This window comes from Poromitra crassiceps (genome assembly GCF_964638095.1).
Source record: "Poromitra crassiceps genome assembly, chromosome: 10".
Classification (NCBI taxonomy): domain Eukaryota; kingdom Metazoa; phylum Chordata; class Actinopteri; order Beryciformes; family Melamphaidae; genus Poromitra; species Poromitra crassiceps.
In genome coordinates, this window is record NC_139631.1 from 50,030,041 (window position 1) to 50,289,460 (window position 259,420).

The 259,420-nt window shown below is 44.4% G+C and overlaps 1 protein-coding gene across 4 annotated transcripts; it reads right to left on the bottom strand.

Annotated features, from left to right (window-relative positions):
* Positions 1-28,933: 28,933 nt before the first annotated feature.
* Positions 28,934-237,340, bottom strand: LOC310783885 (far upstream element-binding protein 3-like). Of its 4 annotated transcripts, none has more exons than XM_083644796.1 (18): positions 237,256-237,340; positions 175,909-176,014; positions 166,654-166,684; positions 161,018-161,064; positions 155,576-155,647; positions 139,324-139,381; positions 138,927-139,089; positions 125,930-126,028; positions 119,269-119,370; positions 111,661-111,763; positions 110,843-110,943; positions 105,286-105,427; positions 91,122-91,282; positions 86,450-86,520; positions 82,933-83,018; positions 63,091-63,162; positions 39,529-39,626; positions 28,934-32,402 (listed from the first exon to the last, which is right to left on the bottom strand). In XM_083644796.1, exons 1-18 carry the CDS (start codon positions 237,328-237,330, stop codon positions 32,394-32,396), a joined length of 1,596 nt encoding a protein of 531 aa, XP_083500922.1. In that variant the 5' UTR covers positions 237,331-237,340; the 3' UTR covers positions 28,934-32,393. The 4 variants fall into 4 exon arrangements, with proteins under 4 accessions (XP_083500922.1, XP_083500920.1, XP_083500921.1 ...); XM_083644794.1 differs by having other exon boundaries at positions 166,654-166,687; XM_083644795.1 differs by lacking the exon at positions 63,091-63,162 and adding an exon at positions 81,066-81,134 and having other exon boundaries at positions 166,654-166,687.
* Between the last annotated feature and the right edge of the window lie 22,080 nt (positions 237,341-259,420).

The window sequence follows — 259,420 nt, forward strand, 5'->3', positions numbered from 1 at the left end:
GTTAGTTTTCCAAGCTGGTTCAATTTTCACTTCCCATCTTTTCTTTTTTCTTCAGTGGAATGTTTGATTTTTATTACAATTTAAATAGTTATGTTGAAATAAAATAGAATCAATTCAATTCCATATTAAATTCTTATGAACGCACACAAATCAACTGACAAATAATTAGACAATAATAGAGTTGTGTGTGTGTGTGTGTGTGTGTGTGTGTGTGTGTGTGTGTGTGTGTGTGTGTGTGTGTGTGTGTGTGTGTGTGTGTGTGTGTGTGAGAGAGAGAGAAAGCATGCGTGCGTGTGAGACACAGGAGCGCGCTCTGAGGCGACACTAAATGTCTAAAAGCTGATAAACACAGATCAGAGATCGTCTATGTGACAGAGAGAATAATAAGCCTGTTAGCAGACGACAGGAGGGGAGGGGGAGGGAGGGATGAAGAAAGAGAGCAGCTGTCATCAGGGTAATCTGTTTTCCTGCTCTGTCACTCACTTTCTCTCCTCTTCTCTCCTCTGGAACCTGTCCTTTCAGCCCATGGTGTTTCTGAAAACCACGCATATGTTGAATCTAAATTGAAAAGAAAGAAAGACAGAAAGAAAGACAGAAAGTTATTGGGAAAATTATTCCCAATATTTATTTTATCTGCGACAGAAGAAGCTACCTGTTCACCTGAAATATATCTGCAGAAATCTTACGTGACAGCTAGAGGAGAGAGAGTGATGTTGGCCGAAGTCGACTCAAATAAACACTTTATTTTATTTCATGTAGTTTAGTTTAGTTTTAGACCACTCTGTCTTTGATCTGCTGCTCAGGGGCAGGGTTTGCGGTTCCCTGGAAGAAATCGATCTGAAATATCCCTGAAAGTAATAATAATAATAATAATACTAAATAATAATAATAATGATGATGATGATGATGATGATGATGATGATGATGATGATGATGATACAAATAATAAAAAATACATAAATAAATGTTTTCTGTTTGCTGTATTTATGCTTTATTTATCCAGGAAGGTCCCAAATTTTGAGATACCAGATCTCTTGGTCCAGGCAGTCCTGGGCATTAAAATGCAAAATCCTGCTGTTGGGTTTGTACCTGATGCTCTCCGTGCAGCGGCTCATGGCCGCGCCGTCCTCCGTGCCGTGCGTAATGGATCTGACGTTCATGACAGAGAGAGAGAAAAGCTGTTCAGTTCATCTGAATGAAGTGAGCAAAGAGTTGCTTTCTTTTCTTTTCTGTCCTTTTCTTTTCTTCTCAGCAGAGGGCAGGATCCTGTAGGGGGCGAGCCAGGCAGCGGGCAGGCCAGGCGTGTCTGTATTGTCGGGACATGCTTTAATTAGCTTTAATTAGCTTCACACAAAACACACACACATGCACGCACACACAATAGGAACTCCTTTAGACTCTGAGAAGTCAGAAGGGGGGGCGGCAGGTGACTGGCACGCGCAAAGGCAAGGGCGGGAGGGAGGGAGGGTGGAGAGGGACGGGAGCGCGCAGCAGTGTCTCTCTCAAATAATCCTCTTTATAAATCTCTTTCAGCTGCTCGCAGATCAAATCAAAGTCTCGTGCGCTCACTGCTCGGCTTTTCTCACATTAACGACTCATTAGTGCGAGCTCTAAATGTTTCTATCATATTTAAATAGCTCGTTATCATTCAAATATGCAAATACACCTGTAGCTCACGCCACAGGATTCATTGATTGATTAATTGATTGAAGTGTCATGCACTCCACGTGCCCACTGCCCAGCCCTCATGGGTTTACAAGACACACATAAAATAGGTGAGGGGAGGGGCGGGTGCGGTGGGGCAGAAATCCTCCACTTCCCACAATGCACTGGGCTCTTCCGCATGTGTGGTACACCACTCTGACGCGGTCGTGACGTAAAACGCGTCAGAGTGTACTAAAAATGTGAATGATAAGGGAGTACAGCCAAGAGGGTTTAGTGAGGGGAGGTAAAGGCTGCCCATCTAATCATACTACTGACATTGTAATGATACAAATCTGGTTGAAAATCAGTAAAGCCGTTCTTTAACTACGAATAAGCTAATGATTATTTCCACCCACCACTTATTTAATTTGGTTACTTTGTCAAAAGTTAGGAAGGAATCAGCATCAAGCCCAGATATTTATAGTGATCCATATATGATAATACTCTAACCTAAATTAAATATAAAATAACTCCTCTCCCTTGATGTGGGTCTAAAGTGTACTATTTGTGTTTTGTCTTGATTCACCATAAGTATCCATTTCCAGCACCATTCAGCAACAATGTTCAACATGATCTGCAGGTCATTTTCGTTCTCAGAAAGTAAGATAATGTCATTCACGTACAATAATATGCCCACAGTCTGGTCATCAACTTTGATTCCCTTGTTGGATGCCTTAATTTGAAGACCGAAATCATTGACAAAAATGGAAAATAAAGTTGGGGACATGACATCTCCTTGTTTCACAGCAAATTGTTGGGGGAACGATCCAGTAGAATATCCGTTAACCTGGACACAAGCTACAGGTGCTTGATAAAGAGACTTAATGGCATAATAGAATTTAACATTGACCCCCGAGTTTAACAACCTATATTGAAGAAGATCCCTATTTATCCAATCAAACCGCTTCTGGAAATCAATAAAACAAACAAAAGTAGAAATATAGACCAAGTAGCGCTGTAGCGTCTGACAAACGCTACGGTGCTACAAAGTTACTTTACTTCCCCAGAGAAGAAAACGCCAGGAGCAAAGCTCCCAGCGGATATTTCTGCTGTGGTCTGGAATATAACAGGAGACAACGTGAATATGATGAGGCACGTTGCACCCTTCAATCATCCTAATGCTGTGCACTGACTGCGCATTGCCAGCAGGCAGGCAGGGATCAATAATCACACAAACAATATCATATTTGCACAATAAATTCAGGAAGGCTAGCATTGTTTTGGGAGGCTGATGACATCACAGTCGAGCAATTGCATGACATTTGCCCAGGTCAACTGCTGACCTACAGATGACTACACCATTTTAGAAGAGATCGATCCACCCAGGTCAACTGCTGACCTGGGTGACAGATACAGATACAGTTATTCAAGATACAGATATTAAAGCCCCTTCAGGGGCAATAGGCTAGAACCCCTGGTATTGCCGCTTGCGGCTATATTGGTTAGTGTTATTAATCAGAGTAATTATTGTAATTATTGTTTAATAAGTATAAGAATGGAAATATTAGAAGATGAGTAGAATTACATAACATTAATAACTGCCCAGGTGGGGTATCTCGTCGTAAGGGCCTTTCTCTCTGTGTGGAGTTTGCATGTTCTCCCCGTGCTCCCCCAGGGGGTTCCTCCGTATATAACCCCCCCACTAAAAACATGCAGAAGATTAGATCGTCATCGTCATCCGACCAGTGACGACAACATCCGAAGTTTGTCCCCGGGCGCTGTACGAGAAAGCGACCACTGCTCCTGGCCTGCCCCCCGGAGGAAAGGACATGCCTGGATGGGTTAAATGCAGAGGACACTTTTCACCGGCCACCGTCAGCATGAGTGTGTTGTGGCCGCATGCATGTGTTGTGGTGTTCGTGTGATAATAAAAGACACTGTTGCTTTTGACCGTGCTCAAAGACACTTTACAAATACAGGATAAAGCAACTATAATAAAGAGAGAAAATATTAAAATAGATGAGAGAGAGAGAGAGAGAGAGAGAGAGAGAGAGAGAGAGAAATTATAGGTCAAAGGCAACAGTGAAAAGGTTTTGAAGGCTTTTTTTTGGAAAGATGACATAATGAGTATGAAAGACAATGGGCCGCGCAAAGCCCTAATTGTGGGCATGTCGGGCCACTGCGCTTTTCATCATCTCGGCGCAAAACTCCGTATAGGCGTGTTTATGCCCAAAAGCATTGTGGAGGTGTGGTCATGCCCATAAAAGCCACAGCGTCACGTCAGCAGCTTCCTCCTCACTGAGAGGGACTAGCGTGAGAGAGAGAAAGAGGGTGAGAGAGAAAAGATGGCCTAGACGGGGAGAGGGAGAGAGAGAGATGTGAGGCTGTCATGCATAGAAATCAAATAACGTGCTCATGCCCACCTGTGAATCACCTGTGTATTATTGCCATTTCACACGCTGAAAAAGGGCTGCTGCCCAAACGTCTGTGTGTAAAAGTATTCAACTTGGAGTGCTGTCCTCCTTTCTTGATGGCTGCCACGTATAGTTCTCTTCTCAACGGTCCTAAAAAATCTAATCTAATCCGACCCAACCCAACCCCCTTGAGATGCGGACCGAGCTCAACTTGCTCGATGTCACACCGACCAAAACAAACAATTAGACATAGGACATTAGAATAAAGTGTGCAATTAATGCTGCCGCGGCTCAAATAATGGGATAATGGGAACGATATGTATGTGTGTTACTAATATAAATGTTTTTCAGCTTTCATGCTGTTATGGACGTATGCTTATCCCTTTTCGGGCTCTCTTTTCCTGCATCTCCGCTGCGGGGCTGCTGCATCCGTAATTACGCAGCGTACTGAGAGCCGCGATGAGTGATGCTGCTCTATTTGAAGTTGAATTTTGTTCCACCAGCACACATTTTATTAATCAGTTATTTTTTATTCATTTCTATTAATATATATACATTGAATCCCACCAATTTAGTCACACATAAAGACACATGCTTCCGTCACTGTCTGCTTGATGGCGAGAGGGACTTCAGCTGTAGGCTACTCGTGACAAAACCAGACATCGAATTTTCAACAGTTAACTTTTGCAGTAGCTAGGCCGGGGTCATCCCTATGTTCCCCGGGTCCTATGATCCCCGTTTTTCCCAAATGGTGTCCACCCGCTATGCCGACCACCCGCAATGCCGACTTAGGTTTAGGCGTGGGGGTGGGAGAGGTTAGGTTTTGGGTTAGGGTCTGGGGGAGGTTAGGTTTAGGCATGGGGGGAGGTTAGGTTTGGCGTGGGGGCTGGGAGAGGTTAGTGAAAAACGGGAAATATAGAACCCGGGGAACATAGAACCCGGGGAACATAGACATGATCCCGCTAGGCTAGGCTGGGTAGTAACATTATAGGCCGACAGTAGGCTATGCCCCGTGTCTCTCTCGCTCTCCCCGACGAGGGAAGTGGAGAGGGCTATTGCGGTGCTATTAAACGTAGCCTAATGGTTGGAAAAGATCAACATTTACTTTTTATTTTCTTCTACCCTTTCTCAAGTAATCTACTGTTACACCACAGACCTGTATGGTCGGGAATTATGTAGCCTAATAAAACCAGACAAACAAATTCTCATTTTTAAATCAAAGTGTGTTTTTTCTGCAATGTAGGCTATAGTTGAAAATCAACGTGGCATTCTGAGGATGGAAGAGTGAGGTGAGGTGTTGGAGAGAGAGAGACATCCATGCCGTGCGTAATGTAAGGGAGGATTTCCTGCACTGCGTGGAGAATACTGTCTGCGCTCAGGCGTATGCCTGGCGTAGTGGGGTTAAAAAAAAGACCTGCTATTTGGTGGTGTTTTGGCCACCAAATAGCAGGTCGCTGGAACGCCTATTTTGGCACGGGCAACGCCCAAACCTCTGTTTACGCTTGGAACGGTGTCCACCCGCTATGCTGACCACCCGCAGTGCCGACAGCCCGCAATGCCAACGTTCGGTTTAGTCGTGGGGGGTGGGAGAGATTAGGTTTAGGGTTAGGGTCTGCGGGAGGTTAGGTTTAGGCATGGGGGGTGGGGGAGGTTAGGTTTAGGCATGGGGGGTGGGAGAGGTTAGGTTTAGGCGTGGGGGCTGGGAGAGGTTAGCCCCAGCCGATCCCCCGACACGCTGCACACCGCCTCGCTCAGCTGGTTCTGCTTGTGGGCTATCGGCATTGCGGACTGTCGGCACTGCGATCTGTCGGCACATAGACGCGGCACCCTTGGAACATAGCGACGGTATCTTCGCCAGAGCGCAAAATGACACTTGCGGGAGGCAGATGATAGGCTAGAGGCCCACGGACACGCCTGGGCCACGCCTACACCTGTGTCTGCGCTTAGATCCCAGCGCAAAACTGGATGGTGAAGATAGCAATAAGAGGCGCGCAAACGGCAGCACAAATGATAGCGCTGTACGAAGATAGGGCCCAATGAGTTTTGGCCTGTCAGAGGCCTCCCCTGTCACAGTTTTAGCAAAGAGATGCTTGTCAAAGTGGATATAAATGTTATGATTATATTCAGCCAGAGAGTGACATGGAGGTTTACTATGGTGAGCAAAAAAATTATATTTTTTTCTTTCTCTTTTTACTGGGGGGGGGGGGGGGGGGGGGGTTGGTCTTGCGCAAATAATCTACACAAACCCTGATGTACAATAAGCACAAATATTAAAAATAAAATACGATACAAATAGATAAATTAAATGAAATCATATAGGCCCAATAAAAGGCAAGATAAACGAACATACACATACCACATGGTTGGGTATACATACACACACATAGCCAGGCTATATTGCTTTCATTGTACCTTGTGTTCTCAGACTTAGCCTATAGGGAGATGCTGCTTTATCCTCAAAACTGCATGATAATGTCAATGGAATAAAAAGAAGAAAGAAATCTAGCCTACAATGGCTATCACATATCATGTTGGTGTTATGGGATGTGAGTGCCAAAATGCGACATTTACACTTCAAGTTGTACTCTTTGATTGAATGGTGATAAGAACATAATTGACATACATAATTTACGAGCAGATGGCAGAGATTACAGATAATTTTTTAATGGCAGAAATCGGTTAGAATTAAGTAGGAGAGAATCCATGGTGACAGGCTGCCTGTGTGTGAGCATTTGGCACAGCGGCGAGATGAGGGGATGAAAGGCACACACCGGTGCTGCTGACTGAAGTGAATACAGTGAGTAATACACGTTTTAGGTGCAATGTTATAATACACATGGCATTCTGATTATCACACCAAATCCCCCTTTTTTTCCCTCCATCTCTAAATCAGACCCGTTTTATTTCCTTTTCTTCCTCTGTTGCGCTCACTGCATTCACCGCAGCCAGCAACATGTTGCCACTCTCATTTTCTTTTGAATTGATAATCAGGCTTGTTTATGTTTAAAATGCATACTACAGCATGCGCTGGGACACGTCATCAGTGATGTTAACTGGGGTCGTAAGGTGTTTCGGGTCTGTCGAACATCATACACCCTCGCCCAGTAGACCCAGCCGAGGCCGATTAAGACCCCGACTCGCGTCCCAGAAGCAGCCGCTCACGGATCAGCCTTCCTACTCTGTCTGCAACGTTGCCCGCGGAAGGGTTGATCACGCCCAATCCGCTGCAATAGAGTTAGTGCTACACCGCAGTATTGAAAGACCCTTCGGTGCATGGAGGGTCTTAACTCATTCATGGCCAAAGACGTCTTTGACGTGTTATCAGGAATAGCCCAGAGGGCCAATGACGTGTTTGACGTGTTTTTGTTTTTATTAGTGCAGCGCGTAGTTCAAACACTTCCCCAGCCTGTGACATGTTATCAGGTCCCTAGCCTCAAAGACATAGCCGACAACACGCGATCAAACACATACCGCAGCTGTTGTTTGAAATGAGCAGGAGGAAAAACAGAGAAACGCGCTTCCTTGTGCAGATGAGAAACGCCATTGAAACGCCCCTCGGCGCGCTGCACTGGTCGCCTTGCTGCAGGGCGAACCTGGATTGATTTGTTCGCGGTAGTCAAACCCGTGACGAAAATGATCGATCCGGTTCCAGCGCCTGGTCCCAAAGCCAAGCCGGACCCGTTCCTGTGTCGCAGCATTCGTCCCAGCCCGAACGAGAGGAGGAAAACGATGCAGAGGCAGAGGAGGCTAGACGCTGATCTCAGACCAGATGGGTGTTCCCCTCCTATGCTAATTTGCGGGGGAAGGAGGTGCGATCTAGCAGCAGCTGTGGACAGAACTCTCTCTCTGTGTGTGTGTGTGTGTGTGTGTGTGTGTGTGTCTGTCTGTCTGTCTGTACACTCACTCACACTGAGTAAACTGTATTGTTGAATGTAAAAAAAGCACTTCATGTATATATATATATATATATATATATATTTATTTTTTTGGTCATTTTTGTCATAACGAATAATATTTACATGTCTGATGTCAATACAGTTCAAAATAAAAGAATTGAGAGCGAGTTCTGCCTGAGATTGTGTGCTTTACAAAAATGGCCTTTTCTCCTGTTTGTCTTCTCAGAGAGACCTTTTTGGTGAAAACAGGGTGTATATAAATGGCTATAAGTAGAGTACAGAACATGCTAAAAGCTCACTTTTTTTCCCCTGGTCAACCCAGAGACGTACATCTTCATTTTGAGGTATTGCAAATCACTTTGGTGCTAATAGATAATTTACTGTGGGTCTTGAAAGATGACCAACAATTATGAAAATCTTTGGCCTGTGCTAAATATTGGCAGTCCTAAACTGGCCATGAATGAGTTAAGGGCTCATTATGCTTTCCGCATCAGCGAGGAACGCGGGGACACCTCGGCATTCCGAAATGTCGGCACTCCGAAATACCGGCATTCCGACAAAATTCTAACCCTAACCTCGCCATTGCGAAAGAACCCTCCCCCAGACCCTAACCCTAAACCTAACCTCTCCCACCCCCCACGCCTAAGCCTAACCTAACCTCTCGGCGAAACATTTTTTGGAGATAAAAAAGGGCCGCCTCTCCGAAAGCATAGAAGTCAATGATCGGAATGCCGACACTTCGGAATGGCGAGGTGTCCCCGAGGAACGCGAGTGTCCGCACGGAAAAGTGACGTCAAATCAGCAGACACGCCCCACCGCAAGGCTCCGTGCGGACGGTTTTCGCCTGGCCGTGCGCACGCCGAATTTTGTAACTACGCGGACGCGGCTGAGCGGACAAAGTGGAGTTTTCAAGACTCGCGCTCACTTCCGCGAGCAGAAACCTGCACAGAGTATAAAAGCTCCACACGTTTCCTGGTCAGGATTCCGTGTCTCTCATTTCTGTGCGGCCGGCCAAAGCGTCAAGCATAATCCAGGCTTTAGGCCCTGTGGATGACTCCAGGCCGGGCTCCTACGTCTCACCAGACCCTCCCGGGGAAAAGGCAATCCTACCATGGGCAGCCTACCATGGGCAGAGAGGACGCCTCAAGAGAGAGGATGCCTCAAGAAGGCCTGTGCGCTGCACGTCATTTGCCTGCACCGAGCACCTCGCTCTAGCCTGAAGGACCCTAGGCCGCGCCGATCTTTGCACAGATTTTCAGGAGGCTAATCTGTAGCGTTTGTGGATTTCTCCCTCACGAGAGAGCCAGGCTGGGGTGCTAAAACCCATCCCGTACCGGATGCCGTCTCTCCGACCGTCAACTGTCTCTCCAGCTTGTCACCAAATTATATTTGGTTGTCACCTAGTCTATTCCTAAGTGTCACTGGTCAGGGGAGCCAGGATTCTATGTTTAAAATAAACTACTACATACTACAGCATGCGCTGGGACGCGTCATCAGTGATGTTAACTGGGGTTAACAACATTAAATGCATTGTAACTTCCTTTGGAGATTTGCATTGACCATTGGTTAGGTTTGAGCATGCAGGGGGCGGGATATGAGGCAGATCCCCGTGCCACGTGCGTAATCACTGTGGCAGCTGCTGGTAATGAGTTCAGGTGTGCGCCATCACTGATAGGTTAGTCATTCTTTTCAACACAGTCCTAGGAATCCAGTAGGGATTCTACGCAAGGTTTGATAGATAAGACCCCAGGTCTTGTTTGGCCAGGAATGTCTCCTGGATACATAAAATATCAAAGTTCTGAAAGAGGTTATCCACAACAACACGGCGTGATTTATCTGCATCGCTGAGGCCAACTCGCAGCCCTCGCGCGTTATAAGACAACACGGATGTTCATTTGCTGCCGTCAATTTGCTCCCGTGTGGGGGACTGCCCACTAGTCCGACACCTCACGAGCATTTGAGAAATACCTAGGTCATTTTAGTGCGGCATGGGGGGTCCAGGGGGGCTGTGTTCCCCCGGTTAGAAAATGTTGTCCATTTTAAAGTAAAATGCTTCAATCTGGTGCACTTTGAGAGCAAAATTAAGAGGCGAGATCTATAAAGAACTACATACATCATGTTAGATTAATATCCTCTTTACTGTGGGGATCATGTCTATGTTCCCCGGGTTCTATATTCCCCGTTTTTCACTAACCTCTCCCAGCCCCCACGCCAAACCTAACCTCCCCCCATGCCTAAACCTAACCTCCCCCAGACCCTAACCCAAAACCTAACCTCTCCCACCCCCACCCCCACGCCTAAACCTAAGGTCGGCATTGCGGGTGGTCGGCATAGCGGGTGGACACCATTTGGGAAAAACGGGGAACATAGGACCCGGGGAACATAGGGATGACCATCCCCGGGTTCTATGTTCCCCGGGTTCTATATTCCCCGTTTTTCACTAAGAGGGTTCTGGAATATAGAACCCGGGGAACATAGGGATGACCCCGAGCTAACCTCTCCCAGCCCCCACGCCAAACCTAACCTCCCCCAGACCCTAACCCAAAACCTAACCTCTCCCAACCCTCACGCCTAAACCTAAGGTCGGCATTACGGGTGGTCGGCATAGCGGGGAACATAGGGATGACCCCATGTCCAATGCGTCATTTTTCGGACTCGTGAGGTGTCGGACTAGTGCCATGGCACCCCCGTGTGGAGGTGCAGATGTGACCTGATTCATTGAGTGCTGTAGATCAGTCACCCCCTCAGAACCACAGTTCTCGCTGTCAGTAGCTCTGATACTGCAAGCCTCATAGAAGCAGCGGACATAAGTCCCAGCCGGCCAGAGTTGTGGGTCGTAGGCTACATAACAGCAACTTTGTTACATTCAGCAGAGATATGAAATGAGCTGAACCTGTTGCGCGTCGAGTCAATCACCAGTTTATCAGACAGATGATTACGTAGAGAGTGTCAGCATCAAGATTAGGGGAGAACCTAGTGGCAAACACATATTAGACATTAGTCATCCAACTATAAACAAATTAAAGGGGAAGTCTTGGCGCGGACGTCCGCTCTACACCGGAAACACAGAAATATTGCCAGTTTGTCCGAGAGTTTTATTAGTTCTCAGACTGATAGACTATCGGTGCCCAGATTGGTTCTCCCTTGACAACATCCACAAAATGAGACCATTCATTAAAGGGGAAGTGCCACAACTCCTGGTCCAGGCACTTGTCTTCTCCCGCCTGGACTACTGCAATCAGCGTTGCCAGACGTACGATAATTATCGTATTTGTACGATAATTTCGACCTCTGTACGATGTACGATCAATAATCCCAAAATCCCCCAAATGTACGATAATTTCATCATTTTGTGACACGTAGACGAATCCTACGTCTATCACTCTATCTGTTTATACAATCATCTCTTCAAACAACATATTTGCAGCCAATACGTGCAGGGTGTTTTGTTGTTGTTGCAACGCAGGCTGAGATCACAGTGTTGAAAGATCATGCCAAGTCCAAAAAGTAGCCTGTGATCAGCCGCAGTCCCCCCGACTTTGGCCGCGCTGGGGAGGGGGCGTACGATAATTTCACTCCAAAAACGATAATTTTGACCCTCTGGTATGATAATTCAACATTTGCCATCTGGCAACACTGACTGCAATGTGCTTCTTGTTGGGCTACCTGCCTCTGCCATCAGACCACCCTACAGGACAGTACACCAGACTGCCCTCCCCCCATCTGCAATCTATCTTTATAACTGGGAACTGGTAATCTTACGGTTCAAAGGTCATGAGCAGGGACGGTGACGTCACCAGAGCTGGTATTTCCCATTCCAAACTCGTAGGAGCCTCAGCAGCCCCAACCTCAAAAATCCAATCCAATTACAAAAGTAGTTATAATCATAGTAAATGTTGTTTATTAGCACTTCCGTCTTGTTTGTGTCTCATTAAATCAGCGGTACACACAGCACTGTCTAACTTCTATCTGTGTGGACATGAGGCTGCAGTGTTTGTATGCGCAAAATGCCTTGTTATCAACTGTTATTGTTAACAATGGCTAGCCTGGCTAGCGACTGGATCTGACCAGTGAACTTCCCAGCTCACGTTTTCTGCAAATGGAACAGATGTGACGTCATTTAGCCTCCACATCCCAGTTATTTTGTGATAAAGGAACGCACGATATGGTCAGGTTCCAAAACTTGCTTGTTCCCCCCCTCTCTACCCTTGCAGGACTGTCTCGAGACACACACACACACACACACACACACACACACACAGACACACACACACACAGACAGACACACACACACACACACACACACACACACACACACACACACACACACACACACGTTGCTTCAGGGGAACCATTTGGACCTGATCCAAATAACCATTACTTTAATCTTTAATCAGGGTCACACACACAGCTCATCTGTACTTACAGAGCTCTTTCCTGTACTTTATGACCGCTGACACCACACTCTCCCTCATACACACACACACACACACACACACACACACACACACACACACACACACACACACACACACACACACACACACACACACACACACACACACACACACACACACACACACACACACACACACACACACACACACACACACCCTGCCAGTAACAGTGGAGTCTACAGTCTGATTTCTGGATCAGCCATTACCTCTCCCTCCATCTGCCTCTCCCTCTTCCTAACCCTCTCTCTCCCCTCCCCCCTCTCTCAGGATGTATGCAGGTTCTTCTTTTCAGCTACATCACCCTCTCCTCATAAAAAGCAACGGGAAGTGTCCGCGAGCAGCACACTGTCCCCCCCCCCCCCGTCACCTTTCAGAGCGCTGGGTGACGTGAACCACTTTTTCCCAGCCGGGAGTAATAGGACGTTGTAGGCTAATCATTTAATTTACATCACTATCACTGTAACAGCGATCATAAAGGCAATAGCCTTTGGATGATTATTGTAAATGGGTGGTTGACGTATGCCCCTGAAAAAAATATATTTTTTAAACTTTAAATATTGCCCATGAAAATGATAGTTGTGTAGTACTGACTCTTAGATTTCCAAAAATATAAGTGGTATTTTGGATTGGAATATGAATTTATTCATCAATTTGTTGTATTAGTCCCTATAATTGTCATATGAAAGGTGTGACATGAAAGTTGTTGTATATAAAATGGGGTATACTTTTTTTAAGTAACTCACTCTTTTTATCATTACTATCTTGAGATCCAGCATTTCCTTATGTAAATTCATGACATTTTGTATTAATTTTCCTAATGTAGTTACGCAAAGTACGACAATTTTTCAATATATTTTAGATTAATTCTGACAAACCGTGTTATACATGTAACAAAATGCGTGTGCATCTTGCTGACACTATTTTCCATGTGTTCCATTGAGGTTTCCATTTTCCATGTTCCATTTATGATTCATCACTTTTTTATTTATTATTATTTTTACTGTTATTGTCAATTTAGACTGTCACACCATATGATAAATGACACCAAAGCACAATTTAACAATGCAAAAACATGTATTATGCATTTAACATTCAAATGGTACATCAGGGGCATCATGCAAGCCAAAATTCTGAGGGGGCAACCATGGTCGCTGCTGATTTTGTTTGTTTGTTTTGCTGTTTTTCTAAAATGTTGGCCGTTTGATGTCAGATTGAAAGGAATATCTCATTTTAAATTAACATTAGGATCAGACCGTTTTAACCATTAATATTTCCTCCTTTTCTCATAGGGTACATACTGTAGGCCTATATTTATTTAGAGATTTTTGGCAATTATTTGTGCTGTTATGGCTATTAGCTTAGGCCCAGTTTACATGGCAACACTCCCTGCATAAAATGGTAAACTTTTTTTTGCGTTAAAGCAGCTCCGAGCAAGTTTGACTGTTTTCAGTTGGGTTGATTTTGGCGCCCCTCTGGACAAAAGTGGTAATGTTCACTGTCGTAAAGCTCTTGGCTGCCTAGCTGCCAGAAACTGAATTGGGGCGAGTGAACCGGAGTAAAAGAAGCAAGACGCGTCTATCACGTTTCTATTTTTCATCTTTGATCCTTCATACCAGCTGTTTGTACCAGCTTATGGCAGGCAGCGGCTTCCATAGAGGCTGTCGTAAACCATTTCTTTTCACTTCCGGATCTGCCTGGACCGCACACAGACTCTATAATCATCAAGATAGCACTCGCCGATTCACTCGGCTTTGGTCTCATCTACTATAGGTAAGATGTGAGCCATCAATATTACATTTAGACTGTTTAATAACAATCAAAAATCTTGCTCGGAGCTGCTTAAAGGGAATTAATAATTATTCTGTGTGTAAGAAAATAGAGTTCATATCATCTGGCGTGACTAATAAATCATATGGAGCGACAAAAAACGTGTCACACTAATAGTGTGACAGGTCTTTACTGTGCTGTTGCTTTACAATGAAACAAAAAAGTAACATTCTAGTACAAACGCAAGTACAAACATCACATCCACATTTTGCAATCTGTGCAAGCAATTAAGCATTTGTTTAAGGTGAAACAACACAGATACTGTATGATGGTTTATAGTGGGATTTCCATGCCTGCCCCATTCACCTCAATAGAATTGTCCCTCAAGTCTAGCCCCTACAGCGACTATGTCACAGGGCAGAGAACTCCCTATTGTTTTGATTTATTTATTCTTTATTTCTATTAGATGTGTCCTTTATTATTACTTTAGATGTGGCATTTATATTACATACTTTTGCTTTAATTATTTTGCATGTTTCAATTTGGTTTGGTTTGGATTTGGAGTGTATGTGTTTTTGGGAGTTTCTGCCTGGACTTGATTGCCGAAACTACAGACACCTGGGGCAGGGGAATGGACACGGGGGAGCCAATGGGTGAGCAGAGCGGGGGAGCATTTCCCCTTTTAGGAAGATACAAAGGACTGGAGGGAAGAGCGAGCCACAGCAGACAGAGCCAGCCAGCAGCCGACCGAGACAGCCACGTCCCCGCCAACAGCCGACCGAGACAGCCACGTCCCGCCACTGTGACCCAGGACCCCGGCCGAGGAGGAGCAAGCAGCCGACACACTATAACCCAGGCCTGATTGCCATTTCTGGACGAGGCTGGAGCCTGGTCCAGGGCAGTGTGAGTAGCTCACGATTGTTATAGTGATTGTCGGTCTAGCCGGGAGTTCCTGAAATAGAACAACAGTTATGTTAATTTGTAAGCACAGTATTATAGTGCTACTGCTGTAGGACCGCGACAACACGTACTCGCCAGCCTTTTGTCTTATAGACGCCACCTCCGAGGGAGTGGACGGCGGAGCCGAGACAGGACGGAGCGGAGCCAGAGCGCAGTGGGAAGGACTGCCTGAACGTTGGTGCGGCGCTGTTGGGCGGCTGACTGGGACCATCGAACACACGGGACTCTATCTGGACTTTTTAGTTGTACATTTTTATTCCATTTTTATTCCCTGTATTTTAGTTGGCTTTTAAAGCCCCTAACCCCATTTTTACCCCTTGTTTGAAATGCCCATGTTTTAACACCTATTTATATTGTAGAAAATAAAAGGCATTTGTTTTGGGTACAGCTGTTTCCGTCTCTGTCCTTGGGTCTAGTTGCACTGCTCTCCCTTGTATACAAAGAACCTACCTGGTACATTTGGGTCCACCTTTAATAGAGTTCCTAGGCTCTATCCAAACAAACCTAGGTGGCGTTGTCAGGCAAGCACCACCACAAAAGTCAAGCCATTACAACTACACGGACTCAGGCGCCTGAAGAAATTTGGGCTAAGGCCAGAAATCCTTAGGGACTTCTACAGAGGCACCATTGAAAGCCTGCTGACTGGCTGCTTCACCACCTGGTACGGGAACTGTACCACCATGGACCGCAGGGCGCTACGGAGAGTGAGACGCGCGGCCCAGCACGTAACAGGATGTGAGTTGCCAGAACTGCATGAACTGTCTAACCAGCGGTGCCTCAGGAGGTCCCTGAAGATCATCAAAGACACAACCCATCCCCACAACAGCCTGTTCTCCCTGTTACCCTCAGGGAGGAGATACAGGGTTCCAAAAGCACGCACAAATCGCTTGAGGAACAGTTTCTTCCCGCAGGCCACGAGACTCCTTAACATACACAAATAGTGTAGTAGCCGTACTGTACCGTACTGTAGCTGCTACCATTACGTATGTCTAATGTTTAATTGTATGTTTAATAAGGTATATGCTATTTGCACCTATATGTCAAATACGTCGAATTTAAAATGTTTAAGCACGTCTAAAGCAGTAGCGTAGCCAGACTTGGCTCATTGGGTGTGCCACAGAAAGCCAGGGTATGCCAGGGGGCGGACCATTAAAAATTTGGGTCTTTTCAAACCAGATTTAGAGGAATATTTGTGTGTTTGCTCCTTTTCGCACTCATTATTAGCAGATAGAAGCAGTCAATTAAATTGTATTTTTTTGCAACATGTAAAACCACTTTGTTTAGTATCTCAAAAAAGTCTCACCTACTTTTTCCAATGAGTGTTCTAGTCGGGAAAGAACGCAAATTTGGTTGGCATGCAGGTTCGTCTACCGCAGAGAGATCTGTAACGTCAGTGTCCTCTGGCTCTGCACAAACCTCCGGTGTGTTGTTGGCTGCGTTCCCCGCTGTTAACGTCATTGTTTTTCGGCTGCATCATCTTCTTCATCATTGTCTGTCTCTTCCACCCGATCTACTATGAATCACCTCATTCAATGGAAAGGAATTGCATTCAAATGCCCCCATCGAATGGAGAGGAGTTGTACAATCTCTACAACCCAGTTTCCCTGGGGTTGTAGAGATTACTTGCAAAACCCCATTTAATGGGTAGGATTCAGGGGTTGTACAGATTACTTGAAAAACCTCATTTAATGGATAGGATTCTCCATTGGCTCTTCTCTCAACCACCCTGCCCACCTCTGCAGGCATGGGGAGGGTCTGCTTGGACCCCTGTGTCCTTAGGTTTAGGCATGGGGGATGGGAGAGGTTAGGGTTAGGGGTGGGAGAGGTTAGGTTTAGGCATGGGGGTGGGAGAGGTTAGGTTTAGGCATGGGGGGTGGGAGAGGTTAGGTTTAGGGTTAGGGGTGGGAGAGGTTAGGTTTAGGCATGGGGGGTGGGTTAGGGTTATGGGTGGGAGAGGTTAGGTTTAGGCATGGGGGTGGGAGAGGTTAGGTTTAGGCATGGGGGTGGGAGAGGTTAGGTTTAGGGTTAGGGGTGGGAGAGGTTAGGTTTAGGCATGGGGGGTGGGAGAGGTTAGGTTCAGGGTTAGGGGTGGGAGAGGTTAGGTTTAGGCATGGGGGTGGGAGAGGTTAGGTTTAGGCATGGGGGTGGGAGAGGTTAGGGTCTGGATTAGGATTAGGCATGGGGCATGGGAGAGGCTTGGAGGGGTCTCCAGAGACGACCCCCGAGGGTCTCGAACCCTCCGTTCGGCCCCCAGACCTTCCGTTCGGCCCGCAGACCCCCCGAAGCGACCCCAGGACCTCCACAGGGTCCTGCGGCCCACCCAGGCCTCGGAGACCCCAGGTTTATCCATTGAATGGGGTTTTGCAAGTAATCTCTACAACCCAGAGAAACTGGGTTGTAGAGCTGTCCATTGAATGGGGTTTTGCAAGTAATCTCTACAACCCAGAGAAACTGGGTTGTAGAGCTGTCCATTGAATGGGGTTTTGCAAGTAATCTCTACAACCCAGAGAAACTGGGTTGTAGAGATTGTACAACTCCACCCCATCGAATGGGGACATTTTGAAGCAATTCCTTTCCATTGAATGAGGTGATTCATAGTACCACCAATACAGGTGCGGGAACGGGTGCACTACAATCCGCACTTGTTGAGGGGGAGGGTGACGACGAGTCATCTTCTTCCTCGTCGTCAATGTGACGTTTCTTGCCTTTGCCGAAAAAGCTTAAAAGCGAGCTTTGTTTCATGTCTTCTTGATTTGGCGCTGCTGCTGCTGCGCTGTGCGTGCGTGCATTTGTTTACTTTACGTGGACGACAGCTCAACTAGTTTCCCATGATGCTCCGGGGCACATAGGGCAGCGGACAGTTGGACACAGTGCATGACAGCGTTGACATGTGTTTTGCAGACAAAACAAAAAACTTTTTTTACCCCATTTTTTTGGGTGTGCCAGCGGCCTGTCTGGGTGGCATTTGCACACCCTGGCACACCCGTGGCTACGCGCCTGGTCTAAAGTATGCACATGACATGTGCACCTATGTGCAGTGAATATGCCACTGTCTCTGACTTGTCTTATCACTATACTGCCTTATTGCGTGTTGTGTCTCTTGTTGTTTTTGCACTCATATGCCCTGTTATATTTGTACTATGTTGTAAACGGAGTCCACAGCACAAGAATTTCACACGTGATACTTGTACCATGGAGTGACAATAAAAATCTTGAATCTTGAATCTTGAACCTATGCAAAATTTGAACGCTGTGATAAGATCTTATCACGATCTTATCACAGCGTTCAAATTTTGCATAGGTTCAAGATTCAAGATAGCACACAGAGAGGAAGCAAATTGTTGCATTTCTGATCAACTGTCATATATCATGTTATTTATGAGGGCTTTAAAACATGAATGACAGATGAATAGATCTGGGGGCCGGGGCTATTTTTCTAAAAAGAGAAAAGAAAAAAACAAGGTCATGACCTCGTTGTTCTCAATGGTAGTTATGGCCATGACGTTCCGTCAACCACCCACATATCTGCTGTCCTTCAACACTGTATTGTTAGTAACGTTGCTGCTAGAAGTGCTAATGTTACGTTAACCAGGTGGTTAGTGCAGCTGGTAAGCTAGCCGGAGACGTTATCATCCACCTCTCCTCACAAAAAGCGCTACAGGCAGCGCCTTTTCCACTCCGAAAAGACATTGTCATATGTGGACATGCAGCCTTATTCAAATAATGTTAAAGCGTAACTAAACCTTAAAACTTTTTTTCAAACCAATGTATATGGGTGTTGAGTCATGTTGTTTCTGCGCAAAATCCCCCCCCCCCCACACACACATTCCTCCGTCCTGCTCCTCGCTGTTCAATTGATCCCAGGAGGTCAGGAGATGTGTGTGATTACAGTGATTGTGTGTGTGTGTGTGTGTGTGTGTACAGTGCTGTGTGTCTGTGTGTGTGATTACAGACATTATTGTGTGTGTGTGTGTGTGTGTGTGTGCACACACATGCGTGCGTGCGGACAGTATTGTGTGTGTGTGCTGTGTGTGTGATTATTACAGTGTTATGTGTGTGCAGTGCTCTGTGTGTGTGTGTGTGTGTGTGTGTGTGCAGTGCTCTGTGTGTGTGTGTGTGTGTGTGTGTGTGTGTGTACAGTGCAGTCTTAATGACAGATGACATCAGTCAGTCAACCCATCTGTCTGAGCTGCCCTCGCTCTGGGAACATGAATAAATGATAACTCATACACTTCACAGCATCAATAATGAGTCTGTTCTGACCACAGATCTGAGGTCAGCCTGAGGGTCAGACTGCTGCTAGCAGACAGACCCTCAGTCAGCTTAAACTGACCCTCAGACAGCTTAAACCAGGGGTACCCAACCTTGGGGGTCGATTTAAAACAATTTAAAACTACAAAATAGGATTAGGGCCACATGTAAAAAAATTCAAATCAGTTCTGAGTTTAAGTCACAATCCTGAGATTAAAGTCAGAAATGATGTCATCGCTGATGACGGCCCCACCAGAGCCCTGCATTCTGGGGGCCCCGTGCCGGGCTCGGGCCGACTTTCACGTCACTACCTAGCTAGGGCCCGGTTGGATTGAACCTCTCTGGGTAAGTATTGAGTTTAGCTTATTCTCTAAAGAGGGGGGGGGAGTGAGCCAACCATCGTCCGCGCCCAGTGCCCGACGCCGATATGGAGCTCTCAAGAGGCCTTTGCCTCCAGAGTGCCCACCGCAGTCTGTGCTCAGTGCCCGACTCAGACTTCGGAGCTTTCAGGAAGCTTGTGCCCTGCTCGGCCCGGTGTCTGTAACAGCCCGGGTCGTACAGCGTGCGAGCATCGCTCCACTTACTTTTCTCCCCCCACCCCAACATCAGGTCACGCCCCAACAATCTTCCCGCTCATTGCCTATGGCCCTGGTATGGGTACCGTGCCATCATGCTACGCGAGAATGTCGTTATCCAGCAGGATCCCTGCTTGGAAGCGGCTCTGCGCACCCACCCTGTGGTTGCTTCGCACCATTCGGAGGGGCTATGCACTGCAGTTCGCTGGGGCCCCCACCCGCCTTCAACGGGATCCCCGCATCCAATGCGGGCGAGGGTTCTGCGGCCACGCTTCGAGAGGACGTCTCCACCCTCCTGCCCAAGGGGGCGATACGCCTGTACCCGGAGGCGGAGAAGCGCGTGGGCCCGTTGTGCCCATGAAGGACGGTTTCATGCGGCCCATACTGGACCTTCGGCTTCTGAACAAGATAGACCAGAACTGCAACGCGTCATCGCACTGCACCACGCCCCTTTTTGGGGGAATGCGGAAATCCTCTCTGACTCAGGCTGAACGGACATGATGACAGTCCAGTCAACCTTAATTTATTCATATATCTCGACCGTTCAGGTTCGGGCAAGGTCGCTGTTGAGGCAGGCTCACAGCCCTATACTGTAAGCCACCGAGGTGCTTGATTACCGGGTTGAGTTGTGGCTGACTCGCTAGCTGTGCTGATGTTAATACGATACCGTGATGTTTGTGTGCTGATAAAGGGTCCAGAGAGTTGATTATAGTGCGGAAACCAGTCCATTTATTCCAATGTGAACAACAATCCATTCAGTACGAAAGCAAATGTAGCACAAACAATAAACAAACATTACCGGCAAGAAAGCACGCAGTGCGGTAAAAACCGTTCGCCCTTCCGGGTTCAAACACCTAACGACACCCAGTGGAAAGAGCATTAAATAGCTTACCTGAGCCCAGGTAGTCGTCACAGCGACGCCCCCTGGACACATACAATATTACACTCAAATAATCATACAAGAAATACAAACCATGTCCCATTTGGCGCCTACATACCCGCTCCTAATTGGGAATGACAGGAGGTCATGAACAATTACACAAAATAAACAAAAGGAGCCAAATGAATGAATGAAAGGACAACTACGGAGGTTTGAGGTCAGAGCACATACCGTCCAGCTCCACTGTGCATCTCTCCTCCAACTCTAAATACTGTTCTTTCCATTCTGGGGGGCGAGCATGCTGCTCTTTCTCCTGTAGCAATGCAAAACCCCAGGGGGGTTCCTCCGTATATAACCCCCCCCCCCCATTAAAAACATGCAGAAGATCAGATCGTCATCGTCATCCGACCAGTGACGACAACATCCGAAGTCGGTCCCCGGGCGCTGTACGAGAAAGCGACCACTGCTCCTGGCCTGCCCTCCGGAGGAAAGGACAAAGCCAGGATGGGTTAAATGCAGAGGACAAATTTCACCGGCCACCGTCAGCATGTGTGTGTTGTGGCCCTCCGTGCATGTGTTGATTGTAATCGTGTGACAATAAAGACGGGCTTGTCCGTCTGAAATCGTTTAAATCGTTTAAAAAACGATGAGAGGCCGGTTGCTCCATCGCCTCTCTGTCGCAGCAGGTCCGGCTTAGCTCCTCCTTCATGGAGGCCTGGGCCTTTACGACAGCCGCCTCCTCCCGCTCCTGCTGCGCGTTCACCTCCTTCATAGAGGCCTGGGCCTCAATGACGGCCACCTCCCCCCACTCCTGCTGTGGGTTTGCCTCACCAAGCGCCGCCTCTCGCTCCTGCTGTAGGTCGGCCTGGTGGGCAGCCTTCTCCCACCTCTGCTGCGCATCAGCCTGGTGGGCGTCCTCCTCCAGAACCTCACCGACAACCTGGTGGGCGTCGCCACCTCCTGTGACAGCCGCCACCTCCCGCTCCTGTTGCGGTTCCTCCTCCTGCATGGAAGACTGGACCTGTGGTGGTGGCGGTTGTTGCGGTGGGTGTGTTGGTGGTTGTGGTTGCTGTGGTGGTGTGTTCCTCTTTGAGGACGCTCGAGAGGAACGTTTGTGCTCAGCTGCACAAAACACTGCCAGTGTCACTGTCACACTGCCAGCTAGCTCAGTGTCAATATCGAGCTGCTCCAACTTCCTCTTCAGCTGTAGTTGCCGCTCCTCCAAGGCTTGCCATCTCAGCACCCTTGCTTCATCCTCCTGAGCATGCTTCTCCTTTAAAGGTCCCAATTCGTGCAGCTGTAACCTCTTAAAAACGTGTGTCTCTGGTCCATAAAACATGATTCTGGATTAATCTGTCGAAAATATAGCAAACCCGTTTGTTGTGATGGAGTTCTCACTCCCTCTTCTGGTGGCTTCCCAAGAACGGCCTGTTTCTATAATATATTCAGAACTAACAGTTCCCATTGGCCGCTGAGGGAGAGCCCGCCCCAGGCTCCCAGCGGCCAATCAGATTAGCGTCTGTGGACCAGCACGCTAGGTTGCGAGTTATCGTTAACTAAACGGTACTACGCTAAAGAGGACATCTCAAAATGCCTAGACTTACCGAATGCACCTCTGCAGTTGCTGGATCACGTACAGTTGGCGTCGCTCCAGCTAGAAGTGTTAATTTTGTGGCTATAGACTAAATGGTGCAGGTAGCTTGTGTGAGAGAGACCCGCGCAGTATGCAGGAGGAAGCTAGTGACGTCCCGATTCCCCCAGATTCCCCTCTGGGCAAACGAAGCGTTTGGGGGTGTGGCTTGGAGGAGACTGCAGAGGGACGCTGGATAGGGACAAATCCAACTGTGGCAGTTCTGAGCGTGTGACCACTCATTACAGGGAGGGCTGACAGCAGTATATATGCATTTACAAGTAAAAACAGCTTTTGCACGGAATGGGACCTTTAAAGCTGCTGCACAGAAGTACTGCCCTTTCAGCCTCTGTCTGAATGATCATTTTGGATATGGTGCTGGACCTAGCACCATTACCACTGGAGCGTTTACAGTCAGTAGGAGTAACGTCCTGCACAACAACATGACCATTTTCAAATACATTGCCTTCATTATCATTACATTTTTCAAGTGCATTATGTGAAACCCACCTGTTTGCATTAAAAATATAATCATAATTACAAAGCATTTTTCCTTTAAACAAAGCTTCATTTTTCCCCTTTTGTGTCTCAAAATCGCTAATCACACTAGCAGGTTTACTAGCGGCTTGCACACAAGTCCCTGCAGTCTCTTCCGGAGGCACGCTCACGTCTCCCATAACGAAACGACAAGTCGGTCAGTCCGTAAAGAACAACAGTCAATGCAAAACGAAAAGTAACATGTCAATACCTCAAAATCCAATGTGTTGAGATAATCCACAGATGAGATGCTAACAGCATTAGCACTGTAGCCCCTGCGTGTCTGTATCCACCCCCTATGGATGTATGCAGACGTCCTCCTCCGTAGCCAAGAGGCCGAGCACCAAGCAGCTACCCCGGCCTGTCCGCGGCGGTAACTGTCTGCCTTTCCGAAGCCCTGCCACTCCGAACGTTAACTTCCATTATTCGGACTGGCGGTCGTTCACCTTAGAAGCCGCAATGCCGACCTTAGGTTTAGGCGTGGGGGTGGGAGAGGTTAGGTTTTGGGTTAGGGTCTGGGGGAGGTTAGGTTTAGGCATGGGGGGAGGTTAGGTTTGGCGTGGGGGCTGGGAGAGGTTAGTGAAAAACGGGGAATATAGAACCCTTTCTGAGTGCCGATATTTCGGAGTGGCAGAACGTCGGAGTGGCAGCATGTAACCGTCCGCGGCAGCTCACGTGGCCCTCCTCCGGTTCGGTTGACTGACGCAGCACCCGCAACGCCAGCCGAGATCCTGGAAGCTACCCGGCCTGTCCGAGCAGCTGTCCCGGTCCTCCTCCGGTTGCCTGACGTAGCATTCACGCTAATCCAAATAGCGTTAGCAGCGCTGCCAAGATCCAGGCAGCCACCCGGCCTATCCACGGCAGCTGTCCTCCCGTGTACAACGCTACCAACGTGTCCACGTAACAAGTAACAAAGTCCGGTTGTGAATTTGGCAGGGTTTTTACTAATGTTGAGGCAGGAGCCCTATACTGTAAGCCACCTCGGTGGCTTACAGTATAGGGCTGTGAGCAGAGGTGTAGTGCTATCTAGAGAAGTGGGGGAACGCACATATGGGGAACACCTGCACACGCACAGGTCCCAACAACCCCCCCCCCCCCCCCCCCCCGCGCACGCACACACGCTAACGTTCACGTAGCCTATTCATTAATTAATCGTTCGGGCAATCGCTTATATCAACGAATTAAACGAGCAAACTCCCGGATTCCTCAAGTGCTGCAAACCACTGTCACTGACACACAACTTAACTAATTGTGTCCTGTAGCCCATGACATTTGCAGCTCTGAAACTAAGACGTATATGGGCACAGCTGAGCAGACTCAGCAGTCAGTTATCAACACAAACAGCTAAACAATCTCTCAACCAGCGATCACACAAGCTGCACAAGGCATTGATCATCATTTGGCATGGCGGCCGGCATTTTTAGAATTTTGTGGCGAATTCTGGCGATGCAAATTGCAATGGGCTGATTAACGCTAACTTTTGATTAAACCGTGTTGAAAAGAAACACGCTTTTAACAGTTTCTTCATGCTTGTAAACGTACCTTTTTAACAGCTTGTCCGAAAAATGAAAGGATGTTTGGCTGCCTTTTTCATCTTTACTTGTTAAAGTGAGGTAGGCTACTGGGGGGAAAAAATATATTTTGATGCTGAAAAAGCCAGTAGCCTAGCTGTTTCAGTATAGCTTTTATTAAACTGAGGTTTCCCCCGCGCTGTAGCTAGTTAAGGTGGAATGTTTCCTTTTCCTTCAAGCCACGAGTTGATGCTGTGTGAATCATTCAGCCCACCTTAAATATAGTTAAGGTGGAATGTTTCCTTCTTTCTTCAAGCCGCGAGTTGATGCTGTGTGAATAATTCAGCCCACCTTAAATATAGGACGAATGACAACGTTGCCAAGTTTCACTCGTTTTATTGGCTCGACATGCACACACACACTGACACAAACAAAACACCCGTTGGAGAAGTATGGGAACGCCGTTCCCCCCCGTTCTACCGGCACTACACCTATGGCTGTGAGCCTGCCTCAACAGTCGCAAAATAATTAGTAGACATAAAACACGAACCCGAAATTAGTGAATTGATATTTTGTCTATGCTAGCTAAAAACACGGCAAAAATACCATCACAACGCTATTCATTTTTTCTATCCTCCAAAAAGGGGCGCGGCCTTGACGCTTTGGATGTGCAGGTCTGGTCTATGCTGAGGAAGTCCTCAGTCACGCCTGTGGAAGCCCTTCGGCATGCTTACCCTGCCCCGCCTCTTCAATGCTTTGCGGCTGGGGGACCACTTCACCTCAGTAAACCTGAAGGATGCCTTCTTTCATGTGTCCGTGGTGGAGAGACACAGGAAATACCTCAGGTTTCCCTTCCAGGGGGTGGCCTACGAGTTCTGCGTCCTCCCCTTCGGCCTGTCCCTGAGCCCACGGACATTCACGTTAACGTTTGAACTCCGCCAGGGAGAAGAAATTTAATGGGATAGCTACGTCCATATTGTTTATGTCTATGTTACTGTATGCCTGTTGTGTCATGTATATTGTTCTGTTGGACCCCAGGATGACTAGTGATGGGGATGCATTTAAATAAACAAATTAATTAATATTCAAATAATATTCCTACCATACTATACTATACAGTTTTGCTTGTCATCAATTTAGACAGAAGAAATGTATCACAACATTAAAATATCTTCATATCGTGATATCATTCCACTGAAAGACGATAAACGATAATATTGAATTATCACCCCGCCCTAGGTTTAGGCAAGTAAAACAATGGTTAGGTTTAGGCAACAAAAGCAACTTGGTTGGGGTTAGGGTTATGGTTTGGATCAGGGACTCGAACCGGGTGTTTTTTCCCTCTCAATTTTTTTTTTTTTTAATTACATTTTTGAGAGAACAATGTACAGACAAGACAATCGACGCTCAGACACAGGAAAACAAAAAAATACATAATTTATCAGTATTCAATATTACAACATGATTACTAGCTGCATAAGGTGCTTATGTGCTTGTGGGATCCCACGCAAGGGGTTCATGAGAAACCCGCCAGGCGAGTCACCCATCGCCCCTAACCTCATCAAGGTAGGCCAGGAACGGGTCCCAGATGGCGGAGAATCTTTTAAGTGACTTGGTCCTCAGGAGCTGTGTAACTAACGCAAGTCACTTGGTTGGTCCAAGTGTCTCCATCCGTATAACAGATGTCATGTCTGTCAACCACAATTGAAAAGAAAGTGAAGAGAAAGTTCAGAGAGGACTCCGAACAGCCGACGATGGCAAGTTCTGCCTCCAGCTGAAGGGTTCGTTTGTAGGCCTTAAAATACCAGTCAAATATTTTGGCCCAGAATCCCGTTAGTGAAGGGCAGAACCAAAAGGCATGAGATACTGTGCCCTCTGGTCTTGAATGGGTCTGCCACTCCAACCCCTTCTCCCTAATATATTACGACTTTCACCTACTTCAACCTCAGACTGTTATTACATTCAAGACCAGAGGGTCACCACGAGGCAACCTCAAGATGGTCCTACGGTCTTTCTTTGGCATACAGACCCTTTCGCGTCTGCAATGATGAAGGGGCGTGACAAATCAGCGTATTTTGTGTGACCAGGTTAGGTTGAGAATACAGCTAGATATTTATTATGTAACTAAATTGTTTTAAAATCCAACTGTTAAAATGCATGTTACATTCTGATGCCATGATAAAATACTCTCTTGTATTATGAAATAGTTTTTTCGAAATTAAAGAAATATTAATACCGGTCAGATAGTCACAATAGACAATAGTCTAGAAACACATTTTCAATCAAATTGCATACTTTTCACCAGACGGAGTCTACAGCACAATAATTTCACACGTGATACTTGTACTACGGAGTGACAATAAAAATGTTGAATCTTGAATCTACTGAGAGGACTAGAGAAACGTGGCAGGGGGAACTTGGGATTGATTTATCTGACATTATATGGGAAAGGAGTCTGTCTGACAGACACCAATTTAAAGTTGCTCACCGTCTTCACTATTCCAAGCATAAATTGCACAGGATTTTCCCCTGTCTCACGATTGTGTGTCAGGTGTCGGAGGGCACACTGTCACATGCCTTTTGATTCTTCCCTTCACTGACGTGATTCTGGCCCCAAATATTTCATTGGTAGCCTACTCTAATAATGGCCCATTTCCACCGCAGGTAGTAGCGCGGTCCCGCTCCGCTCGACTCGATAAATGGTCTCATTCCACCGGTAAAAACCGTCCCAGCCCGGGTTGAGTCGTGCTACTTTTCGTCCCTGCCTCGTCGGGGTTCTAGGGCTGTGAAGCCGGTACCATACGGTGACGTGAAAACATTGACTGATTGGTCAGGCAGAATCGTGTTTACTCTGTCTATCTACTGACTGTCAATGCAATGCTGCATACCAGTTTAGTGGGCTTACCTTCTCTTCTGTTATGTTATTTCCATCAGTCTTTTGTGTTGCTGCCTTCGCCTCTGGTGAAATAAAATCGTGGCGGTGGTTTCAATTGTTTTGAGAGAGAGAAAAGTCCGCTGGTCAGGAAGCCCTTGTAGTTGAGTGCAGCGCTCCGCTAGGCCGCAGGCGGGTCTTTGGTGAAGCCGCGGTCTTGCCTGGTGAGAGGCTGCCGGGGTAGAGGCTACTCTGTTGCGCCTCTCCCGTCCCCGCGCAGCGCATGCATGTGAGTTTGACTAACAACAAAGTGATATCCATTCTCCTGGCCGATTGTCACATTCGCCCATGTACACTGTAGGTCATTTAGAGGCACCAGTATTTCATAAACAGTTTAAAAGTTCTGTCGATGGATTTAATTGTAACGTTATGTTATAGCCTACTTCGGCTATATGCAGAGGACAGATATGCGGTCGCTATGACGACCAGCTGTGGGCGGGGGCAGATGATCGGCGGTCGAAGCAGAACATCCATCGGGCCGAAACGAGTAGAGCCGACTGGTGACGAGCTGTGCAGGGCAGTAAAATGTGGTGGAAATGAGCCATAAAGGCCTACAAAACAACCCTTCAGCCGGAGGCAGAACTTGCCATCTTTGGCTGCTTGGAGTCCTTTCTTAAATGTGCAACAGTCTCTGCTGCAGTGGACAACTGTTGCCGTCATTCTGAAGGAATGGAAGTCCCCCTCTTCACCTTCTTTTCAATTGTGGTTGACGGACATGACCTCTGTTATACGGATGGAGACTTGGGTTCCTGAGGTTAGGGGCGACGGGTGACTCGCCTGGCTGGTTTATCATGGACCCCTTGCGTGGGATCCGTTGCATAATATCTATATACTGTAGCCTATCTATATAAAAGGGGCTTAGGGCAATCTGTTTCTTTCCATTTTTGTCCCACTGACATCATAGGAGGCATTGTGACATCACTGATGTCATCAGTCATAAGAGCAAAATCATCTTATGACATCACTGATGCCACTCATGTTATTTTTTATTACTATTATTTTCTTTTCCTGTGTCCGAGCCCGTTTGTGTCTTGTTCAGAAGAACAAATATTGAGGAAAAAATGCACTTTTCCATACTTGCATAGGAACCCTCTTTATAAGACTATTATCTGGCAATCAGAAAATCCATTGGCATGAGCTTGTTTGAATTGTTTAACTGGGACTTGGTTTTACAGTATTAATAGGCTGATACTTATAGCAAATAGGCTATATACCACAATCTATTCGTAGATAAGACATTAAGCACCCCATATAGCCAGATCTTTGTTTCATAACCACATTTTGCAACTATCTGCGATTGGCAGTGGAATCAGGCTCCTGCCAACAAATGGTCTACTATTTGGGCTCACCCCTACTGATAAGTAATCAAACTCTGCCTTTCAGAGGGCGCTTGTGGCTGGTGTTGGATGCAGAGACACGCAGCAGTGTGTTGGATGCAGAGACACGCAGCAGTGTGTTGGATGCAGAGACACACAACAGTCAGAAAGAATGAGCCTGTTTATTAGCCCTCATGTTAAATCATCATCATTCATCTTCCTCTTCCAGACAGTCTCCTGGCTCGGGTTCAGACACAGCTCGATCTGTCAATAGAATCTAATAGAAAAATCTGCAGGTTACAGTCAGGACATCTGTCCGCTAGAAAAACAACAGAAACCATCAAAACAAACCCCATCTCCCCTGCGGGACGAGTTGGGGGGGGGGGGGTGTGTGTGGGGGGAGGGGGGCTAGGAAGATCTAAGCAGGAGCGGACGCTGACCCGCCCGGGCTCCTGAGGTGAGATGGGGAGCAGCGACCAAATGACTTGGTAGCCTGGTAAAAACCATCTGATCACGTGACCTCACATCCAAAGTCACGCCCCTTTCTGGGTTAGGTGTACGAACAAAGGGATTTCATAATTTCACACATAAAACATTCCACTCAGACCAAAACTGCGGATTTGCTTGGCGTTTTCTTGTTAAGTTTTGGTCAGAGTGAAATGTTCTATGGTCTCTCCTGATTCTAAATATAGTCGAATCGCTTGGTTTGTCCGAGTAAAGCTATTTTTTAGAAGGATTTCATGAAATGGAAAAATGAATAGGGAATGAAATCCCGACGTTGTCACTATTGAACTAAACAGGAAGTGAGGTCACGTGATCAGGACTTCGCAGACTAGAAATCCAAGAATGGTTTCCGTCGAGTCATCGGGATGACTTGTCAGCGTCTGCTCCCGAGTGTTTCGGGGAGTGAAACCCCGTCACTATGTCCCCGCCCTGGAAGCAAGATGGCTTCCAGACAGACACGGGCAGAGAGAGACAGACAGGAGAAAAGAGAGTTAGCCTAGCAGTCTTGAGAATATAAACACAGCTTTGCAATCGGTGACAACATGGTGAATTAAACAACAATATCATTTTAACAAGATAACAAAGTACATTTTAACTGGAGAGCACCCGCCAGAGGACATTTACATAAACCATATTTCTCTTATTGACAAACTGAATATTCATCATGATCAACAGATTTAAATACAGGAGAACTGATTATTAACGTCGTCATTATTATCGTCACTCACACATACAGAGCAGACTGGATTAAAGAAACACACCGGCATTTTGGGAGATTGGCCTATTTGCCATATTCCCGTTGTGAGATGAGAAGATGCACTTCTCTTCTCTGAGAGTGCAATAGAGAAGAAGCAGGGCGCAGATCACAGCCAATCAAGTCTATATCTAACTTTAATATTTGTAATACAAGTTCTGATAACGTTTTATTATTTTGAGAATTTATTTTAGATTTAGAATGAAAATTGCCTATAAATTATAATCCATTTTAATCTAATGTAATTTCACATAACATTTATTTTTGGACCACGGCCCTCCATCCAGATAAATTGGGGAAAAAGATATTTGCTGTTGCTGTGTGACTCCAGATGGTTAAATCCCGGGACCGACGATTAGCCGATCAGCATCAATAAACATTAATAAACAGGCGGGACTAACGCTGTTCTCAAGCCTATTGTCAAGTGATCCAATAACAACAACGGCAACACCCCTGCTTCTAGTTAGCTTAGCACAATGACTGGTAGTCTGTGGGAGTGGCTAGCCTACCCAAGTCACCAAATACACATTCCAACAGCACCAAAACATTCTTATGTATGTGTTGTGACTCGTGTATTCACCAGGTTATGAAATAATAACATAAAATTACGAGACATTGTTATTTACAAAGCAAATACATAGCCGGAACTACTTTCCTGACATAACCGGAAGCTCCGGCTATGAATTTGGTTAAAAAAATGACAATGTCTCATAATTTTACATTATTATTTCATAACGTGGTGAATACATGAGTCACAACACGTACATAAGAATGTTTTGGTGCTGTTGGAATGTGTATTTGGTGACTTAATGGGGGTAGGCTAGTCATTCCTTTGAGTACCAGTCATTGTGCTAAGCTAACTAGCAGGAGAGGCACGTCGCCATTTTCTATTGCACGCAGAGAAGTCTTCTTGTCTTACTGTCAGGAATATGGCAAATATGCATGATCCTTTAAATTCAACAGGTTCCCTCACAAGACGAAGCTCTCTGTGGTCCAACACACACTGCCCAGGCAACACACTCGCACGCACGCACGCACACACACACACACAATTCAACAACACACACCTCTAGAATAATCCATAACTTCATTGATTAGCTCAAACACTTCAACAAACAGAATCAACAAGGTAGCAATAAGCTTTAACAATAATCATGTTGCACTGTATAGGAAATATTAATTTTCCCTGTTTGTAATTAATCTAGAGCTGCAACGATGAGCCGATTAATAATGGATTAGTCAATCGACAGAAAAATGAATCTGCAACTATTTTTTATAATCGATTGTTTGGACTAATGTTTAAGAAAAAGGGAAAAAAGTAAAAATCTCTGGTTCCAGCTTGTTAAATGTGAATATTCTCTGTTGTCTTGAGTCTTCTATGACAGTCAACTGATTACCTTTGGGTTGTGGACTGTTAGTCAGGACAAAAGAAGACATTTGAGGACATCATCTTGGGCTTTGGGGGAAAAGTGATCGAGATTTTTCACCATTTTGTGACATTTTATAGACCAAAGGACTAAAGGATTAGTGGATAAAATAATCTACACATTAATTCATAATGAAAATAATGGTTAGTTGCAGCCCTAAATTAATCTGGAGGAGCGGGGGCATTGGACCACAGAGACCCGTCCTACAAACTAAATATAAATGGTCATTTATTCATCGTTACATCATAAAAACTAAAGAATCAGCGATACAGGAATAAGAACTATCATCAAACCAAAACAGGCTGTGCGCCGCGTGGCGTCTGTGATGCCCGACAGTAAAACTAGACGATGACCGAACACCAGCCAAGATTTAGTACAAAACTACTTTGTCTCCGACGGTAAAACACATTTTCCATCTGACGCCATTAAAACGTTTCTACACAAAAACAAACAAATGAAAACAAAAGAAAAACCCAAAACAACTGAGAGTCAACACACACAATCTGACGCATGCTTTAAAACATTATCATAAACAAAATAATAATAATAATAATATCTGATTTTCTTACTCAAGACTGCTAAGCCTTACACCATTTTTATTGGAAAATAAAACTAGACAAAATATAGATTATACTGGATTTTTGTTCAAAGCCACACTGATACATCTTTAAGTTCAAGTTTGATAAAAAATAAAACAAAAACAAAAAGAAAAACCAGGTCTGCGCTGGAGACCGGAGGCTAGTCCAAAAAATCTGCCGACAAAATATCAACTGACAAAATATCAACTGACAGGTTAAAAAACAGAAAGAAAGAGTTCGTGATTTCAGTTAATCCTTAGTTCTCTACAAAAGGAAGGAGGAAGCGGCAGAGCATTGCTAGGAATCCCCGAGTCGGTTGCCATGACGACCGTCCGAGGCCTTCGCCGGTGGTAGGAGCCTCTAGTGATCCTACGGACACAGGAAATGATGTCATTAGACAGGAAGTGTAGCCAGAGTTCAGACAGCGTTCACACCAAGGCGCTAAAAAGCTCCACTCACGCAAGTTTGCCCACCAATTATTCGCCAAAATTGAATGAAAATTTCAACTCGAGCGAATGAGGCAGATTTGATGTCATTTGCACCGCAGATTTTCGTTTTGTTAGCCTCATTTGCGCCTCCCAGGGTGAAACGGTGTCTACTCGACTTTGTATGTAATCTCGTTGCAGGAATTTTGTTGTGAACGCCCAGTAAAGCTGTGTTCAGAATGGTTGAGTCGTTCACATACTCATTATTCCCAATGCAATGTTATCATGGAACTATTGGGAACGACTTTTGAAACGCTTTCTGAAAACAGTGTTAAAAAAACGCTTCAAAAGTCATAAAAGTGGTGCTCATTTGTGAAGATTATCTCGCTGAACACAAAGTTTGCTGTTTCATAAAATTAACCACAGACATTATTTCATGCATCCGTATATAAAAGGAAGTAAGTTGGTTCTGCGATTTTGGTCACGTTTTTGGTTACACTCGGGCAATTGTGATGTCACGGATGATGTCACAATGTCTATGACATCATCAGTGATGTCACTCACTGATGATGTCACAATGTGCATGACATCATCAGTGATGTCACTCGAGGAATTGTGATGTCATGGGCGATAACTGCCTAATGTTCACGGCATATAATCGTTTGCGCATAACGTTAGTAATTAATTAAACAACCCTACAACTCACGCCCAGATGCATCGATATCCTCGAGTCTCAAGCACTACAAAGAATACAGGTCTTTGCTATGTTCAGTCCTAAAATGCATCAAACCTACTAGAATTATACAGAATACAGGAAGCTAGACCTTTTTACCTTCAAAATAAAATAAATGTATCAAAATCAGAATGGTCGACTCACTACGGGTTAAAATTGACTTTTCGAAGGGAGCAGATATTCTTCCAGTTTATCTCTGTTCTGTATCTTTCGAAACACACACAAAAAAACATTACACGTGCATTTACTTTATTTAATTGCCATTATTGCGAAGGTTATACCCGGAAGTTTTCGTTTTATACTGCCTGACTTGACGCTACTTGGAATTTGCAGTTCTCCCCTTGAATCTTCACAAACGCTGTGTAAACGTTAAATCAAAGGCATGAACGCAACCAGATCCAGATACCCTACCTAGCGATGTCCAATACTGGGAAGCGGGACGACCCTCGCGTCCAAAAATGCTCATTAAATGTGTGTGCTGTGCGAAGCTATGCAGAAAGGAAATCGGACATGGCACAGTCGCGCACGGAGCAGGTTTGAGGCGCTTCATTCGAAAAACTGAGACAGCATGATGTTTTTTTGCTCGCTCATTCACATCGACTATTTATATAATAATAATCTGTCACGCTGGCTTTCTGTCTGTCCTCATGCACTCACTGAGCTGACTACTTCACGGAGCTCTGGAGGGGGGGGGAGAAATCCGCCCCTGTGTGTAGGGCAGAGGCTACACTTCCCTGTGGCTAGGAGGAGGATCGCGGGAGCGCGCATACCCCCCCAAAACGTGTTCGCACATATACTGCCATCCGGATGCCCTCTAGATAACTGCTGAATTCCAGGCATGTGTGAAAGTGGCTTGTGTGGGCTCTGTCTGCAATTTTGTTCCGTGATCTCGAGCAATTGTGATGTCACAATGTCTGGTCACTCGAGCAATTGTGATGTCATCCGTAAGTGATGTCATTAGTGATGCGAAGTTGAGAAATTGTGCGCTGCGCATGCCAATAGAGCAGGTGAGGCCACGCAGCAGCCGAGCTGTGGGTGAGGCCGCGCAGCGGCAGAGCTGCGTATGCGAGCTGCAGGGACAGCTCCGTGAGCTGCAGTGCGGGCGAGCCTAGGAATCGAGCACACGTAGCGCACAAGATGCCTCGTTATCCCCATGCAAAAACCCTATTTTCTAAACACGTAGGAACTGGAAGTGCTAACATCCAGGTGTTCTGGACTCATTCTTGCGGTATTCTATTGTAAACACCAAAGAAACTGAAGAAATTATTTTGGATCCAGGGGGATCATTCGCCACTACTGGTCCACAATGCCCATATTGAATGCCCCACTTTGTAACAGTGACCGGTTTTGGCCTATATAACTAATTTCACCTTTCATAACAACTGTACAGGGGAGCGAAATGATATACCTCGCCCGTGTAGAGTAAAATAGATAGAAAAGACCATGTTTTGGGGGTGATTCAACAGGTCTTATCCCCGGATTTTTCAATCCCACTACTGACCTCTATCCTCTCCCTCCCCACCCATTCTCTTCTCAGACGATGCCACCAATGCGGACTCTCAGATCACATACAGACTCCTTTTTCTTTTTTCACCTAGCTAACTATCCAGTTTCCCTGAACTCATGAACATTTAAAGACTGTTTTTTGTGTGTAAGTAATCAATCAAGTTTTTGTAAGTACCGTAATGTAAGTAATCAACTGGGGAAGTTTCATGGTGAGATCTATTAGTTTTTTTTTACACTATACCCCCCAGGGCTCCAGAGTGCGCCTATTTACACACATTTTCGTACCTTAAAATCTGCCAGTGCGCCTACATATTTTTATAAGATGCACCGCCTTCCATCTACACTGTAGCACTGTCCCGTTTATATTTTTATCTTCACCCCAAAACTCAGTGCTTTGTGCCATCTCCCCCTTCCCCCGCTAGCAGTGTTGGGCAAGTTACTTGTAATATACTACATATTACTAGTTACTTTCATTTAAAAGTAATAAGTTACTTTACAATATTACTTTCTGTGTAAAGTAACTCGTTACTTATTACACTACTTTTGCATTACTTTTACCAAAACAACAGCAGCAGCAGAATGACATCGCTGCCCCAGAACAACCAGAAAAATAATTTCAACCGCCTTGAAGTCAGTGTAAACAATCCAAAATTCTAAATGTTATTCTTTTCCTTTGTTATTGTCATCTGTAGTGGTTATTTGCATAAAAACACACAATTTGATTAGGAAATGATTGTATCTTTTTTTAAATATGTGCTTTGATTTAATCAAATGTAACTCAATTTGTAACTTGAGTTACTTGACAAAGTAACTGGTATAATATTACTGAAATCCTATAAGTAATAAGTTATATTACTGAGTTACTGCTATAAGTAATATATTACATGTAATATGTTACTTTTGTAATGAGTTACCCCCAACACTGCCCGCTAGTGAAACTTGATCTCTGTTCTAGGGATGTCAACTGATAACCGTTTAACCGATAATCGACCGTTTCAACATTAACTGATTAAGACTATCAGTTAAACGGTAAAAAAAAATGTTGTACATGCCCTTTAACACGTCCCATGCCATGTGGGTGGGCAGTGCAAATGCAAGTAAAAATTTCACGGGGTCGCATCAGTGGGAGAGTGCCTGATAATAATGTTGTTTCACGCTCGCGTTTTGAAGCCCACCCGTTGTTTTAAACGGCCGAAAGCACAACAAGAGCGTTCTGATGCGCGTCAAACTACCTTGCTGCTGCTAGAGTTCTAACGAAGACTAAGAAAGCTGATCATATCACTCCAGTTCTTAAGTCCTTACACTGGTTGCCAGTGTGTCATAGAATAGATTTTAAAATACTGTTATTAGTCTATAAATCACGTAATGGCCTAGGCCCAAAATACATAGCTGAATTGCTCCCACGCTACGAACCGTCTAGAACTCTTAGGTCAACAGGGTCCAGCTTATTAACTGTCCCTAGGATCAAATCAAATCATGGGAAGGCTGCATTTACCCACTATGCTTCTGCTAGCTGGAACAAATTGCCTGAAGACCTCAGATCTGCCCCAACCTTACTTACTTTTAAAAATAGACTAAAGACTTTTATGTTTACCGTCGCTTTTAACTGCTGACAGCTACTATGCAAACCCAATGAGTCCTCTATAAGTTTTTAGCTCTTTCTGCAACTGCTGCGCCTGTTGCTTAATGCACTTTTTATACTTTTTTTTTTAAGTTTTGTTGTGATGCTTTTAAATGTCCATTTTATTGTCTTCTTTTATTTTATTTTCCTGTCAACCATTTTATGTGAAGCACTTTGAATTGCCTCTGTGTATGAAATGTGCTATACAAATAAACTTGACTTGAAGCCGGTACCGAACCGGTTTTGATTTTGGAGCATCAAATGAGGATCCAGCAGGGACCAAGGTGCTCTGAGCCACCCCCCCTCCCCTCTCTCTACACGCAGCGACTTTCATCCCCACCGTCATATGCACCGCAAACAAATCTTTCTGCAGTTTAAATATAGCAATTTTTGCAGATCTCAAAAGCAGGTAAACCACTGTTGGATTAGTGAGAATGATGCTAAAATGAGGAGAGAGCGATGAGCGTCAGCGCACCCTGCAACCTGAAGGCTGTCATCCGCTGAAACACTTCATGGGGCAGCTGCGTGTCGTGCTCTTCAAAGTGGAAATTCATTCACCAGCAACATATTTTCGTTCTGTTTCTGCTGGTTTTATTAGTCTAAATCCGAAATCTGCATTTCACTAATTAATTTGAGAATTGTGAGTATGGATTTTTTCCTTCTGCCCGCGTTCCCCCCTTCTGCAATGCGTGCAGCTCCTAAGTAGCTTATCGGAGGAATGTTTTTGTTTAGTGTGCAGGAGGATTCAACTTGTCTTTTCATTTTGTTAATGTTTTTTTTCTGCTTGTAGATGTAAAAATGTAAAACGCTTTCTAATGAAAAAAATAAAGCATTTGTTGTGGTAATTGTTTAATGGGGCACAGACAGTCAAATAGACAGTCATTTTAATCTTCTCGGTTAAGCGATCAATAGTCGGCTAATGAGGGTCGTTGTCGGTCAACAAAAATTTCATTTTCAACATCCCTACTCTGTTCATGTTGCTGCGATCGCCTCAGCAGTACACGGCTCTCAGTGACTCCCGTTACTGACTAGTTTATAAACAAACTATAACTAATAAACATTAGATTAATCCCATTGTCACATTGCTCATTACTATGCAATACAAGTTGGATTTAGCCCTGTATAGGCTGCTGAGGCTGCCTTTTAATTTGCCAGTTCCTGGCATAATGAAACATGTCAGTTCAGCTGGTTGGCATGAAATCAAACCGGTTTAAGCTCGTACACCGGACCGGCAAAACCGGAAATCGACCCATGCCTACTTCATATATACGTCAGAATCAGCTTTATTGGCCAAGTATGTAGACATACAAGGAATGATGATGGAGTGATGAAGTGATTCAAGTGTACAGTATTGGAATTCTTAAGGTCAAGCCTTTCCTGCGGGGCCAATCACGGCCCCACACCAGGAGTTGAAGAACAGGAGGATGCCTTTGTTTTGGTATAAAATAGTGGGTTATTTCCCACAACAGCAAGTGTTCGAATGAAGTGATCAAGTGACTGGATTAAGTGTTAATCAGAGTGATGGCCTGTGGGAAGAACCGTTCTTATGTCTGGTTGTTTTGGTGTATGGTAGTAGCCTGTACCGTCTATCAGAGGGGAGGGGTTCGAACAGGTCGTGACCAGGGTGAGATGGATCCGTGATTATTTTTCCTGCCCGTTTTTTGACTCTGGAGGAGTAAAAGTCCTGGATGGAGGGCAGGTTTGTGCCAATGATTCTTTCTGCAGTCCTGACCGTCCGTTGCAGTCTGTGCTTGTTCTGTTTGGTGGCAGACCCGAACCAGACAGTGATGGAGATGCAGAGGACGGACTGGATGATGGCGGTGTAGAACTGGATCAGCAGCTCCTGAGGCAGATTGTACTTCCTGAGCTGGCTTAGAAAGTACATCCTCTGCTGTGCCTTTTTGATGATTGTGACTACATTGGTCTCCCACTTTGGGTCCTGGGAGATTGTGGATCCCAGGAACGTGTAGGTTTCCACTGTAGACACTGTGCTGCCAAGAATGGTGAGGGGGGTAGTGCTGGGGGGCTCCTCCTGAGGTCGACGATCATCTCTACAGTTTTGAGCTGGTTCAGCTCCAGGTTCTTCTGACCGCACCAGAGGGCCAACCGTTCAACCTCCCGTCTGTATGCAGATTCGTCGCCGTCGCGGATGAGGCCAATGACCGTTGTGTCGTCTGCAAACTTCAGGAGTTTGACAGATGGGTCCCCGGAGATGCAGTCGTTCGTACATTTGTATTTAAAACATACACTTTAGACCAGACTTATTGTATAGAGTACATAGTTACTGTACATTTACAATCCTTCATATATACATATTTAAAATAGACACTTTACACCATATAGTAGCTACTGTAAATTTGTCTAAATGTACCCTTCTTTCCTTGCCTGTTTTTGACTTGGGCATACCTTTCTTTTTTCCTGGATGTGTACTTTGAGAGCAAAGCAAACCGGTGTCCAATTCCTTGTACATACTTCTGGCCAATAAAGCTGATGTGATTCTAAAGAAGAGGAGACGAGGTTTCTATCCAGAGTTTAGCTGCAGTCTGTGCAGGAGGAGTTGCCGCGATGAAAGGAAAGGGAGTCTATTTATGTGAACAACAAATGGAGATGGTGCAACCCAGAACAACGTGTGTGCAGCCCGGAGATTAAAACAGTCATTCTCTGTTCATATTACTTCATATTACTGTTCATATTACTTCATATTACTGTATTATTAGAAATTGTAATTGTGTTCACGTTCTTCACGCGGCTAATGCGTTGTGAGCTGCTGACGTCATCAAATCACTAACGGCCCATGCAGACTGCAGCGGCGTTTGACGCCTGCTGTCGCCTGGCTGTATGGCCGCTTGCCGCTTGGTGGGCGTGGAAACCCGGAAGCAGCAGCTAGTTCCAAAGCAGACCAGGAGAAGAGCTCAATTGGATAGCTTTGAATTTTACCCTGGCCCCTCTGTCGCCCACTGTCACTGCACAAGCCTGCTCCGCATCGCCTGGTATCCCAGCATGCTTTGCGAGTCGATGAGCAGCGTGTCCAATACAAAGTGAATGGGCAGCAGAGACACCAGGCGTCTACACGCGACAAAACCCGCTGCAGTCTGCATGCGTGACGACTACCGGTAATTGACATCGACTCGACTATTGATAGAACAGTCAACTTGAAAAATCTGGAGTCGTGCAAGCCCTAGTGTGTGTGTGTGTGTGTGTGTGTGAGACCTGTATCTGGGCAGCGTTCCACAGGTAGGGCTGCTGTCTGTAGTATTCTGCTAACGCTGCGCTGTAGTCTGGCACCGAACTCTGCTGAGACGACTGACCTACACACACACACACACACACACACACACACACACACACACACACACACACACACACACAAGGACAAAGTAGAGATTATAGCTAGACAGACAAATATTGGACAGACAGACTTAAAGTCCCTGGAAACCAGAAATATTTTATTATTATTTAGCATTTTGAGTTCATCACATCACAGCACCCTATGTTAATAAGCCACCAGCCAAATTTGAAAGATGATGAACGTCGCAAAGTATATAAATTTAGGTTTGACAGTCGTGGCAAAAGTCATGAGAATCAATTATTTTTTAGAGTGTATTTTCTCCCGCGGACTGTGTGGGCGTGTCCCGTCTGCAGCAGGGAAATTTCTCTCTGTCTCTCTCTCGGAGAGAGTGAGTGTGGGTACCCCCACACTCACAATCCATTTTGTTTGAACCATCCAGATTCACAGCACCATCTAGAATCCACAGCACACATAACGAATGGATGTCATGCATACAAACAACTGTACATACGGTCATGCCATGACCGTATTGTAAATATTGTGTCTGATGCAGTCCATAACATCATGCCTGCTAGTGCAGTACTGTATAAGCACAGTAGAGTGGTACCAGAGTGGTTTGGGTCTGCCTGTGATGTCTTTGCTAATATCCCCAATACACCCAACGCTGTTTTTGTTGACACCAGCCATAAGCAGGTGCTGATGCTAGAGGTAGGATGTGTCTTTGACCTGTACATGGACCAGGCATTCCAAGACAAATATATAAAATACCAACCACTACTCGAGACCATCACGAGCCTAGGTTATACCTGTAGATACAGTGTACTTATATTTGGAAGCCTGGGACATGTACATAAATGCACCATGAGAGGCCTGCAGATTGCTGGCCTGACAAGGGCAGGAGCCAAACAAACTGTCAAATATTGCTCTGTCTCAGCAATTATTGGCAGTCTAGCAGTGTGGAGAAGGAGGTGCTATGTGTATCCATAAGTGCTCAGTATTAATTGACCATGATATATTTGTTTCCCTGCTTATGAAATGTAATTTGTGAAACCAAATAAAGTATTTAAAATGTGTGTGTGTGTTCGCGCGTTGCTAGAAGAGATCTCTGTCCGTTCTTTGCCCCCACAGCGCTCGAGTGTCTGTCTCCCTCCCACTTTGTGTGCGCTATGCCTCTCTCTCTCTCTCTCTCTCTCTCGGGACTAGTGAGAGAGAGAGAGAGAGAGAGAGAGAGAGAGAGAGAGAGAGAGAGCAGCATAGCGCTCGACACAGCCTGGTGACGCGAGGTTACTCACACACACACACACACACACACACAGTAGGGCGGGTTGCGCGCGTGTACAAAGGTTATATAGAGCTTATGACGTCATTAGCTCCTGCATTTTAGCACCTCGCGCACTGCTCTCTTCAATGAGGAAGTACCTTGTAGAATCTTGTAGAAAAGTGTCGATTTTAAGGCTTTGGGTTGAAAGTAATGTATAATAATTTCGGAGGCACACAATTACTAACATAAGACCCTAAATAACATAGTTAGGACGTTTTTGTGGATTTTGGTTTCCAGGGACTTTAACGTTAATGTAATGGTAATGGTTACTGCGGAGTGTCCGGTGTTGGCAGTAGGAGCGGTTTGTGTGGCGAGTGTGGAGCTCCACAGGGGGTCTGTGGAGGATCCACACCGAGCTCTCTCTGCACTCAAAACATTTAACTCTGCGGAGGTCTCTGCAAATGCCGCGGACAGTTCAGAGGCTGATTGGCTAATGACTGCTATGTTATTTGGTTACTTTTTTTCTGAGTTGTCCCCCATTTTCTCCCCAATTGTAGTTGTACCAATTTCCCCCTGCTGCCCCGGTCATTGCTCCCCCCTCTGCTGATCTGGGGAGAGCCGTAGACTAGCACCATAGTTCCTCCGACACCTGCACAGTTGCCAGCCGCTTCTTTTCACCTGACAGCGGGGAGCTTCACCGGCAGGACATAGCACATGGGAGGATCACGCTATTCCCACAGTTACCTTCCCCCTGAACAGGCGCCCCGACCGACCGGAGGCGCTAGTGCAGCGACCAGGACACATATCCTAATCCGGCTTCCCACCCGCAGACACAGCCAATTGCGCCTGTATGACGCCCGACCAAGCTGGAGGTAACACGGGGGTGCGAACCTGCGACCCTCGTATTGGTAGGCAGGGAATCTACCGCTACCCTACCCGGAAGCCCGTTATTTCGTTGCTAGGTTAGGTATTCTCTTCATGCAAACTGATTGACAGCTGATTCTGTGCTCTCTGTGGACCAGACGCACTGTTACCGCATTTACCATAAATGCTGTGCCGCTGCGGAGGGAACGGTCCTGCTGTGAACACTGCAAAGTTTGGACACTCCGCACTAACCATAACATTATGACATAACCATATGACAATTGTGAGATCTTTACTGCATTCTATAAACTCTGTATAACATACCATGCATACATTGAGATGAATCCAGTCCTTCAGCAATGCAGTTTGCCGAAGTATACGTTGTGGCTTAATACAACTTTTTGATTCAACTTTCCTGACTCCATGGCTTCATTCAAATAATTGGTCATCGTTTTCATATTGGCTGAAAATGCTATTGTTTATAAAGCGGGTGAGGAGTGGTGAAATTCCATTCCACAACACTAACAGTCTGACCACTAGGCTGGTCAGTGACCAGCCTGTCTCTGTTGGCTAGATTTGGTTTCATCAAGGACTCTTAACACAGTAGGCTACGTAAAAACAGCACAGCAGAAACGTCTGATAGGTCAGACCACCGTGTTTACCTACAGGAGGCTATACAGTACCGTAAATTCCGGACTATAAGCCGCGGCTTTTTTCCCGTTTTTTGGCCCCTGCGGCTTATATAACGGTGCGTCTTATCTATGGATTTTTTCAGAAAAAAAAAAAAAAAATACAAATAAAATCTCTCTTTTTTAGCACTCTTTCTAACTATAAATCCACTTCTGTTTTAATTTCCTCTCTTGCCCTCTTTTCACCACACCGCGGACACTGTGTGCACTGTAAAAATAAACAACGGTGGTGTTGTGTTATGTTGTTTTGTTGAAATGTTACGGTAATACGGTAAATGGGAGCTTCCTCAAACAGCCATTCTCTTTCCCGACAATCCCCTCTGTGCCTGACCACTTACATATGGTAATTACGGTAAGCAAACGGCCACTCGGCCATCAACTCCCTCCCCCGACTACCAGGAGAAAATCACAAACTTCGGCGAATTCACACAAAGGAAGATCAAGGAATATTCCATCGAACCGGAGCAGATCATAAATATGGATGAAGTGCCTTTGACGTTCGACCTGCCACTCACTCGGACTGTTAACAAGAAGCGCCCTGGAGGATTCTTTCACCAAAAAAAAGCTTTGCTCGTTCTCGACAGCATGAGAACGAGCAGTAGAAGCAACACTCTCACTTACCATGGGGAAGGTACGCAGACGCAGCTTTCAAGTTGAAAGCAGTCAATCTCGCATTAAAAGAGGGAAACAGCAGCCGCGCGTAACCTGGGCATCGATGAGTCAATGGTGAGGCGTTGGACGGTGCAGCAGGAGGAACTGTCTCAGCACGGAATATTATAGGAGTGTGAAAACATCCACAATCACCAACGGGTTCCAAAACGCTGGACTGCTGCGGGATGAAGAGGATGACGACGCCACAGCTGGCGCTGAGGGCCGTCAGAGGCTTCAGAGGCTGTTCGATGCCGACAGTGACGAAGAGGAGTTCGTTGGTTTTGAGTGACAATGAAGGAGAGAGGAGAGTGGTTGACGAAGCCACCCTGAACCTGTTCGTTTCCGACACTGAAGATGAGGACTTTGGTGGTTTCAGTACGCAGGAAGAAGAGGAAGACGAGGATTAGTGACTTGACTTCTCTGGTTACAGGTTTGCTGCACATATAGCCTATTGTTGTGTGATTTTGTCTGGGGATTAGTGACCTGACTTTTGTTTTGTTTTGTTGAAATGTTAATAAATGGGAGCTTCCCCAAACAGCGATCTCTTTCCCGACATTCCTCTCTGTGCACGAACCCTTTCATATGGTAATTAAACATCAAAACACCCGCGGCTTATAGACCGGTGCGGCTTATAGAAGAAAAAAATAGTCAATTTTGGTCCCGCGGCTTATAGACCGGTGCGTCTTATAGTCCGGAATTTACGGTATATATTTAAACCTTACAGTTACGGCTGAAGATTACAACAGAAATAAACAAACAATAAACAAGTTTGGCGATATCTCACCAGTCTATCTATCTATCTATCCATCCATCCATCCATCCACCTATCATCATCATCAGTATATAAATGGGAGCTAGGGCTCTGTCTGTCTGTTTGTTTCTCTGTCCCACTGTGATGTCATAAATCCCACTGTGACATCATCAGTGATGTCATAAATCCCAGTGATGTCATAAATCCCACTGTGGCATCATCAGTGATGTCATAAATCCACTGATGAAATCCCACTGTGACATCGTCAGTGATGTCATAAATTTGACATCATCAGTGATGCTGGTCTCATTGGCCACACAGCAGCGGGCGAGCCTAGGAATCGAGGGCGGGTAGCGCTCGATTTAGGGGTTATAATGGATTTTTCTTTAAAGCGGTGCAACCACTTCTATGAGTGACTGTGTGTACGAGAGTTCACCTGAGATGTAGTCAGCTGGAAGGGGTTAGGGTTAGGGATGTCGACCGATAACCGTTTAACCGATAATCAACCATTTCAACATTAACCGATTAATACTATCAGTTAAACGGTTGAAAAAATGTTGCACGTGCCCTTTAACACATGCTATGCCATGTGGGTGGGTGGCGCAAATGGAAGTAAAAATGTCGCCGGTTGCATCAGTGATAATCACCTGATAATCATGTTGTTGTTTCCCTGCATAGTGCATTAGTGATTGATCATTGTGGTTAATAGTAAAACATTACTTTTTCTTCACTGGCTCACTCTCCTTCCCTCTCTGCACGTTCATCATGCACACGCACGCATACGCACGCCCTGAATGATGAAACACGCAAAAAAAATTTAACAGTAGTTTTTACCGTGTTCCAAAGATGCAGACATGAAGCGGTCTATTTGATGATTGAAAATAACGTTACTCTTTACTGTCCAGAACATGCCAGTTCGGAGAAATTGTTTCACAACGAGAGATGGATTGTTTTGAAACGTTTGAAGCCCAGCCGTTATTTTAAACGGCCGAAAGTGCAACAAGAGCGTTCTGATGCACGTCAAACTGCCTTAACGCCCGTACTCCGAACCTGTTTCCATTTTGGAGTGTCAACATGAGGGCAGCAGGGACCAAAGTGCTCTGAGCCCCCCGCTCTCTCTCCACGCAGCCTCCACTCTCCTTTCATCCCCGCCGCCATGTGCTCTGCAAACAAATCTCATGGCACTTTAAAAATAGCAAGCATGTAAAATATGACGCTAGACTACAGTTTGGACAGACTGCTTCATTTTTTCATCCTCCCGAGTCCCGCAGCACTGCATGATGGACAGGTAGGATGATTAATTACAGCCTCTTGCTGACAGCGATGCAAAACTACGTTATAACAAACTTTTTATTCATCGGTCATTGTGCCTGCCTACATATAAATTAGTGGCCTTTTCCCCAAAATACTGATGGTTCTGTGCTGTCGGTATGTAGCCCATCTGATGCCTGCGTTTGGAGCATAACCTGACAGCTGCGTGCGGACTTGCTGCACTCGTCATGTCGTGCAGCCGGACACACAGAGAGCATATAGCCACCTACAGCCCTCGTCGCAGATGAAGAGAGAGAATGGTGGAGAGAAGCAAACTATTTTTTGCAGATATCAAAAGCAGGTAAACCACTGTTGAATAGTGAGAATGTCAGAATGATGTCAGAAGGAGGAGAGCAATGAGCGCTTCGTCAGTGCGCCCTGCAGCCTGGAGGCTTGGGGCGGCTGCGTGTCGTGATGTGCTCTTCAAAGTGGAAATTCGTTCAATTAGCAACACATTTCGTTCTGAGCTTTTAAAATTAGTTTCTGCTGGTTTTATTAGACTATTTCCGACACCTGCAGTAAGATAATTCATTTGAGAATTGTGAGCGTGAGTATGGGTTTTTTCCTCCACGTTTCCCCCTTCTGCAATGCGCGCAGCTCCTACCATAGCCTATCGGAGGAATGTTTTTGTGTCCGATGTTTTGCATGCCTTGCAGACAATAGCCCCCAAGAAGGCTGCCGGGCCTGACGGTCTTGAGCATTTCCTTTTAAAGACGGCAGCTGTGATTGTAACCCAGCCAATCACAAATATTTTTAATCTTTCTGTATCTTCCCAAAAACTGCCTGTCTTATGGAAACAAGCCTTTGTCACTCTTTTAAAGTCTGGGGACTCCACAGAATTAAATAATTACAGACCGATTTCTAATCTCTCTGCTTTAGCAAAGATCATGGAGTCATTAGTGTCAGACCAGCTGTTCCTTGATGCCCACAATATTCTAAATCCTATGCAATCTGGATTTAGATCTAAGCACAGTAGTCTGAAAGTCCTGGATGACATCAAGGCTGCCATTGATAAAAGATCATGCTGTGTTGCTTTGTTTATTGACCTAACTAAAGCATTCGACACAGTTGATCACCACATTTTAATTGACATTCTTTCAAAGGCGGGTATTTGTCATAATGCGGCCCTCTGGTTTCAGAGTTACCTGCCTGAGTGCATGCAATTTGTTAGGTTTGGTAATGTGATTTCCGATCCTGTTGTATTGGATAAGGGAGTCCCGCAAGGTTCTGTCTTGGGACCTCTACTTTTTCTGTTTTATATAAATGCAATTTGTGATCATATGAAATACTCCATGTACCATATGTATGCGGACGACATGGTCCTGTACTCCTCTGCTCCCTCCTTTGAGGCTGTGATTACCAATCTTCAAACTGATTTGACCTCTTTACAACAGGCTCTTATTGACTCTAAGCTACTTTTAAATGCCAGCAAAACAAAAGCTATGTTGTTTGTACATAAGAGCATTGTGGCCCCCTTGCTTTCTATCAACACACTTGAAGGTGTTGCCATTGAGTTTGTTGAAACTTATAAATATCTAGGCTTTTGGCTGGACAGAAATCTAAACTTTAACTCATTGAGTGCCAGCCACTTTTGGAAGACGGATGCTCCCAGTGCCAGCCCTTTCAGAGCGTTTTCAGTGATTTCTCGAGGCCCACAGAATATTGTGTGATATTACTATGTAAACACCTAACACGCCCAAAGAACCATCAGCAAAAAAAAGTTTATTGATATCATTTTCCGTTCTTTAGTTATCAGCCGGAGAAGATAGGTTGTTTTCAGCAAAAACAGACGTTTCAAACTAGAAGCTGAGATAATCAGCCTTTTGTGAAATGAAGCATTTCAAGCACATCACTGACTCTGAAGCTAATATTTTCTGATGTAGTGACACCTCAAAAATAATTTCCTTCAATAAAACAGCGAAAACAAAGGAATTTTGTTTGGCAAAATAATATTTTTTAGCTGCAACCAGCAGCGCTGGCCCCTGCGTGTGCAGACCCTACACTTTCTTGCTGGTCTTGATTTACTGCTGGTGGGCATCAGATATTCTAGCTTGCCAATCTGTCCATCGAGCCTGCTGTCTGGGTCTGTCTGGGTCGGTGTTGTATGCTGCCCTGCGTGCCCCACCCCTCTCAACTGCAAACCCCTCCTCCGTGGGTGTGTCTCTGGTGGCTCTCTGCTGCGTTTGCTCTGCACTGAAAACCCAGCTTTTTCACAGCGTTCCGCGTGTATTTGTCACCGGCTCTCAGCGCTTCCAGTTGAGAATAATAACAACTCCACAACTAATCATGTGGAGGGGCTATCGCAGCGGACACGGAGGGGCTCAATTGTGGGAGCAGATTGGCTGCTGCAGGCACAGCTAACATTATGCTTCATGCATATCGATGCATACCGATGCGGTTTCCGTTTCATCACGGGGCTTCTTCTGCTGTTTTTCCTCACCTTTCTCTAATCTGGAGAGCACTGTCGCCACCTAATGGGTCCGTAAAATAGGTTATACACATTCAACATGCCCCAAATTTTTACAGGAGATGTATCAGGCTTTGATCCACGTCCCACCGTCAAAAAAAAACGCAATTGACGACTTTAGTCGTCATTGGCACTCTACGTTACTATTTGAATTGACGACTATAGTCGTCATTGGCACTCAATGAGTTAAACACTATATTACAACTATGTCTAAGAAACCTAAGTTTACTCTGGGTTTCTTATATAGACTAAAGTCTTGCTTTTCTATGCCCTCACGTAAACGTCTGGTAGCAAGCTTGTTCATGTCTCAGTTAAGACTATGGCGACACTATTTACAGATTTGCATGTCCTACCTCCTTGGCCAAGCTTGACCCTCTCTTTCATGCTGCTTTGAGATATATCTCTAACTCAGGCTTCAGGACGCATCACTGCACACTGTACAATCTAGTCGGATGGTCCTCACTTGCTATGCGCAGGATGCAGCATTGATACATTTTAATTTATAAAGCCATTTTGGGTAGGTTACCACTTCATATATGCTCTAAGTTTGTATCTGTAAATAGCTCCTATAACCTCAGATCCAACAACTGGTTACAATTTAAAGTGCCACGTGTGCGGACTGAGACTGGTAAAAGGAGCCTCTCTTATATTGGTCCTTGGTCTTGGAATGACCTGCAGACTAGTTTCAAACTGGTCTCCCTGATTTCGCTGTCCAGTTTTAAACAGAAGTTGTCAGAGGTTCTTACCTCAAGCTGCTCCTGCAGCAATGTATAATTTGTCTTTATGAATGTTATGCCTTCTGCAACCCATACTTTTACATTGGGCCATGTTCTTGTGATTTTAGTCTTATGTCACATACTACCTATTTTGTATGTTTCACTCGTGATCTACATTGTTGATGCTATAGTCTTTGTTCTATTTGTATTGTGTTTTTGTATTGTTTTATTTCTATGTTACCAACAAGCATAATTTTATTTGTAATTTTGCTGCCTTCTTGGCCAGGTCACAATTGTAAAAGAGATTTCGTATCTCAATTGTTTTATTTGGTTAAATAAAGGTTAAATAAAATAAAATAAAAATTTGTGTGCTGGAGAATTCAACTTGTCTTTTTGTTTTGTTTATGTGTTTTTTCTGCTTGTAGATGTAAAAAATAAACGCTTTCTAATGAAAAAAATAAAGCATTTGTTGTGGTAATTGTTTAATGGGGCACAGACAGTCAAATAGCGCATTTTAATCTTCTCGGTTAACCGATCAATAGTCGGCTAATGAGGGTCGGTTGTCGGTCAAGAAAAATGTTTATTTTCGACATCCCTAGTTAGGGGTTAGGCAGTTGTGTGTGTGTGTGTGTTGAATGCATTTGCAATTGCCCAACTGTGATGTCACTCGAGCAACTGATCTCAGGGGCCCTTTACACGAGGACAGTTTCTGAAAGAAACGACACAATAGCGTTTCCTTCACACCTTTTCCTTCACACCTTCTCCCTGTTTACATGAGCGCTGTTGAATTTTTAAAACGCCGTAATGTACATGCCAGGTCGCTAGGTGGCAGTGTGATCACCTTATTCTTTGCCCATACAAGGACGCTTACTGCATGACGTAATTTCGCTTTAAACGCGGAAGTAGAGTACACTTTCCGCAGTCATTTAGCTAGACTTGCCAAAAAGCTTTTTTCAAGCTAAAAAAACCCCAAACTGTTAAAGTTTGAATATTTGTCGGGTGAGAATGTAACATATATGTGACCAGTTTATCAGAATAACGCCTATTGGAAATCTTTAATGAGCAGCGAGGACCGGGAGCGCTGACTGTGATCTGTCACCCTACTGCTACTGGCAGTGAGAAAACACTGTCGACTGCTTTTGTAACTAACGTTAAATGCCGACCGGGTACAGCCATCGGCTCCTCGCAGCAGTAACGCTATGTAACTGAAGTTGGCCGCAGTGTAGCTTAATTCTGAGTGTTGCCAAACTTCGTTGCCAACTCGCGCACGGCATCGCGTGTGTCGCCTGTGCAGGCACGTCAGAGTTTCTGAAATGTGCCGTTCCAAAGTGATTACATGGAGCGCTCAGCGGGGAGCGTCACCAAGAATTTCACTCTGGAGGGTGGTTTTAAAATGTGTCGTTTCCTAAGAGCGAATTCGCCGTCGCCGTCTTAACGGGAGGCACTAACGATACAATAATTCCCCGTTTCCATAGGAAACCGTCCTCGTGTAAAGTGCCCCTCAGTCACAGTTTGTGACGGAAGTGATCAGTCAGGCAGTTGTGTGTATTGAATGCATTTGCACAACTGTGATGTCATCCGAGATTTCTGGATTTCGTCGAGGCAACAAGGAAGAGGGTGTGTGTGTGAAGTGATGTGTCGCCGAATAGTGTCTCCTACCAAGTGACATTTGTAATGTTGCTGACTACGTCATATAGTGTCGCACAAGTGTGATTGGGTAGATAGAAGTCACGCGGGGTTGACTTCCTTGTTTTGGTTTTCGCTGTATTGAAATGAATATGAAAATGTGTCCCCGTTATTTTTATCAGCCTGTCCTTGATGTATGACTTCGTGAAAATAACAAAGAACACCGTGACCAATTTCCCAGAGAGAGAGGAGGTGATTTGTGTGTTTGTCTGTCATTAGGAGGTCCCTGAAGATCATCAAAGACACAAACCATCCCCACAACAGCCTGTTCTCCCTGTTACCCTCAGGGAGGAGATACAGGGTTCCAAAAGCACGCACAAATCGCTTGAGGAACAGTTTCTTCCCGCAGGCCACGAGACTCCTTAACATACACAAATAGTGTAGTAGTCGTACCGTACCGTACTGCAGCTGCTACCATTATGTATGCCTAATGTTTAATTGTATGTCTAACAAGGTACATGCTATTTGCACCTGCATGTCAATTACGTCGAATTTAAAATGTCTGAACACGTCTAACGTATGCACAATGCCTAATGTTTAATTGTATGTTTAATAAGGTACATGCTATTTGCACTGTATGTCAAATACGTCAAATTAAAATGTCCGAACACGTCTAACGTATGCACATGACATGTGCACCTATGTGCAATGAATATGCCACTGACTTGTCTTATCGCTATTCTGCCTCATTGCCTATTGCTGCTTAGTATTGCTTATTGATGCCTATTTCTTATTGCCTATTGCTCATTGCCTATTTGTACTATGTCGTAAACGGAGTCCACAGCACAAGAATTTCACATGTGATACTTGTACCATGGAGTGACAATAAAAATCTTGAATCTTGAATCTTGAATATGCGGCTGCAGCCAAGTACATTACATCTTGCCTGTTTATGTCCGACGTGGTTTCACTGTAGCGGTTTTATTACTGCCTGGGAACCTGACGAATGTATGAGCTCATGTTTAATTTGCTTTGACAGTTGGGAATTGGTCTGGCGATGTCAGGCTAGACATAAACAAACCAGCATACTCTCTTGGCTGTCTGCGCTAGTTCTCTATACATATAGCGTCCTCTATGTCGAGTGTCACGTGACCGTTGTGCCGAGGAGAATGTTCACTGAACCATAAATGCAGCAACATGGCACTTTGTCGGCGACCATGTGTTGTGCGTCACTTTCCAATTTCAAATCCAAGTATAAATTAGGCTTAACAAGTCACCTGGAAGTGATGTCACTCAGGCAGTTGTGTGTGTGTGTTGAATGCATTTGCAATTCCTCAACTGTGATGTCAGTCGAGCAACTGTCATCATATCTTAGTCACAATTTGTGACGGAAGTGATGTTAGTCGGACAGTTGTGTGTGTGTGAGGAATGCATTTGCAACTGCTTCACTGTGATGTCACCCGAGATTTGGGTCTGGATCGAGGCAAAAAGGAAGAGGGTGTGTGTGTGACGTTATGTCACTCACCAGTGCACGTGCATTTGTAGCATCTTTTATTTATTTTTTCCCTCTCCAGCCATGGGCTTTTGCAAAGACCCGCCCCGCTCTTGTGCCACACCACGCTGTGTCAATCTCCCCCCCCTCATCAGGCACACACAGAAAGAGATTTGTGTAGAATAGGCATTGATAGTATAATAGATGGATTAAGTGAGCGTGACGTGACCCATTGGGTTTTGATAGAAGAAAATGAGGCTTGAATCTCCTGCTTCCTGCTCATCGTTGATTGGTTGAATGGATTAATTCTACACGGAAGTACGGGGAAGGGGGCGGCTGCCCCTAGCGGCTGCCGGGGGAGTTTCCGAATTTGTCTCACAGGCTTGAAGTGACTGCCATCTTGTTGTTCGCTTCTGGTTGCTAGCTTGCTCGCTGGCTGGCTGGTTGCAGTGGTGAAATGGTCCAGGAAAACAAATATAATAACTTTTAGCCCGAAGGTATGGGCGAATAGCAGTCCAGCCAGCCGACCACCGTCTTGTCCGCGGCCTGGCCAAGAGACCATGGTGTGGTGTGAGCCTGGTGTGAGCCTCCAGCCTGCTAGCTGCTGCTAGCCTTCACAAGGTAAACTGCTATTATACTTATTATATCTATGGGCAAACTCTAAACTTTATAACTGAGGTGGATTTGATCACGCACTTGGTGCTCTGCTATGTTGGACTGTTTGAGTGATGTTCATGTTTGTAAGCTAATGCTAGCTCGATTAGCACTGTGTGCGAATGTAAATATGCGAGCAAGGTGGCGAGCACCGTTGCTATACTGTAACTGAAATTTGGTGGCGTTAATGTTAGTGATTAATATAACACGGTGTCATTTGTTTCTTCAAGGGATGGCCGCCGGAGTACCATGGTGGAGCAGGAACAGCAAAACACAACAGAGGCACATTGTCCCCTGGTCAAATGATTTGTGAAAATTAATGCTACGTTTTAATACCCATGTGCATGGCTCATTATATAATTTTCTGCTCTCCTGGGCTTATAATGGTAACGTTAACATATTACTGCGAGAATATTGCTGATCATCAGTTGTTCAACCTAGGATACTGCAAAAACACGAGCCAAATGCTGACCATAGACTGTATAATGCTGACAGATTTGAGACTTTGAGAGATTTACTTTGAACCATTACATTTGGTATGTATCTGCCAGTGTGCTTTTGTCAATAAACATTGCCAACAAATAACCTTGTTGTGTAGGCTATGTACTAAGGTAAATCATGTACCCGAATGTACCGCAAATATCACAGAACGAGCCCATTATAGTTGTCTGGTCAGAACAGGCAGGTTGTTAATAAGATGTGATAAAGATCGTTGGATGTCGAGTGAACCAGCTTGGACCAAATGACGAGAGGAAGAAGAATGTGAAGATGGAGAACCAACCGACTGCTTCAAATCAATGAATGCTTTATATTTATTGACATATGGTTATCTGTAACAATTCGGCATACACATAGGCTACACATAGGCTAAGAATGGTTACTTATCCACCATGGTGGGCTGGACTGCTGTGAAATGATTACCTATATTTGTGTCAAGTGTTGCTTGGTAGATTATCTATATATGCCTAATTTACCAGAAGACATATTCGTGCAAGACCTTAGGCTATGTTGAGTTCTATCGAGCCGATAAAGTATGTTTTCAAATATGGATGACATATTAAATTTCTGAGCTTGGCGGATGCCTCAAGACAAGTGTGTATCATTTTTAAATGTCCAATACCATACAGAAGAGCAAATTGAACAAACGACCAACAGCATTCAATTTTTCAAAAACTTGTGATGTTATGTCACGTTAACATAACCTTATGACGCTTACTGTATAACATGGGCAGACCATTTAACGTTACTTTATATACCGTTAGATAACGTTAAATGGTCCGCCATGTTATGAGCGCCACGTTACATGTATGCTATCTATACAGTTACGTGTGTCTACTAACATTATTAAAATATCATAAAGTAACGCTATTTTCTGATAATTTGCTAAACTATGACTTGCTATCTGCTAGCATTGTTTGCTAGGTTTCTTAACGAATTTCTTATTCATGTACTTTCCGCAGACTAGATGCCTTGCGGCACGTTGCTGCCTCTAACGGGCGGAAGTATTACTGTTCTCATTATCCCAAGTATATCACCTATTTTCCTCGAAATGGGGCTATCATTTAGAAAACGGAGGATGTGAGAGCATGAAAAAGACTTGAAATTGTTTTTTCAGACCATAAACTCATTTGGAAAGTGTTTATTTAAGACATAGACCGAGAGAGAAGTTGGCTCGTTTCCCATAGAGTTGAATGGATGTTCCTGGGGAGTGCTACACAAACTGCGACCCCCCCCACTGGCCATTTGAAAGAATGCAATTTCCGCATAGGCTTCACAAAGAGGGAGGCTGAATTGGGCACTGAGAATAGGTTTATTTTGAAAATCCGACTGGAAGTCATATTGTTCTCATCGCTAGTGGAACACAGGACTGTCTGCAGCCAGCCATCCAGATCCATGGCGTGACCGGAGTCACAAAACAGATGGAATTAAAATGTGTCAGACGATGGTTTTGTACGCGGGAGACAAAGCTACAGCTTCAGCAGACATGATGAGTTCTGGCTAACATTAGCTGGCTGACATGACAATGACATTGCTAACATTAGTTAGCCTCTAATGTTAGCATCGCTAAAGTTAGCTAGCATCCCGCTAACTAAAACTACCAAGCAAATTCTGGGAATAACGTTACCAAAGATCGCTAAAATGTGTTGTTGACAATATGGCTATGCTGTCCTTTAGCTAATGTTACACCATCTAAGAGCAGCTACCTGCTACAGTTTGGCTATGGAAAGCAACGTTAGGTTAGGGTGACCATACGTCCTCTTTTGCCCGGACATGTCCTCTTTTTACGTCCTGTCCGGGGGGGGTTTATTAATTATTGAAAATGTCCGGGTTTTCACAGGACCATTAGGCATAACGGTGCCTGGCGCTTTAAATAGTACTCTGTTGCGTGAGAGGCTGCCTCCCTTGTGGGCGGCTCTTGTGTACACTCACTCACAAACACAGAGAGCTGACATCGGAGCAGCACTGGGGCTCTGAGCCTCCTACTACAAAATGCCGAAGCGTAAGTGTGAATTTAGAGACGATTTAAAGACCAGATTCCCCACTTACCGTCCCGGTCGGGACAAATGGGAGGCGGAGTGCACTGTGTGCAAAGCTGGCACATAATGTGTCCCTTTCAAATAAAGGTGCGGGGGATCTGAAAGTTCTTTGACCCGGGAAAATGGAGGATGCTGTGAATGCAGTGGAGGGCGCATTCGCATTTCATACTGTGAAACGCCACAACAGCTACAGGTCCACCATTGCACTAGTGCCTTGCTAAAAAAGGCATTTCCAGACTCGGACACCGCCAAAAAGTTCAGCAGCGCTCGCACTAAGACAGAAGCCATTGTCAATGGTGTTATAGCGCCCCACACTGTTGAAGTCGCGCATGAAGAAGAAAAAATATTGAAGTAGCCTAATTTTTTGTTTGTTACGGTTTTATTATTTACATTATTACATTGACAATATTGTAAGATATATTTTGTGAAAAGATTTTCTAATACAGAAGAGGTATTATTTATAACATTATTTCATAATTTTGTATTTATTTTTCCAGTAAGACTTGAAAATAGTTTTTTTTTTGTATTATAGGCTATATGTAAAAAAGTATCTCGAGGCAGAGCCGAGTGTCCTCTGTTTGGAAATCAAAATATGGTCACCCTACGTTAGGTGATAGCCTACTCCATTGGATCCCAAACTGTGGTGGGCTCCGCCTGGTGGTCCGCCAGAGAATTGCAGAACAAATAAATAAATTCGAGAACAGTTTTTAGATAATACTTTTTACATACCGTATTTCCCCAAATAATAGCCCGGCAGCAAATACGCGCCGGGTCCCTAATAGCCGCCGGGGGTCTGACCCCATTTTGCGTATTAAACGCCGGTCCGAGTAAACGCCGGGGCCATTATTTGCATTTTCTTAAGGTAACCTCGAAATTACGGTACTACGTTGCTGACAGCACTTGAAGGCAACGTGGCGTTCGAACGAAGACGGAAACAGACGAACGTAAGAACGTAAGAACGAACGTACACTCGTAGAATGAACGTAGGACAGAACATGGCGGACGCGAGAGAAGTGAATTTAGAAGATAACATGGAGGAGAATGAGGAGAATAGACAGGAGAGGGACGAAAACGATAATGTAAGAGGGAAGAAAAAGAGAAAGTTTGACTTGAAGTTCAAGCTAGCAGTTGTGAAATACGCCGAGCAGAACTCTGGAGAAGCAGCTGCCAGAGAGTTTCAACGTGGACCCGAAGCGCGTCCGTGAATGGAAAAAAAAGAAAGGTGAACTTACCCTGCAGGCGGCTACAGGTGGCAAGCGGGCTCGCTTGTCAGGTGGAGGGAGAAAGAAAGTGAGCAAAGAGCTGGAGAATAACTTGTCCCAGTGGATACACCACACTCGTGGACAGAACCTCAGAGTCTCCCGCAAGATGATTAGCGTGAAGGCCAAGGAGTTGTACGCCACGGCGAGTGACAAGAGAGATAGGGAGGTGTTTGGAGCAACTCGCGGATGGCTTAACCGATTCCTCCGACGTAACAATTTTTCCCTCAGGAGGAGAACAACTGTAGCTCAGAAGGACGCTCCGATTGAGAAGCTAGTCAACTTCATCGTCTTCTCCACTCGCCAGATAGAGAGCAAGAAGATCCGGACGAAGAATATCATTGCCATGGACGAAACAGCTGTCTGGTTTGACATGGTGGGTGCAAGTACAATCAACGCGAGAGGGGCCCGCACCGTCTCGCTCAAGACCACCGGTCACGAGAAGGCTCACATCACGGTGGCTCTGGCAGCCAAAGCGGATGGGACAAAGCTAAAGCCTTTCATCGTGTTTAAGGGGGCCGTCCGCGATGTAAAGGCTATGCAGAGCATCCCCGGGGTCGTCATAGCTTCCTCCAAGAACGGGTGGTTCAAGACGACCTGACAAAGGAATGGCTCCAGAAGGTGGTGGGGAAATTCCACTTCGGACCAAGGCTACTCGCATGGGACTCATACCGCTGCCATATCAGCGTCGCCACGAAGGCCGAGCTGAGGAGGGGGTACAACGTCACACAGGCTGTAATACCTGGAGGTTGCACCAAGTACATTCAGCCCCCTGACGTGGTGTGGAATGGCCCCTTCAAAGCGCACCTCCGTGACGCCTACGACAACTGGATGGCAGGTGATAGAGACAAGTCCTACACCAAGTCAGGGAACCTGAGAGCCCCTTCTCGCCGCCTCCTGGTCGACTGGGTCCTGAGAGCCTGGGACGCCCTGGATCGGGACAGTGTGATAAGCTCATTTAAGGTAGGTGTGTGTGTGTGTGTGTGTGTGTGTGTGTGTGAGAGAGAGAGAGAGGTTTGTCGGTGTGTGTGTGAGAGAGTGAGGTGTGTGTGTGTGTGTGTACACGGTAGCCACGGCTGATTGCTGATTTTTGGTATCCTCCAAGGTGTGTGGGCTGACGGTGGCAGTTGATGGGAGTGAGGACCAGCTCATTCATTGCTTCAAGGAGGGACAGCCATGCCAGGCAGGGAGAGAGCAGCTCGTGAGGGCCAGAGAGCAGGCTGCGATGGCTGAGGAAGAGGATGAGAGCGACGAGGAACAGCAGTTCCTCAACGAACTTGTGATTGAGGACGATGATGATGAGGGGGAGGGGGAGGAGGTGGAGGAGGATGATGATGATGATGATGATGACTGATGAGTGGCGTTGAGAGTACTATATTATTGTTGCTGTGTTGTTTTGATGGTGGTGTGGTTTGTTGTTTTAGACAGTACTTGGTCCCATAATTTAATTTTATGCCCTGTTTTATTTAAAAGGTAGAGTACTGTAGCTTTGATTTATTTTTAGTATACCGGTATGGTATTTTATTTTTTATTACTGTATTAGACAATTGTTGCACTACATGTTGATGCCTTTGCCTACCTCTTGTTTACACACAGTATCTTGTGCACTACTGGCATGTTGATGCCTTCCTTGCCTACCTCTACGGTATCTTGTTGCTTTGCACTATGTTTGTAAGTAAGGATATGTTGACCTTATGCCTTATACCTTTGCACTAAAAACATGCTGGACAGGAACTGTCACCGAATAATGGCCTGGTGCAGGTCAGTGCAAAAATAAATAAACGCCTGCAGCAAATACGCGCCTGGTTCTTTTAAACGCCTGGGGTCCAAATCGATTTTGCGTATTAAACGCCCGGGCTACTATTTGGGGAAATACGGTATAAACATTAAGTCGGATGGGGTCGATTTTCAGAAATATCGCGATATTTGGGAAATATCAAAATTTTGAACATTTAATTTGAGAGGCTGCAGCAGGCTCAGTTTTAAAGCCAGAGTGAGGTTTCTGGTACCATATGAAACTAGAAGACCAAAGGAATCGATTCGTACCAACCCTATCATGCTAGCTTGTCAGGAAGGTAGCTAAATAACACTCCAAATTTAGAATACATTTTGGTGAGGGGGAAAAAAACATTTTCAAAGGGGTCCTCTTTTTCACAGACTAATGTTGGCAGGTGTGTGTGTCCGTTTTGAACCAGCTAGTAGCCTTATATTGTCATTTAGCCTTTCTGCTGCTATTGCATGGTTAAATCAGCAAATTTTATTTTAGGGGGGGAGGTTGGTAAATTTGGTTTGGTACCTAGTGGTACTTTGACGGAAAAGTTTGGGAACCCCTGGCCTACTCTGTTCAGTGATTTTCACTGTTTGCACGCTGATGTTATCATTTCACAGCACACTGTGGGATATGTCACTACACTAATCACAATAACGTGAACGTTCAAAATCACGACCACCAATCATTACATAATGTTAGGCAAACAACAGATGACCAAATAAATGGTTAATGATAATTTAATGACAACAATAGCCAATAAGCTGCATTGAGTCATTCTGGTAAAAAATTCATGGTGCATCATGAGAATACGGTACGTTAATTTAATTAAAATAAATTGTAATGCATCAGAGATTAATCATTGTGCCCTTAAAATTCTTTATGTGCTCCTAACATTTTAAACTTAGGAGCACAATGTAATGTGATAATCACACCACATGCTGCAATACTTAAAATGCAAAGGCTTCCATCAATGGGCCATAGGCTCAATGCCCATTGTGCTAACTCAGTTGGTGATAGATAGTGACTTAACTCATTGAGTGCCAGCCACTTTTGGAAAACGGATGCCGAACACGCACAAAGAACGATGATACTCTATTGTATCATCAGCAAAAAAAAGTTTATTGATATCATTTTCCATTCTTTAGTTAGCAGCCGGAGAAGATAGGTTGATTTCACCAAAAACAGACGTTTCAGACTAGAAGCTGAGATAATGAGCCTTTTGTGAAATGAAGCATTTCAAGCAAATCACTGACTCTGAAGCTAATATTTTCTGACCTGAAACATCTGAACAGTAATTTCGTTCAATAAAACAGCACCCCCACCCCCCTCAACTGCAAACTCCTCCTCCTGGGAGTGTCTCTGGTGGCTCTGCTCGCGTGTGTCAGGCGACGAATCTCTGCATGGAGCTGGGATAAACTCATCCCCACTAACACACAGCTTGCATGCCAGAGCTGGGAGAAACTCAACCCCACACCAACACACAGCCTGCATGCCGGCGGAGCTTGGAGAAACTCATCCCCACACTAACACACAGCCTAACACGCACCCAGCATCTATTTTCAGAGCGCTCCGTTTTTGTGCGCCGGCTCCCAGCGCGACACCGAAAAGCCAAACCGGACTGCTGAGAATGGTTTGGCCCTTCGGCGTCGGGTGCTGCTTTTCTGGCGGCTAATCGTGTGGAGAAACTATGCAGCAGAGACAGAGGGGCTCAGTTGTGGGAGCGGATTGACTGCTGTTCGCAGCTAACGTTAGCTCCAGCCAGAGCAATCTATACGGCTCTGGCTCCAGCATCGGTTTCCGTTTCATCACGGGGCTTCTTCTGCTGTTTTTCCTCACCTTTCTCTAATCTGGAGAGCACTGTCGCCACCTAATGGGTCTGTAAAATAGCTTCTACACATTCGACATCCCCCATACTTTCACAGGAGATGCATCAGGCTTTGATCCACGTCCCACCGTCAAAAAACGCAATTGACGACAATCGTCGTCATTGGCACTCTACGTTACTATTTGAATTGACGACGATTGTCGTCATTGGCACTCAATGAGTTAACAGACATTTATTTACATGAAAATCTTTGAGCGTATCACTAAGAAATTACCAATATGTAAACAAAATGACAAAGATGATAATGCTTAAAATATATTATTGCCCCAGACCCAAAAGGATAATCAAGGACACTCAACATCCTCATCATGGCCTATTTCAATGGCTTCCATCTGGCAGCCTCAAAACAAAGACTGAGCGGCTGAAGAAGAGCTTCCCACAAGCCATACAGTGCATGAACTCTAAATTGTCTGCCTGTTATTGCACTTTATCAGACCTTTCTGCACTACTGTACATATGAAGACTTTGCACTTTATGGACATTTTAGACAGGCAGTTCTTACCAGAATGCTCCTTTAGGTGGCGTTCACACCCAACGCGCTTAGTTGAGCTGCCAGTGCCTTTCTGCAATTCATTCTCTATGTAAGGACGCGCTACGCGCGCTCCCCTTTCAAGGAATGCACCTGGCGTTTAAGCGCTGGTGTCATCTAGTTTTTTTGGCGTAGCGGCCAGAATTGGCAATAATCTGGCTTTCATGTTCACAGTAAACAACATTAAACAGACAAAACCAGCTGGCTACCGTCCGTGTGATCGTTGCATCCTGAACTGTACTGCACGCGACTGCAGGGGAAACAAAACAAAGCACCAAAAAAACGCTCCGTGCGCTGTTTTGTGCACAATGGAAGTGCTCTCGACATGATTTCCAAAGCGTTCATACACGTCCTGTGTGAACGCCGCCTTATTGTATTTTAATTTGTTTAACCATGTTTTTTTTTACTAAATGTACGGTGTCTATCAGCAAAGTTATCGGGCCGGGGCTTTTAACTTTCATTGTAGCTTGCTACATATGACAATAAAGTTTCCTTGATTCCTTGAAAGTGTGGGAGTATTTTAGACCCGAGACCCAACAATGTGCTGCTCCGCAAATTGGAAATGACGTAAACCTAACGTTATGTACACATACACCCAGAGCGTGCGTCCTGTTGATGGGCAACAGACAGCACCAAGTCAGTCCGCTTTTAATGCACTTTTTGATCACGCATATTAGGATTATGTGGAACGTGTTTGTTAGTACAATACTAATGAAAAAACATTTATTTGCCAGTGATTATCTTAACTGCAGATTACTCCAGTTGAAACACTCTGTCAGCAATCCTTTTGAATTTGAGGTTCAGTTAAAATGGAAAATAGTTACTAATCAACTAATCTAAAAAATAGTCGTTAGATTAATCGAGAAGAAAATAAACGTTTGGGGGGTATGGTGGTGCAGTGGTAAGCGCTGTCGCCTCACAGCTCGAAGGTCCTGGGTTCGATTCCCACCTGGGACGCTAATCGTTTGGGACAGCCCTAGTCATCAGTGATGTAACTCAAGCAACTGAGATCTTATAATAATTAGGGCTGGGACTTTAACGCGTTAGCTTTGATAATTAATTACAGAAAAAATAACGCGTTAAAAAAAATTACGCATTTTAACAAGTTCACTGCCATTGACGAGTTATCTCGGCTTACAGAATCCGACGGTTCACTGCCAAGGACGAGTTATCTCGGCTTAAATTTTTTTTTTTTTTTTTTGACGGTGGGACGTGGATCAACGCTCCCCACGTCTCCTATAAAAATATTGGAGTCAGCGAACGTGTACAACCCATTCCACGGACCCACTAAGTGGCGACAGTGCTCTCCACACTAGGAAACGCAGAGCCAAAACTGTAGGGTAACGCGCGAGGAAACCATTCTCTACTGTAAAATGGATTGGCGAAAACGCTTTCATCGCGCATTATCGCACTGGGAGCTGGCGGTGGGGGATTCCAAAAATAGACTGGGTGGAAAACACTTTGAAACACGCAGCATAAAGCCTAGAATCGCACAAAGCTTCATCAAAGCTCTCAAACCCAAGAAACAAGTGAGCCCTATCCACACTCGCTGCCAGGGAGGGAGGCTGCTCAAACTCGCAGCAGCAGCAGCAGCAGAACACTCGCTTGTCACAAACGCTGCGGAGGAGAACGCCCACGGAGGGAGGAGTTGGAAGCAGAGGGGGGTTTCCTGCTGTTATGGAGGAAATTACTGTTCAAAACTATTGTTTAGATGTCTGACGTCTTACTGATGCCAAAAATGAATGGTTAAAGTGACTGTTCTATCGAATTTCACAAAAAGCCGTTTATCTCTGAATAAATTTCCAGACGCTGAAACCATGCTGTATTCAACTGCTAATGCTTACATAACTACTAACTCTACAAACCAACTCTTTTAGACAGAGAAAGCACACATTCTATTAGTTCTTTTGAGATATTGTGTGTTCACAAAATCTTAGCAGAAAAGAATCCTCGGGTCTTGAAAGATGAGCCAGAATCCTCAAAAAAACCCTCTGGCAGAACCTACCTACAGTAAAAAAAAAAGGCTGGCAGTGAATGTGTTAATCGCACTTTATTTTGGACTCCAGAGACCACGGAATGTTTCTCAGGGGACGAATTCCATGCATACCGAACATACCGATGCACAACATGCATTGAGTGACGTCAGACAACAAAGCTCCACATGTGGGAATTGTGCTGTAGGCTGATGACAAAAACAGAAGAAGCAGATAAGAACGCGTTGCTTGGCCCGGTGGATGGGAAGTTTAGATTTAAGCCTCCGGTACCACCTCAATGCTAAACATGTTGCAGCTAGCTTGGAAGCCAGAGCTAAGGTTAACTTATCATGCTAACGTTAGTCCTTGAGTTGAAAAATGTTGCTTCTTGTGTCAAATATTGATATGCGATTAAAATGTGATTAATTAGTTACAAAGCCTCTAATTAATAAAAAATAAATAAATAATCGAGTCCCACCACTAATAATAATATAATCACAGTTGCTCGAGGAAGATTATCTTATTATACTAGATGATTGCGTGACATCACTTCCAGTTGACAAGCAAGCTTCAAGGAGCAGAAAAGCTGCTGAGACCACGCTCCTGAGAAAAGGGCTATGACTAGCATATGAACTGCACCGCTTACTTAACCACCTGGGTGTGATGTTTTTAATGACTTGGTTCTGTCAGACAGCCTCTTCGACACGTTTCTCAAAGTGAAAACCCAAGTTGTGAGGTGACATAAGGGTCCCACGCAAGACCGACCACCCCAATCCAAAACTTAATTATTTATCTAAGCCTATTTTACAATAATTTTATGTTACTACAAAGATTAGCTGTACTTTTGATCATTAGGCCTACCTACTACTACTCTACAATTTCAGCCAAATTATGGAACATTTTGCAATATTCCATATTTTACAGTTGATTCCATTTTTAATACCAAATTCCCTCATTCCATACATTTTTTCTGCATTGCGGAACTCATATGGCCCTCTGTACAGTAGGGGTCAAAATAAGACCTTACAGGCAGACAGACAGACTTACTCTGTTTCTTGTAGTAGTCTTCCCAGGCCTTACTGTAGTCTGTCATCATGTTCTGAGGCTGGTTCTGCTGACCTACACACACACACGCACCCACACACCAACGTTACTGCAACCACTATTTGGCAGAGCACTTTTTGGCACATCGCAAGCCCACGTTTTCTAACCCTATCATCGGAATAATGCGTTGAAGGTTTTTTCATGGAGTAGATAATTTCTTTCTGAAAACTATGTCTGATGTAGTCTACATTGACAAACGTAATTAAATGTCTGTCTCGTATCAACACTGATTCCCGCAGCACAATTTCTACTAAATCCACACACACCTCCCACATGGAGCACGGGTTTAGAGCTTTGAATCCGCTCACTCCACAGAGTTGAGTTTGGATGACTTGGTCGGACATCATCATATGCAAATGCCTTTTCTCTGGGTTTCACCAGCCATTCACCAATCAGTGACGAGGGGGACTAAGATTGGCCAATCAGCGTCAATAAACAGCCCAAACGGCATGACTAAGCCATTGTCAAGTGCGCAGAGGAGGAACGTTAACACATTGAGTGCCAAGGACGTCTCTGGACGTCCTAAAAAAATGTAACGAGGAGTGCCAAGGACGTCTGTGGACGTCCTAAAATCATAATTCATATTATTCCATAATTCTGCTGTTTAAGGTCGTACCTAGCCAGTGAGCATGAATCCCTTCAAGGGATCACACGGCGCCACCTTAAACATCGACAGGGAAGCTGCGCCACCCACCTCAGATCCTTTACTTTGTGCATGAGACAGCAGGGAAAGACGTGATCAAAGAGGAAACCGATGCATGCTTCAGCCAGAGCCGTAAAGATTGCTCTGTCTGCAGCGGAGAGTGGGCTCGGCTGCATCCCCGCTCACAACTGAGCTCTTATGCTTCTATCTATCTCCACACGCTTCCCTGCCAGAAAGCCAGCATCCGAAGCCGAACGGCCAAGCCTTTTCGTTCAGTCGCGTTTTGCATTTCCTTGATGCGCGCTGGGATCCGTCCGGGGCAAAAACAGAGTCGAGAAAACAAACTCTGTGCGTGTGGGGAGGAGCCCACAGCTCAGAGGTGGAGCAGGGGGGGGGGGGGGGGGGGGGGGGCACGCAGGCTGCACAGAAACCACACCACGACATCAGAAAACACCAGCCAGAGTCAGTGAATGTGCTCGAAATTAGAGTGCAAAAGGTATTCATAAAAGTGACTATATCTTGGAAAGTAAAAAAAAACGACAGAAAACCCTTGAAAGTGCACTTTTTTCAGAGGCTGTCATTTCATAATGGAACTGTCTAGAAACAAAATTTATTCTTTGGAAGAAGCAGGAGTGTTCAATGTTTCATTAAAGTCCAGTCCCGTCAATATAGCCCTAATAGAAAAAATTCTATAGCTGTTTTCAACTGAATGGAAGTGAATCTGGCACAGGCTGCAGACAATTTTACTGAAGCGCTGTGGCACTCAATGTGTTAATATCAACAACGGCTGCGGTCGCCATGTGCCATCGAGGCCGCATTTATTCAAATGGGAGATGTTTTTTTTATGTTCTCCTGACTGAAGTAACCAACGTTAGATTCAGGCCGATACATTGGTCTCTCATGATTGGTTGGAATTCCCCTCATAGAAATAACTTAAACAGAGGGCAATCTCAGACTAGAAGATGGAAATGAGTGTAACCAATTGACAATTCAGTCTGATATCAGGCTAGGGTTTTATATCATGTAACTCCAGGGAATGTCTGGACCTGATTCAACAGACATAGTGTGGCTTCTGTCTGTGTGTGTCTATAGTACTCCTCCCATGCTTGTGCGTGTGTGTGCGTGTGTGTGTACAGTGCTGTGGCTAGGCACACGCGCATCACGCGCTGTGTGTAGGGCACCAAGTGCCACGAGGGGCATCATCCAGGGCAGGAATTACACCACAGTCAAACGAACAGTGTCGTGGATGCCCCGCAGTGTGGTCGTAATGCCCCTTCTAAAATGAACGATCCACACGGCCAGTTTGGCATGCCCTGTTCTGAACTGGCCACGGTGCCCTTAAAAGAAAGATGTGGATGTCCTCGTTTAAAACAACATCAGACGCAGTGAATAAACAAACTCATGTTTCCCTCAGTCATCAGCGTAGCAGTAGCCTGCACAGGGCGTTTAGCGAGCATGGTAAATAGACGCTGTGAGACGTTTAAGGGACATCTGTAATTTGTAGCTACAGAAAAGAACCTGCCTGGGTTACACTTATGTTATTGACATGTAATAGTCAATCTTACATTATGTGCTACAGCACTGCAGCACTTCATTTCTCTATTAGAATATTTCCTTGGTTGAGCAAAAGGGAATGAAAATGATTTTAAAGCCGCCCTCTAGTCAGTTTGTCCTGTACAAGGTTGATGTTCTATGAAAACGTACATGTGCGCGAACCTGCCCATTATTCCACTGCAGCACAATGCCAGCAGCGCTGTTCTGTGTGTCTGTTCAACTCTGTCTGCGCCCAGACCGGATATACTGGAAACAGTCGGCGCCATGACAGTCTGTCCATATCTCCATAAAAACATTACTTTGGAGCCACAATATTTTTGTAATATCAACAACTAGTCAACAGATATCAAAGCTGGTGGGCTATATGGAAAGAGCATGACTAGAATTGCTTAAAGGTTAGTATCGGTGGCGTGTTGAGCCTGGCGAACACTTAGCAAACGTAGCTCACAGCTAACAGCTAGCTAATGCCAGCAATTTATTGTAACTGCATACTGTAATGTATTATCCGAATATCATATGTCACTCATTAACACGTTCACTGCCAATGGCGAGTTGACTCGTCAAAAAAATTCCAACGGTTCACTGCCAATGACGAGTTGAGACGTCAAAAAAAAAAAAAAAAAAAATTTGACGGTGCTACGTGGATCAATGCCCCCCACGTCTCCTATAAAAATATTGGAGCGACCGAACGTGTACAACCCAGTGTACGACCCCAAGTGGCGACAGTGCTCTCCATTCTAGAGGAAGGCAAGCAAAAAGCAGTGTGAGGAAGCCATTCTCATGAAAATGGATTGGCGAAAACGCTTTCGCGCTTGGGAGCTGGCGGTGGGGTTTTGCAAATTTGCATAATAGATTACGGGTGGAACACACTTTGAAACACGCAGCATAAATAAGACAAGAATCGCAAAAGCTTCATCAAAGCTCTCAGAACCCCAAGAAACGAGCGAGCCCATCCATCCAGACTTGCCCAGCGGCCGCCAGGCACAGCAGCAGCAAAGCAGTGAGCCTGGTGATGCGAGGTTACAGCAGCAGCAGCAACGAGCTTGTGACACGCCCGCTGCAGCCAAGAAGAACACACACGGAGGGAGGAGTTTGAAGGAGAGGGGTGTTTCCTGCTGTTATGGAGGAAATTACTGTTCAAAACTATTGTTTAGATGTCTGACGTCTTACTGATGCCAAAAATGAATGGTTAAAGTGACTGTTCTATCGAATTTCACAAAAAGCCGTTTATCTCAGAATAAATTTACAGACGCTGAAACCATGCTGTATTCAACTGCTAATGCTTACATAACTACTAACTCTACAAACTAACTCTTTTAGACAGAGAAAGCACACATTCTATTAGTTCTTTTGAGATATTGTGTGTTCACAAAATCCTAACAGAAACGAATCCTCGGCTCTTGAAAGATGAGCCAGAATCCTCAAAAAACCCCTCTGGCAGAAGCTAACTACAGTTTTGAAAAACGGCTGGCAGTGAATGTGTTAAGACAACCATAATGTCTGACGTCATGACCTGTTCTTATCAACAGCTTATTTTTAGGACTTTGAGACCAAAATAAGGTCATTTGTCAACATAATACAGTTGCGAACACTGTGGCTAATCAGCTGAGCAGGGTAAAACCCAGCAACACATGAAATATCTTAAAAATAACAAAATACACTGGCTTTAAGAAGGGTTTGGCCGTTTTACTGTTCTATAGTGTGATACACTGTTATTTCATAGTTCTGACTTTCTTATTTGTAACCTTGTGTTTTAAAAGGTGCTATATAAATAAAGCCTTACTTACTTACTTGCCCAGCATTTTGATATTGCCGTGCCTGGAACTGGGAAAAAGAAATCAGAGGTGCTTAAGGCATTGGTAGAGGTGTTGGTGGATAAAAAAATAATCAAGGCTCCCGGATCCGAGATGGAGCAGAAACCGGAGGGTCAGGAGTTGGATGATTCAGTGGATGGCACCGCTAGAAATATTGCAACACACCCATCCTCTGCTTACCCTCTATCTGGGCCAGGGGTTAGCAAAGAGCAATTAGATCTGGCTCTGGAAATTGAGCGAATTAAGCTGGAGAACAGGAGGCAGGAGGTTGAGCTTGCTCACCTCCGGATCCGTGAAATAGAGGCCAGAGATAAAGCCGCTCAAGCTACACCCGTGCGGGTAGAGAGCCTGACGGGAGATCCGCTCAGCCAGCGTAGTGCTCTGGTGGTCAATATACCTGCTACCACACACCCAGAGGAGTTCCATGTTGGCCGACAAATCAATCTGCTTCCACCATTTCGGGAGGAAGAGGTGGATTCATTTTCAGTGCATTGCTGGTACTTTAAAGTTGCCAAGGGATAAGTGGGGCTTGCTCTTGCAGTGTAAATTAGTGGAAAAAGCTCAGGAGGTCTGCACAGGTTTATCTGTAGAGGATAGTGAGATGCGCGGATGAGCTTTTATGCCACCCTAATCCGCGTGTATGCATGAACCGTCCGCCCGCCATAAATCTGCGCAAATTATTTCATACTATTTATTGATCTGCGCCCACCATGCACCCGACATTTCACAACGCTATAAATGAGCGATTTGGGTAGATGAACTTACTGTTTCTGTTGCCCTCGGTGCGATCGCTGCAGTCGACTCCAAATAAACGTCCATGCTGTATTATAATCCAGTCCAGCACTTGCCCATGTAGCATACTAGGCTAACTAACGCTATAGCTTTAAGTTTAGATCAAGACTGGATTGACCTGTATGGGAAAATAATACGAGCGCATCTTCTCTCCCAGCTATTCAGTTTACATCAACCTGCCATGGGACTACAGGTGGAAACTAGCCCTTGGGCTATAACCTGGCATATTTACTGTACGGCTGTACTGTTCATTAATGTGTAAAGTCCCATTCTTTAAATAAATGAATGAATCTAAATCAGTGGAGACTCCTGTTTGAAGTTCCTCGTTCTGGTGACATCATTGACCATATAAGAGTAAGAGTAACAGCAGGCATATCCCCATCGAACGTTGACACATGGCTATTTGTTTACACTGCTTTGGGTCCTTCCGGGGTACTTGCTTTCTAACTATATAGGCGGCTAACATGTGCCTGACGAAAAATAAAGCTTAAAATACGTTCATAGTAGTGATGTGCGGGTCACCCAGAACCCGCTGGGTCCCGCGGGCTGGCCCGCCCCGCAGGCGGTCTGGGTTGGCAAATTATGAAAATATGGCGGGTGCGGGCGGGGCAGGCTCAGAACGTGACAAAGCAATATTATTAAATAATTTAGTTAGAGCAGTGAAACTTTCAGAGTAACCCTTTATTAAGACGTGAACTCTCTGACACGTACACACAATCAGCGAGTCTGAAGCCGTCTGCAGTGCACCTGTTGCAGTAGTAAAGAAACGCTTCAAATGAGGGTTATTAGCTGTATATTATTTGAAGTGTCCATAAAACGAATGCCACTGCAGATTTTCTGTGTGGACTCGACTGTGATCTATTTGTCAATTTTACTGCAACGTGAGTAGGCTACGTGACCAATTGAAAGATCGATAATAGCCGAGTTTGTAGCACCGACAAGCACAAAGAACTCAACGACATGATTGAAAGCAGCCGCGCAACGCATCCAGAGCGTGTTGTCCAGTCGCGCACCGGCACGCATGTATGTGTCTGTCTGTGAGAGAGAGAAGGAGAGAGACGAGTTTGGACACATTGGAGAGCTCTGCTGCGCTCATCTTGAGTCCAGACACATATTACATTAAATTGGCCGTTTGCGGGCTGCTGGGTTGGGTTGGCTTCTGGGTTTTCAGATATTTTAACGGGGCAGACTGGCTCCGATGACGGGTTGGGTTGGTGCGGGCTTTAAAAAACCCTGACCCGCGCATCACTAGTTCATAGACTAGATAAGGTAATTAATATTTCTCATTAATGATACATCATTTCACCCGCCCGCAACCCATCCGCTATTAATCAGAATGTTAATTTTTATGTTCCGCCCCGCCCGCAGGGCGATATCCGTGGCCAGCGCGGTTATAACTGCAGCCCGCGCATCTCTACTGAGTATGATAAAATGAAGGCGGCTGTTTTACGTGCCTATGAACTAGTTCCAGAGGTATACAGGCAAAAATTTCGCTCCGTGCTGAAATCTGCCAACCAATCTTACGGTGAGTTTGTGCGTGAGAAAACTATGTTGTTTGATAAATGGTGTGCAGCGTGTTATGTCGTGGACTTTGCCCAACTTTGTTAAAGGAGTTTAAAAACTGTGTGCCTGAAAGGGTTGTTGGTTATTTGAATGAGCGAGAGGTTAGTACTGTGTCCAGAACAGGTGTGTTGGCTGATGAGTATGAGTTAACACACAGAGCGAGCTTTGGGAGCGTGCGGACTCCAGGCGTCAGGATTGCGCACACTCCACACACGTGCGTAATGGTAATAGTAGTGCATCTTCGGAGTGTAATGGGTCTTTCTCATCCTCAGGGGGGAGTGGGAAGGATCATGTGTCACAAAATCAGTCGTTTTCGAGTCCGCCACACTCAAAATGTAATGGATGGGAGCGCCGTTGCCATTATTGTAATGAGGTGGGGCATTTGATTGCGGGGTGTCCGAAAAAGCAGAAGCTGATGCTGATGCGAACTGTGGGGTTTGTGCAGGTGGTGCCTTCTCTGTCTTCATTCAGAAAGATCGACGGTGATGAGGTGGCGTTTAGCTGCTGCCCCTTTATTTCCAAGGGCTCAGACTCGCTGTCAGGGGAGGAGACAGACCAGGTACCTGTAAAGATATTTCGTGACACGGGAGCTTTTCAGTCGTTGTTACTGGAGAGTGTTTTGCCGTTCTCTGAAGAAACGTCTTGTGGTTATGACGCTGTGTTGCGGACTGGAGATGAGGGTGCTCAGTGCGCCATTGCACACAGTGCCACTGCTAGTTACCGGGTCTGTAAAAGTGGCTTTATGCAGTTGCCAATGAGTGGGATTGCGTTGATTCTGGGTCATGATCTGGCTAGTCTCTTAAAACAGACTGTCTCATCTACATCCGGCGAATGCAGCTATACAGTCTGTGCGTTACACCCCCAGAACATGCACAAGGAAGTTGGGAAAAAAACCTTCAGACTGGAAGGAAGTTCGACAAAATCTGACCAATCACGACACGTGTGTCCACGAAAAAAAAATCTTATTGGACTAATGAGCGGAAGACCCGCCTTTCTGCTTCCCATTCCGGTTGGTGCATGATTCTCCCTCACGAAGTACAGACGGTATGGCAGAAGCATTTGAAAATTGCGGAAGCCAACTTGTCTGTTCTAAGAGACTACGATCTGGCTGGTGATAAAGTGTTTCCTGTTAGTGGGACTATAGAGGAACCTGTACATTTCTCTATGTATTGTCTTCTACTGTGAGTGGAGAGGATAATGTGAAAGATATAGTGATCAAGTGTTGCCTACTATTGAGAGTATAAACGAACCTGTGATTGTGTCTTGTGAAGTGAATGAAGATAGGCTGTTCACTGACTATGCTTTGTCATGCGCACAGGCGCATGACTTTCATGATGTTTTGGACTTGTCCGATGTATTTATTTTTTCTGAAGAGACAGTAAAGGCATACCAAGCTAAGGCTAAATTAGAGACAAAATAAGTTTCATTTTGATGATGTATTAGATCTATCTGACTCATTTATGGTTCCCGAGGGAACGCATGTAAAGTCAAATGTAGATCGTTGTCCAGAGTCAGTACCGTTGCGCAATCTGAAGGTTGAAAATCTTGACAAGGCTCTGTTTTTTTTTTTCTATGTGTGGTTTGTCAAAGTCTGTGCAGACTGATCAGCATACAAATCTCATGTCCACCAAAGTGTTCACTCAGGTCCTGCAAAAACTAACTACAGAACATCCAAATTATAGTGCTGCTCATCCTTTGTCATGGGTCGTTCACCAGACGTTAAAGTCTGTGATAAGGATGTGTTGTATTATAAGTGGCCAGGATGGGGATGTGGGCTTGTCATCTTTTTTCTTTGTTGACAGAGAAACTGTGCAGGACTATGGATTGAGTATGCCTGAGCATAGAACAAAATTTGAGAAATGATGTCTTTGATGTTGAGCCTGAGGTGGTGCTGGCCTATGCTGTCACATCTGCGTTGATGATCCCTTTTGACCGTGTTTGGGTCGGTTGAAGTGTACAGCAGTGGTCAGATGGGTTAACTTTGATGGCTGAAATAGCCTATGTTATTTCTGCATTGCCCGCCCCCTGCCCCGCCCCCCCAGATTAAGTTTGAAAAAATGTATGTAAAAGGTAAAATATAGATTACTTGTTATTTCTCAATTTGGATACAGTATTCTACTTTTTAAAGTATATATTGGCTCTACCTTTTTTGTTGCCAACAGTGACTTTTTAGTCATCTTTGCTCAAAATGTATAACCTTTAATTTGGAAATGATGTTAAGCTCTCTGCCTGCTGGTGGGTCTGCCGGCACAGACCAGCTTGATAGCAAGTTGCTGAGCATTTCTGCTGTACATGTCTCCAAACCTATCTGTCACATTTCTAATATATGTCTGATCAGTGGTGTGTCCAGAATTGTGGAAGGAAGGAAAAATAATTCCACTACCTAAAGACACAAAATCTACCTTCTGTGGTCCCAACAGTAGGCCCATTACCATTCTGCCAGTACTTAGTAAATTGTTAGAAAAAAATGTGCATGAGCAAATACAAGTTTATTTCTCTACCAATGACTTAAGTACTGTGTTCCAACATGCGTAAAAGCCTGGTCATTCCACCTGTACAGCAATGAGTCAAATGACTGATAGCTGGTTCTCTTCTATTGACAACTCTAAACTCGTTGGTACTGTACTACTTGATTTTAGTGCGGCTTTTGACGTGATTGATCATGAAATTTTAATTTCCAAATTTGTCAGTTATTATGTGGTTTAGGAATTACTTAACTGCCAGGTCACAGAGGGTGTTGTTCAGGGTCAGAAATTCGATTTTTGCCACTAAAAAATGTTAAATTGCCTTTGGAATTGGGATGACGGGGGATTTTTTTGCCCCGTAAAATAAAACAAAACCGTGACTTGAAATGGCCAAACTATCACGCAAGTTGAACGCAAGTTGAACAGCATGTGAACAGTAGCCTACTTGAGTGAGACCTATAGCAGCGCTGCGCTCTCATGCGGTGTGGACTTATTTTAAGATCAAGGAAGAAAAAGGCCAAACAGTGGAGTGCAATTTAACGTTGTTACAATGTGGGCGTTTCGAGCATTGGCAACATCAACACCACGGATTGATACGAGGTTAAATGTATCACACAAATAACCCGACCATTCAGAGAGAGACAGACCCAGGTCCGAGAGCAGGGTTCGAGTTATGGGGGGACCTATGGTGTCTTGGACCCCATAGATAGTCCAGAACACCTGTGGGACCCCCACAAATATAACTTTTTTATTTTTTTCCAAATAACACATTTTTCGGTATAAGAATTAGTATTATTTATGTTAACTAGATAAATAGGCTAAATAAGAAACATGTTTTCAGTTTTCCCAAAACAACCGTTTGAATTGTTGTGTGAAATAGGCTGCATTTCACCTCCAAGCCACCATGCGCCGCCCATGAGCGCGTGTTCTACAACCGAGTTGCAGGGAGAAGAAGCCACAAGATGCAACCATCACGTGATGTAAACAGCCGCCTGAGCCAACAAGATATTATTAATCTTTAGTATAGTGTTACCATGCCACCGAAGAAAAGGCTGAAGCTGCCAACGGGATGTACAAGCCTGGATAGCTTCGGTTTCAGAAAGAAACAAAGAACGGCTTCAGACAACGGACAATGACCTGTTAGCGCAACAGCTAGGTTGCTACTAGCTAGTAGGTAAGCTAACGTTATGGTCTGATGATGTCGTGGACACAGCTGAGAGGAGAGGAGACTGAGACGTTTCATTTTGTAAGTATTAAGCCTACAGTTGTTTTTGTCCTAACAAGATGCTGCTACTGTATCTGCTGAACTATGCTGCTGTTTGTTAGGTGCAATTTATTTTTCATTCACAAGTTCTTGATTACCTGTGCACATTATTTTGTTCATAAGGTTAGCCTCCTCTGGTTACTTCCGGTCTGTTGTTGCTATGCAACGGTAGCGTCAACAGTAGCGTAGGGGATGGCTGTCCCATTCATCTGTTTTCTTCTTGTTTTTAGATAGCGTTTCTTGCGGAGTCCAGAGAACTGCTCGGAAATCAAATTGTATTTGCATTATGTATATGTATGTATAAGCATTATGTATTTATTTTTGTAGTTTTTGATTTATAAGTGCAGAGACAGAGTTAAATAAATGTTCATTTAAGTTGAGCAATTTTGTCTCATTTGTCAAATTAAATTGTTGTATTTTATCAGATGCAAATAAGTAAATATCACGGCATTATATAGCTATCGGAGCGGAAGTGAGTGAGAAAAGGAACAAATTGATGGTTAAGAGTAAGACTGAATAATAACATCACACAACAGTCTAAACCGAATGTTAATTTAAAATTAGATATTCCTCTAAATCTGGCTTCAAACGGACACAATTTGAGAAAAAACCTGCCCAATTTTTTCCCAGCGGGCCCCTCTGGGGGGCACCAATTTAGGGGGACCCCATAGCTTTCTGACTATAACTCGAACCCTCTCCGAGAGAGAGGGGGCAGACACAACGCAAGTAACGTTAACGTGAGTCAATAAACATCAAAACACACTGCTTGCCACAACATGCCACAATATCACGATCAATACATTACATTCCCATCTAGAAGTTAAGTCAAATCTACACACGTTCTGCATAATGAAGCAGCAGCTTAACGCTAAGCAAAAATACAGACACCACAACAACACTCACCATGCACACCAACTTGCCTCAGAAGCGATAAAGTTAGTTGTTCTCTCCTGCTGATGTTTTAGTCCTTATAATTAATCCCAAAAGTCCAAATCTTCCTTGAAAACGCCAAATAAAACTAGATTAGCCCATGTGTGATGATGTGTCCCTAGTTTACAAACACAGCATGCCTAAACTGTTACCCCGTTTCACACAACAGATAATTAGGGGAGAGCAGGGACAGTTGTAACAAGGAACAGTTGTAACACCTTGGCTTGAATTCCTCCAGGCTCCATCACAACAATTTGCAATTTGCATTTCATTTGGAGTGTTTGAATGGTGTTGTTGACCTATCAAAAAATGCTTCTAAAAGGTTCTGTGTGTGAAAAAGCTTAAAAAAATAAATCCCTTGTTTGTTTGATGTTATGTTATTTTGTCTTTTACCATAAGGCACGTTATTTTAAAAGAACTAATATAGCCTATTTCCCAACATTTGATAAAATTACCCTGGAAATTATACAAAATGCTCCCGAAACATATTTCACAGGGGCAAAAAAAGCCCCCGTTAAAAAAAGTTAATTTCCTACCCTGGTGTTGTTCAACAGAGCTCTATCGAGCAGTAGAGTCCTTGAGGGCGGGGTCCCGCAGGGGAGCTGCCTTGGGCCTCTTTTGTTTTCTATGTTATAATAATAATAATAATAATAATAATAATGATTGGATTTATATAGCGCTTTTCTAGACACCCAAAGCGCTTCACAGGAATCATTATTCATTCACACCATTCGTACCAGTGGTGGTAAGCTACGGGTGATGTAGCCACAGCTGCCCTGGGGAAGACTGACGGAAGCGTGGCAGCCATTTCGCGCCTACGGCCCCTCCGACCACCACCAACATTCATAGACATTCATACCCATTCATACGAGGCAATGAGGGTTAAGTGTCTTGCCCAAGGACACAACGACAACAGCTGGGAGGGAGCGGGATTCGAACCGCCAACCCTTGAGTCATTGGCCGACCTGCTCTACCTCCCGAGCTAATGCCGTCCCATAAATAATTTAATTATTTTTCTCCCATGTGTGTGTGTGTGGCTTGTCTATCTTACGTTAGGAGAGACTAGTGACGCGAGGCTCGTTACCGCAGCACACAGCACAGTGAGGACAAAAGCCCAGCTCTCAGCTTATGTAATCACAATGCGAGATTTCTCCACGTCATTCCCTCGTCCAACTTGCGATAAACCGCGCCATCAAATCCGTTTTTAATTTTCGTTTGGGGGCTTTTCGTGATTCTTGTTAAAAGTTGTGCAAAAGTTTTCCTCTCAGCGCAGAGCTGCAGGCTGCGTTCTCCCCCTCCCTCCTCCCAGACCCCGGCTGGCGAAACAGCATCCTGCATGGAGCGCTCTGTAATCCTCAGGGAGCAACAACAAACAAACACAGACAGAAATAGCTGGTGTGCGATTTTTCTGCTCAATCAGTGATTGGGTACAGGATTGCAGGAATCCCGCATCTGTTTGCGAAGGTGCGACTGGACAGGACGCTTTTCACAGACAGGGGCACAGCGTCAGTGAGGCTGCAGTAGCTGAGTAGCCTGCTATAGTCGGAGCGAGGTGAGTGTCTCTCAGGGCGCAGCGCAGGGCAGAGCTGCAGAGCTCTCCTCCTCCTCCTCGGCCCATTCAGTCTGTCCAAACTCAATACCGATCTAATCTCAGTATGAGATGCAGGGAAATATATTATAGTAGCCGATGTGTTTAGAGCAGCTTTGTCACGTTGTCACGTCGTAGTATAGCGTTATATTTTACATGTGCGCTAAACTGCGATGAGATTTGTTTGCGGAAATGTCAGACTGTTCTCATCCCATGTGAAAGCCCCCGCCTCGGCCATGAGAGGCTCCTCAGAGCACTGCTGCTGCTGCTGCGCGCGCCCCCGCGGCTCGGAGCTTGGGGCTCGTGCATGAGCATACGACTCTCTCCCGCCTGACTGGCCGGGAGAGAGTGCTTCCAACTCGGACTGATAATATAAACAACATAATTTGAGCTTATCCAGGTAAGATATTAATAAAGTAATGACACATTCAGCGGGAAACTAACTATAATTAAGACATGTGCCAACTTTGACGACGTTTGGTTCAGTATTTTAAGAGCAAACAGGTTTTTTTAACTTCCTGAAAAGTTGCTGTTTTGGAGATTCGAGGTCCTGGAACGACAGCGACGATATATGGGATTCTGGACAAAATCATATCTAGGCTACATAAAAAAACAAGGCCAGGTCGAAACCTGGCATAGCCCCGGTGCATGGTATCGTCACCCATTTTTTCCAAAGGTGGGTTGTATCATTTTAGATGGTTATTGTCATGCTAATGCCTGTGCAAGTGGTCATTTTTCTGATCAGTTTGTTTTTAAGTAGTTATTTGACATATAAAAAGGGATGATTGACAGCTGTGGCAGCCAGTCTCAAGCCGTCATTGGCTGGACAGGCTCTTCACCTTATAGATCTATTTTACATAGAGAAGACACTGCTTGGTAAAACCATGGGTAAAACAAAAGGAAGACACTGCTTGATCTGTCTACCAGACTGTATATCGATGGACCGCAATAAAAAGGACATTGTTTTGAGAAAGGTGCGCGAAGTTGGTTGGGGACTGAAGTTCAGAAAATAATGTGTTTTATTAGTTACTCCAGCTACGTTATCGTTTATTTTAATACACAATGGTTTTAATGGAAGCAGACTAGCATTAGACGCTTGTCTGTTTTGCCGGTTTTTGTCGGCTTCATATTTCTATAACCTAACAACCGATAACGATAGCTGGAATAACACAATAATAGACAAATATTTTCAGAACTTCCCAGGTTTTCCAACTACCTGCATATGCCAGGAAATGTGTTTTATAATGTTAACTCCCGGGTCTAACCATAACGTGGGGCCTACACAAGTGTACACAACAACCAGCCATTAGCTAATCGCTAACGCGTTAGCTTACAGACACTGGAGGTTTCATTTTTGGTATTAAAGCAATAAACGTTTTTATATAGATATCTCATGGAAGTGCTTTGACTGTGGTGATGTTCGTTCAATCTTCACAAGCTCCTCTCTTAGCTGTTGTAAGGATATACAGAGAAGAGACCAGGCAGGCTGGCTAACATTGTGTAAAACAGAAGGTTTATCAGACACATATTTTCAGAACTTACCAGGTTGTCCAACTGCCTGCGTATGCCAGGAAATGTGTTTTCTAACGTTACAACTCCCGGGTCTAAAATGAGCCTACACAATACCAGAATAGAACGTTAATAACTAACGGGTTAGCCAGCCTGTCGCAAACAGACACTAGAGGTTTTATTGGGGTGAACCACAAGGAGAGTATTTAGCCTATATATCTCTGGGAAGTGCTTTTACGGGATGTTAGCAAGCTCCTCTCCTCGTAGCTGTTAGGATACAGAAGAGACAGGCAGCTGGATAACGTTAATGTTAGTTAGACAAACGACCCGACTGAGAGACAGCAGCACTGGGCTGCCCAGTCAGTAAACGTTACAACGTAGCCAAAGGTTCAGTTCGATTTCACCTGTTAAACCAACATTTGTTACAAAATGAATTAAATCATAACGTTAACCAAATGCTACGGAAACATTAGCTAACCAACAGAGCTGCAAAGATCAGTTCATAGGATAATAATGTCCCCCTGTATGACGGTTTGTTACAGAGAGCACCTCGGAGTCTGGCTGCTAGGAGCAATCTCCGACAACGAAATTCATTATTCGGATGAGTCTCGCAAAGTTACACACAAAGTTTGTGCATAAATTTCCACTGCCAGATTGGAGGAGTCTTTCGTCATTTTCTAATGTTACTTCTCTTCAGTGCAATATGTTTTGATAACGACCTGCTGTACAGCGATGTTCGCTCAGTCAACTAACGTGTCGTTAACGTTAGTTAGAGGAGAAAGATAGCTGGTGTTAGCTAGCTAATTAGCCATGTTAGCTGCCTCAGTAGGTAACGTTAGCCTATAGAGAGTATTTATCTGATGTTTATGTTAGCTACTCCTCAAACCTGCGGGTGGAAATGGTTTATGCGATGCGATGCGATGTATGTTGAAGCAAGACAACGTTTTAATGTACCTTGAATTTGACAAATTACGACGGGTCGTGCTCACGCAGATCTAAGCCCTGGCCATCCTAGGCTCAACGCGAGACTCATCAGTCATTCGGATGAGTCTCGCGTTGAGGCTATGGCCATCTGTATTTTTACAATAGCCGAAATATTCCCATACAGCCGACGTTTTTAGATGGGGGAAAGTTCAGGAGGGTCCTTGCGTTCTCCTGCTTTATCACACACACGGTTGTAAACACACAGGGACAGCTCCTCACAGCTCCTCTCTACTGTGCGTCGAGGTAGGCAAGGGGGAGGGCTGCACTCTGCAAAGCGACCTGGGCACGTTGTTTTGGGGAAACAGCTGATACCGTGAGGAAGGTATGACGGCAAATCTTAGTGGGGCGGGGGCGCCCTCTAGTGGCCGGCCCATTGTCTCTCCTAAAGCCGTGCATAATATGTCTTGGCGACATGCGGGAAGGTAAGGCCCCTGGTGCATTCCCGCACCGGGGCCAATTAAAAAAAAAAATCAGATTTGCATCTGAGAGACCAAATCTCATCATAGGGCTCCTTAGTATGAAAAAGGTTGGGAATGATTTACAGCAACACAATGCCATGTCCTTCCTTTTATGATTATAGTGGCGTTTATTGATAGTATTGTGTTACATAGGAGTTGGTAGGAAAATAACAGGCGATTGTAATCAATTAACAGGTGATTAACAGGTCAAGTGACATCATGGGAATAGGCTTAGAGTTGTGAGGAGCCGAAAGGGTACAGGGGGAGTAGGGGAGTAACTATCTTGAAATCCCATAGTCTTTGGGGACAACGTGATGTCAGGTTGTACCAAATCTCCCATTCATTTGAGGGCAAAAAAAATTCTTCACACATCACCCCCAAAGTCATATATATTGGTTAAAAGCTGAAAAAAAGTGTTTTGGGGGTAAGTTCTCCTTTAACCACAGCACCCATCTACACTCATACACGCTATCACACATACATTGATGTTAGTTACATCACTTTGAATTTGCCATCAAACTGTGCTTTCTAAAGTACAGAGTTGTAACCACATTAGGGCTATAGGTCAACTAGAGGACTAGCCGACCATGCTGTTGTGTGTCCTGATTTGTATAACTTTTTATTCTGTATTCTGTGATTTTCTTTTGTACTACTGGATTTTAGTATTGCTTGTCATTTTACTATTGTCATTTTACTATTGCATTTTACTCTTGCTTGCATTTTACTATAATTTCTATGTATTGTGTAATTGTTTGGACGCCAAGAAGACTAGCAGTCGTCTTGGCGGAAGCTAATGGGGGGGATCCTTTTAACACTTTCAGTGCCACGGCCCTTGGGCAAAAGGTTGCTTGCTGTGCCACATAGGCCGCAATGCATTTTAAAACAGTCATATAATTTTTTTAATAATTACTATGTAAACACTGAACACGCACAAATAACGATGAGACTCTCTTCTATCACCTGCAAAAAAAAGTTTATTGATCCCATTTTCCGTTCTTTAGTTATGAGCCGGAGAAGATAGCTTGATTGAAGCAAAAACATCCCTTTTTTTCTACGAGCTGAGATAATGAGCCTTTTGTGAAATTAAACATTTCAAGCACATCACTGACTCTGAAGCTAATTTTCTGATGTCTGGGTCTGTCTGGGTGAAGTGTATGCTGCTCTGCTGCTCTCCGTGCTCCCCCCCCCCCCCCCCCCCACTGCACACGCCTCCTGGGTGTGTCTTATGTGTCTGGTGGCTCTCAGTCTCTGCTGAGTTTGCTGCGCACACACAGTGAATGGTGCGCGACATTCAGCTTTTTGGTTCCGCGTGTGTTTGTCACGGGCTTGCATGCTTCCAGTTCGGAATAATAAGGCTGATTATGTGAATGTGCTGTTGCAGCGTACATGGAGGTGCTCAGTTGTGACAGCGGATGCTGCTGCTGGGGGCACAGCTGGCGTTGTGCTCGTTTATGGAGGCACGTCGATGCATACGGACGGATGCGATGCGATTTCCTCATTTTCCCCAGTGACTATTTCTGTGTGTTTGGCTCCTTTTTCTCTGATCAGGAGAGTGCTGTCGCCACCTAATGGGTTTGTAAAATAGGTTATCGACCTCCAATAGCTACAATATTGTTAGAGGCGACGTAAGAAGCTTAGATCGACACCCCCCCGTCAAAAAAACAATTTGGATTTACTGACGCCATTTGGCGTCGCTGGCACTCTACGGTAAATTTCTAATGACGCCATATGGCGTCGCTGGCACTGAATGTGTTAAATAAAGAAATTAGATTTTATGCTACATTAATGGGTACAGATAAAGATGAAGGTTAACATTGTGATGAATGCCCTTTCATGTGTATAGAGTTTTTATCTTCCAAAATTCCTTTCTTTTTTGGAGAGGGGAACTTTTCTCTGGGTTGGGGGGTGTAACGACTGTGTCGTTTATTTTTCTTCTTATTACTATTATTATTATTGTTAGTTGAATTAGTAAGGTAATAATGAAGAATTATGCAGCTATGCAGTGTGTACTGACCCGGCTTGCTCAGTACCCCTCACCCGTGTTCTACCACCATTTGCTGGTTCTCTCATGCACAGCATTTGTTATCTTGATTCCATAAGTTTGTTCTTGTCTGCGTTGTGGGCAAGGTGGTACTCGATGTGTAGGTTGGCTTCTCCAGTCAGTCAAGAGCACCCGTCCGCCATTTCCACCTTTTTCTTTCGGATTACCAATAAAACTATGTTTTGGAAATTTAAACTTGGTTTCTGTGTGAACTTAATGTTCCACGTTGAGTCCTAGACCTTGGGGTGTAACAGAGATTGTGTGTGTGTGTGTGTGTGTGTGTGTATGTGTGTAGGTAGGTAAGAGGACTTGCCTAGCTTCTTATAGTACTGCTCCCATGCTTTAGAGTAGTCCATTTGGCCTGTCTGAGGCATACTGTGACCTACACACACACACACACACACACACACACACGTGCACACGGACACACACACACACACACACACACACACACAGAGCCTTAACATGCTGGACTCACAACACAAGTGTGTGTGTGTGTGTGTGTGCGCGTGTGTGATTATGTGTTCATCCGCATATGTGTGTGTTCATCCGTATATGTTGTGTGTGTGTCCATAGCAAGTGTGTGTATGGAACTCGACAGTGACTGGCCACTTTTAGAGCGGCTCTGGTTCCAGGAAGTGAATTCCCGTTTGTTTCAGAAAGTCCTTATTTACAGTCTTAACCTGGAACCAAGCCAACCTTGCCTGGGTTCAGACCTTTGACTTTGAAAGAGAAAGGCAAGGGCAAAGGCCAAAAAACAAAACAAATAAAAATAGAATGACCGCACTGTGGATATATGCCTCCCCAACAAGTGAGCAGTCGACATCCATGTCTGTCCAGACTTTGACGTTTGAGCGAAATGTGAAAAAATTCGGGCAAGACGTTACTGAGATGTCGAATTAACGAGCTTGAAAATGGTGATTTAAAGTAATCTGTAGTTTCATGAAATCTGCGAGGCCCTCTCTTGGCTTTGCCTATTGGATAACATCCTCACTATGAGTGCATTAGCTGAAGACTTTTCTTATTCGTACTGTACTGCAGCCTGCTCCTCCAAATCGTCCAAATAGAATAGGATTCTGATCCCCATCCTCTTCAGGGGCCGTAGGCCTACCTCTATACACTTGTATAGAGGTAGTGTGGGGTGCCGGTGAAAACCCGAAAGGGAGGCAGTTGTACTGTTAGGCAGGCTCCTCGAAGGAGAAACGCAGGTACTCAAGGGGGGGGACCCGCACGCCATTGAATCGGTGGGATAGGCGGGAACTCAGGGGTCGAAGAGGGGACTGCCCTCCTCGGCTTGACTGGACGATATTTCTCGGTCTCCGCCGCAGTCGGTCTAGACACTGTGTGACTTCGACGCTATAATCCGGGGAGCTGACAGTGAGTTGGCTGAGCCGACACATGCTGCCAGTCACTTTCCGGCAGGGAAACCCAGGGAGAGGGTGTAAGCAACGCTGGGGCCCTGACCGCCCACTCTGCTTGGCTGTAGCCGGGGGAGGCGGAGGACCTTTTAGTGAAAGCACTACACCGAGCCTTATGTCCGGTCGTATAACCGGGGCTCTGGGGGCCGGGGGGACGTGCGCGAGAGGGACCTTAACATAAGCAGAACTGAAGATTGACTCATGCTGAAGGTTGACAGATACAACACAATATCTGTCTATATGACAGCTTCTTCTAGTACTGACCTCTGGTGGTGCTTTTCTATGTTGGGAGGGCCTACAGCTAATTTCCTCAGCCCTTTCTCCTCAACAGGTGTGCGCTATCCACTTAATTGTCTACCTGCGTGGTTATTATGTCATGTGTCAACTGCTTAATTCCTTACTGCCCTGATGAAGGCCGGTGGTGGCCGAAACATGTTGGCTTTTTAGGCTTTATAATTGGTCCAGAAATGAACTAAGCCTTCTATTAAAGCTTTTTTAATCTGAGAAGAGTGCCTTTGTTCAGACCTTGTTTTTATTATTTATTTATTTACCTTCCTACACTTTGACCTCACCTGCATTGAATGTCGCTGCCCTCTTTCCATTATCTTTCAATATGAAGGGGCTTCACTTCCGGAACCATACTGTCCAGCTCTATTGTATAGTTATGTATAATTAGGGGTGTGTGTGTGTGTGTGTGTGTGTGTGTGTGTGTGTGGGGGGTGTTATGTCAGGCGTGTTATGTGAGGTGTGTGTGTGTGTTACCAGGGTCCTGCTGTCCAGGGCTCTGCCAGCTGGCCTGGTAGGTGTTCCCCCAACCGCCTGTCAGGAAGGTCTGCCCACTGCCACAGCTACACACACACGCAAAAATATTTGACAGATTAATCACAAAGAAAATAATGGTTAGTTGCGGCCCTAATGGCGGACATCTTAAAGGAAAATTGTTGACCCTATTCTCATCACTTTTTACGTCAAAGTAACTAATCTATACACAATTAACTGGACAAAGATTGACTTTATGCCTCTCTCTGATCTCTTCACTCCTGGGTTTCTGGAGAGTCTCCCATTCAAATTGGCAAATAAGGGCCGCCTCACATAACTTGGCTTGACCATACCCAGAGATCCTAAGCTAATATTTAAGTTGAATTTTAGGGATTTTGTTTCAAAACTTAAACAATGTATAGAAAGCTGGAAAATCCTCCCTTTGTCCATGATTGGTCATATAAACTCAATTAAGATGGTTTCACTTCCATTCGCTGCACCACCTGAAAGACAGTGGGAGGAAGACTTGGACACAGAGCTCTCTGATGAAATCTGGAAAAATGCTATCAGTAAAATACATAAATCTTCTGTCTGTATCAGACATGGTGTGTTACAGTTTAAGATACTCCACCGCTTACACCTTTGTAAAGCCAAACTGGCCCGGATATATCCTGGCTCAGACCCAAATTGCATCAGATGCCATCAGTTTCCGGGTACTCTAGGCCACACATTTTGGACTTGCCCAAAATTGTACACATTCTGGTCAGACATGTTTAATACATTCTCATATATATGTCAAAAACAGATTGACCCAGATCCAATTACTGCAATATTTGGGGTTGCCCCTAGCAACAGTGGGATATCCAGACATCAATCAGATCTAATGGCCTTTTCAACATTACTAGCTCGCTGGCTTATTCTTTCTAGCTGGAAATCGCCCACACCTCCATCACACTCACGCTGGATTCATGAGGTAATATCATTTCTTAAACTAGAAAAAGTCAGATGCACAGTCCAGGGCTCTCTGGAAAAGTTTGAAATGACTTGGCACCCCTTCTTAGATTATTATCATCATAAGGAATTTGACGCAAGAACTTTAGATTAGTAGCCCCCAACATCTCTACCCTACCCTCTTCCCAACCCCCTCTTGTTCTTTCCTTGTCTCTATTATTTTGGTTTTATTTTTACACTTGGTTGTCATTGCATCACAATTATTCAGGAGATTGTATACATGTATGACATCATGCAACCATGCACCTATTTTGTATTGTCTGTCTTCTACGGGTTTTGTCTTTTCTTGTTTGTATTGGTTAAAAACGAATAAAAACAATTTGAAATAAAAAAGATGGTTTCACTTCCCAGGTTCCTCTATTTGTGTCAAAACCTCACAATTTTTCTTACATCGGCTTTCTTCAAAGAGCTGGACTCCATATTTCTGTCCTATATTTGGAATTATGTTGCCATGTTATTTTCTAAGCTAGAGGAGCCTGGGACTCTGAGAGGTTTGAGTTTTTTTGTGAAAAACTGTCAGAATTCTGAATCAGGTTAAGAACGTTTTGAATATACCAAATGTTTCTGTTCACACACACCAATCTGTTTTAATCACTTTTTTTGCCCTCATGGTCGGATAGAATTTGCCATGCCTGGAGTGAAAAGGGGCTGGTCTCCATCAGAGACCTGTATATTGATGGCAAATTTGCATCCTTTGATCTTCTGAAGAGAGAATTTGAGTTGCCCCAAACGCATCTTTATAGATGTATACAAGCTAGACATTATGCCTGATCCAAGACTCACAATTTTGAAATTCTCCCAAATGAACATGTTTTGTGAAGCCCTCTCCAGGCAACTCCAGGCATCTTATTTCTAGGTTTGTTCGACGATTGCATTAAGGCCCCCACTGAGAGGATCAGAGAGGCGTGGCAGGAGGAACTTGATCTATCTGAAATCATATGGGACAGGAGTCTGTCTGTGGCCCAGCTCTGCTCAGTTAGACACCAGCTGATCCAATTTAAAGTTGCTCACCGTCTTCATTACTCCAAGCATAGGTTACACAATATATATCCTTCTGTCTCACCACTATGTGATAGGTGTCGCGTGTCAGAGGGCACACTGTCCCATGCGTTTTGGTTTTGCCCTTCACTATCCGGATTCTGGGCCAAAATATTTGACTGGTACTCTAAGGCCTACAAAATAACCCTTCAACCGGAGGCGGAACTCGCCATCTATGGCTGCTCGGAATCCTCTTTGCTCCTCCCAACGGCCGTGCAGCAATCTCTAACACACGGGATGACTGTTGCCAAGAAACTAATTCTGAAGGAATGGAAGTCCTCCTCTCCACCTTCTTTTCAGTTGTGGCTGACAGACATGGTCTCAATTATACGTATGGAGAGACTCAGGTTCCAGAGGACCAATTCATTGAGGAAATCTTTTGTTATCTGGGACCCGTTCTTGACCTATTTTGATGAGGTTAATTTGATGCGAGCCAAGATGGGAAGCCAGTGAAGGTCACAGAAGAAGAGGGGAGTGACATGAGAGAATTTAGGTTGGTTGAACACCAGACGGGCTGCAGCGTTCTGACTGAGCTGAAGCGGTCAGATGGCCGAGGCAGGTAGCCCAGCCAGAAGTCCAGGCGGGAGATAACAAGTGCCTGAGAAACGGACAGATTTTGCGGATGTTGTACAGGGAGAACCTACAGGAGTGAGCAGTTGCTGCGATGCAGGGCGAGTTGGACAGCTGGTTGTGAAGGATCACCCCGATGTTCTTAGCTGTTTGAGTCAGTGAGAGGACAGTCTTTCCCAGGGAGGAAGAGTAGCTCTACCTTACCAAGATTCAAGCTTGAGGTGGTGGGCAGATCACTGATCAGTGATGTCATAGGGGGGCACACAAACACACACACACTGATGATGTCATCAGTGATATCATAATGGGGCACACACACATACAAGTAGGCATTGTGACATCACTGATGCAATAACATTTAGTGAGCAACACTATAGGGCAGGTGAAGCCACGCAGCAGCCGAGCTAAGGGTGATCCTAAACACTGAACATGCTGCTGCAAGTAACACTTTTCTCTCTCTCTTTTACAATAACAATGTGAGCCTGTCTGCTGTCTGTTGTTTAGTGGAGCAGCCGAGGCAGGCGGAGGCGTGCACACAGCGCGGCTGCAAGCTGAAGCAATCAAAACAAAGAAAATGCTCAGATTAGTTACTTTGACATAAAAAGTTAAAAAAAATAGGATCCAGGTAAAATAATACCAAAATTCTCCTTTAACTGTTTTAAGCTGCACTTAAATGTCTACTCTGTTTGTTGTTTGTCCGGATATGCGTTGTTTAAATGCACTGATGCTTTTACACAAATTAATTAATTAATTGAAAATCACATTTATTTCTTCTAACTCAACAGGTGATGAGAGCTCTGTGTGTGTGTGTGTGTGTGTGTGTGTGTGTGTGTGTGTGTGTGTGTGTGTGTGTATGTATGTGTGTGTGAGCTGTGTTTGTGTGTGTGTGCGTGTGTCTTACTTCTGGTGTGCAGCAGGACCCTGGGTAAAGGGGCTGAAGCCAAAGCCTCCGTTGCTCATGATGCCTGACCCCTGCAGAGAGAGAGGGGAGTGTCAGAGAGTTCAAACCCGGGAACTTCTGCTTTATGGGAGTTTATACATCACTGGATTATCAGGCCGCGTAGTAGTTTGGTGGGACTCTGGCCCGGTGTTGTGTGTGTAAGGCAGTGGTTCCCAACCTTTTCCAACTCAGGGCCCACTTTTATGTCTCAAAAATGTTCGCGGCCCACCTCCGACCCCATAAATACAAAGGCCATATAATGCGTTCTCAGAGCACTTTTTTATTGAAAATTGAACATAAAGGACTGAACTGAATACAGGAGAAACATGTTGGAAGCTCCACAGTCACTAACACAGCACCTGTAACATGTTGCAACACCTTCAGTATTACAGTTTTCAAGGAGCTGTCCACACACACACACACACGCACACACACACACACACACACACACCAATCATTCAAGGAGCTGTCCATCAGCACCACACAGATGTCAGAAATGACAAGCAAGGGGCTGTCTGTAACAGGCTAATTAACAAATGATTAATAAATAACGGTATCCTTCAACAATGGAAAAATGCATTCTCATAACAATTTGACATCCAATATCAGATCCAAACAAAATCCAAATATCAGAAGAAAGCCCATTAAATCGATAGGGTTACAAATAAACACAAACCCAATATAAAGATGATGTAAAGATGAAACTTCAATTCAAGCAAAAGCAATAACATCAAAGAAACAAAAATCTGAAAAACATTCAGAAATTTTTTGAAAAAAAAATGTTTTTTTTGATTTTTTTTCTTTTCAAAAATCATACTTTTTTGGAAATGATTTGGCGGCCCACTTGCAATACCTTCGCGGCCCACCAGGGGGCCGCGGCCCACAGGTTGGGAATCACTGGTGTAAGGTCTGTGTGTTTTGGGCCTAACAGCAAGACCTAAAACCACATAAGAGCCACACCTAAAACCATGTAACAGCCTGGTCTAAAACCACGTAAGAGCCAGACCTATTGACTTCCCTTACAAGCAAAACATACTGTAATCTTCGAAATGCAGTCGGGCAAAAAGCGTGAGCGATTGTCATAATTGATGATAATGTCATCATTGATGCAGGGCGGACTAGACCGCGCAACGGGCGAGCCTAGGAATCGAGCGCGCGTATCGTGCGAGATGCCTAGGATGTTTTAGGCTGATCACAACTGCTTGGGTGACATCACAGTTGGGCAATTACAAATGCATTCAACACACACACACAGACACACACACAACTGCCCGAGTGACATCACTTCCATCACAAATCGTGACTGACACCGCACCGGGCACAGACACCACTTAGCAATTCTTTTTTAATTATTATTATTTCGATTTCCCCGCCATTTCCTCCCCAATTGCACTTAGCCAATTTCCCGCTGCTGCCCCGGTTGCCGCTCCACTGTCTGTCGATCTGGGGAGAGCCGTAGACTAGCACCATGCTTCCTCCAACACATGCACAATTGCCAGCCGCTTCATCGGCAAGACATGGCACGTGGGAGGATCATGCCATTTCCACCAGTTCCCTTCCGCCCCTAACAGGCGCACCACTTAGCCAAATTTTACACACACACACACACACACACACACATACCCGGTATATGAAGTGTTAATTTGCAAAAACAGGTATCTCCGTTTGGATTTTTATATATTGATGTGTTTATACTGTAATTTATTTATTTTTGGGACATTTTTATTGTCATAAATAATCATAACTAAAACATATTCATCTGATAATTTTCACATAAATCACCTCAATAATGTTTTCTATGTGCACTCCAGGGAGTATCAAACAGATGTTTGTTCATTTTAAGAATGGCGTTTACCTGTTTTGCAAATTAACTCTTTATATATATATATATATATATATATATATATATATATATACACACATACACACAAACATACACACATATGTGACCTGCTCTGACCAAATCAGTCGCTTGTCGTGCTGCTTGTCTAGAAACGCGATTTTATCAGAAAATATTGATTTCTGCTCTTTTGGGGTTTCATCAGATTATAGTAAAATAAAGCCTTGGCTTTCATTCTGTGTAAAGATTATTATGAAATTCGACCGCTAAATATACTTTTGAAGCTCTTCAAGGTAGAGTGACAAAACTGAAACTATACACAGGCTGCTGCTTTCTGCGTTCTCACTCAGACTGCTGCAGCCTGAATGTGCAGCCCTGACTCACGTTGCCAGTTAAACGGGTTTGTAAGTACTTGTAAATGGTAGGTTATATTATAGACTACTCTAGGATTTAAAACGCTGTTTATAAGTTTATCAGGGTTGTATTGTGGAGTTTTGTTATTGTTTTGTTATTTTAGACTAGTTTGGGCTGTTAATGTAACGTTTTAACCTCTTAAAAATCTGCCACTTCGGGGGTTATCGATAACGAACATGGCAACCCCCGTCTCCCCCGTGTCTCTCTCTCTCTCTCTCTCCCCTTGAACGCTGCATGCCGCTTAAAAAAGTTATGAATGAAAATGTTCTGCATACTATAGCTTGATCAGCTGGTACGTTTGTGTGCGGGAAAAGTGTTTACTTTTATCTGTCAGGAAAGTTTTATTGGCAGGCTGTGAGGTCCAGTGACAGTCTGTCTGTCTGTCTGCCCGTCCGATTGATATAGTCAGTAATCTGTGCGAAAATTTTGCTTGAATTTTAAATTCAATTCACAGACGGCATTTAGACTGAGCTAATTTTGGATTAATTGCCTCATAGCCTATAGGTTACTTTCAAATGTCTGTCTCTCTGTCTGTCCGTCTACTCCAGAGCAGAAACAGGTCCGCTATAGATTCTTTGTTGCTGTTATTTGTAATAATTATTACAACAATTACAATTAATACTACATTAATGTACAATTATTAGCGTACTACATTAACTCATTGAGCGCCAGCCACTTTTGGAGAACGGACGCTCCCAGAGTTTTCAGAGCGTTTTCAGTGATTTCTCGAGGCCCACAGAATATTGTGTGATATTACTATGTAAACACCGAACACGCACAAAGAACGAGCTGGCTCTATTGTATCATCAGCAAAAAAAAGTTTATTGATACCATTTTCCGTTCTTTAGTTATGAGCCGGAGAAGATAGGTCGTTTTGAGCAAATACAGGCGTTTCAAATTATTAGCTGAGATATTCCGCCTTTTGTGAAATGAAGCATTTCAAGCACATTCACTGAGTCTGAAGATAATATTTTCTGATGTAGTGACGTGGTGTAGTTGTGTGATGCCCTGCGTGCCCCACCCCCCTCTCCCCCCCTCCCCCCCTCAGCTGCAAACTCCTCCCCACACTAACACACAGCCAACACACACCCACTCTATTTTCGGAGCGCTCCGTTTTTGTTCCCAGCGCGACGCGGAAATGCCAAACCGGACTGCAGGGAAAGGTTTGGCCCTTCGGCGTCGGGTGCTGCCTTTCTGGCGGCTAATTGTGTGGATAAACTATGCAGACAGACAGACAGAGGCAGAGGGGGGGCTCAGTTGTGGGAGCGGATTGACTTCTGTTCGCAGCCAACGTCAGCTGCAGACAGAGCAATCTATATGGCTCTGGCTGCAGCATGCATCGGTTTCTCTTTGATCACGGCTTTTTCCAGCTGTTTTCCGGACCTTTCTCTAATCTAGAGAGCACTGTCGCCACCTAATGAGTCCGTAAAATAGGTTATACACCTTCAATAGCTCCCATATTTGTACAGGAGATGCCTGAGGCTTTGATCCACGTCCCACCGTCAAAAAACGCATTTGACGTCGATCGACGTCCTTGGCACTCTACGTCACTATTTACTTTGACGTCGATCGACGTCCTTAGCACTCAATGAGTTAATGTAGCCCTAATAAAAAAAAGAGAATGTGGGTGGGGCGTCAGAGGGTGTCGGTTCTGTCAGTTGGGTGTTACAGAACAGTTGGTATTAATAATAATAATACTAACACTAATAAGAATAATAATTGATCGGACTTAGCGCTTTTCTACGTAGCCTACTCAAAGATGCTTATACATGAATATTTCCCTGGGTTTAAAGGCTACAAAATGTCAGCCCAATCCCACCTGGTGTGTGGGCATGCACACACAGACAACTTCAAGAAAAGATGTTTATGTCTCAGAATTGACGTCAAACTTTGAGGCCGTTTTTTTTCAAAAACATAGTTTGGAAACAGCCGCGACACAGTGTATCTCCCTCAATTTTTGGAATACAAAGATAATATTGATATTCTCAGAAAGCTTACATTCTCCTATTTCCAAGTGTATAAAACTCAAAATGTGTTTTGGGGTCAATGTGACAGATTTTTATAGAGCAGGTCACATATATGCTGGGCGAGCAGGTGGGCGATTTCCATAACTGCACCCATGGCATATCATCTCCAGAGTCTCCACCCTAGAAATCGAACGTGCATAGCGCGAGATTGCTAGTACGGTATATACTGTATACGTATATAATAATACAATATATTTGTTTTGACCCCAGCTTCATATCAGACAGGCATTGAGTGTGTTTGCTGAGTTTGTTGTTGTTGAGTTAGTTTGTTTTGACACAAGCTTCATATCAGGTAGGCATTGTATGCGTCAGATGAGGTGTGTTTGTTTTGGAGGTGTGTTTGTTTTCGTACCCCAATCTTGTCGTCGATGAGCTGGCGGGCGAGGTCCATCTGCTGGGCGGAGCCTCTGAGGGTGAAGACACGGGTGTTTGGGTCGGTAGAGGGGGGCGGGTTCCTCTGCAGCTCCACGTGAGCTCCAGACTGCTGGTTAATACTCTTTATGGTCTCCCCACCTACACACAGACAGGTATTGCCATTTTTCCACATCACCTTAAATGATCTTGAACAGGCAAACCAACAAGATATCATTTTGATAACTCACAACTTTGTTTTATGCACGTGTTATTGAAAACTTAGGTTAAATACGACCAAATAAATGCAATTTCGGCGGAGTTAACAGGTTTTTATTTCCTGTCAGTAGCAAATATTTGAAAGAAAAGACTGTGGAAGAAATATTGCTAATCTATTTAGCAACCGAAATAAAATCTCCTGTGACCCACCTGTGGATCCCGACCCAGTGCTTAGGAAACACTGCAGTCTATAGGACAATCGTGAGGTCATTAGTGAACCTTAACATACCTATTATGAGCTTTAGAGAGAGACCTGACAAGACCACCAGTCTCAGTCTCAGACAGACACACACACACACACACACACACACGCACACACACGCACGCACCATATGGCGTCTAAACACACAGATACTTGACATTTCTATTGCTCCGGCTTTTATTTTGGTGGCTGCCCGACCCATGCACGCACGCACAGGCTGCCGAGTGGTTGATGAGAGGTTTTGAAGAGCAGTGAAATCATTGAGAAACACAAACAGGCAGGCATCAGAAATCAGCGCTCACCCTGTAACGTTCCTTTGAGGAGTACAACAGCACCGAGGTAGGATGAAAGCAGACATCTTTACATGCAGCGATGCATCCTCAGATGTAAAATAACTGAACCAAAAGTCTGTTCACAGATGCAGCTAGTCCTTTTAACAAGCGATACATCCGCGGTCCTCCAAACTGAAAATGTCCGACTGCATACGTCCACGGTGCTCTGATTCCAAACTGCATTTTTCTTTTTATTATTATTGATGATTTCGACATTGCATCACAGTACACCATCTTTAGATACATTGGAGTTTATACAACGTGAGATGATCGATTTAGAATATTGAATTATCAAACGAGACATGGAACATGAATAAACAAAAAAAAAGCAAAAAACAAAAATATATCATACAATATCTAACTATATGAGGGAGATGATATAATATACCAGTATATATATATATATATTAGGGATGTTCATTTAGAAAATTTTCCAAAATCGATAATCGGTGAAAATTAACGATCAATTATCGATCATCGATTTTATTAATACTTAGAAATTTTTCAATATTTTCAATTTTTTTTTTTTTTTTACAAAATTAATGCCTATGGCAGAAAATACGAAAGACAACGTGTTCTCCTCAATGAACTCTTTATTTCAATGTGTCTCCTCTCCAACACTGCTGTCCCCGGCGCATGCCGGTGTGAATTTCCCATGTTTAAAACAGTTTTGTTGGCACAAAGGCCTGTGCCCAGCCAGAAAACTAGAGACTATATGAAGCTCCACCTCACGTTAGTCGGCTGTGCAATGGAGTGGGGCGAGGAGGAACGAATTCCACCCAAACCTAGTCCAAATTTTTTTTTTTTTTTTTTTTTAATAATTAAAAAATCGATTCAAATGCCACAGGATCGATTCCAATCCTTAACGATCGATTATCGATTTTCGATAATTGATGAACATCCCTAATATATATATAGCACTGGTGCGACCAACATTTTCAGTGAACTGCACATGATTTGGTCGCACTTTTTTTGTGAGGGGGGGTATTCTTGTATTGTCTTATATTGTCAATAGGCTAATAAAGGATCCTATTACCTGAATGGCCGGGGAATTATCTAATGTACTCTATTTTAAATGCCGCATTTGTCGAACAAATAACTAACCTGTATCCATACTAAATCAAGTACTTTGTGTCAAAGATAACAGCACTTGATTTAAAAATAAATATAATTCCCAACCGAAATTAGGCTACTTTATTTAAAATGGGTAGTGCATTCATCAATATTACTCACAAAATATAACAAATAATATGATGGATTATTATTCATTAAACAAGGCTAGGTCTTGTTTAGCTCAGTGGCCTTGTATGTGGTTTGAGACTATAAAAATGGGACCCATTGCCTCCCTGCTTGGCACTCAGCATCAAAGGATTGGAATTGGGGGGTTAGATCACCAAACGATTCCCAGCACTGCTGCCGCTCACCATTCCCCCAGGGGATGGGTCAAATGCGGAGAACAAATTTCACACACTCAGGTGTGTGACAATCGTTGGGACTTTACCTTTACCTAGGTCGAATCCTAGCATAGGGCCAGCGCGGAAAAGCGTTGACAAGCCTGTTGGCTGTAGCTGTTAGTGGCAAAAGTATGAAGGATACTTGTCTAACATATTTCATTGCAGGATGATGTTGTGTGTTGGTGTAGGCTACACCTTCAAATCAAATAGCCTACGTGTTTGATTTTAAGATATTTTTTTACCCCAAAAATAAATAGGCTATTTACCCCCGTTTAGCCCAATGTTTTTGTGTCTTTTCATCAATCACCTAAATATCATATATTATATTATCATATATTCTCTTAATTGTATTATATGATCTAATTTGATATCTTATAATGTATAATCTATATATAGATAGATTTATAGATAGCCTATACAATTGGATATGATCAGTGTTGTAGCTACATTACTAAATGTTATTTTAGGGGTAAAAAAAATGAATGAATACTAGACAATCTGTCCCTCACAAACACAACAAAGAAAACATCATCATGCAATCAAATCTGTTTGAAAAGTCTGTAGGTGATTGATGTAATTATGTATTAGAAAACATTAACTTTAGTAAACGCAACCCCCCCCCCCCCCCCCCCCGCCAGATTGCTCGTCTTTCTTGGCGCAAGGCACTCTGGGTATTAGTGCAGTTATGAAAGCAGCGCTACCGCCATTTTTGCCAGAAAAACATTAGCCGGAGGCATTGACAGTGTAAGTCTAGTCTAAGTCAGTGTAAGTCAGTGTAAGTCTAGTCTGTCCAAAATGGCGGATTAGCTGTGTGTTGGAGTCTCAGTTCTTTGCAAGTTCTTTGGCAACAGCTGAGGAGGCACGATGCGCTGGATGCGAGGCGGTGTTGGATAGGTACTTTACAACCTGGATTATTTTGGACGAGAAAACGTCAAACTGGTGAGTAAAGTAAAGCTGGAAAGTGGAAACAAGTTTGCAAAATGCCCTGGAAGGAGTCACGTTTCCTGCATTTCCTTGGCTATACCGCAGCGTGCCACCGAAAGGCTCAGGCTTCCTCGGATTGTTGTGCAGCTGACCAGATCGGCTCGCAGATCGTGTGGACATGTAGGCTCTACGGGGCGGCGCTAGCGCTGGCCCAACTAGCATTATATAGGAATTAAAAGCACCTACCACTGCCAATATCCAACATTCATTAAGAGAAACTGAAAATAATGGAAGAAAGACCCCACATCACTATCCACCCCCTGGTCTGAAACTGCATTTCTGAACGACAGCTCAGATGTGCTTTGCTCTGACCATTTCAGAATGAATTTATGAACACACCCATAGTCAAACATTAACCCATGCTCATATAATCCGGGTGTGGGCTGTAGGCTGAGCATGCATAAGGTTACCTAATAAACGAGGCAGTCGGAAAATGGATTTCTCCGCATTAACTTTTTATTTTCACTTAGTGGGTTCTTTTCTTTGCGCGTTCGCGTTCAGTGGTAACAGATCGCTCCTCGTGTTTCAAGCAACGTGCATCCTCCACATAGATTCTACTGACATGTGAGGTCTCTAGACCATATTTCAAGCAGAAGGCCATTCGTGCATAATCTAATCCGACGTCAGTCAAATTCTAGTATGACGTGGTCAGTCAAAGTCTTAGTATGACGTCCGTAATGACGTCAGATATGACGTCAGTTAATTCTCATATATATAGCAAGGGTTCTACGTCACCTCTCTCTCTCTGGCCGATCATAACAGCAGCTAGCTTCACGGCAGTCCATCTCCCCTGGAGCAGTCTTCCGAAGCGTTGTTTTGCACCATATCTGGAGACCGAATCAGCACCCTCAAGCCTTCTCTACCCGTGGAAATCCCCCGCAGATATTCCCCGCAGATTCCTCAACGCTTCCCACTCCATTTCTGGCATGTCGAGCTCCGAGCCAGAGCAGTCCATGGACAGCGACGACAGCTTAGCCAACGAGACCCTGTTCCAGATCGGCCACGGCGCGTACTTGCTTTCCGAGACGTCTGATGAAGACGTTGGCGAAGCGGCCGGACTACAGGCCGCCAACGCAGCCACGATGAAAAGGCCCGGCGCGCGTTCCCGTGGCACAGGGCGCGCCACTGCGACGGCCCGTGGAAGGAGAGCAGATGACGAAGTGCCGCGTGCGCCCGGACGCCCAAGAACGCGTGCGAGCGTGCCGGAGGGGGAGGCCGCTCGGCGTGGACGTGCGAGAGGCCGCGGACGAAGATCAGCAGAGGCAGCCGCTCCGAGAGCGGGGAGACGCCGGGGAAATACAGGCCGCGGGGCCACCGCGAGACGCCATGTCCTTCCTGGTCACACTGACCTCCAGGCCGCCGCCCCGGAAGCGGAAACGGCCCCATTCGTAGCTCCGCCGAGCCGACAGGGGTCGTCAAGAGCCATTCTGCGGTCCCTGCTAGATGCAAGCATTAAGTCGATGGATGCGAGCAGATCAGTAGAGGCTCGTCTGAGGGCCCTGGAAACCCCCCCCCCCCCCCTTTCCCCCCACGTTCGCCGCAGCCCAGCCGGCGCAGCAGCCGATCCTGCCCCCGCCCACGCAGCAAGCCGACGTGCTCCTCACCACCGCCCAACCCGCCCAGATGAACACCCTGGCGCCCGCCATCCCATTTGGTATGCCTTTTGTTTCTCCCTGTGCCAATGTGTCTCCCAGGTTGAGGTCCCAGATTTTGAAGGGCAGAGACATTAATCTAGTTAGCATACTCCTGCCATCCCCCGAGTGCAAAAGGAAGGTCGCGGGTGACCCAGATGGCCCTGTCTATTTAAAGTCGTCCGACCCCCGCCTGCCCAAAGACCTTTCCCTATGTGACTTCCTGAACACGTTCGGCGTCTACCGCGACGTGATCTGTGAGGTGTACCCAGAGCGCCGCTACGAGCTAGATATATATATAGCGCTAATAGTGGACCTCTACTCCAACCATGGTAAATTATTCTACCAGTATCATAAAGCATTCTCCGCTAAAGCCGCCCTGATGATCACCCGGGCTAATACGCGGCTTAACTGGTCCATTATGGACATGCAGATCTTCACGTCGCTGGTTAGCGGGCGGCCGGCGAACACCTGCTACTCGTGCGGCGAACCGGGGCACTCCGCACAATTCTGCCCAAAGGCGGCCTTTCAGTCCGGCGCCGCCCCCACCCCCACCCCCTCCTGGGCGCCCGACACCAGCGGGTCCTCCCAGGTGCATGCCCATTCCCCCGACTCCCTTTGCAGATATTTCAATGAAAACGTGTGCACATATCCCAAATGTAATTTCCTGCACGCATGTAGCACCTGCGGGGACGCCCATCCCCGCTCCCGCTGGCCGCAAAGGACCCGCCCCCCACCAAACAAGAAATATTGATTTACATTGCGCTGAAAACACCACATGTACTGTAGGTGTCCCTTGTGTTTGATTAAATAAAGCGAGTTGATTGACAATTTACCTGGTCTGTGATCCGATCATCCTATCATTAAACGCCCACTAATAACAATAGTAATGACACAACTAAGAGGAAAAAAAACTAAAAACAAAACATACATGTTAAAAGCCGACAACCTCTGGGGGGAAGATCCGGATCCGGATTCGGATTCCGGACCCCTCATCGTACAATTCGGTTCAGCACTAAGTCACCGAGGCCAAGCCGGGAACCCCTAAGCCACTAAGTCACCAACCCCTAAGTCATCCCCTAAGCCACCAAGTCACCAACCCCTAAGTCATCCCCTAAGCCACTAAGTCACCAACCCCTAAGTCATCCCCTAAGCCACTAAGTCACCAACCCTAAGTCATCCAAGTCCAGCGCCAAGTCGGGAAGTCACTAAGTCACCGAGGCCAAGTTGGGAACCCCTAAGCCACTAAGTCACCAACCCCTAAGCCATCCCCTAAGCCACCAAGTCACCAACCCCTAAGTCATCCCCTAAGCCACTAAGTCACCAACCCCTAAGTCACCCCCTAAGCCACTAAGTCTCCAACCCCTAAGTCATCCCCTAAGCCACTAAGTCACCAACCCCTAAGTCATCCCCTAAGCCACTAAGTCACCAACCCCTAAGGGAACCCCTAAGCCACTAAGTCACCAACCCCTAAGCCATCCCCTAAGCCACCAAGTCACCAACCCCTAAGTCATCCCCTAAGCCACTAAGTCACTAAGTCACCAACCCCTAAGTCATCCCCTAAGCCACTAAGTCACCAACCCCTAAGTCATCCCCTAAGCCACTAAGTCACCAACCCCTAAGTCATCCCCTAAGCCATCCCCTAAGCCACCAAGTCACCAACCCCTAAGTCATCCCCTAAGCCACTAAGTCACCAACCCCTAAGTCACCCCTAAGCCACTAAGTCACCAACCCCTAAGTCATCCCCTAAGCCACTAAGTCAACAACCCCTAAGTCATCCCCTAAGCCACTAAGTCACCAACCCCTAAGTCATCCCCTAAGTCACTAAGTCACCAACCCCTAAGTCATCCCCTAAGTCACTAAGTCACCTACCCCTAAGTCACTAAGTCACCAACCCCTAAGTCATCCTAACCCCTGGAAACAATCTACTCCCCATGGCTTGCTACATCAGGCTCAGGCCTCAGACTTGCCCCAGCGCCAAGTTGGGAAGCCACTAAGTCACCCAGGCCAAGTTGGGAACCCCGTCACCAACCCCTAAGTCTTCCAAGTCCAGCGCCAAGTCGGGATATCACTAAGTCACCCAGGCCAAGTCGGGAACCCCTAAGTCACTAACCCCTAAGTCATCCAAGTCCAGCACCCAGTCGGGAAATCACTAAGTCACCCAGGCCAAGTTGGGAACCCCTAAGTCACTAAGTCACCAACCCCTAAGTCATCCAGCACCTCAAGCGGACGCTCCAGCTGGTCTTCATCAGCTCTCCAGCTACACCCGCCCGGAGCAGGCGGCCATACCGTGGCCCAAAGAACCCTCCTTCCTCAATCGGCGAGCATGGCAACAAACAGTGTCCCGGGCTCCGTGCCAAAATGTCTCGTTGGTGGTGGCTCCCCGAAAAACACAGCGCCCAGTAGGCGCGGTAAATCTCCCGGATCATTTTTGGGGGAGAGAGAGAGTCGAGAGAGAGAGTCAGGGTCAGTCAGAAGGCCAAGTCGTGCGGCGCGCAAGGCCCGACCGAGCTGGGAAGCGCCAGCCGCAACGCAAGTAGGGGGGTCAAGATCGAAGGCCCGACTGAGCTGGGAAGCGCCAGCCGCAAGTAGCCATAAGTCGTTAAAAAGGTCGAAGGCCAGAAAAGTACAACCAATTACTAATGTACCAAGATCGAAGGCCCGACCGAGTTGGGAGCGCCAGCCGCAAATAGCTGTAAGTCGCTAAAAGGTCGAAGGCCAGAAAAGTACAATCAACTACCGGTGCCCGCAGATCTCAATTAACCTCCGGTAATCAGATCTTCCTTTTGGGGATCTCCTAGCCTACGCAGATGCCCTCCTCTTGCCTCAAGAGCAGCGCCACTGGCTAATGGAGTCATGCACCAAAGTATTTGCCATGCATGCCGATTGCTAAATAAAGTTTGTTAAATCCTACCAACTGGCCTCTCATGATTGAAGTGAGGTCTCTAGACCATATTTCAAGCAGAAGGCCATTCGTGCATAATCTAATCCGACGTCAGTCAAATTCTAGTATGACGTGGTCAGTCAAAGTCTTAGTATGACGTCCGTAATGACGTCAGATATGACGTCAGTTAATTCTCATATATATAGCAAGGGTTCTACGTCACCTCTCTCTCTGGCCGATCATAACAGCAGCTAGCTTCACGGCAGTCCATCTCCCCTGGAGCCGTCCTCCGAAGCGTTGTTTTGCCCCACCCACCTCCCCAGTCCGCCACCAACGAGTCGTGACTCCTGATCCCCCACGGGGGGGGGATCTCCTAGCCTACGCAGTAGGGGTCGACCGATTATCGGTTTGGCCGATTATTATGGCCGATATTCAACATTTTGCCGATTATCTGTATCGGCATTTTCATTGGCTGTTTGCCGATATAATAATTTAATAAAAAAATGCGCTAATTTGCAGCTGCTGCGGCTGGAAGGAGCCTCTCCTACAGTACTGTAGTTCCCTCTGTGTGATCTGGAGCAATGTCCCTCCCACAGCGCTATCTGATTGGTTACACATCGAGCAATAGCCTATCAGAGAGCTGCTCAGATGAAATCTGACACCTCAGTGCTCCAGCCTGCACAGAGGCAGGCCGTGGCCGTCTGAGCTGTGCTGCCTCTGTGGAGCGGACAGCGGACTTGACTAGTTGGCTGTTGCGACTGTGTGACAGTCACAGTGTTAAGGTAAAGCTGCAGATATTGCCATGCCGAAGTTGTACTAAAGTTAATATACATAATAATTACCTACGCTGACATTTCAAAAACACCACGATCTTATGAGCGATTCGTATGAAGCGCAGCCTCGCACAGTGCAAAGTGTGTGGAGATAGGTCTGTCTATAAGTGAGAGAGATGAAGCAGTATCATTGAAAATGCGCGCATGCACTTTGTTGCAGTGATAACGATAAGATAACAGATAGGGATGCACCGATATGAAAATTTTGGCCGATGCCGATAACCGATATTAACATTGCTGTTATGGCCGATAACCGATATTTACCGATGTCGATATGATCTGTATAAAACCACATTTTTATGATCATCACATTTTGTACATACTGAAAAACACATGTTAACACTGAATTTGAAAAAGTTATGCATTTCTTTATTTGCAAAGCCTTTGGAAAAGCCCATAAATCATAGATTTACTGCATTATTTCATATCAATGTGAAGAATTTGGCTGATAATGATAACCGATATTAACATTGCAACATCTGACCGATACCGATATGACCGATATGTTAAAAAATCGGCCGATACTGGCCGATACCGATATGATTGCCGATATATCGTGCATCCCTAATAACAGAGATTATTTGTGTACTGATAGCATATATCTTTGAGTAACGTTGGTGCCTGCTGTGCAAGTGCAACTCAAACTTATCACCGTCCACCGCTGTTGAAGAGGGCAAAATAGCCTAGTAACCTCACAAAGCAGTGTATGGGGCACTAGTTTTTAATTCCATAGTAGCGTGCGTGTCCACGGTGTAGCGTCGCTCTTTTTGAATCAAATGGCCATGGTTGTCAGTAGCGAGGCTGTTTTATTGATCCAGTCCGCTGCATGTCCGAAAAATACATTGGCAGGCAGGCATGGCTGGGCAAGCAGAGCGGCTCTCTCTGACTCTCTCTCTGCTTGGAACAAGGAACCGAATAAACTAGGACGAGACATTTCATCAGCGGACTCTAGAATGAAACAAGGAACCGAATAAACGAGGATGAGACATTACATCAGCGGATGCACGGATGAACGTGTTTGTTTCAGTATTCTCCTTTGAGAGCCTGGGGGTGAGGTTAGTGTCAGGTGTAAGCGGAGGGAAACCCTCTATTATTTTGTTACTGTAGTGAGTCGGTGTTAGTTTGTTAAAAGTATAAGTCCACAGCTTTATCTTGATAATGTGCCCAAGTCTCCACTAGATTGAACACACACACACACACACACACACACACACACACACACACACACACACACATACACTTTGATTCATATCAATATTAATAGAGTGAATATTTTCAAATAATATTGTAGTTGGATAAACTGAAGAAAATGAATTTCAACAACGGGTCGTGTTATTCTAAATTTTGACACCAAGATTTAAATTTTTACTGCAAACATATATCGGTTCCAAAATATCGGTTATCGGTGTCTTTCATTGCCGATAATCGATATCGATATCGGCCCTGAAAAACCCATATCGGTCGATCCCTACTACGCAGATGCCCTCCTCTTGCCTCAAGAGCAGCGCCACTGGCTAATGGAGTCATGCGCCAACCACACTTTAAAATGTTTAAAGTTACTTCTCTCCGGCCCCGTCAGAGAGAGACAGACTGTTTATCTTGTGTGACAGAGTGTGAGCGGAGCCCCCGTGTGCCCCGCCTCCTCCATACAGGCAGGCTGCCTCACATGCACATCAGCGAATCATCCTGCATTGGCACCTATGTGACTGTGAAATTTTTTACCATAAAACCCTGTATGTGATTCAGTATTGCAGTTCAGAAACAAGACCACACAGGGACACACACAGAGCCTCACATTCTACATAGGTTCATAGACTGTTCATAGGTTATAAGCTACACAGGGCCCTTCTGCTGACGAGTGGGTCACATGCTTTTTTTCAACGGACACCATTGCTTCCGTGCAGTGCTGCCTTCAATACAAGAAACGACCACGTTATTGAAAATAAGCAAAGCCGTGCTATGCTGTGGTCATGTTTCCGAGTCGTTTTGGACACAACGCTGAAAAACGTCAACAGCCTTGAAACTGCGCATAACATTAAAGTCGAACTGAACCCGTTCGGCGTGTGGGTCGGAGTCCGTTTCAGACTGAAAACATAACTTGTCTGAGATGACAGGTTGAGAGGCGGGTCATAGTATCATGTCGATGATTTTATTTGACAATTCTGAGGACTGGATTGGGCTTTGGTCAATCCTGGCGTGTTCAGCCTCCAAATCGAGTGGGATTCAGCGTGTTGTGGTGCTCTCGTTATTTAGTTTGTTTACTGTTTTATGTACTGTTTCTATGTATTGTAAAGCATCTTTGAGTTCCCCAGAAAAGCGCTATATAAAACGTATGTAGTATTATTATTATTATTATTATTACTGTCGATCCCTGGTTATAGCACCTGAGACGGAGGAGTTAGGCCCAGAAACACCCCACAGTGCCCAGAACCTTCAAACACCATGAGCTACACCACAAGGCAGACCATCAGCACATCGCTAGGTTTTGTGGCCTGCTGCCAACAAAGGAAGTGGCAGCATGAGGGAGCAAGACGTTGGCCACATCCTGATGGGCAGCTATGGTAAAGCCTGATGAAAGGAGAGGTGAAAACTAATCCAGGAAGAGGTTTGTGCAGAGGAGGAGGAAGCTCGATACAGCCAGACCAAAGATCAGCTGGGCAGAAGCACACCAATGAAAGTCCTTAATAAGTCAGTGTATGATGTCCACCCGAGCCGTTCAATCTTGTTCAGCTGGGGCCAGGCGGACTCACCTGCTTGCCAACTCTGCCAGAAAAGGGGATCCTTGGAGCACATCCTCAGCTGCAGTCCAAAAGGTCTTGGGAGAGGGGCGGTATCATTTGCACCATGACCAAGTTCTGCTGGCAGTAGCAGACACCATCTGCACTGGCATCAGCTACGGCAAGCAACCCCCAGCAAAGTGCACCATTGCCTCTGTTCAAGCAGGGGAAAGGTCTCTGCCCTAGCCAAAGGCCCAGGGTGGTCTGCTCACAACAGCAAGAGACTGACAGTTCCTGGTCGACCTAGGGAGACAGTCGAGGTTCCCAGACACCATCGTAGCTACCACACTCAGGCCATACATGATTTTGCTGTCCGTGGCAACCAAGTTGAGTCGTTTTGCTAGAGCTAACTGTCCCTTGGGAAGATCGAATTGAGGAGGTGCAAGAATGGAAGAGAGCGAAGTAGTTCAGGACGGTTTAACGAGAGCCAGGTTCCGTTTAGTTCTCGTCTGGCAGCTGAGTGATGGAAGCATAGGTGGAAGGCCGCTGTGAGCCAGTTGAAGCGGGCTGCAGGGGTCCTGGGACTCCTGCGAGTCTGTGGGCTGCAAAGAAGAAGAGCCATCAGGAACATCTTGGAAGCTGCTGAAAAGGCTTCCCGTTGGCTCTGGTTCAAGAGGGGTGACACGTGACGCAATGTGCTACCTGGACAACGGGATTCTGGACCAAAATATTTGATTGGTACTCTAAGGCTTACAAAATAACCCTCCAGCCAAAGGCAGAACTCGCCATCTTCGGCTGCTCGGAGTCATCTCTGAACTTCCCTACAGCTGTGCAACAGACTAACACAGGGGACAACTGTTGCCAAAAAACTCATTCTGAAGGAATGGAAGTCCTCCTCTTCAGTGTCTTTCCACTATACTATCTCACTGGTTTAAATAAGCAATTTGATACTTTCTGTTTTTGCTGACCAGAAATTCTGTGCAAAAAATAATAATCGCCTGGGTCGATTTCGTGCAATAAAGAAATAACCGCCTGACTCCAATTGCTGCCTGGTCTCCTTTAACTGCCTGGGGTCAGACTCGATTTAGCATAATAAACGCCCGGGCCCTTATTTGAAGTTTTACGGTATGTAAAAACTGTTGTCTGTTTAAAAAAAAAAAAAAAAAAAAAAAAAAAAAAGCAATTCTCTGGCGGACCACCAGGCGGAGCAGTTTGGGAACCAATGCTTTATGGTAAGGAGGCTGTGCTCGGAGTGCTCCTCTTTCAAGGACCGCACCTGACGTTTAAGTGCTCTTGGCGGCTAGTGTTTTTTGGCGGAGCGCTCTGAAAAAGCTGAAAAAAGTTCAACATTTGGAGGAAGAGCACGCTGCTCGTAAATGTCACTCGAGGTAGGAGACCTCTTCTCCTGCCATGGGGATCTTCAACCTCCGCTGCTGCCAGAATTACCCAAAAATCTGGCTTTCATGTTTACAGTGCGAATAAGCAACAACATCAAACAGACAAAACCAGCTGGCTACCGTCTGTGTGATCGTTGCGTCCTGAACACAGTACAGCATGCGACTGCAGGGAAAAACAAAACAAAGGTCACAAAAACGCTACATGCGCAATGGAAGCGCTCTCGACATGATTTCCAAAGCGTTCTTATGTGAAATACACACGTCCTATGTGCACGGCCGCTTAATCATCAGACCGATAGACTCTGGCTTTCCAGATTGGCTACTAACTGTCTGTGCACTGTGTCTGAGCGCCTTGAAAGCCATCTGGGCATTCATATTTCTGATATCTAAAGTAGAGGTCTTCACGGGTCTACTCGGACCCTAGGACCCGGGACCCGTTCCGAGACCCGGGTCCGGGTCCATATTTCTTATGGTCAATTACGGTCCCCACGGGTCCGGGTCTATTTATCGCTATGTGTAATAAGAGTGGATCCGAGAAGACCCGTGATCAGCGCTGATCACGAGAGAAACGCATCAAAACAGCGCACGTGAGGCTTGTTGTCACAAACTGCAAGTAAATCCATAGAGAAAATAAGTAGCAAAGAGCGTTCCCATCTGCAACGAAAATTACGTTACTTCCTCGTTTACATGTATTGTGAGCGCATGGGTACACATGCGTCTCAGGCAAACAAGGAAGTGATTTTCGTTGCAGAGAGGTAACCCTCTTGGAACCACTCTTGCTGGTTCCTCTCGCTATGGATTTACTTTGAAAATGACAGTTTCGCGTACTTTGGATTATTATTTGATGATCACATGGTGAGTACACAAGTCACAACATGTATGTGATTGTTTCTAGCGCTGTTGTGTGTGCTTTTGGGGGAATGAACGGCGGTAGCATATTAGAGACTGCCACACTACTGTACTATCTAACTAGCGTTAACAATACTAGCAGCCCCCATGTATCACTGTGAAACGCACTTTCTAATGCACGCCACGCACAGTGAAGATGTTGGCGGCGTGTCCCTTCGCATTTAACGTTAGCCAGGGGACTTTTCAGTCATGCATCTGCATGCGTCTCAGATTTCTAATAATATACGGGTCCACACGGGTCCGACATTTATCGGTTCTGAACGGGGCCGGGTCTCAGATTTCTAATAATAGACGGCTCCACTCCGGGTCCGGGCACAAATGTCCCGGGTCCATTAGGGTCCGGGTCCGTGATTTTGGACCCGTGAAGACCTCTAATCTAAAGCGCTCCGCCAGGAACCTTCCCTGTGGACACAGCCCCTTAGTGTGCAAGAAAAAGAAAAGATAAGAAAAGAAAAAAATACTATCAAGCATGAAGGGGGGCGGGGGGGCTTGTATTTGTGGGGAGGAGGCTCACTGTTTGGGGGTGGGGCTTGTTGGTCGTACCTTTTCCGATGACCAGGCCACACTTGTCAGCAGGGATGGTGTAGGTGAGCTCCTGCAGGGGACCAGGCGAGCCCATGGTCCAGTCCCCACGACCTCTGACCCCCCGACTCCCGCGCAGAGAAGAGCCAAACCCGTCACGCTCCTAACACACACACACACACACACACACACACACAATTTATATAATTTGTTTATAAAAATTGTTTATGACAGATTCATCTTTTAGACTTATTTCTACAAAGATTACTACAATTCTTTGATTCCAGCTTCTTAAATGTGAATATTTTCTGGTGTCTTTAGTGTTCTATGAGAGTAAACTGATTATCTTTGAGTTGTGGACTGTATGGCAGGACAAAAGAAGACATTTGGGGATGCCATTTTGGGCTTTAGGGGAAAGTGATCGACATTTTTCACCCTTTTGTGACATTTTATAGCAGGCAGTACAGTATCTAGCGACCATTTTGCCTTTTTATTTATTATTCCAATGATGACATTTTAGCCGATAAATAGCCCCCGAAAATACGGCGCCAACTTGGCTTTGTTTTGCATTGGAAGCGGAGCATTGTTGTTGCGTGCTCGTGACGTCACAAGCAGCTGCCTGCGCATGTCGTATAGAGCGAAACAGGGCTGCACCAGTGTGGCTGTTCACAGTTCCAGATGATAACCAAAACAACGCTATTGCAATTTGCAATACATGCCCTGCAAGGTTTCAGAGATGAGGGGAAAGTCTGAGCTGGCAAACCAAACGTGGGGAAGAGGCAGCGGATTTATTTAGCGTTAACATACAGTCAATGGCGTTAACGTTAGCTGTTGTGGTGGCTAACGTTTGCTAGCTGGTTGTGGCCTACCTAACGCTAGTTTAGCAGGCAGCGGTCCTCAAGCTTGTTGTGACCAAACACACCCGCATTTAAAGCACTTCATACTCCCAGAGCTGGCATAAACTATAGAGAACCCCATGCTTTACCCGAAATGAAATGTCCAGGGTTTGTGTCTTAACTCCAAAAGAAACCCGCTAATGTAACGTTAGATGGAAGCTAACGTAAGCTAATGTAACTAGCTGCCCATCACTTCAAAAGAACTAGCCCCAATGCAAAATTCAGACAGACCATTTAGTTGCCAGTAACATGCCAATAAGGGGCTAAATTGCTATGCCTTTTGTGTTTTATCTGCAGACTAAGCAGCTATAGGCTTTCAATTCTATAAAAGCCTTTATTTTTTGTATTGACTATTGAGTGATACACTTTACTAAAACAATCATATTATATCAGAAATGTTGTCTGTTTTGTGTTCACAATAGTGATGTCAGTTAGATTTGGTTAGGAGGTATGGAATATTAAATCATCCATCTTTGCTCACTACATCTGCCCTTGCTTTCATTCTTTCTTTTTTTGCCCCAGGTGTGCATAAAATACAGGTCAAGAACTTTTTTTTAAATACAAAAATGTGAAATAATTATCGGTTTATCGTATCGGTTATCGGCCAGGAGAAGCATATATTTATCGGTTATCGGATCGGCTGTAAAAGTCCATATTGTGCATCCCTATTAGATAGCAAACTAACATTATGATAGGCAGCCTCAGCAGCTAAATGTTAGCTGACAAAACCTCCATGAACCGATAACACAGCCCCGAATCTAGGTTCCCCCCCCGACGTCATTGACTGTATCAGCTAGCGAACCAAACATCAGCATGTGTTGTTAGTCTTCTTCGTTGGTGTTTAATGGCTGAAGGAGCGCCTGGGAAGCGAGAGGCAGGCTCGTGAACGCGCATCCACCAATTTTTCCCGGAAAACTCTACTCGTGATGAGCAGAATCACACAGGCATCGCTTTCGAATGGCTGAATGCAGAGAGAAGTGGCTGGGCTGATGTTTTTAAGTTACGACGAGTCGACGTCGACTCGTCAAAAAAAAAAAAAAAAAAAATTGACGGTGGGACGTGGATCAAACCCTTTTACATTTCCTATAAAAATATGGGAGCTATTGAATGTGTATAACCTATTTTACCGACCCATTAAGTGGCGACAGTGCTCTCCAGATTAGAGAAAGTCGAGTAAAAACAGCAGGAAAAAGCGTGAGGAAACCATTCTCATGAGAATGGTTTGGCGAAAACGCTTTCGCGCTGGGAGCTGGCGCACAACGGTGGGGGATTCCAAAAATAGACTCTGGGTGCAACACACTTTGAAACACGCAGCAGAAAGCCCAGAATTGCACGCAGCTTCATCCCAGCTCACAACCGAAACCCCAGAAACGAGCGAGCCCGATCCAGACTCGCCCGACGAGCGGCCGCCAGGCAGCACAGACAGGCAGCAGAGACTCGCCTGTGACACACGCTGCAGAGCCACCAGAGACACACCCACGGAGGGAGGAGTTTGCGGGGTGCTGTGGGGGTGCTGTTATATTGGAGGAAATTACTGTTCAGAACTATTGTTTAGATGTCTGATGTCTCACTGATGCCAAAAATAAATGGTTAAAGTGACTGTTCTGCCTGTTCTATCGAATTTCACAAAAATGCATTTATCTCAGCTTTCCTTCTCAGATGCTGAAACCATGCTGTATTCAACTGCTAATGCCTACATAACAGAACATGATATTTTGTGTTCACAAAGTCCTAGCAGAAAATAATCCTCGGCTCTTGAAAGATGAGCCAGAATCCTCAAAAAACCCCATTGGCAGAAGCTACCTACTGTATTGGATAAACTGTTGGCAGTGAATGTGTTAACAGCAGACATAGTGGGGCTAAAAAAATGCACTTTCAATGTAAAATTGGTCGCTTCCGGAAAGAACCGCCAAAATTTGCACAAATACTATACTTGTTATTTTGATAAAAGTCATTAGCCACGCAAAAATCTCGATCTTTCCAAGATGGCTGCCATTTCCCACCCCAAAAACACTATTTTGGGGGCAACTTTGGGTAGAATTGTCCAATACGAATGATCTTGTTATCAAACCATACATTTATGACCACAGAGAAGCCAGATTTGTTCCATGTAAATTTAAAAATGGGTGCCATTTCAAATATGGCTGCCATTTCAGCTATTTTTACCATAGGATTTCACTGTCCAGGGCGAGTTTGATGATTCTGGTGTCAAATGACAATTAAAAATTATACATCAGAAATCATTTGTATATCTCCTTTTGCATTTACTCTGCATATATTTTCAAAGTAATGTGAAAATATGCATAAACAACAGTATTTTAGCACAACTTTAGCAAAAGAGTTTTGTTATTGGTATACTGCTAGGCTTGGGGGGGGGGGGGGGGTTTGTTTAAAATATTACCCCCCCCCCCCACACACACACAAAAGTGCTGCCCCTTTAAATCGGCTGTCACTGCGCTGCCAGCTGTCATTTGGTGGTCGCTTGGTTTGCCAACTTCTGTCTAATCTACTAAGAAAATTCCTAAACTACATTCTGTGTCTGTAAGTAATAAGTTACATACATTTTTAGATATTTACCGTCATGTGATTCTCTCCTTTGATACTGTATACTTGAAAACTTGAAATATTTCTAGTTTGTATTGTAACCAAATAATCGCTCCCTGTGAAAATAAAATGTCAATGTCCTATACATTTCTAATAAAAGTTGTGCTAAAATACTGTTGTTTATGCATATTTTCACATTACTTTGAAAAGATATGCAGAGTAAATGGTAAAAGGAGATATACAAATGATTTCTGATGTATAATTTTGAAATTTCCATAGTTAAAAACCTGTCATTTGACACCAGAATCATCTAAATCGCCCTGGACAGTGAAATCCTATGGTAAAAATAGCTGAAATGGCAGCCATCTTTAACACATTGAGTGCCAGCGACGCCAAATGGCGTCAGGAGAAATTTACCGTAGGCTGCCAGCGACGCCAAATGGCGTCAATAACTCCAAATTCATATTTTGACGGGGGAATGTCGATCTAAGCCTCTTACATCGCCTCTTACAATATGGGAGCTATTGAATGTGTCTAACCTATTTTACAGAACCCTTAGGTGGCGACAGTGCCCTCCCGATTAGACAAAGGCCAGGAGAAAAGAGAGAAGAAGTCATGAGGAAACGGAAATCGCCATTGATATGCTTGAAGCATAACGTCGTTAGCTGTGCCTGTGAACAGCAGTCATCTGCTGCCACAATTGAGCCCCATCCGTGTCCGCTGCGATAGTCCATCCATATGATTTAGTTGCCGACACGGCGACACCAGCGTCTTTATGAAAAGTTACATTATTCTCAGCTGGGAGCCGAGGACACGCTGTAAAAAAGCGGGGGGTGCAGGCAGCTGACTTTTCAGTGCAGATCAAACTCAGAGCAAACCGCAGCAGAGCAGAGACACTCGACTCCTCCCACCACGGAGGAGGAGGGGGGTGGGGCACGCAGGGCACTAACAGCATACAACCATTGACAGTACACACACACCCAGGCAGCAGCAGGCTCGATGTTTGTTCAACTCAAAGCAGAATTCATTCTGTCGCCTTTCTAACATAAAGATGTGATTATCTCAGAAACTAATTTGAGCATGCTCTTTTCGGTCGAAAACACTCTTTTTCAGAGGGGTGTATTTCCAAAATGGAACGGTTTATAAACACAGTTGTTTTTTTTAAATGAAACAGAAGGGTTCAAAGTTTCATTGAGGCTATTGGTTGTCCATATAAGAGGAACACAAAAAATGATATGGCTATATTAAAATGCATTGCGGCCTATGTGGCACAGTACAGCAACCTTTTGCCCAAGGGCCGTGGCACTCAAAGTGTTAAAATGGTAGCCATTTTGAAATTTTCATGGAATAAATCTGGCTTCTCTGTGGTCATAATGTATGGTTTGATAACAAGATCATTCATATTGGACAATTCTACCCAAAGTTGCCCCCAAAATAGTGTTTTCAGGCTGGAAATGGCGGCCATCTTGGAAATATCAAAATTTCTGCGTGGCTAATGACTTTTATCAAAATAACAGCCCACAAGGAGTATTTGTGCCAATTTTGGCGCTTCTTTCCGGAAGCGACCTAAATGTGCTGTTTTGAGCCCCACTAACACCAGCTGATCCAATTTAAAGTCACTCACCGTCTTCATTATTCCAAGTCTAGGTTGCACAAGATCTACCCTGCTGTCTCACCGCTGTGTGACAGGTGTCAGGTGTCAGAGGGTACACTGTCCCATGCTTTTTGGTTTTACCCTTCTCTATCTGGATTCTGGGCCAAATATTTGATTGGTATTCTAAGGCCTATAAAATAACCCTTCAGCCGGAGGCGGAGCTCGCCATCTCCGGCTGCTCTGAATCCTCTCTGCTCCTGCCTACGGCTGTGCAGCAGTCTTTGACACAGGGGACGACTGTTCCCAAGATACTCATTCTGAAGGAGTGGAAGTCCCCCTCTCCACCTTCCTTTCAACTGTGGCTGACGGACATGATTTTGGTCGTGCGCATGGAAAGACAGGTTCCTGAGGACCAACTCACTTAGGAAGTTTGAAACTATTTGGGACCCGTTTATGGCCTACAAACATAGATGTGTGTGTGTGTGTGTTGCCTGTGTGTTGCCTGTATGTTACCTGTATGTGTGCGTGTATATGTGTGTGTTACCTGTGCGGTCTGGATGAGGTCATTGATGAGGTGAACAGCATGCTGGCAGCGGTCCGGCTGACCCATCACCATGGCAACACGCTCTGGACTGATGCCATCATCTGGACACACACATGCACGCGTGCGCACAAACACACAGGGTGGGTTTTACAATCTAGATGTCTTCAAACATCCAAAACTGCATTTTTAAAGGCTGTATGTGTAAGAATCAGAAATTGCTTCTCATTACTGACACTATTAGCGTAACTGCGGTCAGCGACATGGATGTTGCATTGGCTGCTTCGTAATGTTAGGTGATGAATTAATTTGCAAACGGCACAAGCCAACCAGCCAGAAGCCGTGGGAATCTGGGTAAATTCGCTAGCTATTTTAGCTAGATAACAGTTTGTCTGCGTTAGCAAGCAACCTAACATGATCTAACATTAGCCTGCTAAAACCACAATATCACAAAATATTTGTCAGTCATTTTCTTCTGCAGATAGTTTAATGGTAAAAAGCTCAAACAACAAGCTAACAAGCTAAAACAAGGTAAAAAGTTCCCTTGTGAATCGAAAGCACGGCTGATGTTGACTCTAGTACCCCCCCCCCCCGTTAGCTCGTGCTGCAGCCTGTTGGATGTTCTTCTCGGTTTACTGCTCGAGCGCTGTACAAAAGAGGCGAGCTCGGATGCCTGTGTCTGTCTGCCGACTCACATCCTTCACATAGACGTCAGCCCACAGGCTGTTATAGGCTAAGGAAGAAGTCAGGGAAGGTCTCATAAATCACTCAAAATCACAATTATTGCATATTGCTAATTAGTACCTTTAATGTGAACAAACCTGCTTTAAATTGGATTCGGACCCCGGCGTCGTTCTGGATTTTCTTAATCATCTCTCCATTCCTGCCAATCACAATGCCAACAGCAAACCTGGGAACTGGAACCTGAGAGAGAGAGAGAGATGCCGCTTTTCTTATAGGCACATTTAAACAGTGTGTAAATAGGCAAACGGTGTGTGTTAAAAGCTGGGGCCGTACTAATCATGAGCCCAAAATGTAAATTCAAATTTTCTTTCCTTCACCACACTCATTCATGGCCAAAGACGTCTTTGACGTGTTATCAGGAATAGCCCTCACGGCCAATGACGTGTTTGACGTGTTTTTGTTTTTATTAGTGCAGCGCGTAGTTCAAAGACTTCCCCAGCCTGTGACATGTTATCAGGTCCCTAGCCTCAAAAACAAAGCCGACAACACGCGATCAAACACATACCGCAGCTGTTGTTTTGAAATGAGCAGGAGGAAAAACAGAAAACAGAGAAACGCGCTTCCTTGTGCAGGGAGGAGAAACGCCATTGAAACGCCCCTTGGCGTGCTGCACGAGCTGGTCGGCTTGCTGCAGGGCAGCGGACATCGATCAGTTGTTCGCGGTAGTCAAACCCGTGACCAACATGATCGATCCTGGTCCCTGGACCCCGTTCCTGTGTCCCAGCCCGAAAGAGACGAGACGGAGTCACAACTTTGTGAGCAGGAGAACAGCAGCCTTGCCACAGAAATGGCTTTCACACAGAGCCAAGCAGCACGGCCACTTTCCTGTCGAGGGCGAGGAAGACTGGACTCCAATGCGACAGGACCCGGATGATCTCGCGGTAAGGAGTGTGTGTGTGTGTGTGTGTGTGTGTGTGTGAGACTACACTGATCTCTGCATTCTATTCTATGATCACACTCCCTCACACTGAGTAAACTGTATTGTTGAATGTAAAAAAAGCACTTCATGTATATATATATATATACTGTATATATATTTTTTTTTTGTCATTTGTGTCATAACGAATAATATATACATGTCTGATGTCAATACAGTTCAAAATAAAAGAATTGAGAGAGAGTTCTGCCTGAGATTGTGTCTTTTACAAAAATGCCATTTTCTGCTATTTCTCTTCTCAGAGAGACCTTTTTGGTGAAAACAGGGTGTATATAAATGGCTATAAGTAGAGTACAGAACATGCTAAAAGCTCACTTTTTTTTCCCTGGTGAACCCAGAGACGTACATCTTCATTTTGAGGTATTGCAAATCACTTTGGTGCTAATAGATAATTTACTGTGGGTCTTGAAAAATGACCAACAATTATGAAAATCTTTGGCCTGTGCTAAATATTGGCAGTCCTAAACTGGCCATGAATGAGTTAAAGGGACTGCAGTTCACATTAATCAGATCGATTTCAGTTCGTGCACTTTAACGATGAATCCTACACGCATGCAAAAGTTAGCCACAGAGTTCCACCAGTTTCTGTGTTTGGACAAATCTTATTCATCTTATATGCTTCCTTTAGGTCATTATTATTAGGAAAAAAATAAATGATCATTGTTATGCAGATGATACACAATTACATCAATTAATGAAGCCAGATGAAATTAATCCGTTAACTTAAAACATGTCTTAGGTCGCTTTCACATATAAGCGGTTTGGTCCGCTTTAAACGCGGCAGAGTTCGTTTCCTCGGATAGTGCGCTTCGTTTGGGGTGGTGTGAAAGCGAACCGGACTAAACACAAGAGTGCCAGTGCATTTGATGCACTCATGCAGTGCATCATGAGTAGAAGATTTTAGAAGGGAGCAAAACAAACTAAGAAAAAAACACGTGTACTACAGTACCTGCGCACCGCGTGACGTACGTCGTCATAACAACAACACATCGTTTCTCAAAAGCTTTCTCCTTCGGTACGTAGGCTCGTCTCATCTGCAGAATGAAATGTTCAACAGCTTTCTGCCTCATCTGCTGCTCATATTGGGCACATTCTTGGCAAATATTTATTTGATAGTAACACCAAAGAAAAACCAGAAATCCCAATATTGCAGGTGGTGTTGCTCCATGGTTTGTGTGTTGCGGATTCACTTGTGTTGTTCAGTCGGCCCTCAGCCAGGCAAGAAGCCTGCTGAAGAGAGGAGATATTTCCCTTCTCTATTCTGTCCAATAGACGAGTGACAGTTTCGACCATGTGACATTGTTCAGAAAGTTTGGTGCTTGTGACAAATTGTTGTGTGAAAGAGAACCAGACCAAATGAAAATCGCAACAATGTTGCAACTTCATCCCGCCGAATCGCATCGAGTCCACCAGCTTATATGTGAAAGCGACCTTAGGCACACAGAACTGGATGACCAGGGGCCAGTTGCACCAACTGGTCTTACACTGGTCTTAACACATTCACTGCCAACAACGTGTAAACACGTTTTCAGAATCCAGCTGTTGACTGCCAACAACGTGTAAACACGTCCTTGGCATCGATTTTTTTTTTTTGACGGTGGGTTGTGCATCTAACCCTTTTACATATCTTATATAAGTATTGGACGTGTACAACGTGTACAACCCATTCCACCGACCCACTAAGTGGCGACAAGGAAGTAGGAAGGCAAGCAAAAAGCAGTGTGATCCATTTCCATTCTCATGAAAATGGATTGGCGGAGGCGCTTTCGTTTTCGCGTTGATTGCTGGCGGTGCGGGATTGCAAACTTGCATGGTGGATTGCGGATGGAGCACACTTTGAGGCACGCAGCGTAAATATGACCAGAGTCGCAGGGGCTTCATCGGAGCTCTCGGCCAGGGCTCCGGGAGGCGGGCGAGTCCAGCCGGGCTTCCTCGGGGAGTGGCCACGCAGACAGGCACAGCCAGGCACAGCGGCAGCGGGGCAGTGAGGCTGGTGACAAGCAGCAGGCCTCTTTGCCTTGCAAAATAGCACCAAATTGGAAACAGCCATAAAAGGCTTTTAGAATGGGATTTTCAACCCATTCTTTTTTGTTTCTTTTTCGCTCTAATTTAGAGTAATTTAATTTCTATTCAGAAATTTATTTGAGAGGTCGAGAGTATGAGAAAGTGAATTTGCACAGGTAGGAAAGTGCTTGTTACACGGCGCTGCAGCCAAGAAGAACGCCCACGGAGGGAGGAGTTGAGCAGAGGGGAGTTTCCTGCTGTTATGGAGGAAATTACTGTTCAAAACTATTGTTTAGGTCTTACTGATGCCAAAAATGAATGGTTAAAGTGACTGTTCTATCGAATTTCACAAAAAGCCGTTTATCTCTGAATATTTTTTCTGACGCTAAAACCATGCTGTATTCAATTGCTAATGCTTACATAACTACTAACTCTACAAACTAACTCTTTTAGACAGAGAAAGTACACATTCTATTAGTACTTTTGAGATATTGTATGTTCACAAACTCCAAGCAGAAAAGAATCCTCGGCTCTTGTAAAATGAGCCAGAATCCTCAAAAAACGGCTTGGCAGAAGCTACCTACAGCAAAAAAAAACGGCTGGCAGTCAATGTGTTAAGCTAAGTTGGTCGTAACTTTACGACCTAACAGCTACGCCGGTTGCACCAAGACGGCTTAAGCCTTCTTTTCACTACCAGGCGTAACTCTTATGACTGGTGAGGAGGAGGCGTAGAGCCTGCCTGTCTCCGCGGAGACCTTTTTGAGTCCTTACTGTCATCGTCGTAACACAGCCAGTTCTCCGTCTTTGAAAGCACGATGTTAGATTATAACTAACTAGTTGTGTGGCTTAGCCTTCCCAAATGTTGCCGTTAATTTTTTAGAATTTAATACATAGAATTGGGAACGTTACATTCAATTTCATTCAGACTGTCTGTCTGGCTCAATCGCCGCCCTTTTTCCCCCAGAGCGAGGGAGGGTGGGAGGAGTGTAGTGTAGTGATGCACTTACAGTAGTGGCTGAGAGAGCGTAGTGGCACAGTGCGCTCCAAGCAGGTCGCGAGGCACATTTTTTGCAACATCATCCAATCAGGGTGCATTCCCTGGCAATTCACATGGACGCGCATTGCTACGACCCGCGTAGTTAAGACCAGACGTAAGCCGTGTTGGTGCAACAGGCGTAAATCCACTCTAAAGACTGGTCTTAACTAAGACCGACGTAGGAGTTACGACCAGGCATAGTTAAGACCACTTGGTGCAACCGGCCCCAGGTGACCAAAGCCACTTCCAGACATGAACTCAGGACTATGTCAGTTGAATCAGGTCCGGACATGAAACTAGCAATACCGCATCGTGACTGTATGCCTCCGCCAACAAGTCAGCAGTCTACATCCATGTCTGTGAAGAGCCTTGAAGCCAAAAGTGGCCATTGAGCCTTATGGCACTTCAGGGAACACCACGGCTAATTATTTTCAATGCGAAAAATGCTCCACCCACATCCCCCCCAATCACTCCCCCTACGCACCGCTCCAACCCCAACTCTCTATGACCTTCCTATCCCTAGCTAAAGCCCTTTTCCCCTAACCTCACCCACCTCCCTCACCACGGGCCTTCCCACCACCTAGAGCCCCCTATCCACTCCCTCTACCCACCCATCAAACCCCGTTTCTGTACGACTTTCCTATCCGAGCTACTGCCCATTGTCTCTAGGCCCACCCCCTTACTGATCACGCCCCCCTCCCACATGCCCCTAGAAATCCCCCCAACCCACCCCTCAAATCCCTACAACATTATTATCTAAGGCTTCCGGGTAGTGTAGCAGTAGATTTCCCTCCTTACCAACACAAGGGTTGCTGGTTCGTGCCCCCGTTACCCCCGGCTTGGTCGAGCATCCATACACTGCACTAGCGCCTCCTCTGGTCGGCCGGGGAGCCTGTTTGGGGTGGAAGGGAACTGGTGGGAATAGCATGATCCTCCCACGGTCTACGTCCTGCTGGTGAAGCCCTCCGCTGTCAGGTGAAAAAGTGTCGGAGGAAGTATGATGCTAGTCTACGCCTCAGCAGAGGGAAATTGACCAAATACAATTGGCGAGAAAAATTCAGAAAAAAACTTATCCCTAGCCCCTTTTTCTCAGCCCCGCTCTCCTTCCTTGACCCCCACAACCAATCCCACCACACATCCCATAGTCACTCTCTGTAGCCACCCCACGAACCCCGACCCCTAACAATCTTCCTATCACTAGCTATGGCCTCTTTGGGATCCCAACCTTTATTGGCCACCTTGACGTCACAAAAATCTAGGGGCCCCACCCCTTCAAAGTTCAGTACAACATCGGTAATATCATACAGTGGCATCATCAATGATGTCACATGTAACGGTATGCTGACTTTTTCCCTCAGAGTTCTGACTTTAATCTGAGAATTGTGTGGTGGAGGTTAAAAAAATTCAAATTTTACATTTTGGACTCATGATTACAAAGAGAATACCACAAAAAGACACACACAAACACACACATGAAACCACTCAGCAATCCTCATATTTTGGGCTGAAAAATGTGACTGTCACCTAAGGCTGCACGATAAATCGATTTTGAATCGTAATTCGAATTAATTACAGTAGTTAGGACGATGTAAAAAAAAACTGAAAATTGTCAAATCGATTTTCACTTTATCAGAATCAGAATCACTTTTATTGCCACAGTATGCAAGTTACATACGAGGAATTTGTCTTAGTGTAGCAGTCAGGTCAATATACAGAGATAAAGAAGAAGGAAAGATAACTAAAGACAACGTTGCAAGTGCAATCAAATCAAGTACTGTATATATACAGTATATATATACAATATGTACATGAGTGGAGAAGTGTTCCGTGGATATTAAATATGAATTTACATGAGATTTACAGTCCGAGTTAAATAGGCGTTAAATAGGCAGTGAATTTACATGAATTTACAGTTCGAGTTAGATGAGTTTACATTTAATTTACATTAAATTTACAGTCAAATTTACAGTTAAATAGGCGAGTTACAGTTTGATATATGGGGGGGGGGGTTCAGCTGAGTTCAGGAGGAGGTAGTGGGGTTTGTGGGGGATGCTGGTGAGGTCCTTGGTGGGAGGGGTTTCCGGGTCTTGTTGGTGAGGCTGATGGCGGTTGGGAAGAAGCTGTTCTTGTGGCGAGTGGTTCTGGTCTTGGCAGACCTCAGTCTCTTGCCATGAGGGAGTGTCTTGAAGAGTTTGTGGTCAGGGTGGGAGTGGTCGGCCATGATCTTGCAAGACCGCTTCAGTGTCCTGGCTGCATGCAGGTCCTGGAGGGATAGCAGTTGCCTCAGATTATCTTCTCAGCACAGCGGATGATGCGCTGAAGTCTGTTAGTGTCCTTGAGAGTGGCAGCAGCATACCAGACGGTGATGGAGGAGGTGAGGATGGACTCAACGATGGAGGTGTAGAAGTGCACTATCGTGGCCTTTGGCACTTTGAATTTCTTCAGCTGCCGCACAAAGTATATCCTCTGCTGTGCCTTCTTGGTGAGAGCTCTGATGTTCAGCTCCCATTTTAGGTCCTGGCTGATGATGGTCCCCAGGAAGCGGAAGGACTCCACAGTGTTCATCAACCTTTATTTAAACAGGCAAGTTAATTAAGAACAAATTCTTATTTTCAATAACGGCCTGGTGGGAGGAAAAAAAAACCTCCTGAGGGGAAAGGGGTTGGGGGGGAAAATAAAAGCATAAAAGTTACACAGTAGCCAACAGTGAGTACAAGAACAAGGGAATCAGAGAAAAGGGGCAACATGGACAGCATCATGAGGAGCAACGACAAGTGTGTGCCATAGTGTTGGTAATTAAGTGATTGAAGGAACGGATGGAGACAAAGCTCTCCATTTTCAGGGTTTTTTGTAATTTGTTCCAGTCATCGGCTGCAGCAAACTGGAAGGAGGAGCGACCCAGAGATGTGTGAGCTTTGGGGACCTTCAGAAGAATGTGAGATGCAGTGCGGGTGCTGTAAGTGGGAGTTGAGTGTTCCAATAGGTGTGTAAGATAGGGGGGAGTGAGGCCTAGGAGTGATTTGTAAACCAGGGTAAGCCAGTGTATTTTGCGCCTGGTGTTGAGTAGGTCCACACGCATAGGGTGGATTTTTTTCAGCCACCTATTTTTTCTTAATCGTTGAAGTGTCTATTTTAAGATTCTGCCAGGTAATAGGCTGAAATAAACCCCCATGGGGTTAATTTTTAACCCTTTATTACACATATGGCGAACCCGAAAAAGAAAAAGAAAATTTGAAAACAGCATAATTTTTGAAGTAAACAACATAGAGAGACAAATTAACACATTATTCCATCGTACCAAAATATGGACAGCTTTTCACATTTGAATTAGCCTACTTGAGTGGTACTGATAAGTGAAATTTGGGGTTTTGGCCCACAAGAATTTTCTGCTTTTTTGTTATTTTTGTCAAGAAATAGGGTCAAGATGTGCTTGAATCATAACAATAACCATTTTAATGAAGTCCTTGGGGCAAAATTATATGGGAAAATGTGTTAAAAAAAATCCACTTCATGCGCCGTGGACCCATTTCTCCATCTAGACTAACAGACCTTATTTCAAGCATTTCAACTCAAATCTCCATGCAAAAATCTCATTGACTTTTAGACTTGGGAACCAAGCATGACTAGCTGAGTTGGCGTACAAAAAAACCTCATCCCTGCGCTACTCTATAAGATTACGTCCTTGTGTTGTGTATGTGTGTGTCGTACGTCCAAGCTGGTTCCTCCCAGTCTGGCGGTGAAGTCGTTCCGTCCTGACCGGAAATCACCCTCCTTCTCCCTAATCACCTCCAACACCAACTCCCTCGCTGCCTAGAGGAGAGGAGGAGAGGGGAGGGGAGATTTCAGAGAGTCAAGTGACTGTTCTGCCTGTTCTATCGAATTTCACAAAAATGCATTTTTCTCAGCTTTCCTTCTCAGACGCTGAAACCATGCTGTATTCAACTGCTAATGCCTACATAACAGAACATGATAAAAACTAACTCTTTTAGACAGAGAAAGCACACATTCTATTAGTTCTTTTGAGATATTTTGTGTTCACAAAGTCCTAGCAGAAAATAATCCTCGGCTCTTGAAAGATGAGCCAGAATCCTCAAAAAAAACCTTGGCAGAAGCTACCTACAGTATTGGAAAAACTGTTGGCAGTGAATGTGTTAATCATTACCAACTCTCACGGTCCACTAGTCTAATAATATGAAAACTGGCTAAGTGGGTGGACGGTGTTTGTCTGTCAGTCACGATTTGTGACGGAAGTGATGTCACTCAACTGGAAGTGAGTCATCAGTGATGTCACTCAAGCAATTGTGATGTCAGGAATGTCACTCGAGCAATTATGATGGCATCAGTGATGTAATAAAGCCTTCCTTGCTGAGGCTATATAAGTGGTGGGCGTATAAGTAGGGAGAAGAGGACAAGGGTGAGTTAGGCCACATTCAGAAACAATCTGTCGAGACGTATAGTCCGGCTGTAGTATGTTGGGGTGGGCGTGTCTCACTTCACCCCCCCCCCCCTTTCGTTTTTATTATCAAGATCAACTTTTATTATTGAAAGTCGAAAATAGTATTTATTATTTTTAATTTTTTAACGGTGCCTGTCTCTTTAAGAATGACATGTTTGACCATGTGATGTTGCCGTAGCGTAGGAGCTGCACCAGAGCTGCGCACTGGAGCAGCAGAACGGTTCTGGGCTCAGCCAGCTAACAGTAGCAGCACCCAGAAGCTCTAGAAACGCTAGAAGTATAGTAGAAATGGTCTTAACATGTCTATATTACAGCAACACTCAGCCACACCTGAGCCTACGTTGCCGTATCTGGCTGCTGGATGCGCAGTGTGCACTCACTCAGGCTAGGAGCATTAGCGACAGGAGCACCCAGCAGCTCCTTGATAGAAACGGTTGAAACGTATTAGAAATGGTCTCTACCTACATTACACCAACACTCAGCCACAAGGAGAAAGGTTTCAAGGCTCATTACTGCATGACGAAAAGCTGATATTCTGTCTACTGTTCCATGGGCCATCTCGGCTTTGTTCGGGTAGCTAAGCTAACGTGGCTAACGTAATCTGGGACTGGGTCTGTGACTCAATAGAGCCATTCACCCCCTCTTCCTGTCCATGGGATTTCATCCGCCATTCATTTTTCCATAGACGTTGCATAAAATGCTTATAAAAATTGTTTTACTTGGTCAAACCAAGCGATTCAACTATACTTAGAATCAGGGAAGACCATGTAAAATGTGACTTGCTTTTTTCTTTTTTTAGGGGTGGGCGAATTTAGATGAAAAGTCAAGTTTGGCCCAGCGAATTTCGACTAGTGTTTTTGCTAGAAATGCCCATCCCTAATAGATACATAGATATATAGATAGTAATTACATCACTCAACGATGTCATCATCAGTGATGTCACTAAAGCACTCGATGATGATGTCAGTGATGGCATTGGTGACATGCCCCCCCCCCCATGGGTACATTGTTTTTGTCTATAACAAGTGATGTCATCAGTGAGTGATGTCATCAGTGATGCAAAGTTGGAATTATTAGATAATCATAGCTGCTGCTGCAATAGGTCGTGGCCGGGCACTGACAGAGATGCTCACGTCATTTTTTGGAAGTCCAAGCCAAGTCTCAAGTCTAAGCTAGAGTCCAAGTCAAGTCTCAAGTCTTTTAGCTATAGTACAAGTCAAGTCTCAAGTCTTTGGTCACAAGTCCAAGTCAAGTCTCAAGTCTCTTATGGATGAGTGTTCTATCATCTGCTCATTGCCATCCAGTCTGCTTAGAACACTGCATAGCTCAAACTAAGGGATTCAAAGCATGTCGGCTACTGTATTATCCACACTATTAGTATACAGCAGGGGTGCCCAAATTCTTTCCCATGAAGGGCCAAAGCTCAATCTGGGTGGAGGGCCGAGGGCCAAAAATAAACGTTGTGGAATTACATTAAAATGTATTGTGTTTTATAGAAAATTAACATTCTAAATGTAAAATAACATTTCAATATAATAATCTACTTTTTATCTGTTTGGTAATTGTAATAATTTGCAATTGGTTATATATATTTAAAAAAACATCTGCATTTGTGTGGAGATTAAACATTTAATCAGTAAACACCCAGTTAAAAACAGTTGTATTTTCCACCTTTGTAATCAAGAGAGACCACCACTTCCTTACATCCAACCATATCCTTTCAGACCTACAATCTGGTTTTCGATCCGGTCATTGATGTCTGACCGCCACCATGAAGGTCCTCGATGATGTCACCTCAGCTTTGGCCAGCAAGCAGGTCTGCTTAGCCACTTTTATCGACCTGGCTAAAGCCTTCGACTCTGTCGAACACAATACCCTGCTGCGTAGACTCTCCAGCATCGGCTTGTCCCCCTCCTGCTGTGATTGGTTCGCGAGCTATCTCGCTAACCGTATCCAGCAGGTGAAAACTGGGAACATCATATCTGATCCTCTTGCTGTTTTCAAAGGTGTGCCACAGGGCTCTATCCTGGGCCCTATCTTATTTTCCATATATATTAATGATGTTGCTAAAGCAGCGGGCAACTCCCGTATCCACCTCTACGCCGATGATACCATCCTGTATTCAGTTGGCCCCTCCCTCCAATCTGCAGCAACCACTCTCCAACAGAGCCTCACGGACGTAGAGAAATCTTTTCTCAATCTCCATCTCCGCCTTAACACAAAAAAGACAAAGTGTATGCTCTTCTCCCGAATTAAGGATGCCCCCAGACCCCCCAAGATCATCTGTGCCGATGGCACACCTGAGGGCGTGGCCCTGGAATTTGTGGATTCATACAAATACCTGGGTATCTGGCTGGACTCATCCCTTTCCTTCAATACACACATCAATAACCTTCAGACTAAAATCAAAGCAAGATTAGCTTTCCTCTTCCGCAATAAATCTTCCTTCACTCATCCGGCCAAACACACCCTCGTCAAGTTGACAATTCTTCCGATTTTAGATTACGGCGATATCATTTATAGAACAGCCTCAGCATCAGCCCTCAAAAAATTAGACACGCTTCACCATTCAGCTATCCGTTTCGCCACCAATGCACCCTTCCAGACTCACCACTGTGACCTCTACAATCTGGTAGACTGGCCCTCCCTTAAAACCCGACGATCCCTCCATTGGCACCACTTTATTTTTAAGTCCATACTAGGCAAGACACCACATTACCTCTCATCTCTCCTCCACATAGCAACAAACACCTATAGTACAAGATCAAGCGGGTACATCAAACTTTCTATCCCCAGCTCAACCGCTTATAGAACTGTCTTCGGCCGCACCTCCTTCCGTTTTGCAGCAGCATACGACCGGAATATTCTTCAGAGCACCCTCAAACTTGCAACCCTGACATCACTTTCCATTTTCAAACAGCAACTCCAACAGCTCTTTGTTGACCGCTGTGTCTGCTTCCCCCCCTCATAGTACTCCCCCTCCCCCTTCTCCCTTTACTACCCCCCCTTTCCCTCTCTACCCCCTCCCCCTTCTCCTACCCCCCCTTCTTCCCATCTCCCCCTCCCTCTTTACCCCTTCCCTCCCTCTACCCCCTTTCCCTTCTCCTTTCCTCCCTCCCCCCTCCTTCCCATCCCCCCTCCCTCTACCCCCTTCCCCTTTTCCTCCCCTCCCCCTCCCTTCTTCCCTCCCCCCTCCCTTTACCCTCTTTCCCCTTCTCCTTTCCTCCCTCCCTCCTCCCTTCTTCCCATCCCCCCTCCCTCCCTCTCTACCCCTCCCTCCATCTACCCCCTTCCCCCATCATGCTGTGTTTTGTTTGGTTTATCCTGTATTGTTTTGTCTTGTTGTGTTGTGCTACGTTGTACTGTGTTGTGTTGGTTCTACGTTGTGCTGTGTTGTGTTATGTTGAGTTTTGGCTCTATCCTATGTGATTGCTGTTATGTTTTATACCCTGTTTTATAATGCACTGTTTTTATCCTTTTTATCCTTAACATGACTTTTTTTGCAGCCCCTCTCCCTTACCCCACAGGCCGTCAGTGTAAATAAGAATTTGTTCTTAATGACTCGCCTGTCTAAATAAAGGTTAAATAAATAAAATAAAAAGAGAAATTTGACTTAATTCACAACTTGAAAAATCCTCAAGGTACTTTGAAAATCAGTTTCGTAGTGGCGACGTATATTGTACTCTTTCAAAACAGCCACTCTCTGTCTGCAAATGAGACAAACCGCTGTTGAATTTACTTTGGTAAAAAAATACTCGTCTTGCCACTCCGCCCTAAACTTTCTTTTGTCATTGTGCCACTGCCGTGATGATGATCTCTCCATCTTGCTGAGCTGGTGTAAAGCCAGTGACTGGGGAGGGATCAAATATCAGAGCTCACCCCCCAACCAGGTGATTCAGCCAACCAATCAGAAGCAATCAATCCTCAGATAGCAATGCCTCACACCCGTGTGATAGAGTCGGGGAGAGAGAATACCAGCTGCACAAAATTAACGTTAATTGTAGATAGAAGAGTCCCGACATCTCCATTCAGGCGCGGACTGCATAATCGGGCACGTCGGGCAACTGCCCCAAATTGGGCACCACTGGTATACAGGATCAGTATTGATTAGTTGACATTATTATTAGCAGACCTTTCCTTAATGTTAATAGGTTTCGAGACTTGACTTAGACTTGAGGACAAGTCTCAAGTCAAGTCTCTGTGTCTCTGTGAGACTTGACACACACTGTGTGCGTGACTTAACACTTTCAGTGCCACGGCCCTTGGGCAAAAGGTTGCTTGCTGTGCCACATAGGCCGCAATGCATTTTAAAACAGTCATATAATTTTTTTAATAATTACTATGTAAACACTGAACACGCACAAATAACGATGAGACTCTCTTCTATCACCTGCAAAAAAAAGTTTATTGATCCCATTTTCCGTTCTTTAGTTATGAGCCGGAGAAGATAGCTTGATTGAACGAAAAATATACCTTTTTTTCTACGAGCTGAGATAATGAGCCTTTTGTGAAATTAAACATTTCAAGCACATCTCTGACTCTGAAGCTAATTTTCTGATGTCTGGGTCTGTCTGGGTGAAGTGTATGCTGCTCTGCTGCTCTCCGTGCTCCCCCCCCCCCCCCCCCCCCCCTCAACTGCACACGCCTCCTGGGTGTGTCTTATGTGTCTGGTGGCTCTCAGTCTCTGCTGAGTTTGCTGCGCACACACAGTGAATGGTGCGCGACATTCAGCTTTTTGGTTCCGCGTGTGTTTGTCACGGGCTGGCATGCTTCCAGTTCGGAATAATAATGCTGATTATGTGAATGTGCTGTTGCAGCGTACATGGAAGTGCTCAGTTGTGACAGTGGATGCTGCTGCTGGGGGCACAGCTGGCGTTGTGCTCGTTTATGGAGGCACGTCGATGCATACGGACGGATGCGATGCGATTTCCTCATTTTCCACAGTGACTATTTCTGTGTGTTTGGCTCCTTTTTCTCTGATCAGGAGAGTGCTGTCGCCACCTAATGGGTTTGTAAAATAGGTTATCGACCTCCAATAGCTACAATATTGTTAGAGGCGACGTAAGAAGCTTAGATCGACACCCCCCCGTCAAAAAAACAATTTGGAGTTATGACGCCATTTGGCGTCGCTGGCACTGTACGGTAAATTTCTAATGACGCCATATGGCGTCGCTGGCACTGAACGTGTTAAGTGCGACTCACGCCCAAGTCTCAAGGCCAAGTCCCCATCTCTGGGCATTGATGACATCATCAGTAATGGCACAACACTGATGACATCACTGATGACACCATCAATGATGACATCATCAGTGATGTCACAATGCACAATTGTTCAAGTGACATCACTGATGACATCACTTATGACATCATAAGTGTGTGTGTTTTCCCAGGATGGCGAGGGCATGTCCCAACGTTCCCCAGGATGGCGAAGGCATCAATGCTCTTTAAGCTATTTAGATGAGGGCAGAAGTCAAAAATTCAGTTTGTGAGATAAAAAAAATATTTTACACACTACTGTGACAGCAAAACTTTATAAAAAAAAATTAAATTTAGAGCTTTATTTAGCGAGAATTTGCAGTAGTTGTTTACAGTACCGTTTACAGTCAAACATTTTGATGCGCTGTGGGCTCAAACAAAAACTGTCTGAAAATGTTGTGTAGGACAGTCTAACGATGCAGATGCTGAAGTTTGGTGTCGTTTGAATAAAAAACTTTCAATTTTTGTCCCCTATTGGATGAGTGCAAAGTTTGGTTACTGTGGGCCTTAGGGTTTCTGACGTGTATACAGTTTTACGGAAGAAGGAAAATAATAAGAAAAAGAATAATAAACATAGGAAATACAATAGGTTTCCAAGACGTGGGTTATGATGATGATGATGATGATGTTGTTGTGTGGTGTGTGTGTGGTGTGTACCTGCACTTTGTAAGGGTCTCCAGAAATGCGGAGGGGTTTGTCGGCTCCAGTCGGCATCGGACCGTCCTGGATCATCATCATCTTCACCCCTGCCCGCTCCTAACACACACACACAAACACACACTTAACATTAAATGGTAAATGGCCTGCATTTATATAGCGCTTTTATCCAAAGCGCTTTACAATCAGTAGATAGTCTACATTCACCCATTCATACACCAATGGCGGCAGGCTACCACGCAGGGTGCCTACACACCATCGGGAGCAAGGAGGGTTAAGTGTCTTGCCCAAGGACACAACGACAGCAGCTGGGAGGGAGCGGGGATCGAACCGCCAACCCTTGCGTCATTGGCCGACCCGCTCTACCTCCTGAGCTAAAGCCGCCCCAACATTAAAACTAAAATAAATTCAAATAAAAATCTTATTTTGGTCCGAGTTAAATGTTCTATGGTCTCTCCTGATTCTAAATATAGCTGAATCTAAGCTTGATTTGATAAAGTAAAACTATTTTATAAGGCTTTTAATAAAATGTCTATAAAAAAAGAATGGCGGATGAAATCCCTTGGTTGTATACCTAAAAATGCTGCTTACCCCCCTATCTTTTTTTCATTTAACCTTTATTTATCTAGGGAAGACCATTGAAAGCCAGCACTCTTTTTCAAGGACACCCTGATTACAACATAAACAATTACAATTAAAAATTTGCAGTACATATAAACAATAAATCACGTGAAAATCAAAGATGCCAACAAATAAGAGGGCTATGTAAAGTAGGTGCAATCCCTATATAATGCATCCTCGAGTAGCGCTATTAACATCTCTATTGAGACCAGTCGGTCCAGTTTGAGAGAGTCCTGAAGCTTGTTCCATCTATCAGGAGCAAAAAAGGTGAAAGTGGTCTTTCCTGACTCACTTATTATATATGTGGGATGACCAATCCAATGTGTGGCTGAAATCCTGTAACACTGAAATAGAAAAGTGAAGAAAAATACAATGGAGGCTTGCCACACAAGTCCTTATAAATAAACAAAAGACAATGTTGATCTCTTCGAACTGCAAGCGAAGGCCAACCCACTTTTTCGTATAAAATAAAATGAGTGTGAAACCCATCGGCAGTAATAAACCACAGAGCACTGTGGAATACTGCATCAAGAGGCTTCAGCGTTAGAGGGGAAGCATGCATGTATAGTAAGTACATCACCATCATCAAAGACAGACATTATTAGAGATTGCGCAATGGTCTTTCTACTAAGGCAAGAAAAACAAGACTTATGGCCCATTTCCACCACTGGTATCAACGCGGCCCCGCCCAGCTCGTCTCGCTTTTTTGTCTCATTCCACCAATCAAAAACGTGGACAGCCCGGGTTGAGTCGGGGTTGAGTCGTGCTGCTTTTGGTCCCTGCTCTGTTGAGGTTCTAGCGCTGTGAACCCGGGTTCATACGGTGACGTGAAAACATTGTAGACGACTGATTGGTCAGACAGAATCGTGTTTACTCTATCTAATGACTGTCAATGCAATGCTGCATACCAGTTTAGTGGGGCTTACCTTCTCTTCTGTTATGTTATTTCCATCAGTCTTTTGTGTTGTTGGTGAAATAAAATCGATCACCTTACTCAGCTTTAACATGGCGGCGGGTTTCAATTGTTTTGAGAGAGAAAAAGTCTGCTGCTCAGGAAGCCCTTGTAGTTGAGTGCCGCGTCGGCTCAGCTAGGCCGCACTCACTCTGTAGCGCAACCCCCGTCCCTCGCGCAGCGCATGCGAGTTTGACTAACAACAAAGTGATATCCATTCTCCCGGCCGATTGTCACATTTGCCCATGTAAACTGTAGGTCATTTAGAGGCACCAGTATTTCATAAACAGTTTAAAAGTTCTGTGTATGGATTTAATTTTAACGTTATGTTATAGCATACTTCGGCTATAGGCGGAAGACAGATATGCGGTCGCTATGATGACCAGTTGTGGGCGGGGGTGGGCGGGGGCAGATCAGCAGCGGTGGAAACAAAACATCCATCGGGTCGAAACAAATAGAGCCGAGTGGTGACGAGCTGTGCAGGGCTGTAAAATGTGGTGGAAATGAGCCATTAGAGGAAACCAATCTTTCCCCTCAGCTTTTTCATTAGGTAAATGGCCTGCATTTATATAGCGCTTTTATCCAAAGCGCTTTACAATCAGTAGGTAGTCTACATTCACCCATTCATACACCGATGGCGGCAGGCTGCCACGCAGGGTGCCTACACACCATCGGGAGCAAGGAGGGTTAAGTGTCTTGCCCAAGGACACAACGACAGCAGCTGGGAGGGAGCGGGGATCGAACCGCCAACCCTTGCGTCATTGGCCGACCTGCTCTACCTCCAGAGCTAAAGCCGCCCCAGCCGCCCCAGGGCACCAAATTAACAGTCGGCAAGCGCCAAATGTGACTAGATCAGTGCTGACCAATTTGGGGCCCGCGGGCCAAACTTGGCCCGCTCTGTTTGTTTTGGCCCGCCACGGATTTGGGAATTATTATTATTATTACTGGAAACTACTTGGAAAGTCTGGAAACCACCTCCGTTGGTGGGCTGTAAATTTGCATGGTGGTGTGTTATGATGGGGCAGGTCATGGTAAGGTCGTGGAAACCACTTAGAAAATCCTGAAAACTGGACTTTCTTAATTTAAGACCTCATATGAAGTTTATCTATTTCATTCATTGATTTCATTTACATCATAATATTTTATACAGTACCATTTACAGCATTTCAAATGAGCCATCATATCAAATCTGGCAAATGTATTTTCTAATATTAGATTACAAAATACATTTGCTAGATTTTATGGGACTTTCCCTATAAACCATGACTTTTGGGGCCAAATGTATAAAACTCTGTGCATGTATGTGTAGAAATCTGTGTAAGGCCAAAAAAGCTCTACACCCAAATTGACACATTATACATTTGGCCCCTGGTCTTCTATTCGAATATACAGATAGATACTTTTGTTGGTTGAACAGGTACACATGACATCTCAGTACACCTCAGTGGATATCATGACTAGGGCTGGGTATTAGTTCACATTTCAAGAATCGGTTTGATTCCGATTCACAAGGTTCCGAATCGATTAATCACGATTCGATTTCCATTATTAATGATTAATTTCAATATCGATTTGGTTAGTGATACTAAAACATGTTTTTTGAGCTGTAACCTGAATTACATGACTGTTAGTACAGGCATTATACGATATGACCTCCCACAAATTGCAACAGAAACTCTTTCAACTGTTCTACTCTTAGAAATATGTATATTATAACATATAAAAAGTCCTAAGAAATCCCAGTTGGGGAAAGTATTGAAAAATACTGAAATCAGTGATGCCACAATTTGCCTGTATGTATGTACTGTATGCTTGTCTGTCCTTCACATATCTCGAAAACCGTTGGTCCGATCGACTTCAAACTCAGGGAGTGCGCTTAGGGGGACCTGGCGGGGTGCAGTGCCGAATTCGGTTCGGATGTACACATGGTTATAGCGCCACCTACTGGCAACACAAAAAGCAGTTCTTGAGAACCGTTTGCCCGATTGACTTCAAACTTGGGGAGTGCACTGCTGGGAACCTGACGGAGTACGGTGCCCAATTTCAGAGACATGCATAGTCATAGCGCCACCTAATGGCAACAACAAAAAGTGGTTTATCTCAAGAACCGTTTGATTGACTTCAAACTTGGTGGGTGCGCTGCTGGGAACCTAAGAAAGTGCAGTTTCAGATTTTGTGCAATTTGACCAATTGGGGGATCGTTGCCAGCAGGGGGAGAATGGAATGAATCCAGATGTTTACCAGAGATTTGAAGAGGGATTGCATGTGGTCAAGATGAAGTGATCTCCTATGGGCTGGCCTATCCATAGTTCTTGTCATTCAGCAGGTGCTGATGAGAAGTCTTAAAACAAGTGGTGGCCTCACGAGAGGGCAAGGGATGACGGAGCTGCAACGTTTGACATGGCTGCTCTCCATGCCAGCTTGCACTGAAGTCAACCATGCAAGAGCTACACAGAGACCACCAGAGTGGTCCATGCAAGAGAGACCACAACACTGGTGAGCAGAACCATGACATGACAGATGCAAGACAATCACGTGACATGAAGGACACACAGTTCTACACCATCTCCAAGAAAGAAACCCCTTCTGCTCAGATCCAAGCTTGTGTTGTGTGTCAACTGGGGTCCCTTCTGTGAATGTTGGTAAGGCAAAGGCCATCAGAAACACCATCTTGGCCAGCATGGACGGACAGACTACTGCTGAGTACACATTCAAGAAGAGGGATCAGGCAATCACCATGAGTACGAAATCCTCAGTGAAGATTGATGGTGAAGCAGTGCAGGTGGATCCTCACCTACTTTTCCAGCAACTCACTATTGCAGCAAAAGCTTCACAAGACCTGGCATCAGTGTTCAAGTATGAGCTGTGTAGTCATCCTCCAGCACTGTTTGACACTTCCCTGCTGCTTCGACAGCCACAGAAGCCAGCGCTAGCAGATGCCATCTGGGCGCTCCACACACCTGACCTTCAAGGAGTCACAGGCCATGTTCAGTATGTGCTGGATGGTGGAGCACTTATTCAGTGCATCCCATGGACACGTGGATCCACATACAAGGACATCTGCAAGCTGTACAGTGAGTATGTCACAAGTCAGCATGGAGATGCAGTTGTCATGTTTGACGGTTATCAGAGCACATCCACCAAAGACATGACACACCGCAGACGAGCAGGTGGGAGGACTGGACAAACCGTAACCATGGATGAGGATATGCCTGTTAGACAGAAAATCTGAGTTCCTTGCAAATAACACAAACAAGCAGCAGTTCATCAACATGCTGAGTGGTCACCTACAGAACTAGAACGACCGCAACGCGGACTTATGCCTCCGCCATTAGTTCATTCTTGAGTCCAAGTGGATGTTGGAGCCAAATTGGAAGAAATTGCATCAAGGCGTTTCTTTGCAGAATTGGATATTTGAGCCAAATGTGAAGAAATTTAGTCAAGGTGTTACTGAGATATGGCGTTACCGAGCTTGAAAATGGCATTTGTTAGGTCACTGTGACCTTGACCTTTGACCTTTGATAACCAAAATGGAATCAGTTCATCCTTGAGCCTAAGTGAATGTTTAAGGCGAATCTGATGAAATTCCGTCCAGGCGTTCCTCAGATATCGCGTTAACAAGCTTGAAAATGGCGTTTGAGAGGTCACAGTGACCTTGACCTTTGACCTTTGACCACCAAAATCTAATCCGATCATCCTTGAGCCTAATTGAATGTTTAAGGTGAATGTGATGAAATTCCGTCCAGGCGTTCCTCAGATATCGCGTTAACAAGCTTGAAAATGGCGTTGGAGAGGTCACAGTGACCTTGACCTTTGACCTTTGACCACCAAAATCTAATCAGATCATCCTTGAGCCTAAGTGAATGTTTAAGGCGAATCTGATGAAATTCCGTCCAGGCGTTCCTCAGATATCGCGTTAACAAGCTTGAAAATGGCGTTCGAGAGGTCACAGTGACCTTGACCTTTGACCTTTGACCACCAAAATCTAATCAGATCATCCTTGAGCCTAAGTGAATGTTTAAGGCGAATCTGATGAAATTCCGTCCAGGCGTTCCTCAGATATCGCGTTAACAAGCTTGAAAATGGTGTTCGAGAGGTCACAGTGACCTTGACCTTTGACCACCATAATCTAATCAGATCATCCTTGAGCCTAAGTGAATGTTTAAGGCGAATCTGATGAAATTCCGTCCAGGCGTTCCTCAGATATCGTGTTAACAAGCTTGAAAATGGCGTTCGAGAGGTCACAGTGACCTTGACCTTTGACCTTTGACCACCAAAATCTAATCAGATCATCCTTGAGCCTAAGTGAATGTTTAAGGCGAATCTGATGAAATTCCGTCCAGGCGTTCCTCAGATATCGCGTTAACAAGCTTGAAAATGGCGTTCGAGAGGTCACAGTGACCTTGACCTTTGACCACCAAAATCTAATCAGATCATCCTTGAGCCTAAGTGAATGTTTAAGGCGAATCTGATGAAATTCCGTCAAGGCGTTCCTCAGATATGGCGTTAACAAACATCCGTACGGACGGACATCCGTACGGACGGCCGTACGTACGTACGTACAGACGGACAACCCGGATCCATAATGCCTTCGGCCTGGCTTCGCCGGCGGAGGCATAAAAATAACTGTCAGACGTACCATGCCCCAAGTGATGCTGATCTCCTCATAGTGCAAAAAGCAGTGGAGTCTGAAGCCATAACAAACACTGCTCACTGGAGATGATACAGATCTGCTCCTCCATCTCATCTACCACAAGAACCTCAAGTCACATGACCTCTTCTTCAAACCTGAGCTAAAGAAGGGCATGAAGAAGCCACGTGTCTGGAACATCAAGGCTGTCAAGCAGCAGCTGGGTCCCAATCTGTGCACCCACATCCTTTTCATCCATCCAATAGCTGGGTGTGACACTACCTCCCGCCTGTATGGCATAGGGAAAGGAGCTCCACAAATTCACAACCAGCGGTGACTTCCGTGAGCAAGCTACAGTGTTTGACAGACAGTCAGCTTCCACAGCAGCAGGAGAGAATGCTTTGCTGTGCCTCTACAATGGGAAGCCTGGGGAGGGACTCAACACACTACGACACAAGCGATTTTGTGAGAAGGTGGCTCATAGCAGTATAGCACTCATGTAGAACCACAGAGTCTGCCACCACCAACATCAGCAGCAGTAGCAAAGTACCACAGTATTTGTGTGTACTACCAGGTGCAGCAGTGGAAGGGAACCGTGGATGAACTCCTGCCACAAGAATGGGGATGGAAAGAGAGTGATGGAGGGCCTGTCCCTGTCCAAACTGACTTACCACCAGCTCCACAGGAACTCCTACGGATCATCAGATGCACCTGCAAGACAGACTGCAGCAGCCTGAGGTGCACATGCAAGAAGCATGACATTGAGTGCTCTGTTGCATGTCGCAACTGCAAAGGACTAGCATGTGCAAATTCAAGTCAAGCTGCATGTGATGATGATGATGAATATGAGCCAGACAACTTACACTGATGATGACCAGCAATATTTGAGTTTTCCTTAAGAGTTAACATGTTGAGGTTTGTGTTCATCTGTGCCAACATGTATGTTAATTAGTGCCAATTCGGCAGTCATGGGTATTTTAAAAGTAATAGAAGTGCTATTTCAACTCTGCACTTTCTCGTGTCCCCAGCAGCACACATGCCAAGTTTGAAGTCAAACGGATGAAGGATTCTTGCGATAAACCGTTTTTTGTGTTGGAGTAGGTGGTGCTATGACTATCCACGTGTCCAGAATTTGGCAACACACTCTGCCAGGTTCCCAAAAGCGCACTCCCCAAGTTTGAAGTCGATTGGACAAACGGTTCTCAAAATAAACCGATTTTTGTGTTGCCAGTAGGTGGCGCTATGACTATGTGAGTGTCCGAATTTCACGAAATTCAGCAGTGAACTCCGTCGGGCCCCCCTTAGCACACTCCCCGAGTTTGGAGGTGATCTGGCCAACGGTTCTTGAGATATGTGAAGGACAGACAGGCATACGGTACATAATACAAACCAATTATGGCATCACTGATTTCAGTATTTTTAAATACTTTCCCCAACTGGGATTTCTTAGGACTTTTTTTTCTCTTACTTGGAACATGTTGAGGACACAAAATCCATTGAGTTTTTTTCTGTTGCAATTTGTGGGAGGTTGACCCACTTTTTTAGCTAAAATGCCTGTACTATGTCCAGTTATGTAACACATCAATACTGGTATTAATATTGACATTTGACAGCAAATGAATATGAAATATCAGTACGTCATGGCTGGAACTGTTGAAAATGTCAAGCACCAAGACCCCTCCCAGAATGTTGACAGTATTGCATCTTTCAAAAATATGCTGTGGGCAGAAATAGCTTAAAAATGAGTGTTTAATTACTCTTTAAGTTAAAAAAAAGATGTTTGCCTGGATATGAAAAAGAATCTCAGAACAAAAGCTGTAAATTGTACTAGGAACTCTAACCTGGTGCATCATTCAAAAATATTACATTAATGACCAGACTGGATTTATAAAAGGGAGGCACTCCTTTACAAACATTCGGAGGCTTCTCAGTATCATCCACACTTTGTCATCTCTTACTGAGCCAGAAATGGTTGTGTCTCTTGATGCTGAAAAAGACTTCGATAGGGTGGAGTGGGCTTATTTGTTTTCCTCTTTACGGCATTTTGGTTTTGGAACTAATTTAATTTCTTTGATAAAACTACTTTATTCTTCCCGTCAGGCGGCAGTCTGCACCAATACTGAACGCTCAGAATTTTTCTCGCTTGCCCGGGGGAGACACTAGGGGTGTCCGCTCTCACCGCTACTGTTCGCCATCGCCATTGAACCCCTATCGATTGCGCTGAAGACCGAAGAAGGTTTGAAAGGGATCCAGAGGTGGGGCACGGAGCACAGGGTCTCGTTGTATGCTGACAACCTCCTTTTATATGTATGTGATCCCTTAGCTAGTAGGGTATCCCACGTATCATGTCAGTCTTGAAATCCTTCAGTGCGATCTCGGGCTACAAACTAAACATTCAAAAAAGCGAGTGCCTCCCTATTAATCAACCGGCCCGACATAATTCCATCTACGTCAATACCTTTTAGATTATGCAATTCTAGTTTTAAATACCTCGGCATTCAAATCACACGATCCATCCGCACATTACAGGATAAGAATCTGACTAACCTTACAGCCTCAGTTAAAACAGATCTCCAAAGGTGGGATCGCCTGCCTCTTTCGCTGGCGGGTCGAGTCCAAACAGTTAAAATGAACATACTTCCTAGATATTTATATATTTTTCAGTGCCTGCCTATTTTTCTTCCTAAATCCTTTTTCATTACCATCGATGGTATTTTCTCTTCTTTCATCTGGGCGGGTAAGCACGCAAGAGCTGGCAAGTTGTTACTACAGGGGAACAGGTCCCATGGCGGACTGGGCTTACCAAACCTCATGGGCTACTACTGGGCGGCCAACGTGTATAAGATCATGCTCTGGTTCACCTCCCCCCAAAGTAGTTGGTGTCAGATTGAGGCCATGTCATGCCCTTCTGCATCGCTTCAGGCTCTTGCGTGTAGCACCTTACCCGTATCTTTCTCACAATTCACTTCTAATCCCATCGTGATAAGCTATCTCAAGATCTGGGCACAGGTCAGGCGTCATTTTGGTTGGTCTTCTTTACCTCAGGCGACTCCGGTTTGCAACAACCACCTATTTCTGCCTGCTAAGTCAGACCCTTACTATTCACTTTTAGAGGGAAGAGGTCTCCGCTGCCTGGGAGACTTGTATATAGACAGCGTGTTTGCCAGCTTCGACCAACTTCATACTGTTTTTAACCTACCCCATTCAGATTTTCTTCGATACTTTCAGCTACGAACTTTGGTAGAACCCACTCCCCTCTGTTTCCTCAAATCCCGTCTCCCAGTGGAATAGATCTACTGCTTAAGGCAGACGCCTTATCCAGGGGCCATGTCTCCTATTTCTATGATCTCCTCTCTCCAGTGAATGTGGTGGCCATCAATAAAAGCAGAGAGAGCTGGGAAAGAGAACTGCAGACCTCCTTCTCAGACAACTTCTGGGAGGAAGCTTTGCGAGCCGTCAACTCTTCTTCTAGTTCTGCCAGACTTAGCCTGATACAGTTTAAAGTAGTACACAGACTCCACTATAGTAAGGCCAAACTGGCTAAACTCTACCCAGATAAAGTGGTTGATGAATGTGATAGATGCTCACAAGCACCTTGTAACTTGACTCATATGTTTTGGACCTGTCCCAAACTATCTGGTTTCTGGCACTCCTTTTTTGATATGTGTTCGGACATTCTGAAGGTGAGAATCTGTCCATCCCCTCATATTGCAATCTTTGGTAGACCACCGGACGAGCTCGATATGTCGGTCACCCAATCCAATGTTATCGCTTTTGCCTCGTTAATTGCCCGGAGGAAAATTATTTTTCTTTGGAAATCCTCTCAGCCACCTTCATTTAAAGCTTGGCTTGAAGACATTTTATTTTTGCTTAAATTGGAAAAATTTTAATTCACCCTGCGGGGCTCCTCTGACAAATTTTACTCACACTGGAGACCGCTGATCGAATATGTAAATAGCCTTCCCCCAGACGACGTGGCTCCATAGAACAAGGGCCTGGGCCCTCCCAGGGATGGACAAGTACCTCGCTGCCTGCCCACCACACTCACAGCCGCGCGGTATCCTTCTAAACTCATGAGACCTAAATAGGCCAATACGACCCAGATGCTTGCAAGTATGAACCCCGATAACTTGAGTTATTTATGTTTTCACTGTTATACTACCTCCTACTGTATGTACGTGTGTATATGCGTATATATATGTATATGTTTATGTATGTATATTATTATTCTTTTATTTTATTTTATGTATTTTTGTTTCTGTTGGAATGGGACTGGGTTGTGGGGAGGCAAATGAGGGTAGATGTGTTGGTTGGGATGTTTCAATGTAAAAAAAGAAAAGAAAATTACACTTGTTATTGTATTGTAATGCCAATGCTCCCTGCTCAAAAATAAATATTATAAAAAATAAAATAAAAATATTACATTAATAATTCACCCCAAAGCAGTTACAAAATACAAATATACTTTATTTTTTATTTTTGCCATGACCATTTGGCCCACAATCAAACTACAGCCCTGAACAACACAATACTGTGCTATGTGCTGCAAGTTGTGCAGACTCTCCAGTCAGCATCAGTGTGACAAGCAGAGTGACTGACACCACCAGTGCTTTCTTTAGTAAGGTTATTTTTAGGGCACGTGGAGAGTTGGCTGGTAATTCCAATGAATCGTTCAGTCTATTTTGTTTCAGTCCGGAGATAGCAGGAGATCTGGCTCACAACACTTCACACACAGACCCGGTCGGCTGACCTTGCAAATCGCTTTGCTTTTGTCAAGCTCGTTTTTGTCTTTGAATCCGAAATTGTTCCAGACATACTGTATCTGCCTTTAGTTTTGCCGGCGTCCGCCATGTTGAATGTTTTGACTTCACCGAAAGATCGCTTTGCGCATGCAGGAAGAACAAGAGGCTGGTGGTGCGTTCACAGCTCCCCCAAAAAAATCGATCTCTGGACATATGAATCGATATCAAAGGATTAAAATAAAAATAGATAAAAAAATCTGAGAATTGATTTTTTTAACCCAGCCCTAATCATGACAAAGTATGTAAAGGCAACTAATAGACCAGCTAGAACAGTCTGGTAAATTCAGAAAATGGCATCACTTTACTGTAATGCAGCCTCTAAACCCAGGGAAATATTCATGTATAAGCATTATTTGAGTAGGCTATGTAGAAAAGCGGTATATAAGTCCCTCAAAGATGCAAGATGGCTGCCATTCCCCGGGGTCTAATGTACACATGTGCGTATGTGTTATAAGCACATTTGTACATTTGACCCGGGGGAATGGCAGCCATCTTGGATTTGAGGCCAAATCTGCCTTCCCTCCACATCTGACAATAGAACCTATTACCCAGGGGGCAAAACCCCCCTTTTTTGGAGTGCTGCATTTGCCCTGCCATAAAAGGTTGGCCACCAGAAATAATATCTATGACCCAGTAGGATCACAATCTATATGGACAACCCGGTCAACATGCTGCTGGAAATCCAATATGGCCACCTCAATATTGGCCCCTATCAGAAAATAGCTTTGGCGATAACTTTTGAACCAGATGAGCTAGAAATGCAAACTTGGTGTCTATTTCATGGTTTCAGAGCATGAGAAACTCAATGGAATACTTATCTTTATGATTGGCTGTGTCTGGACCCCTAATTTGCATGTTTATTTAAATTGCATTTTAATGATAGGAAGCATGATGTGGCCTCCTTCCGTTTCTGTGGCATCAAAAAAGGTACTAGGCCTGTAGCTATGTCTATAAATGTCCACTTGCAGATATTGTGAATATGTATGTATGTATGTAGGCCTATGTATGTATGTAGGCCTATGTATGTATGTATGTATATATATATATATATATATATATATATATATATATATATATATATATATATATATATATATATAACAGTGGCATACTCAGACCGGTTTGTTTGTTCCGACACTGGCCCTACAAATATAATAGGCCATAGCCTATAACTCCCAGGCCTGCCATGATTTCGGCAATTCAACCGATATTCCCTTCCACAGTGTCTCCCCCCCCCCCCCTCCTTTTAATGAACCTCTTTAGATCACTTAATGTTGTTGACAATATGTCTTTTTCTATATTTCTATTTTTCTACTTGTATAAATTATGGATGTTTGTTGTAGATTGTTGAGCACTGTTTATCTTATTATTCAAGTGTATTCACAGTTTTTTCCCCCCTGATTGAGCACCCATTTGTAATGTCCTCTGTATTCATTGGATGATTGGTTGATGGAGGCACTCCTCACATGTATATATAGAGGGAGATATGTGCCGCCCATCATAACACTTGATGAAGGTCTAACCGACCAAAACGTTTGTTCATCCAAAAATAAAAATATTTCTCCAGAGAAGGGAAACGGTGTGCGGGATTTTTCTGTTCTACATTAGACTCGGGGAAATGGTGGGCATCTTGGATTTGAGGTCAAATCCGCCTTCCCTTGGCATCTGACAATAAAGCGTATGGTATTCACTCACTGTGAGAAATTCTGTGCTTTTTTAAAGAAGTGCACAATTGTTGTAAGCACATTTGTACATTAGACCTGGGAAAATGGCGTCCATCTTGGAATTTTGGTCAAATCTGACTTCCCTCCCAATCTGAGAATAAACCTTATGGTACTCCCTAACTATGTGTGAAATTTCACGTTTCTTTTAAAAAGTGCACAATTATTGTGCTTATCCCCTCTACTAGTAGTAGAAATCGAGATGGATGCAACTGAAGGGGCCACCAGAAGGCCTGGAGAGCTCCACGCACGCACATGCATGCATACACACCTGCAGCTGTTTGATGGTGTCTCCTCCTCGGCCAATCACGAGGCCGACCTTACTGGCCGGGATTAGCATCTCCTGCACACTGGCCCCGCCCTCCCCATCGCCATGGAAACCTGGACCATTCCTACAGCGATCGATGATCTGCACCAGCATCCTCTTAGCCTGCCTACAGACACATACACACACAAACACACACAAAGACACGCATGCACACATACAGACAGAATTGTAAACAGGAACTAGTGGAGGTGAGGTAAAAAAAGGAAGTGAAGGTGAGGTAAACAGGAAGTGGAAGAGGTAAACAGGAAGTGGAGGAGGTAAATAGGAAGGGGGCTGGGGTAATCCATAAGTGGAGGGGTAAACAGGAAGTGGAGGAGGTAAACAGGAAGTAGAAACTCACTCGATGCTCTCTGGAGTTCCAGTCAGGGAACATGGCCTCTCCATCAGACCTCCACTGTCTACACACACACACACACACACACACACACACACACACACACACACACTTTAGCTACAGGGCCTGACATTCATTTTGCAGACTAGGGGGGAATTCCCCCCTTACTTTGGGAGCAAGACACTTCCCTATGTTTAACTATGCGTCTTACGCTGTCCTTCACCAGAGGTGGTGGCACCGTGACAGTACACAAATTCCACGTAAACGTACAAATACTCAACTAAAGAGAGACTCAGGTCCCCTAGGATGGATCCGTTGCAGTGGTTTGAAGCCAGATTTAGAGGAATATCTAATGTTAAATTAACATTAGGATTAGATGGTTGTGATGTCACAACCATCAATATTGGCTCCTTTTCTCACTCACTCCCATGTCACCCACCACCTGCTCTCCCTGCAGGGCTTGAAATTTACTTTTTTTAAATCCCCAGCCAATATGGCTGCTAGATTTTAAAGTTACCAACCAATTAGAATTTCCACTAGCCAAAATATTTTTTCTTGAAATAAACAAGAATATGAGTGCCACTGGGTTAATTTAAGCATAAGTAGCAGTAAAAAATAAGTTATAGCATAGTAAATATATAAATTACAGTATTTCACTGATATTCATAAATTGTGTTGATTTCAAATTGTGTAAAGATAATAGATTTTATTTATTTATTTATTTTTTACATGTAAATTTGGTGGGGAGCACTTCAAGTGTGGTTACCCTGTGTTAATCCGGGCCTGTCTGTATGTAACCTTATTTTTTATAAGTAATTATGAGAGGGGTGCCTTTTTTCACTAATGCACCTGGCCCCCAAATGTCTGTGCACGCCACTGCATCTCAGCCCTGGCGCAAACACACACAGTTCTGCTCTGCTTCACCCTCATCTCTTCTCTTAGGGGCCCTTTACACGAGGACAGTTTCTGAAAGAAACGACACAATAGCGTTTCCTTCACACCTTCTCCCTGTTTACATGAGCGCTGTTGAATTTTTAAAACGCCGTAATGTACATGCCAGGTCGCTAGGTGGCAGTGTGATCACCTTATTCTTTGCCCATACAAGGACGCTTACTGCATGACGTAATTTCGCTTTAAACGCGGAAGTAGAGTACACTTTCCGCAGTCATTTAGACTTGCCAAAAAGCTTTTTTCAAGCTAAAAAAAAAAACCAAACTGTTAAAGTTTTAATATTTGTCGGGTGATAATGTAACATATATGTGACCAGTTTATCAGAGTAACGCCTATTGGAAATCTTTAACGAGCAGCGAGGACCGGGAGCGCTGGCTGTGATCTGTCAAACCCTACTGCTACTGGCAGTGAGAAAACACTGTCGACGTGCTTTTGTAACTAACGTTAAATGCCGACCGGGTACAGCCATCGGCTCCTCGCAGCAGTAACGTTATGAACATGTAACTGAAGTTGGCCGCAGTGTAGCTTAATTCTGAGTGTTGCCAAACTTCATTCATACTGACATTGTATTTGGTTACCAACTCGCGCACGGCTATGGCGTAATCGTGTGTGTCGCGTGTGCAGGCACGTCAGAGTTTCTTAAATGTGCCGTTCTAAAGCGATTACATGGAGCGCTCAGCCCCGCTCAGCGGGAAGCGTCTCAAACAATTTCACTCTAGAGGGTGGTTTTAAAATGTGTCGTTTCCTAAGCGCGAATTCGCCGTCGCCGTCTTAACGGGAGGCACTAACGATACAATAATTCCCCGTTTCCATAGGAAACCGTCCTCGTGTAAAGTGCCCCTTATTCTCTTCTCTCTTTCCGTCTCAAACATCACGGATCTATCTGTTCTTCACAATTAAAATCCTCCTGTTATTTTGTCAATGAAACAGTAAGAGAATCTGATGAAGGTCTCACGACAACGTTATAAGAGAATCTGATGAAGGTCTCACGACAACGTTATTCTTATTAAACTTTTGATTGCATGTGGAGACAGTGTGCGGGAGTTTATTCTGGTACTGTGTCAATGAAACAGTAAAATAGATATCAAGCAGAAACGAAACTTAAAGGTCCCATTCCGTGCAAGACATGTGACCGATTACATGCATCATGATTTGCTGAAATAGACGTGGCGGAGGTGAAATGCATTGTGGGTTTTGTAGTTTTTTATTTTTATTGTTGCCTCGACCGTGTGGACAGTTTTTCAAAGCTCGAACTACCGTAAATTCCGGACTATAAGACGCACCGGTGTATAAGCCGCGGGACCAAAATTGACTATTTTTTTCTTCTATAAGCCGCACCGGTCTATAAGCCGCGGGTGTTTTGATGTTTAATTACCATATGAAAGGGTTCGTGCACAGAGAGGAATGTCGGGAAAGCGATGGCTGTTTGGGGAAGCTCCCATTTATTAACATTTCAACAAAACAAAACAAAAGTCAGGTCACTAATCCCCAGACAAAATCACACAACAATAGGCTATATGTGCAGCAAACCTGTAACCAGAGAAGTCAAGTCACTAATGCTCGTCTTCCTCTTCTTCCTGCGTACTGAAACCACCAAAGTCCTCATCTTCAGTGTCGGAAACGAACAGGTTCAGGGTGGCTTCGTCAACCACTCTCCTCTCTCCTTCATTGTCACTCAAAACCAACGAACTCCTCTTCATCTATAGCTGTGTTTCCATTACAGTTTTTCGCAAAAGAATTGCGATATTTCTACAACTTCGACAATGTACAATTGCGACTTGTAGGCGTTTCCATTGAAGTTGCGTTTGAGTGATTCCCCGTTGCAGCAGCTGCCACAGTGATTACGCACGGGGATCTGCCCCATATCCCGTCCCCTGCATGCTCAAATCCAACCAATGGTCAATGGAAATCCCAACATGAAGTTACAATGCATATAAACGAGCCTGATTATCAATTCAAAAGAAAATGAGTCGCAAAATGTTGCTGGCTGCGTGAATGCAGTCAGCGCGACAGGCAGAGGAAAAAAGGTAGCCTAATAGCCTACAACTGGTCCGATTTAGAGATGGAGGGGGGAAAAGGCTGATTTGGTTCTATAATTGCACCTGAAACGTGTGCAATGTATTAGCCTACTCACAGTCACTGTATTCACTTCAGACAGCACCACCGCACCAGTGTGTGCTTTTCATCCTCTCATCTCGCCGCTGTGCCAAATGCGCGCACACAGGCAGCCTGCTGTCACCATGGACCGATTTCTGCCATTAAACATTATCTAATTTGCCCGGCTACGCTTTTGCACAACACTCGTCTTTCTGCTAGGTAGCGTTGCTTCAAAGTTTTCCACTTGCTGCGGAGGTTTTGACACGGCTATCGAACCTTACTTACCAAACTTATTTTCTGCTCCTTTTCCAAGGGATAATATGGGTCACATGACGTGCAAATGCGAAAAATGTGTTTCCATTACACTTTTGCGATAAACTGCTATATCGACACGTCTGAAAAACCACCTCATGATCATCTACTGCTCGTTCTCATGCTGTCGAGAACGAGCAAAGCTTTTTTTTGGTGAAAGAATCCTCCAGGGCGCTTCTTGTTAACAGTCCGAGTGAGTGGCAGGTCGAACGTCAAAGGCACTTCATCCATATTTATGATCTGCTCCGGTTCGATGGAATATTCCTTGATCTTCCTTTGTGTGAATTCGCCGAAGTTTGTGATTTTCTCCTGGTAGTCGGGGGAGGGAGTTGATGGGCTTGTGGCCGTTTGCTTACCGTAATTACCATATGTAAGTGGTCACGCACAGAGGGGATTGTCGGGAAAGAGATGGCTGTTTGAGGAAGCTCCCATTTACCGTATTACCGTAACATTTCAACAAAACAACATAACACAACACCACCGTTGTTTATTTTTACAGTGCACACAGTGTCCGCGGTGTGGTGAAAAGAGGGCAAGAGAGGAAATTAAAACAGAAGTGGATTTATAGTTAGAAAGAGTGCTAAAAAAGAGAGATTTTTTTTTTTTTTTTTTTTTTTTTTCTGAAAAAATCCATAGATAAGACGCACCGTTATATAAGCCGCAGGGGCCAAAAAACGGGAAAAAAGCCGCGGCTTATAGTCCGGAATTTACGGTACACAGAAAATCAAGGAAGCGCCGGTCCAGCAATACTTCCCATTAAACTTTAGGATGAAATCAATGCTGCTGACCTAATTTCAGATTTATTTATCTCATGTTCCAATCTGCAATAGCCTCAAGGTTTTACTGCACGTTCTTCTGCTGCACGGTGGCAATTCTGCATGGCCGCGTCTCAGACAGTAAGCTAAGTGAATGCTAACGCTGATGAACTGAACGGAGTATAACTTACTTTGAGGACGAAGACATCAATGAATAAGAAGATTCCACACCCAGATTATGATGTGACTGTTGACACGCTAGCCAAGGCTCATTGGGTGAGTGACATTTGGCGAATTTGCCGTATTTCAAGACTACTGCAAAACGGAGGTCGCTAACGTTACTTTTTTAACGTTAACGTTAGGCTGCAGTAATTTCCTCAGTTTCTGTAGTAGCTATCAACATGAAATAAAAAGCATTTGAGAGCTTAAACCCGTGGCTTTTTATTTGGAAGGGTTACATTTGCCGTAATCTTGATTAACATTTCTTAAAATGCGTTAGAATCTTTATTTTTATTTTTGGGGGTTAAAAAAAAAAAAATTACGTTAGGGCAAATATAATACGAAAAGCCAAAGGGTTAAGCTCTCAAATGCTTTTTATTTTATGTTTATATGTGCTATAGAGCCTGAGATATGAAGGTTTTAGTGAACGCCGACCGCTCTGGCAACTTCTCCGAAAAAGGCCGGTTTACAGGGGCTGTTTACAAACGTGCAGTAGGTTTAGAGGGCCACTCTAGAGAACGCGCGCCGGTATCAATGGGTTAAGAGAGAGTGTAATAAATAATAAATACAAATAAATAAATAATAATGCTAATAATGCTACATGATCAAAAGAAGGCTTCAATGGACGTCGTGATCGGTTATATCGGATCGGCAGATACTGATTCCAGCGATCGGTGACCGGCCCGAAAAATCCTGATCGGAGCAAGGACACTTCGACATGCAGACTAGAGGAGGCGGGAATCGAACCACCGACCTCTTTTATCCAAAGTGATTAATGGACGACCCGCTCTGTCACATCTGCCTCAAAAACACCTGGCCGCTGCTTGGACAAGGGAGTCTGAAGCACTGGGGAGCATGGCTGCATGTGAGATCAGGTTAAAGAGTCAAGACGCTAATATCAGCCAGCATTCACTAACGTTACACATCAAATGGCATCAAAATAAAACAAGTCCGCCTTCTGCTTGACTGCAGGGAACTCCGTGCATTGCGATGCCATACCACACTCACTGTAAAGGCTGAGCAGCCCGTCACTGCATAAACAACATTCTCTCTTTTAGAAGAATGAGTGGAGCCAAAGTCACCCGCTCTTCAGGCATATGCAGCATACGAACCAAGGGATTTCATTCATTTTCCACTACATTTCGTAAAATGCTTGTAAAAAAAAATGTACTTGGTCAAACCAAGCAATTCAGCTATATTTAGAATCAGAGACCACCAGGGCTCCAGACTAACTTTTTTACAGTGGGTGCACCGGTACGCCTTACTTTTGCACCCAAATTTTTCACTACGCCTTTTGGCAGCACAATAATACATTTTAAACATTACCTTCTTTGTCATTTTGGTCATTTCTTAACACATTGAGTGCCACAGCGCTTCAGTAAAATTGTCTGCAGCCTGTGCCAGATTCACTTCCATTCAGTTGAAAACAGCTATAGAATTTTTTCTATTATGGCTATATTGACGGGGCTGGACTTTAATGAAACATTGAACACTCCTGCTTCTTCCAAAGAAGAAATTTTGTTTCTAGACAGTTCCATTATGAAATGACAGCCTCTGAAAAAGTGCACTTTCAAGGGTTTTCTGTCGTTTTTTTTTACTTTCCAAGATATAGTCACTTTTATGAATACCTTTTGCACTCTAATTTCGAGCACATTCACTGACTCTGGCTGGTGTTTTCTGATGTGGTGGCGTGGTGTGGTTTCTGTGCAGCCTGCGTGCCCCCCCCCCCCCTCTCCACCTCTGAGCTGCGGGCTCCTCCCACACGCACAGAGTTTGTTTTCTCGACTCCGTTTTTGCCCCGGACGGATCCCAGCGCGCATCAAGGAAATGATGCGCGCTGGCAAACGCGACTGAACGAAAAGGCTTGGCCGTTCGGCTTCGGATGCTGGCTTTCTGGCAGGAAATCGTGTGGAGATAGATAGAAGCATAAGAGCTCAGTTGTGAGCGCGGATGCAGCCGAGCCCACTCTCCGCTGCAGACAGAGCAATATATACGGCTCTGGCTGAAGCATGCATCGGTTTCCTCTTTGATCACGTCTTTCCCTGCTTTCTCCTGCACAAAGTAAAGGATCTGAGGTGGGTGGCGCAGCTTCCGTGACGATGTTTAAGGTGGCGCCGTGTGATCCCTTGAAGGGATTCATGCTCACTGGCTGGGTACGACCTTAAACAGCAGAATTATGGAATAATATGAATTATGATTTTAGGACGTCCACAGACGTCCTTGGCACTCCTCGTTACTTTTTTTTAGGACGTGCACAGACGTCCTTGGCACTCAATGTGTTAAAGTGATACGCTCAAAGATTTTCATGTAAATAAATGTCTGTTAAGTCACTTTCTATCACCAACTGAGTTAGCACAATGGGCATTGAGCCTATGGCCCATTGATGGAAGCCTTTGCATTTTAAGTATTGAAGCATGTGGTGTGATTATCACATCACATTATGCTCCTAAATTGAAAAAGTTAGGAGCACATAAAGAATTTTAAGGACACAATGATTAATCTCTGATAGATTACAATTTAGTGTACCGGTAATTCAATTCAAGTACCGTATTCTCATGATGCACCATTACTTTCTTACCAGAATGACTCAATGCAGCTAGGGGCGGGCGATATGACGATCTTAGATCGTTCACGATCAGAATGGCTCCACGATCTGCCTTTCCAGACAGATTGTTAGAATCGCGCTACATGCAGTGCACATTCTATCAGTTGCATTTCTATGTCTGAAAGATTCTTCCCAAGTTTTCCTCCCCTCCCCCTTTTCACTTTGCAAAGTGCAGCAGCATGGACGACAACACGGAGGGGCAGTTAGTTTGAGAGACACACACACACACACACACACACACACACACACACACACACACACACACACACACACACACACACACTTAACTAGGGCTTGCCTTGACACGGACGTCCCGTCATCGCGGGGATGTTAAAAATAGCGTCAGGGACGATGACAATTAATTTGGGGACGGAGCCGGACGATAGCCTAAACACACGCTCTGCTGGTTATGTGAACAGCATTAAGAATGACATGCCACACACACACGCACACTAAACAGACATGTGGGCACTGGCAGAGAGACAAACGGGCAGATAGAGCGGAACTCATCGCGCAAAAAGTGTCAGAATCTCGGCTGCTCTTTGTGATAGTTTGAGTTTCATTTGCTTCAGTCATCCTGCTGCCTCATATTCTCAGGAGAGCGCGTTTCTGGTCCACCTTCACTTTCCTTCCCCCCTGCCTCTCTCTCACTGCTCAACGCTGTGTGTGTGTGTGTGTGTGTGTGTGTGTGTGTGTGTGTGTGCTGAGCCGCATGTCTGCTCTGTCCCCACGCTCTCTCTCTGTCTGTCAGTCTCTCTCTCCATTAAATTAGCAAATTGACAAATGACAATCACGCAACTCAATCGCAGATAGCCAATATATTCGTCCCATCGCCCAACCCTACTGTAAAAATAACAGTGAACCAAGAGATAGAGTGTTTGCATGCTTATGAACATTACTTTTTAGCATATGAATTATTGGAAACTCAGCGTAAATGAACGACATGAAAATATTTATCAAACTAATTGCATTTTAAATTTCCATGACTTGTCTAGGTTTCTCATGGCCATACGAACACTGAAATTAGTTTGGTTGTACTTGTACTTTTCAGTAACTTGCAAAATAGTCTTAACTCATTGAGTGCCAGCCACTTTTGGAAAACGGATGCTCCCAGTGCCAGCCCTTTCAGAGCGTTTTCAGTGATAACTCAAGACCCACAGAATATTGTGTGATATTACTATGTAAACACCGAACACGCCCAAAGAACGATGAGACTCTCTTGTATCATCAGCAAAAAAAAGTTTATTGATATCATTTTCCGTTCTTTAGTTATCAGCCGGAGAAGATAGGTTGATTTCACCAAAAACAGACGTTTCAAACTAGAAGCTGAGATAATGAGCCTTTTGTGAAATGAAGCATTTCAAGCACATCACTGACTCTGAAGCTAATATTTTCTGATGTAGTGACACCTCAAAAATAATTTCCTTCAATAAAACAGCGAAAACAAAGGAATTTTGATGACAAAATAATATTTTTTAGCTGCAACCAGCAGCGCTGGCCCCTGCGTGCGCAGACCCTACACCTTCTTGCTGGTCTTGATTTACAGTTGGTGGGCATCAGGTATTCTTGCTTGTTTGCCAATCTGTCCATCTAGCCTGCTGTCTGGGTCGGTGTTGTATGGTGCCCTACGTGCCCCACCCCCCTCAACTGCAAACTCCTCCGTGGGAGTGTCTCTGGTGGCTCTCTGCTGCACGTTTGCTCTGCATGTTTCAAAGTGCGCTACACCCAGCTCTATTTTCACATCGTTCCGCCGTTTTTGTCGCCGGCTCCCAGCGCTTCCAGCTGAGAATGATTTGGCTTTTCAGAAAGACGCTGGTGTCGTGCTCCTTTTCTGGCAACTAATAATGTGGAGGGGCTATCGCAGCGGAGACGGAGGGGCTCAATTGTGGGACAGATTGGCTGCTGTTCACAGGCACAGCTAACGCCTTTATATATATCTATGAGATCATCCTTGAGTCTAAGTCGATGTTTGAGGCAAATTTGATGAAATTCCGTCAAGGCGTTCCTCAGATATCGCGTTATGGTAGGGCTGGGCGATTAATCGAATTTTAATCATGATTATGATTTGGGCTGTCCACGATTATGAAAACAAGATAATCGACATCAAACGATTTTGCGGCTCTTGTCTCTCTCATTCTGTCTTGTGTTATAAATCAAGCGCACCCCTTCGCTCGGCCCCTCCCCCAAAGCCCAAAGCACACCAGCTCGAGTTGTGAAATGACTGTCGTGTGAAGAGCCACTGCACGTTTCTCCTCCCCGCTTATTTCCGTGGTAGCACAAGAATAAATGACAGAAGTCACAGAAAGAGAGCCGCTGGTCGAGAAGAGACGTGAAACAACGTATGTGGGGTGGAAACACTATGGTTTCGCCGAGTTTAAAGGACCTTACACTGCGCATATCTTGCACTGTTTGTTCCAAGTCTGTGGCTGTGACAGGTGGGTCAAAACTCACATCGCAATTCCGTGCTGTATATTCGCATCGCTCTTGATGTGTTACATTACACATCAACACATCAAGAGTGACAGCACGGAATTGCGATGCGAGTTTTGACCCACCTGTCAAGATATGCGCGGTCGTGGCAGCACCCCACAACACGACCTCTCCTTCTTTCGTTTAATCACTTGAAATCCACTCACAAAGTGGTCTATGACCAAGAAATAACGCTAAACGAACAAAGAGACAAAGCCCCATCTAGTTACTCCTGCCACCGCAAAGTGTCATCGATTCAGGACACTCTTTACAATGCGACCGCATATTCAACAGCTAACGAGCTCACAGATAAACATTAACAATAGCCTATTATAAACCTAAACGTAAGTCGCTTTGGATAAAACCATCTGCCAAATGAGTAATTTAATGTAATGTAAACGAACGTTACTCAATAGCGTTCTCATTTGGTTAGATTTGAGGTTTAAGGACTACTAGTTCAGATGTTTACCAACATATTGAATGTAGATTAATAGTTGCAGTTGGTTGTGGCAGTTCACTGCAACATAGTAGGCCTACATGTACTGTATATTTATTTTAGTTTTTATTTTATTTCTAAATCTTTGCACTTTTATTATTTATTTTCACTTATTTATTTATTTTCAATTATATCTAAAATCCGAGGACATCCAATGTTAAAAAGAAAAGCCAGTGTCAATGTTCAATAAATTCATGATGTTCTCAATGTCAATGAGTAATCGTGTTAAATAATCGTGATCTCAATATCAATCAAAATAATCGTGATTATGATTTTTGCCATAATCGAGCAGCCCTACATTATGGTAGCATTTTTCAATAAAAAGTGAAACGACACAGACATGATGGTTTATAGTGGGACTTGATAAGGGGCATGATAAGTTGCTCAACTAAAAATTTGATTTATTTAATCAAATGTCCGTGTGGCCTGGCCTACGTGGGGAAAACACAGGGGCCTAGGCCCTTAGAACCAGAATTTACAGAACATAGGAGTTGTATCCGTAATCAGGACCCATGTAATCCGTTGGCAGTCCATTTCAGTGAGGCAAACCATCCAGTGTCCTCCCTGAAATACATTGGGATAGAACAAGTAAAAACTCCAAGAAGAGGAGGTGATATGAATGCCCTCCTTCTCAGAAGGGAGAGTTTCCATATATTTACTCTCCAGACTCTTACACCCAGAGGCCTGAATCAGGAGTATGACATTAAACATTTCCTCTAAAAACATGTTTTTGTAATTATAAATAGCCCAAAAATCCAATCAAGGTGATGAATACCCCTTTCTAATGGTCTTATAATACTCTTTCCTAATATGTCTTTGCTTCCCTTTGTGTTATTTACATACTAGGGAGTTTTGTGCTCCTTTTTGCTCCCGTTTTATCAAATTTAAATTTGAAAACTTTTCCAATTTATTAAATACCGTAATCTTTTTATGTGTGGAATCATTTTTACTACGGTCTGTATATTACAATGTATTGTATACAACCCCTACTTTTATATTCTCTTGGCATCTTGTGTTAGGTTGTTTTTTCCAGCACTTGCTTTTTTTCAGCACTTGCTATTTGTTGCAAGTCCCTATTGCTCTTTCTCTGTTCCCTGTGTATTTGTATGCACTTGTATACGACCCCTGGGTTGAGTAACCTGTATCAATTATGTTTGGATATGCCTCACCCTGAGGTGTGCCGATTGCACCACCCACACCAGCCACCCATAGAGCCTATTAGCCTATGATTGGCAGTTTATATACTGTATATGGGTGGTGTCAGTCACCAAACATTTCTGACCTGAAGAAGATCCAATAGGATCGAAACGTTGTCTATTCTTGTGTCTCAATAAACTATACGACATGGAGTAAGTGTGCAGGCTCTACCTTTTTTCATTTATATTGGGACTTCCCATGCCTGCCCCATTCACTTCAATAGATCTGGCCCCAATGCAAAATTCAAACATTAGTAACATGACAATAAATTACTGTGCCTTTCGTCATCGTGTTCTATCTGCAGACTAAGCAGTCATTGGCTTTCAGTTCTATAAAAGCCGCTATTTTTTGTATTGACCATTAATTGAGTGATACACTTTACTAAAACAATCATATTATATCAGAAGTGGCTTTTGTTTTGTGTTAGTGATGTAGATTTGGTTAGGTCAGGGCTATGGAATGTTAAATCATCCATCTTTGCTCACTACATCTGCCTTTTGTCTTCTTTTTTTACCCCAGGTGTGCATAAAATACACGTTAAGAACTTTTTTTAATGCAAAAATGTGAAATAATTATCAGTTATCGGCCAGAAGAAGCAGATATTTATCGGTTATCATATCGGCTGAAAAAATCCATATCGTGCATCCCTAGTGTGAGTCCTTGAAAAGCACTATTTAAGTCCCGTGTGTTATTATTATTATTACTATTGTTATCATTATCATTATTATTATTATTATTATTATTAGGTAGAGACAGACCAGGGTATATGCAGCAATCCTGAGGTTAAATTGAAGACTTTTTAAATACTTTTTCAAGACCCTTCCAATAAATTTCAAGACCCGATCACCACTTCGAGCTGTGACCGATTACATCAGCGACACACCTTCAACTAATAGTAGGGTCATCTGTGGCACTTCCGTGACCGTGGAGAGCGAAGGTCCGTTTCTCAATGGATTTGTCATCTAGGAGGGTTAATAAACAAATTTAGGCGGGGTGTATTTTTAAAAAAGGCGGGGAAAATATTTGAGAGACCAAAATCCAAAATGGCTGCTGTGGAAATTAACTTTTTAATGCTTTGACCTACAATGATGCACAATACATGGTTTCAGAGCTTATTCTGGTCAAGGAATACATATTTGGTGTTTATATAATGATTTGACCTATTTTTGACCTTCAAATCCAAGATGGCTGCCAATTTTGAGGCAGTTTTTTCAAAATCGTCATAGAGCCTTCATATTAGGCTTGAATGACAGGTCTTCTCATGATGAGTTGAATAATATACAGTATAAGTACACAGAAGTAATCTCTGAGGTCAATAAAGTCAATGTTTGTGTGTAAACAACAGTTGCTGATTTGCGGTTTCCCATTAAATAGGGTAGGCTACTCAGAATATGGTGTCCAGTTCATGCCATCACATTTTCATAATGAACCAAAAACAATTTTGCACTATAGCCTAACATAAAATAGTATTCTGTATGCAAAGCTAGCAAGGTTAGTTGCTTGAGCTGAATTTAAAGGTCAACTCAAAACAAACAATGAAATTAACTTTGAAATTAAAACTGAATCCTAGGCTACTAAATTTCATCAGCACACAGTAAAGGAAACTTGTCTTTGAACTCAGCTGACTGTCTAGTCCTAATCCCTGTTGTGCAATGTCCCTTTTCAGTGAAGTTTTTGTTTTTGTTAAGAGTATGGACTTTTAATCTTGACCTTGTTGGTAGGCAACGGCCCTTTTTCAGTCAAGCATTTTCAGATTAGCTCAGTCAGTCTGTGAAGCAGTCAGTGTCAGCACTTGCGCGAGCTCGCTTTTTCTCTAACTAATGTTAACATTACACACTTTAAGACACTTTGTTTGAGGATATCAATGTTATTCACTAGTCTAAAGATAGTTCTACCATCAAGAACATATAAAACAAAAGCAAAAACCATTTTTATTTGCAGAAGTCATCATTGATATTTGGTGTTAGCTAATGTTAGGTAACGTTATTATTTTTAGCTAAAGTTAATGTTATCTGTCTCCACACTTCTGTCAACTGACATATGCATTTGCTTTTGAAAATAAACAGCCTGGCTTGCTTAAGCATAACTGAAGATTAAATAGAAATATAACATGACGAATGCATGTACCGATTGGTTGCCCCATCTTCCCAGGAGGTGGTGGTGTAAACATCATCAAATTTATCAAGTCCTGACCAGTCTTGGGCTTTTAATTGTAAGCTGTCCCATTTGCCTTGATTTATTGTATCGGTGGGCTTGCAAGGCTTGTCACATTTTAGGACACATTCATAGGACATTGTGTGCTTTGTCTTTCATTGGGAGGGAAAGCAACTCGCTATTATATTACTGTTATATTGTATTGCTGTTATACGCTGTTTATTTTCAAAAGCAAATGCATATGTCAGTTGACAGAATTGTGGAGACAGATAACATTAACTTTAGCTAAAAATAATAACGTTACCTAACGTTAGCTAACACCAAATATCAATGATGACTTCTGCAAATAAAAATTGTTTTTGCTTTTGTTTTATATGTTCTTGTAGACTAGTGAATAACGTTGATAACCTCAAACAAAGTTTTCTTTTTATATATATCCCCCCCCCCCCCCCCCCCGATTTTTTTATCCCATTTTTATCCCCCATTAGTGCTAACGTAATTTCTTTATCCTGGTTGCTACTCCACCCTCTGCCGATCTGGGGAGAGCCGAAACTGGCTCCATGCTTCCTCCGAGACATGGGCAGTTAGCCAGCCGCTTCTTTTCACCTGACAGGGGAAGCTTCACCGGTAGGACATAGCACGTGGGAGGTTCACACTATTCCAACCAGTTCCCCTCCCTCTGAACAGGCGCCCTTAACGACCAGAGGAGGAACCACATTAGCAACCAGGATATTGCATGTTTTTGGTGAAGGGGGTTCCTATATGAAGGAAACCCCCGGGAGGCACGGGGAGAACATGCAAACTCCACACAGAAAGGCCCTTTTGACGACCCCACCCGGGCGGTGGGCACTCGAGGACATGCGGACGGGCACGCATTCCTTCAGCGTTCACATCGTCCCAGGTGGGAATCGAACCCACGACCTTCGAGCTGTGAGGCGATAGTGCTTACCACTACACCACCGTACCTCCTTTTATATCCTCAAACAAAGTGTCTTAAAGTGTGTAATGTTAACATTAGTTAGAGAAAAAGCGAGCTCGCGCAAGTGCTGACACTGACTGCTTCACAGACTGACTGAGCTAATCTGAAAATGCTTGACTGAAAAAGGGCCGTTGCCTACCAACAAGGTCAAGATTAAAAGTCCATACTCTTAACAAAAACTAAAACTTCACTGAAAAGGGACATTGCACAACAGGGATTAGGACTAGACAGTCAGCTGAGTTCAAAGACAAGTTTCCTTTACTGTGTGCTGATGAAATTTAGTAGCCTAGGATTCAGTTTTAATTTCAAAGTTAATTTCATTGTTTGTTTTGAGTTGACCTTTAAATTCAGCTCAAGCAACTAACCTTGCTAGCTTTGCATACAGAATATTATTTTATGTTAGGCTATAGTGCAAAATAGTTTTTGGTTCATTATGAAAATGTGATGGGATGAACTGGACACCATATTCTCAGTAGCCTACCCTATTTAATGGGAAACCGCAAATCAGCAACTGTTGTTTACACACAAACATTTACTTTAATGACCTCAGAGATTACTTCTGTGTACTTATACTGTATATTATTCAACTCATCATGAGAAGACCTGTCATTCAAGCCTAATATGAAGGCTCTATGACGATTTTGAAAAAACTGCCTTTTAGAGCTCAAAATTGGCAGCCATCTTGGATTTGAAGGTAAAAAAATAAGTCAAATCATTATATAAACACCAAATATGTATTCCTTGACCAGAATAAGCTCTGAAACCATGTATTGTGCATCATTGTAGGTCAAACCATTAAAAAGTTAATTTCCACGGCAGACATTTTGGATTTTGGTCTCAAATATTTTCCCCGCCTTTTTTAAAAATACACCCCGGCTAAATTTGTTTATTAACCCTCCTAGATGACAAATCCATTGAGAAACGGACCTTCGCTCTCCACGGTCACGGAAGTGCCACAGATGACCCTACTATAAAACTTACTATACATTTTGAGTTTGAGATTGCAAAACTAAACGGTCTTAGTTTGCCATAACTTCTATGCACTTCTATGCAGCGCACACACTGACACAAAAAACCTCACCGCACTGTCAAAATCCCAACACTCAGTCCAGTCCAGCCGCCCCATTAGCCAATACATCAGATCGGCAATTAGGCCCCGCCCCCTTTTAGGGTGAAAACACAAGCCTTTCCACGTTGACTTCAATGTAAAATAGCACTACCCCAGAAAATTATAGAAAAATAACAATCAATCTTGTTTATTAATGACCCCAAAACACCATGACATGACAATATATTACAACTCGCCTGGCCATAGAATGGGCAAGACACATCGGAAATATTACTTTCACCCATCTAAAATCATGTGACTCATGTCACATATTTACATTACAGCCCCGGCTGGTGGTCATAGCGACCGCACATCTGCCCTCCGCCCATACCATAACCCAAGTAGGTTATAACGTATACTGTTAAAATTAAATCCATAGACGTAACTTTTAAACTGGTTAGGAAATCCTGTTGCCTCTATATGACCTGCATGGGCAATGAGACCATCGGCCAGGAGAATGGATATCAATTTGTTGTTATTTAGCCTACATGCATGTACGCTACGGGGAGAAGGGAAGCCAAGCCACCACCCCGGCTTGCGCTGCGCGCGGGACGGGAGTTGCGCTACGGGGAGAAGGGAAGCCACTACCCTGGCGGCCTCTCACCAGGCAAGACCGCGGCTTCACTAAACCCCGGCCTCTGGCCTAGCGGAGCCGACGTTACACGCACAAGGGCTTCCCGAGCACTGCAGCGGACCAAAATAAATGAATTCACGTAAACTTTTAACAAAATCTTTGGACATGCTATTCACATCGAAAAAAGAACACATTTAAACACATTTAAAGGGTCTTGAATTTGAAATCGACTTAAGACTTTTCAATACTTTTCAAGGGTCTTGATTTTCCCTAAATTGAATTCCCAACTTTCAAGACTTTTCAAGACCCCGCGGATAGCCTGCAGACAGACAGAAGTCTCACCAGCAGCGATCTGGATCTTGCAGCCGGACTCCAACTGGATCCTGGTGATCTGTTCTCCTCCTCTACCGATTACTGAAGGGGAGGAGAGGGGAGAAGGAGAGGAGAGATGAGAAGAGAGGAAAGATGAGCGGACATGTGGAGAGTAGAGGAGAAGAGAGAGAGAAGATGAGGAGAGAGGAAAGGGGATGAGAGGAGAAGATGAGAGGGTAGAGAGGAGATGAGAGGAGATGAGGAGAATGGAGAAGAGAGAAGATGTGTCTGCAGTCTGTCTAACATTAGCTTACACCAGGGATACTCAACTTGCTTTGCCCGGGGGCCACTTTCGTGAAATGATAGAAGGCCAGGGGCCAGTTAATGAACAATCAATATACATTTTTCTGTAGCGGATTGTAGGTTTTTGGGGTGTCAGCCGGAGTTTAGTCTGACAATGTTGTGCACACCGGATAGGTAAGTTAGGTTAAGTACATACATAAGTGCCTGGGTAGCGAGCAGACGGCGGTATTTGACAATTTAGCAGCTAAATCATAGATTATTGAAAGATATTCCATATTCCAGACTGAAATGCTATAACAGAAGTTATATCACAGTTGAGTATCACTGGCTTACACCGATCTCAGTTAAGTAAACAAATTAAGATAGACGGATTTGTAGTTGTCATAGACTGTGCTCCATAGTTGATTGCTCTATTGCTGACAAAAAGTGTGTTATTGTAAGTCGCTTTGGATAAAAGCGTCTGCCAAATGACGTAATGTAATGTAATGAGACGGGGACCACCGTTCGTGTAGACGACGCTGTCGCAGCTCACGGGACTCGGGAGCAATATTTATGTTGGGGTAGCTAACGTCCATGACTAGTGGCTACGCTACATAGCTAATGGTAAACAACGGCAGATTGACCAGAACCAAGCGATCTCTTTCCACCCAAAACATGTCTGAAGTCATCAGTGTGGGAGCATTTCGGCTATAGAAAGGACGACCAGGGGGGTTGTTCAAAGATGTCGGCTCTCCAATCTGCAAAACCTGCTGAAAAGCAGTCGCAGCTCCAACACCTTAACCTACTTCAACATCTGCGTGATCACCATTCAGCTTTACACGCCAAACTAGTGAAGGTAATGCACTAAGTAACTGAGCAAAGTGACAAGTCCAAGTCAAGTCTCTTAAGGATGAGCGTTCTATCATCTGCTGCATGCAATCCAGTCTGTTTAGAACACTGCCATGCGTGACAGGGCTGGGGCAGAAGTAAGGCAGCAGGTTAACTACATAGAAGTTGAACAGTGAAGCGGAGAGAGAGAGTAGGACAGTGGAGCTAGTGGGCAGAGAGAGAGATAGACTGAAACATTGGTTAATTATACTTTGGCAAGTATGACATCACCGATGACATCATAGCAACAACTATGACATCACCCACCCAGTCTGCTCAGCCAGAAAGGATGACATCATTGATGACATAATGACTGATGACATCACTGATGACCTCATTGCTCGAGTGACATCACGTCATTAGGCAATTACGATGCTCTTTAGGCTACATGTGGGCAGAATTCAAAATACTGTCAAATTCAGTTTTTGAGATACAATTATTTTTTCTTCCCCCCCACCCCCCCGATTTTGTTTATCCCATTTTTATCCCCCATTAGTGCTAATTTAATTTATTTATCCTGGTTGCTGCTCCACCCTCTGCCGATCTGGGGAGAGCCGAAACTGGCTCCATGCTTCCTCCGAGACATGGGCAGTAGCCAGCCGCTTCTTTTCACCTGACAGGGGAAGCTTCACCGGTAGGACATAGCACGTGGGAGGATCATGCTATTCCAACGAGTTCCCCTCCCTCAGAACAGGCGCCCCTAACGACCAGAGGAGGCACCACATCAGCAACCAGAATATTCCATGTTTTGGTGTGGGGTTCCTATATGAAGGAAACCCCCAGAAGCACAGAAAGGCCCCTTTGACGACCCCACCCGGGCGGTGGGCACTCGAGGACATACGGACGGGCACGCACTCCTTCAGTGCTCACAGCGTCCCAGGTGGGAATCGAACCCAGGACCTTCTAGCTGTGAGGCGACAGCACTTACCACTGCACCACCATGCCCCCCTAAAATGTGCACACTTCAACTACTGTGACAGCAAAATCTTGTCAATTTTTTCTGTGAAGATTCAAGCTTTATTTTGCTAGAATTTGCAGTAGCTATTTACAGTACCGTTTACAGTAAAACATTTTGATGCACTGTGGGTTAAATTTTTTATCAATCGAAAATTTTTTGTGTAGGACAGTCTAACGATGCAGATGCTGAACATTGGTGCCGCTTCGCTGGCCCAGCCACTAAAGGCTCATTTCCACCACATATAACAGCACAGTACAGCTCCACTCTATCTGGTATTACTCGGCTCTACTTAATATAGACTCTGTTTCCATAGCAAGTTTACTTGCCTCCGCCCACACCTGGTCGTCATATCGACCGCATATCTGCCCTCCGCCCATAGCCGAAGTAGGCTATAAGTATAACGTTAAAATGAAATCAATACACAGAACTTTTAAACTGATTATGAAATACTGGTGCCTCTAAATGACCTACAGTGTACATGGGCAAATGTGACAATCGGCTAGGAGAATGGATATCACTTTGTTGTTACTCAAACTCACATGCATGCACTGCGCGGGGACGGGAGAGGCGCTACGAGGAGAACCCCAGCGGCAGCTCAACAGGCAAGACCGCGGCTTCGCCTGCGGCCTAGCGGAGGCAACTACAAAGGGCTTCCCGAGGAGCGCATGTTAAAGCTGAGCAAGGAGATCGATTTTATTTCACCAGTGCCGAAGGCAGCAACACAAAAGACTGATGGAAATAACATAACAGAAGAGAAGGTAAGCTAACTAAACTGGTATCCAGCATTGACAGTAGATGCCTACAGTAAACACGATTGTGCCTGACCAATCAGTCGTCTGCAGTGTTTTCACGTCACCATATAGTACCGGGTCCACAGCCCTAGAACCTCAACAGAGCAGGGACCAAAAGCAGCACGACTCAACCCCGACTCAACCCGGGTTGTCCACGTTTTTGATCGGTGGAATGAGACAAAAAAGCGAGACGAGCTGTGCGGGGCCGCGTTGATACCAGCGGTGGAAATGGGCCATAATTATTATTATAGCTGCTGCGCAGCAATGGGTCGTGGCCGGCCACTGATGACATCATCAGTGATGTTACAACACTGATGACATCACTGATGACATCATCAATGATGTCACAATGCTCAATTGCTCAAGTGACATCACTTATGACATCATCAGTGTGTGTGTGCGTGTTTTCCCAGGATAGTGAGGGCATGTCCCACCGTTCCCCAGGATGGTGAAGGCATCGATGCTCTTTAGGCTATACATCAGGGCAGGACTCAAAATAGTGTCAAAAATTCAGTTTTTGAGATAAAATTCCGAGACTTTACACACAACATTTAGCGATAATTTGCAGTAGTTGTTTACAGTACCGTTTACAGTAGGAGTAGGGTTTAATAAGTTTTGCAGTTTTTGCAGTTTTGCAGTCTTTGGACTTCATAATTGGCCATAGGTTGCAGTGTACAAAAGTTTCTCCTCACCTGGGCCCACATTTCGGTGAAAGTTGCAAAGCCGTACCACGTATGCCTGATTTGTTATGAATTTTCAAAGTTTGAAACTTTAGATGGTCGCTGTAGTGCCACCATCAGGACTATTGGCGAAATAGTCGCGTCAACGAAGTGGGGCATGGGACTGGACCTTTGTGCAAAGTTTGAAGAAGAAGAAGACGAAGAAGAAGAAGTTCAGTGATGATGTCACTGATGAGCTCGACCGCACAGTGGCTGAGCTGCGATGCAAGCTGCAGGGTCAGCTCGACGAGATGCAGGGCGGGCGAGGCTGCGCAGTGGCCGAGCTAGCAAGCCCGCACAGGGGGCAAGCCTAGGAATCGAGCGTGCGTAGCGTGCGAGATGCCTAGTTTGCCTAGCATAATTCCATGCACATTGAGAATCTAATATAACAAATACATCTAATATAAGATGGTTATCTTAGCCAGTAACATGCTTTAGATTTTTTATTTTACATGTATTGTTATTATATTATTAATATAATAAGAATATAATAATAATAAGAATATATGATCATTACATATTGTTATTATTATTACATCGAGTATAAATAGAGGCAAAGTGACTTACTTCCTGCTTTAGCACTGTACCAGAGATTTTCATCCGCCATTTATTTTCCCATAGACATTTCGTAAAATGCAACACCAACGAAAAAATATTTTCTTTAAATCCGTGATTTTTTTACGTTTTGGTCTGAGTGAAATGTTATGTGGTCTCTCCTGTTTCTAAATATATCTGAACCGTTTAGTTTGACAAAGTAAAAAAAAAATTACAAGCATTTTACGAAATGTCTATGGGAAAATAAATGCGGATGAAAATCTCTGGTACAGTGCTGAAGCAGGAAGTGACGTTCCACTTGGGCTCTCTATTGTCACGCTAAATGTTTTTACCCTGCCGTAATAATCAGCCTTGTGAGCGCAGGCTCAGCATAATAAATCAGCATAGGTCGCTCTATGCTGATCAATTTAAAATGCCAATAATCGGCCGGCTGATTAATCGTCTACTTCTACCTTGTTCCACTGCACCATCATGGCTGGAGCACTGTTGTCCAAAAAGGATAAGAGCCTCGCTCCTACCTTCAATACAATCTTTGTCTCCCTTCCAGCCGGTAGAACGGAAACAGTATGGCTGCCTCTATCTCCGCAAAATGTTCGTCCAGAAGCCACAATATTGTTAAAATAAATATCAACATTACCAGCTAACAGATATCAAAGCTGGTGGGCTTATATGGAAAAGATATGGAAAGAGCGTAACTCGAACTGGTTAAAAGTGACTAACGCGGCGTTTTGAGCCAGAACGAACGGTCAGAACACTACGTTAGCAAACGTAATGGCCAAGGTAACGGCAGATTGTATTCACTGTAATATTAAATATTGCATTTGTGACACGTCTGCATACGTGAGCGTTGACAACCCGTTGACGTCAGCACCCGTTTCTAGCGCCTGACCACATTTAACTTTGCGGCCAAAATAATGTTATTTGTAGGGCTGTCAAACGATAAATGTATTAATAAAATCGCATCGATTAATCGCATCTTTGTATTGCATGTTTAAAAAAAAATTACGTGTTATAGTCGGCCCTTAATCGCATCGCGGATTAACGCGTTAACGCTGACAGCCCTAGTTATTTGTCAACAGAATACAGTGGTGAAAACTTTGGCTAATTAGCAGAGCAGGAAAAAAACACAGCTACACATGAAATATCTTAAACATGACAAAACTGACTGGAGGGGGGCTTTAAGGTTTTGAAATGAGCTCCTTATAGGAACATTTCATTCCATGCTGACAGTTAGCCGTGTGTGTGTGTGTGTGTGTGTGTGTGTGTGTGTGGTACTTACTGAAACCCACCATCCTGTCAGGGACCTTGTAATCCTCTGTGATCACCCTGTAACACACACATGCATCCAGTCAGACAGGGGCGTGTGTGTGTGCGCACGTGCATGTGTGTGAGTGTGTGTGCGCGCGTGCGTGCGTGCGTGCGTGCGTGCGTGCGTGCGTGTGTAGACAGACGTGTCAATAAGTGATTATGGTATGGTGATGTACACTGTAGGGGGCAAATCTATAAAACTTATCTCACACACAGTTTTCTCACCCAAAAGACCCTTTTCACAGCAGCCAGTTTGTGTCACAAAGCAAGGTAAACAGGTCCAAACAAAACATTGAGAGCACGGGCAATGGAACACCTAATATGGAATGGAAGTTGGAAACCATCATTAACTCATTGAGTGCCAGCCACTTTTGGAAAACGGATGCTCCCAGTGCCAGAGTTTCAGAGCGTTTTCAGTGATTTCTCGAGGCCCACAGAATATTGTGTAATATTACTATGTAAACACCGAACACGCCCAAAGAACGTTGAGACTCTCTTCTATCATCAGCAAAAAAAAGTTTATTGATATCATTTTCCGTTATAGTTATGAGCCGGAGAAGATAGGTTGATTTCAGCAAAAAGAGAGGTTTCAAATTAGAAGCTGAGATAATTAGCCTTTTGTGAAATGAAGCATTTCAAGCACATGACTGACTCTGAAGCTAATATTTTCTGATGTAGTCACACCTCAAAAATAATTTCCTTCAATAAAACAGTGAAAACAAAGGAATTTTGTTTGGCAAAATAATATTTTTTAGCTGCAACCAGCAGCGCTGGCCCCTGCGTGCGCTGCTGGTTGCAGCTTCTTGCTGGTCTTGATTTACTGCTAGTGGGCATCAGATATTCTAGCTTGCGTTTGCCAATCCTGTCCTGCTGTCTGGGTCTGTCTGGGTCAGTGTTGTATGCTGCCCTGCGTGCCCCACCCCGCTCAACTGCAAACCCCACCTCCGTGGGAGTGTCTCTGGTGGCTCTCTGCTGCGTTTGCTCTGTACTGAAAAGTGCGCTACATCCAGCTTTTTTACAGCGTTCCGCGTGTATTTGTCACCGGCTCCCATGCTTCCAGTTGAGAATAATAACAACTCCACCACTAATCATGCGGATGGGCTATCGCAGCGGACACGGAGGGGCTCAATTGTGGCAGCAGATTGGCTGCTGCAGGCACAGCTAACGCTATGCTTCATGCATATCGATGCATACGGATGCGATTTCCGTTTCCCCATGACTTCTTCTCTGTTTTTTCCTCGCCTTTCTGTAATCTGGAGAGCACTGTCGCCACCTAATGGGTCTGTAAAATAGCTTTTACACATTCAACATCCACCATACTTTCACAGGAGATGGATCAGGCTTTAATCCACGTCCCACCGTCAAAAAACACAATAGTCGTCATTGGCACTGAACGTTACTATTTGAATTGACGACTATAGTCGTCATTGGCACTCAATGAGTTAAACGAAAACGGCAACATTTTTGGAATTTCGCCTATCCTATAATAAAATTGCCTATGTGGACGGGCAGGAGGGGGCGGTGTCTGTAAAAGTCACGATTTAATCAAGCCCGGCCGACCGATACCACGCCACACACACACCCCACCACACACAGACTCGGCATAGCGCCGCCTACTGGCAAACACAAAAAGCGCTTTACGTCGAGAACCGTTTGTCCAATCGACTTCAAATTTGGGGAGTGCACTTAGGGGGGCCTGGCAAAATTCTGTGCCGGATTCCGTGCTATTCAGCATAGCATGACCTACTGGCAAACACAAAAAGCGGTTTATCTCGAGAACCGTTTGTCCGATCGACTTCAAATTTGGGAGTGTGCTTAGGGGGACCTGATGAGTGCAGTGCTGAATTTCATGCAATTTGGCATAGCGCCACCTACTAGCAAACACAAAAAGTGGTTTATGTCGACTTCAAACTGGGGGAATGTGCTGCTGGGAACTACCCAGAACACACAGACATTACACAACACAATACCGGGCCGGAGTCCACCAGCTACACGGCCTGATAATATAGTTTGTTATTTTCCGATAGTAAGACTGTGTGTGCATTACAAAGTAGCCCCACGCCGCTCCTGCTAACTACAATGACAATGAACAGTACTACAGCCTACACCTATTGGGGCTTGGCCAGCCCCGGCTGGGTCACCTGGGCGAGGGTGTATGATGTTGTGAGACCAGAAACATCCTGACCCCAGGGTACATCACTGAGGATTAGGGGTGTCACAATATATCGTCCCACGAAATTTCGCGATAGTAAAACGTCACGATATGTATCGTTGAGATGAAATCTCATATCGCAAAAAAAAAAAAAAAAAAAAATTCCAAAAAATAGACTAAGAAACGTCTTTGTTTGTTGAAGTTCAATGTGTGGAAAGTAGTTCAGTTGAACAAGTCTCTGAAGAGACACATGAGAAGTTATACAGGAGAGAAACCATTCAATTGAGTTTCTGGCAAAACTGTTTACTTGACAGGAAAAACTGAAGATGCATAAAAAATAGATTAAGAAAAGTCTTGTTGTTTGAGTTTGAATCAAAACTGAAGATGCATAATGAGAATTTATACTGCTGAGAAACCTTTTAGTTCAAAGTAAATCTAAGTGACGGTGTAACCCATTCTATTTCAAGATAAGCCTTATCTCTCCAATCTCATGTTTTTTCTAGTTGTTATTGTAATAACAATTTCCCACAACAGCATGTTTTGTATTTGTGCATTTCAAATAAAATACTACTTTTCCAGTCATATATTGTCATTATTCAAGTTTAAAAAAATATTGTTAAAATCGTATCGTATCGTATCGTTATCGTGAACCCAGTATCGTGATACGTATCGTATCGTGAACTGAGTGTATCGTGACACCCCTACTGAGGATACGTCCCAGTTGTATCCATGCAATGTTTTTTTGTCTTTATAAATTAATCTGGCTTAGCCAGTGACTCATAGGAATAGACTACGTGACAACCAGGAAAGACTAGTGACTACTGGAGAGTCAGTTGACAGCCGGAACAGGGACGGCACCCGGGAGCAGTATGGGTTAGCTCCCCAGCCTGCGTCTTCCGTGAGGAAGAAGCCCAACAACCCACGAGAGGCCTTTTAGGAGGGCCATTCAAACCGCAAGTGGAGACTGCAGTGCCACCAATTACTGGTACTGCATGGTATCCACTAAGATACCATCACCTCGGAATGAGATGTTTGGAGTGGGGGAGTCTGGTGCAGCGCACAGGTCCTAGACCTGGTGAGACGAGGGAGGAGCCCGGCCTGGTGGCAACCCACAGAGCCCGGTCCCTCTACGTACCAGAGCCCTCCCCCCCCCCCCCCCCCCCTCGGTCCCGGCAGAGTAGTTCCGGAGCAGCGGATTAAGTGGCCCTGACCACGTGACCACCTTCGACCCTTCCTAGAGGGCTGACCATGGGTAGCTACTGGGACGTAAGTTGGGGCTTGGCCAGCCCCGCCTGGGTCACCTGGGCGAGGGTGTATGATGTTGCGAGACCCGAAACATCCTATGACCCCAGGGTACATCACTGAGGATGCGTCCCAGTTGCATCCAGGCAATCTTTTTTTGTCTTCAGTCACCAAAAATACATATTCCAACAGCGCCAAAACACTCCCATGTACATGTTGTGACTCGTGTACTGACATAAAGTTTAATTTCATATTCAACTAGAACTACCGTAACGCGGACTTATGCCTCCGCCATTAGTTCATTCTTAAGTCCAAATTGCCATTTGAGGCAAATTGGAAGAAATTCCATCAAGGCGCTCCTGAGATGTTGTTACAGAGCTTGGAAATTGGGTGTGTGAGGTCACAGTGACCTTGAACTTTGACCACCAAAATGTAATCAGTTCATCCTCGAGTCCAAGTGGACGTTTGAGGCAAATTCGAAGAAATTCCATCAAGACATTCCTGAGATTTTCAAGTTAACAAGCTTGAAAATGGCATTCAAAAGGTCACAGTGACCTTGACCTTTGATAACTAAAATGGAATCAGTTCATCCTTGCGTCCAAGTCGATGTTTGAGCCAAATCAGAAGAAATTATATCAAGCCGTTCTTGAGATATCGCGTTAACGAACTTGGGAATGGCGTTTGTGAGGTCACAGTGACCTTGAACTTTGACCACGAAAATCGAATCAGCTCATCCTTGAGTCCAAGTCGATGTTTGAGGCAAATTTGATGAAACTTGGTCAAGGCATTCCTGAGATATCGCGTTAACAAGCTTGAGAATGGCGTTCGAGAGGTCACAGTGACCTTGGCCTTTGACCTTTGACCACCAAAATCGAATCAGTTCATCCTAGAGTCCAAGTCGATATTTGAGGCAAATTTGATGAAATTCCGTCCAGGCGTTCCTCAGATATCGCGTTAACAAGCTTGAAAATGGCGTTTGAGAGGTCACAGTGACCTTGACCTTTGACCTTTGACCACCAAAATCTAATCAGATCATCCTTGAGCCTAAGTGAATGTTTAAGGCGAATCTGATGAAATTCCATCCAGGCGTTCCTCAGATATCGCGTTAACAAACATGGAACATCGTACGGACGGACGGACAGCCGTACGGACAGCCGTACGGATGGACAACCCGGATCCATAATGCCTCCGGCCTGGCTATCGCCGGCGGAGGCATAAAAATAAAGTGAACTAACGGAGAGAGGAAGCAAGTCAAGATGCCGGCCACAGAGAAGGACCTGGCGGAGGACGCGCCGTGGAAGGAGATCCAGCAGAACACCTTCACACGCTGGATCAATGCGCACCTGAAGTGTGTCAACAAGCGGATCGCGGACCTGATTTAAAGGTTACGGGAAATGGTCATTTTCAAAGTAAATCCATAGCCAGAACTAACATGGAGGAACTAAAGTTACCTCCACATTGACTGGGGTGCATGCGCTGTGTGCACTCATCAGTACTTCCTGGTAGGTATTTACTTGAAAATGACAGTTTCCCATAACTTTGGATTATTATTTCATTGCGTGGGGAGTACACAACATAATGAGTGTTTTGGCGCTGTTGGAATGTGTATTTTTGTTGACTGAACGGGGGTAGGTTGTAGTACTGTTCACTGCCATTGTAGTTAGCAGGAGCAATGCGTGGCGACTTTGTAATGCACACACAGGGAAGAGAAAGGCATCTTTCTTCTCGTCTTACTATTGGAAATATGACAAATAGGCAAAACTCCCAAAATGTTGGTGTTCCTTTAAGGTTTTGGTTAAACCTGTTACTTCCAGCCTTTGAGACACAAAATACCTTCTGTGAAAAGGGTCTATTCCAACCCCCCCGATGACCTGGTCGTTGCTCGACCCCCTCTGACAATTTGGGGAGAGTTGTAGACTAGCACAAGCTAGCGCACAGGAGGATCACACTGCTGCTGCCCAAACCCCCCACCCCCCGAAAGTGCGCACCGACCAACCAGAGGACGCGTTAGTACAGTGACCAGGAGACATATCTCACTGGCTTCCCACCCGCAGACACGGTCAATTGTGTCTGTAGGAACATCTGACCAAGCCCGAGGTAACACGGGGGCTCGAACCTGCGACCCCTATGTTGGTAGGCAGTGTGTGTGTGTGTGTGTGTGTGTGTGTGTGTGTGTGTGTGTGTGTGTGTGCAATATGAACTACCGGTCTTACCTTTGATGCCCCATGGCTGCTAGCTGGTTACCTACTGAGAGAGAGGGAGAGAGACAGAGACAGACAGACTGTCAGGGCATGTTCTATCTCCTCGAGCTAAATATCTGGGACACTTCCTTGCAGATCACATGTCTGATGATGATGATTATGATTCGCGGAATTGTGTTGGTAACAGTTTGAAACCTCGCTTATTTCCTGTCAACTATTGTATTAGCAAACACTGCAACAGGAAGTAAGCTAGGGGCAATTTAGAATGTTTATGTTGTCAAGTTAAAACCATCTATAGAGTACTGCAGGAATGAGTCTGGAAAACATGACTGGAGGGTAGGGCTGGGCGATATGGCCTCTAAAGAATATCGCGATGTTTTTCGGCTATATCGCGATACACGATATATATCTCGATATTTTTGAAATATCTCATAAATGCTCAATTTAACCCTTCAGGGTTCATACACATTTTGACCAATGGATTTCCATGACTTTTCCATAAGTTCTTAACCTGTATTTTATGCACACCTGGGGTAAAAAAGAAGAAGAAAGAAAGGGCAGATGTTGTGAGCAAAGATGGATGTTTTAATATTCCATAGCTCTGACCTAAGCAAATCTGACATCACTATTGTGATATAATATGATTGTTTTAGTAAAGTGTATCACTCAATAGTCAATACAAAAAATAATGGCTTTTATAGAACCGAAAGCCTAGCTGCTTAGTCTGCAGATAAAACATAAAAGGCAATTTAGACTCGTATTGGCATGATGGCAACATATAAGCTGTCTGAATTTTGCATTGGGGCCAGTTCTATAGTGAGGCATGGAAAGCCTCACTATACGCCATCATATCTGTGTCGTTTCACTTTTGACTGAAAAATGATGCCTCTAGATTAAAGAAAAGACAATGAGTGAGTTGAGTGAGCCAATGTGATGTTGACTTTTATGAAACGCCCAGGGTTTGTGTCTCCAAAAGCAACTAACGCTAACGTTACATGCAAGCTAACGTAGCTACGTTAGCTTCACGTTACCTTGCATGTAACGTTAGCGGTTGCTTTTGGAGACACAAACCCTGGACGTTTCATTTTGAGTAATGCATGAGGTTCTCTATGGTTTAGGCCAGCTCTGGGAGTATGAAGTGCTTTAAATGCGGGGATTTTGGTCACAACAAGCTTGTGGACCGCTGCCTGCTGAACTACTAGGTAGCCACAACCAGCTAGCCACCACACAACAGCTAACGTTAACGCCAAACAAATCCGCAGCCTCCTCCCCACGTTTGGTTTAGCGTAACGCCAGCTCAGACTTTCCCCTAATCTCAGAAACCTTGCGGGACATGTATTGCAAATTGCAATAGTGGTTGTTTTGTTATAATTTGAAACAGTCAGCCATGTCTGGAGGCGGCCATGTTTCGCCACTCTGCTTGGGTTGGTTGCTGGGACGGGTGTGTGACGCGGTTTGACGCGTTTGACGTATCCATGTGATTCCCCCTCCCTTGAGTGTGACAGAGCTCTCTCCCTTGAGAGGGAGAGCTGGCAAGAGGAAACGTGAAGCGAGTCATGCCGGCGGCTTAAGTTATAAACAATGCGTGACAATTACACTCGAATGTTCGCGATAGTCATTTCTACATCTCACGTGGCACAAGCCGCAATACATCGAGTATATTCGATATATCGCCCAGCCCTACTGGAGGGATGGGTCGATTTCCGGTGTACAAGCTTAAACTGGGTTGATTTTATGCAAACAAACCGGGTTGATTTTATGCAAACTCACTGAACCGACATTTGTCATTATAGCCATTTCAAAACATGCAGTGAATTCCTGAACATTACTCGAATGGCCTGCATGTTAAGCAACAAATGTCCGGTATGAGCGCGCTCCGGCGAGTACGGACCTTACCCACCGAAGCCCCAAGTGCAAAGTCTGCGTCGCTGGCACAGCGGGTCTAGTTTAGCAGCTCGCGGCTCATTTTCAGGAATGTGTGGAGTGAGCGCGTGGGTGGGGGTGAGAGGGAAAGCAAGGGATACAAGATTACTATAGCCTATACATAGATGTTAACGAACAATGCACCCCCCCACCGCGTGTTAGGAAATGCGGGGGGAGAGGGTTGTCCATTTCACTATAGAATTATTATAAAGATACTACAGAAGACAAGGTCTCCAGGGGGCTGAAATTGGGCACGGGATTGTGGGAATCCGCATATTTTCTGGAATTCCTGCATATTTTGAATTTATGATGCGGGAATAATCCTGCATCCGTTTGCGCGAACTGATGTCTGTTAGCCGTTGGTGCAGCGTCAGTGCAGCAGCTAAGTAAGTCGGAGGTGGTGAGTGTCTGAGTCTCACTTCACCTGAGATTTACCCCACCCTGACAACGCCCCCAGCCAGGCTGAGCCAGCTAACCCAGCGTCTACGACGAGACATCGCCTCAACCTATTGTGTGATCTGATGCCGTGATCTGATGTCCCCTATACTTATTAAACAGCGTCATGACTCAATAATGTTACACCCCCTTGTCCGAGGTCGCTTGTATAACTCACATCAGAACGGTAAAACATGCTAAAACACACATCCAAGCATAACTAGATGCTTGCACAGTCCCTAAAACATAAACAAGAGGGATCATGATTAAACAAACTCACCCAGAACAAAGCAGAAAGTGTTCTGCATACGGTTCATTTACTTAGTTCTGAATCATTCATAGACATGAGTAAAGTTCCCATAACAAACATGTCTTGTCATGTCTGCGTAAATAAAATGTACGATTTTTTCTCTCAAAACTCGATTTAGATTTTTTTTATACTATTATACTCCTCTAAATATTTGTTGACCTGCAGAGCTCTTTTTTTCTTATTTTTTTCACAAGTGACAATTTATGCTTTTAGTCTGAAGGCAGAACAACTCAACTTCCTGTTTTAGCCTAACTTGCTATGCCTAACTTCCTGGCTGTTGCTTGCTAACCTGCAGTCACTTGACACTGGTGGATTTGATCGTGCACTCTGTGCTCTGTTGGAGGGATACTCTTGGTTCGATGACTCTTGCGCGTGTGGCTCTGTGACATAATTATATAATTATATCAGCAGTGTCTAGAGCTAAGCAACCACCCGCGCTCTTGAGTTATATCTGTACTAGAATAACACAAAGTCACAACAGGTATGCAGGGAACTGCGATAGCAGTTAAGAGGAAATTCAGACAGACAGGGTGAGTGAGGCTGGTAACATAACGTTACACTACAGCCATGAAGCAGAAGCAGAACCTACTCGGTGGCCTCACGTGTTGTTTTGTTATGTGAACTATAAAGGCAACATTTCACCGTCTGGTGATAACGTCTGTGTTCGTGTGTTCGTGTGTGGCAATCGTTGTCTTGTACAGCTACAGCCCGCAGTGCAACACGCTGCTCACACTGTGTGCTTTTTGGAGGTGTTGAAATAAGTTCAAGTCTTTAGTAGCCAGTAGTCACAGCCTCCAGAGAGACTTTACAGCGGGGAGAAGGGACGAGCCTACCTTAAGCAGCACGCGTACATGAGAGAGCGCCGCCCCGCCATAACGTAATTACCCTAGTTAAAGTGTAAATCGATTTGACCATTTACATTTTTTCTGCTCTGCTTCACTCTGCTCTGCTTTTCTGGTCTGCTTCACCACCTGGTACGGGAACTGTACCACCATGGACCACAGGGCGCTAAGAAGAGCGAGGCGCGTGGCCCAGCACAACAGGATGTGAGCTGCCAGAACTGCAGGAACTGTACAACCAGCAATCATCAAAGACACAAACCACCCCCACAACAGTCTGTTCTCCCTGTTACCCTCAGGGAGGAGATACAGGGTCCCAAGAGCACACACAAACATACACAAATAAACTCCCAGCAATCATGTAGTAGCTGTACTGCAGCTGCTACCATTACATATGTTTAATTAGGGGTTCAAGCCCTGAAGGGGCTGAAACCCTATTGTTTTTCTGCCGGTTTATGATTCTTGTTATTATTCTTGTTGTTCATCTGCCTCAATGCAAATTCCCGTGAGTTAGTGGTAGAGACCTGAAATGTGGCCCAATGACAGATATTGTTGGCTGGTAGCTGAAAGATTTTTCGAATCGGCCTGAAGGTGGCGCTATAATCCACGGTTTTACGTTAAAGGCCATAACTTCCGGTTGGTCCGATTTTCAAACTTTTTTTTTTCCAGATGTTCAGGTGAAACTGCTCTACAAGTTTGCCATAAGGACCCTTAATGTCCGCCTGGAAAGTTTTTGAGATATTTGGAAAAGTTTGGAAAACACATTTTTGACATCTCCTCCTAGACCGTTGGACCGATTGGCACCAAAATCGCCAGGAAGCATCTATGGAGCAAGCTCTACAATCGTGTTTGTGGAAAATTTGTGGATTTTTGAAGTTTCGGAGATATTGATCGTTAAAGTTGTGAGAGGGTGTGGCCTCAGCTAAATTGTCATAACTTCATGACCGATTAAAGCAGCTACGAGCAACTTTTTCGATTGTTATTAAACAGTATAAATTTAATATCAATGCATCACATCTTACCTCTAATAGTCGACGAGACCAACGCAGAGTAGTCTCGCTTGAGCCCCGAGTGAATCGGCCAGTGTAGGCTGTCTGTGGCCAGGGAAGATCAGGAAGTGAAATGAAACGGTTTGCAGCAGCCACTTCGGCCATAACCACAAAATAACTTCCAAAAAACCTGTTAGAATATAACTAGAGATGTTCGCGAGAATATGCGTGGCGTTCACATTGTTTATGTTATGTTGCTAGGCAGCGCAAACGGCGAGGAAGGCAGCTGCGTTTCACTTCCGGGTTTCACTTCCGGGTAGCCGGGCCGGCGGTAAGGAGAGAGAGAGAGAGAGCCCCCTGTTGACGCGAGTTTAGACAGACACAGACTTAATAATCATCCAAGGGAGCAATCTCCAATTCACACGGCTTTGATCTCAGCTACTATTATAGGTAAGATGTGATGCATCAATATTGTAATTATACTGTTTAATAACAATCGAAAAAGTTGCTCGTAGCTGCTTTAAGGAATCTTCACGAAAGTTGCTGGAGATCTTCGGAGACCATCCCAGACCATGCGTGTCAAATTTCGTGCAATTTGTCCAAAAGGGGGCGCCATAAACACCAGAAATGGGCGTGGCCTAACACAAAAAAGGCCGTGACTCCGCACCAGTTTGTCCAATGGTCGCGAAACTTGGCAGATATATCAGGGAGGATGTCCTAGTCAAGATCAGTAGTTTTGTCATCATTGGTGAAATTGGGCGGGGTCTATGGTGTAAGCATGTAATAGCTGTAAATCAAGTCCATTCGCATAATCGGTTTCGAACTTCTCAGCCTGATCTGGAATGGCATTTCTAACATGCTATTTTGCAAATTGAGCAAAAGAGGGCGCTGCAGACCCTAAAAGTGGGCGTGGCCTAACACAAAATATGCCATAACTTCACACCTATTTGTAACTCCTACGCCATTTCTCCTATTTTCAAGATTTCTTTTTCCACATGTTCACCTGAACGTGCTCTACAAATTTGCCTCAAGGACTATTAGGTGCGCAATTTACGGAATGCTTGAACCCCGCCCATCGCCGCTTGCGGCTATATTTATGTCTGTTATTTGCACCTGTGTGCAAACAGAATGTTTAATTATGTTTTAAATAATTTAAATTTTAAAATTTTAAATTTGTCTATGCTATTTGCACCTATGTGCAGTGAATGTCACTGTTTCTGGCTTGTTTTTATTGCTTTACTGTTATTGCTTGTTGTTTCTCTTGTTTTCCTGCACCTATATGCCCTGTTATTTTTGCACTATGTTGTAACGGAGTCCACAGCACAAGAATTTCACACGTGATACTTGTACTACGGAGTGACAATAAAAATCTTGAATCTTTTGCAGGAGTGGTTGACTCTAAATCCAGGGATCCACTTTCACTTGGCCAACTTGTCCCTGCCCTGCTTTTGAGCACTGACCAACGTTGTAGCCTATTATAACAATGAACACTTGCTATGCTATCACTTTATTGATGCATGTCATTTTACTACAATAATTAGATCAAGGCCATTGTGTTATTACAGGGTATATGCAGCAATCCTGAAGTTAAATTCAAGACTTTTTCAAGACCCTTCCAATACATTTCAAGACCCCAGCGCCACTTCGAGCTGTAACCGATTACATCAGCGACACACCTTCAACTAACACAATTACTATACATTTTGAGTTTGAGATTTCAAAACTAAACGGTCTTAGTTTGCCGTAACTTATATGCACTGTATCAATACAACAGAATTCAGGGAAGGAATAAAGCTCAAGAGAATAAATTGTGTGACTAACCCAAAGGCAAGGTTTATTTAAACTTAAAAAAAAAAAGTATATTTATAACAATAACATGCTCGCTCGCTCGCTCACTCACACACACACATGCACACAACAGTGTTTCCCTGAGGATTTGGAGAGATCATGGTGGATAGACCCTGGACCCTCTTGAAAGAAAATGTTGTACATTTTAAAGTAAGATCAGCCCAGCAGCCCGGGCTGAAGAGGAGCCAGGGCTGCTCTCAGGGGGAAAATATTGGATGAACTGATGTTTGCAGTGCCGTGTTGATTAGCCTAATGTTTCCTTTTGGAGCAAATGTTGGTTTAACAAATCTAACCTTGACACTTTACGCTACGTTGTTTACTGGTATAGTGTGAGTAGGGCAGCCAAGTAACGTTCTATTTAATATAGCTCAGTGGTAACGTTAGCCCAGTGCGTTAGCCAGGTTGCCTGGTCTCGTCTCTGTATATCCTTACAACAGCTAAGAAAGGAGCTTGTGAAGAACAAACATCCCCACAGTCAAAGCACTTCCCTGAGATATCTCTATATAAAAACGTTTATTGCTTTACTATCAAAAATAAAACTTCCAGTGTCTGTATAAGCTAAGGCTAACCCATTAGCGATTAGCTAATGGCTGGTGGTTGTGTACACTTGTGTAGGCCCTGTGTTATACCCGGGAGTTAACATTATAAAACACATTTCCTGGCATATGCAGGCAGTTGGAAAACCTGGTAAGTTCTGAAAATATGTCTCTATTATTGTGTTATTCCAGCTATCGTTATCGGTTGTTAGGGGTTATAGTAATATTAAGCCGACAAATAATGCAAAACAGCCGGTTAACACAAGCAGCTAATGCTAGCCTGCGTCCATTAAAACCATTGTGTATTAAAATAACCGATAACGTAGCTGGAGTAACTAATAAAACACATTTTCTGAACTTACTACTTCAGTCCCCAACCAACGTTACTTCCTCGCGCACCTTTCTCAAAACAATATCCTTTTTATTGCGGTCCATTGATATACAGTCTGGTAGACAGATCAAGCAGTGTCTTCTCTATGTTAACTAGAGCTATAAGGTGAAGAGCCTGTCCAGCCAATGACGGCTTGAGACTGGCTGCCACAGCTGTCAATCACCCCTTTTTATATGTCAAATAACTACTTAACACATTGACTGCCAGCCCTCTTTTCAATGCTGTAGGTAGGTTCTGCCAGGTTTTTTTTTGAGGATTCTGGCTCATTTTACAAGAGCCGAGGATTCTTTTCTGTTAAGACTTCGTGAACACCAATCATCTAAAAATAACTAATAGAATGTGTGCTTTCTCTGTCTAAAATAGTTAGTTTGTAGAGTTAGTAGTTATGTAGATATTAGCCGTTGAGTACAGCATGGTTTCAGAGATTTTCAGAGAGTTTTGAGATAAATGGATTTTTAGAACCACCTCACGTGCCTGTGATTATGGGTGCCCTTGGGCAAGTCTGTATACTGTATTGTGTGTGTGTGTGTGTGTGTGTGTGTGTGTGTGTGTGTGTGTGTGTGTGAAATCGAAAGCGTTTTCGCCCAGCTATTTCCTTGAGAATGGCTTTCTCCCTCGGACCCGCGGCTGTTTTTGCTCGGCTTTGTCTCTGTCTGGAGAGCACTGTCGCCACTTAGCTGGTCGGTAAAATAGATTATACACATTCTCTTCCTCCAATATTGGTACTGTATAGGAGACGTAAAAGGGGTTGATCGATGTCCCACCGTCAAATTTTTTTTTTTTTTATGTAAGCCGAGATATCTCGTCTTTGGCACTCAACGGTTGGATCCTGTAAGCCGAGATATCTCGTCATTGGCACTCAACGTGTTAAAAACAAACTGATCAGAAAAATGACCACTTGCACAGGCATTATCATGATAATAACTATCTAAAATGATACAAACCACCTTTGGAAAAAAATTATCCGACGTGTACTGTGATTATTTCGGTTGTCCATTTCCCCATCCACTAACATGGGGAGGCGGGCCTTGTGACCTATACTGGCACCTGCCGCCAGAGCGGCGATCTAACATGCAACGGCTTCACTAAAGGGGACCCGGCCTACACCCTTGGTGGGGAGGCGGAGAATGACTTGATAAACAAAACATGTGCGCTGTTGTGAGGACCAAAATAAATTAATTCACGTAAACTTTTATCATAATCTTTGGACATATATGCTATTCACATCGAAAAAAAACATTTAAAGGGTCTTGAATTTCCCTAAATTCCCAACTTTCAAGACTTTTCAAGACCCCGTGGATACCCTGTATTAAAGCTTTTACATGGTATACCATGATCTGATGTCCCCTATACTTAAGTTTATGCGATTTCTTTGATATTTTTGCAACCAGATATTAATCACTTATTAAACGGCGTCAGGACTCAATAACGTTACTTGCCAGAGGGTCATTACTCGTCAAACTCCGAATGGTTAGTGGTGGTAATGAGGGAGGGGCAAGCACTGCCTTTTCACTTTCCCAACCCAAATTTATCCTGCCGGTCCCGGGGATTGAACAGACGACCTGGTGGTCACAAGCTCGGTTGTCTAACCATTAGGCCATTGACTTTGACCCGCAAGAGCCAGAAGTGCTAACATCCAGGTCTTCCGGACTCATTCCTGCGGTATACTGTCCGAGTGAAATGTTATTTGGTCTCTCCTGATTGTAAATATAGCTGTCGCTTGGTTTGACCAAGTAAAACATTTTTTTATAAACATTTTACAAAGTGTCTCTGAGAAAAAGAAAGAAATGGCAGATGAAATCCCCTCGTTCGTATGCTTAACCCGGAAGTGGGTTTGACTTGGGCTCTCTATTGACCCGGGCTCGTTGGCCCCGAGAGGCTTCAGAGAGACAGAGTGGTAGCTGCTCGTCTCGTTCCTGATTGAATAGAGTCTGATGGAAGACACACTGATTGGCTGTGAGGTCAGCCTTCTGATTGGCTGTGAGGTCAGCCTTACCTCCGTCGTCTCCAGGTCGTTTCTGCCCGGGGAAGAACAGCGAGGGTTCAACGCCCACTGAGGAGCTGTTCAGGTGGGACATGGCTTCACCCCCCATCTTCACAGCCTTAGACAGACAGACAGAACGACAGGCATAAAGAGACAGGCAGACAACACAAGGGTGAATTTTACACAAGTTCAAAAGTCTCGAACAATGTCAGTAAAACGCACCAACATAAATCATGTCGATAACTTATCCACATCATCATTTAAACATAACGTTAAAGGCCGGCTTTACCGTGGGGAATATGAATATATATTAATTCTTAAAAAATCTTAAATTTCGAATCCGTTGAAATTTTTGAAATTGCTTGTTCACAGCCAGAGAAAAAAAAAAATTGAAAAAAAAAAAAAAAAAAAAAAAATGGGCCAGGTGACGCGTGTTAGAGATTGCTGCACTGCTGTGTTGGGAGGCGCAAAGAGGACTCCGAGCAGCCGAAGATGGCGAGTTCCTCCTCCAATTGGAGGGTTATTTTGTAGGCCTTAGAGTACCAGTCAAATATTTTAGCCCAGAATCCTGATAATGAAGGGCAAAACCAAAACGCATGGGACAGTGTGCCCTCGGACACCCGACACCTATCACATAGTGGTGAGACAGAAGGATATATCTTGTGTAGCCTATACTTGGAGTAATGAAGACGGTGAGCAACTTTAAATTGGATCAGTTGATGTCTGCTTTTAACTGAGCAGAGCTGGACCACAGACAGACTCCTGTCCCATATGATTTCAGACAGATCAACACCAAGTTCCTCCTGCCACGCCTCTCTGATCCTCTCAGTGGGGGCCTTAATGCAATCGTCGAACAAACACACAAACCTAGAAATAAGATGCCTGGAGTTGGGAGGGCTTAACAAAACCTCAAAAAAAGCATGTTCATCTGGGAGAATTTCAAAATTGTGAATCTTGGATCGGACAGAATGTCTAGCTTGTATATATCTATAAAGATGCGTTTGGGGTAGGGATGCACCGATCGATCGGCACGTGACCGGAAATGGCCGATTTTCAGCTGATCGGCCTCAACCGGTGACCTGCGCCGGTCAGTCCACATAGCCGATTATGTGCGCCGGTCGGCTCCCCCTTTTCTTGTTTGGTCAATTACCTGCAGCTGCACGATGCATGCGTTCACGTGATGTGCGCGCACCCCAAGGCAGAGAGACAGATGGGCTGCAGCCAAAAGGAAACACACGCCAGCATGTCCTCCTCATTGTGGAAATTTTGCAGTTGGTCACACGATAAAAAAAAGAATACGACCTAATTTGTGTCAATCCTCATTGACAGACCGAGTCGACAATTACGTCCTTCATTTAAGTTTTCGGACAACAACAGGTTCGATTTTCTGCGTTTTTCGCATCAGTCAATAGATTTTTGCGAGCTGGGACCCGTCTGTCTTTTCAGATGGATTAAAAAACAATCGGACTGTGTGTGCAAAGACCTTTAGTGTCGAGCCCTGTTTAAGTGTGTATGTGTGTGTCAAACCAACTCCCCCTCTAGTGAAAAGGGGGAGGGGAGGAAAACTTTGGAAGCATCTTTCAGACATAGAAATGCAACTGATAGAATGTGCACTGCATGTAGCGCGATTCTAACGATCTGTCTGGAAAGGCAGATCGTGGAGCCATTCTAATTGTTAACGATCTAAGATCGTCATATCGCCCGCCCCTAGGTTAAAGCTTCAAGCATCCACAGGAAAAGGCATTATATTAACACGTTCACTGCCATGGACGAGTTAACTCGTCAAGCAGAAACCAACGGTTGACTGCCGTGGACGAGTTAACTCGTCAAAAAAAAAAAAAAAAAAAATTGACGGTGGGACGTGGATCCAAGCCCCCTACGTCTCCTATAAAAATATGGGAGCCACCGAACGTGTACAACCCATTCCACCGACCCACTAAGTGGCGACAGTGCTCTCCAGACTAGAGAAAGCCGAGCAAAAACAGCAGAAAAAAGCGTGAGGAAAACGCGGCGAAAACGCTTTCGCTGGAGCGGCAGAGACTCGCCTGGCATACACTCTGCCTGCAGACCCCCAGAGAAACACACACGGAGGGGAGGAGTTTGCAGGAGAGGGGGGGGGGGGGGTGCTGTTATATTGGACTAAACTATTACGGTAGTTTAGTCTCTCTCTCTCTGTCTTTCTCTCTCTCTATCTTAGCTTATGCTTACTGTGGAATAAGTGTACGCACGCACGCACGCACGCATGCACACACACACACACACAGACACAATACAGTATACACACTTGCCCAAGGGCACCCATAATCACAGGCACGTGAGGTGGTTCTAAAAATCCATTTATCTCAAAACTCTCTGAAAATCTCTGAAACCATGCTGTATTCAACTGCTAATGCCTACATAACAGAACATGATAAAAACTAACTCTTTTAGACAGAGAAAGCACACATTCTATTAGTTCTTTTGAGATATTTTGTGTTCACCAAGTCCTAGCAGAAAGGCTAGGACTAGGCTCTTGAAAGATGAGCCAGAATCCTCAAAAAAAACCTTGGCAGAAGCTACCTACTGATTGGAAAAAACTGTTGGCAGTGAATGTGTTAAAAGACCAATATTGGGATTTATGAATCCATATCAGTTCCTTCAAATGAATATCGATTTGATATCATGATATTGAGTTTTTTTAACCCAGCCCTAGGAGAGAGAGACTATGACTGCATCACCGCCACCTAGTGGAATAATTCATTGTTACAGCTACAGTAGGCCACACAGATTATATATATATAGTCAAGAATCTTTTTTTGGCGCACCCCTACATGCCGTGGCTCTCTGCTCTGTTCACATTCACAACTCGAGCTGAAACGAAACTGTGTTTTGGGCTTTGGGGGAGGGGCTGAGCACACCGATGCACTCGATTTACAACACAAGACAGAACCCAGCAAGCATTTTTCGGTTGAAAAGACGTTTAAGAAACATTTAGGGGGTCAACGTTGAAAAGACGTGCAAGAAAGGTTCAAAAGTTAATGTTTTTTCACCCACTATTTGCAGACGTTGACTGAACGTTCACATTTAGACCATATTTCACCAGGATCTTAATTTAAAAATGCAATGCCTCACATGGGATTCGAACCGCTGATCTCCCAACTGAGCTATCCGTTCACTGAAAATATATGGTCGCCAGGCACATATATACTCTATCTCGTACACAACTTGTACACGTTTGTACGTTACCACAGGCTAAATGATCATGGGGCAGGTGTATTTTATATCATGTGTACCAGACTATTATATTATGTAACAGAATAAAATTGTTGACTGTGTGTGTGTGCGTCGTCTGCTACAGGCTGTACGGCTTCAGAGGTTAACTTAATTTAACACCGGAAACTCAGGGGCGACACAGAGCCTCGTATACAGTCTGTTACAATAACATAGCTTGCCCAGAGCCCAGAGCAGCTAGCGACTAATTACTTGCGCATGCGCGTTACTGCAGGAACTCAATTCATTATTTTATAGTATTGCGCTAAAGTATTCACCATAGTTGTGTCCTGGAAGCTTTTTGCTGGCAGCATATAGCCTATATACCGTAAATTCCGGACTATAAGCCGCACCGGTGTATAAGCCGCACCTGCAAAGTTGACTATTTTTTTCTTATATAAGCCGCACCGGACTATAAGCCGCGGGTGTTTTAATGGTATTTTTTTTTTTTTTTTATTGTGTTTTAATGTTTAATTACCATATGTAAGGGTTCATGCACAGAGGGGATTGTCGGGAAAGAGATGGCTGTTTGAGGAAGCTCCCATTTATTAACATTTCAACAAAACAACATAACACAACCTGTGTTGTTTTTTTACAGTGCACACAGTGTCATACAGTGTGGTGAAAAGAGGGCAAGAGAGGAAATTAAAACAGAAGTGGATTTATAGTTAGAAAGAGTGCTAAAAAAGAGAGATTTTTTTTTTTTTTTTTTTTTTTAATCCATAGATAAGCCGCACCGTTATATAAGCCGCAGGGGCCAAAAAAGGCCAAAAAACGGGAAAAAAGGTGCAGCTTATAGTCCGGAATTTACGGTAGTTCCATATTTATGATATTTCATGTGACATAAAATGTGTACACCAGATTTCAACTCCGTTACACAATGAATTGGACAAATTCTAATTCACACAGTATCGATATTAGGGGTGCTCCTAAAAATCGATTGTTGAAAGGATCGCGATTCTTAATGCCACGATTCCTGGATCGATTCCCAACTCCCAAGAATCGATTCTTCTTCATATTGTATTGGAGGCGGCAATGTCTAATTTTTAATGCTGTGGTTGTCTTTTGTCTTTTCGAGTTGCACATGAAGGCAGCACTGCACGGCGGAACCAATGGTGTCCGTTGAAAAAAGCATGTGATCCACTCGTCATAGGAAGAGCGGAAGGGCTCTATCGTCAGGGCTCGACGTTAACTTTTAAAAGTGGTTGCCGGAGGGGCAACCTGGCATGAGCTTTTGGTTGCCCGAATAAAAATATGGTTGCCCAATTTTAGTCGCCTTATATTTTGAGTAATTAAGATACTATGCAGTCATAAGCCGGCTTAATAATGACGATGTGACAGAAAAGTAAGTATAATAGTCTATAGTATATAGTATAATAGGCCTATTCAGTGTGCGCACTGGGTGTAGTAGTAGTAATAATGATGATAATAATAATAAATTTGTGTCATTTGGTTTTCTAAACAAATCTTATTTTTTGTTTTTATAATGCATTTGCACTGAAAGGATTTGTTTAACTAATATTTGTGAACTTTCATTTTCATATATTTTTTTAACAGTTATTGTTCATATTGTGCTTAATGTATTAATTAAAAGAGTTATTGATAATGAAGTAGCCTATGCCTCCTCATGTTCATTCAGGGATACTATGATGACAGTGGTTTGGGGCCCCCACTCTGATGTTGCATAGGGCCCCAAAAGGCCCAGAAGCGGCCCTGCAATCCCTCTCTCTCTCAGCCCGTATGACAGGCTGACAGGCAGATGATCATGAGGCAGGGATGCAAATCATTCCTCAGCACATATACGCGGTGGTAAAACATTTTTGAAGGATGTCCTGATTGAGGTGTATGTTGTAGGCTTGTTGTAGGCTACATGCGTAGGGGGGGGGGCGGCTTTAGCTCAGGAGGTAGAGCGGGTCGGCTAATGACGCAAGGGCTGGCGGTTCGATCCCCGCTCCCTCCCAGCTGCCGTCGCTGTGTCCTTGGGCAAGACACCCAACCCTCCCTGCTCCCGATGGTGTGTAGGCACCCTGCGTGGCAGCCTGCCGCCATCGGTGTATGAATGGGTGAATGTAGACTACTGATTGTAAAGCGCTTTGGATAAAAGCGATATATAATTGCAGGCCATTTACCATTTACATGCTTTGCAGTATAGCGTTATGCTGGAATTATGCTTGAAGTTTGGACTGTTGCACGGAAATGAGAGACACTGAATCTTGACGAGGAAACCTGTGGAGCTTTTATACACTGTGTGGGTTTCTGCTCGCGGAAGTGAGCGGGAGTCTTGAAATCTCCACTTTGTCCGCCTAGCCGCGTCCACGTAGTTACACAATTCGGGGTGTGCACGGCCTGGCGAAAACCGTCTGCACAGGAGCCTTGTGGAGGGGCGCGTCTGCTTTGACTCACTTTTCCGTGCGGACACTCGCGGTCCTCACCGATGCGGGAAGCAAATGAGACCTAAGCGCTTGTTGTATAGGCTACATGCTTTGCAGTATAGCAACAACAGTCGTGAAAGCAGCTAGCCGCTCACAATCTTCAAAAAGACTTGACTATCTGGCTATCGTTATGCATGCTGTCTGGTAGACCATTTATAAGTTAGCAGCTATGTGAATATGCGGCTATGTTTCAACAATCTTTGCTTCATTTATCAAACTAATAGCAGCTAACGTTAGCTGGATATACTCAACAACACCCAGTGTGTCTAACGTTTAGTAGTCTTTGGTCAGTTCAGGGGCACTTTTGTCTAACCTGATGCAGGTGTTTATTCAGAACACTGTCAGTGTCTGCTTTACGATGTTACACTGTGGGATATGTCCTCCATCAGCATTATGATAATATAAAATAAACTATTTGTATAGCACCTTTCGTAACAAGGTTACAGAGTGTTTGCACACCAAAGACCAAATGTATAATAAGGCAAAACAATTACAAACAAGCACGGAAGAATTAAAAAGGAAAGGTAAAATCACAGATGAGAGAACTTTATCTTCCTTCACCTCTCCTGGCTCTCCTGTGTGGTTCTGTGGGTAAAGCATGGCACTAATAATACCAGTGTGAGCAGTTTGGATTCCCTCTGGGGCCGTCAGTAGTAGTATGTTTTGCACTTTCACTTGGAATTTGGAATGCCACCACCTCTTGCACATAAGACGCGTAGTTACTTGGGTTAATGTCTTCCCCCCAAAGTCTATAAATCCCTCCCAAAGTCTACAGATCCCCCCCAAAGTCTATAAATCCCTCCTATCTGAAGAACATAAGGGGGGAATGTTCCCCCTAGTTTGCAAAATTAATTTAGTTCCTGACTGTAATACTTCAGAAGTTGAATTTGAAGTTCAGCATTAATAAATTTGACATTTTTTGTCTTAGATTTACCTTCGTCTGTGGACAACGCTCGCTAGCTTGAAGCACGATGAGCGATCTGTCTAAATACTGAGCGAACATGCAAAGCAAAAGTGAAAAAAAATGTAGGCTGAGAAATGCCTTTTTTTTCCCAAAACATTTTTTATCCCATTTTTACCCCCCATTAGTGCTAATTTAAATTTATTTATCCTGGTTGCTGCTCCACCCTCTGCCGATCTGGGGAGAGCCGAAACTGGCTCCATGCTTCCTCCGAGACATGGGCAGTTAGCCAGCCGCTTCTTTTCACCTGACAGGGGAAGCTTCACCGGTAGGACATAGCACGTGGGAGGATGACGCTATTCCAACGAGTTGCCCTCCCTCCGAACAGGCGCCCCTAACGACCAGAGGAGGCACCACATCAGCAACCAGGATATTGCATGTTTTGGTGTGGGGCTCCTAAATGAAGGACATTGTACTAGGAACTCTAGTATCGATGCTAGTCTCGCACTTTGTCAGGATTAGGGCTGGGTTAAAAAATCAATTCTCCGATTTTGAATCAATTTTTATTTTAATCCTTTGATATCGATTCATACATCCAGAGATCGATTTTTTTATTTTTTTATTTTCGGCCGTGAACGCACCACCAGCCTCTCGTTCTTCATGCATGCGCAAACCGATCTCTCTTGGTGAAGTCAAAACATTCAACATGGCGGACGCCGGCAAAACTAAAGGCAGATACAGTATGTCTGGAACAATTTCGGATTCAAAGACAAAAACGAGCTTGACAAAAGCAAAGCGATTTACAAGATCAGCCAACCGGGTCTGTGTGTGAAGTGTTGCGAGCCAGATCTCCTGCTATCTCCGGACTGAAACAAAATAGACTGAACGATCCATTGGAATTACCAGCCAACTCTCCACGTGCCCTAAAAATAACCGTGGCTATAGCAACTTTCGTATGCAAGGATATACGCCCGTATTCCGTATTAGTTACTGACTGCATTACTAAAGAAAGCACTGGTGGTGTCAGTCACTCTGCTTGTCACACTGATGCTGACTGGAGAGTCTGCACAACTTGCAGCACATAGCACAGTATTGTGTTGTTCAGGGCTGTAGTTTGATTGTGGGCCAAATGGTCATGACAAAAATAAAATAAAAAGTATATTTGTATTTTGTAACTGCTTTGGGGTGAATTATTAATGTAATATTTTTGAATGATGCACCAGGTTAGAGTTCCTAGTACAATTTTGTACATATCGATGGGCCGCAAAAAAAAGGACATTGTTAGTTGGTTGGGGACTCAAGTAAGTTCAGTAAATATGTGTTTTATTAGTTACTCCAGCTACGTTATTGGTTATTTTAATACACAATGGTTTTAATGGATGCAGGCTAGCATTAGCCGCTTGAGTTAGCCAGCTGTTTTTGCATTATTTGTCAGCTTAATATTACTATAACTTAACCGATAACGATAGCTGGAATAACACAATAATAGACATATTTTCAGAACTGACCAGGTTGTCCAACTGACAGGAAATGTGTTTTATAGGGGTGTCACGATACACTCAGTTCACGATACGATACGTATCACGATACTGGGTTCACGATAACGATACGATACGATACGATTTTAACAATATTTTTTTAAACTTGAATAATGACAATATATGACTGGAAAAGTAGTATTTTATTTGAAATACACAAATACAAAACATGCTGTTGTGGGAAATTGTTATTACAATAACAACTAGAAAAAACATGAGATTGGAGATAAGGCTTATCTTGAAATAGAATGAGTTACACCGTCACTTAGATTTACTTTGAACTAAAAGGTTTCTCAGCAGTATAAATTCTCATTATGCATCTTCAGTTTTTCTTCAAACTCAAACAACAAGACTTTTCTTAATCTATTTTTTATGCATCTTCAGTTTTTCCTGTCAAGTAAACAGTTTTGCCAGAAACTCAATTGAATGGTTTCTCTCCTGTATAACTTCTCATGTGTCTCTTCAGAGACTTGTTCAACTGAACTACTTTCCACACATTGAACTTCAACAAACAAAGACGTTTCTTAGTCTATTTAAAAAAAAAAATTCTCGCGATATGAGATTTCATCTCAACGATACATATCGTGACGTTTTACTATCGCGAAATTTCGTGGGACGATATATTGTGACACCCCTAGTGTTTTATAATGTTATGTGTTTTATAACGTTAACTCCCGGGTATAAGATGGGGCCTACACAACCACCAGCCATTAGCTAATCGCTAACAGGTTAGCGTTAGCTTAGACAAACAGATACTGGAGATTTTATTTTTGGTATTAAAGCAATACACGTTTTTATATGGATATCTCAGGGAAATGCTTTGACTGTGGGAATGTTCGTTCTTCACAAGCTCCTCTTAGTAACGATATACCATTGGCATAAATAAGATATAGCTCAGTGGGATATACAGAGTCTGAGAAGAGACCAGGCAGCCTGGCTCATGCAATGGGCTAACGTTAGGTTTGGCTGCCCTACCCACACTGTACCAGTACAACGACGTAGCCGCACGGTTAGATTTGTTAAACCAACATTTGCTCCAAAAGGAATTAAATCATAAAGTTAATCAAAATGCCATGGAAACATTAGGCTAATCAACACAGAGCTGCAAACAACTTGTCTGGCTGATACAGCTCAATCTCCGACAACGAAAATCTGATTTTCGTACAGGCGTCATTTTGATAAACTGATCTCATAGTGGGAATAGAGTTGCGCGATCTTGAGCTCAGTCAGATCGTCCAATCGCCACCCTTTGACATCGCCAATGCACGATGTCATCGTGCAAGCACATGGCTAATTAATATGGACGTTAACATCCATATTAATTAGCCATGTGCTTCAGCTGCACTCTCCCTGTACTTTGCTAACTTAGCATCGATGCTAGCGGGACTTACCCAGCTATTGTCATTGCCTGCTTACTGTTGCTTGCTGGTAACGTTAGTCTCTGCTGAGAAAGATTGTCTCCAGGAGGGTCTGAAAAGTTGTCTCGAGTTGGATGCAGCCAAGTATTGTGTGGTAGCCAGTGTTGTGACTGTGAGCGTCCAAGCTAACACAGCTGCGGACAGGAGCTGACTGACTGGACTGTGAGGACAGCTGAGGATTTTTTTTGTTATATTCTTTTAATATTTTATATTATATTATATATATTTATATGCGACATGTTGACTAGGGCTGGGTATTTGCAAGGATCTCACGATACGATACGTATCACGATGCTTGGGTCACGATACGATTGTATCACGATATATTGCGATGCGATACATATTGCGATATATTGCAATATTCTACAGAATTTACTCAAAATTAAATAATAGAGCTAAAGATACAACACACTGTGTACCACCCAGGTAGTGTAATAATATGTACATCACTTTATACTGATAAGTTAGTGGACAAATTTAGTCAAAACTACTGAGTGTTGAGTGTTACTGAACGCATCGATATGGGAAATATCGATACAGTATCAATTAGGGGTGGGAATCACCAGATGCAGAGGCCTGGCATGGCATGGCCTGCAAAAAAAAAAAAATAATAATAATAATAATAATAATATCGCGATACTTGGCGTCCAAGTATCGATACAGTATCGGGAAATAAAATATCGCGATATATTGCCGTATCGATTATATTGCCCAGCCCTAATGTTGACACGTGTTTATTACCCGGTGTGAAAATGACCACACCGTGGCAACCCTAGTCTGGTCTGATCAACACACACTCTGCTCAGTCAAACTGCTGCGTCGCATCTCTGCTATCAGGGAGCAGTCACACACGGGGGGAGGGGCGATCGACATCGGCTTGGAAAGTCAATCGTCATTTCAGCAATAGAATCGGCAATACACGATCCGATCGCCACAAGCCTAAGTGGGAAGCTTCCTGGTTACTTTTGGCGAGACAAAAAATATTACAACTTAAAGTGCCATATTTACAGAGCTAGACTGTATATAAATACACAACGCACTGTGCGCAAATCTAGAAACAACAGCTCTACATAAGAGAGTTCAGAGGGGCGGGGACCTCACAGAGGTTCTAACTCAACGGAGCTAGTGCGCAGAATCTGGTTCACTGATCTGGCAGGATTTCGGCTTCACTCGACCCTGCTGGGCGGAGATAGCCACGCTCGGTCCATCTTATTTATGTCGATGGTTACAATGAACGGCGATGAAAATGACACGAACGCAAATGAAACCTCTTTACAACCACACACACACACACACACACACACTAAACAAACATGCGGGTAGAGAGAAAGACAGGCAGATAGAGTGGAAAAAGTGTCTGCTTCAGTCAGATTTGGGCAGTTATTTTAAATGTGAGGACGCATTGCTATTAACACGTTAACTGCCAACGACGTATTGATACGTCAAGCAGAATCGTTTTTTTTTTTTTGACGGTGGGGCGTTGATCAATCCCTTTTACGTCTCCTATACAATTATTGGAGGTATTGAATGTGTATAATCTATTTTACCGACCCACTAAGTGTTGACAGTGCTCCCCCAGACGAGCGAAATCAAAGAAAAAACTGCCGCGGGAGCAAGCCATTCAAGGAAATGGCGAGGCGATTTTACAGTAATCCACACTTGTCTTGCCCGAGAGCGACCGCGCAGGCAGCAGCACACAGAGAGCGGAGAGCGATTTGCAAAATAGATTATAGGTGAAACACACTTTGAAACACCTCAGAAAGGCCAGAATCAACATCTGCCCATCGCCCACGCATTCCCCGGCCCATCTTGACTCGCACAAGGAGCGTCCGCACGCAGGCAAGCAGGCAGGCAGGCACGCAGGCAGGCAGGCAGGCAGCAGCAACGCGCTTCTGACACGCCCGCTGTAGAGCCAGGAGGAAGGAGGAGAAGACACACGGAGGGAGGAGTTTGAATGAGAGGGGTGTTTCCTGTTGTTATGGAGGAAATTACTGTTCAAAACTATTGTTTAGAATGTCTGACGGTCTTACTGATGCCAAAAATGAATGGTTAAAGTGACTTTTCTATCGAATTTCACAAAAAGCCATTTATCTCTGAATAAATTTCCAGACGCTGAAACCATGCTGTACTCAACGGCTAATATCTACATAACTACTAACTCTACAAACTAACTCTTTTAGACAGAGAAAGCACACATTCTATTAGTACTTTTCTGAACTTTGTGTTCACAAAGTCCAACCAGAAAATTATGCTCGGCTCTTGTAAAATGAGCCAGAATCCTCAAAAAAAGGCCTGGCAGAAGCTACCTACAGTAAAAAAAAAAAACGGCTGGCAGTCAATGTGTTAATCTGCTGTCATCCTGCCTCGTATTCCCAGGTGAGCGTGTTACTGCTCAGGTTCCCCCCTCTCTCACTGCTGTGGGTGTGTGTGTGTGTGTGTGTGTGTGTGTGTGTGTGTGTGTGTGTGTGTGTGTGTGTGTGTGTGTGTGTGTGTGTGTGCCGAGCCGCATGTCGACAGAGCTCTCTCTCTCTCTCTCTGTCTGTCTGTCGGTCTCTCTCTCTCTCCATTAAACTAACAAATTAAAATTACATTACATTATGTCATTTAGCAGACACTTTTGTCCAAAGCGACTTACAATATCACATTTTGTCAACAGTACAGAAAACAACTACCGTATGTAGAGCTGTTCTCGAATATTCAAATATTCGGATATTCGAATATTCGCTCATAATGCTTATAATTCAGGCCGTTAAATACGGTTGATGCTAGAGTGAGCCCAACCAATCACCACTCCTAATCTCCCTCTGGCTGATTCATTCATGGATGGATAAGGAATTAAATAAATTAATCCATTCATTGACTATAAGGATTGTGTGTGGCCTACTGTAGCTGATGCAACACTTAGATGCCAACCATGATGTCAACATCATGGCGCTCAATTAAGACGTCACAACAAGACAGCAGAATACATCTATGCATGGACTAGCCAAGCTAGAGGAGAAAGCGGCTGCGGCATGCAACTATGTCAGAACAAAAGAAATCGCCGGTTTGGAAGCACTTCAAGATCGCAAATGATGATGATCCAAAAAAAGTGATTTGCCAGTTTTGCAAAGTGAAATGAACGTACCATCATTCTACTAGCGAGCTTGGCAAATCATTTGAGAGCTGTAAGTAACAGTACGTTAGCTCACTTGCTAACAGGGAGTTCCCCAAACCTCGGTGATCAGTGATTTCACTGCCTGCTGGCCTCATCCGACCGGTTGCTTAAATAGATTTAGGGAGGTAGGCTGTATTCACTGAATAAGATGATCAGCTGATGTGGTTGCCCCAGTGGCACATTTCAACATAGCAAACAGCAAATAAATATTTTTCTATTCATAAAATCTGAAATCGATCTTAACTCATTGAATGCCAATGACGACAGCTGTCGTCAATTCAAATACTGACGTAGAGTGCCAATGACGACGGTTGTCGTCAATTGCGTTTTTTGACGGTGGGACGTGGATCAATCCCTGATACATCTCTGGTACAACTATTGTAGCTATTGGAGGTCTATAACCTATTTTACAGAACCCTTAGGTGGCGACAGTGCTCTCCACATAACAGAAAGGCAAGGAAAAAACAAAGAAGAAGTCGTTATGGAAACGGAAATCGCATCGCATCCGTATGCATCGATATGCTGAAGCACGTTACTGCAGCTGTGCCTGCAGCAGCCAATCTGCTCCCACAATTGAGCCGCTCCGTGTCGGTTGCGACAGCACATCTGCACATCCACACCGTGGAGTTGTTATTATTCTCAACTGGAAGCATCGTTGCCGGTGACAAACACAGCGGAACGCTGTAAAAAAGCCTGGCTGTTCCGCACCCTTCACTGTGCGCACAGCAAACTCAGCAGAGAGCCACCACAGACAGGAGGAGGAGTGTGCAGTTGAGGCGAGGCGAGGCGGGGCGGGGCGGGGGGGGGGCACGCAGAGCAGCACGCAACACCCAGACAGACCCAGGCAGCAGGACAGGATTGACAAACGCAAGCCAGAATATCCGATACCCACCAGCAGCAAATCAAAACCAGCAAGAAGCTGCAACCAGCAGCGCACGCAGGGGCCAGCGCTGCTGGTTGTAGCTAAAAATATTATTCTGCCAAACAAAATTCCCTGGCCTAAACTGTTTTATTGAAGGAAATTATTTTTGAGGTGTGACTACATTAGAAAAGATTAGCTTCAGAGTCAGTGATGTGCTTGAAATGATTAATTTCACAAAAGGCCAATTATCTCAGCTTCTAGAAAAAAATTGCTGTTTTTGGATGAATCAAGCTATCTTCTCCGGCTCATAACTAAAGAACGGAAAATGGGATCAATAAACTTTTTTTTGCAGATGATAGAATAGAGTCTCATCGTTCTTTGTGCGTGTTCAGTGTTTACATAGTAATATCACACAATATTCTGTGGGCCTCGAGAAATCACTGAAAACGCTCTGAAACTCTGGCACTGGGAGCGTCCGTTCTCCAAAAGTGGCTGGCACTCAATGAGTTAATAAGGTGACGTGACTGCTGCGTCAGTGAAAACACTAATATGGACTGTCTATTAGGGGTGTCAAAAATAATCGATTATAAGATGCATCGCGATGCGGACGTGCGAATCGTAGCCCTCTGAATCGGAATCGAATCGTGAGGCCAGTGAAGATTCACAGCCCTACTGTCTATTCACCTTATGTAGCCCCGCCCACTTGACCCAGTTGTGTCATGACTTCCTGTTCAAAACACAGTCCGTTTTACCTGGTCACTAGTACTGTACTGTCACAGGAAGTGTAAACACAATAGGAAGTAACTGGCTGAACCCTGTGTTGGAACTCGGGATGGGTACCGAACTCGGTACTTTTACAGGCACCGACCGAAATACGTCGGTACTGCCCCGTACCAGTTCACATAAAAACGAACGGTACTAAATTTCGGTACTTGAACGCAACTGAGTAATAGAAAGAGAGTGGGTAAAATAGAAATTCCGACGGAACCTTAAGGCAACACGCGAGAGTGCGTTACGTCAGTACGTCACTCTACCTGAAGGTCCTGAAAGCAAAACAGGGCCAGCCGAAAGCGGTCCAAAAATGTGGCTACACTTTACCAAGATAGACTCAGACAACACTGGTTGCAACATTTGTGATGTGAATTGCAAAGCTGACTAGGCAAACACCTCAAACTTGAGGAAGCATGGTCAAACACAAGATATATTTAGCTAAATGCTGACGACTAACGTGTTAGATAGCCTGAGGGTAAATGAAGAAGACACCGCAGCTAACGTTAGCAGTAGGGATGGGCATTTCTAGCAAAAACACTATTCGAAATTCGCTGGCCAGTCGACTTTTAATCGAAATTCGAAAATAAAAATAAAATGTAAAAAAAATTAAAAATCTTTTTTTTTTTTTTTTGTGAAATGTTGCATTGTCTCCCCTGATTCGAAGTATAGTCGAATCGCTTGGTTTGAGCAAGTAAAACAATTTTTATAAGCATTTTAAGCAAGGTTTATGGAAAAATGAATGGCGGATGAAATCCCATGAAGTAAAGGGAGAGGTTGCTTATAAAAATTGTTTTACTTGCTCAAACCAAGCGATTCGACTATTCTTAGAATCAGGGGAGACAATGCAACATTTCACACAAAAAAAAAAAAAAAAAAAAAAAACGAATTTCGAATTTCAATAATAAAAGTCGACCTTGATAATAACAACGATTATTCGAAAATTCGAAATTCGATGCCCATCCCTAGTTAGCAGCACCTCCTCAGCTGTAACGTTAGCTGAAATCTTGCAGGAGGATGATGACGGAACTTGAGAGAGGCATCGACTTCTACAACATCAGGTAACGTTATTTAATTTGCTAGCGTTAGCTGGATAAGTTGTTTCACTGCCGTTGTGGTTGTTAGATAACGGGGCTTTTCACTGTCTTGGCTGAGTTAGCTTTATAGCTTAGCGTTGTTTACGTTCTATAATAATTATCATCAGCTCGTATCACCGACCGTGAGACGTGTTAACGTTAAACTCTTGCTTTCATTGCTAGGTAACCATGTGCCAGTGACAGCCGCACAGGAGGAGACACGATTCACCCTCTTCTCAGCGGTGGATATGGTTCAGGTAAATTATTATTTTGCATAATGACGAGTGATAATGGGTGTGTTATTCATAGTGTAGCCTAAGCTATGTTACTAACAATAAATTGTCATTTCTATTAAGATGTGCATAGCACTGACACTTCTTTCTATTGATAACACAAATAATGCTTGATGAATCACGATGCCTTTTTTTATTTTCAGATACGACTCAATAAGCAGAAGAAACTTTCAGCACTTGGGGAGCTCTTTGAAGATGAAGACCAGGCCCTGCTGGAAGCTGTGTTGGACATCAAGTACTATTCCCCCCCATTTCCCCAACCCCACTAAACTAACCTTGCTGCTACAACTCTTGGTTTGGGAGGGGAGAGGTAGGGAGGTATTGTAGGGAGGAGTTTTATTTTGTCTGGTGCTAAATAAATAATGTGCTAAATAAAGAACAATGTTGAAATTGAGAAGTTTGGACTTTCTTTTTTTTTACAACTGTAATTTTTTTGTTATTAGAGTGTGTAAAGTACCGAAAATGGTACCGTTTTGGGTACCATACCGAATTCCAGGTACCGGTATCGTACCGGTATCGGTTCAAATGTGAACGGTACCCATCCCTAGTTGGAACAGAAGGTGAATAAGCCTGTGTGCGTCTATGTCTATGTCAAAGACATAAACATAGACACACACTTGTGAATAATTTTGCCTGAATAGACCTTCTTAGCTACGGATGTGCAAAGCGAAAGTTAAAAAACGAAATCCAGGCAGAGAAATTAAGTTTTCAACATCCGAGCAGCTGTTCGTCAGCCTTCCTTGGTTATGTTCATAAATTAATTCTGAAATGGTCAGAGATCCAGTCGTTCTGGATTTCTGTCGTTCTGAAAAAGCACTTTCCCAAAAGTTTGTCTTTGCTGTTTGTTGGGTGCCTAAATCCAGAGGAGGTTTTTCCAGTGAGGCATAGGTCCTCCTCTATTAGATTGGGGATTTTATATAAATAAAAAATATTATAATTTTTTATTTTTTTTATTTTTCATTTTTCAATTTTTATATATTTTTTTATAATAAAATATCAATCAAATGTGTTTTTTCTTATGTGCAGACGCTCATTTTTTCATTAATTATATTCTTAAAATGCTTCAACAACAGTGACCTGTAGAGATGCTGCGATCCGATCATGTGATCGGATATCGGCGCGATATCAGCCAAAAAACATGGATCGGATCGGATCGGATTCCAGCGAAAATGACCGATCCATGGCTCCGATATAAGCACTCCATTCCATGACTCCGCTCCAGGATTTCTATCCAGCATGCAGCACACTGAGGCTGCGTTGAGCCTAGGATGGCCAGGGCCAAAACGTTGTCTTGCTTCAACATACATCGCATCGCATCAACCATTTCCACCCGCAGGTTTGAGGCGTAGCTAACATAAACGTCAGATAAATACTCTCTATAGGCTAACGTTACCCACTGAGGCAGCTAACATGGCTAATTAGCTAGCTAACAGCAGCTATCTTTCTCCTCTAACTAACGTTAATGACACGTTAGTTGACTGAGCGAACGGCGCTGTACAGCAGGTCGTTATCAAAAACGTATTGCACTGAAGAGAAGTAACATTAGATAATGACGAAAGACTCCTCCAATCTGGCAGTGGAAATGTATGCACAAACTTTGTGTGTAACTTTGCGAGACTCAACCGAATGACTGATGAGTCTCGCGTTGAGGCTAGGATGGCCAGGGCTTAGATCTGCGTGAGGCGAGCACGACCCGTCGTAATTTGTCCAATTCAAGGTACATTAAAACGTTGTCTTGCTTCAACATACATCGCATCGCATAAACCATTTCCACCCGCAGGTTTGAGGAGTAGCTAACATAAACGTCAGATAAATACTCTCTATAGGCTAACGTTACCCACTGAGGCAGCTAACATGGCTAATTAGCTAGCTAACACCAGCTATCTTTCTCCTCTAAACTAACGTTAACGACACGTAACAGTTGACTGAGCGAACGGCGCTGTACAGCAGGTCGTTATCAAAACGTATTGCACTGAAGAGAAGTAACATTAGAAAATGACAAAATACTCCTCCAATCTGGCAGTGGAAATGTATGCACAAACTTTGTGTGTGTGTGAGAAACAGAAACACGGACAGGGCTGTGTGTGTGTGTGTGTGTGTGTGTGTGTGTGTGTGTGTGTGTGTGTGTGTGTGTGTGAGAGAGAGAGAGAGAGAGAGAGAGAGAGAGAGAGAGAGAGAGAGAGAGAGACAGGGACAGGGCTGTGTGTGTATGTGTCCTGTGTGAGACAGAGTGGGGGTGTATGTGTGAGGAAACAATAATTATTTGTGTCCAGTGTTCACCCATTACAAAATAAGTGTGTATTTGATTGTTATGTTTTAGTTTTACATCAAATTAATTAGATGAACTAAATCGTTTACATACTATATTACCAAAGCACACACATACATACCTAACCCTAAAAATGTTTGTTGCCTGCTAGCTATCAGACAGCATAGAGAGGCTTAAATATGTGCTGTATCGGTATCGGATCGAAATCGGTATCGAATCAGATATCGAAATTTGATCGGAATCGGATCGGTTTTGAGGCTAAAATATCGGAATCGGATCGGAATTGAAAAATCTCGATCGCAGCATCTCTAGTGACCTGTAGGGCACTGATGGAAAGGAGAGCTCCATGCAGACGAGTCACTCTGGCCCTGGTCCCAGCCTGGAGTAGGAGGGTAAAAAAACATTCGCCCTGTGGGCATTTATTTATTTGGTAATTTATCTAATGAAAAAATATGATTGGTTGAAAAACACTTGCAATTCACAGAGAACACGTGAGAGTGATGTGTTTTCCAACCAATCAGATTGAGCTGGAGCGGAACACACCCTTAGCCTGGTGAAACCAGGTGAAATCTAATTGGTTGTTGGTTGGATAGATTGCTAAGATTGACATTGTATCGTCCACTGGTCTCTCACGCTGAATCAATTACGGTAGTAAATGAAATCCACTTTGCTGGCTGTGATGACCTGACAGGAATGATTTACGACATTTACTGACGACAGTAGCAGCATATTATATTTCCCCCTTATTTTTATTTACTTTTTTATCAATCAGTAAGTGTTCACAAGCCAGACAGTCGTTGCATTGGATTACGACCCAAAACAAGTTTCGAGTTGCGGGAGCCTTGCGCTGCGGTGCGCGATACTGGGATATTTGCAATGTCAGAAAACTGGAATATTTGCAACGTCTCGGCTGCAGCGGTTCCACTACAGACGGCATGGATAGTCAAGTAAGTCAATTGATTTCAAGTTATCCGGGCCTTCTATTAAATTCGGTGTGGAAATGGTTAACCGAGCAGCGCTATTTTTGTCGTATTGAAGTTTCATCCTGTAATTTTTTATAATAAAACCCGCAACCTTAAATTCCCACATTTTTTAACTGAATTTGGCCTGTAAATCGATGGCTGACAGCAAGCTAATTTTTAAAGCTTGAGTGGTGATCTTTATACCATATGAAAGTAGAAGAAATAAGGAATCGATTGGGACGAAGCATGTCAACCTAGCATGTCGGGAAGGGGGGGTAAATAACGCTCCAAAGTTGATGAATTGGAATGTAACTAAACGAGTATGTTGATAGTGCAGGGGAAGACACACTCTCGTTCCAGATGCAATAAAGTGTAATTTAACGCTATTTGACAACAGTTTCGGCCATAGACTTTGTCAAGTATCATACAAACAGTGCAAGACAGCCATTATAAAGACAGGTGGGCTGATTGAATGGACAACACCTGTCTTGTGAACGCACACCTGAGTGTGATTACAATGACATCATAGGATCAGTCATGCAGTAATAGGCTACATTTTCGGTACTGGCGCAGATTAATCAAAACATTGATGTCACAGGTAGGCTGAATACCATAATATATCATGAATCTATGTGAATAAATAGATTTATATAAATAGTAATCACAGCCTAATGCATAGAGATAAATCCTGAAACCTTCTCGCAACAGTTCTAGCCTAAGCCAGTGGTTTTCAAAGTGGGGTCCCCAGCAAAAAGGGGGGATAATCTATTTTCACTATAATTCCATGCCATCCATAAGTAACACAATCTAAGATAGTGTAGAAGTGAGTAACTACGGTAGGCTAATTATAACCATAACAGCACAAATAATTGACAAAAATCTCAAAATAAATATACACTATTTGAAATGAAATAATGAGAAAAGGAACAATTATTGATGGTTAAAACTGAATAATGACATCACAACAGTCTAATCCTAATGCTAATTTATAGGGGTGTCACAATATATCGTCCCACGAAATTTCGCGATAGTAAAACGTCACGATATGTATCGTTGAGATGAAATCTCATATCGCTTTTTTTTTTCTTTTCTTTTCTTTTTTCAAAAATAGACAAAGAAACGTCTTTGTTTGTTGAAGTTCAATGTGTGGAAAGTAGTTCAGTTGAACAAGTCTCTGAAGAGACACATGAGAAGTTATACAGGAGAGAAACCATTCAATTGAGTTTCTGGCAAAACTGTTTACTTGACAGGAAAAACTGAAGATGCATAAAAAATAGACTAAGAAAAGTCTTCTTGTTTGAGTTTGAAGAAAAACTGAAGATGCATAATGAGAATTTATACTGCTGAGAAACCTTTTAGTTCAAAGTAAATCTAAGTGACGGTGTAACTCATTCTATTTCAAGATAAGCCTTATCTCCAATCTCATGTTTTTTCTAGTTGTTATTGTAATAACAATTTCCCACAACAGCATGTTTTGTATTTGTGCATTTCAAATAAAATACTACTTTTCCAGTCATATATTGTCATTATTCAAGTTTGCAGTTATTATATTCAATAAAGATAGTTGATTGAACAAAAGACTAATTTATTTCAATGAATCACTTTTTTCCCTTCTTTTTTTAGTAATCAAATCAGATATTCGAACATTCGGGGAAAACCTCAATAGAATATTCGAAATTGGAAAAAATCGTTTTGAAGACAGCCCTACAACTATGCAACACAATCAATGACAGCTAAGACATTTTGATAGGCTAGAGTTCACGATGTAGGAAGTAGTTTGAGAAGGAATAAGTAACATGTAGCATAGCATTAGTAAGTTTGAGAAGGAAGGATTTTTTTTTTTATTAAAATATTGTTAGTTCAAGAAGAGCCCAGGTGTAGCCTGAAAAGGTGAGCTTTTAGTCTCCACCGAAAGATGGGCAGCGATTTGGCCGTTCTGATCGAAGGGGGGAGCTCATTCCACCATTGTGGCGCCAGGAACGAGAAGAGTCGCGATCGGGACGAGTGACTTTTGAGCCCACGTAGCGGTGGAGGGGCGAGGCGATCTGGACGGGTGGAGGAGCGGAGGGAGCGATGCGATGTTTGGAACCTGACCATAGATTGCAGATACGGAGGGACTGTCATGTGGACTGCCCTGTAGGCCCTGATGTCGTGTGGACTGCCCTGTAGGCCAGTACCAGTGTCCAATCACTGTCCAATGACAACAATCACGTGAAAGCTCAGCCAACAAAAGCAACCGACGGTTGACTCAATGGCAGATAGCTCATATATGTGTCCCATCGCCCAACCCTACTGTATAGCCTAAACTAGAACGGGCTAAATTTGCTGAAGCAAATTTGATTGTGCTTGCTCCCCCGTGACGCTCCGCCGCCCTTGCACCGCCCCTGCCTTAGACCCCGCCCTCCCATCCACTATCAATACAGCCCCAATCGGCAATGTGTAGCTAGGACGTGTTTAGACCGTTGCAAGGGTGTATTAACTGGATGCTATGGTGTTTTCGGCTCATCGGTATAGGGCGTTCGTAGATCGTTGCTAGGGTGTACTAAGTAGTTGTGGGCAGGAAATGGGCGGGCCTTTGTGAGTACAAGCGGGAGGAGCCAAGGAAACCAGGGCAGAAAGAATTTTGATCGTAGAAGCTATCATTCCAAACTTACAAACCAAAACGTAAAGAGGGCAGCTATAGCGCCACCGTGAGGTCAAATGGTATAATTTTTTCAGGCCAGATTAGAAGAGTACTCTATGAACCTATGTACCCAATTTGGGAACAGTCGCTCTTACAGTTTGTGAGATACAGCTACTGAATGCTGCTATAGCGCCCCCTATAGGCGAAATGACACAATTTTATTTTTATCAGCTCAGACTACATATGTGCATACCTGGACCAAGTTTGGTTCGGATCGGACAATGTGGTCCAGAGTTATGGCGGTTTTTGTGAAGTAGGCCCCACCCACCCCCGCCCCCTACAGGCCAAATGACACTTTATTTTCTGAAATCAGCTCAGAAGTGTCAAGTGTTAATACAAGAAGGAAGGCTGGCCATAATTCTAATGAATCAGCACTTCCTGCCGCCCTTCAAAATAAACCAATTTAGAAGGTACAGGTACTGAATGCTGCTATAGCGCCCCCTAGAGGCGAAATTACACAATATTTGTCCTATAGGCTCAGAGTACATCCGTCCACACCTGTACCAAGTTTGGTTAGCATCGGACGATCTTTGTGAAATAGGCCCCACCCACAGAACTTTGGAAGTCGATTATATCGCAACGGTGCAGAATAAAAAAAAAAAACGCAAAATAAGTTTTGTGCGGGACAGTTCACACACGCTGTGTGATGTGGTTTGGTGAAGATCGGGCAAAATTTGAAGGAGAAATAGCGAAAAAACGCTTTTGGACAAAATTCAAAATGGCGGAAAATCTAGTTAGACGGAAATGGGCGGGGCCTATATCAGCAGATGCGGAATGGCCCAAGGAATCCAGGGAAAAAAGAATTTTGAATGTAGCCCTTACGGTTCAAAAGTTATGGACCAAAACGTAAGGACGGCTGTTATAGCGCCACCATCTGGTCAAATAGTGTAATTTTCGAGCACATAGTAAAAGGTGACTCTGTAAACCTACCTACAAAGTTTGGTAATGGCAGGTCATATGGTGTCTGAGCTAGAGCTAATTTAATGCCAACGATTTCGAAACCCCATTCAAGTGAATGGGGAAAAAAATCGTACGTTAACGCGAATATCGCGAAAACCGGCGAACAAAACCCTTAGCAATCCAAATGCACACGATTCCTCAATGAGCCGCACGTTTTGACGTCTCACATGTCTATGTAGTGTGAAAACTGTAGGAGAAATGGCGAACCAAACTTTTGACCAGAAGAAAACAGAATAATAAACTAGAACGGGCTAAATTTGCTGAAGCAAATTTGATTGTGCTTGCTCCCCCGTGATGCTCCGCCCCCCTTGCACCGCCCCTGCCTTAGACCCCGCCCTCCCATCCACTATCAATACAGCCCCAATCGGCAATGTGTAGCTAGGACGTGTTTAGGCCGTTGCAAGGGTGTATTAACTGGATGGTATGGTGTGTTCGGCTCATCGGTATAGGGCATTCGTAGATCGGTGCTAGGGTGTACTAAGTAGTTGTGGGCGGGAAATGGGCGGGCCTTTGTGAGTACAAGCGGGAGGAGCCAAGGAAACCAGGGCAGAAAGAATTTTGATCGTAGAAGCTATGGTTCCAAACTTCCAAACCAAAACGTAAAGAGGGCAGCTATAGCGCCACCGTGAGGTCAATTGGTATAATTTTTTAGGCCAGATTAGAAGAGTACTCTATGAACCTATGTACCCAATTTGGGAACAGTCGCTCTTACAGTTTGTGAGATACAGCTACTGAATGCTGCTATAGCGCCCCCTATAGGCGAAATGACACAATTTTATTTTTATCAGCTCAGAGTACATATGTGCATACCTGGACCAAGTTTGGTTCGGATCGGACAATGTGGTCCGGAGTTATGGTGGTTTTTGTGAAGTAGGCCCCACCCACCCCCGCCCCCTACAGGCCAAATGACACTTTCTTTTCTGAAATCAGCTCAGAAGTGTCAAGTGTCATACAAGAAAGAAGGCTGGCCATAATTCCAATGAATCAGCACTTCCTGCCGCCTTTCAAAATAAACCAATTTAGAAGGTACAGGTACTGAATGCTGCTATAGCGCCCCCTAGAGGCGAAATGACAAAATATTTGTCCTATAGGCTCAGAGTACATCCGTCCACACCTGTACCAAGTTTGGTTAGCATCGGACGATCTTTGTGAAATAGGCCCCACCCACAGAACTTTGGAGGTCGATTATATCGCAACGGTGCGGAATTTCAAAAAAACGCGAAATAAGTTTTGTGCGGGACAGTCCACACACGCTCTGTGATGTGGTTTGGTGAAAAACGGGCAAAATTTGAAGGAGAAATAGCGAAAAAACGCTTTTCGACAAAATTCAAAATGGCGGAAAATCTAGTTAGACGGAAATGGGCGGGGCCTATATCAGCAGATGCGGAATGACCCAAGGAATCCAGGGAAAAAAGAATTTTGAATGTAGCCCTTACGGTTCAAAAGTTATGGACCAAAACGTAAGGACGGCTGTTATAGCGCCACCATCTGGTCAAATAGTGGAATTTTCCCGCACAGAGTAAAAGGTGACTCTGTAAACCTACCTACAAAGTTTGGTAATAGCAGGTCATACGGTGTCTGAGCTAGAGCTAATTTAATGCCAACGATTTTGAAACCCCATTCAAGTGAATGGGGAAAAAAATCGTACGTTAACGCCAATATCGCGAAAACCGGCGAACGAAACCCTTAGCAATCCAAATGCACACGATTCCTCAATGAGCCGCACGTTTTGATGTCTCCCATGTCTGTGTAGTGTGAAAACTGTAGGAGAAATGGCGAACCAAACTTTTGACCAGAAGAAAACAGAATAAAGAAAGATAAAGAAGTATGAGAGATTCTAAGATTGTGCTTGCCTATCTGCAAGCACAATAATAATAAAGAAGTATGAGAGATTCTAAGATTGTGCTTGCCTATCTGCAAGCACAATAATAATAGTGAACCGAGAGAGAGAGAGAGAGATAGATAGAAAGATAGTGTTTGCATGCTTGTGAACAACATTATTTCTTAGCACATGAATTATTGTAAACTCAGCGTAAATGAATGACATGAAAATATTTATAAAACAAGTTGTATTTTAAATTTTCATGACTTTTCCCAGGTTTCTCATGACCATAATTACGAACCCTGAAATTAGTTTGGTTGTACGTGTACTGTTCAGTAACTTGCAAAATAAGTCTTAAAAACCAATATGAAAAAGAATTGTAATAAGATCGTGGATCGTGATCCTGCCTGAAAAAATCGTGATATGATATTTTTGCCATATCGCGACGCCCACCCCTACTTTAACCCCATTAGACTCGCGTGGTTTGCTTCTTAGCGCAACGAGATCTGGTAAACATCTGTAAAGTTTAACATTAATATTTTTAATAATGCTAAGGTTAGAGGGTTCATTGTGCAATTTATAGCATTAGTTCTCTGAGAATCGCTTTCATATCCATTAGGGCTGTGGCGATTCACTTATCTCCCGATTCGATACTATCACGATTCTTGGGTGCCGATTCGATTTATATTGCGATTCTTAAGTATTGCGATTCTACGATTATTGCGATTCGATATTACGATTTATTGCGATTTTTGTTTATTTTTTTCTTTTCTTTTTTCAGTTTGTTTGCTTTTTTACACTAGATTAGAACATGGGAAAAGTTGAATCATACACTAGAGACTGTATATTATATATCATGAGTAGGGCTGGGCGATATAGTTAAAAACAGGGGCGGACTGGGATCATAATTCAGGCCGGGCATTAGATACCAAGCAGGCCAGGCCGATATGGGCCAACGCGCGTGAAATTTGGGCCGTTTGAAGCCAGATTTGGGCCGTTTGAAGTCCAATTTTACAATGAGATGCACCCACTTTAACCCTGAAGTGTAATTATTACTTCAGACTAACTAATAAAGTAATAAAACCACTAGTAAACCAGTAGGCGGCGCCTGGCCTGCTGTTCAGGCTGCTGTTTGCGATTATCGATTCTGGAATAAAAGATCGATCCAAAAAATCGTGACATTAAAAATCGCGATACTTAGGTGAATCGATTTTTTCCCCCACCCCTAATATCCATGCAAAATTTGTATTGTAAATGAAATATCGATATCGTATCGGAAATCGAATGAGGACCTTGTGTATCGGAATCATAGCCAATGGGGAAATCAATGGCGATACCCAGAGCGAGTGTCTCTATTCTCCAGGCGTTCTATTGACTGAAGGAGTCAAAGAATCAACAGCAGGAGAACCCATTGACAGCTATTAGGTTTTAGCTGCTAGCTGACCTAGCCTTGGTTGGAGCACATAGCTACGAAAACACTGCAACAACACATACAACCCCCCACACAGTGACCTTGAGCGTCTGAAAGAGAGGGGGAAAAAGAGCAGCTGAGAGACTGTGGAGGCATTCTGCTCTGTCTGTCTCTCTCTGTCCTTTGTGTTCATGCGCAAAAGACAGCAGGAGTGAGAGAATGTAATAGACTACTTGCACAACTCCACTACTTCCTGAAATGAGTAGGGCAACTTGGTTTCCTGTCCTACACTATTGGCTGAACTGATTAATGTCACGTGTGCCTGACTGTGGCAGTCACAACAACAGTGATCAGGCACACCTGACATTAATCAGTTCATCCAATAGTGTAGGACAGGAAACCAAGATGCCCTACTCATTTCAGGAAGTAGTGGACTTGTGCAAGTAGTCTATTCTGAATGGACAACAGGGAATTTATCACATGTATTAAATGTAGCAGGGCCTATCGCTCTTTGATCGGCTACTGGTCATGGTAGTGCTCTATAAATAAAGTTGACTTGACTTGACTTCCTACCCACAATGCTTTATGTCAGGCATCACTAAATGGCGGACCGCGGTCCGGGTCCAGACGCGACGCTGCCCTATGCGGACCCAGACCCATAACTGATAAATCATTCAGAATTTTAAAGGTCCTATCCGTAAGTTCTAACTATTACCGACACCGGTGGCCGTTAAGAGTAACTGCAGGCAGCGTGGAGACCAGCTGCCTGCATACTCGCCACTCGCGCGTGCGAGACCATACTCGCACGCGCACAAGCAGCTGCCTGGCAACAGCAGAGGTGTTGGTTGCTTTGTAACGTTAACTCATAAAAGTCACTTGAAAACGGCAACCTGGACAATTTATCGGTCAGATCAGCCTTGAGATGCCCAGGAAGGATTCTGGATGAATTATCGGACGTTATTGTGGCATGTTTAGCCATGTTTTGGCTTACATCGGCTGCGGGGAAATGGATAAGGATATTCACGTTACCGTGAGCCAACTACCCTGCTTCCCCTGTATGTGCCTGGAGTTGACCAAACTGAACAATCAAACAATGTTTCATAAGCATAACAGTAACGTTCATTATCCACACAAGACGTTAACGTTATTAATGGAGCTCGGTGGTAATTTCTATAAATGTAAATCAATATTAGTTAGCCGCGATTAGCATCAAGCTAACGTTATACTAATGTGCAGTCCCACTGCAGCTACAGTAACTGCAGTCAGAGCGTTCTCCCCCGGTACCGTCTAATAGTTGACCAAACTGAACAGTCAAACAATGTACTGTAAGCAGAACAGACAGTAACGTTAGGCATATTTACGACTGTTACATTCATTAGCAACACATGACGGTAACGTTATTAATGGGGCTGATGGTAATTTTTATAAATATAGCTAAATCTATTAGTTATAGATTTATTAGTTAAATCTATTATAACGTATAGCATCAAGCTAACGTTATAATAGGCAGACTCACCACTGCAGCTAACTGCAGTCAAACAATAATGTTCCATGACCATAAGCATAACGGTCGTAACGTTAGGGTTGCATTACTTCACACAAGACAGTCATGTTTGCGGAGTTTCTGACCAGGTGGTAAATCCATTAGCAAGCAGCTAACGTTATCTGGTCAAAACCACATTACAGTAGCTACAAGCAGCAAGGTCCCTCCTCTAGCTTCCCCCCAATGTCGGTCACATTGCTGCTGTCTGGCCAGACGGGCTTCACTAGATAAATATTTATTTATTTATTTTGTTTGGACTTTTCTCTGGAGTCTGTGTTGTTGTCGTTTGCTTTTGCTAGCGACGAACGTAACGTTAGCTACTTCCTGTTAGCAGTCTTCTTCGTTGGCATTTCCGGCGGAGCCATGAGGACTAGTAGGCAGACTCGTGAACATGCAGAACGTCACATCCGCCCAATTTGCCGGGAAAGTATACATAACCCATCACAAGCATGAAAATCCTGCAATATCTTTGCAATATCTTTCCTTCAGAGTCTCGGATGCGCGGGTCATCTAGCCACTGGGAGGTTGGCTCCAATGGCTTCACGCGATATACACGTTATCAATATACAGTTTCCAATACCGATCCATTATTCACATGGAAGTGCCAAAGTTTTTAGCTCAGACACAGCCTTCTTCGGCTGTGTCATTTTGGGTTTCGACTGCTCCACAGCGCCGCCGCCGGAAGTATCGGTTCTGGGGCGTGTACTGCACTGTTTACAATTGTGCATTTATTTTCTATTCAAGATATATTTTGTAGACATTGTTACCTCCTGTCTACATTGCACTTCTATTGAATTGAAAATAAATCTAAAATTGAAGATCACAAAGTACATTTATTTGCATTAATTTGATTCCAAATCACGACACACTCGTAATAATTATTATCTAATAAAAAATGCTTTGAAATGCAAAATAATGGCATTTTAAACATGCGATACAAAGATGCGATTAACTATAGTTAATCGCAAGATTAATCGCGATTAAAAATATATATCGTTTGACAGCCCAATATATATATTAGGGCTGGGAGAAAAAATCGATTCACCTAAGTATCGCGATTTTTAATGTCACGATTTTTTTAATCGATCTTTTATTCCAGAATCGATAATCGCATTTTTTCTGTTTATGTATGAAATGTTCCCACTTTCATCAATCACATATAGAGCGCTTCCCTCTGCTCCGTGGCTCGTACAGCCAATCATGTACCTTGTTAGTACAAGTGACACGGAAACAACCAATCATTTAACAGACAAACTCCTAGTGCACCCGCCCTATGACCCGCCCCCACTCACACATAGCAAATCATATCCCTTGATCCAGAGCCGAGAGTCCCGACATCTCCACTGTCGAGTTGCAGGAAAATAGACAGTTTGTGTTGTACTCTGAAAGGGTTTTTCCCCCCCTTGAATGAAATTGTATATTATCAGCTTTATTTTAGCATGCAAAAGTAGCGCGAGACCCATTCCTGGCTAATGATCGAGTCTCGCATTTTGGTCCTCCGCTGACACCACTCGTTTGATCTCACCCGGTGTTACAAATAATTCGATGTGGTTGAGTTTCAATTTGTGTTAACGTAACGTGTTAACATGTGTCCTATCTAGGGGTGGGAATCGTGGAGTAATTCACGATACGGTCACGATACTTGGCCCTCGATAACGATATTATCACGATACAGCGATTCTGCGATAATCGATATATTGGAAGAAATTTAACCTACGATACATCACGATATCTGTGTAACTGAAGAGAAAAAAATACCCCTAAAAGGCAAGAAGCAGGTATTATGTATTTATTAGGAAAATTGACATGAACTCTCTCAGAGTTCACTCACTCACTCATACCATCTTCGATACCACGGAGGAAAAGTTACACATTAAGTCTTTTTATTGTTATTATTAAAACAAGAAAACCTATATAACCTACCTACCTATATAATTTCTAAAAGTAGATATTAATGATCAAACATTTCCATTCATGTAGCCTACAGTATTTATGTTTTTGTTTCAACTACAAACATAAATAAACATCAACTTGAAACTATGTTTCAACTACCACACACAACATAATATTTTAGCCTGTTTATTAATAAAAAATAAAAAATAAAAAAATAAAAATAAACATATCGATACTTGGTGCCAGTGTATCGATAACGTATCGCAAGTGGAAATATCGTGATACCGTGAGTATCGATATTTTGTCCCACCCCTAGTCCTATCTATTAATAAGCGCCCGGGAAATTAAAGTTAATGTTAAGACACCAATTTCACAAATACGGACGTCTGCAACGTTACTTTACGGAATGGCATCCGCAGCTAAATTCGTAGAGACAAAGTTGAACTGTTGGAAAGGTTTTACTTGTACTTTGGGACAGGAGGAATAACTCATTGTGTCATCTATTGAGCACACAGCTTATCGCTTATGACTTTGTCTTCTGCTTGGGCGGAGTCTTGATGCGTATATAAAACTGATATGGAGAAATGTACCGCATTTTTAGCCAGGCAAGGCTTTTTCTCGCCGAACCAACGGCGCGCGGTCCCCAGCGCGGTCGCCCTCCAGCCCTACATACTGTAAGCCTATGGCATATTTGTAGCAGCAAAACCCAGGCTTTTCCACACCTCTGATTCACCTAACGTTAACACTACAACCCGGAAATACACATTACCAAACGTTCTTTGAGGAGGCTGGCAACGCTAGGCTGTCATCAAAGTAAAACGTCACCATGTCTGTAAATTACTGCTTGCAGTTGCACTCAGAGCATGTATGTGTGTGTGTGACAAATTAGACCTACCTGTGTGCCTTGAAAATAAGGTGGTTCAAAATAAAGTGGCTAAATGCAACCTTTTTCTTCTCATGTTTTTTGTTTATTAATTAAAATGATCAATAATTATCGATATAGACTGATATGAAAGATGTTATATCAATATACTTTTTAACTATATCAACCAGCCCTACTCATGATATAATATACAGTCTCTAGAAGTGTATGATTCAACTTTTCCCATGTTCTAATCTAGTGTAAAAAACAAACTGAAAAAAGAAAAGAAAAAAAGAAACAAAAATCGCAATAAATCGTAATATCAAATCGCAATAATTAGGGATGTCCCGATCACATTTTTTTTGCTCCCGATCCGATCCTGATCATGTGATTTTGAGTATCTGCCGATACAGATTTTTCCCGATCCGATCTTTCGGCAATGCATGAAGAAAAAAGAAAAGAAAAAACTGCAATCAAGTTGACCCTTAAGATTGTTTTTTTATTTAACAGTATCCAACTAACTATCCATTATATCCAACATGGATATGGCTTTTTTATTTAACAGTACCGGTATTCATTATATCCAACATGGATTCAAAATTTAAAACAAAATAAAATAAAGCTTATCAGTGGTGCACCACAAAATAACCATGTAAACTAAAACAAATGATGTGCAGAATAGTGCAATAACAATGTAAATCAGGAAATGCGTTTGTTTTGGTAAATTCTTCTGCTCTGTGCGACACTAAATAAATGAATGATGATATGTAATTTAAAACCAAAACTAAGGCCTCAGGATGAGTTTAAGACGTGAACATGGTCATGTTTGTTGAATAAAAAAAAAAAAAAAAAAAAAAATTACTCTTTACTCTTAATCTTTTCCCCCCAATTCCGATCTTCTAAAAATCACGTGATCGGCCCCGATCTCCGATCACGTGATCGGATCGGGACATCCCTAGCAATAATCGTAGAATCGCAATATATATCGAATCGGCACCCAAGTATCGTGATTAGGGCTGGCACGGATCAGAAAACCCACGGATCGGATCGCGTGACGGATTTTGAGCCACGGATCACAGATTTTTCGGATCAGCAAAAAAAAATATATATCAGATTTTTTCTCTCAAAATTAGATTTTCGATTAGATTTTTTTAATACTATTATAATTCTCTAACCATTTGTTGCCCTGCACAGCTCAAAAAATATTTTTTTCTCATAAGTGACACAATGTATGCTTTTACTCTGAAGGCAGAACGACCCAACTTCCTGTTTTAGGTGGCACTGCTATGCCTAACTTCGTGGCTGTTGCTTGCACCAGTCACATGACACGGGTACAGACCTACAGACCAGACCAGGTCAGTCTGGAAATATAACATTGATGCTACGTTAAGCTACTCAGTGGCCCCACGTGTTGTTTTGTTGTTATGTGTCCTAAGGCAACATTTCACCGTCCGGTGATAATGTGTTTGTGAAAGGTGTGCGCGTGTGTGTGTGTGTGTGTGTGTGTGTGTTGTGGCTCTCGTTATCTTGTGCAGCGCGCAACACGCTGATCGCATTCCTGTGCTTTTTCAGAGGTGTTGAAATAAGTTTGTGTGACTCTGTCTTTAGTAGCCACTAGCCACAGCCTTCAGACATACTTTACAGCAGCGACAAGGGATGAGGAAGCTCAATTGTGCTTGCCATGATTATGCCTGTCTGTGTCTGGCTGCGCTGGGCGTTCTCATACACTAACATTAAACGTTAAATGAAACGAAGGGGGGGGGGGGGGGGGTCCGCGGACTATTGATGTTCCGAACCGCGTTCCGAACCGTGGGGTATGGAAGCCCATAGCTGACTATATTCAAATGATAATGTAAACTTGAAAATGGTAATGTAATTCCTCTATAACATTATCATTTTCAACACATGTGTGTGTTATTTCAGTCAAAATTAAAATGAAAATGGAATAATCCAATTTTCATTTTCATTTTCATATACTTGTAAGGGCTTTCTATGACTATATAAGAATTAAAATGACAAGCTGTTTGACATTTAATTTTCAAAGTCCATAGCCCGCTCTACAATGGACTATATTCAAATGGTAATTTAAATTTGGTAATGAAAATGCAATCCGAAAAATGCAGCCTAATGCTCCATCTCTGCAAGCATTATTTAAGTCACAATTCAAATTAAAATGCATTTTTGTAGAAAATGTCAAATGATAATTTAAATGGTATTTGACATTTCATTTTAATTTAGTCATACTGCTTTTCAATGGACTATATCAAACTTGTAATTTAAATGTGGAAATGTAAATGCAATCCAAAAAATCCAGCCTAATTTTCCATCCCTGCAAGCATTATTTAAGTCACAATTTAAATGAAAATGCATTTGTATTTGACATTACATGTTTGACATTCGACATTACATTATCAAAGACTGCCCATAGCTGACTCAATTCAAATGATAATTTAAACTTGAAAATGGTAATGTAATTCCTCAATAACATTATCATTTTCAACACATGTGTGTGTTATTTCAGTAAAAATTAAAATGAAAATGGAATAATCCAATTTTCATTTTCATTTTCATATACTTGTAAGGGCTTTCTATGACTATATAAGAATTAAAATGACAAGCTGTTTGACATTTAATTTTCAAAGTCCATAGCCCGCTCTACAATGGACTATATTCAAATGGTAATTTAAATGTGGAAATGTAAATGCAATCCACAAAATCCAGCCTAATTTTCCATCCCTGCAAGCATTATTTCAGTCACAATTTAAATGAAAATGCATTTGTATTTGACATTACATGTTTGACATTCGACATTACATTATCAAAGACTGAACATGCTTTGCAATGTACTCTATTCAAATGAAAGACAGCAAAACAGCGCCTCCCGTGTATTGCAGGTTCACTTCGTGCGTTATCTGTGACAAAAGTCAATTTGAAAATGCAATGTCAGGCCCGCTCGTCAAGGCGGGTCTGAAAATTGGGAGGATGTCACCCATTGGCTACTTTCAGGCTGCCCCAGTTGACCGCGGAAGTAAACAGACCCACTTCTGGTCTGTCGCCTTCAACCCCTGGCGTGTCCCTGTTTACATCCATGGACAGATCACGGAGCTAGCGAGTCAACGGCTGAGAAAGAAGAAGAAAATGGCTGGTAAATATACGCCGGGATCATCTCACCAACACCTCTCACACTATTTTATTACTTTCTTAAATAAGCAACACCTTATGTCCATTGGCCGCACAGTCGTTCGGCCCATGCTAATGCTACTATCGATAGCTAAGCTAACGTCACTGCTAATGGAAATCCCTCAGACGAGGGCTCGCTCGGCTCTGTGTTGGCTGCCCCTGCCCAGTGATGGGTCGGTAGCGCGTCCGCCCGTCGTGTTGCCCTCCGGGGCCGCTTGGCGGGTGGTGCGCATCGAACTGGCTCCTTTCAGATAGACGGTCGGCCGATCCGACCGGGTGAAGTGCGTAGCATAATCACCCGAAGTCACTGCTAACTAATACTGCTAACCACGGCTAGCCAGGCCGAACCACGCTAGCTAGTTGTTCTCACGTTACCCCGGGCATGTTTGTAATAATGATACAATAATAACCATTGTAGCCAGCCAATAAATCAATCAATCAATCAAATTTATATAGCATGCAGCTGTGTGGTCTGCCGACTAACGTAGAAGCGATGAATATTTGTGCCATAAAATCTAGTCATGGGTGATCACTGACTCATTAAACCTCGTATAGGACAAGAGGACAAACATGGTATGTATCGATAGTAAGCTGACGTCACTAACTGTGTGTGTGTGTGTGTGTGTGTGTGTGTGTGTGTGTGTGTGTGTGTGTGCGCGCGTGTGTGTGCGCACAGTGGCTTGGCTGATAGGGGAGCTGAACTCTTTAGCCGACAGGCTACAGAGCAACATCATCACATTTTCAGAGGCAAATGACAGAGCAGAGCTCTTAAATGATCGTTTGGCTGAATACTCGGCTATTCATGAGGTCGAGGAGGGGGTCTTCGCCAACCTACGACAGGTGCTGGACGAACTTTCCGACGAACCCCGTGTCCGCGGAAGGCCATCTATTTACATCCCGATGGACGTCATCGAAGCATACCTCACCACAGGTATTGTTGTAGAAATATTTAGCCAAAGGTGTGCATGTCACTAGGCTTTAATACTGAATAGAGTCAACAACACATCTCCAACGTACCTATACAGGGGGCACGGATCAGATTACACTTGTTATGTCGTACATTCTGATCTTCTGCAGCTCTATCTACTCTGTTGCCTGTACGGGGAGCAGTAGGAGAAAGTTGAAATGAACTATGAGCATCAAATGAAAATTGTGTATTATCTGAAATGCAGTTATATTAGTATATTGATTAACTATTGATTGTCTAAATATATGCTTGTGATTAAATTTTCCCCATCAGGTATAAAAGTCAAAGACATAGCAAATCTTTTTGGCGTGTGTCAGAGGACCATCTATCGAAGGATGCAGGAAGAAGGACTGAGGTAAGCATGTTGATCTTCATCTGTTAAACAACATTTCTGTTAAGCCGTTTTCCCACATGCGTACCGGAAAATTACCTGTAAGTCAATAGGGTCTTTCACACCGGCCTTGAAAGCCGAAAAATGCACGTAAAATAGGAATCACGGCTCCGATGTGAAAGGCATGAATGCGCGTTGGTGGGTAATTCTTGTACGCCTTTTGTCCCGGCACCAAAGGTTGTAACATCGCCGTATTGGCGGGCAACCCGCCTCCACTTGAAAGGTCGTCGCAGCGAGCCGGAAAATGTGCGAATGGTCAGCTCATTCATAAAAAAAATGACAGGGGAAATCACCTCATGTGATCAAGAAAGTGCACGAGTGAAAGTAAAAAAAGTAGCCTATACAATCATGACTGCAGGGAAGCCAGGAGGAATGCTCCGTGCGGTTAGGCTTTATGCTCAAACGATGTTGACATTAGTTAACGTTAAGTAGTCATGTGCATTTATAGCCTATACTATTCCCCCGACGAACGTTATGCAGACTGCAGCTGTTTGATATGCGAGCGGTCGTGTATCGTTCCAATTTTAGTAGGACACCATATCGATCTGCCCGCCCACCATGCGAGTGCACTCAGCGGACTAGGAGGGAAGTCTTGTCGAATTAATTCCCTCCGCTCGCCTTTCAATGCGGGAGCAGGGGATTTCACCTGAAAGTACAGAGCAGCACGGTAATGTGGCCGTGCTGCTTGGCTCGTGTGAAAGCAATTTCTGTGGCGAGGCGGCTCGCTTTACGGGACTCCTAAACGGCAATTTTTGCGCGATCTGTGTATGAAAGAGCCTAATATCGGACATTTCCCTGAATTTCCCTTAACACCTTAGCGCGCGCATGTGGGAATCTAGTCGTCAAATAGCCGGTATGTTGGGGGGCGGGGGGAGGGGGGAGCTTATTTGGGGGGTCGGCAAAACTTGCCACACAATAAATCACACTCGTTTGACAAGAGCAGCGTCAAGCCAGCGTAATAAACACAGCCGATTTCCCCCCTCCCCTCTGAGAGAGGCCAGTCCTTCACTCAGTCCTCCTTACTTCGCAGCAGCCTGACACAGGACAGACACAGCGAGAATGGCAGAGGCTTGCAAGGCAAGCTGCCCAACGCTTGTATGTATGTAGAGAAAGCAAATGCACGAAGCGAAATGTGGAAGTAGTTTGCTTTGATGTGCGCGAATGATTAGATGATGCACTTTGAAGAAGTTGGGATCCGTGTCTGAGAGAAATAGTTGCTGGTTCGATGTTTATCCGTTCACCTGCGTCGCGTTGAAGCACTTTTTACAGACTGGCTTCGTTTGATGTGTCCGGGGTTGCCTTCGGAAATCAGCAAGCTGACATACTGCTCTTATTAGGCTATCACAAGATCATTTCGCCAGTTTGCTCTAATGTGCGCGAAGAATGATTAGATTATGCCCGCTGGAACATTAAGCAACGTGTGTAGGCTACACCTCGCCCATGATTGCTGTCGCGGAAAATGACTGGACCCGTTTCCACTTGCGTCCCCTTAAGGCCTAAACATGGTCGTCCGTCCGCCTCGAATTGGAGCCGTCTCGCCGTCTGCCGGCGCCAGCTAGCCCTACATGCTCGGACGCCACTACGCCCTCCCTCCCTCCCTCCTGTGGAAGCTCCGTGTGAAAATGGCGGAGATTGTGTGCCAGGCAGTCTGAATGAAATTGAATGTAACGTTCCCAATTCTATGTATTAAATTCTAAAAAACGACCCTCAACATTTGGGAAGGCTAAGCCACACAACTAGTTCGTTATAATCTAACATCATGCTTTGAAATGCGACTTTACGACGATGAGCCAGGGCAACGGCCAATCACAACTCTCCTGCAGCTGACGTCACGCACGTATCGTCGCCGTGAAGTCACATTTTCGAGCAGCCCCCGTCAGCCGACGGGGCCCCCTCCCCGTAGGACGGCGCTCCACCCGCCGTCCTACGGGGAGGGCGGGGCGAGGCTCTGACGGACGACCATGTTTAGGCCTTTAAGAGCATACCGCTCTTCTGACTGGCTCGAAACTGGTGAAATGTCGGCGATGACGGGGTCGCGCTTATACCGGCACGACGACTTTCTCACATGCAGGCATTAGACCACGTTCCGGTCATTTAGCGGTACAAAGCGCATGTGGGAAAACGGCTTTAGTGAGCTGTCACCGTCTTTGGGCGTCCGACTGCAATGATAACAATAGCCTAAATAGGGCCTATATCGTTTTAAAAGTGTTTTTATATCCACTAGTAGTGATTTTTTGTGTTATGTTTTGTTACAGGGCTTAGTTATGTGATTATATCATGTTTTCCTTCCTTACATACAGAATATCTGACTTGTATGCCAACATGAGCAATGCTGAGCTGGATGAGACAGTCGTCAATGAGTGACATCGTCCTAAGTGAACGCCCGCCTTGCCTTCTTCGAGTTTTTGGAACCGCCCGCCTGGACTGGAGTGGACTGACATTACATTACTTAAAATAGACCCTTTTCACAGCCACCATTTTGTGTCTAAAAGCTATGAAGTAACACAGGTGCACCAAACGTTAGGGTTTCCAACTTCCAATCCATTTAGGTGTTCCAGTGCTGGGGCCCTAATTAGTGAGTTGGTTGCACCTGTGTATCCCCTGCCTTTTAGACACAAAATGGCAGCTGTGAAAAGGGCTTATACTGATTTTTATTTTTCACATGATCTCTCACAGAAATCTGAAAACTGTATACCGTTTTGCAGTCATGTAGTTTGACATCTATTGAGTTGATTAGAGTTAAGTTGTGGACCAGTGATGTCTACTCAACAACTAAATCAACTCATTTACTGTCAAACTAGATGAATGTCTGCAAAAACATAGTTTTCAGATATGTGCAAGATCATGTGCAGAATTATTAGTCAGCATTGTTTTTCTGTGAAGCCTACACAAGGGCAAAATGCCAAAAGGAGGGTGGACATGGAGGACCAGTGCTAGCACGCAGAGCACTCCGCCAACACTGATCCCCAGTGCCATCTTGAAACACTGGTGCTTATGTAGGCCTGGTACATCTGAAGCAGCCAATCAGCAGTGACGACAGCCAATTGGAGTTGATTGTTGAACCAGCTCCAGGTGAGGGCTTAACCATTGCAGCAGAGGGAATCGGCAGGAGAGGGGCATGTCTGGGACAAGGATGGAGTGAGGAAAGAAACTGAAAGTCACACCAAACCCAGGCTTTGGCCCAGGCCGTAACACCGCCTCATAATTTACTGGCTATCACATCACTTGAAGCCATTGGCCCATTGCCCGCATATTCCAACGCAATATAGCCTTACCATGTGCAGCTGCTTCAATCAACTTCATCCATTAATTATCATGTCAGTTTGAGTTGGTTATTTTGAGGTTAGATAGTTAGATTAGTTGGTTATCAAGTAAGTTATTTTGAGGTTTTGTCATGTTATTTTTAAAATACCTCTACCCGTTTAGTTTTACGATGTTCAGCACTATTTGCACAGTTGCTGTTTTTATATATATATATTTATATATACACACGTTTTACCTCTCACTGCTTTCCCTTACCCTGTTAAGTACTAGAGCAAGAACAGCATGCATACATACTACTGGCAGGTATATTTCACTTCATGTAAATAAACAATGAATGTTGAAGTATGCCTGGTGTCACTGATTTTACGGATTTATTATAGATAAGATTAATACAGCAATGTTGATATTTGTAACAGACAAACTCTGATCAAGACAAAAGTTTTCATGCAGCCAGTGCAGTTACGTTAAAAATGTTTTATTTTACCTTGTCAAAATTAGTAATTCATAACAGATACATCACAAACAATGAGACGTACAGTAAATCAGGACTATACAGATGGTACAGGATTTGCTGTTGGCAGGTCTCACGTGGTTCGCTGTAATGGCAGGGTTTTGTTTTGCATGTGAACTTTCACAAAATGCACATGTGTTTGCTTCATATCCTCCTGACGAGAACCACCAGTCAGCATGTCGAAGAGCTGCTTGTTCAGTGTGTGGCTCTTGTGGCATCAACATGAAAATGTAGCGTCCGATAAACCCAGGTGACGTTCATGTTCCCATCAAACTTAATGGCCACCTGTAGATGTTGGAACACACACAAAGGACAGGAAGAGATATGAGATCATTTTAATGGTCAGAAAAATGTTGCACTTGGCATAGCCTATAGCAGCAAAATGAAATGTTTAGTTTAGATATGTAATTATTCACAGTGTGTGTGTGTATATATGTATGTATTTATTTATTCATATTTATTTACATGCGAGCCCAGCAGTTATTATACTCATAGTACAGCCATAGGATGACCAACCACCAGTCACGCCACATGCAGACTGGAGGAAAGTGATTAGCTATACCATGGGAAGCTGCTTGGTTGGTTATAAACTCACTTCATGTAACTGAAGCTCATCTTCAGTTTTAGAGGTAGCCTACATACAGACTAGTAGCGTAGCTACATCTAATCTAATGACTCCCCCATGTGAATTATTAAATAACATTAGTAGAGAAGTAATGTTGGCACATTCACCTTACTATGAATTGACACTCAACTAGCATAAGTAGTATAATTTATAGCACTATGCTTGACGCTGCTTTATATTGCAAACATTACCGTTAGGTTGCTCTAGATGATCAAATTCGTTTGCAAGTAGCAGCAAGCAACATGCTAACGTACACTCACCATTTCGTCATCTCGTCCATTTCGTCATTAGCGTTAATCCACATCACAGCCACTTCTTGCCGTTTATGTCTGGCATGGTTTAATTTCTCCAGTTATTCCGTTGACAGCCTGTGGTTGTAGATATTTACGTCCTATATTACTCACTCACTAACGTAACGTTAGCATTAGCCATACAGAGGGTAACGTTACCATGGTAACCATAGCAAACAATCCGCCTCGCGTCTTCCTTCCTACATGCCTGACTGCGGTGGTTGAAGGCGACAGACCAGAAGTGGGTCTGTTTACTTCCGCGGTCAACTGGGGCAGCCTGAAAGTAGCCAATGGGTGACATCCTCCCAATTTTCAGACCCGCCTTGACGAGCGGGCCTGACATTGCATTTTCAAATTGACTTTTGTCACAGATAACGCACGAAGTGAACCTGCAATACACGGGAGGCGCTGTTTTGCTGTCTTTCATTTGAATAGAGTACATTGCAAAGCATGTTCAGTCTTTGATAATGTAATGTCGAATGTCAAACATGTAATGTCAAATACAAATGCATTTTCATTTAAATTGTGACTGAAATAATGCTTGCAGGGATGGAAAATTAGGCTGGATTTTGTGGATTGCATTTACATTTCCACATTTAAATTACCATTTGAATATAGTCCATTGTAGAGCGGGCTATGGACTTTGAAAATTAAATGTCAAACAGCTTGTCATTTTAATTCTTATATAGTCATAGAAAGCCCTTACAAGTATATGAAAATGAAAATGAAAATTGGATTATTCCATTTTCATTTTAATTTTTACTGAAATAACACACACATGTGTTGAAAATGATAATGTTATTGAGGAATTACATTACCATTTTCAAGTTTAAATTATCATTTGAATTGAGTCAGCTATGGGCAGTCTTTGATAATGTAATGTCGAATGTCAAACATGTAATGTCAAATACAAATGCATTTTCATTTAAATTGTGACTTAAATAATGCTTGCAGGGATGGAAAATTAGGCTGGATTTTTTGGATTGCATTTACATTTCCACATTTAAATTACAAGTTTGATATAGTCCATTGAAAAGCAGTATGACTAAATTAAAATGAAATGTCAAATACCATTTAAATTATCATTTGACATTTTCTACAAAAATGCATTTTAATTTGAATTGTGACTTAAATAATGCTTGCAGAGATGGAGCATTAGGCTGCATTTTTCGGATTGCATTTTCATTACCAAATTTAAATTACCATTTGAATATAGTCCATTGTAGAGCGGGCTATGGACTTTGAAAATTAAATGTCAAACAGCTTGTCATTTTAATTCTTATATAGTCATAGAAAGCCCTTACAAGTATATGAAAATGAAAATGAAAATTGGATTATTCCATTTTCATTTTAATTTTGACTGAAATAACACACACATGTGTTGAAAATGATAATGTTATAGAGGAATTACATTACCATTTTCAAGTTTACATTATCATTTGAATATAGTCAGCTATGGGCTTCCATAGTGGGGGCTGATCCGTACGGGTCACGGATTATCCGTGATCCGTGCCAGCCCTAATCGTGATAGTATCGAATCGGGAGATAAGTGAATCGGCACAGCCCTAATATATATATATATATATATATATATATTTATATTTACAAAATGCCTTTGCCAGAAAATAGTAAAGACAGCATGTTTTCCTCAATTAAATCTTTATTCCAAGTACTCTCCGAGACAGTCCGACGGGGCAGTTCAAGTTTGTTTAACTGTTGAACAAAAAAGATGTACCGTATGTGCTTATGACGGCAGCTGAGCCAAACCTTGTCGCCTTCACAAAAAACTAAGCAGTGCAGAATGTCTATTTTAGACACAGAAAAAAAAACTTAAAGGGGCCCTATTATGCATTTCTTAATTTTTTATCATATGCTGTTACACTCTTGGATGGTCATATTAAACGTGGACTAAGCTTCAAATAAATAGGTGAAAGTGTTTGAATGTTACCCCCATGAAACCCCGCCCCCCATGAAATCCCGTACACGAGATGGCACGGGATTTGTGCGAGAGCCACGGGTCTAGGCGACGTCAGATAGTCCTTGTTGCCTTGCCAACCTGGCTGTCAGACTGGCTAGCACACACCAGTAGTCTCATGGAATAACGGATTCAGGACCGCAAAAACAAGGAGACGACTTGGAAGTGAGCAAGTATGTAGGAGTGAAGTGGTAAGTTCTGAAAATATGCGTCTCATTCCAGCATCGGTTGTACTGCGATGTGGACAGATTTTTTTAAACATTTTAAAGTAAAATGCATGAATTTGGTGTACTTTGAGAAAGCTTAAGAGCAAAATTAAAAGGCTACCGGTAGATCTATGAAGAACATGTCATCATTACTGTGCTGTGGGTTTACAATGACAAACAAATATCTCCCTATAGGTCAGGGATACTCAACTTGCTTTGCCACTTTCGTGAAATGATAGAAGGCGAGGGGCCAGTTAATAAACAAACAATATACATTTTTCTGTAGCGGATTGTAGGTTTTTGGGGTGTCAGCCGGAGTTTAGGCTGACAGTGTTGTGCACACCGGATAGTTAGTTAGGTTAAGTTAGTTAGGTTAAGTACATACATAAGTGCCTGGGTAGTGAGCAGATGGCGGTATTTGACAATTTAGCAGCTAAATCATAGATTATTGAAAGATATTCCATATTCCAGACTGAAATGCTATAACAGAAGTATTGGCCAGAATGACATGAACATTTATTGGACACTTATTCAGCGGATATCTTGCATGTTGCGTTCAGGTGCACTGTAAAAAAAAAAAAAAAAAAAAAAAAAAAAAAAAATTGGTCAACATCTTATTGTGGCGGTCAAAATATTATTGTGGCGGCCCGCCACAAATTCCTTTATGTATGGGAAACACTTTGTAGACAGACAGACAAGACAGAGATATTGTAGCATTGCGTCTGGCTATAACGTGTAGGAAGGAGGAAGACTGGAAACGACGAGCGGGTTTATTCCCTGCCGCAGCAAAATGCAGAAGAAGACAAACAGTGTTTCAGACAGAGGGTGAACTGAAGGGGGCCGTGAGAGCCAGTACAAGATAAACAATGAGTTTTTTGAACTATGAATGATGCAAAGCTACTCTAGTGGAAGCAAACAATAAAATAATAATACATTATATTAGGAAAATATGGGCCCCATTAAATAAATATATAAACAAAACAAAAATATTGCTTTTTGGCTGACGGGCTTTTTTTTTTTATTAAAATGTAAAATCGAACGAGAGAGAAAGACCAGCTAACGAAGCAGAGACGCAGACCGCACTGAACGGCTACTCTCCTGTTTGTTAGCGATAATAACAATACAACTTCCAGTCGAATATTTTCAAAATAAAACGATTCTGCACAAGTATAAAGCACACAGAAGCCATTGGAAACGTTTTCTTTTGGTATCCCCGTCTTCTGTGTGTGCATGATGCGGGGGTATAGATTGACAGCACGCTGTGGCACAAGAGTGGGGCAGGTCTTTCCTGCACCGGTGCGATCAATGGAAATATTTTAGCGCAATGGCAGATTTTAGGGTGTGAAAATACAACCAAATGGGCACACTCTGGAGCCCTGCTATCTTTCTATCTCCACCTATCTATCCATCTATCTATCTATTAGGGGTGCGGGGAAAAGCCGATACAGCATACTATCATGATATTTTGTGGGCAATATATCGTATCGTATCGAATGCCAAGCATCGTGATATTTTATTATACAAAATGTCAAGTGCATGCAACATTTATGACAGGTGTTTATGACACTGTTGGTCAGTCTGTCTGCTTGACAATCCCCTTTTGCTCCAATAAAAATGATTGAAGTGAGATGAACAGACTGGAATTAATTAATACACAGGACAAGATGTTACTATCCCTTGTGCCAAAATCCGAGGAAAAACACATTTAGAAGCCCAATCCAGAATAAAACAAGCTAACAGGCTAACAAACTAATAAACAAGACACAAATCACCAGTTACCTACCCTAGCCAACAGCAGTATGAAGCATGTCATTGGGGTTTTCAAGTGGGCACCTTCCTTCACCGATGTTTCGTTAAATTAGGCCCACGACACCTCAAGAAGGCTTAACGGTGTAATCCAGCGTCCTGGAAACACCCCCCTCCATGCTACCACCGCACAACTGCATATTACCTCACTATCTAAGCCTAGCTATCCAGGTCGGTTCGGTATGACATTCCTGACTACACCACCACTGTCAATGATTCAGCCCTGTTGATGCGGACCGTCAATCATGACCAACAACAAACAATTCCTAACTACACCACCACTGTCAATGATTCAGCCCTGTTGATGCGGACCGTTAATCATGACCAACAACAAACAATCAATCTTACCTTAGCGAGCTCCCCAGCTAGCATGTTTCCTCCTTATCCACAGCCATTCACTTGCTCGTTCTGCTGCCTGAGACATGTTGCTAACCGCAAGTTTCAGGCTCCATCCCCGAATGCCCAACTCAGTTAGTAAGGCAATAACGGACTTTGCCACAAAACCACGGCAGCCCACCTCTACAGGCCGCACTCGAGCCCTCCAACCTCGCTGCTCTGCCTCTGCTGCCATCTCAGCATACCTAGCTTTCTTGCGCTCATAAGCCTCCTCAACTCGATCTTCCCACAGGACTGTGAGTTCGATAAAATAAACTCTCTTCTCTACCTCAGCCCACAGCAACAAGTCCGGACGTAGCCGGGTGCTAACTATATATGCTGGGATGACTAGCTGTTCATTCAAGTCAACCCTCATTTCCCAGGCTCCACCTACACTTAGCTGCCCTAACTTGTGCCTGACCTTAATTGGTCTAATCTTTTCTCCCTCCCGTACAAATTTGATCTGTCTAGTCTCTTTGCTAGCAACTAGAGAATTTACTTCTAGCCGCTTTTCCTCAACTGCAGCTGCCAAACATTTCAACACGTGGTTGTGACGCCAGGTGTAACGCCCCTGGGAGAGACTGACCTTACACCCTGACAGTATATGCCTCAGTGTACATACACTAGAACACAACGGGCAGGCACCATCCTTGCCCAACCACTGATTTAAGTTCTGGGGAGATGGCAGCACATCATAAGTAGCCCCTAGAATAAATCTAATTCTGCTGGCCTCCATGCTCCACAACTCTCTCCACTTCAACTTTCTCTTCTCTACACTCTCCCAGTTCACCCACTGTCCTTGCTTTGCCTGCGACACTGCCTTAGTACATCTTACTGCCTCCTCTTGCCTATGTACTTCTTCAACTACCATCTTCCTCTTTTCTATTACTGATGCCTTGTTCCACACAGGTTTCCCTATGCACAACCCTAAGCCTCCATGCCCATGCTGCACCTGACCTATGATATCCCTGTGTCTAAGAGCTGACTGTGCTTGCTGTACTGCCTCCTTTGGGTTCCACTTCCTCTCTGTTTTAACTGTGGGCGCTACACTCCTAACCACTGGATCCTTTGACTGAGTCAGAGTCATTTCCAGTCTAACCTTAGCACACTTGAACTCCTCTGTCAGGCTAGATACTGGCAATTCCAATATGCCTTTCCCATATAAGGCTACACTGCTTAGGCAGCGTGGGATTCCGAGCCATTTTCTAATGAATGAGTTAATCATCCTTTCTAGCTTTTCTATCTTTGAAAGGGGAACCTCATACACTGTCAGTGGCCACATCAACCGAGGCAACAATCCAAACTGCAAACACCACAACTTTAACTTTCCTGGGAGCCCTGACTTGTCTATACTTGAAATACCTTGAATCATTTCCTGCCTCACCCCCTCAAACTGTCCCTTATCACTGAGACTTGCATCATACCATCTTCCCAAACTCTTGACTGGTTTCTCTAACACTGTAGGCACCACCTCATCATTTATAACAAACTTCTTACCTACTACCCTCCCTTTAATGATTGAAATACTCCTGGACTTACTTGGCTTCGCTTTCATTCTAGCCCACTGCAGATTACTATTTAACTTATCCAACAATCTGCTAGTACATGGAGCGGTTGACGTCATAGTCGTCATGTCATCCATGTATGCCCTAATTGGAGGGAGCCGCAGGCCTCCCTGCAGCCTTTCTCCACCCACTACCCATTTTGAAGCCCTAATAATGATCTCCATTGCCATGGTAAAAGCTAATGGGGAAATTGTACACCCTGCCATAATGCCTATCTCCAGCTGCTGCCAAGCTGTAGTGTACTCTGCTGTGGTAAAGCAGAGTTGAATATCTAAGAAGTAGGCTTTAACTAAGCTCTTTATACTACCTGGCACTCTAAAGAAATCAAAGGCCTCCCATAACAGACTATGCGGCACTGACCCGAAAGCATTAGCCAGGTCCAAGAATACTACATGCAGGTCTCTCTTCTCACGCCTAGCTGACTGGATTTGGTGCCAGATCATGCTGGTGTGCTCTAAGCACCCGGAGAAGCCGGGAATTGCAGCCTTTTGCACCGAAGTATTTATTAGCCTATTCTTTTCTAGGTAACTAGACAGCCTCTGTGCCACAACACTAAAGAAAACCTTCCCTTCAACATTAAGTAGACTGATAGGTCTAAACTGACTTATCTCTAACAAGTCCCTTTCTTTAGGAATGAAGATTCCCCCTGCTCTGCGCCACGCCTTAGGAATAACCTGCTTCTTCCAGACTACCTTCATCAGCTTCCATAGAAACTGCAACACATTTGGAGCACTCTTATACAGCCGGTAGGGGACTCCATTAGGACCCGGGGCTGAAGAGGCCCTTGCACGTATCACTACTTCTTGAACTTCTTTCCACCTTGGTGGGCTATCATCACACTGGCTCTCTATTTCACCAATAGGTGGAATATCAGCTGGGACTGTCATCTCTCTAAACCTTTCCCTATCTTTGTGAACCTCCTCCAAATATTCCTCAAGCTTCTGCTTAGGTACCATAAGGCTACCATTCTTTTCCTTACTAAACAATGACTTCACAAATCTAAATGGATCCTTATAGAATGCTATTCTAGCTCTCTCTTTTTTCCTAATGCTCTCTGCTCTTCTTAAAACTGCCAACCGCTCCCTCACATCTGACTGCAAGCAATCAATGCCTTCCTTCTCAACCTCTGTAGCTTTCCTCCACTGCCTCTTAAGCTGTCTTCTCTCCTGGATAAGTCTATCTATCTCTTGTTGGCGCCTAGATTTAACTACCTCACCCTCTAGTTTCTTCCTTTTCTCAAAGACGCCAAACCTTTCCTTACCATAATCATAAATACAATCTCCCATTTTCTCCAACTTACTCTCAGCAGTTCCTTTAAGCTTCTCTAACATCGTAACCAAATCACTATTGATATCTTCCCACTTCCTACTTTCCGCTGCACCTGGCCACTTAACTCTAGGCTTCTGACCGCTAATCTTCTCCCTTTTTGGCTGGCTGGCCTCTCTGCTTTCCTCGGTGCTAGGACCTGCCTCAACATCAGGGGTGCTGATGTCCTGCGAGCTGTGGGTTACTTCCTGTCGCTGGACTTCACCCGACTGACTTGATAAACTTCTTAAGAAGTAATTATCAATGCGGGGTCCCCTGTGTTCCCTCTACCAAGCACCTCTTCCTGCCTTGATGGATTCTAAGGCCCCTCAAAGTTGTTACCTTCTGCCAGCCACACAAGCAAACCTGATGCTTCTTTCCATCTACATCTGAACTAGTGGCTTCCACTGACATGTTTTCCCTACTCATAAGCTGTTTTCCCACATGCGTACCGGAAAATTACCTGTAAGTCAATATCGGACATTTACCTTAACACCTCTCCATTCGCATGTGAGAATCTAGCAGCAAAATTGCCTGTATGTTGGGGGGCGGGGCGGCACTGCAGAGGGGGTGGGGAGTGAGGTGTCGGCAAAACTCCGAATGGTGAAATAAGTTTGCTTGTTTATCCGTTCACCTGCGTCGCGTTGAAGCACTTTTTACAGACTGGCTTCGTTTGATGTGTCCGGGCTTGCCTTCGCTGTCGGCAACGTAAGCAAAATACTTCCACATTTCGCTTCGTGCTTTTGCTTCGTCTGTGTCCCTGTCGGGCTGACTGAAGGAGGAGGAGGACTGTGGCCACAGAGCGAGCAGGCAGCAGAGGAGAGAGGGGAAAATCAGCACACCCACACATGAAGCTGATATACCGCTGTTATTATCACAAGATCATTTCGCCAGTTTGCTTTAATGTGCGCGAATGATTAGATTATGCCCGCTGGAACATTAAGCAACGTGTGTAGGCTACACCTCGCCCATGAGAGAAAGGACCGCTGTCGCGGAAAATGACTGGATCCGTTTCCCACTTGTGTGCCCTTAAGAGCATACCGCTCTTCTGACTGGCTCGAAACTGGTGAAATCTCCGTGATGACGGGGTCGCGCTTATACCGGAAAACAACTTTCCCACATGCAGGCATTAGACCACGTTGCGGTCATTTAGCGGTACAAAGCGCATGTGGGAAAACGGCTATAGTCAAGTCCGTTCCAGAGTCAATAACCGTGTCAACCATAGGTGAGTCATCTTCCGCCCCCGCTCTCGCAGACTCTAGGGGTGTTTTTTCATAATTCTGTTTCGTAGCAAGAAACTTTATCTGATTAGATAAAACAGATGTTGACAAAGATTTTTCCTTTGGGACATCATTTGCAGTTGAAAAAAGGTAATACATCACAATATATCGCAATATCGCAATACTCAAAATATCGCAATACTCAATATATTACAATACTAGCATATCACAATACTATCGGATCATGACAATATCGTGATAATATTGTATCGTGGGGCATCAGTGATTCCCACCCCTATCTATTACACCCCTATCTATCTTTAGAAAACTAGATATTTTACAACAACATTTTAGAGGTGCCTGAGATACTGTGAAAAAGCACAACACTCGCCAGAAATATTAAGTGTCGAGCCAATCTGCTCCCACAATTGAGCCTTTCTGTCTCTGTTGTGATAGTTTCTCCATTATTAGTTGCCTGAAAACGAGAGCCTGCACCAGCGCCTCCTTCCTCACTGGGATCACCGCACCCCAGTGTACACACGCACAGTTTATTTTTGATGAGAAATGAATGATTGCGAGTCCAGAACAAAAACTGTATTTAAAAGGACACACAAAAAAGACGAGTAAACGGTTATTGATTTTTCTAAACTTATGATTTAATATCCGTGTAGCCGTGTAGACGGTGACATCCCGATATGTTACCCCTCCCCCCTGGGGCAGGCAGAACAGCAGCGGTGAAACTTGAAAGGGAGGCGGACCTCAGTGCTCAGTCCTGAAACTGCTTGGAAAGCATGCATAACGCTGGATGCTATCGAGAGAAACGAGGGTTAACCCTAACCCTAACCCTAAAATATCGAGAGAAAATGATGGTAAGACTAACATTCCTAGCTTTCAAAGCTCAATATACACTCTTATACGTTTACTAGGGGTGCTCCGATCCGGCTAAGCCACGATCCGATCCGATTCCGATTCCTGGGGTCACGATCCGATTCCAGAATCGATTCTCGATTCCAACGATTCTCGATTCCAGAATCTAGAATTGATTCTCAATTATGTAGTTTTATATTGCAATAACACACAAAGGTAAATCTAAGACAAAAAATGATAAATGTATTAATGCTGAACTTCAAATTCAACTTCTGAAGTATTACAGTCAGGGCCTAAATTCATTTTGCAAACTAGGGGGGAATTCCCCCCTTATACATACATAATACATTAAGTATTATAGTTCTTAACTCATTGAGTGCCAGCCACGTTTGGAAGACGGATGCTCCCAGTGCCAGCCCTTTCAGAGCGTTTTCAGTGATTTCTCGAGGCCCACAGAATATTGTGTGATATTACTATGTAAACACCGAACACGCCCAAAGAACGATGAGACTCTATTGTATCATCAGCAAAAAAAGTTTATTGATATCATTTTCCGTAGATAGGTTGATTTCACCAAAAACAGACGTTTCAAACTAGAAGCTGAGATAATCAGCCTTTTGTGAAATGAAGCATTTCAAGCACATCACTGACTCTGAAGCTAATATTTTCTGATGTAGTGACACCTCAAAAATAATTTCCTTCAATAAAACAGCGAAAACAAAGGAATTTTGTTTGGCAAAATAATATTTTTTAGCTGCAACCAGCAGCGCTGGCCCCTGCATGCGCAGACCCTACACTTTCTTGCTGGTCTTGATTTACTGCTGGTGGGCATCAGATATTCTAGCTTGCCAATCTGTCCATCGAGCCTGCTGTCTGGGTCTGTCTGGGTCGGTGTTGTATGCTGCCCTGCGTGCCCCACCCCCCTCTACTGCAAACCCCTCCTCCGTGGGTGTGTCTCTGGTGGCTCTCTGCTGCGTTTGCTCTGCACTGAAAACCCAGCTTTTTCACAGCGTTCCGCGTGTATTTGTATAACAACTCCACAACTACTGTAAATTCCGCACTATAAGCCGCACCGGACTATAAGCCGCAGCAGCAAAATTGACTGTTTTTTACATATATAGGCCGCACCGGACTATAAGCCGCGGGTGTTTTAATGTTTTTTTTTTTTTTTTATTGTGTTTTAATGTTTAATTACCATATGTAAGGGTTCGTGCACAGAGGGGATTGTCGGGAAAGAGATGGCTGTTTGAGGAAGCTCCCATTTATTAACATTTCAACAAAACAACATAACACAACACCACCTGTGGTTTTTTTTACAGTGCACACAGTGTCCGCGGTGTGGTGAAAAGAGGGCAAGAGAGGAAATTAAAACAGAAGTGGATTTATAGTTAGAAAGAGTGCTAAAGAAGAGAGAATTCATTTTTTTTTTTTTTTTTTTATTGCTGAGAAAATCCATAGATAAGCCGCACCGTTATATAAGCCGCAGGGGCCAAAAAAGGCCAAAAAACGGGGAAAAAGCCGCGGCTTATAGTCCGGAATTTACGGTAATCATGTGGAGGGGCTATCGCAGCGGACACGGAGGGGCTCAATTGTGGGAGCAGATTGGCTGCTGCAGGCACAGCTAACGTTATGCTTCATGCATATCGATGCATACCGATGCGGTTTCCGTTTCATCACGGGGCTTCTTCTGCTGTTTCTCCTCACCTTTCTCTAATCTGGAGAGCACTGTCGCCACCTAATGGGTCCGTAAAATAGGTTATACACATTCAACATGCCCCAAATTTTTACAGGAGATGTATCAGGCTTTGATCCACATCCCACCGTCAAAAAACGCAATTGACGACAATCGTCGTCATTGGCACTCTACGTTACTATTTGAATTGACGACGATTGTCGTCATTGGCACTCAATGAGTTAAGTACAAGAGGTGGTGGCACCGTGGCAGTACAGTACACAAATGACATGAACAATTGGACACTTATTCAGCCGGTATCTTGCATGTTGCCTTCAGGTGCACTGTAAATAAAATAAAAAATAAAATAAATACAATACAAAGAAGAATCGATTATTGGGAGTTTGGAATCGATCCAGGAATCGTGGCATTAAGAATCGCGATCCTTTCAGAATCGATTTTTTGGAGCACCCCTAACGTTTACCGTCTGTAACATTGTGATTGCGGGGGGGTGGATGCATGTGGTTAGAAACTGTGAAACACCCGGGTTGAGAAAAGTAATAACATAACATAGCACACGCCAGTTCAACCTCACCCCTTGTCTCAAGCGACGAGACAATCCAACTTTATTGACAGTAGGTTGCATTTGCTAATGTGGGATGATTGGTTCGACCAGAGCAGAGTCGAGATCAAGATGGATTCATCGCATTAGATTGATCTCATAAGATCTTGCGAGAGAATCCAGCTGGCTTGCAAGGTTAACTTTTGTGCTCAAGTAAAAAAGAAAGCTGTTGCTCAAATGGAACCATACGTCATGTATGACTCAATAGCCGTTTTCACACATGCGTACAGGAACATTGCCTGTAAATCATTAACGGCTATTTCCCGGAATTTCCCTTCACACCTGAGGTATCATGTGTGTAAAAATAGGCGTGAAAGAAGCTGTATTTTGGGGGGCGGGGGGCAGCAAAACTCCGATGGTGAAATAAGTTTGCTTGTCACACAATAAATCACACTTGTTTGACTTAAAGGAACACTCCGCCCATTTTCAACCAGCTTTGTATCATTAGAACATCAGTAGTATATCAGAAAACTGTAAACTGTTTTGAAGTCTGTCATTTAATTTGACAGTTATTGAGTGTTAAAGTGTGGACCAGTGACATCACTGGTCCACACTAACTCAAATTAATAACTCATTAACTCAAATCAACTCTCAATAACTGTCAAACTAGATGAATGATGAATAGTTTGACAGTTATTGAGAGTTGATTTGAGTTAATGAGTTATTCATTTGAGTTAGTGTGGACCAGTGATGTCACTGGTCCACACTTTAAACACTCAATAACTGTCAAATTAAATGACAGACTTCAAAACCATTTACAGTTTTCTGATACTACTTTAGTACTACTGATGGACTAATGATACAAAGCTGGTTGAAAATGGGCGGAGTGTTCCTTTAAGAGGGCATGTATGTTGTATCCTTAACATTCACTAACCAGTCTTTGAACTGAAATCTTTGAAGAAGTTGGGATCCCTGTCAGAGAGAAATAGCCTGGTTCAATGTGTATCCGTTCACCTGCGTCGCGTTGAAGCACTTTTTACAGACTGGCTTCGTTTGATGTGTCCAGGGGCTTGCCTTCGCTGTCGGCAACGTAAGCAAAATACTTGCACATTTCGCTTCGTGCATCTGCTTTCTCTACAAGCGTTGGGCGGCTTGCAAGACTCTCAGAACAAGCCGCTGCCATTTTCGCTGTCTGTGACCCTGTCGGGCTGCTGACTGAGGAGGAGGACTGAAGGACTGGCCAGACAGCGAGCAGAGAGGGGAGGGGGGGAAATCGGCACGCCCACACATGAAGCAGACATACCGCTCTTATCACAAGGTTAGAAGTGGTCAAATGTCTGCGATGACGGGGGCACGCTTATACCGGAAAACAACTTTCACACATGAAGGCATTACACCGCTTTCTGGTCATTTCCCGGTATAAAGCGCATGTGTGAAAATGGCTAATGGAACAGTATAGCCATACATCATGTCAATTCCATTCTAGTCTCGCTTGCCAGACTTCCCTCCCTTCCCGGAAAAGAAGTCTGGCTGCATGGAACCAGGCTTCTGGTATGAGCTCTGCCATTTCAGTCGCCAGTGGAAGAAAATCCCTTTGCGCTCCCTGCAAGCTCTGCCATTGGCGCCGACCCGCTCTGACTGACCGGCTGCGACCATATATGGATTTCCTTTCCGCTCCCTCCGTGAAGAATCTGTCCATCTCCAAATCAATTGCGTTTTTTGACGGTGGGACGTGGATTAAAGTCTGATCCATCTCCTGTGAAAGTATGGTGGATGTTGAATGTGTAAAAGCTATTTTACAGACCCATTAGGTGGCGACAGTGCTCTCCAGATTACAGAAAGGCGAGGAAAAAACAGAGAAGAAGTCATGGGGAAACGGAAATCGCATCCGTATGCATCGATATGCATGAAGCATAACGTTTGCTGTGTCTGCAGCAGCCAATCTGCTGCCACAATTGAGCCCCTCCGTGTCCGCTGCGATAGCCCATCCGCATGATTTAGTTGTGGAGTTGTTATTATTCTCAACTGGAAGCATGGGAGCCAGTGACAAATACACGGGGAACGCTGTAAAAAGGGTGGATGTAGCGCACTTTTCAGTACAGAGCAAACGCAGCAGAGAGCCACCAGAGACACTCCCACGGAGGTGGGGTTTGCAGTTGAGGGGGGGGGGGGTGGGGCACGCAGGGCAGCATACAACACCGACCCAGACAGACCCAGACAGCAGGACAGGATTGGCAACACAAGCTAGAATATCTGATGCCCACCAGCAGTAAATCAAGACCAGCAAGAAGCTGCAACCAGCAGCGCACGCAGGGGCCAGCGCTGCTGGTTGCAGCTAAAAAATATTATTTTGCCAAACAAAATTTCTTTGTTTTCACTGTTTTATTGAAGGAAATTATTTTTGAGGTGTCACATCAGAAAATATTAGCTTCAGAGTCAGTGAATGTGCTTGAAATGCTTCATTTCACAAAATTTCAGCTTCTAATTTGAAACGTCTCTTTTTGCTCAAAACAACCTATCTTCTCCGGCTCATAACTAAAGAACGGAAAATGGTATGAATAAACTTTTTTTTTGCTGATGATACAATAGAGTCTCCTCGTTCTTTGTGCGTGTTCGGTGTTTACATAGTAATATCACACAATATTCTGTGGGCCTCGAGAAATCACTGAAAACGCTCTGAAACTCTGGCACTGGGAGCGTCCGTTCTCCAAAAGTGGCTGGCACTCAATGAGTTAATATTAGGGATGCACCGATTGCCATTTTCTTGGCCGATTCCGATTTCCGATTTTTGAATAGTCTGACTTGCCGATACCGATTTTTGCCGATTCCGATTTTTTTTTCTAAAAACAACAATTGACAGCTTACACAAACGTTTTTGTAACTTTGTTTAAAAATTAAGATTCATAGAACAATTCTTACATCTAATGGGGATCCAAATAAACAAATTAACAATTCTTATCATTTGCATGAAGTAGGACCTTCTCACTCAAACACATCTCAAAATAAAAGTGTTCCAGGTTAGGCTACTGGACAGAGCTTTTTTGTGCAAATACAATGAATACAAAAATTAAATTAAATCCAATAGCCTATATCCCACAGCTATCATGCATTTACTTTTCCAAAAGAAAACAGGTGCAACAGAACATCAAAATGATCCATGGACAAGGAGTTTATAGACTGGCTCCAGACCAGTCCTCTTGAGTAGAGGGGAAATGAGTTTATGAGTTACAGTAACGATCTTCAGTCTGAATATCAGGCGGAGTTTACACACAGTCCGAAGTTTGGTATGCGTATTTTTATCTGCCATCCGAAAAAATATCGTCACGCACAGAAAACGTTGCACACTTGTGAGTCCGATGCATTTTTATTATTATGTCCGTCGTTCTCATGTCGTTCTATTTGCAATACGAAACAAATAGTCTCTCCTGTATCCACGTCACGTTACAACATGACTTGACAGGCTGAGGCAGCAGCGCTGATGTGAAATGGAAAAGCAGGTCGGGGAATGGTTATCATACTGGACACAATGCTCGCGTTCACCTCGCCAAGCCGGTGCGCGGTGGCGGGTTGCTGGAGCACCGCTTCCCGGGGAGAGAGAGCAGAGAGAGAGGGGCCAGTGAGGTGAAGCGAGCCGCTCTGACTGGACGCCAGCCGAGCGGGACTCGGCCGCATCTCTGTCTCCACGGCTTATTTTCGACTTGCATGTGTGACAAACTGCGAGCTTTGTCTACTTCACTGACGGTGAAAAAAATCCACAACGAGGAAGGTATGCTGGCGTGTGTGGTGTGGTGGCTGGGTGCCTGTCTCGGTGCTTTGGGGTGCGCGCACGTCATGTGAAAATCGGCTCACAGAATCGGCTATTTAGAGTGACCGGAACAGATCACCGATCGAGGCCGATCACGTGAAAATCGGCCATTTCCGGTCACGTGCCGATCGATCGGTGCATCCCTAGTTAATATATATATTTTTTTTTTAATTATGCATTTATTTTTTATTTTATAAAATGCCTATGTGCGAAGCGCTATGAAGCGCTTTTCAATCTGCCTGGTAATGGTGCTCCGTGAGGGAAGCGCATAGTATAGCTGGCTCAATCACATTGATCAGGTCTCGATGAGGTTGCAGACGGGTGATCTTTTCTGCATGCCCGGCCGAGGACGAGGCGCCTTCCTCGTTAACCAGGCTCGGAAGGGAACACTGTTCAAGTGGTGAATCATTGGCGTCTAGCCGTGTTGTACTTATAAACTGCATCACAGTTCTTGCAATGCACAATGTCGTCTTTTAACTCGAAATGGTACGAAACAAAAGTTTGCTTCGCTCGCTTCATTTCCTCGTTTGGCTGAGTGCTGACAATGTGCTTTTTTCTGTTCTTCTCACTGCAGCAAGCCCAGTGAGACCACGCCCATAGCCCCACATAGAGGTGTTTTGTTCAGTTGTCTCATAGTCCCATTGCGCCCTCACCTGGTTGTGACCACGTAGTGAAAACCAATGTGGTTTCAGCACATTTAGGCCTATTTGATTTGATAAAAATAAAAAAATCTATAGAAATTCTACATGATCGAATCAATTCCTTAACGATCAATTATCGATTTTCGATTATTGATGAACATCCCTATTAGGGAGGCCATACTGTTTCAAAACGAATGTTAGGGAGGCCATACTGTTTCAAAACTAACGTTAGGGAGGCCATACTGTTTCCCTTAAAGGAGGACTTACCCCCTAGATATGTATTAGAACAGTGATTTGAAAATACCTATGGAAAAAACCAAGAAATTACATATGCTCTTGTCTATACTAGGCTCTTTGACTGTGTTCAAGTCCAGATTTTTTTTCGGAAATCGACGCCATTACAGTTTGCCTAATGCCTCAAAAATAATTTATTTGAGAGGGGCAATATCTTTATAAATATCAACAATTAGCCAACGCTGGTGGCCTGTTTGGAAACAGCTTTGCTCAAAATGGTTTTAAGTTATATCAATTTGGTAATTCAGTGGCGAACTAGAAATTTAATTATTTTTCTGCATGTATCTCTATGGAAACTACGTTACGAGAGCAAAGTGACGTGGGCTCGTTACAGCAGCACACCGCACAATACGACAAACCCCCCGTTCTGGGGTAACACAATGCGAGATTTCTCTACGTCATTCCCTCGTCCAAGTTGCCATATAGTCCCTTTTTCATTTTAGTTTGGGGGCTTTTCGTGATTCTTGTTAAAAGTTGTGCAAAAGTTTCCTCTCAGCGCAGTGCAGGGCAGAATGCATGGGGCGTTCTGTAACCTCACGGAGCAACAAACAAACACAGACAGAAATAGCTGTTGTGCGATTTTTCTGCTCAATACAGTATGAGATTGGGTACAGGATTGAGGGAATCCCGCATCTGTTTGCGAAGGTGCGACTGGACAGGACGCTTTTCACAGACGGGCACAGGGCTACTCAGGGCACAGCTGCAGATTTCTCCTCCTCCTCCTCCGCGCATTCAGTCTGTCCAAAATCAATACCGATATAATCTCAGTAGGAGGGATGCAGGGAAATATATGATAGCCGATGTGTTTAGAGAAGCTTTGTCACGTTGTCACGTCGTAGTATAGCGTTATATTTTACATGTGCGCTAAACTGCGACCATATTTGTTTGCGGAAATATCAGACTGCTCTCTCTCTGCTCTCAGAGCACAGAGAGCTCTGCTCTGCTGCGTGCGCCCGCGGAGCTTGGAGCTAGTGCATGAGGTTTACAGTACGACTCTCTCCCGCCTGCCTGGCTGGAGACAGCTGCTTCCAACTCGGACTGATAATATATACATCATCATTCGAGCTTATCCAGGTAAGATATTAATAAAGTAGTGACACATTCAGCGGGAAACTAACTATAATTAAGACATGTGCCAACTTTGACGACGTTTGGTTCAGTATTTTAAGAGCAAACTTCAATAGTAATAGGCTTGGAGTTCTGAGAAGCCAAAAGGGTACAGGGGGGGTAGGGGAGTAATTATCTTGAAATCCCATAGTCTTTGGGAACACTGTGACGTCAGTGTGTTCCTAATATCCCATTCATTTGAGAAAAGAAAAAAAAAGCAGTGTTCGACCTTTAGAGGGCGCTTATGCCAGTTATGCTGCTGAAAAATGATACAAATGCTAAAATGGCAACAGTTTGGTGTCAAATGTGGAAATTCTGACCAGAATTCTTCACACATCACCCCCAAAGTCATATATATTGGTTAAAAGCTGAAAAAAAGTGTTTTGGAGGTAAGTTCTCCTTTAACCTCTGCTGTAGCACAGACAAAGAGTATTGAAGGCAAGAGACAACGCTCTTGTGCTTTTTGACAACAGAGCTGCAGCAGTAGAACAACCTATTAGCGCAGAATCAGATGACGTACAAATATACAAACATAAATTAGAATGTTTTCATAGAACACCAACCATTATACAGGTAGAAGAGCTGCCTGGAGAAGGGCTTTAAAGTCGAGCTGAACCCAAAAACATGGCAGCTGTCAATCAAATCTTCATTTCAGGATAATTGTCTCTTCCAAATGAAGGAGAAAATGGCGACTAGTGCCTGTAATCTTGCAGAATTTCTAGCCCATAAACTAACTACTAACTTGGCCAATTGTAGGTAACACGAAAAAAAAGCTAACTGTAATGTCTAAGAATGCAAAGAAATGTAACTGGCTCTTAAACTCGCATTCCAGGATAATGTGAGTTAATGTTGTTAACTCATTCAGGGCCAGTTTAGGACTGCCAATATTTAGCACAGGCCAAAGATTTTCATAATTGTTGGTCATCTTTCAAGACCCACAGTAAATTATCTATTAGCACCAGAGTGATTTGCAATACCTCAAAATGAAGATGTACGTCTCTGGGTTCACCAGGAAAAAAAAAGTGAGCTTTTAGCATGTTCTGTACTCTACTTATAGCCATTTATATACACCCTGTTTTCCCCCAGAAGGTCTCCCTGAGAAAATAAACAGGAGAAAAGGCAATTTTTGTAAAAGGGCACAATCTCAGGCAGAACTCACTCTCAATTCTTTTATTTTGAACTGTATTGACATCAGACATGTAAATATTATTCGTTAGGACACAAATGACAAAAAAAAATATATATATATATATATACACATGAAGTGCTTTTTTTTTACATTCAACAATACAGTTTACTCGGTGTGAGTGAGTGTGCAGACAGACAGACAGACAGACAGACAGACAGACAGACACACCGACAGACAGACAGACAGACAGACAGACAGACAGACACACACACACACACACACACACACACACACACACACACACACACACACACACACACACACACACACACGATCCCCCTTTTAGATTTCTAACCCCACATAGGATAAGCAATAACCACGCCCTGTGGCGCTGGGATTGGCCAGGAGCAACACTGGAGGGCACGCAGCCCAGCGATTTCATGAACCAACTGAGTAGCTCTTGAGAAGGACAGCGGGCTGCTGTGACTGCCTTCTGCCCGCTGCTGCCTAGCTGTTCCTGTGTTTATTTTGATTTGTTCTGGTACACCCGTCCTCGTCCATGTCTCCCTGTCATATCCTCTCTGCTATTTGATCGTTCCCGTTTTCCCCTCGGCTATTCAACACGTCCTCACCGCCCTCGCAAACTGATCGATCATTTCCTCATTCCTCCGATGATCAAACACATCTCTTGATTACTTTCTCCCGTTTTCTCCTGGGTGGCACAGAGGAAGGCGACTCCAGCTCGTGCAGCGCGCCGAGGGCGTTTCAATGGCGTTTCTCCTGTCTGCACAAGGAAGCGTTACCCGTTTTCTGCTTTTCCTCTTGCTCAATTTCAAAACAACAGCTGCGGTATGTGTTTGTTCACGTGTTGTCTTAGATGCTAGGGACCTGATACCATGTGACAGGCTGGGGAAGTGTTTTAACTATGCGCTGCACGAATAAAAACAAAAACACGTCAAACACGTCATTGGCCCTCTGGGCTATTCCTGATAACACGTCAAAGACGTTATTGGCCCTGAATGAGTTAAGGCCGAATTCAGACCCCGGCCCCTCTGAGATTCCAGGCCGACGGGCTGCACTCTCCGCTCCGGCAGCTGGCTGCCTGCGGCTCGCCGAGCTCCACTCAGCCACTAAACCTCGCGTCAGCAGGCTCTTCCCGAGGAGAGCGCCACAACACGCTGAATCCCACTCGATCTGGGGGTGGAACACGCCAGGATTGGCCAAAGCCCAATCCAGTCCTCAGAATTGTCAAATAAAATCATCGACATGCTACTATGACCCGCCTCTCAACCTGTCATCTCAGACAAGTTATGTTTTCAGTCTAAAACGGACACCGACCCACACGCCCACTTGGGTTCATTTCGACTTTAAGCTGTTTTAATACTCGACTGAGTGAGACTGACTTAAGTGATTTTGGCGTGTGTTGCCCTGCAGCATGGGGTGTATAGAGAGCCAAAGTGAAACGTCACTTCCTGCTTTCTCCCTGTACCAGCGCTGCGAAAAATATGAAAGGCGGTGGACGGAGAATATGGTTACTTTTATTGATCCCGTTTGAATTGTGCCACGGGGTGCGTCTGCAAACGCTAATTTAAAACGTAACTTTGCATGTCAAGAAAGTCGCAGTTTGTCGCCAAAGTGTTGCACTGTCCCCCCCCCCGTTCGTTTCATTTAACGTTTAACGTTAGTGTATGAGAACGCCTGCAGCGCAGCCAGACACAGACAGGCATCATCATGGCAAGCACAAGTGAGCTTCCTCACAAACTTATTTCAACACCTCTGAAAAAGCATAGGAATGCAAGCAGCGTGTTGCGGACTGCACAAGATAACGAGAGCCACAACACACACACACACGCGCACACGTTTCACGAACACATTATCACTGGACGGTGAAATGTTGCCTTGGACACATAACAACAAAACAACACGTGGGGCCACCGAGTAGCTTAACGTAGCATCAACGTTATGTTTCCAGACTCACCCGGTCTGGTCTGTACCCGTGTCAAGTGACTACGTTAGCAAGCAACAGCCAGGAAGTTGGGCGTAGTGCCACCTAAAACAGGAAGTTGGGTTGTTCTGCCTTCAGAGTAAAAGCATAAATTGTGTCATGAGAAAAAAAAAATTTGAGCTGTGCAGGGCAACAAATGGTTAGAAGTATAATAGTATTAAAAAATCAAATCGAAAATCTAATTTTGAGAGAAAAAATCTGATATAGCCTATTTTTTATTTTTTTTGCTGATCCGAAAAATCTGTGATCCGTGGCTCAAAATCCGTCACGCGATCCGATCCGTGGGTTTTCTGATCCGTGCCAGCCCTAGTAGAAGGGAGAAAGCAGGAAGTGACGTTTCACTTTGGCTCTCTATTGACCGACCACCGTGTAACACCGGTAACGACAACTACTGCGGCAAGCCTACCACTAGCAGATGCAGGCATAAATACAATGCTTTTCAAAATGTACATATTCACTGGGCAAACTAAGAAAACTACCATAACTTAGGTTATGTTAAACATTACTTTTTTATTAAGTATAATTTGCTTTCAAACAAAACTCTAAGATTCTTCCTGCTCTACTTAAATAGACTTATGATATCGGCAAATTAGCAAATGTCATTTTGGGCCGATATTTCATTTTAAAGTCTTTATCGGCTGATCATCCTGCATCCGATGAGTCCTAAACTAGGTTTTATGCAACTGACCCCTGGGTGAGCACGCACACATGCACACACACACACACACACACACACACACACACACGCTCTGTGTGTGACTGTCACCAGGACACATATACACACTGGACAAACACACTGTATGTATGAAAGCACATACATGCAGTGTGTGAGACTGTGAGTATGGATCCAACACACACACACACACCACAGAGCAGATATGGCTCGTACACCGTGTTGCATAACGCAGCCTAGTTTACCAACTTACAGTAAACAGCAGCCTGCCTATAGGGAAGGGGGTCCCACACACGCATGTTAACTAACTGCAAAGCTACACGACCCCTTCTACACACTATTAACCACGGACTACTGTATGTCTGTCGTCAGGCCGAGGTCGTGGGTTCGAGCCCCTGTGCGTTAGCAGCCAGCAGTGTGTGTGTGTGTGTGTGTGTGACGTGTGTGTGTGAGACAGACAGACAGAGTGACACGTGTGGCCAAACTTCTGCCTGTCTGTCTCTCCTGCCTGGTGCCTGGTGCTGCCAGCCCGGCTCTGTGCTCTCCCAGGCCGGGACACAGAGCCTGTCAGGCGGGCAAACTCTCCCCAAACTCCGCTGGAGTTTGGGGAGAGTTTGTCCAGCAACAAGTCCAACTCCAAACTCCTGAACGAGCTAAGCTAGTATGCTAGCTGTGTCCCTATTTGTGTGTGTGAGTTAGAGAGCTAGCAGCAGCAGTGGAATCGGAATAAAAGTGGTCAGTGTGTCTGTGCGTGCGTGTGTAAAGTGTGTGTGTTTACTGCGTGTATAAAGTATGTGTGAAGGGAATCGAACGTGTGGCTCTTACCTGCCGGGCCCTCTGGAACGCGTCCGCCTGGCCCTGGGCCTGTCCACCCTGCACCAGGCTCAGCTCCGCCATCATACCTGCCTGTCTCCACCAGCTAGCCTGTTAGCCTGTTAGCTAGCCGCATTAGCCATGTACTGTCTGTCTGTCTTGCTAGCCCAAAGAGAGGAGCCAGGAAGCGAAGACCTCTCACTCTGAGTCAGCCTTTCACACGGGAAGCAGCAACGGGAGCGGGTCGTCCACTAATCGCTTTGGATAAAAGAGGTCGGTGGCCCAAATTGCACCTATAAATGCAGGCCATTTACCATTTGACAATATAAATCACATACAAAGCAGTCATTAATAGGCTGTTTGTGATATCTTTATTGACAAAATAATGTACATACAAAGCAGTCATTAATAGGCTATTGCGATATCTTCTCTCTTATTTAGTAATAGGCTACAAAAAATGGTTTAGTTTCACTATAAATAAAGGTTTAGATGACTACAGTAAATGTGGGATTTATCAATATGAAAAAAAAAAAAAACATTTTCACCCCCCCCCCCTTCCCTGTAGACTTTCGGCCTAATTTTGTTAGTTTGTTCTGTTCCATCCTGTGGCTGCGTCGACTGTGGAATAGACGATCTTCGCTGCTGCTCAGCTGTTGCCAGCTCGTCGTTCTGTTTCCGCTTCCGTGTTCAATCACATGTCGCAGCAGCTCCTCCACAGCGCGGTTAAGACTGATCGATCATCTGATTAAACTGATCAGTGATCAATTTATTGAGTACAGCAGGAATGAGTCCGGAAGACCTGAATGTTAGCACTTCCGGTTCCTTCGTCTAAAAGTCAATGGGATTTTTGTATGGGGATTTTGGTTAGGCTAAATGCTTGAAATAAAGTATGTGGTTACATGAAACAGAGCGTGTTCAGCCAGATAATCTTCACAAATGACAACCACTTTTATGATTTCTCAAGTGTAAATGCGTTTTTTGTTTGTTTTCAATTGTGATTTTCAGAAAACGCTATAAAAGTGGTCCTCATTAGTGGGGACACACTATTCATACACTTTTGTACAGACCTTTCAAAATCCCCATACAAAAATCCCATTGACTTTTATCGTGCATTCCTTTATAACTGGGAACTGGTAATCTTACGGTTCAAAGTTCATGAGCTGGGACGGTGACGTCACCAGAGCTGGTATTTCCCATTCCAAACTCATAGGAGCCTCAGCAGCCCCAACCTCAAAAATCCAAGAAGGCTGCTCCACGCAACAACAGTAGTTATAATCGTATCAATGCTATTTACCACTTCTGTCTTCTTTGTGTCTCATTAAATCAGCTGTAGCCTACACACAGCACGGCCTACTTCTATCTGTGTGGACATGAGGCTGCAGTGTTTGTATGCGCAAAATGCCACGAAATGCCTTGTTATCAACTGTTATTGCTAACAATGACTAGCCTGGCTAGCGAGTGGATCTGACCAGTGAACTTCCCAGCTCAACTTTTGTGCAAATGGCATGCTAACAAAACGGATGTGACATCATTTAGCCTCCACATCCCAGTTCTTTTGCGATAAAGGAACGCACGATTAGATGCAGGAAACGGAACTAGCCTAGGAACTGGCCTATAAATATACCTCATTCCTGCGGTACTTTATCACTCTGACTAAACTGATGAGTGTAGGCTACTGTATTACAGATGTCACGGATTGGTTCTGAACTTACAGTGAACTTTAAGGGTGCTTTCTCACTGGCGCCCCAGTACCATTCCCGAGCACACTTGTCCCCAAATTGACCCCAGTCTCGGAACGTTTGATGAGTGTGAACGTTCCATTCCCCGCCCGGGCACGCAACAGGGAACCGTGACACGTGACAGGATCCACTTGAAAAGGTGGTCTGGGGAATGCTTTGGCGGACCACTTGCGAATGTGAACGCCAACCGTTCCGAACCACATAGACAACACACAGGCGAGGATAAACTCCAGGCGTAGTTGATGACGCAAGTGCACTCTGTTCCGTTCCCGAGCGTGGAAGAAATGTTGTAATGTGAAAGCTGACCAGAGGGGAGGGGGGGCAATCGTACCCAGGCGCGGAACGTTCAATTCAGTTGCAAAAACCCAAGTCTGAGGGAGGGCTGGCCTTACCAGTGTTTAGGCACTACTACTGGGCTGCTAATGTTAGGGCTCTAATGTTTTGGCAGCAGGGGACCCCTGGTAATTTAGCTCTCGGGCTCTCTGTGGCTGAGAATGGAGGCCAACTTTATTGCCAACTCCTCGCTGCCAGCAATCTTATTTTCTAAGCTACAGAGCCCGGGGATTTGGGTTTTGTTGTGAGAAACTCCCTCAGAATTCTAAACCAAGTTAGGAAAGATTTGAGACTCCCAGATGTTTCCGTCCATACTCCAATCACTCTTTTTTGCCTCCTTGGTCAGATAGAAACTACCATGCCTGGAGTGAGAAGGGTCTGGCTTCCATCAAAGACCTATACATACATGGTCATTTTGCATCCTTTTATTCTACTGAAAAGGAAGTTCAAACAGGCTCAGATTCCTGCAAATCAGAAATTATGTTCGATCCAAGATTCGTACCTTTGAAGCATTGCCAAATGAACATGCTTTTTTCTGTCTTTTGCTGAGCCCTCCTCACTCCAAGCACCTCATCTAGATTTGTGTGCCTGTTCGACAACTGCAACACAGCCTCTACTGAGAGGATTAGAGAAGCATGGCAGGGGGAACTTGGTATTGATTTATCTGACATATGGGAAAGGAGTCTGTTGTACAACTCTGCTCAGTTAATAGCAGACACCTGCTGATCCAATTTAAAGTCGCTCATCGTCTCACTCCAAGCAGAAATTACACAAGATCTTCCCTTCTGTCTCGCCACTGTGTGACACTTGTCAAGTATTGGAGGGCACACTATCTCATGCCTTTTTGTTCTGTCCTTCACTAACAAGATTCTGGGCTAAAATATTTGACTGGTACTCAAGGCCTACAGAATAACTCTTCAGCCGGAGGCAGAACTTGCCATCTTCGGTTGCTCGGAGTCTTCTCTGAACTTCCATACAGCTGTGCAACAGTCTCTATATCACAGGGGACAACTGTTGCCAAGAAACTCATCCTGACGGAATGGAAGTCCCCCTTTTCACCCTCTTTTAAATTGTGGCTGACGGATATGACCTCTGTTATACGGATGGAGAGAGTTAGGTTCCTGAGCTTTTGGCTATTTGGGACCCGTTTCTAGCCTACATTGTTGAGGTTGGGGGCGACGGGGTGACTCGCCCAGCTGGTTTCTCATGGACCCCTTGCGTGGGATCCTGGGCACACGATAATGTATGTATGTATGTTTTGTTTGTTTTTCTTTTATTTTGATTCTCTATGTCTATGTCTATTTCCTGAGCCTGTTTGTTTTGTCTTGTTCGTGTGTTATTCAAAAAAAGTTTTGGGGAAAAACAACTTGTGTCTAGAGGTATTTCATGACAACACCAACATCCGCAACATGAATGTGAACAAAGGTTACAAGAAGATTATGCTGTTGATCATTGAATTAGCTTAAATTCCCTTGGCGAAGGTTGGTGCTGCCAACCTTGGTGCTGCCACTCCGACGTTCTGCCACTCCGAAATATCTCCACTCAGAAAGGGATCATGTCTATGTTCCCCGGGTTCTATATTCCCCATTTTCCCACGCCAAACCTAACCTCCCCCCATGCCTAAACCTAACCTCCCCCAGACCCTAACCCAAAACCTAACCTCTCCCACCCCCACGCCTAAACCTAAGGTCGGCATTGCGGCTTCTAAGGTGAACGACCGCCAGTCCGAATAATGGAAGTTAACGTTCGGAGTGGCAGGGCTTCGGAAAGGCAGACAGTTACCGCTAGTAGCTCCACCCGACACTGGAACAGCACTGTCGTCTCGGAGATGTGAGAGCCGGTCCAGGTCTCACCAATTCAGCAGCGCACTGAAAAAAAGGCTGAAAACAAAAGTGGTGTGTGCACACTACATCGAAAGAAATAACAATAGTCCATCAACATAAAGTCCAGCCCCCGCTGTCACGCTGCTCTGCTTGCCATGAACGCCGTCGTCCTCACCCCGGAAGTAGGGGAGAGTGGGGTAAGATGACCCACTTTTTACTTATGTCGCCCTCAAGGCAAGGAAAACTGAGGCAGAAGTACAATGAACACATCTACCCTTATTTCAGGATGTCTCCAAACAACTGAAATTATAAGAATGCATCTGTGACAAAGGGTCCTGAAAATATGACTGAAAAAAAAGTTCCTCTGGCTCAACTTGCCCCAGGTCAGGGGTAAGTTGAGCCGACTCAGGGAGTAAGTTGAGCCATCTGGGTGTATATTGACCATCTGACTTGAATTTAAATCTGAGCATAATTTTAATTATTAATCATTTAAAAAAGAATGTACCTCTTTACAAAAGGTTATTTAATAATGCATTTCCCTTTTTGCAGATAGTTTAAATGTTGTTATTTTAAAGCTAACTTCAACAACATAAAACCAACAAAATAAAGTTTAATCAGATTTGTTTTATGTTTGCCATATGTTGGGGAAACTATTTAAAACATTTCTGTTAAATGAGGGTACAGGTCTGCAAGCTCCTTCTCTACCTCCTCTGTGAAGATCCTCTTTGCTTCTGCTCTTCCACCATACTGTTTTTACATTCTTTAGCTCCTTTTTTATGTACCTCCGCAGGAGCCCCACTCGGTTTTTCTCTTGTACATGGTAGCAATGCAAAACCAAATCAGTTGTGTAATACTGCATTGAAATACAATTTTATACTTCAGAGACTTAACTTAACTTCAGTGCCTTATGGTGGGGTAAGTTGAACCACTGGCTCAATTTACCCCATAGCATATGGCTCACTTTACCCCATAGCCACCATTTTGGAGGGGAAAAAAGCCTAGTTTAGCAATTCAGGCTAATCTTTAGCTAAGTGATTCACATGGTTTTATACATTAGCAAATCACCAATATGGATCATACTTCTTTTTAGACCTGGATAACTTTACTTTGACATAACAGTGATTAATTATACCTGACATGCAGAAAATTTAGTTTGACAAGCAAAAAACTGTTTTTTATGTAAATAAGTAGTTACCACTTATCCCATGTGTTTCTCTCCAACAGAGCCAAGTAGAAATGCCACATGCTTCCTGAATTCATGGTCACATGACAACACGTGCACGGTTGCCTAGATACAGGGGGTGGGTCAACTTACCCAGTGGCTCAACTCACCCCACTCTCCCCTACTCCGACATGAAGGAGCAAAGGTCGCCTTGAGAGTGATATTTATGTCAACAACAAAGGTAAAAGCATACGTCCGTCCATCCATATAACAGCATGAAAGCTGAAAAACATTTATGGCAGTAACACACACATACCGTTCCCATTATTTGAGCAGCAGCAGCATTAATTGCAGACTTTTTCATAATGTCCTACTAGGTCTAATAACTGTTTGTTTTGGTCGGGCTGAGTATGTGACGACGGCGGGCAAGTTGAGCTCGGTCCGCGTCTCACGCGGGTTGGGCTGGGTCGGATTAGATTTTTTAGGACCGTTGAGAAGAGAACTATACATGACAGCCATCAAGAAAGGAGAACAGCACTCCAAGTAGAATACTTTTATTACCACACAGACGTTTGGGCAGCAGCCCTTTTTCAGCGTGTGAAATGGCAATAATACACAGGTGATTCACAGGTGGGCATGAGCACGTTATTTGATTTCTATGCATGACAGCCTCACATCTCTCTCTCTCTCTCTCTCCCTCTCTCGCTCTCCCCATCTTTTCTCTCTCGCCCTCTTTCTCTCTCTCACTCTAGTCCCTCTCAGTAATGAGGAATGGGCATGACCACGCCTCCACAATGCTTTTGGGTATGAAGCGCAGCTTTGCGCCGAGATGACGACAAGCGCAGCAGCCCGACATGCCCACAATTAGGCCATTATTCCAGCGCAAAACGGGGACTAACACAAAATTACCGCCGTTGCGAAGATAGGGCCCTTAAACTCTTGAAACAAAGTCTGCAAAGTTCAACTTAAATATAGGATCTCTGGGTATGGTCAAGCCAAGGTAGGTGTGTCAGTCCTTTGCCAATTTGAATGGATCCTGAAACAGTTGTTGCATTGGATTTTTTCAAGTTCTCCTGCTCTCCACTCCTTTTTGCCAGACCCAGGGGGTCGGCCTACAGGAGGCTTTGTCGGTCGGTCTGTCGTTCTGTCCCTCTTTTCCTCCCCAGCCATTCAAGAACACTTCAGATTTCAACCACCAGGGGCAACAGAGCAGGTCTGGACTTGCTACCATTTGAACCAGCAGTGAAGGGGGACACTAACAAACATTGAATTACCTTTAATTCAACTGGTTTAAACATGTGCCGTGTAACTGTACAGGATCTCTACTGTAATTGTGGTGCCTAGTTTGGTTCATTATTGGCCATTAGATCATATTAGATCATACTTATTTATTTATGGAATAGTTAAAAGAAAGACATGTCTAAATGTGGTCATTAACTACAGTACATTAGAGGGCAATAGAGGGCCCACAACACCTGGAGGTAATTTGTATAAATATCACCTACAGCCAACTGATTAATGAGATGGCAATCAATAGTATCACAGCAATTTATCATATTTACACAACCATAAACCCACAACACACTTGTAACATTCATGAGTTGAAAATGTTTTAGCCACTCAAATTGCATTGGGAAGCTGCATTGGGCAGGTCAGGTGAGCAAGTAAAATCAATGAGGCTCTAATCAACAAGGGACAGGTGAATGTAATCAGACTGGAAGGTTTGCTGGTCTAGCCTATACACAAATCTACAACCAAATACCCCTATACACAAAATGCTACACACAAACAAAATGCCTAAAATGATTTATACTTTTAACTTATAAAGTGGTTTGTAGGTGTGTTGCCTACTAGGAATTTGTTCCTTCTGGGTCTGGCAGAACCAGGTCTCCTGGTCTTGTTGACCTCCGCAAGGATCCCACTTGAACTTTTGACTAATTTTTATTTTTATTTTTTTAGATTAAACATCTCTTTTTCAAGAGAGACCTGGCCAAGACAGGCAGCAGCACAAAGGAATACAAAAATTGCATATAAAACAATAAAAAACAACAACAACGTATAACGTAAGGTTACATGATGTAACCATGGTTCTCTGAGTAGAGGGGTTTACCCTCCAATACAGAGATATGAATATATCTTGTATGGGAAGCTGATTACAAATGGAATCAGGTGACGTGAATAATTACTTTAAGACAATCCACCTGTGGACGTGGTTACACCCAAGCCTATAAAGCCCCTGTTAACCACGCCTACTTCGGCTAAAGTTTCGATTGAACGACTCCCGAGCGGCCTCTGCTGGAGGGTAAACCCCTCTACTCAGAGAACCATGGTTACATCATGTAACCTTGCGTTCTCTATCGTTATCGGGGTTTACCCTCCAATACAGAGATATGAATATATCTTGTATGGGAAGTGCTGTAAGACACACCGCGAGGGAATAGAGCAGCACCAGCTCCCCCAGGAGGCTGAATCGTGGGAGCTTCGAATGAGACGTCACCACCACCAAGAGTGCTCTACAAAATCAACAAGTGCATCAACAACTACAGTATATACAAATGTACACTGTGTACAAACCCCCCCAAAGTCGGCCAGCTCCGCCAGACGCAGGATGCTGCCGGTTCGAGCCCTGGCGCCAGACGCTACCGAGGGCGAGTTGGCCCCGCAAGTCGCGAAGGCTCAACAAGAGGGGTCAAGAGGCCACTCAGACCAGCCCACACTGGGCTGACTGACAGGGAAACAAAACCATAAGTCACTACCGCCGGGCTCCGCCAAGCACTCGTTCACTGAACGACGTGCCTGCAGCCACATTGAATTGGTAGAATCGAGCAAATGTGGAAGGGGCCGACCAGGTGGCCGCCTCTCAGATCTCACCGAGAGACGCACCGCGCCACGCCGCCCAGGACGTAGCCATGCCCCGGGTCGAGTGTGCCCGCACCCCCGAAGGGAAGGGCATCCCAGCCACCACATATGCCTGCTGGATAGCTTCCACAATCCAGTGGGAAAGACGGGCCTTAGACAGCGGCTGCCCCAGGCGGTCTGGCCTGAAACAGACAAACAACTGGTCCGTCTGCCTATGGCCCTGTGTCCGGTCCAGATACACTCTCAGTGTCCTGACCGGGCAAACCAGCGAGTGCCTGCGCTCCCCTTCCTCTGTAGAGTAGAGGGACCGGAGTTCTATGGCCTGGCTCGGCTGAGGGATGGACAAGACCTTAGGAAGGAATGCAGGGTTTGGTCGCAAGACTACCCCTGCCTCTTCAGGTAAAAATCTGCACAGGCCTTCATGCCCTGAGAGAGCATGGAGCTCCCCCACCCTCTTGGCCGTGGCCAGCACCAAAAGAAGGGCAGATTTGAAGGACAGCCACTTCAGGTCCACTGACTCCAGGGGCTCAAATGGAGGTGCCTCCAGAGCCCCTAGAACCAGCTCCAAATCCCATGGTGGGAGAGACGGCCTACTGCGTAGGCCGACGCGTCTCCTAGCGCCCTTGAGGAACTGGGATATCAGCTTGTCTATCCTCACAACCGATACTTCCCAACCCGAGCTGCCTTAATTGCCGCCACCATACCCCTGAGGGTGGACGGCGACTTCCCGGCATCCAAAAGCCCTTGTAGGAACTGCAGAACAGCCGGGGCAGAGGATGTAAGCGGGTCAATCTGGTGCTCCCTGCACCAGGCCGCAAAGGCCCTCCATCTGAAAGCATAGAGTGCTCTCGTCGATGGTGCCCGAGCCTCTTGCAGTGTACCGACCACCGAAGGAGACAGCCCCATGGCTAATAGTTCGGTCCCCTCAGGGGCCACGCCCAGAGCTTGAGCCCCTGGGGAAAGGGATGAACCAGAGCACCTTGTGCCTGGGACAGCAAGTCCCGCCGCACTGGAAACTCCCATGGGGTCCCGTCCAGCAGTGGCGGGATGTCCGAGAACCAGGTCATGTGTGGCCACCATGACCAGCCTCATCACCTCCAACCGTACCCTCTGTAGGAGGGCCGGCAGGAGAACAAATGGGGGGAAAGCGTACAGCAGGACGCGTGGCCAAGGGTGAGCCAAGGCGTCCACTCCCTTAGGGATAGCTGCCTCTCCTGCGTCAGTGACAACAGCGCAGCCTGGGAATCCACCACTAGGCCCAGGAACTGCATCTTCTGTGAAGGCTCCAGCCTGCACTTCCCCGGATTGAGCCGCAGGCCAAGCTGCTGCACGTGGTCCAAGAGGATGGACAGATGAGCCGACACTGAACTTCTGAGCGTGCGCACAGGAGCCAGTCGTCTAAATAGTTCAGGATTCGTATCCCCTTCCGTCGCAGAGGCGACAGAACTGCGTCCATGCACCTGGTAAAGGTGCGGGGAGCTAGGGAGATCCCAAACGGCAGGACCCGGAACTCGTACTCCTTGCCGTCGAAAACGAACCTGAGGAACCGCCAATGCCCTTCCCAGATCGGAACTTGGAAGTAGGCATCCTTCAAATCTATGGTGACAAACCAGTCCCCTCTGTCGATGGACTGTTGCACCCTTGGGATTGTCAGCATCTTGCAAGGCAGACGCCTGAGATGTCTGTTGAGACCCCTTAGATCTAAAATGGGGCGTAGTCTCCCATCCTTCCTGGGGATGAGGAAATACCGGGAGTAAAATCCAGCCTGTTTGTTGCCCTGAGGCACCTCCCTGATGGCTCCCTTCTCCAACAGGGTAGAAACCTCGGCCTGGAGCACTGCCTTGTGCTCCGCGCCCACCACCGTGACAACCGTTGGGGTCCTCGAGGTCGGAGGACGACGAGCAAACTGAATACGATACCCCTGGGTCATGGTCGAAACCCCCCGGGGCTCGTCTGCAGTGACCTCCAAGCCACAAGACCCACCCGGGCTTGCTGGAGGCAGGCTGGACGTAAACTGGCGTCAGGAAGAAGGCGGAGGACTAGGCTTGCTGCCGCCTCTGCCTTGCTTGCCTCTGACCGCCCTCCTGACTGCGTTGCCGTGCCCACGGCGCGCATCCAGAGTGGCCCTCAGGTCATTTGGGCCCCAGCCCGACCTCTGTGTCTTTGCGGGGGCTTCCTTCATCCTGCCCCACGACTGTCTGGACCACCTGGGGGTCAGTGCATCGGAAACCTCCTTAGCACAACGACGGGCCTCCTGGGCCTGCTGCAACAAAGCAGTGGCACCAGGACCAAACATGGCTGATGGCGCAACCGGCAGCCTCAAGAGGGCTCTCTGGTCCTCTGATCGCAACTTGGACCGGGACAGCCACAGTTGGCGCCTAGCAACCCAGAGTGCCGACACACCCTTACCGGCAGTCGACACCTGCTCTTTCATCAGCTGTGATAAGACTGATGAAACCAGTTGTATCTCAGCGATGAGATGAGCATTGAACCCAGTGCTCAGCTCGCGGACTAGCTTCCTCTGATACAATGCTAGTATGGACCCAGTATTTGCCAACCGTGCCTGAACTGCTACCGGCCTATGCACCTTAGCCAGTGCGGCATCGAGCATTTTACAGTCCCCCGTTGGAGTAGCCGGCCCCAGCCCTGGGCTGGCCGGGAACAAAAGAGCTGATATGGCTTGGTCCAGCTGAGGCAATGGGCCACAGCCCACCTTACCCCTATCCTGCATGGCAGACAGTCGTCTGTTGGTAGAGGTAAAGGAGAGTGCAGCCATGGGTGTTACAAACCCAGCCTGCATTAGGTTCTCCACTTCCGGGAGGAGAGGCACCTCAAATGGCACCTCCGGACCTGGCGCGTCCTCATCATCGAAGCGCGAGGGAGGAGGGGCTTGGCCCGCGGCGGGCTCAAGTCCCAAAGCTTGGGAAGCCCTGACCATCAGACCCTGGAATCGCTTGCGTTCACTGGTCTGTTCGCCCTCTGCGACGGACCCCTCAGTGAGGCCCCCCTCATCTGATAACCCCTCTATGTCGACATCCTCCTCGACATCCTCCTGATCCCCAGCCTCAATCCTGATGCTGTCATCAGGTAAAAAAAAAAAAAAGTAAAGGGAAAGGGGCGGGGATCCACTGAGGAACCACCCCTACTCCCCACCGCTTTAAGGCGCTTAAAAAAAAAAACGATAAAAAAAAAAAAAAAAAAAAACTATTAAAAAAAAACGATTTTAGACGGACAAGCCCGTCTTTTATTGTCACACGGTTACACATCAACACATGCACGGAGGGCCACAAACACACACATGCTGACGGTGGCCGGTGAAATTTGTCCTCTGCATTTAACCCATCCTGGCTTTGTCCTTTCCTCCGGGGGGCAGGCCAGGAGCAGTGGTCGCTTTCTCGTACAGCGCCCGGGGACCGACTTCGGATGTTGTCGTCACTGGTCGGATGACGATGACGATCTGATCTTCTGCATGTTTTTAATGGGGGGGGGGTTATATACGGAGGAACCCCCCTGGGGGAGCACAGGGAGAACATGCAAACTCCACACAGACAGAAAGAAAGGCCCTTACGACGAGATACCCCACCTGGGCAGTAGGCACTGAAGATATGGGGGGAACACAACCACAGCGCCCGCAGTGTCCCAGGCGAGAATCGAACTCAGGACCTTCTGACTGCGAGGCGACAGCTCTACCACTGAGCCACCGTGCCCCCTGCTGGGGCGGAGCAGACTGTGCTACAGCAACCCGCCTGCGCTTAACCCCAAACACACCAAGCCGAGCCTCCAGGGATCGTGCTGGCAAAATGAAGCAATCCATACAGGAGGAGGGATTAACAACCGCTTCAGAGGCATGTTCCTCTCCCAGACAACGCACACACACATCATGCCCATCTTCAGTGGGCAGCTGCACTCCACACACCACACAGACATGGCTCATAGATGCCATAGCTTCCTTTCCTTTTAATGATTTTATTTTGAAGGAAGAGAGGAAGTGCTAAGCCAGTGTAACTGCGCTTGCTGCCAACTTGACACGCATGCACAGTCCACCAAACCTCGCGATAGGCCCCGCCCTCGCGAGACTAACAACACGGAAGAGCTCTAAAAGTTTTAGCTCCAGTCTGTTTGTTTTGGTGTGTTTTTGTGTACCGTTGTTAATGCCCGGGCTAATTGTTCGCCAGACATAAGCCGCGGCCAGAGAGAGAGAGAGAGATAGAGAGAAAGCTGACAACGAACCCGCGGACCTGCTCTCGTTGTCCTGATTAGGGAGCCGAGAGAGGACCAAGCGCCGCAGGACACGGAAACCTCCAGAAACCTGGAGACAATATGTCAGCGCCGAGGAAGTTGTGTTTAGCGTTATATAGGAGACGGACAACACACTCGCGGACCTGCTCTCACTGTCCAGTTACGGAGCCGAGAAACAAGACCTAGCGCCCCAAGACATGGAAGCCTCCAGAGACCTGGAGACAATATGTCAGCGCTGAGAAAGTTTGTGCTCACCCCGACAACAGCCGCCACGAGAGGCAATCGTCCTCTCTCCCACCACCGAAGGTAAGATGCAAGGCTGTTTACGAGAGAGTCAGAATAGAAGTTAGATTAGATTTTTGATTGTCTCAGACAGAGCGACCACACGTCACACTGCTCCAGTGAAATCGAAAAAGTCGAAGTAGGCGTGGTTAACAGGGGCTTTATAGGCTTGGGTGTAACCACGTCCACAGGTGGATTGTCTTAAAGTAATTATTCACGTCACCTGATTCCATTTGTAATCAGCTTCCCATACAAGATATATTCATATCTCTGTATTGGAGGGTAAACCCCGATAACGATAGAGAACACAATTTACACTAGACAAGCAGTATACGAGCCAGAAAGCAACCTAGCAGGGCAAGCCAGAGCATCGATAAGAGATAAGACTATTAGGGCGAGTCAAAACATCAGTCAACATCATTGAGTCAACCTCTAGTCCCTTCATGAGGCATTTAAAAACATCCAGCGATACAAACTCTGTAAGTTTCAGCTCATTCTGTAGCATGTTCCAAGCAGATGGAGCAGAATACATTTCTGTACGACAGGAGCAGATTTTGTGAACGTAAAAAATAATTCCCAACACTTTTCTGGAAAATATAAATACATAAGTAAGAGGGGAGGAGACCGAGAATTGCCTTGTAAATCAATATACGGTATACTTAACCAATATAGCATGAGAGCCAGTGTGTTGTGGCAAATATATCCCGCTGATCAGGTGTTATCCCACTCGGCCTGCGGCCTCGTGGGATAACACCTGATCAGCGGGATATATGCCACAACACACGCTGCTCGAGTGCTATATTGCTTTTATAAAACGGTTTCCAAGTATGATAATATAAATATAATAATAATACTATAAGTCTGACTGGCATGGTATTCTGATAGAGTCAGTTGAAACACTACTGTAAGGCGGGACCTCTAGCAAGAAGATAGACGTGCGGGTGAGTTGATTGGATCGTTCTGGAGACTGAAGTTGACATTGGCCAATCCTGGCGCTTGCTGAGAAGCTGAGAGCTTTTTGCAAAGCCCGACACCAGAGCCGTATGCCGACACCAACTAACGTTACGTCTTATTTAGAAATGCGGGGTTAAGAGTGAGGGCGCGCGAGAGAGGGGTTAAGACATTAGCCCGCGTCTATTCTTTTTTTTTTTTTTTTATATTTTTCCCGATTTTTTATCCCATTTTATCCCCCATTAGTCCCCCACTTGATTTCTCAATCCTGGTTGCTACTCCATCCTCTGCCGATCTGGGGAGAGCCGAGACTGGCTCCATGCTTCCTCCGAGACATGGGCAGTCAGCCAGCCGCTTCTTCTCACCTGCCAGAGGAAGCTTCACCGGTAGGACATAGCACGTGGGAGGTTCACGCTATTCCAACCAGTTCCCCTCCCTCTGAACAGGCGCCCTTAACGACCAGAGCAGGAACCACACTAGCAACCAGGATATTGCATGTTTTTGTGAAGGGGGTTCCTATATGAAGGAAACCCCCGGGAGGCACGGGGAGAACATGCAAACTCCACACAGAAAGGCCCATTTGACGACCCCACCCGGGCGGTGGGCACTCGAGAGCCTATTCTTGTACAAAACATTATTTTCTGCGAAGTATTAGTAAAGTTATAAGCGAAGATCGATTCACAAGGATCTGACAGCTGTCTCCGCCATTTGTTTTTTCTACACTGTCATTTGAGGTAACCAAAGCCTTTTAGTAAGAGTTGCCATGGCAACTCAATAACCCATGGCCATGGGTTATTGGAGTGGGTTATTGGATTTATACAATGGCTGTGAACCAATCAGATTGCTTGATTTGAGAGAGCCGTTTTATAATAATGCACAAGTCTACCGGTGGCCAGTGCGGACCAGCCAACCCGAGCATACAGTGATGAGTCAGCGCCTTACAATTTGTTACAAATCTCAAGGAGCTATGATAAACAGCGTCAATCGTACGCAGCTTCAGTTTCTTCACGATATCCTGAATATGTGGTTTAAAGGAGAGAGAGTGATCAACGGCATTAGCTCGGCAGGTAGAGCAGGTCGGCCAATGACTCAAGGGTTGGCGGTTCGAATCCCGCTCCCTCCCAGCTGTTGTCGTTGTGTCCTTGGGCAAGACACTTAACCCTCATTGCCTCGTATGAATGGGTATGAATGTCTATGAATGTTGGTGGTGGTGGTCGGAGGGGCCGTAGGCGCGAAATGGCTGCCACGCTTCCGTCAGTCTTCCCCAGGGCAGCTGTGGCTACATCACCCGTAGCTTACCACCACTGGTACGAATGGTGTGAATGAATAATGATTCCTGTGAAGCGCTTTGGGTGTCTAGAAAAGCGCTATATAAATCCAATCATTATTATTATTATTATCAAGAAAATACCTAAGTACTACTAGTAATAGTAGTACTTAGGTAATATGAAGAAACAATCTCGATCTCCTTACCCTGAAGAGGTATGGTTAAAGGGTTTAGTGGCTTTGTTCTTGATTTTGTGAACACCATAAGTTTTGTTTCTTTCACAATTTAGAACAAGTTTCAGCTGCATGAATGTATTTTGTACAACATCAAAAGCAAGTTCTAAATTCTGAAAAGCTTCAACCAGTTTAGCCACACAACAATAAATAACTGTCATCAGCATAGAAATTTAAATTGGCATTTGACACATTATGACCCAGACAATTAATAAATAGTAAATAAAAGGGGGCCCAGCACTGAGCCTTGGGGCACGCCCTTATGGATAGGAAGCACTTTGGATGAGAGCCCATCAAATCTAGTGCACTGGGTTCTATCCGAAAGATAGTTTACAAACCATGCAACGGCTTGTTCAGAGAGACTCATGTTTCACTAATGTTAGTTTAGAGACCTAATTTATGTTGGGCCACAGAATAAAAAACAATTACAGCTTGAAGTTCACCCAAAACTAGCAGCTCGTGCCACCAGGGGGTCCGCTCACTATGCTGACAACCCGCAATGCCGATAGCCCACTAACATCTAAAAACTACTCCGTCCCTGCGCCATCCATGGTCCTGAATCAGCGGAGGTTGTCAATTAAATTTCGTCAGCACAAATTTCCGTGAGACTGGGTTCATGGTTAGGGTTAGGGTTATCGCATTGCGGCCTATCGGCATTGCGGGTTGTCGGCATATAGACGCGGTACCGTGACCAGTGGTCACTGTTGGTTAGATTTGGTTGATCAACATCAGATAGGTTGGGCCATCCAATCCGTGTTTCACCATCCAGTATCATCTTACAAAGGGTAACTGTCTGCCTTTCCGAAACCCTGCCACTCCGAACGTTAACTTCCATTATTCGGACTGGCGGTCCTTCACCTTTTTTTGATAGGTCTCACCATTACGAAAATTCCTGCCTTCATTATTCGAAATGTCGGCCCTTCCTCTTTTTTCTAAAGGATCCGCCATTCCGAAGTTTGGATATTGTGGAATATGGCACAAAAGTGCAGACATTTTAGTCGCACACTGTGCGTCTCAGCAGCGCAGCAGTAGCCTATTAGAACTGGGCTTTTACTGATGCTTTCTGAAGGCTATTTACTTGTTAGACTTCTATTTTATTTTCGTTAGGATATTATTTTTTTCATTATTGTTTAATTGTTTTCAGTTAATCAGGCAAGCTTGTCCTATTGGAATTTATAATTATTTCGTATGACATTTTACACAGCTGCAGGGCGCATGGAGGGACAACAGAATTAGGCTATGTTCCCACGGGGGGGACTGCCCCCTAGTCCGACACCTCACGAGACCGATGGTTTTGGGTTAGGGTCTGGGGGAGGTTAGGTTTAGGCGTGGGGGTGGGAGAGGTTAGGTTTTGGGTTAGGGTCTGGGGGAGGTTAGGTTTAGGCGTTGGGGTGGGAGAGGTTAGGTTTTGGGTTAGGGTCTGGGGGAGGTTAGGTTTAGGGTTAGTGAAAAACGGGGAATATAGAACCCGGGGAACATAGAACCCGGGGAACATAGACATGATCCCCTGTCCAATGCCTCTTTTTTTGGACTCGTGAGGTGTCGGACTCGTGAGGTATCGGACTAGTGCCATGGCACCCCCACGGGCGTGTCAGCATGTGTGTGCGCTGCTCTCTAAGCAGAGTGTGTGCATTGTGCACCCGCCCCGAGACACATAGCCTATTATTAGCCTACTAGCTTGCACATTGTGGAGTTAGAGGGAGCACCAACAACATCTTTAAACAACACGTCTTTATTTTAATTTGGTTGGGCTCCACAATCATTTTGAGGATTCGAGGCAACCCATTTAGCAGCATCTGAGAGAGGTGCCTGTCTGAACGAGGTTCAGCTGCCTGAACGTGAACTGGAAGTCAAATCAAGTTTGGAGTGGCGGACCTTATGAAAATCGGAGTGGCGGGATTTCTGAGTGGCAATATTTCTGAGTGCCGATATTTCTGAGTGGCGGAACGTCGGAGTGGCAGCACGTCGGAATGGCGGCATGTAACCCTGACGAAGGTATCCCACACAGATGTAGTGATGTAAAAAACACAATTTACGCAAACATATTTTCTATTATTATGACATATATATATATATATATATATATATATATATATATATATATTTTTTTACCACTCTTTACAACTGAGCATGCAGACAATTAAAATAAGGGTGCAATGCGTGCTTTTGCACCCCTGTAAAACCTGGCCTGGGTTTCCCTCTGTTGTGACAAGCAGAGATAATGGTTCTTTGCAGTGAATGCAAGTGAATGGGCCTGTATTTCGTTGTAAAAAAAAGACGTTTTGAATTATCTCTCCTGTGTCAATAAAGTCTGTTTTTCCACGTTCACACCTCCCCGCCTCAAGTCTACCAGCCAACAATGGATTTTTTTCTTTTTTTAATCTTTGTGATTAATGATTTAATTCCATGTTGTCATGATGGTCATTTATGGTATTTATTTATTTCCTGTCTATATGAATAGTTCATTTGCAAAAAATTTAAAGCCATTCTTAAAATTAGCCCAATAGTTACCACATGCTGATATGCCATAAGCCCAGGGGTCCCCAATTACTTTTCATCAAGGGCCACATTTTGCTGAGGGCACGGGGCCGAATGGTGCCAGCACCCGAAGGGCGGCGGCGCGAAAGATTTGGTGCATTTGAAGCCAGGTTTAGAGGAATAACCCATTTTAAATTAACAGTTGTGATGTCATTATTCAGTCTTAACCACCAATATTTGATCCTTTTCTCACTCACTCCTATGTCACCACCTGCTCTCCCTGGAGGGCTTGAAATTTACTTTTTTTGACCACCTGCCAATATGGCTGCTAGATTTTAAAGTTACCAGCCAATTAGAATTTCCACTAGCCAAATTGTTTCTCTTGAAATAAACCAGAATATGAGTGGGTTAATTTAAGCATAAGTCTCAGTAAGTGATTCTCAAAGCCTGTGTTGAGGGTCACACAACAACAAAAATGCACTCTTGAAGCTAAATAAATCCAAAACCAATAAGTTAATTATTGAAAATGTTACTTCAAACTTCCTCAATGTAGAACAGTCATTTCTTACACATGAGATTATTTTTAGCCTTTTAGTCATCAAGATTATTGAAAAATATTCCATATTCCAGACTGAAATGTTATAAAAGAAGTGGAGTATTGGCCAGAATGACATGAACATGTGGACACTTATTCAGTGTTGAACAGTAATTTCTTACATTACATTTGTTTAGCCTGCATTTAGCCTTCATCAAGATGATTGAAAAATATTCCAGAATCCAGACTGGAATGTTACAACAGAAATGTACCCTGCACCAGTGTTTGTTTAGAGGGGGAGGGGCTCATAGCCAGGTCAACACGGAGAGCAGCGCATATCTTGGCTGTTGCGTTCAGGTGCACTGTATTTTTTTTATTTTTTTGCAATTCCAACGCGGGCCGCACAGGGGGCCATGCTGCCCGCTATTTGGAGAACCCTGCCATAGCCTATCAAAGTGAAAATGATTAGGTGAAAGTTGTAGGCCTAATTACGATCTACAATAATAAGAAATATTAAAAGATAAAATGCTTATATAAATACATACATAAATATACAGTATAGGCCCAATAAGAGGCATAAGCGAAACAAACCCTTAATAGGCTTTATACCATGGTCTGGGTGAATACTCGATTCTGATTGGCTGCAGGGTGTATATTAAAAAGTGATAATGTACACCTAGTAAAGTAGTTCAGTCAAATGGTCTGTTCACCATTCATATCAATGCACCATAGTTTCAACAGAGTATCAAGAGAGCTGTTTGAGCTCTATACCACCGTTAACTCATTGAGTGCCAGCCACTTTTGGAGAACGAACGCTCCCAGTGCCAGAGTTTCAGAGCATTTTCAGTGATTTCTCGAGGCCCACAGAATATTGTGTGATATTACTATGTAAACACCGAACACGCACAAAGAACGATGAGACTCTCTTCTATCATCTGCAAAAAAAAGTTTATTGATACCATTTTCCGTTCTTTAGTTATGAGCCGGAGAAGATAGGTTGTTTTGAGCAAAAAGACACGTTTCAATTTAGAATCTGAGATATTCAGCCTTTTGTAAAAGGAAGCATTTCAAGCACATCATTGACTCTGAAGCTAATATTTTCTGATATAATGACACCTCAAAAATCATTTCCTTCAATAAGAGTGAAAACAAAGGAATTTTGTTTGGCCAAATAATATTTTTTAGCTGCAACCAGCAGCGCTGGCCCCTGCGTGCTACATCTTCTTGCTGGTCTTGATTTACTGCTGGTGGGCATCAGATAGCCTATTCTAGCTTGTTTGCTCTCTATGCATCGAGCCTGCTGCTGCCTGGGTCTGTGTGTACTGTCAATGGTTGTATGCTGTAGTGCCCTGCGTGCCCCACCCCCCTCCTCCTCCTCCTCCATGGTGGGAGGAGTGTCTCTGCTGCTGTTTGCTCTGAGTTTGCTCTGCACTGAAAAGTGCGCTGCATCCCCCCGCTTTTTTACAGTGTGTCGCCGGCTCCCAGCTGAGAATAATGTAACTTTTCAGAAAGACGCTGGTGTCGGCAACTAAATCATATGGATGGGCTATCGCAGCGGACACGGATGGGGCTCAATTGTGGCAGCAGATGACTGCTGTTCACAGGCACAGCTAACGTTATGCTTCATGCATATCGATGCGATTTCCGTTTCCCCATGACTTCTTCTCTCTTTTTTTCTCGCCTTTCTCTAATCTGGAGAGCACTGTCGCCACCTAATGGGTCCCTAAAATAGGTTTTACACATTCAACAGCCACCATACTTTCACAGGAGATGGATCTGGCTTTGATGCACGTCCCACTGTCAAAAAACGCAATTGACGAACATACTCGTCCTTGGCACTCTACGTTACTAAACCAATTGACGAACATACTCGTCCATGGCACTCAATGAGTTAAGGGTTAATATGGCACTTTTGTAAGTTGAGAAAAAAAACGAGCCGGTCAAAGTAAGTATTTAAATCACCCCTGTGTGCTCAGTTTATCAAAAATAACTCTTATTTACAATTTTGATTTTTGTTTTGGAGATTTCCCTCCTGACAGAATCTTCATTGCGAGCAGAGCGATCTATAATGGAGAGTTCCGACATCTCCATTCACTCCTGTAGTGCTCGTTATTTGGATTGAATTTAGTTGGGTAAAATAAAATATTAACAATCAGAAAATTATTAATATTTCATAAAATTATTAAAATATCAAATACGTAATCCTTGATAAGGATTAACCTAGGGGCACCACCTGCTTGATGTTTGCAGGACCCAACTTTAATCACAGTTAGTCTATCTGAAGTGTGGAGTTTCTAATCCTTAAGCAATAGTTTACCACAGTTATCACAAAATCACTCTGAAACAGTTGAATTCTATTAAAGTTGACACTATTTATTATATGTAAAATAAAAGGGAGGTATTGGCAATACAATCAACGAATTTCATTTATAACTAAGTTACATTCTAAAACTCATCAATGCACTGGAGGAGAAATGTGAGGTCAGTGGATATTCTCTGCATGGAAAGTGTAAGGCACCGGAAGAACACCAGATGGCAGCAGAGTGTGTGTGGTGTGTGTGTGTGTGTGTGTGTGTGTGTGTGTGTGTGTGTGTGTGTGTGTGTGTGTGTGTGTGTGTGTGTGTGTGTGTGAAACCAGCCGGCCTTGACACAAAATGGCGGACGCGTTGGCGTTCGCATGGCACAAAATGGCGGACACGTTAGTGTTTGCTTAGAACAAAATGGCGGACACGTTAGTGTTGGCTCGGCACAAAATGGCGGACACGTTAGTGTTTGCTCGGCACAAAATGGCGGCTAGCCGGTCAGTGGAAAGTTGTGTGTGTGTATGAAAGGGGAAGGTTCGTGCACGCACCTAACGCACGTGCCCGTGGGTGATAACCAACGCTGTTTAGATGAAAAAGACCGCGAGGTGCTCACTTCACAACGGCTAGAATTAACCGGCGTTTAACTAGTGAAATGAGCTCAACTCCTCAAAATCCTAGACCCGCTCGGCGGATCGGTGAAGAGCTAGTGACTAGCGTTTATACATTTGGATTCAGTTAATGCATATGTAAGCACAGTTGCATCCAGACAAAAACAGTTCACAGATTTTCATTCACAGTATCACATCAGTCAATTATATATATATATATCCCTTTTAACTCTAAACAATTCTAAACTGCCCGGACGTGAGTGATCAATTCAAGTCTTACTTGGCGTGCGCGCTCAGTCCTGCACACGCGTGTGCAGCGGTTTGTTGCGTGCGGTCTCGCGGGGTTCCTCCGGCAACGGAGGGAGGGTCTGGTCCAGCGCACGTCCGCTGTCCAGAGCAGGAAGGAAGGGTTTGAGGAGAGCAGACGGTCGATCTCAGCTGGCCACGCTGAGGTTCTTTGGTCTGCTGGGAGGCGGCGATGCCGGCTTCGGGGCTTAGGAGAGGAGAGGATCTCAGAGCTAGCTTAGCTCTGGGCAGGTAGCACTAGCCTGGTTGCGGCGATGCTGTTTCAGTTGCGAGGAGGGGGAGGTCGACTTCTCTCGAGGTTCATCACACGTCCTTTCTGCAGCTAGTAGCTACGTAGAACTTGTCAACAGAGGAGGGGGTTTGAAACCCTGTCTCTCTGTGTTACCGCAGGTCTTGTCTGTAGCTGGGGCTACTTAGGAACTGAAGATTTGGGGCTCCAACCCTGCATACAGTGGGGTGCAGGGCGTGTCTTTGTTGTACATCAGCCACTCCGATTGGCTCATCTTATCTCACTTACAGACAGGAGAGTTGGCTGTCCTTTGTCACTCTTTGATAACAAAGGAATGGCTCGCTTCCCTGCCGTTTTATCATAGGTGTGTGAGCTCAAATGGCCGGGTGCTTGGAATGTGGGGGTTTGTGTTCCCTCAAATGTATTACATTCAAACATACATGTCCCACTCCAAATGTCTATGTTTACTCCAAATGTCTGGCCCAACACTCCAATGGACCAGTTTTTTACCTCACAAAAGTTACAAGAAGTAAGGTCCTGGATTAAGCAGGGCTATCAAGTTACAACAAAATTGACCCTTTGTGATGTACTTTGAAAGGGTCAGATGTTAAAAAAATTCTAGTTGTATATTATCAGCTTTATTTATGCATCCAAACATACCGCAAGCATGGCCGTATCTAGCTATGAGGACGGGGAGGTCCGGACCTCCCCTAATATTTCAGAGAAAAAAATAAAAAAAGCTGCATGGAAAAGCATGAAAAACATGGGATCGCTTTTATTTTGAAACGAAAGGCAGGTCAGGCAGGAAGTCATCTGACGCTGCGTCCGCG

Coding starts and splice junctions, on each gene's coding strand:
- LOC310783885 (XM_083644794.1), bottom strand. CDS start 237,330: ATGATGGCGGAGCTGAGCCTGGTGCAGGGTGGACAGGCCCAGGGCCAG. Junction 139,382..155,575: donor CAAGATCCAGATCGCTGCTG/GTGAGACTTCTG, acceptor GTGTGTGTGTAG/ACAGTGGAGGTCTGATGGAG. Junction 63,163..82,932: donor CCCTGGACAGCAGGACCCTG/GTAACACACACA, acceptor GTGTGTGTGTAG/GTCAGCAGAACCAGCCTCAG.